The 288358-nt window shown below is 38.3% G+C and overlaps 6 protein-coding genes across 13 annotated transcripts; 3 read left to right on the top strand and 3 right to left on the bottom strand.

Annotated features, from left to right (window-relative positions):
- Positions 1-77531: 77531 nt before the first annotated feature.
- On the bottom strand, positions 77532-125186 carry cxxc4 (CXXC finger 4). 3 transcript variants are annotated; one of them, XM_028451617.1, is made up of 3 exons: positions 125054-125186; positions 117554-118492; positions 77532-78617 (listed from the first exon to the last, which is right to left on the bottom strand). In XM_028451617.1, the coding sequence occupies exons 2-3, from the start codon at positions 118376-118378 to the stop codon at positions 78573-78575; spliced, it is 870 nt and encodes a 289-aa protein (XP_028307418.1). In that variant the 5' UTR covers positions 118379-118492; positions 125054-125186; the 3' UTR covers positions 77532-78572. The 3 variants fall into 3 exon arrangements, with proteins under 3 accessions (XP_028307418.1, XP_028307408.1, XP_028307427.1); XM_028451607.1 differs by lacking the exon at positions 125054-125186 and adding an exon at positions 120086-120597; XM_028451626.1 differs by lacking the exon at positions 125054-125186 and adding an exon at positions 120086-120597 and having other exon boundaries at positions 117554-118487.
- Positions 125187-154098: 28912 nt separating this feature from the next.
- On the top strand, positions 154099-182978 carry tet2 (tet methylcytosine dioxygenase 2). Its single transcript, XM_028444967.1, has 10 exons — positions 154099-154549; positions 174858-177689; positions 177783-177873; positions 177943-178036; positions 178105-178313; positions 178483-178633; positions 178711-178800; positions 179149-179286; positions 179394-179739; positions 179831-182978. The coding sequence occupies exons 2-10, from the start codon at positions 174902-174904 to the stop codon at positions 181165-181167; spliced, it is 5244 nt and encodes a 1747-aa protein (XP_028300768.1). The 5' UTR covers positions 154099-154549; positions 174858-174901; the 3' UTR covers positions 181168-182978.
- A 1593-nt stretch (positions 182979-184571) lies between these two features.
- ppa2 (inorganic pyrophosphatase 2) lies at positions 184572-191280 on the bottom strand. The gene is made up of 12 exons (XM_028447135.1): positions 190996-191280; positions 188150-188214; positions 188027-188071; positions 187888-187941; positions 187130-187249; positions 186836-186922; positions 186639-186765; positions 186337-186464; positions 185488-185573; positions 185319-185388; positions 185190-185229; positions 184572-185102 (listed from the first exon to the last, which is right to left on the bottom strand). The coding sequence occupies exons 1-12, from the start codon at positions 191192-191194 to the stop codon at positions 185080-185082; spliced, it is 1044 nt and encodes a 347-aa protein (XP_028302936.1). The 5' UTR covers positions 191195-191280; the 3' UTR covers positions 184572-185079.
- Positions 191281-192628: 1348 nt separating this feature from the next.
- Positions 192629-212904, top strand: arhgef38 (Rho guanine nucleotide exchange factor (GEF) 38). 2 transcript variants are annotated; one of them, XM_028456336.1, is made up of 15 exons: positions 192629-192744; positions 195561-196050; positions 200726-200910; positions 201821-201938; positions 202032-202179; positions 202274-202291; positions 202387-202586; positions 202697-202830; positions 202959-203063; positions 203137-203256; positions 203980-204348; positions 204442-204576; positions 206955-207156; positions 209415-209716; positions 211825-212007. In XM_028456336.1, the coding sequence occupies exons 2-15, from the start codon at positions 195837-195839 to the stop codon at positions 212005-212007; spliced, it is 2433 nt and encodes an 810-aa protein (XP_028312137.1). In that variant the 5' UTR covers positions 192629-192744; positions 195561-195836. The 2 variants fall into 2 exon arrangements, with proteins under 2 accessions (XP_028312137.1, XP_028312138.1); XM_028456337.1 differs by lacking the exon at positions 192629-192744 and having other exon boundaries at positions 195837-196050; positions 211825-212904.
- Positions 212905-213315: 411 nt separating this feature from the next.
- On the bottom strand, positions 213316-219322 carry ints12 (integrator complex subunit 12). 2 transcript variants are annotated; one of them, XM_028456338.1, is made up of 7 exons: positions 219206-219322; positions 218198-218355; positions 217103-217261; positions 215796-215974; positions 215518-215677; positions 215295-215438; positions 213316-214043 (listed from the first exon to the last, which is right to left on the bottom strand). In XM_028456338.1, the coding sequence occupies exons 2-7, from the start codon at positions 218351-218353 to the stop codon at positions 213498-213500; spliced, it is 1344 nt and encodes a 447-aa protein (XP_028312139.1). In that variant the 5' UTR covers positions 218354-218355; positions 219206-219322; the 3' UTR covers positions 213316-213497. The 2 variants fall into 2 exon arrangements, with proteins under 2 accessions (XP_028312139.1, XP_028312144.1); XM_028456343.1 differs by having other exon boundaries at positions 219200-219308.
- A 630-nt stretch (positions 219323-219952) lies between these two features.
- Positions 219953-287621, top strand: gstcd (glutathione S-transferase, C-terminal domain containing). Of its 4 annotated transcripts, XM_028458828.1 has the most exons (12): positions 219953-220063; positions 220170-220613; positions 223735-224193; positions 226390-226650; positions 232393-232486; positions 261863-261978; positions 262224-262268; positions 263372-263500; positions 269038-269171; positions 275411-275441; positions 281462-281531; positions 287061-287239. In XM_028458828.1, the coding sequence occupies exons 2-12, from the start codon at positions 220191-220193 to the stop codon at positions 287237-287239; spliced, it is 1941 nt and encodes a 646-aa protein (XP_028314629.1). In that variant the 5' UTR covers positions 219953-220063; positions 220170-220190. The 4 variants fall into 4 exon arrangements, with proteins under 4 accessions (XP_028314629.1, XP_028314652.1, XP_028314644.1 ...); XM_028458835.1 differs by lacking the exon at positions 219953-220063 and having other exon boundaries at positions 220191-220613; positions 287061-287621; XM_028458851.1 differs by lacking the exons at positions 275411-275441; positions 281462-281531; positions 287061-287239 and adding an exon at positions 273071-273406.
- Positions 287622-288358: the final 737 nt, after the last annotated feature.

The raw sequence follows: 288358 nt of genomic DNA, 5'->3' as shown, positions 1-288358 counted from the left end.
GATGCATTGATTCATAATCAAATCCTAGTTCCTATAATTCTAATCAAATCCAATGATGAGGTGCATAAATATTCCCACTCGTAATTATTGCTAACCTTAGTTTAGTTAGCGTGGAATTCTATTTGTGTAACTTGACAGCTGATAGGCCTAACTGTATTTGTGCTTTGTTTTCTTATAAAACCTGTGCTCACATTTAATGCCTCCTTGGCTAATTCTGGCTTTTTTACTCATGTTTAATCAGGTGTTTTATTAAATTGCACTGTCCCCTATTGAAATAAACTAAACTGAAACTGAAACATACATTTATTTTTCTCTCTTTTTTAGAAACCTGCATTATCGATTAGCATCAATTTAATCCAGACAAAAACAGCAACTGGATCAACAGATTGTTGACTTTTTGGGCATGTAAGCTTTTATTTTACATAGCCATTAAGTAGTTTTCTCTTAGTTTTCATCTCACAAGCTAAATGAGTAATGCCTAACAGATTGTTTTATTCTCATGAACACCAAAACAGTGATATTACAAAGATGTTTTCATACTTCAGGACAGATTTTTTTCTAATGCCTTTAATTTCTCTAGAAAATGTGGTTACTGACCCTGGTTCTGCTTGATATTTCATTTTTGATTTTGCTTTTCTAATTCGCTGAAAATGGCGACTGTTTTTCTTCATGAGAAACAAGTGTTGGTCAGTGTTTTTATGCTTTCACTTTTACTATTTTTTTTTAAATTATATATATAATACAATAAAATAAATAAATAAATAAATAAATAAATAAATAAATAAATAAATAAACAACTAAGAAATAACTATCAGACAATGACCTATTTAGAAATGTGGTTTATTTTTCAGCAGATTTTGAACCATTTTTTATTTTTAGCTGTAATATTTTTGGGCAGCTGCTAAAAAACATGTTGAATAATCTGTTGTTGAACAAACTGGAGCAATGGGTGAGCGTGAGTGTGAAAACTGTACTTAGACCAAGAATCAGGTTCCAGTCTTTTGACTGAATTGCATGGTCAGTAACCCCAACTACAACAATTTTGTTTGAGATATTCTGATGCAGGAATTTGTTAACTTTGGCTTGAGCTTGTCAACAGAGCAAACATTATTTAAAATAAAAAATAATGCTCGTTGTCAATTTATTTTAACTTAACTTTATTTTCTGCATTGGATTATCTGTGGGATTGGTTTGGTTCCGTCTGCATTATTTGGTTTCTGTCCAAACTTTATTTGGTTTTTGTAAGATTTCTTGGATAATTCTATAGTTTATCTATCCATCCATACATTTTCTGATTCGCTTCTTCCTGTTTCCAGGGTTGTGGGGGAATTCTAGTTTATTTCCTGTAGTTTGTCTCCTTGATCACTCCTAAACACCTTGTTTTACTTCACTTTGTGTTTTCAATACTCCAAAATGGTTGGAAATCCCCATCAGTTACAATAGCTGCTTGTTTTTTAATGCACTATAACTCAAACTGAGCTAGGAACATAGGACATAGTTGTGCCCTGAGTCGCTGTAAATCTGATCATTCCTTCCTCTTGTCATTCACATAAGTCATTCTATTTTCCTAATACCTACCTTCACTAACTAAGGTGTTGGTATTCATCCTTTATCTGCTGGTTTGTCCACTGTACCGAGCATATTGCAATTTTTCTGGTAATAACAGTGACTACCTTGTTAGTTTATCCTTTTCATCAGTCTGTTTTCAAAATTTTATTAGAACAAAAGTACATGAAAAATGCTACATGAGCAAGTTACCTTTAAAGGGATCCTCCACTGTTTTTACAAATGTGGCTTAAAACCTTTGAAATGTCCTTATTAGAAGATCTATGCCGAACAAAACACATTATTTTGCGCCATATTAGTTTTATTAACTTTTAAAAAATTGGACTATTTTACCGTTAAAGGGTATGTGCGCCGCCATGTTGAAATTACCTCATTGATGACGTAAATTGCTCCTTTCAGTCCATTGAGTTCTATAGGAGGTCAAGCATTCAGGATCATTTAGCAGCTTTTTCAGTCAAAATGACAACTTGTGCTGCTTTGGGTTGCTCCAAAAATCAGTAAAAGTTAAAAAAGTCAATGTAAACCTCTTTTGTTTACCGAAATTTGATAAACAAACAGACAGTTCCAACTCTGCTGTTTTGTAGATGGCAACCCATAAGTGGTCATTTTGACTGAAAAAGCTGCTATGAATGTTTCACCTCCTATAAAACTCAATGGACTAAAGGGACAAGTCGCGTCACCAATTATGTCATTTCAACATGGCGACGCACAGGCTAAAGTAGTCCAATTTTTAAAAGTTAACAAAACAAATATGGTGCAAAAATAATGTGTTTTGTTAGGCATAGATCTTCTAAAAAGGACATTTTAAAGGTTTTAGGCCACATTTGTAAAAACAGTGGAGGGTCCCTTTAAAAATCCTAATTCAGATTCCAGCACCACAACTTTGCTTTTATTATTTAACCCACACAACGCAATGCAACGCAACGCAACTCAACTCAACTCAACTCAACTCAACTCAACTCAACGCAACGCAACTCAACTCAACTCAACTCAACTCAACGCAACGCAACTCAACTCAACTCAACGCAACTCATAGTATTTATTAACAATACTTTTGAATAAATTTGTTGATATGAATTTGTGGCACCAGTTTACTAAAACTGATACTTCCCCTTTTGCTGTATCCCAGCAGGTACTGTAAATGGTGTTTTTTTTTTTGTGTAATTTATGATGGTTAATGGTGATTAAGGCGAAAACATTGAGGAAACACTTGAAATGTATGCATTGATCTTGTGCTACGTGCTTGTATGGTTGCCTTTATGACTTTCATACTGACACTGCTGAGTTTTTTTTATGGCTTGTATTAAGTTGGTTTGAAGTGCACAATGATTTTTGTATTTTGTTTTTAGGAGGTGTCAGAAATGTTAGCAATCATTCAAAGTTGCTTTTAGAGTCTCTGATGGTGGTTCTTCCTATCATTGTAAAGCAAATTCCACCAAGGGTTGGATTGATCACTCCATATTAGTGAAAGTGAGCTGGGTTTAGTTGATTTTACCTTCCTGATGAAGCATCCATACAAAATCAATACTAATACTAACACATTAAAAAACACAATAAGTTAAACAGCATAAAAGCATGATTTAGTGATGATTATTCTTATTTCCAAATACCTAAAGAGTATATTCCCTGTTATACTGTATGAAATGCACACAAGGTAAAATCAAAATAACGTATTTTATGGGGTACAGGTCAAAGTTGAGAAAGTGACTTATACGGCAAAGCGACCTATCAATGGATTTTTTCTACCGATTGGCAGCACCATCTAGGATTTAGCTGGCAATCTGTGAAATTCTCTTTACATTAGATTTCTGTAATAATATGGTAAGTAGCATAAAGTACCACTACTTTAAAAAAAAAAGTGACTGTACTTTGGGAGAGAATGAAAAAGTGGGCTTTGGTTTATAGCCGATAAGGAGCTGACAGACAGCTAGCATAGCAGACAAGCACCCGCCTCGATTACAGTAAATTACAAAAATGACTATAAAAAGCACTAATAATCTGATATGCAGACATGGAGCAGCGAGGAGCATTGTTAGATACTAGAATCGTACAAGGTGTCAAATTGTGAATGCCGTTATTAACTTTGTAGTTATTTTCAAAAAATAAATAAAACCCAAATTGTTTGTATAATATTTACAGCTACATAAATCATGGGATAATGCATTGTAAATTACCAGTACACTTCTAATAATTGGAAATGGCAAAAATTTGTTGTAATTACAGCAAAATCTGATCATTGATCATCAAAAATTCTTAAGTTCATAGATGCTTCTTGATTTCAGAGCCAGTACAATCTCATCCTGAAATAATACAGGCACAAGTGTCCATGTTAAAGCACAAAAGGGATTTCAGGAAACTGTCATTTTAACCTTTCACTGGTTTTCATGTCTTGGTTATGTTAAAATTGGTGTCTGTGAGACAGGCACAGTAAGCTGCTAAATGAAACCCCTGCCAGTCGGTCAATGAGCTGCTCGCTCAGATCAGCTGGGGGTTAAACGCTTTGCAGGAAGGAGAATGATGACGAAACTGCAGCTTTAGACACTGTCTCATTCTTACTACCAGCTCAGATCTAAATGAATGAGAACAAACCTATCCGTATTAGACTGAATCCAGCCACATTCATTTAAAAACACATTTTCATCAGCTCTCTGTCGTGGACTCGGAACATTGTAAAAACTGCAAATTAAAGGTTTTAGGTGAAAAACTTACATTGCATGTAACAATGCTAGGAAAATAAAAAAATATAATTGCGTCCTTGGCACTTGCTAAAGGTGATCAGGCTTCTCTGATTCCCTCCCTCAGTCCAAAAGCCGCTTTAGATTTTCTAAACATAGTGTAGAAAAGTCACTATAATGGGAAAGTTTAGCTGTTTGAGTAATACACAATGCCATTAGTGCTCAACCTTAAGTAAAACACTTAGAAAGACTTTTCTCATTCTTTCAGATGACCTGCTATGATGCAACACCCTGTTAGATTATAAGACGTAGATGTGCTATAATACCTTGATAGAGGACTCTGATGCAATACGGGTCTGGAAAAGGGAAATAGTGAACAAAACAAAAACAAGAGGATGAAAGACAAAGAGCATCTCCACCGATCCAAAACACAAAATAAATAAGTAAACAATGGAAAACCAATATTTATGTAACACTGTAACTTCTTCACTTTATGTTACGTCTTTAATCACGTACACATTTTAACATATACAAGAGGTTGGTCTTTGCATTTCTACCCATTCTGAAGGAGCAGCCACAGTGCAGTGTTTGGGGCTGATCACTAAGCCTGCAGCGTTAGTGATCAGGATGCATCAGATTCACCTGCTCTCAGCTTTAGAGCCAGTCATGAGAACTAAAGTGGAAACCCTCCAGTCTCTACTCCACTCCTTTAACTTTTTGCCACAGCTCACTTCTCCCCCATTTGAATCTGTTTCTGTGACTGTGATAAACGCTGTGTAACCAAAAGGTTATCATCTCTCTTTTGGTGAAGCATAAAGCATCACAATAAATGTGCATCACTTACTAACTGTCATAAAGTTTGTGGTGGACTATCTGGGGTTTACTCTGTCTACATGAATGCCTGAATGTGCCATAATGGATGGAGTGTAGACAATTACAAGACAATATTATACTTGAAGTACACTTTCCGGAAAGTATTGGAATAACTTACATCCTACCAATGTCTAGCTTACCATTTCCTACTGGAGCTGGTGATGGTCACAGTTATGCAGAAAACAAAAATATATTATTTACTTTTTTTGTGAGAACGAAACATGCATAGTTGGAAAATGACAACTTAATACCGACATGTAAAAGAAACAAAAACAAGAGCTCTCAGAGAGCGCTAACCTCTGCCAAGCCCCAAATATCATCTTTGCCAGATATGAGCAGTTTACTGGATTAGTGATTTTGGTAATGGTACCATGATTATTCACACTTTAAATAATGATACAGTAGGACCAAGTGTATGGGCAACCCGGTTTCCCTCCCCCTGAAAAATTAAGAGTAAATGTGCAAACCAAAACGGATCCAGATGAAATTGTGGGGAACCAACCCAACATAACTGAGTCAAATGTAATAAAGATCGACCAATTACAAACCGAGATATTAATTTTTAAACTTTCACCTATGAGGAGCGATAGGATTTTTTTTTTTTGTTGTTACAGCATCAATATGAGCATTTACTGTCATTTGACGTCACATCCGCAGCTCTAGGCGAGAAATTCAGACCCTGAATTGCAGTACAAAATGCATCTCACAGCCTGTTGAAGGCAATGGAGAGATATGTGTGTGGACAAATTATTTTTGGTTTTGAATGCTATGTCACCCATTAGCATTTTATTTTCACAAATCCTGCCCTATACTCCTATCTTAAAATTATTCTTGGGCTGAATTTGACCCCATTCAATGTTTATCTATACTATAAATCAAGGGAGGTCTGTGTGTGTGTGTGTGTGTGTGTGTGTGTGTGTGTGTGTGTGTGTGTGTGTGTGTGTGTGTGTGTGTGTGTGTGTGAGCTAATTTATGCACAAAAACACAACAAAAAGATACACAAATACACATGACTCCAAAAAACATATGTTACAGAAAAATACACCCAACAGAATAATATAAAAGTGATGATGAAGTCATGCGCATGTCCCATAGAATTAAACCAGGAAAATTGCACCCACATTTTGCACCCGCAAATATACTCCTTTTGCTCCCACATGAATGCATACTTTCGACGGGCACTGTACTAGTCATTCAAAAAAAAATAAAGGTTGATCTTATTATTTTTTGCCTCATATTTCATGATTTTTCTAATCTGATGGGTACGATTGATTAAGCATAAAATTACCATGATGATATTTTTTCAATGTGCTGAACACATATTGCACATATTTGTTTTAGCAGTTTTAGTGTAAAACTTGGTTGTGTGTGTGTGTGTGTGTGTGTGTGTGTTTGTCCTACTACTCATACCTGCCAAAGAACAAACTGATGTTTCCTACACTGTGAGGGGGCAGGGTACAGTATTACTGCAAGGACATTGGTAGTTCATGCAAACTAAGGGAGGAGCCAACATATAAAAGGTTCATAGCAGCCCTTTCTCCAAATCATTCCTCATTGTGCTCTGTCTGTATTGCAAACTGCACATTCTCTCTCTCTCTCTGGAAAATATCCTCTAGGAAAAGGTTTACTGTCCATGAGGTTTTGGAACAGCTCTTTCACAGTGAAAGCGATGTAGAGGAGGATGTGTCTGAAACAGAGAATCATGTCGAGGAGGACCCTGATTTTGAGACATTCTAATCTGAAGTAGTAAATAACTATGTTTGTAAGAGAAAAGGGGGATCACTAATATCAATCCATATGGTTCTTTCTGTGAGTGTTATGAATGTGCACCCTAAATTAATAAAGATTTGGATGAAAGATTTTCAAGATACACTAACACTAGAACTGAAAGCATGACCTGTTGGTGGCGCTGCAGGAAAGGTCATATCATCTCCACAACCAATAGGGCTTATACTCGTATTGTCATTAATGTTGACAGTAATTTTGAGAAGATTTGAATGAAAACTATTCAAGATAAATTAATTCTAATTTAAAAGTGTTTTGAAAATCATTTTCTGGAAGTAAATATCCCTGGGGTCAGATTGACCCCAGGGATGAATTGTGTTAGTGATATTTGAGAATAATAGGAGGGTTAAGTACCTTTGATGTAATCCAGCTAACAGACAAACAAACAAATAAATAAATGCCTTAAAGGTGGTGAAAACTAAAATAATAATAATAAAAAAGCATGTATTTAAACCATGTAGGCCTACTTGGTGTAATGTTTGTGAAGTTTTGCAGAGTTTTTTTTTTTTTGTTAATTTGAGGTTCACAGCCCTTTTCTCTTTCTGTTTCTCCTGGTTAAATAAAGATTTAAAGAATTATATATATAGAAAAAAAACACGTTTTCTTTTTGGGTTTTTTGGCCAAAATAATGTGAATTCACAAATAGCCCTTCTCTCAACTGTAATTCTAATTCGTAACGCTACAACTGTGGAGTGGAGGTGAGAAGAGCTTTTTAAGGTGGGGTGAATCTATGCATTGTGGTCGCATTTTGTTGAATGTGCTTTGCTCCCAAATTCTTAATTAGGGACAATAGCTCTGACATGGGAGGCACAGACGCAGAGAGCTCTTCAGAGGTTTAAGTGGAAAGTTGAAGGACAGCCACGGAAAGGCACCTCGCACTCTCATAAGGCATCCTCCATAAGCCTTAAGAGACCATTGTGTGAGAATAAGAGGACACACACACACACACACACACACACACACACACACACACACACACACACACACACACACACACACACACACACACACACACACACACACACACACACACACACACACACACACACACACACACACACACAGAGGAGTGGTGAGGTGGAGTAGGGGGTTGAAGCGAGATGGCGCTCTGGCAGTCTCTTCGCTTCACATCTTTTACTCCTTCCAGCTCATTGACTGATGTCACAGAGTGAGAGTGAGTGGTGGGCGTGCACCATCTGAAGGGAAAGACACAAAATGACGTGAGAGAGCGACACACGTTGAAGGTAGAGAATAAACACCATGTACAGAAGCATTACGGAGTGATAGTGTCTTTGGATGGGATCTCATCATGCAACACAAAATCTAAGCGTTCCACTAAGAACAGTCAGACCCCATTCTTGGTACCAATATGCAAGTTATTATTGTCACGTCATTTATCAAGGTCTTATTAATTCACCAAGTGGACGTTAGAGGCGTAAATATAGCTTCAACAGCGCTATTTGGTTGAAAATGTCATTTTAAAAACTTGAATTCCACCTGATATTTCATCTACAATGTTCTGATGGACATCCATCAAAATCAGATGATGGTTGATGTCTGTAGCCAGCGATAGTCATGCGATATTCATCTCTGTCACTGTGTTAAATTTGGAGTTATTGACCAGGATTTACCTTTTCAAAACACAATGAAGTGATGGATGTGCCACATATTTAAATACATTCAAATGATGTCGATCATGTGTGCTCTGTTTTCAGGCATGTTTGAATCACATTTTTAATCTCAAGGATTCGTCCTTAGGAGGTAGTGTTTCAGCATGAAGTAGATCCTCCATTCTTACGTTTTCTACCAAAGCTGAATGGTTTCAAGACATTCTATGGATTCAGCTTGAAAATACAATAATAATACAAAATACATATTCAATTGGATCTAGCCAGTGAGTAGTGTTCCTTATGGATATACAATAATTGATGTTTTTAAACTTCTATGACTGAGGACCAATAACAATTTGATAAGATGCCCAAAATTGTTACTTCTAAAACAAATCACAAAAATGTTTATTGTGTACCTACAAATGATAAAGTCAAACTGTTTATAATTTATGTGAAAAATGTAAATTTCTCTTACAAGACATTGCACTGAATAATGTCAACAAAGTCTTTAAGGCGATGACAAATGCTTTTCTTACAAAACTGTTTTTTAACTACTATTTGTAATGATTCCTGTCAAAGCCAAAATACTAAAAGCACAAATTTTGACCAAATTAGCAAGGCACATGACATGCAGCAACTGTAACAATGTAAAAAGCAATAAATGATGTTTCTAAAACTGAAAAATTACTCATCTTTCACAGCTTCTTCTGACATTCTCAACCGTGTCATATTTATTCCAAATCTCTCATGGTGGCTTTTCAGGTGATGAGTAGTTAACGCCAGGCCAGTGATGATTCCAGGGTCAAAGGCTAAAGGGGCGGGGCTATGTTATCTGGTCAATTGATCAGTTCAGTCTGTAATATCAGTCAATTTGTTATCAGTCCTATTATAATCATGCATCTCTACAATTTACCTCTGCAATTCAAATGTTTCAATAAAGCACATACATGCATTTTGGTGACAAATCATATTTAGTCTTAGTGTTTGTACTCAGATGAAAATTAAAATTGATCATAGTCGTATTTTAATCTTTAGGATCTTCTTATTTTTGGCATAGTTTCAGTTAAAGGAGCATAGGGCAGGATGTTTAAATCAGACTCCATAGTGACACCATGGTGGTTAGTGTAACTGCAGCCATCAGCCAAGCCACCGCAGGAACGCGCATCAACTGTTTTTTTTTATCACCAAAGCTGATACTGTGGATAGAGGATGGACAACCAACCAAACCCCGATGGGACCCAACAGCACCAGACAGGTCGGGTTCGGACAGATATTTAGAACTGGTGTTCGGGTTTGGTCACATAGTGTCGTTTGCACACAGCATTTTTGCTTTCCTGCTGCAGCAGCCACAGCTGATGTAGCCCTGAAGAATGAAACTTTATCTGTAACAATGAGAGCTGGGATTCACGGTGCAGGGAGAATAGAGCAGAGGACAATTACAAAGGAATACACCATTGAAACATTCCTTTTCCTGCACAATAACATGGATTATTCTTATCTTTGATACATGGATCCGCACCCCGCCCCCGTTTGTGTTTCATGTTCGCTTGTTACCCGTGCGCTGATCTGATGTTGACATTAACAGTTGTTTGTTAATACAATTGGTGCTTACCAGTAAAACAAATGTAAATATGTCATTTCTTTGAGAAAACAAAGAGGCTTTCACAGTCGAGTCAGACTCGGACGAGGACATGCAACCCGATCCACACTCTCTAATTGTAACACGGTTATTTATTTAATCGCGATTCATGTGACTGTTTACTGTAAGACTTGTGCACATGCCTCTGCATACATCTGTAGAACCAAACAGTAGTTCCATCCACTGTGGTTGTCTTCTTTCAGTCTCCAAGCCGTTTTTTTTTAATTCTTTTTTATTTCCTGGTTATTGGGACGCCTCTCCAAGCCGTCGAGAACTCGCACCAGCGTCGTTCATCAACCATTAGCATTAAAAAAACTTAGAATGAATGTTTATTTGTTCTCAAATCCTACCCTATGGTCCTTTAACTAAATTATTTTTTTGTAATGTAATGAAATTACATTATCTGTAGTAGACTATTTACCTGTTGGGATAAGATAAGATTTTTATTGTCTTCACACAATGTGCAATGCCATTTTGGTGCTGCAATCTTCCAGACAGCAGGTAATCGAAATAGAGTTTAGAAGCAAAGAAATATCAAGCAGGAATGTAAAAAATATGTAAACAGGAAAAAAAAGCATCAATAATAGCAAGAGTCAAAGTAAAGTTTGTTTTAACATCCCACATAGAGATTACTGATGATGGCTCATTTAACACTAAAAGTCCCACTCTTTCCCACTAGCTCGCCCCCATTTCAAAACTAGTCATTGATGGAACAAAATAATTCTGATTAAATATAGAGTTTAGAGATAATTTTTTAATATTACTTTGTTTTTTATCAGGGGTTTTGCCTGTTTGCCTTTATTCACATTTAGTTTTAGAGTAATTTAGTCAGGTGAAAAAAAAATCTGTAAAAAATGATTCTATAATATTAACTAAGTAATGTCTGTGTTTTGTAAATGGACATGGGACATCAAAGCCGGTGTCGCTATGTGAGCTGATTAAAACTTGTTAGATTAAATTCTTGTAAAAGGTTTTCTCACACTTTCAGGGGAAAAGAGCAGTTTAATTGTCTGCAGATATCAGTAATGCAAAGATTCCCAGAAGAAGGAAAATATCGCAGGGTTTCCTCGTCAGTTGACTTAATAATGAGTCGTAAAATTTGGAAGGAATCTAAAATCAGAAGCTGCACAGAAAATGCGGTCAAAGATGTGAAGGAGACATGTTTCATTTTCAAAGACATCCTTCGTGTTCAATGAGCCTCAGTGCCTTAAATTATGATTTACATTGGGTAGGAACAGAGTTGAAATTGAATTTTATTCTAATAGATTCATCTTCTCATTTCTTGGATTTGGATCAAGAATAAACATTTTGGTTGTAAAAAACAAAACAAAAAATCCATATCTTGCATAATTCCATTTTTTGATGGGTGCTAAAACAAGTAACTGTTCAGATAATCAACAATTTAAATGAACTTTGAAATGCTCCTGAACATCACCTCTTTGAGATGGTGTTACCTCATTCCGCATATTCACTAAAAGGTACTTTTACTTATAGGGACTTTTTTTTAAAGGCTTTAAATAAGAAGTTTATGTACAAATTGCAGAGTGCTTTGACCAAAACAGCCGCAGTTTGTCGTAATTCAAGACATTTAAGCATCTGCACAAACCACTTCAGGACACCCAGCAGCTAGTTTATGTGCTTAGCATAGTCAATCAATACCATCTCCAATACTGTCCTCCAGGTGTGTGACGAGGATGTAGAGCAGCAGTCGCAGCCATGATCTCAGTGTGTGTCAACATGTTTGTGTCCAACGCAGAAACGCTGTTGGATCCTGCAGGCCAAGGGTGTCAGCATGCCCCCCCCCCCCACATCCTCCTCCGTCAGGCCTCATTATGAGAGAGAGAGAAAGCTCACTGATACCTTCTCCTCCCCCATCTCCTACTGCATCACGGCCAGGGAAAAAGAGAGAGGCAGAAAAAAAAAAAATTGAGTCAGGTGCTAAATGTGAACGTGGATTAGTTTCTATGCCAACGGCAGCAGGACGCACTCACGCAGTTAGAGTCCCTGCAAGACACTTGTTTTTGTCCCCCTTGTTTTCTTTGCTTCATGCTGCCCTCCCTGTCCTTTGCTTTCTCCTGCATGTTCTCCCCATCAGTGGAGGAAGATAAGGCTGGGCCCTGCTCCTGGTATTAAACCTTATCTCCCAATAGCCTGGTGAATTTGGCTGCACAAGCTCTACAGTTCATCTCAAACATGCCTTGTTTAGATGGCCACTCATTAGCGTTACTGGCCACCAGGAAGCTTGACAAGAATTCAAATGAATGTGTGGAAATTTTAATTTCAATCGTTCCCTTGCAGTGGCTCATCACCAGGCTTCATGAGATCCCTCTGGGAACTTTAGCAGAAATATTGTAATTGATTTATAAGTTTTTTCTCCATTCAGTTCGCATAGCTTTCCCACTGGAGTCACAAGCACGTTTCCTTTGTGTGATGTTTCCTCCTGACGCTGCTGTCCTTCTCTCTGCAAGGGTTGAGAGAGAGAATGAGCGGCTAGGTGGGTGGTAGGGAGGAATAAGGAGCGACAGACAGAAAAGAGGAGGGAGACAGAAAGGGAGACAGGCTGAGGAGAAAGAGACAGAGGAGAGGAGGTGGGAGGAGAGGGAGATGCAGCACACGTGCACTCAGGCAGGGGAACAGCCAGGAAAGGGTTAAGGTGAAAACAATAACAAGGAGAGCGGAGAGCGTGCGGCTCCCTGGAAGTGTCAGGCTCTCTGTTCATTGACAGTGTCGTGCACCCGCCGCCCTGAGAGCGCCGGCAGCCTCACAAAGACAGACAGCTCGAATTAATCCCATGGGGGGAGTGCGTGACAGTTTGGCAGAGCGGAGAATTGAAAGGGAGGTGGATGCTGAGAATGGGGAAGGCGCGAGCATTTGTCAAATCATAATTAAATGATGAATCACTTTTCCGTTATTAACGATATGCCCACCCAAACCTCCCATGATACAAAAAGAAAAAGATGGAAATGGAGAAATGAACGACCTCCGGCATTGTGGCCGCTGAAAAATAGAGAATTTATAGCCTGCTTGGCCTGTTTTGTAGAAATGTGGTAGCACATAATATAACGGATAGATTACACTCAAAAATTGAAGAAGTTACTGAAAAAAGTAACGCTACAGTTACTTACAAAAAGTGCAATTACATTTTAAGTAATATGCATCCAATCACATAAATACACTTTAGATGATTAATCTAAAGCTAAATAATAAAACTGTCACTAATTTGTGCAAAAAGTGTCTTTGGAGTCATTTATATCAATTGTATGTCTTCAAATCAGTGTCATACCCCTTTATATTTGGGCATCGCCATTTTGGAGATTTCAGCCAATCAGCATTTGCAAATCATGTTGTACTCCCAACATGCAGGAATACTCCGCCCTGCTCTGCTCCCATAGAGAGTCTATGATGAAATAGCATTTCAATATGTTATAGTGCTTATTTAACTTTCATCCACTTTCTGGGGCGTTATGATGTTATTACTTATTATTAGTAAACTAGAAACATTACGATTGGCACTTACATGCATGCCACTATCAGCCATCTTACTACAGATCCACGCATGCCTTCCAGCTGAATAGGGAAGACATCTATAAACTGGTAAGTGTGGTAAGGTATAACTGGTAAGCCGTAGTGATGGCTACGCCTGCGTCCTAGCATCAGATCACAGTTTTATGGTGGAGGTGCAAGTTGAGAGAGATGAAGAATCAGGAGAATAATAAGAAGACATTGGCACTCATTTATCGAATGAACTTACTACAAAAACCCGTGCGTAAGACCGTATCCACGCAAGCTTCGGCATTTATCATTATGGATAAATGAAGGCTGTTGTGTTTAAGTAGCACTGGATCACAATATTGTTATACACAGATTTTTTTATGCATGATGCACCAACATGGTGATAGCAGGAAGACTTATAAAATCAGCAGTAGCCTTGCTGGCCATTGTCTCTCCATATGTAATTTACATTCTCCTAAAGCAGTGGTTCCCAAACTTTTCATAGTCTTGTACCCCTTCAGACATTGAACCTGAAGCCATGTACCCCCGACTACTGCACACTTAAAAACATAATAATGTAATATCACATACAACGTAGCTCTACAGCACAAATCTGGCCCTTTAAACCATCAAATTCGGTCTGCAGGAGGAAGTTAAAAAGACAGAAAAAACATAAATTATTGTCCAGATTACCAAATAATGCAGTTGTAGATAAATCTGCTAGGATATCTCAGATATGTAAATACACAAATTCAATGTATATTCCACAATATTTGGAGAATCGCAATTTTCCCATGCTTTTTCCTTATGACTTCAGTCATTTTAAATTTAAAATTGTTCAAAGAAGTCAATTTTCCTGCAATTATTCAACATAATCTTCACAAATTAGATAAAAATTTGTCTCAAACTTAATGAAATTTGAAAGACAAAATTGTGCAGGGACTGATATGTCACTTATTGCTTGGATATTGTCGGCGCCTTGCTTATTTTATGTATGAGTTATACGTTGTGTAAAGTACAAATTTAAGTAGATTAATCAATGTTTTTTTAATTTCTATTCACATACCCCCTATGACAATTTGCATACCCCTGGGGTATCCGTACTACACTTTGGGAACCTAGGTCCTAAAGCAATCACTGATTTATCATAAGTTTAAAAAAAGTGATTCATGCTCTCGCTTTGTGAATTGGGTCATTGACAAATTATTCTTCTTATCCGCAATCTAAGAACCATGAGATAAATTGGGCAGACTCATTAACCTGTCCATGGTCTGTGTTTGATTGTAAACTCAGCTTGTTCTAGTGGATGCATACATCCAACATCCAATAGGACCTCTAAAGAAGTGATTCCCAATATCAGTTCCATTGTGTGGTCAATATCTCAGTGAGGAGAAGGCTCTGGGCGGCATTCAACTAGACCTGTAAATGAGCTTGCTCAATGAAAGTGGATGTGAACAAACTATTTGATGGCTTTAGAGTTCCAAAAAAGATCATGTTTTGAGAGGAATTATTTTTCTTCACTAAACATTTAAACACTAAACAGTTGGGATACATGGGCTACATCCTGACCGATAAATCGTAAATGGACTTGCGCTTTTATGCCTACACTGAAGTAGTCCCAAAGTGCTTTACAATATCAACTCATTCACCCATTCACACACCAATGGGACTGAGCTGCTGGTCAACCATTGGGAGAAACTTAGGGTTCAGTGTCTTGCCCATTGTCTCTGGGCCAAGAGATTAACTTGGATAAAAAAGAGTTCCAAGCTTCAACAGTCGCTGGTCGAGCCTTGTTAAGACGTGCAGTCGTATGTTTGAGGTTGATAATATTGATCAGGCTTTGAGACCAAAATTATTTCATGCACATACCTGGAGTAAACCAATGTTTTAAAATATTTTTTTTTAGCAGTGGTAAAACCTGCAAACACCAACTTGATCTTAATTTGTGTTAAATTATCAGAATTATCATTAACGAGACAAAATGCAGGATTAGGAATGTCAAAAATGACCAGTACGTCTGATAACACTGAGTTTACATGAGACCAGAATTCAGAAATAATTTGACAATCCCAAAATGTGTAAGAATGACCCAAGTGAAGCAGTTCCACATAAACAACAGTTTTTCGTAGATTGTAATTTCATTTGGAATCTCTTATAGGGTGTAATGTAAGCTCTATGTGGTCTTGAACTAAATTAGTTGGTGCGCGAGATTTTTGGAATTTGAAGTGAGGTTGCACCAGATCTTCCTCCAATCTAGGCTTATGTCTAAACTGCCCAGTTCCTTATTCCACACGGATTCAATTGGTAGAGCTTTAGCGCTGTGCTCTATCAGTTGATGGTATATTAAAGAAACAGAGGGTCTATCCAGTAATGAAGAGATCAATTTTAGCATGGGATAACCACCATGATTTTTGTCTCTAGTCAGCATCATTATGGGTTCCTGAAATCCATGTGGCGTATTGATGACATCATAGGGGAAGCTCCCTCTTTACATGCATATAACACACAACATGGCCAAAGTACAAGCGACTGGGGAACTGCATTTCTAAAATTCTAATATTTTATGATTGAATCCATGAGTCAGGATGATACATTCTGCTTGAGGGAGTCATAACCCTATTGGTATATGAACCCTATCGTTGGCGCTCGCAGTGAACAAGGAGGCCATATACTCTAAAGTGTATTTATGTTTTTGGCCTATAAAGATCCACAGTATACTGATTTAGATGGAAAACTGCTTAGCTTAAAGTGTCTGATAACAATTTATCATAACTATCCCACTCCTGAAAGCGACCGGAACCCGGCGTGGCGGGAGTAATTGATACCACACATGATACACAGGCTGAGGCTTGGTCAGAAGGAATCTGGGCAAGCTGTCTTTCACTTATCTGGATGCATGTCAAAGGGACAGAATCCTCAGTCGAGAATCACCCAATTTGCTGGACGGGTATTCAGCCCTCTTTGCATCGCCGCTATGGGAATCCCGAGTAGTTTCTTTTCCATGGCTCAGTAATATGTTTTAATCCAGTGCGTCATCTCATCTGATTGTAGGTTGTGGTCGAAAGAATGGTTAAGACAAGGAGGCGTGTTGTGTGATAGGATAGTGTGGGATAGCTGGGCAGATGCTTCATATTAGCTATGAGATGGAATAAAAGTCACCAACAACACCAGAAAAAGTCACTGGATTTGCTGACTTTAGAGTTTACCTGATATGAAGGAGCTCTGTTGTAAACAAATTCCTTCTAATACCATTTGTTTTCAATAGAGCAAAGGAAAGCTACGGAAATCCCAGAAGCCTGAAAAGGAAGTCAGAGCAATTAAACATGCATTAGCAGCGACGCTCTGAAAAAAAGCTATTAATCAAAAAGCAGCACTGCAACTTACAATGGTAAGCTCCCTGTTTACCGACGTCAAATTAATGAAAGATGCCTTTTTGTGAAGTTCCCTTTCGAGCTCTGTGAAGATGCTGCTCTATGAAGAATGTTCTGTTTACAAGGAAACAAGTTTTTGACTTTTAGATAGAATAACTATTTTTAAGGCATTTTTCTTGATATTTTTGAGGAAAGGAACTGGAATTTTGTTGAATACTTTAAACTGGCTTTTTTTAAACACTGGCCTTGTGCACATAGTTGCTCAACATGCTGGATATCCACAATGTTACCAGGACCCAGCATCTCCAAGCAGAACAGGTCCCATTGTTGGTGCAATTGGCCGTGTCCACTGTCCAGGGATTGACACTGAAACCCTGATGTGTGTGTGATCTACAGCTATGCAACCACTTACAAAACTGCGATATTTGAATTTTTTTCTGTTGGTTGTAATTGTTGTAGCTTTGGATCTTTGCAGTTTGGAAGTTGTTGTTGTCCCTCCCCAGGTCCTGGACCAGCTTTCCACACACAATAAGACTGTTTTAAGATTTTGTTTAATCAGTTTTCTGGTCCTGCTCCTGTTTTCATTCAGTCTGTGGATGTTTTAGTTCGTAAAAAGCTGCTCACGTTTATGTTCTGTTTCACGGTGTTACGGTCAAAATAGTATTCAAATAAATTGGTGACTGACTATCAACTGTGAGGCTGGTGTGAGGAACAAAAGATGTTAGAACTTCTACGATTTGACACTTTTGCAAAAGCAATTACAGCTTTTTTGAGGGCAGTAAAATGTTTATTTTGCACGTTATAAATACCGCTAACAGCAGCCATCAACACACACGGAACGAGGAGCACCAGCAGATTCATTACACCACCTCTGGTTCCACATATCATGTGCATGTTTTACTTAACATCCATTTTTTGGTTTTGATTTATTTATGTATTAATAACATTTCAATTCACCAGTAATGTGACTTATGTGTTGCTTCTTTTTATGTCCGGTAGCAAAAGTCCACCCAGTCACCAGTTTATCTGGATACTATTTGGACCGTAACGCTGTTCGGTAAAGTTGGCAGATATTCACAAATTCGGACTTCCAGCATGAATTTAACGAAACGTCATCGACACACAAATTACAAAAACCTCTGCCATCAGTGTGAGGTGAAAAACATGACACAAGATCCTTTTTTATCAAACGCAGCAGGTCCGTCTGTGTGTCCCCTCTGTGTGGTGAGAGTAAGACATGAAGCTCTCGTCCTAGTTTCCCCGTAAATATCCAATTATCACACAAACAGAACCAGATTTAATTTTAAAACAGAAAAAAACTGCTTGTTTGGTTTTTCCATTTTCCTGTTTCTGGTTTTAAATTAATAAAACAAAAAAAAACAATCCATTTTTTTTAATTTGCTTTTGAAACTAAATAACCAAAGAACGAAAGGTACATGGATTGATATAGATTAGGAATAAGAATAATATTGATTTCAATACTCTGCAATATTTTATGAATACTGTCAAAAATATGGCAGCTGCACATTAATTAGGAAGTATTGATGAAACATCGGGGACTCTGCTGGTTCAGCAGGCCACACATTATTAGGAAAAGGTTAAGTGCCTGACCGACATTTAATTTCCTCCTCTCATCTTTCTCCATGTCACAGTCCTTGTTTTCTTCCTCTCCTCTACCGTTTGGTGCTTTCTTTTTACATTTCCTCCCCCTTTGTTCGCTATTGACTTCCTTCCTTTTAACATAAACAGCTGAATTATAAACCAAGCACATACAGTTTTAGCTTTTATTTGTGAAAAATCATTCACCAATATGTAAAGTTTCACTTCCAGTATCAACACACACACACACACACACACACACTGTCATTTAGCAGCACCATCCTCTTCAGGCACACGCTTGCAAGATGGATGCCCTCTCACACGCATTTATCCGCCAGTGCTGCGGTGCTTTATTATCTAATTTTGACAGCTCGGTAACGCCCATTGAGCCGCTGTATTGGTGCCGACGTTTTCCCCAGGGACCTTCCTGGCCCGGCCTCTGCTGAACCCAATCGCAAAGTGCTAAACATGCAACACAGCTCGAATGCTAATTTACTGTACCATCACGCTGAAAGTCCTCCCGTCATTGCAGCTATACCCTCTTCATTCCCGTTTATACCATCCCCACTGCTGGCTCAAAAATGACTGACGAAATAAAATACACATACTAAGTATCCGTACACACTACCAAGGGGGTTGAACCAACCAAGGCTAAGCTGGACTTTTTTTTTCCAGTCCATAAAAATCTGCATCTTCATTTCTGTCCAGGGTCCAAGGTTTACTAGAGCTGATAAAGATGATGATTTTGAGGGTGGCTGTCCGTGCCTGAGGGAGAGATGACAAGATAAGATTGAAATGTGTGTGTGTGGTGCTCTCCCAGTCAGCTGTGATGAGGGATGGCTGTCCATGCTCGCTCCGGTCTGAGTGGATGAAACATTAAGCCACCTCAGGAGAACTGATGGTGAGTTGATGAATGGCTGTAGTTAGGATCATTGCCATTCATCACGTCATAGAAAATGATCGTGATTCATCAAAGCCACAGGATTGAATTAGAATTAGTGAATGCTTGCTTTTCACATCATTTTAATGACAAGGTTTGTCATCAAGGTGTGACGCTTTCATAAGGCTGTCATACGTTGGAATGATGGACATTGAAAAATGCCTCCGATTTTCTGTGATCACGATTAATGGATGGAAACCACGGAATTGACTTCCTGAAACAGACTATTTACCCTGATCTACATGTTTTTGGGAGGATATCACATATTTTACCAATATTTCCCCACAAAACGGTTAAATGTGTGGCAAGTGTTTCAAAGTATTTTCATATTTAGCGCAAATTCTTGCACTACGGAATCTTTTGAGACAGACGATTTGAGCTTCTGAAGCACAGAAAAATATAATTGTTTACAAGATCTAACCTAATTAATCCCTTTTAAGCTTGTTTTGCATGCTTTTGGATATGATGTTCAGTATGTCAGTAATTACATCAGATAAAGGAAAGTCGTTAAAACAGTAATGAGTATACCATGAAATGGAATTTTGGGAAGATTTGAAACAAAAAATTGGGACATAATATGATATGCCAAATGCTTGCAGTCAATACCAGATATAATCAACCTCTTCGACTGAGTTGCCAATATTACAACAGTTCTTCAACATTAGTATGTAATGGATAGCAGTGTGCTACAGAATGTAGGAGTCACGTATGGCAGTTCTTCAGATGACAGAACAGTATATTCAGCATTGTCTCACACATTGATGTGAAAATATTCACCAGTTACATAGATGATCAGAATCAGACTCAGAAAAAACTTTAATTATCCCCGTGGGGTAATTAGAAAATGATGGCAGTTAGATTTATTTCCTTGCAAAATGTTCCAAAAGCTTATAATAAAACTGAGAAAACTAGTTCCATGCTCTCAGCCTATTTTTAATCCTTCATCACCCTCCATTAGCATCACCATCAGAGGTGGTCCTTTCAGCACTGGATAACTTACACAAGAAAAGTTAGGAAAATCCTTACCAGACAAAAGGCTTTGTGACCACTAGCAGTCCTTAGCGCCAATAAATGCCCAGGTAAACGTTGCTAAAGTACACAGCCATGATCAAGCAGCAGCAGTGCGGATGCCCTTGATGTTAAGACTCATTACTGTCCCCCATGATGTCATGACACCCCTGGTAGAGTGGCACCCTACGCCCTGAGAAACAGGCAGACCATTAGCTTGAAATAGGAAACTCTTTGCTTTGACATTTGGGTTTATCCTTATTTGACTTACAAAAGGTTGAAGAAAAGCTATGGTACATGCTCATATGCAATGCCTTATACTATTGTTAGCAAAAACAATTAGCAAAAGCTCTGGTTAGCAAGAGTTAAAGGTAGGGTAGGTGATTTTCAAAAGCTAGCATGATTTTGAATGTAGCCTCCCTGATGGCTCCGCCTTTACCCCCCTTGCCCCTCCCATCTGTGCTCTGTCTCACTCACATGCATGCACACAGCTGCTGCAGAAGCAGACCTCAGCTCATCGCTTGTATTGTGTAGAAACCTTGTTATCTCCTGTCTCGTTCAGCAGTAAGTAAACAATAAACTTTACCATCATATATGTTAAAAAAAGTGACCAAAAACTCTGTTTTAACTCTGTCAGCAGTGACACGCTTTCAGTGTCAGCTCGTGCATGCGAGGGGTTGAGAACGAGCAGGGAGACAGGGAGACATGATTGGTTAAAAAAAGTTTGTTTTTTCCATTGGTCGAAGTTACTACAGGTTTACAGCTGCTACAGTTGACAGATTTTCTTCGTTCCTTTTTCAGAGCAATTATGATCTCAAATTTTGAAATAAAACTTAGTCAAAGCAGTGAAAAACTGTGTTGATGTGGTACATCGACATCACAGTGGGACCACAATAGAGTGCTGATAAAAAGGCACAGAGCTCGAACTGACATCAGAGAATCTCCATACGTTTTCAGACCCGCTTTGTCCTATTTCAGGGTCACGGGAGTCTACCGGTGCCTATCTCCGGCTCACACAGGGCGTTAGGCAGGGGTACACCCTGGACAAGGCGCCAGCCCATGGCAACCACTCACATTCACTCCTATTTAGATATTCCAATCAACCTAACAGTCATGCTGGTGTACCCAGCAGAAACCCACGCAGCATGGGTGTCCACCTCAGGGCTTGAACCAAGGACATTCTTGCTGTGAGGAGGACGTGCTAACCACTAAGTTACCATGCGCCTCCATCAGTGAATCCTTCAGGAGTATATCCAAACATTTTTTGTCCAATAGATGTGGGAAAGCAACAAATACGAAACCCTTTTCTGAACCACTTTAAAGAAAACCTATAGCTATCGAGCAGGGTTGGCCATAAAACTGAAGAAGTCTTGCATCCTTCTTGTTAGCAATGGTTTAGTGCCAACCACCAAATGAACAAGTTACAAAGTGTTAACGTTGAGCAAAACATGGTGGTTCAATTTCCACAGACCACAGAAACCAGTAAACATTGGAGTAGATGCTCTGCTGGATCCTAAAACCGCACCAGGTTTTGCTGCTTTAGCTAAAAGAGGCTGTTTGTAGAAGAGCAATCTGTGTGTAAAAGAAAATGTAAACTTTGTGAGAGTACACCCAGTGAGTGTACATTCCCTGAAAGAAAACGTACTTAATAGCTGGGTAGCCTTATACACACTAGCCTTCATGCTGAAACCTGCTGAATCATTTTGTTACACTACAGTAAAACTTAACACTTTTGAAAATCTATGTGTTTTAAACTCTGTAGAGTAGACACTGGTAGGCTATTGGTTTATGATGCAGGCCTCACAGCAAGAAACTGGGGTGGACACTTGGGTCCTTTCTGTGTGGGGTTTGCATCATGTTCTCCCTGTGCTTGCATTGTTTCCTCCGGCTACGCCAGCTTCCTCCCACAATCCAGAAACATGACTGTTAGATTGATTGGAGTCTCCAAACTGCCTGTAGGAGTGAATGTGTGTGTGACTGGTTGTCTGTCTGTGTGTGTTGCCCTGTGTTGGACTGGCACCCTGTCGAGGGTGTACCCCCTGCCCAACGCCTATTGAGAGCTGAAGATAGGCTCCAGCAGACCTCCGTGACCCTGAAAAATGAGCAAGTAGGTACGAAAATGGATGGATGGTTGGATGGATGGATGGTTTCATCCAGAATTTTTACAGAATATAAGAGTCTGATAAGATTAAAACATTTGTTTTAATGTTACACAACCAAATGGTATATTATTTTATTATATCCATTCACTCACAATTCACTGCCTATAAAACTCATAAAAATAGACTACATCCTGGGAACACTACCTCAAAAAAATTAAAAATAAATCAATTTTCTGACCCGCTTGTTCCTGTTTTTAGGGTCACGGGGGTCTGCTGGTGCCTATCCCCAGCTTTCGATGGGCAGTAGGTAGGGGTACACCCTGGACAGATCGCAGGTCAACAGACAGACAGAAACACAACCACTCACACTCACATTCACTGCTACAGGCAATTAACCTAACAATGTTTTTGGATTGTTAGAGAAAGCCGGAGTACCTGGAGGAAACCCACGCAGCACGGGGAGAACATGCAAACTTCCACACAAAAAGGACCACCTCAGGGCTTGAAACCAGGACCTTCTTGCTGTAAGGTGGACATGCTAACCACTAAGCCACCGTGTGTCCAAATTATAAACACAATGTACTTTTTCTGAATGCATTACAAGTAGATAAAGACTAAAACATTGGATTTTGAAAATTTAAGCAGCAAATTTTCAATAAATGTAAGTTACTCAACTGCAAAAGATAAACTTAAAATGCTTGGAACCCACAGAAAAGAAATTTGCTACCAATTTTAGGCGCTGACCCATGAGATGAGAATCCCTGCAACAGAGCGCCTTTGGGATATTGGAACCTTTGGAATATTTACTTTCTGAATACACAGCTGAGATATGCTTACTGTGGGGAAAGACATCTTTGACCATTGTTTTCAACCCCTTATTGAATTCATGTTGAAGAACAAAGTTCTGATAGAAAGAATAACCTGTGTGTTTGTGTGTGTTTGCAGAAATCTGAGTCTACAATTGGGGCACACACGTTGTCCTGTCAGGGGTCTGTGCAGCTAATCTTTATGCACTCTCTGACCTCCTCACTGCAAACCCTGCTAAATATATTATTCCCCTGGGCCTTTCATTGCTGCTTGGTGTCAGAAATCAATATGTATGAGGCGCGTAGATGGGAATTTCTAATAGATCTCTGTGGCCCTGCGCTGCTCTTCAATATCTGCCTTGGACTATTAGTGCCGGCTCAGTGGCGGTGAAATAACCGAGATAATCTTTTAAGGTGCCTTTCTTAAGGTGGAACGGCAACTCCTGCTCTTAGCCTTCCTCAGTACATCTAAATATGAATTTTGTTGTTATTTTTAGGATGTTTGTCAAACGTTTAGCTCCTGTTAACATTGGATTTCCCTTAGCATGCATTTTGTGTGGACCAAGAAATAAAAAAATAAAACATTACAAAGATCACTCCATTCTCACATAAAAAATGTTTATTTTTTCAATTTAAATGATGATGTGCAGAGTCGGTTTCATGTGTGCTTTTGCTCGTGTCCAAGTGAGTAGGCGCACCAGTGTTTGAAGCGATGTGCCACTGTGCTAATTGCGCGTATTCCTAATGTGTGGATGATTTGCTGCAGCACTTAGCCGCAGCAGCACAGAAACCTGAATCTAGTTTCTGTCCCTTTCTCTCTCAGTAGCTCCCTCCTGCATCCTCAATCCCCCCCACACACACACCCCAGCCTCCCCCTACCACGTTTAGAAGGAGAAGAAGAGACATCCGGCATCAGCAGGCAGTTAAGGGATTGGTGGGAGAGGTGGAGGGAAAGGGAAAGGAGGGAGGTGTGAGGGGGTGGCAGAGAGGCGGTGGTTGGCTCAGACAGCGTGTGGTCTCAGGGGAGGAAGAGAGGCTGAAATTATTCTTCGGTCACAGGCTTTTTCCGTCCTCTCCGTCTCCTGGCGAGAGGCTTGGTGTATAATCCCTGGCGCTTGCCACGCTCGTATATCTGTCGTCCCTGAGACAAAGGTTATATCTCTCTCCTCCAGGGCCACTGGCTGCTGACCCAACAGCACACACACCTACTCTTTAATCACCCCATCATCAGCTCCTGCAATAAAGAAACTACAAAGCAGCAAGATTAAATATCCCAAATTCTGCATATTTTATTCATTTTGTAGAGTAACATAATAGATAACTAAAACAAAACAAAATGAAGTTTCTTGAAGCGTTCATCAAGATCATTCATGCCCCCCCCCCCCCAGGTATCCCAGATTTGCCTTTGATCACATGTTGGCCCAAAAATTCATGTAATCCCAGACATTCACAAATGGTTTTCATCTCTCGTCTCCTTCCAAGCGATGCATCCAAAGCCAACAGGCCTTACTGCGAACAATCATAAAATAAGAATAATTATCCATCTTTTATTCTCTCTATCACTCTAGTCTCAGCTAGGCTCAGACATGACCTAATCCTGGTAAAGCCACTTAATACCAATGGTAGCTGTAGAATTATTTAGAGATATTTGTATTGCAACTCCACTTGTGTAATCAAGATGATTGTACTAAATGTGTTCTAGCCATAACAGTCTGTTCGTGGACATGTTTAAAGATGAATGATAAGTAGGACTGTCACTTTAACGCGTAAATTGCGATGAATTAATTACAGGAAAAAATAACGCGCTAAAAAAAATAACGCCGTTAATTGCTTCTTTTTATTAGCACTCCAAACAGTGTGGAACTTCTCATTTCAAGAGTTTACCTTTTTACCTCTTCAACATAGCCATACCTGTCAAGTGTCCTGTTTTAGCCGGGAAACTCCCGTATTTTACCCCTCTTTCCCGCCATCTTCCCGTATTAGTATTTTCCCGTAAATATCCCGTATTTTAATGTAATAATTAAAAGAACGCTGGCACTAGCCTTGCGAGAACTGCCAACTGGGTGGCAGTTCCTGCGAGATTAGTGCCGACAGCGACAACAAACCCGGAAACATCTCAGATGAGAGATGATGAATGAAGACGTTCTGGTGAAAAAAACAAAGAACTGGTGTAAATGCGTTGTGAAATGTGACAGATAGTTTACCTTCCTAAAGACCATCAGGATGTGACACAGTTACACGTTCTGATAGATTAATAACTGAGATTTTAACGTTTACCACAGAGGAAGGAAGGACGTAAGTCACCATGAAAAATCAGCCAATCACAAGCTCCACAAATATACACAGCTTTAAAACGTATTAAAGAATGTAAAGTTTGCAATAAATGTGTCTAATAAGTTATTAGTGAATACCAGAGAACCACATGAGTGAGCATGAAAAATTAAAAGAAAACATATAATGAAAATAATTTGTAAATGTCTAATATTATATATATATATAGCTTATGTATCAAAATACTAGTTTTAGGAGTCGCTGCTTTTACTTCTCAGAACAGAATGTAAAGCTCAGTTAAATGGATTAATGAGTGCAGCTGTTTGTTAATAAATGTCCCTGTGTGCATTTTGCATCAGCAAATTTAACCCAGAATTGTCTTTCTGGTCAGACTTTATTTAATAAAATTATCTAGATTTATATTATATATCACCATTTTGAGAAAATATATTGAGATATGAGTTTTGGTCCATATCACCCAGGAATGTTCACAGCATTTTAATGTTAATAAAGGTTGACCTACCAGATTATAATCACATCATTGTATTTAGTAAGTGGTTGACAAGTGGCTATTTTAGATTTATTGTACACCTATATTAAAATATAAGGAATACTGGAGCTTGGTTGGGAGGGAGGGAAGGCTCGTAGCGGGCACCTGAAAATTTCCCTTATTTTCAAATCCAAAACTTGACAGGTATGCATATCGAACTACCGTAACTTCACGTTGCATGAAACATGTAAACATGTGGACTGCACTTCTGAAACACTCTCTGAATTTAACAGGACAGTACAAGGCAGGACAAGAAAAAAAATAGAATAAGTAAAAAATTGCAGCCTTTGCGATTAGAACATTTTGTGATAATATCGCAAATGCAATTAATCGTTCACCCCGAATATTTACCCTGATGGTCAAACTAAAGTGCAGCAGCCATTGGGACTAATCTCAAATACAGTGGAATGTAAATTCTACACCTGAATCTGTTCAAGTCTGTTAAAAACAATAAATTACTATACTTTATAAATTACTATATATATTATTAAGACACTGTTATATATCAATCTTTTGATCTGCCACAATAATGTAATTTAAATGAATAAACGCACCATTATTTTAATCGCTTGACAGCACTAATAATAAGTAAATACTCTTTAAAATGAGAAAAGATAATTTTTCAATCAGAACAATGAGAAATGAGCTTTTATTGTTAAAAAGAACCAGATTGTATCCACCGGTAAGACAAGTCCAAGTTTGAAAATCCTGATACACGTATTGGCTGTAAAACCAATTGTTTCCACATACATGACACTATACACACCAAATGTCTCCTCCCTCATACTGCTTATCTTGATAATTACCTCCCTCAGGTACGAGTTCACAGGGATACACTGAGCGTGTGCTGCCATGGGGGCACTGCGCCAGGGAAAGCAGACGGCAGCCATTCAGGGGCCAAGGAAAAGAGAAGGGGTGGTGGAGTGTGTGTGTGTGTGTGTGTATGTGTGTATGTGTAGAGGTGGGGGGTGGTGGTGAAGGAAAACATCATGGGGAATTGGCTTCTTGAAGACAGGCGTCACGGCACGCGTGCGGTCTCCTAATTACGCAAGGTCTCCCACCGCCATTAGGAGCTGTCAGTAACATGAGGGAACACAAGCAGTCGCTAAGGAATGAGATTCTGCAGCGAGGCTTAGCCACAGATTGTGTATGTTTGTGCATCTGTGTGTTTGTCTAAGAAGCTGTTTGGGGCTCAGACTTTGACCTGAATTAACCGGCTTTGTTTGTTTTAATGTTTTGTTGAGATTATCCATCTATCCATCCATCATCCATTAGTTCTTGATCATGAGGGCAGGCAGTTAAGCGTCTGATGTACTCATGGCTCCTCTGTGTGGTTACTGTATGGCAGGGTTTCTCAAACGGTGGCACGTGTACCCCTAGGGGTACTACAGGTGGTACTTGTGAGAGAGAGGGAGAAAGAGAGTGTGAAATTAACAAATGAAAGCATTAACATTTTTTAGGTAAAAATTATAGTCAACAATAATGATGGAAATTATGAACTGAAAATACAAGGGTCAGTGTTGGCTTAACACCAGGCGGGAGATAACTGGAAATGATCAAAACTATAGAAGTAATTCTAATGAGGAGGCACTAAATATTGTTTCATTCCACTTATTTACAAAATGAGATTCTCTAAAATGTGTGTTATCACTGATTCATTAAGTCATCATGCTCTGTTGTGGTTTTTTGATAGTATTCTGAGCAAAATGCTTTAGTCAGACAAAGGGGGTACTTGGATTCAGGAACAAGAGAAAGGGGGTACTTGAGCCAAAAAAGTTGGAGGACCACTTCTGTATGGAGTTAAAATCATGCCAAAACCTCCCAAACACACGAAATATGTTTTGGTTTGGTTTGATTTATTGGTAAGTCAGCGCATACACAGTCTACACTCTGGTCAGACCAAAGGGAAAAAGAGGCAGAAGCCTTAGCTTTTACTCGCAATACAAAACACCGTTCACAATTAAGTGCATTTTGTTTTGCAGATAAGAAACACACCTATCATTAAAATACAGCATGTTTTACACAAACAAACATGTCTTTAATTAGATAAAATATCCTTCAAGTACTAACTGAAATAGTTCAAGTACAAAAAATAAAATAAAATAAAAAGCAGGATATTTGTGTGAGAATCTACAAGGTGGAAAATTAATGTCAAAACTCACGTGACAATTTTTCATTGTCATAGAATTGTTTTGTTTTGTTTTTTAACCTAAAATGTTTGTTTTTGTACTTGATGACACATACAGTACCTGTCAAGTTTTGGACTTGAAAATATGGGAAATTTTCTGGCGCCCCCTACGAGCCGTCCCACCACCCCAACTAAGCTCCAGTATCCCTTATTGTTGAATGTTTCCCATTGCACTTTTTGATCATGTAAAGCACATTGAGTTGCCTTGTGTATGAAATGCGCTATACAAATAAATTGCCTTGCATAAACTTATATTTTAAGACATATTTTGAAACAGCCTAAATGAAAACATAAATGTGTATATGAAACACATGTGTTTATTTAATATACTTATAGTGTACAGGAAATTTAAAATAGACACTCGTCAACCACTTACTAAATACAATCAGGTGATAAGAATCTGGTAGGCCTACCTTTGTTGACATTGAAATGCTGTGAACATTCCTACTAGGGCTGGACGATAAGGACCAAAACTCATGCCTCAATATTTTTTCTCAAAATGGCGATATACAATATTAATCGCGATAATTTCATTTCAAATGAAGTCTGACCAGAAAGACAATTCTGGGTTAAATTTGCTGATGCAAAATGCCACACAGGGACATTTATTAACAAACAGCTGCACAATATGTGTTACTTTTGGCCCTTTCACCTGTAAGGGACAGCACGTGTGAGTGAGGTCTGTAGTGTGGCTTGTATGGGAAAAGTCTGGGTTAGGATGCACTCCATAATCCATCTAACTGAGTTTTACATGCTGTTCTGAGAAGTAAAAGCAGTGACTCCTAAAATGAGTAGTTGTTACAATATAAGCCGTAAAAAAAAAAAATAAAAAATAAATAAAAAAAAAAAAAATATATATATATATATATGCAGTATTGTAGTAAAGCACTATTGTAAAGCACATTGAGTTGCCTTGTGTATGAAATGCGCTATACAAATAAATTGCCTTGCATTAACTTATATTTTAAGACATATTTTGAAACAGCCTAAATGAAAACATAAATGTGTATATGAAGCACATGTGTTTATTTAATATACTTATAGTTCATATACAAGTCAACACATATTTACTGTTAATTTCACGTTGCTTCAAGTTAGACATTAACATTTTATCTTCATTACATATTTCTAATGCTCAATCATGTGGCATTCACTGATGACTTAATAGACACATTTATTACAGACTTTACATCCTTTAACACTTTTTGAAAGCAGTGTATATTTGTGGCGCTTGTGATTGGCTGATTTTTTTCAATGCTGACTGACTTTGTTCTTTCCCCAGTGGGAGACGCTAAAACCTCAGTTACTAATCTTACAGAACGCGTAACTGTAACTGTGTCCCATCCTGCTGCTCTTTAGGAAGGTACATTTACAAGGTATTAACACAACTTTTTTGTTTTTTTTTGCTGGAACGTCATCTTACATCCATCCATCCATCTTTCTTCTGAGTTGTTTCCCGGTTGGTTCCCACTGTCGGCACTAATCTAATCTTGCGAGAACTGCCACCTGAAGTGGCCTGGATGGCAGTGACAATGTTCAGTTTGTAGAGGCAGAGGAATATTTGTATTTATTTATCATTTGATTATTATTACATTAAAATACGGGATATTTACGGGAAAATACTAATACGGGACGATGGAGGGAAAGAGGGGTAAAATACGGGACTTCCCCTACCAAAATGGGATACTTGACAGGTATGGTAAAACATGCTGTGTTTGTATGATAGATATGTTTCTTATTTGCAAAGCAAAACACATTAGTTTGTGTATTATATTTTGTTTTCGCACACCACACTGAGTTTGCATGTGAGTCGTTGGCCGTGAGTAAAACATTTTTTGTGTGTTTGTCAGGTTTTGGCATGATTTCAGCTCCATCTTTGCTCATGTCAGGTGTGTCTCTGAATGGTCTTCACAGCCCACAGTGTAGTTGACTAAGTGAGAGCTGGGGGGCTCTGCTGAAATGTATCAACCTGGCAACAAGCTAACTGAGTGTCCAGGTCTGTTCCCGCTGCACTGATGTAGCTGTTAGCACCTGCTCACAGAATCCACGACTAAACATGTAATAGGAGCCAATTGACAATGCACGTAAAAGTCAGCTTTAACCCAAAATAACCAATAAATTATTAAATGAAATTGTAATAATTGTAATAATAATAAAGAAACTCACCTTGGATTATTCTACATTGCGCACGGATTTGAATAGTGTCAGGCTTAAAGAGATATCGGGTTCAGGTCTGGTTACATTTTTCAGCATTTAATGTGCTCGTAGTCCCGATAATTTAACATTATAAACATTGACCTCCCCTACGACGGCGTATTAGGGCCACACTAAAATAAAAAGAAATCTGAGCACTACGAGATTAAAGTCATGATATTTTGTGAATAAAGTTGTAATTTTACTGAGGATAAAGTCGTAATATTTTAAGAATAAAGTCGTAATTTTATTAGATTAAAGTCGTAATATTTGAGATGAAAGTTGTAATATTTTGAGAGAGTAATTTTATTAGAATAAAGCCGTATCCTGTAGCGCTCAGAATTCCCTGTTGAAGTGAATGCAGCTAACACCGTTAGTCCTTCAAGTGACCACTTCCAGCCAGTTCCTCCTTCAAAAATAGGCTATTTGCTCCAAACCGTTGGAACACATGCAAACTTCTAAAAACTCACTTTAAAGTCCTGAAACTAATAACAATGTGGTGATGATGGGACAAAAGGCTCAGTATTTCACCACGTGTGAAATCTGAAAAAAAAAAAAACACAGACAAGATCCTCTTTGTATTTCAATTTTATTCACATGAAATTATGACCTAATTCTTGAAATAATACGACTTTAATCTCGAAATATATTGACTTTAATCTTGAAATATTACAACTTTGTTCTCAAAATATTACAACATTAATCTTGAAATGTTATGACTTTAATCTCCTAAAATAAAAATACACCAAATGACAACAAAAATATGAAAACGACTCAAAATACACAAAACTAAATATTTACACAAAAAATACACAAAATTACAGCAGAAATGCACAAAACTACACTAAAAAAATACAAAAATACACAAAATGATTCCAGAATCACACTACAATGGCAACAAAAAACTATAATTGTGCAAAAAATGAGTAAAAAAACAACAAACACATTTATCATGCACATGTCCAATAGAATTAAACCAGGGAAGTCGCAAACGTTATTTTACTTTGCACCCACAAATAAACCCCTTTATAACACTACAAAGTACAGAGTATGTACACCTCTTTGTACATCCAACCTTCAAACACATACTCATTTGGCCATAATTGACAACTCTACTTAAGCTCCTCCTACTACATGAATACATACTTCCGACGGGCACTGTACTAGTCTCATAAAATGACGATCTTATTAAGATACAACTTTTTTCTCGTAGAATTACAACTTTATTCTTGAATTTTTACGATTTTAATGTCGTGGTGTCCAGATTTTTTTTTTTTTTCAATGTGGCCCTAATATGCCGTTGTACTCCCCTACCGTGAACCTCTGTTCACGTTACATATTCATGCTTAATGCCTCAGAACTACTAAATCTACTAAGATTTTATTTTTTAAACTGTTCAAATGCTGGTAATTTAATGATGAATCCACCACACTGAACCTGGACTTTGGTAAGTTTGCCTCGTACTCTGACTCACACTCCCTCATGTCTCAGAAGTCTGAGTGATCAACAATTCTATGGTGCTTTGCTGTACTAAACACTGCCGCACTCTAGTCATCAGCCAAAGGATTTTGTCAAGTGAAGTCCTTCTCAAAGTCTTCTCGAGTCGACTGAGGACTAGTGCTGTCCTCAGCCCTGGTTTCAGACTCTAGAGTCCTGCTCATGCTGACCGTCTGGGGTGTTTGCACAGTCTGGACTGTTGATCTCTCAGCCTGTGCAATAGCTCTGTCACCATCTTAATGGGTCATACCTGCTTTAGTAAAGGAAATCATTCAAACAAAAGAACCACAATCTATCTTGATTAGCCTCTAACACCAAATCGAGGTGTTGCTTATCTGGAGCCAGGTTACTGAACAAGTACATAACCTACATACTATAAGAATAAAAAAAAAGTGTTGCACCATCAAACAAACTTTTACGTGCGACCTATGCCACATACTGACCGAGGGAGCATATATTTACTCAGCCGATCAGTGTTTAAGACACAGTTTCAAATCTATAGTGAAAATATTTCCATAATAGATTTATGACACATTTTTTGAAAGAAGGAGTAAAATGTGACAGTTTTACCGGACACACTATAGGTGATTTCTCATGGCACATTAAAGCTGCTATCTGGAGTTTCTGAGAGAACTTCTCGATGTCCCGCCCTCAACGGCTCTACTTCCTGCCCTGCCTCTTCCAGTCTATCAGAAGCTATGCCTCTACGTTTGTGCACGCGCATTGCAAAACATAACAAAGTCGCATAACTACAAAAACTACACATTTATTCTTAGTGCCATAACTTTTGATTGAAACATGTTTATTACCTGGCCATGAGAAATGTCATCAAATTCTTTAAAAAGCAGCAAGTCGCTCCATCTTTGAAAAGCAGTTTCGAGATCAATCCTGTTGTGGTCACAAAGACGCTTATCCACCTTTTTTTTTCTTTTTTAGTAGAAGCTTTATATGTTGGCAACCATAGAATGGGTAACTGGAGTATCAGAGTGCTCCTCCATGATGCTATGCTGCTCAGTGATACCTGTTTGCTGTCGTGACGATGCACACGCATTCACTTTGATTGACAGTGGCCCGCCCCAGGAAGTCGAAGCCTATTGGCCGGTCAAAGTCGGCACTTTCTTGCATTTGTATAGGGGTCTATGTACGAAGGCAGGACTGATATGCATTATTGTATATGAAAGCCACCGGCAGCAGACCATAGTAAAAGACTAGTTAGGTATTTTTTTTGTATTTCAAAAGAATTATGCATAGATTTCTCAGAAACTTTGGATATCAGCTTTAAAGTCTAAAGACACAGTTGTTGTGATTGTGCTAAATCATTGTGCTCATGTTAAAGCCTAAAAGAACTACTTTCATTTTTCATACGTGTGCATATTTAGCAACTTTTCAAAACAACTCTTAAAGCCACCATAGCTATTTTTAAACGACTATCAACAAATCAACTTTCTTATGTGTACAATTACTTTTCCCTGCATCTCCTCATTCAATGCCATCAGCAGAGCAATAAATACTTTTTACTACGTCTTTGAACCGCCATCTCGCCCCGTGTTTCTCTATGGTTTAGTTTGTAGTGATCTTATTTGCAGACTATATAAATGAGGTAAGGTTAAGGTGAAAAAAAATCATGTGTATATACAGACCTAAAATGTGTGCACGAATAGTGCGTTTACATTTTTGCTCATTTATATTTGCGAATTCCAGTTGCATTTGTGGATTTTCTTCGAGTAGATACAAATCCGTGGATATAATGCAACTCCAAGTCAATCAAACTTCTGGGAAATCAACCTGTCCAGTTAGGAAGTAACAGTGATCGTGAATCAATTTCACCTGCTGTTGGGCAAATGAAACAGACAACAGGTGGAAATGAGAGAAACTACGACTATAAAGAAAGGATTCTGCTCATGGCGACCACAGGCTATTTCTCTGTCCTCAACCTCTCTGTCTGATTTTTGGTCAGTTTTGGCAGCGTCTTCCCAACTAGGGGTAACTTGAGCTGGTGTCTACAACCCTCAGGACAGCACACCAGGAGATGTGGAGGGTCGTAGGAGGACAACAACCCAGCAGCAGGACTACTCTTTGCTCCTTTAAGCGAGAAGGAAGAGGAGCACTATCCTACAAAATCACCTCTAGCAGGCCATTAATGTGCATGTTTCTGCCTAAACTGTCAGGAGCAGAGCCCATGAGGCTGGTATGACGTCCACAAGTGGGGCAATGGTTAGGTTCTCAAACCCATTGTAGACCATATCCTGGTGCAGTGGACCCTGGGTTATTTGTAATGCATGATAATACTACACCTCATCTGGTGAGTGTCAGCAGATCCTGCATGATGAAGGCATTGATGCTATGGACTGGCCTGAACGTTTCCCAGAACGGAATTCAATCGCACATCTGGGACATCATGTCTCGTTCTTTCCTGTCATACTACAGTCTAGGAGTTGAATGATGCTTTGATCCAAGTCTGGGAGGAGATCCCTCAGGAGAACATCTGTCGTCTCATCAGGAGCATGTCCAGACGTTGTAAGGAGTGCACACAGGCACGTGGAGGTCACACACACACTGAGCCTCATTTGAACTTATTTTGAGTCATTTCCACAGAAGGTGGATCAGCCTGTGTTCTGATCTTTCCACTTTTATTTTGAGGTTGATTTTGAATCCAGACCTTCATGAGATAATGTGTGTGATTTCCATTGATCATTCTTATGTTCCACTATGTAATGAATACAACTTTTGAACTGGAATATTTATTAATTGAGATCTAGGGTGTGTTGTTTAAAGTCGGGCATACACTGAGCGATTTTTGGCCCATTTTGAGCAAATTTTTCACTTGCACTTCTATTTTTGGGATTGTCCCGAGTCTCTGCTAAATGTATTGTCGGTCATTGTGCAGTGTACTGTACATGGGGTCACGAGAGGCGATTAACACCTCACAACCAGCTGCCAATCAACAATCATATGGTCGCTAGAAAATCAAACCTGTTTGAAATCCTGGTCGCTCCGCGTGAGGATATCGCATTGTTGAAGCAATGCCACAAACCGGCTTACCTCAAACTCGAACACGAACACCCACTGCCCATGTCTGCCTAGACAATTCCTGGTCCACACACGTCATTTCCTTTTCTTTTTTGAAGCTTCTCTGCAGAGAATGGCACAAACTGCCAAGGCAGAGTGTTTCTTTTTGGTTAGCGTCGCGAGTGTAGACTTAAGCATCATTCTTTGTCTTCTTCTGTTTTAATGGCGTCACTTCAGAGTTTTTCTTCTAATTTTTACGTTGCATTTCCGGATACAAGATCGTGATGTGTCGAGTATGGATGTGTAGTCTGAGCAGTCAGGTCGTGTCAGAGTGTCGGTCCATATAGTGTGAGAACATGAATTGTGAGCTGCGAACATTCGGGTTCTGCAATTGAGTCGCACAACTTTAGCTGAGTACAACGATTGCACAGTGTATTCCCCTTATGTTTTTTGACCAGTGTAAACACTGCTCATGCGTCTTAATTGCAAAAGTGGATTTCTTTTTAAAAAAAAACTTTAAAAAGTCTTTCTCACACACTGCCTAAAGGTTCATTTGCTGTGCAGCGCCCGAACACGATCCGAGCACGTGTTAAAACGATTAATTAATTACGAATTGACTGGTTCAAGACGGGACAAAACATAATATTTTAACTGTCGGAGGGCGTACTATGAGTTGAGCGAGTCGGCTCCAGCAGTTCATTTATAGAAACAATGATGGAGCTCAGACGTCTGTCAGACTGTTGTCCAACTATTTTCATTCTATGTAGAACATAAAGCCACAGTTTGATCACAGTGCAAGTGTAAGTTACAAGTGAAACAAGCTGTCATCTATGCAGAGCTTGGTGAAACGCACATTAGAGGATGGATACCCGAACCGGTTCTGACACATATTTAGAAATGATGCTCGGCTGCAAGTGGAGCTTGGTTTCATCAGCACCATAAGGCTTTCAACATTTTAAATTCAAAACAGCTTATTTTGTAGGAAGTTAATTGGCCTGTTTCACTGGATGCAAACAACAAACAACATCTACGCCTCCTTGGTAATAAAGCAGGATTGCAGACGCTGTCAAAGTCCATCTCGCATTATTTCCCTGAAACCTGCAGCGCATCACAGTTGTGCAGGCTTTAAAGGTCCAGTATTATGCTAATTTCCAACCATCTCCAAATGTTCTAAGAACCTCAACAACGTAGTATTTAGGTATATTTTCCCAAAACTCACCTGTTTTCCAGAGTTTTAGCCCTCTGAAAAGTCACTTTCATGACCGCTTTAAAAACAGGCCATTTTTGGGCCTTCATGCATATGCATGAGCTGGGGTGTCTGTAGACGCCGACTGAGCTGAGCTCTGTGGGAAATAGATGCTAATGAAAATAAAGCCTTGTTCAGTGTCTTCTGCCATTAGCTCTTACGTGTTCATGAAGGCCACAAATGTTAGAACTATGAACTATGTTAGCTGCCATGCTACTGTCACAAGGACAAGCTAGGCATCAGCTCAACGCAGAAGCATATATCAGGCATACATATATGTATATGCATATACCAGCAGTTTATCAGATCTGTTGGGAAGTAATGAAACACAAATTGATATTGAGTAACATCTTCCACATTCTTGTTTGAGTCACAGAGTGTTGGTACCACTCCGTGCTTTATCTGGAGCCTTTGAGAGAAGCCAAGCTTCTCAAAGTCGTCCTTCTTGAAATGCCGGTCACACACGTACAAGTGTTTGCTAATATTGCTTGGTACATGACCAGCAAACATAAAATCAAGCTACTGGGTCCTGAGAGGCACTGATGAGGGTAGTGAAAACATATTTGTATGTTGTTCAATGCAGTCCACAACAGCGCAGCTTTTGTGACGATGCCCTGCCTTTGCCATGTTTGTTTTACCTGTGAGGTAGTTTGAGAGGGAGGAGCTCACGTTCCTATGTAGGGTAGGAGGAGCGAGGATTGTCAGGAGGAGTCATAAGGGGGCAAAAATTGAACTTGCCCATTTGGAGCTGACTTTTTACAAAATGTGGAATAGCAAGGGAGGGAGGAAACAACGTTTTCAACTTTGGCCCTTTGAATGAAGTTAAAGAAATACTGTACTTTTAAAGCTCACAGGGTGTTGATGACAGATGATGATAATGACTCATGTCATTTCTGGATGTACTAAGTTCCTACTGTAGCTTTTAAATGAACCACATCAGACCGCCTTTGTTCACAGACTTACGCGTGGTGAGCATAGGCGGAGTTTGAAATTCTTGCCAGGGGGAACAGCAAAAAAAAAAAAAAAAGTAATAAAATAAATTTATATATATACATATAGAATGTCTCAAGTTTAAAATTGGGAAAACTGTAATGAAACCTTTTTCATTTCATTGCAGATCCCTACTTTTAATATAGATCTAGTTATTTACATGAGAAAGTTTCTAGTTTCAAAACTTTATTTTCTGCATAATTTGTTGATTTTAAACCCATGTCTCCTTGACATTTGTCCACATGCAAAATAAAGACTATGGTATCATATGGTACATATTCTAAAAATGTACCAGGGTAACAGTTTTAGAAATAACAACAAATTTAACAAATACGTCCATTTCCCAATGACCACTTCAAATGACTGCTACTAATTTTGACATCTTTCCTTGAGGTTTAGTATTTGTATAATCCAATAATATCTTAATGCAAGGCTGTAGTTTTATTTTGACCCTTGCTCCATAAATATGGATTAACACATATTTATATTGCATAAAGCCAGATTTTGGACTAACTTTTGCATATTTTGGATTTCTTCAACATGGATAAATGTCCAAAAAGGCGTTTTATCTTCTGTGAACTTGCAGCTGAAGCAAATGCAGCATAACTTTAACTGATGTCAACTCAACACGTTTTTAACACGCATTTTGGGATTTTGGCCAAAACAAACATAGATCAGTAACACCATACACTAAGTTACTAGTGTGTAGTACGGTGGGAAAAATGTGCCACTGATTATAATAGCTAAAAAAATACTGTCCTACTGGAATATGTCAATGATGATTATTGAAGGATCTCACAGAGACGAACAGTGTGTGCATGTGTACATTTTTCCATGTTTAAATGTGGACATCTAACCTGAGGGACTCGTTTTTGCGTGGCTTCTCTGCAGATCTCCAGCATGTGTGGCAGCAGGTATCAGACACTCGACCTACGTCACACTGTGTTGTCTACAGCTCAACACAGCTGCTGAGGTGAGAGCCTGTCTCAGCTGCACGTGAGCACGCACACACACACACACACACACACGCGCACACTCTGAATCCCTGTCTGTCCCTTGTGCCTTCCCCTTGAAAGAGACACACGGGTGGCTGCGCTCCACTTGACATGTGGGCCTGTATTCTCACCTTAGAGACGGAGGACGGGCATGGCTGCACGCTTTGATGGCTTAATTATCGCCGTGGAAACAGAAGTGGTGAGACAGAGAGAGAGAGAGAGAGGGAGAGAGAAGTTTATGTGCATGGGTTAGCAGCGCTGATAAGCCTGTGAGGATCGTTAGCGTGAGGCTAAAATGGCACTGCGGTCCCATGGGGCATTTTACAAACCATATAGGTTCTGTAAGGAGAATTCTGATGCCTTTTTAGACCCAGTAAGTGGTTTGTGATGGCACTGTAATTGTACTATACGGAGATATTTAATGTAGATTTTTAATGACTTGCTATAATTCTCAGTGCAATGGACTTGTGCAAGGTTTTCTTTTCAGTTTTGTTTCTTCACTCAACATATTGATGTAATGTTACTCTTTATTTACAAATGGTAAAACATACACCATATTTAAAGGTTGTTATTTCACAGTACATTGACATACATTAAAAAAGAGTAGGATTTAGCTAAATGTGGAATCCATAAATTAAGAAGACATCAAATAGAGAGAAAAGCACTAAAACAAATCAAAAGTGAATGTATTTTATAATCTGGGATTTCATCTCTGCACATATTTATTCGATCATATTAATTAGCATCACCTTCATTTTGGATTGTGGACAATCCCCAAGATACCTGCTTTAATATGACTTTTTAAAATGGCTCTTATTTATTATAAAGAAGGCTTAAGCCATAAAGGTGGCAATCGTGGCAAGATATTAATCAGATCAGGTTGTGTTTGGCAGGCTGGTGCAGGTTTTAATCACTAGATTTTTTGGTTTCCTGTAAACAAAAAAGTGTGGCTAGTGCCTATGAGGGTGGAGGTCTAATAAATGTGTGTGGTCACACATGAAAACAGCGCAAGAAGCAAAAAAAAAAGTGATTGTTCTTCAGTTCTCTCCTTTAGAGTTTTCAATACACATATTTTTCTCTCATTCAAGAGTAAATTATATTAGAATAAATTAAATAACAACACAATTTCAATGCATGATTGGAGAGGTCAGAGGAAGCAAATGAACAGCGTGTAGTTGATAACTTCTCTAGAGCAAATACATTTTTAGTTCATGATGCCCAAACTTTATTTAGTCCATGAGCCCAGACCCCAAATTAAATATTAAATATCATTACCACCTGGGGTGACTAATTCCCTTTGATATTTTAACTAGCTATATGTCGCTAGTTTATGTTTTGATGTGATAGCCCTTGCAGAGCTGGCAGTTTAATAGAGGTTATCACTTCTTGAATAGTTATAACCTATGGAAAATGCCCAAATAATTAGAAATTGCAAATTGGGGGAAATAATGGGAAATCTGCAGCAGGAATGGCAAAACTTCAATAAATTCATGCAGTAATAGTCACAATGTATAATTCAAGCCATGGAAATACAATACTTGGTCACACTTCTGTTCATTTTGACGTGTTGTTGTACATGCAGCAATGCCACTCAATACTAAACATTAAGGTTTGACCAGTTCACAAAAGTAACCAGAACATGTCACATTGCCACTATATACATTTACATATAAGAAAAAACAACTTGAAGCTGAAGACACCTTAAATGTTAATGAAAAAGACCTTCAAACCTGAGTGACTGAGGGAAAAACAGAACTGTCAGTGGGTGAGCACAGAGACCGGAGCTGCTGCAGGACACAGTAAGCAACACATCTGTATGCGTGTTGGGGAGGAGCACTGTGACTTACACAGAAGGCCGACACAGTCATCTATCCAATGGGGATTTTCATTCCATTCGAGCTCAGATATTGACTTGTATTACTCGTATAATACTCGGACTCGGCAAAAGTGCTTTATCGGTAACGGATACTCGTTTCAGCTAAGTATCCGGCTGAACTCTATTGGTAACATTAATGGGGCAGGACTGATGCTTCTTTTCTTGGACTTGGTGGCTTCAGGCAGAACATTCTCTGGCATGGGGCTGCAACCTTGGACTAGACAACACTGCCATCGACTCTGTGAGAAGTACCTTCTCCATTCACAGTCTCTTCGGCATTATCCCAGGCAAGAGTTGTGAACACACCAGGGAGATGTTTGCTCGCAGTAGGATGCCATCTTTTGATGGTTCTAACTTCTGGATACAAAGTGCTGTGTCAATCTCCAATATCTGGTGTGGCCCATGGACTGCCAAAAACCTACAAAGGTGAAATTTTGTGGCATTTTACTTCCCTCAACTATGGATGTATTTGTGTTTCATGCATACATTAGATCTTATTGTTTACCTGTTTTGCCTGAAAAACAAGAGACCAGCCATAACTTGAAGCTGCTGGGGACAATAGCTATAATTTTTAAAAATGTATCTAGTATTTCATCCAAATGTTGTTCTCATCCACTACTGATGAGATGAAATTCAATGTCTAACAAACCAGAACAAAAATGGCATCAAGTGAATCGCTGTCCTTTATGTCTGGCAAAGAAACACAAAAAAAAATTAACAGAATGAAGTAAAAACACTTCTGAAATGTACATTCTACCGGATTCCAAATCTGACAATGCAACGTGCGAAAATTATGACCATTTGTCAACAAATTCATTGTTACTTAGTCAAAAACAAACTTGCGAGCAGAAATCTGAACCTTTTTTTTTTTTTTAAGAAATACCTTTTTTTATTGATCTATGAGGCCACATATAGTTTACGGCAATGTGGGTGGTCAGGAGAGCCGGTGACAACGCAAAACAGGGCATTAAAACAACCAAAAGTACGGCAACTTGTTGCTGCTCTATTGTTGAATGCTTTGAAAGAACAAACAAAGAAGGCAGAAGTTTCTGCTCACTCCTAAGTGCTCACTTTGACCCATAGATTAGAGCCTCTTCTGCAGGTCTCTGTTATTCTGCCTCGAGAAGTCTCTAATCCTAACTAGCTCAAGTAACTGCACCAGAGGCTGTTTGGTGCGGATCAGAAGTTGTGCTCTGAGTGCAAACTGAGCCAAGCCATGGTGATGAAATGATCAGCTGTCCTCAACCCGTTCGGACCGATTCCGGTACTAAACCAGTGGAAAAGCACCCTTAAAATTAGATATACACAAATGTGCTTGATGCTGGAAATTTACAATGCTTAAAATATATTACATTTAAATACACTTAGTATAAATTCAGTAAGAACAATACCAATAACTTAGATTGAACTAAGGAAACCAAGAGGTAAAGGTCAGCATGCATGTGAAAGCCTCCATGCTATTAAGCACGCAGGCATCCCAGTTGCTTGGCAGGGAAATAAACCATTTGTCTTCAGAGGGTGGAGCTGTGAGCTTCCAGCCCATCTGTCTTCGAATGTGGTGAGGTCCATCTCAGTTTAATTGAAGATTATCGGCCTAATTACTCGAGCACAGACAGTGTTAAACAGCCACAGATCAAGAAAACGCTGGTGAGGCAGATCACGGGGTCCAGCCCTGCGTTTAATTAGCAAGCAGGCCTAGATACGTTCCTCCTTTCCTCACCCATCACTGCACTGGAGCTGAGGCTGCATACAGGCAGCAAGAGAACATGGACACCGTAACTCACCTGTAAATACTCCACACTTTAATTGTGGATGTGTGACTAGTACTACCTACACCTCAGTAACCATTGCTATCTGGAGATTGTAGTGTTGATATGATTATGGCAAAACTTTTAGACCTAATATACAAAGTTTGATTGTATAGCCTATTTTCAGGGCTCATTCAGTGAAAGACAAGCAGTGGAAGTTGGTGTGTTGATATAAATAGAGACCAGCTATCTACCCAACAAAGCCAGAAGATGTTTCAGAAAGGTGAAATTAAACACTTTGATGCACATAAACCAGCTCATTGGTACAAATAAAAAAAAAAAAAACAGCAGACGGCAAACACAGCGGAATAAATATTCAGCTATGGAATGAGCTAATCCACCCTTAAGGCTCCTATACCAACACTGGACAGTAGAGGAGGAAGCCTATCCCAGCCTTCCCAGGGCAACAATTGACCGGTGTCACGTTTCTAACATAGCTACATTAGAAGATAAAAATATCTTGAGTTGTTCTGGACTATTACTGTTGAAAAAAAAGGAACAAGTTACTGTAATACAAAAACATTCAAGAGATAGATAGAGATAGAGATTCATTCAGCCATTTTTAGATTTTTTTTGAGCATTTTGACTGATTTTAAAGACCCACAGAATATTTTCTACTATGACTATCTGAAATGTGACACCAGATTCTGAAAGATTGAAGCCTCTACTTTCATCAAAAAAAAAAAATTGTTTCTGGCTCATTTCTTTTGTAATCAGCCATGAATAGAGCAAGTTTTACACAAATCTTCAGTTTCAGAGCAAAAATCTGAGAAAAAAGCCTTTTTCTCAAAAAAATCCACACGCAACTTCCTCTTCCTCCCGGACAAGCAGAGTGTCACTGCGTGTTATTTCACCATCGTCACACTATCCATGAGTTCCACACATGCTCTAGTCGAGTGTGCGCTGCTGGGAACGTCAACCCTCGTACGTAGCGCCATTTTCTGTCTTGTAAACGCCTTTCCTCCTCTCCATCTTAGCTCTGCTGAGCATGGATGATCTCTCATCCAAAGGTGCGCTGCTACCTCCTACGTGTCACCTATTATTTTGCTAACTGGCTCACAGGCTGGGGGTATTTTGTAACCCCCTCCCTCTCCTCCCGACAAGCAGGGATGACCCGTTTGGCCTGGATAGTTGATGGTTTTATCTCACCATCTCAACATTATCAATAATCCACTCATATGTTCTGTGTTAGTATGTGGAGCTGTGAGCTGCTGGATACTTCACAATATCACTCTGTAGCACCATAATCTCACTCGTTCCTGTTTCTTCCTCCTTTGCTGGGTAGCATCAGTGGCTACTCTCTCATCTAAAGGTGTACTGCTGCCATCTTTAGGGCACAGTTTGTCACTACAACACCCCACATCTTAGATATTGATAAGGGACCTCTGCCAGGGTGTTTTTCTAGTAATCCCTGTGAAAAAACGCAAATGACGAGTTATATCGTCAGTGGCACTGAGTATTTGGATTTGAAATGACGAGTTATCTTGTCAATGGCACTGAGTGGGTTAATAAAAAGTTCAATAAAAAAAACAACAGAAAAACACGAAAGACACCCGAAAAATTGTGCAATGAAGATAAAATAATGAAGAAAAAAAAAACAATACAATAATAACAATTCAACCTGGATTATTTTATTGTTCACCAAATCTTGACATTACTGAACTGGTCCAATTTTTTGTAATAGTGGTGTTGTAGTATTCAAGATCGGTTTTGTCTCTAGATCACATTTTGAAGGTCTGGTCTTATTTTGGACTAAATAGCATTTATACTCTGTCTTGTCTCTGTGTCAGAATGGCCAGACTCTGGATTTTCTGTCTAGACCTAATCTGCTATTCCTCAACTTCATTAATGTGATACTAAGGAGAAGCATTTGGAACTGTTCCTGATTAAATAATTGTGTAATTTGACTTAAAACATTTACTGTTATTTTATTGGAAATCTTTTTGAGCGCCATATGTGTCCAACAAAACTTGTATATCAGTAAATTTTCTTTCTATTCAGAAATACCTTTGAACACTTACTTTAGGATTCATTCACCTGAGGAAAAAACATCTTATTTTCAGATACTTTAGTTTTTCTGGACTAATCAGTGGCTTTTGAATGCATACATGGATGTATTTTTTGCAAAAAATTAGTTGAATAAATTTGTTCAGATTTGAGATCTTTGCATACTGTGCTTTGGATGAGTTGACACTTTGGTTTTGTCTCTCAAATTAATTTAAAAGAAAACTAAAATTAAAAAGAGATTAATCTTTAACTGGTAACCTTGTCACGATTCTTTACAATTGATTTTTTTTGTTTTGATCTCGACTCCCAGAAGTCTTTGTCTTGTATTCGTCTCAGTGCATTCTGGTCTCGGGAAAGTCTTGATTTCAAATAGCGTGGTTTTGATTACAAGATTCAGAACTGAAACGTGATAGGATTTCTGTCAATTTTCATTGTGGCCTTTTTATCTTTCAGACCTTGTGTAGCTTTTGCGATAGCCAAAAAGGGTCGTTCATTCAAGAATCCTCAGTGCCTGAGTTTGACTCGTTCGCTCACTCATGTCCTCTGTTGTGCAGGATTATCCAGAAATGGTGTTGTTGTGTGTCTCTGACTGGCTCACTGTGTCTCATGAGATCTGCTTTCTTATCACCTTTTTCCTCTCTCCTCTGTGGCCTTCATCGCTTCCAAGTTTCTATTACTTGTTTCTATTCTTCTTCATCCATTCATCCTTCCCGTGCTTTACTTTGCCCTCCTTTAATTCCAGTGATCTTTCAGAGGCATTCAGGCATTCGCTCACATAAAGGTTTATTGTTGGGATCCTTAACTCACCTGCAAGGCTGACAAAAAATAGTTGTCCTCCAGAACAGATGGTTTGCTTGTATGGATGCAGCCACCTGACACAATAGTTGTCAAGTCGGTTTTTATAGACTTTACACCATTGAGGCAACACATATGATAAATAGGCTTATAAAAAGGTTGTTCTTGTAATCATCTTCGGTCCAGACTGTGTCCACGGTGACCAGCACAAAACCAGAACCTAAGCAATGACATTTAAAGGTGAGTGTGTGAGTCATCTCCCCAACTTAATTATTAGCCTCATCTACACAACATCTTATTTCACAGCTTTAGTGCCAAGCATGCTGTCATGCAAAGGTGGTAATGGAATAGATTTAAAATCTTTTTAGTACAGGGTAAAGATTTAGGAAGTGTTTTATAATCTCAGTGATAGTGTTACTTTGGCTTTGATAGTGGGATCTAAAGAAGATGAAGTTATATATTTTTTGGCCAGTGGAAAGCCAAGGAAGGTCATGATGACGTGACTATTCAAAATGGGAACAGTTTGCCTCCATTGGAAAGCTCAATAAGTCTCCTAAGACTTTCCAATATTGTTATTACCTCCGCCAACGAAGTATGATTTTCACCATTGTTTGTTTGTTTGTTAGCAGGGTTACATCAAAAGTACTGACAAAATGTTAAACAAAGATGGAACTTATCCCATGAAAGATTTCATAACATTTTGGAGGTAGTCCAGATCAATACTGGTCATACTGATTCTGGATCAGTGTGAAAATCTAAAAATCTCTGTCATCATCGGTGATATATCACAAAATTCATATCTCGATTCGTAATTGACTGATCTTTTTGTAATTTTACACAGTTAGGTCGAGTTGATTCCTCAATGACCCCATCGAGTTTCATCTGGATTAGATCTGTATTGCACATTTCATCACAATGGGGATGGAATAATGGGGGTGCCCATACATTTAGAACTACTGTATCATTATTAATGGGGATATAAATTTCTTACAAGTCTTTAAACTGTGAATGATCATGGTACCATGATCAGGATCAGTGATCCAGATAACTGCCAATATCTGGCAAAGAGGAAATGTGGCGCTTGGTAGAGGTTTTTTCTTACCAGGGTTCTTGTTTATATATATTACAGAGATAGCAAGAGAATGTGGAAAGAGAATATGGGGGAGAAAGCTCGAAGTGGGAGAAAAGCACATGGTTAAGATAGAATGGTATAGATAGATAGAGCAGCCTCAACCTAAAGGAAAAGGCAAACCAGCCTTAACTATACAGATAATTTAATAAGTGTTGCTTGTCGAATGACATCTGAAATAACCAGAGAGGCATAGAAAGGATTATCAGGTTTGTCTGCACAGTGTGTAGCCTAATGACGTGTAGCTGTGTTTCCATTACCCTATGAAATGCGCAAAATGTAAATAGCGCAAAAAAAAAATGGTAATGGAAACAAATGAAGTTTGAAAAAACACTCAAATATCGCTAAAAAGTTTTTCCGGTTTCATGAGGAGGAAGTTTCATTGTTGAAATGTGTCGCAAAAGCGCCATGGAAACACTTTTTCCTTAAATACACGTCATAGAACGTGACGTACATGGTCACATGACCACTTCTCTACGAGAAAATATGGTGCGGTAAACAGAAGAGAAGACCGAGACATTTATTATTTCTATACTTAAAAATTATTACTGGCACATTAGGCGTGAAACAACAAAGGAATACAGAGTGTCATAAGGAGGTTTGGAGCGTCCATTTTCCTGCAGCGAAGTCTCGCAGGATGAGATTTCACTGTCGTTATGAAGCTCCTGCCCAAAACAACCTTCAATGGAAACACATTCAAAGCGCAATTTTACTTTGTAGACATTTAGAAATATCGCTTTTATTTTGCGAAAATCTGTAATGGAAACACAGCTTGTGAGAGTGTCATGAATAGCTGGTTATATGAGTGAGTGACTGCTGTAATCCAAATGGACTCAGTTTTGCTTTGTTAAGGTGTAAAAGACAAATTCCAAATTCTGGTAACAAAATTACAATAACACAGTATATGAGATATGTTGTTTGAATGAAGCAGCATTAAAGCATCTTTATTGACAATATGGCTTGGTTTGTTGTAATAATTTTCATATGGTGAAGGCAGAGTCTGTAACTTAGCTCAAAGTCCATATCGTCTGCAAAGACTCTTAAAACATGTCACGCTACAGGATGTTGCAAAAATATTTTTCTACAGCGTCTCCTCACTCTCACATCTGTCACATGTGCTCAGTAAAGATGCCAAAGGCATGTTTGCCTATTCTGGAATTCTCTGGGAAATGCCAATCTGACTTCTCAATGCAGTGACTCAGCACAGCGACCCAGTGCTGTCCTCTGGGAATTTGTCTCTTTCTTTAGTGTGAATGTCTGCATGTTTATGCTTCCATCCATCCATTCTTTTCATTATATCCATGGCTTCTAAGGCTCTTATTAAATAAATAGGCTCGGCTCCAGTCCGGGCGGCCATTTTTGATTATGCCGTCCCCACGTCATCGCGACTGGCCGAGCATGCGCAGAACGACCGGAATGAACTTTAAAGCGGAATTAAACGTTTACAAGATAATGGAATTATTAAATTCAGAAATAAAATTGGAATAAACCAGCCATCTAAGTCGGATTTAAGTTTAACTTGGAATTAAGTGTTGACAAGGTCAGTTTAAAGAGGATTTAAGTTATATTCTGAATGAAAGAGGAACTATGTAAACGTGGCCATTCAGCAGTTCCTCTTTTGACCTGAGTCAAACTATTTTGGTATTTATTGACTAGTTTTGTGAGTAACATTGCAGAATGCTCAGGGAAATTGTCCACAGTTAAATGGTTGTCGATCACTAATCTCTACTTCGTGTTCAGTCCTGTGAAATATTTGCACTGCTACAATATGTTTAAATTGCCAAAACAGACAAGCATGAAATAATTATATTAGCGTGTCTGTATTCATTATCAATGGGCCGAGGCAGAGAGTAATACAGGAAAAGGCCTATTTTTACTGATGTGGTTATTGCCAACTGCATCAGTATGGAAAGTAGTTAGAGTAAATGTATTAAAGCAACAGAAGAAAAAGTGAAACATTTTCTTTGAACTGTAGGTTTTACTGAATCTAACTAATCCGTATTTTTAGCATTAGAAGAATGAACGGCTTGGCAGAATAATCTGACCCCAAGGCTAAAGTGCCACCGTGTCAAAAGTGGCTGTATATGAAATGAGCGCAAGAACGGAGGACTTTATTTCAAACACAGGTTTTTATTTAGCATTGAGAAGAAATAAAATATGCCATCACACCACCACCTATGGAAGCCCGTTTCTGCCACTAAAAAAAATAAAGAATCACCAAGGAAAGTCATAATTATGAGATAGAAAGTCATAATTATGAGAAAGAAAGTCATAATTATGAGATAGAAAGTCATAACTATGAGAAAGAAAGTCATAATTATGAGATAGAAAGTCATAACTATGAGAAAGAAAGTCATAATTATGAGAAAGAAAGTCATAATTATGAGTTAATAAAGTCATAATTATGAGTTAGTAAAGTCATAATTATGAGAAAAAAAGTCATAATTATGAGATACTTAAACACATTTACAGCAACTTGTTCATGTGGTGAGCTGACACTGAGAGATGGCTGATAAGACTATCAAAGACTACTTTAGACGGGGCTTTACAAATGATGAAATACTTTGTTTGCTTGCAAATTCACATAGAAATATGCTGAGTAAACCCACCCTTGAAAAGATACTTTACTAACTCATAATTATGACTTTGCTACTCATAATTATGACTACCTATCTCATAATTATGACTTTCTTTCTCATAATTATGACTTTCTAACTCATAATTATGACTTTCCTTGGTGATTTTTAATTTTTTTTAGTGGCGGAAACGGGCTTCCATAACCACCACCACATACAGGAGCAGAAGGGAAAGGATTTACTGTCCTTGAGAATATTTTTAAAATGCACCTATAAATACAGGTTGATTTTAGGCTTTCTTCAGAAACAATTAAGGATAGTAGAGTCATGATTTAACATGACGACTTGCAACTGGAAACACCAAAAATCCCATTAAAAAATGATTACAAAAATTGTAAAAAGGTAATTTTAACAAATGAACAGTCAGTGCCATCTCACCTTCTTCAGGGGCTGGTAGTGATGCTCAGACATTGTAGTGGTTCATCCTTCGTGCACTTCTCTGGCGGAATTTTCCTCATCGGAATAACGAAAATATCCCCGCCGTGCAGAGGGATTTACAATTGAAAACAACGCAGGTATTGACTTCATTAGTTGCAATAATAACTCCATCCATATCAAAAGCAGCTCCAACATACATGCTTGTTTTGATTATAATAATTGATGAAAATTATATTGAAGAAAATGTCAAGAAAAGCACTACAACAACACAAACAAGTTTGTAAATCAAAGAAGGTGGGAGCTAATCCAAAACACTGCCTCTGAAACAAAATGTCACATCTGGCAGAAAATGTCTGCTCCCCATCACTTGTATTTGAAGAGCTAAATATGAAAATAATTCTGAGGGTGTTTTTTTATTTAAAGAATGAGGACATTTTAGAACTACATACAACATGAATGATGTTGTACAGTCACCTTTTAAGTAAAAAAAAACATTTATTTCAAATATTTTTTCATGTGTGGGAAAAATGCACTATTGGTCATTATCATTTGGTCATATTGGTCATAATTAATAGCAACAAATGCAAAATAACACAACAAGGCGTCATATCTGATGTGAATCACATCAGGTTTGACATGGGATGAGCTGTCTGAAAAGTCACCTATGCAATTAGCTCCTCCCCTCATACACCACATCAGCCAGAGTTTCCTGGGGTCTTTAGCAATGCCTAATTTTCCTTTTAAACCCATCATCTTTAGAAACAGTTTTTTTGTCCCTCCCAAGATTGAGCCATGTTTGGCTTAACTTTGTGTCTGCAATCATGTCTGTGGTCAATATTGACTAAAAATGAAGTGCATTTGTATGTGAGTAATGAGTAAAACCTACACACATTCAACTTCAAATAAACTTTATTTATCTAGCGCAAATTACAACAAAAGTAATCTCGAAGCACTGTCAAAATATTAAATTTGTAAGAAAAAAGAAAAAACCCAACAAATCTACATGATCACATGGTTACATGATGTTTTTTTTAATTCAGAATCAGTTGTTCTGAATTAAACTATTCAGAATTAAAGTGTTCTGCTTCATGTTTACAATGGAAATAGTAATTCCCGAACTGAGGTTTACATGGAAAACAGGTTTATTCGGCTTCGCCACATGAGAACTGTTTTCTCTTTCATTTTCATTGTAGTTTTGAAGCAGCGGCTCCACAATAACACACAGTTTCACTTTGCTCTGCGGAGTAGAAGAGAGAAAGAGCAGCGGAAAAGGGAGATAGAAGTTTGTACTTTGGTCAATCAAAGCCAGCAGTTAATGCTACAGATGTTCTACCTCCACTATACAGGACATAGAGTGAACAAATAACTTTATAATGATCTGCACATCATTAGTGAAGCTCTGTTGTTTCATGCCCCGCAGCACCGATGAATCCATTTCATTTGCCGACGCCCGTGTGTGTATAGTTAGTCCGGGTATCCGGGTGTGTGTAATAAGTCTGTGTGACTGTCCGCATGCTTTTTCTTCCTTCCATCCACTCTTTTCATCAAATCCAGGTCTTCTAAGGCTCTTATTACATAACTAATGTTGGCTGGTGTCCGTTCCGTCATCTTAGACTATGGCAAGTCGCGCATGCGCAGAAAGACAGGAATTAACTTAAAGCGGAATTAGGTGTGTACAAGAAAGAGGAATTATTTAATTCGGAATTCAAATTGGAAAAAACCAGCCACCTGATTCGGATATAAATTTAATTCGGTTTTAAATCAGCATTAGGAATTAAGTGTTTACAAGGTCAGTTTAAAGAGGAATTATATTTTATTCTGCTTTAAAGAGGAATTAAAGCTCCCATGTGAACGTGGCCAGTAAGAAAAACAACTCCCTTTTAACAGGAAGAAATCTTTAGCAGAACCAGGTTCAGAGGTTTGACTGTTTGGGATTAGTTAATAGAAAGAGAAGAACAGAGCAGGATAGAGAGATAGGACATCAGAGTGTCCCAGACTAGTTGAGCCGTGAACCACAGATCAGGAACTGCCAGCTGCATCCTCAAAACACCTGACACTGAGAAGAGAGAGAAGGGCGAGGAGAAGGCACTGACTGCAGAAAAACATGATACAGTATTAGCAGGTCTGCCTGCATGGAAACACCTGGTGCTGGACTGTGTGAGTGGAATGAGAATGAGTATCAGGTGGACATCAGTGTAAATGGTGTGTAAGCAGTGTGAGCAGTATGATGGGTTATGCAACAAGGGTCAGAAGTGGGGCATTAGCTACAACCCAGCACAACTGTGTCTGACTGGACATCACCCCATTGCAGCCCATTAGAGCTATGTGCAGATGATGGATTGTGTTTGAATATAATGGTGATGTTCTACTATATAATCTGAGTTTTTAGTTCCTATTTTTAGGTTCAGGGCTTTGTTCCTAGCAGTTAGGTTAACGCTATTATACGGTATACGCTTTAGCAAATAAGTAGGTTTTAAGTTTAGCCTTAAAGGTGGAGAGAGTAGCAGCAGAAAGCTCTGCCTCCTGTTCTACTTCTAGACACGTTTGGAACTTCCAGTTACTAGCAAACTGAGAGGTGAGTGTTCTACGCGGACGATAGGGCACTAACAGGTTAACAGGGAGAACAAGCTGACTTAGGTTAACAGATATTAGCTGAATTAACCTGATTTTTGTCAGACAAATGTGTCTTTTTTTCAAAAAAAGAAGACAAAATAAACTTGCTGGAAAGATGAAACACCTGTGTTTTTTCTTTCAAATATAGCATCATTTTATTCTTGTTTATCTTACAAATAAGTTTTTTATTTATTTTTTTAATCTGCCATCAGTCGATTTGTCCAAATCCAAAATACTAAAAAACAAGGGGAAAAAAAAGTTGAAAATACTTGAATAAACTTCATAATCAGCACCTGCTGCTGTATTGTGGAAGTCTTATGTTCTAATTTTCTTCTTAGAAATGCTCCCTTACACATAAATGCGTCAGAGGCTGTATGTGTTTTTGAAAATGTCAAGACTAAGAAGATTTTTATTGCGATAGGAAAATTTATTGCAGCTTACCAGTTCACATCATCCTTATAATTACAATGCAATGCAGATGCATCCTTTAATCTAAAGAAAAACCTCTTTCATCTCAAATCAATTGTGCATGATTGACTGCAAAGCAACTATTTACTAATGAACCAGAGCTGCTTAGTGACGTGATGGTTGGCTGTGGTGCTTTACTGGGTAGATAACTGGGAAGTCACTCTGCTGTTTGTGAGTCTTTGTTATTAGCTCGCTATTAAAATCAGATTAACTATGTCAGAATTGTCGTCTAAGAAAAACTTACATCATTTCCAGTAGTTATTTGCAATACAGAAAAACTTGTTGTCAATGCTATAACGATAGGGCCAGTATTGGTGAACAAGATAACTCCTATTTCTTAGAGAAGCACTTTATTCTACCATCAATGTCAGGGTAACAGTGTCATGAACTAAAAGATTAAAATATATTGCAAATTGTATTGTATTTTGTGATGAGGAGGATACGTTAAAAAAAAATGAAACTGATCACTGTGTGCGTTTATTCTCTGGTTAATTCATTTTGTATAATCTCAAAATTTTATGCAATAACAGTTTTTCTGCCATCCTTCCTGCTTTTGCTGCAACAACAGTGTTGTTTTTAGCCTGAATTATGAATTGTAATTCTTCATAGTTTGAAGAATTGTTCCTCATGGTGACGTAAGTTGCTCTGCACAGTTTCTCCGTGTTTTTGATTTGTCAGATTCTGCTAACGCCAACCCTTTTACAGTATACGAGCGCACGCATTCAGGTTGGAATCATCTGGTTTAAGGTGAGGTAAGGTTGTAGCAGCTGCTCTGTGATTGAGAATGTTTGGTTAAGTAAAGCTGGCTAACGGAGAGAAATCTTGGTTATATTTATTGAGCTTTGTAGTAGAGGCCCAGGTAATAGTATTTTTCTTTGGTGTCTATATTTAATAGCAAAAAAGAAAGCGGTGCTAAATTAGTTGTTATTTTACGTTTATCATATTGAACATTTTTGAAAACGTACTTTTTAATAATATAATGATTTACAGAATTAAAGGTTTTGTTTCGTGTCCTTTTTTTGTTTGTTTTAAAGAAACACTTTAAAATGAGGAATGTGACAAAGCAAATACATATCTGTTCCCACAGTGTATGTGGGTCTATACCAGTGATTAGTGAATCTATGGTGGGAATGGGCTCACTTTAGTAGCACATGAGGTTCTTCACTTGAAACAGAGATGGCATGGTGCTGTTTTCTGTGTACGTATAAGGTTCAGTTAAATGTTATTTCTAAAAGCAGAGGGTGAAAACTAGCCTTTAATGACTCATACATGAATGCACACAAACACAGAATGGGGGATTAATCTGTTAACCATGGGTGCTAAGGGAGGGTGAGAGATGGTAAGGAAGGAAAAAGGAAGGAGAAGGTTGCTTGGTGAAAGTGCAATGGGTGGCAGGATGGTGAGAATCTGGTTCAGCATGAGTGCTTCACTCAAACACAGGGAGGTCAGTCACCAGCCAACACCCCCCCCACCCCCACCCCCCACATTCTATCCAGTTTTCCCCTTCCCTCTTCTTGCCTCGCCTCTTATCTAGTATTTTCTCTCCACTCCAACCATGTGCCGTCTTGACAAACAGATTTATTAGTTACGTCATATTTCTTCCCAGTTTTAATCAAATGCCGTTGCAGCCGCACTGACTCGTGCTCAGATTAATATCACCATTGATCAGATTGGATGGAGGTGTCCTACCACCCACTCAGTGTACGTTGCCTTACTTGGAGGAACACACACACAAGCACATGCACGCACGCAGGCATGCACGCGCACTCACACACACACACACACTCATTTCTGGGAAAACAGCTTTGCACTCTGAGGATTTCCTGTAATATGCCTTCCCCTGAGCGACTGATTTGACTCGTTCATGCACTTTAAAAATGTATTCCTCCCTCTCTCTCTCTCTCTCTCTCTCTCTCTCTCTCTCTCTGTCTCTCTCTGTGTGTTTATTAGTTTTCTTGCACATTAATTGGACATGCATGACAGTCCCTACAACACACCTGTGCTGTTTTCCCTTTTTTTGTTTAAGTGTTGGTCAAATGACTTGGAAATGAATGATTAGTGATTACTCCTCCAAGGAAATAATCCAGTTGCTTTACATATTACTTATTTTCAAAAGTAACTAGGTACTTTAATTACTTTATTACTATTCAAAAATGTGATGCACAGATGTAAAACAGTAGACATGTCAGCCTAATTCTATTCTTTTGGCATTTTGCACATTCCAAGTCTTTTTAAATCTTGTTTTATTAAATGTCTTAACATGCACATTGCATGAATCAAAAATGAAATGAAATGCAACAGTTTCTGATTTGAAGAAAATTGTTGACCGTTTAAACTTATTTACTGCACATTCCACCAACTTTTAATAAAATGAAACAACTCTTCCTTCTATTAACCTATTTCTGATTTTCTCTGTGGCAGCTTGACACTGTTCTTGGGTGTTATTTTTTCTTAGATACGTTGGAATGAATCAGAGTATTCGATAATATAACCAGCGACGAGCTTTGACAGTTCAGCAGCACTAACTCCTGTCGCTCTTAAATCTGTTTTCACCTGTTTAGCAGGAGATGGTCCCTCAGAGTTTTGCTCAGTGGAAGTGGATGTTGATCTGGTGCTTTCTCAATGACTTTTACATTCCTGTACTGAATTGCTAGGTGCTTCCTCAGATTTGAGGTGGAATTCTTCTCTGTAGATACAAGTTTTCTTCCTACGCAGAGTGCACGGAGTCAAACTCAAAGTAATGCCGGTACTTCCAAACTGCTTGGACATGCTTTCTCTCGCGCTCCATTGTGTGTTGTTTACCAATGATGTTGCGCCACTTACTTCAATGCCTTGGGACTATGGTGGCCGACTATAATGTACTCTAAAACGCGAGACACCCAACAAACAGTAGCAAGCTGGTTTCATTTAGTAACGCAGTAACGCAGCCTGCTTGCGGGAAAATAACTAATTAATTATTGTTTCTTCAATTATAATCAGAGTTTATTTTGGGCCGGATCCTGCCAGAGCATGATCTGACACCTCCCACGCCTCATTACTTTTTTTTTTTTTCCAGCACCTCATTTGCATTTAGGTGTTTTGATTACATGTTAAAGTATTATCTTTCAACCGCTGTGTCTTTTATTGAGTTGAAATCACTGGAAATTCTATTGTACACACAAAATTGAATTCATTCAATTCATTTTCTGCTGCGCTGCTGATTCATTAGAGGAGTTATGGCCCTATGGGTGTAAAAGTTTGTAAATATTTTGTATTTGTGGGTTTTTGTGTTCTGAAAGTTTAGCGACCTTTTAGCGGTGATTTTGCGCTGTCCTTGGTGCTGAAACATGGCAGATTTGACAGCTGTCACAGAGAGAGAGAGACGGATGTGCTCCGGAACGGGCTATTGTCCGGGTTTGTTTAACGCTGATTCATCATTCTTTTATTGAACATTTAGATTAATTGGTTGTTTGTGTCCACGTGGTACTATTGGCCCATTTAGTTAGCAAAAGGAACTTTAAAAAATGTATTCCGATACATTTTTGTCTCTTTCTTACAGTTGTTCCGGGACCTGATAATTTACAAATCAAGCACTGATTATAATTCCTTACTTTACTCGTTAATTAGGAAAAATAATCAGATTACGGTAACACGTTGCCTCTCACGCATTACTGCCCATCACTGGTTGTTGTTGTCAATTTTTCAAATATTCTCAAAAGGTCAAGTAAGCATTCTGTAATGTTGGTTCTAGTGTCATTAGCAGAAGCTCAGCTCAGCATGCACAGATCCATTAACACACAGTATGGTAGTACTGTACAGAGATCCAGTGATCTGGTGTCAAGGCAGCAGGGGAAGTCATTTTAACAAATGCACTATGGCGGCTAGGCCCCGTGACAACCATCAGCACTGCTCCTTTCCCTGCCAGCTGCACACACACACACACACACACACACACACACACACATATCCAACACCAACACAACCCCAACACTGTCATCAGTCGGCCTGCCAGCAATACAGCTCAACCCTCCACTCCCCCCCCCATGTCGATCATGCATGACATAGAGGTCAGCAGCTAGCAGCAGCGACGCATACAGCTGCTGTTGACCCCTCCTTCCACTGCCCCCCCGGGGTGTGAGTGGCCAGGAGTCTGCCACACGCGTTGGGAAATTACCACACATCTTTTGTTGCTAAGTGCACGGGTGAGTGATGAACAGAAGCGGCCTTTGGCAGATGCTAACGGCAGGGGTGTAGAAGGTGTGTGCGCCTGTGTTATTGGGGAATGCAAAGAGGGAGAAAAAAAGAGGGAGAGAGAGTGCTGGGTGGGATGTGGTGGCTGGTGGGGAGAAAATGGAAGGGGGGGGATGGGGCGGACAGGGTGATGAGGAGGATGTAGGGAGGTGGCAGCGAAGTGTGGGGAGCCGCAGCCTTCTGATTAGGGGGCGAAGGACTGCCGGCTGAGGTTGTGGAGGTGGGGTACAAAGAACAGAGTGAGGAGAGAGAGAGAGAGAGAGAGAGAGAGAGAGACGGGTAGAGAAGATAGAGGGAAGGAAAAAAGGAGATGAAGGGGAAAAGGTGGGGGAGGAGCAGGAGGGACAATTTAACGAAGCTCAAAGGCTCTGCCATTTCTGAAAAGCAAGAAAGGAGACAGACATGGAGGAGATCAGGACGGGCTCAGTCTGGTGTTAACAGCCTGTTAGTTCTGCCCTTGCTTTTCTTCCTCTCCTGCCTCTTTGTTTACGATGTAGTGTTTAGAAAAACGGGAGCTGGGATTACCGAAGCGCTTTTAAAAGCAAATAAACTTTGGAAATCTGTTTTTAGAAACGTCTCAGATTCCATGAGTTTCTGTGGGATCACGGAGGCTGCAGAACTTGTGGACTTTACATTTTATAATGTAAACAAATAAAGAGGTCAATAGAGAAATCATTTTAATTAAATAATTTAACTAATTATTTTTTGAAAAATAGCCTTCTGATATGCTTTTAAAACTTGTTAGTACGACGTTTCGTTTTCAGAAACCTTGTAGTACAATCAGTAGCTCATTAACAAAATGAATTCATTTTTCCAGTTTTTTCCCATGTTTTCCAATCAAAATGTGAGGGGAAACAAAATCATATTCATCTCGTACCTAAAAGCCATAGTAAGTTTTCATATGGGCATATGACGTTGGGAGAAAGTTGGCAGCAACATCTTCTGAGGTGCCCCAGTGTTCCCACTAACAATGGGACTAATGAGAATATCACGTAGTCACCTGCGATGGACTGGCTCCCGCTCCATGGTTGAGACCAGTCTGGTATGCGAACACTAATGAAGAGATTGGGAAAAGGAAGCTTGACAAGACCAATGGTCATGAAAAGTACCTCTTCCTGGAGTCCATTTCATCCAGTTCAACGAAGAAGAGAAAATCTCAGCAGGACTGAAACCACATTGTCAAATTTTCAGAGAAAGGAAAATTAATGATTCCACAAGGACATTACTTCAGGAAAACACCAATGTTCAAGTTCAAATGGTGACCGTTTTGACTGGTGACCAATGTTTGGCTGCATCACTGGTTCTTAGAAATTGCACCTTAAATCTGCCAAATCGGCTTGATCTTCCGAGATCTTCCAAAACCTCTTTAAAGAGCCAGGCAGGATGTACACAAACCTTAAATAATTAAGAATCCATATGCTGCCTGCATTTTGACATCACTGCCTAATATAAATGGTTTTCAATTATTGTTTCTTCTGTTTAAAACCAATACCTAAAAAAGCTAAATGGACATGGTTTAATATAAGAGCCACTGACTGGATCCCAATATTTAAGTAATCAATCAAACCACTGCTTTCCATAACCAAGTCATGCCGAACTAAGAACAAGAACCATTTGACAATATTGAGAAGAAAATTCTAAGCCCACGAACGCTGTGAGGGGAGAGAGAGAGACCACACCTGTATTATTGTTATGTCTGTTGCCTAGTAACAGCGTTTTTCCCTGTGCAGCAAATGGAAGCCATGCATGAAAGAAGCCTTCCTCGTGGAAAAGAAGGCGATAAAAGTGCAAAATAAAAACAATCCTATACTTCACTGAGGTTTTTGAAAATTGTGTCTCTGCTTGGGGTCTATTATCTCTGTATGGATTCTACACAGACACATGTTAACAATAAATGTGTGTCAGTCAGGCACACAGTCAAACACACATACACACAAACACACACACACACACAAGTTTTCATTGTACACATCGTCCTTGTAGAAAAGGCCTATAGTGTTCCTGGGTCATTGGTTAATGGAGCTCTGAAGCTGATATCTTTCCTGTTTTGTCACAATGAGGAACAGTGTCTACCGTAACTTAGGTTATATTTTGATCCAGTCCGGAGGGGGCGTGGTGTGAGCATTTCCTCTCATGAAACATCCAAATATTCTTCATATCTTTTCTGTATCAGGTGCTAATCTACTTGCGCCATAAATCTTTACATTCATCCTGCTGGAGACAACATTCTTTTCTTATCAGATAAAGACGTGGGCCTCATAGATCAAAAAAGCGAAGGTTATTTGCTTGAAAAAAAAAAAAAAAAACAGATGTAAAAGGAATTGCTGGGTTTTTTTTTTGGTTTTTTTAATCTCTACTGTAAAAACGTTCTTATTTACATTGTCAGAAAAGTTTTGCGCAACCCCAAAATAAACCAATAAGCCATTCTTTTGCTGCAACTTGTATTCCGTGAGAAAACCAGAAATGTGCTAGGAAGTCACTTTGGCTGAGTTTTTGGGGGAAAACACAAGAAATCACAGTAAAAATTAAATTAAATCAGTTCTTAGTTCCATATATATATATATATATATATATATATATATATATATGGTAACACTTTAGTTTAGGGAACACCAAATAACCATTAATTAGTTGCTTATTATCGTGCATATTTGTAACATAATGACTCTTAATTAGTCATTATTAAGTACTTATTCTGCATGACCTTATTATACAACCAGTAAACCATTAACTAAGAGTTTTCCCTCAATAACCTCAGAATTATTACTTATTAGTATTAAGTAAGGAAGTTGTTGTATATGAATTACAATTTTAACAGGCTATGGGTTAGGATTAGGGATAAGGTTAACCCAAACCCTATAACCCTAATCCTAACCCTAACCCTAACCCATACCCTCTTTGGACTGCGAGACTGCCATTAAGTGTATAATAAGGCATTAATAAGTACTTAATAATGACTAGTTAAGAGCCAATATGTCACTAATGCTAATAAGCAACTTATTAATGGTTAATAGGCGTTCCCTAAACTAAGGTGTTACCATATATATATATGTGTGTGTATGTTGTGTATGTTGCTGTAAGCATTTCCCCATTGTCGCCACTCATTCAGTCCACAGTAGTAGCAGCTGCAGCTTCCACCGATACAGTATATTCTCAAAAACATGAAGAAAAAATTGCTGCTTGAATGGTCATTTTAAATGAAAAAATTAAAACAAAAAAAAACAGGACAGCAGTCCTTTATGTCCAAGTGTTTTTCCAAATCAATAATTTTCCAAACCTGGAAAACAATTTACATCAATTTCCATTTTAGTCTATACTAGTGCAGCCGTGTGCTTTAGTTCAATGTGTCGTTTCAGGTTTGCTGTTTGCGAATTTTCTTCTTGAAACTCAGCGGGAAATGTTTTCACAAAAATGTAAGATTTTTTACCTGGATCGTTGACCTTTTCAGAATTGTTTTTAACTGATCATACCGAGATTCCATATTAATGCCTGCCTCCGGCAGAGCCACTCTGTGTTGGCTGGTGTTGCCAGATTTGGTGTTTTCCCCCCTACATATGATAAAGGCCCTTGATTGTTTTAGCCTCTCTTAAACAAAGTAAACCTGTTAGAGAACGCAGTTCACACACGCCAGAATTAATGCGCTCACAAAAACGTTCATCAGGCAGAATTGTTCATTCTACGTTTGCTCAAAATATGAATGACTTCATGAATATGAATGATCGTTCAACACTGTCGTTAAAGCCTGTTGTTCTGTGCAGAGATTGCGTGGTTGTATTTATTAGTTCTTACAATAGTTGTGTTGATGTTATTGTGAAATATTAGCAATATTATTTTGGACCCATGCAGGGTTATTGAATGTATTGATAGAAAAATATTGATAAAGTATGTAATGAATATATAGATATAACCAGGGCTTTAAATTAACACCCGCCAAATGCGGGTAAAAATTTATTTTGGCGGGTAACATTGTAGCGTTACTCGCCATTTTGGCTGGTGAAGAACGGAACACCACTGCTGCGTCTGTTTGAATCGGCAGGCTGCAGAAAGTCATTGTTGCCAGATTGGGTTGTTTTCCGACAAGAAATGTGAAAGTTTTTGTTTGTGTTTACACTTTAAAACGTAATGTATATCTGGCAACACTGCTTGTTTCACTAATCTTACATTTCCTATTCCTACTATGTCGTGACGTATCATACAACAATTGGCTATGTACGGTGGCTGGGAAGTGTCAGGCGAATGCATTTACAGAAATGAACACAAATGCAAACAGGTCACAACGGAAGTGTTTCCGCAACGGAAGTGTTTTCGACGGACGGGTATTATGATATGATAGCCTGATATGAAAAATATAAGAGTATCCTGATCAACTTTCACTTACTTTCATACGCGTTTCGATGTCTTCTTCTTGTTCTTCTCTGTTCTGGTGGGTTAAAAACATCTGCCAGAAACGTGTCCGTCTGTAATACCGGTCCGTCGGAAACACTTCCGTTGTGGCCATTTTGCATTCGTGTTCATTTCTTTATAAACACATTCACCTCACACTTCCCGGCCACTGGGTTTCCGCAACGGAAGTGTTTCCGACGGACCGGTATTCCAGACGGACACGTTTCTGGCGCATGTTTTTAACCTGACACTTCCCAGCCACCGTAGCTATGTGCTTACGTTAGCGTGATTGTAATGGTTTGGTAGACAGAAGACAAACGGAACGGCGCAAAACAAACAATAGGATCTGAAATTAAGTAGTAAAATTAGTTAGGAAAAAACAAACAAATGTGGAGATGTTTATCAAGTGTTGAAAATCTACAAAAAAAGGAAGACTGCTGCCGACAGGGGAAAATGTTGATGAGAGAGGATCTGAAAAGAAGAAAAAATTGAGGAGTTTTAATATTAAATGGATGTGGGGTCATGAGTGGCTTTAAAATGTGCACAATATAGTTTGTGGGGAGTGGGATTTGTTTACATTAAGCATGTATGGTAATAAAACATTTTTTTCTCTACAGTACATGTAATTCTTGATTACTTCTATTCTTTCTAACTTCAAACCGTGTTCCAGGGATCCAATTTTCATCTGAGTTAGGTTTGTTTATTAAGTTATTTTGATATTATACTTTATATTAGGTTCACTTCTCCAACAAACCCAAAGTACCATATTGCACCTTTTAGGCACTGTTGCAACATTGCTTTTAAATCAAATGTTTATATTTTTAAAATTTTAATGTATTTCTGCAATCAACAAAATAATGCACTCATAATGTAGTTTATTCTACGCTGGGAAAAAAATTTGGCTGGTGGAAAATCTGGTTGGCTGGTATCTTTAAGAATCTGGTGATCTAAAAAGTGAATTTAAAGCCTTGGATATAACATATTGTAAAATAACAGTATATTAGAAATAGAAAATAGAAATAGAAATTTCTATCCTCATTAATAACGATACACTTGCTCCAAATGTATGGGCACCCCTACTTTTTTTGGAAAAATCGTGATGAAATACGCAAGCCAACACTGACCTGGATGATACTCACTGTGGTACTTGTTGAACTGAACCTCACATAATTGAGTCAAATTTCATAAAGATCGGTCATTACTAGTGAGATGCCAATGATGAGAGATTGGGATTGCTTGATTTTTTTCAAACTGATCCAGAATCATTAAATTAACGTGATTCTGCAAACAGACAAACAAGCAAATTAGAATTAATTTTAAAGATCAAAATATCAACGTCAAACACATTTATAAGCACAATGCCAGGCAAAAATTGAAATTCAATAACGCCATGAATTTAAATCAACTGCCAATAGGTGAATTGTATACAATCGCAAGTTGCTACTCGCACACACACACATGAACACACAATATCTGTTATTAAATTAAAGAAAGTGATGTCAGTAAAGTAAGATGAAACCTCGCCCTTTCTGCTCCTCCACCTGCTGTATTTAGTTGAACGAAGCGTTTCTCAGAGGAGGTGGTGTGTGACACACACACAATCCTCAGCGTGAGAGTGCTGCCTGTAAGCACCAGGGTTCACTTTACCCTCTCTGGGGTCACATTTCATCTGCTTTTCACCAGTTGTAACACAGCGCTGCTCAGCCTACGGAGACAAAGCTACAGGTAACAAGTGTATGTTTTAATGAGATTCCAAGACTTGATATAAAATACAGGTGATAATTGAGGTAGTTGTGCATTAGTTTCTTCCTGCAAATCTTCAGCCCTTGTGGTAGGAATATGTGATGACGGTCTCTATTGGCCTAATCAAGAGCTAACACAGAAAACAAAATGATTTTCAACTAATCTGCTGGCCAATCAAGAACAAAGGTAATGGCTTGGGTGCTGGCTAATGACCCATTGCTTTGAAAGAGCTCAGCTAATGACATGATGATTTGCTCATCAGGGTGATGCGAGTGCAAACATGTGTGTATGTGTGCATGCACGGTGGTGGATGCAGTGCTCCATGGTCACATCTCGGCGTGATAATAAAAGCCAGAGCTGTTGTCACAAAACTCAGCCCCTGTGCCCCGCTTTAAAGTGTTGCCTCTGTTCTCAGCGAGCGGCAGACACATTACAGACGGCGGGGAGAGAAAAAGAGAGAAGAAAAGGTTTGAGGGAAAGATGGAAAGAGGACCAATGGGAGTTTTGAGGCCTGTGGCTGAAGGATTGATATTAAATGTTCGGCAAAGCCAGTATTTACTATCGTCTCTGGCTAGCTTGGCTGACAGCAACAGCATCAAAACAGGATCCCTCCCCCTTTTTTCACACTGAAATAGGGGAAGGAAGCAGCAAAGGCAATGGTTTCCTATGACTATTCTTTTCTTGAGCTAAATTGATTTGCATGGAAAACGTAGTTAACAATTTTGATTTTTTTTTCATTGCTTGATAGCTGGGTGCATACTGAAACTGAATCCAAAGTATTCAAATTTTGTTGGAAAACCAAATACTTCAAATAACAAAACTTCTTGCTAATTATGTACTTTTTGCTTCCCATCAAATTCAAATAATGAGTAGTGAACAGGAGTCGCCTTTGTGAGATCCCTTGTATTGGTTATTTTCACCTCAATACAAGCCTTTAATTAAATTTCCTCATATTGGTTTTTCATACCATAGTTTGGAATTTACCTAATAAATGGATTTAATAATGGTGTGGTGACCTTTGTCTGCCACATTTATCTAACAAACTGACCAAATAATAAGTGAATAACCAATAACTCAGTTATTTCACAGTAAGGAAGCTCCCACTGTGCCTTAAATGAAATGCAGCAGGCAGTAGGTACAGTATGACTCTAACCTATCAGAAATAGTTCCATTAAAATCTTTGGCACTCATGACTATCCTGAAGTCTAATAAAAGTGCTAAAAAGTTTACTCCTACCTTTATAGATTTTGCAGTTGTTGGTTTACTAAACATTAAAAACTATATTTGACTATAGATGTAATTCTATGATGACTCAGGTATGATTGATTGGGATATTGTGAATGTAATTACATCAGTAAGTCCTTATTATGATTTTCATACATAGACTTACGTTAAAGATTGGTGCTTGTCTGAAGAATTTTAATTTATTATTTAATTTTTAATTTTTTTTGTTTGTTGACAAAACATTTTCATCATCGTTTTCATCAACTAAATTCTTTTAAGTGACAATAACTAGACTATAAATAATTAAAAAAAATGTAAAAAAAAAAAAAAACTATATTAAAATATATTTATATTTTTATCGACTAGTAAAAACGGAACTATGATTTCATCACATGGGACAATATCCAATCAGAACTCATGTGATCATGTGGTCTTACGCATTGATCACATCAAATCTGTCTGTGTGAATTTACAAACATTACCATCCCATATCAGGTTGATAAATGGTCATTCAAAATTAAGAAATGCATGAACTCTTATCTTGTATATTATAGCCGACTACATCAGTAACAGAATTATTTGACTAAAATCTTAATGTCATTTAGTCAATTAAAACTAGACTGTACATGAAATAGACCTGATGAATACATTTTAAAATACTTGGTATTTTAGCCAAAAGTCTATGACTAAAACTAAATCAAAATGTGCTGTCAAAATGAAAACTTACACTGGATTTCCACTGGATGCGTAATGGCTCTGGAACGGTTCTGCTGCGGAACATCTCCGTCAATACCCACTGACTGCATCTGTGATGCACACTATTGCGGCACCGCCAGACATCGCAAGGACTCAGGAGAGTCCATTGTGACCTTCGAGAGGAGCAAAAGGAATTCGACTCAGTCCTGCCCTGTAGATCTTCCGCTTTTTGTAAAACAACCATGGATAAGTGCAATATTTATGTGTGAAATAAAATCCAATCACTCCAACACTCCAACAAGGAAGCTGTGTCCTCTCTGCAACAGATGTGACTAATTCTAATCAAAATTTCAAGTCTAAAATGTATGTTTGATTTGTCTGTTTTTGCATTTACGGGCTTCTGACTTAGCTGTGAAGCTTTAAAACAGACTGATTTATAGCATAAAACAGTAAAATATCCTCAGCTTTCATACTCAAGCGCACCACCTCATAGTTGTTTCCTGTGAAATGTCCTTAAGGTCACACATTTCCCACAATCCTTAGTGCTTCTCTGTACTTGTACTCTTTCTGGGATGTGTTTAAAGGTGTCAGTTCTTTCATAGCTCATCTCCTGCTCTATTTCACCAGGTGGGAGAAAAGCAGGTCAGTGTTACATTTAATGCATGTCGATGTGAAAAATACCTACCGACCATTGTTTTGTGTAATGCCAGGTATGCTGAAATGCATTGGAAGCTGACTTCTTCCTGGACTGTGGTTGTTTTTCCATTACAGATTTTCGCAAAATAAAAGCAATATTTCTAAATGTCCATTGAAGGTTATTTTGGGCAGGAGTCTCACAACTCCCATTAAATCTCATCACATGTGACTTTGTTGCAGGAAAATGGATGCTCCAAACCTTTTTATAACACTCTGAATTCCTTGGTTGTTTCATGTCTAATGTGGCAGTAATAATTTTTAAGTGTAATACTAACAAATGTCTCGGGCTCCTCTTCTGTTTACACATACTGTACTGCGTCAGTGGTCATGTGACCAGGTACTGCACCTCTCGTCATGTGACCATGTACGTCACGCTCTGTGATGTGTATTTGGAGAAAAAGTGTTTCCATGGCACACATTTCAATATCGAAACGTCTGAAAGTCCTCCTCCTTTAGCGATATTTGGGTTTTTTTCCAAATTCCAGTTGTTTCCATTACAAGTTTTTATTGCACTATTTAGATTTTGTGCAGCTTGTGTTGTTTGTTGCTTTAATATTGACTTTGGGCAACCATGTCACAGTTGGTAAAGGGATTGCCTTTAGATCGAGAAATTGGGTTTTGATTGACGATACCTATACTGGTGTTGATGGCAAGACACCGAACCCTAAGTTGACCTTGATATTAGCATCTTGCATGGCAGCTACATGTGTCAATCTAAGTACGTATGAATGGTTTGATGTACCTGATTTGGAATGACTTTGGTGGTAATTAAATTACCATTTACATTATTTGCTGCTATATTTTGGTTAATTTTGTGTGATGCATATTGATTTTTAGTTGTTTTTTTTTTTGTTTTTTTTTTGCCTGGTAACACAGTTTTGGTGTAGAAATGAAAAGCTTTGAAATGTATAGACAGACTGAAAATAATTGTGTGGGAAGTTGCCTGATAATAATCTTATTTGTGTATTAAAGGTCTATTTTTTTTTTTTTTTAATAAAACAACTGAATATTATGAGCAGTAGCAAGAAATCAAGCAAAAATACTCAACATGATTTCAATGAGAAATTTCCTTTTTCATGCCACGCAGCCACACACATAATTATCTGATTGTTGCCGACCATTAGGAGTTTGATTTATTGTTCTTTGGCAGCCACGATGGAGGTTTCTCACCCCCGCCTTGAACGTGTGTAAAATGCACAAGTCTGGAGGGCTGAGGAGAATATGGGGAAGCGAGAGCCATATGTCTGTGCTGTCAGAGAGCCACTTGTTAGAGGAAGTTTAGCCTCCCTGTGCCTCCAGCCACAGCCTTAATTATTAACAACATGTCTCCCTTCAGAAGAGCTGTGTGAGGGCGGCTCACAGAAAAAGGTGCTTTGGAGTGTGGGCTGGATGCTGCTTATTCTCTGAATACTACGTACTGCTGGATGATGCTTGGAATCAACTTCATACCAAGTAAAGAAAATACGCAGATATCGTTACTGTGTTACTTTCTTGATGACGAGAACATTATAAAGTGAAAAAATTTACAATATGACCATTTTTTATATGCATACTAAAATGCTGAAAAACATTAAAGCCAATGTATTGCTGTTGGTTTTTTTCTATCAACAGAGTGAAATAGCATGAATTTGTGGAAAATCTTAGCTGGAGGACTTTAAATGGCCAAGAAATACATGAACTGAATTTGTAATTTTTGCTAATGTTAAAAAAATCATTTAATACTTGTTTTGGAATGGCTTTGTGATGGCTTCCAACTGTGAAAATCTCACTCGGCTTTTAGTGTTCCCAACTATTGAAGGTGACAATTGTTGGGAGTAACACATTACTTTGAAATGTTTGTAATGCTGTTACTTCTAATGTGTTTTTTTTACCACCCACAAATAGAAGTTTCCTCCCCAATTCATGGCCTCCACCGCTCATCTCACCAATTTACCATTTTTACAGAGGTTCAAGCTACTCTACCCAGTTGGTTAAAGGGTCTCTGTAGTAAATTGCCAGTTCTATCATAAGATCATATATAATACTAGAGGTTTAGTCAAGTTATTTTCTCTCTCTGCCAGGATGAGAAAGAACCGTCAAAGAGACGTGGCTGCCATTTTTGCCCAAGTCGTAGACAGGTCACAAAATCTGACCCAACAAAATAGAGGCTCCAGTTTCTCTGACTATGGTGGCTGAAGTTTGCAAGTAAATGCAGACTTCAGTTGACTAAACCTTTAGTATTATACATGATCTTTTGATAGTGCTTGCAATTAAAATTCACTAAAGTAGGGTACCTTAGTGAATATTAAGGTTTGGCTGTGGAAGAAAACATGCTGTTTTTTTACAGTAGAGTCACTTGCTTTAAGGGTAGCTACAGTAACTAACAGATTCAGATTCAGAAAACTTTATTTGTCCCCGAGGGGCAATTCAGTTTCAGTTACATCCCGACCAAGAAACATAATACAACGGTAAATGGACTTGATTTATATAGCGCTTTTATGCCTACACTGAAGTAGTCACAAAGAGCTTTACAATATCAACTCATTCATCCATTCACACAACAATGGGACTGAGCTGCCATGCAAGGCGCTGGTCAACCATTGGGAGCAACTTAGGGTTCAGTGTCTTGCCCAAGGACACTTTGACGCATTGACCGGTATAAACTGGGATCGAACCCCCAAACTCTCGATTAGAAGATGACCCTACCTGAGCCACGGTCACCCCGTGGAAGTAAATATAACATAAGAACTGTCCCATAATAATAACAATTACTTTGATTAACTCATTAAAGTAACTCAGTCACCTGTTTAGTGAAGTAACTACTAATGGTAACTAGTTACTGTTTTTCAGTAACTAGCACAACACTGGTTGTGACTTTCTCTGGCGTATCTTACAAATCTGTCCTACGTATTGGCTAAACATCCACAATTTTAAACCTGCTGTTTGGGCAATGTCAAGGACATTAAAGTTAGCATTTATGTTTTGATTTGTTTTGTTTTACATGTCATTTCTAAATCAATTTACTTGGAAACATTATCATTGTTAATTTAAATTGCAGCAATATGAGTTATGAAAGGTTTTTTTTTTTTTTTTTAATTGAAAATCTAATATAATTACTTATAGCCGTTCTAGAATGATCATTAGAATAGTTGTAAAAAGAAAAAAAAAAAGTAAAAGTAAAATTCAATATTACCTTTCCTTGATACAAGCTTTTTCAAGTTACCCCAAATGTACCAATCACCTGTGGATTGTACAGCATTTCAAAAATGATGTCTAAATAATATCTGCACCATGTTTAATCAGTCTGTTTTCGTTTCTCCTACGCTGTAATTATCCAACAATCAGTCAACTGTAATTATCAATTACAGGATCGAGATGGTATTTATTAATGGTAATCAGATCAGGTTTAGCCCTTAGCATCAGAATTAAAATCAGGTCAAGATATTACGAGGACTACGAGAGTCCTAGAAATCTGTGTGTGTGTGTGTGTGTGTGTGTGTGTTTGTGTGAGTGTGTGTGTCATCAACAACATCACACTCCAATGGGTTTCAGATTCATCACCACAGCAAAAAAAAGGAACAATAACGTAATTTAAATCAGTGTAAAATATTCTGCCTTTGTGAAGCATGTATTTCGTTAATAACCAGAAACATCAAATATTTGAACACAGGACAATGTGACGTTCATTAAAGCTGGATTTTCTGCATCTCAGAAAGGTTTTCTTTCTATTTTTGAATTTGAGTCATTTGAACACCTAAACAACAATGCTTTCTGACCTTTTCATATTTGTCTTGTTATCTGTCTTTGAGCTCAAAAATACTTGAGGGCTGTCATGTTAAATAAACACAAAGCATCTAACCATCCCCTTAACACGGAAGGCCTGCTTTAGAAACACAGGCAAATAAATAATAAGGAACAAACCTAAAGCTCATCATGAAATTACTCAAAAAAATAGAAAAACATACTCTTGTTTATCTAATGCAGTGGGTTCATTAAACATCAACAGTTAAAAGTAAAGAACAGAAATGAAATGAAATGCACTTACAGGTTTTGATGTAATTTTCTCCCACTATACTTTAGGTCAGTGATTCTCAAGTGGTGACTCGGGACCCAAAAGTGGGTCGTGGACATGTACTGGGTGGGTCGCGGAGAGCTGGTCAAAAATAATTACTTAATGCTTCTCATGATGGACTTGTCTTTTATGTTGAAAGAAACTTTTCTTTTGTCGGGCATGCTGTGAAATGCACGATTTACGTTTAAAAAAAGATTACATATGTGTGTTTTCAACAGCTATTTATTTTTGAAAAACTAAATTTGGTTGGCAATTTAATGACCGTGGCAAAATGTGGGTCCCAGGGTAAGACCAGTAGGGGAACTACTGCTTTAGGTTGTGCTGAAAATATGTATAGAAATAAAAAAAGTTACGTAAAATGCGAGGATGGCACATCACAACTAAAACAGATGACCCCATCCCCCATGTGAAATGATACCCCTCCAACTATTGTTTTTTTCTAATGTTTACATTTCTACGTGTGACTAGTGCAGCTCATCTTTTTTGCTCATTCCTTTCGCAAATGCCTATCAGACACATGCCTTTGTGAAAATGAAGAAACATGCAAAATCTCTCTCTCTCTCTCTCTCTCTCTCTCACACACACACACACACACACACACACGCACACACACACAAAAGACCAGCGCTGTGGAGCAGCCATCAGTCAGAGCGTGTTGTCGCGGCAGGTCCAGGGGCATTTACATAGATAGATGATGGAGAGATTATGGGGCGCTGAGGTCATTAATCACCCGCTGAGAAGGAGATGAGGGACTTCTCAGTGTCACTCTTCTCCCCAGGGATGGCTCTTTACCCTCAACGTGTCATTTGGTCCATTTTTTGTCTTCTACTTAGTGCCCAACCAAAAACCTGGAGTCATATATGGTTTTTCAAAACAATAAAAGTGTTTTTCAGAATCGATAAATTGTACCAAGAAATGTTTTTACAGTAATTAATGCATCTTACCCTTTACTGACTCAATACCTGTTTAAGGATTCCAGTCCTGCGTGTTAACATTTCATAGCACCTAATGTTCTATGTGTTATAATATGAATTTTGAATCACGAGTGGTTGGAACAGGACGCTGTGGGACGGGTGGATGTGATAATGGTTTAATCCACAACGACAGGTGAAGTACTTTGCTCCTCAGGGCTGTTTGCTTTGGTAAATGTAGCCGCCATCCTCTGACCCCGATGGGACCTGACATTTGGACCCTCCCTGCCCTTTCCCCTCAAATCTGCATCCTCTCCTCCAAATATTTACTGCATTCATCAACATTTTTTTTTGTGATGTTTGCCACTTGCTCCATCTAAGCTTTTGCGTTTGTCTTAAAAAATACTGTAAAGGGGGATCGCATCACTTCTTTATATCTGGCAGGCGAATGGCTGGTTGGTCCTGCTGCTAATAAATGAATAGATAAAAGATGAACACAGGATGGATGGCAGACTATAGATAGAACAATGTGTGATGTACTTTGGAGATAAATTAATGAAAGTACATTTTCGAGATAAAGTCATCGCTTTTCATCGGTTGCTTTTATCTTTTGTAGATTATCAAGCTATTAAAGCTTGGTGAAGACAGTTATAATCTGATGAATTAAGGACTAATTATGGTAAAAGGGTAGTGGTACAATGAAGTACTTTAAGACACTAGTTCCCCAACCTCTTCATTCCAAAGCCCCAGTCTAGTAAATGTTTAGGCGCTCACTTTGAATGATACATATAGTTTGAAATTTGACTAATGTAAATATGACAATGTGTCACACTGCCAGTTTCTCCATTAGCTGTCAGCTAAGGCATTTTCATTTTTAGAAAACAGAAATTCTTTTTGATGCAATGGCTGCAAAACAGCCTGAATCTGAATACGTCTGAAGTAACGTTAAATGCTACATTAGTCAACAGAATGGGGACATTTTTAGGTGTGTTTGCCTGAGATGTCTTTTAGGTTTGTGAAAATGTTTTAATTTAGTGAGATAATAAACTAAATTAATATAATTAATATTCATTTCTACTTTATTTCCAAAAATGACATACTAGGACTGCTGTAATGTTAACAATGAACTGTGGTACAACTGAAATTGTGAAGCCAAAAAGTCACATTTCCTAAAGTTTAGGCAAATCGTAGTTCAAACTCATGGTAACAGTTACTGCAGACACAAGAGAAGGTTCTGCTACTGATCGTTCTATCCATTTGGCTGTGGGATTAACTTCCTGTGTGACAAATACAGAAATTAATACAATGAAAAAGAAGAAGATGGGATTACATTGGTATACTGTTAAATAAATCCATCAATCAACCACCCAACCATCCATTCATCCATCTGTCTATCCAACCATTCATCTATCTATACATCCATCCATCCATCACTTAATTCTCCTATCCATCCATCCAACCCTACCATGATTCTTCAATCCATCCATCTATCCAACCCTCCCATAATTCATTCATCATCCATCCATTTATCTGTCCATCCATCGCTTAATTATTCCATCCATCCATCCATCCATCCCTCCCTTAATTCACCAATCCATCCATCCATAGAATCATTTCAGGCATACACTGTCTTTTAAACAAAGGTAAACATTGTACACATCCTTTACTAATATAACAATAGATCTTGGATCTTGTTAACACAATCTCCCCTGCAGGTGTGGAGTTATACAGTGCACATTTTCCCCTATTCTCTATGCATTTTGTCTGATGCATGGACATCGCTCCAGATTTCTGCTCCTTTAGACTTTGATTTGTAAACCCTCAGAGATCACCCTGAGACTTGTGCTGCCAGAGTTGTTGACATTATGTGAGGAAATGCCCCGAGCCGTCATGAAACCGACTGCACCAATCAATCAATCAGCAAACCTGCGCCTCTTTGCATTGTTTGTTACCGTTCAGGCCAAGGAAGTCACCTTTTTGCTCTCCAAGATCAACATGCAAATGGAAAAGTCAGGGGGACCCTAAAAGTGCTGTGTTTGACAATTACTGCATTCGGGAATATCGTGTCAGTCATTGTCATTCTGTGTGTGTGTGTGTGTGTGTGTGTGTGTGTGTGTGTGTGTGCGTGTGTGTGTGTGTGTGTGTGTGTGTGTGTGTGTGTGAGACATGGTGAAGGTGGTAGTAGGCCTTTGAAAGACAGAAAAAGGAGGCGGAGGCAGAGATGGAAACATGCAGGATAGAGATATACGGATATTTGAGGGAGATATGCACAGGAAGAGGAAAAGGACCGAGCCGGTGCAGTTTGGTCGTCTCGCTGCACTTTGTGATGGCAGCGGGATAGATAATCAATCTACACCTGCCGTGGAGTGAGAGGAAAAACAGTCAGACAAGATTAGTGCAGAGAGACCATGTCAGCACCCTGGCTGCTCTGCAAACCTTTGGGTCAACATCCTCAGTACACTGTAAAGAAACACAGAGTGAAATAAACTGGCCAGATCTCCTACATTTAATACATCTAATGCATGTGTGTAACTGATCTATTTGAGAAAAAGGACATAAAGGTATACTTTGAATGTAGCCACCTAGTTAAAGTGTAGTCTAAATCTATGCATTAGTCACAGTAGTTGATTAGAGCAGGGGTCATCAACCTTTCTGAAACCACGAGGTTGGACATATTTAAGTTTTAACATGCAACATTTTGTTTCTATTAATTTAGGCTTTTTTTATTTTGAAATGACCACTTCTGAAACATTTCATAGGAAATCATAATCTTCATCTTTTTTTTTTTAATAAACAATCATGTCTATTTTCTGATTTCAATGTATATAATTTTTATTAAAACTTTCCTTTCTTTTTTTTTTAAAACATCACAACCTAAACACGAAACCTTTAAAAAAATCATGTCAGTCATAAACATATAAAGATGGTTAATTTAATACAAACACTATTTGAAGTGCAGTGGTATTTAACTCTACTAAGGCCCCCCCTACGGTACTGTCTGTCATCTGTATTTATCTTTGTAAGTTTGAAGCCTGGCAAATACATCAGATTTTAGACAAAGCTCATTGGTGAATGCTGCTTCTAAAACGGGCCTGAGGACACCTCCCGTGGTCCGTACAGGCTACCTGCGGCCCGCGGCACCGTGTTGGTGACCCCTGTCGTAGAGGAAGCAACAGCAGAACTAAATTAAAATGGATACAGGAAACATCTTTAGTAAATTTTAGCTTTTGAATGACCGTATTGTTGATTGTATTATCAGTAATACATTTTTCAACCAAGAAAAAAATGTAATTCGAAGCTTAGCCGTGACAAAACATGAGCAGTAACTGGTATTCTTCTCTGGAACTTTAACAACTTTGTAAATCTACTTTTCACCCAAATGTTGCTTGTGCAAATCTTTCTGCTTCCTTCAGCGAGGAGATTTTTCTCGTCTCGCTGCTGCTCTTAACTGTGTACCAGCGGTTCTAGGGGCTGTCATATTGCATCAGCGCTCTGCTGATTACTTCCACCTTGTCTCCCTCGTCAGGAAATGATTCTGACACACACTCACACCCTGCTTTCTCCGCATCAATATGCGTGCAATGGAAAAACTGCAGACAGTAAATAAATAATGAAAGACAAGGTAGGGAAGAGCAGTGGGCGCTCTATGTGTCCGTCTGTCTATCTGTCGTTCTCTGTGTCCTCTATGTGTGCACGTGACTCTGCGTTAGATAATGTTGTGTGCGTTATCAAAAAGTGGGAAAGAGTGTGAAGCATCTGCAAGGTAATGTGGAAATGTAGGTGATAACACCCAAACGTTTTGAGATGAAATGAATGGCCTTGTAAGGTTTTCAACATAATTCCACACTTTAAGATTGATGTGGTTTCAAACGTCTGTCATTTTCCAAAAAATCCATCCATCCACCTGCTCAGGGTCACAATGTTTCTGGAGCCTACCACGTCATCAGGGGCGGCGCCAGACATTTTCTTTTGCAGGTGCTCAACTTTTTGACGAAGGTAGTCTGAGTTTAAGTGTTCCCAATGCCTTTGGCAGATTGCCAGAATGCACCGCGACCGAGCAAAAAGAACCAATCAGAGCCAGGATTGTGTTTGATGGGCTGTCTGACAGCTGTTGCTCACAGTCCCCGCCCCTTTCCTGGAGCTAGATCGCCGTCTTTTTTACAGTGTATGGTCTGGAGGAGTAGAAGATGGAATTGGTGACATTTCTGCTTCAAAGGTAATTACTGCTGCTTGATTTATATTATGTTTAATTTGTAATTGTTACACTAGAACTCGGTGGTGCATGTGTTGTTCATGTGCGCACAGCAGCCTCCGTGTGGGCTGCTGTAAGTGACACTGTGTTGTTGCTGCTGCAAGTGACACTGTGTTGTTGCTGCTGCTGCTGCTGAGGTGTGTGCACATAGAGAGAGAGAAATGAGGGGTTCAAAACACTGCTTAAAGTAGGATGTTATTAAACATTAGTGTGTTACCTCAAAAACAAATGGAAATCACTAGACTGATATGCTGCCTTGTTATGTAGCAAGTGTTGCTAATGCTAAACCACTTTAGTTAAAAAGATTGTGTGACAAAAAGAACATTAAGTTTTGCATGTCAGCCTTTTTGTTTGATGTTAATTGCATTTGGAACCAATTTGATAAATTGCTTATGTACATTTTAAAAAAATGTTTGAAAAATACCCTGACTTTAATGATCTTATGTCCCCTTTTTCCAATTAGAGTGATGATTTTACTAGTAAATAACTCAGGCTAGTCATGCTAGGGAATTTAAAAACAGGCATCCTTGGTTAGAATGGAAGTACAGTAGGTGAAGGAGGTAATTTAGTATTTTTTATAAAAGTTATCACTAAAGAATTTATGTAGATGTTAAGAGCAATTCTAAGAATTGTTTCCAGAAATGTGGTATTTAAGTATTGAAGTAGCATTTAAAACTGCAAATAAAAAAAAATTATGTTATACAATTTTAACCATGTTTTAATGTACTTTCAGGTTGTAGAGTGTGCAGGGCCGTCAAAGCAACTGGTGTCTTGACAGAAAAATGAGTGGCCATATCAGAGGAGTGGGTTTCATTCAAGATCCAATCATTGAATGAAAACAGGGAAAATGTCATGTTTGCTTTGAATTGTAATAAATGCAAAGTTTCAAATGCCTGTGTGCGTTTATGTTTGGGTTACATGGGGGGGTCTAATGCATGGGTATAACACAGTATATCCATGCATTAGACCCATAAAATCAAGACTAGACCACTGGGTTGGAGCAATCTTACCTCATACACAGGCTGGATGTGGAAGAACAGAGTGGTATTTGATCTGCTGTCACACGCGTCTCTCACAGAATTCTCCTCCTTGGAATCACTATAAGTTTCTCTCCATCTCCTCGAACTGGAAGTCATGCTTTCCCTCTCCTTGCAGATCATCAGTTTTGCATCCCATGAGAAATCAATGCAGACGCCCCAACACTCAATGCACATCAGAAGTTGCAAAAACAACTCCAGGCACATCAAAAGTAGCTCTAACACACATCCATGTGTTGTACAAAGTAATAAATTAAAACGATTTAAAAGAAAATGTGGGGAAAAAGCATTAGACAAACATAAATAAAAGTAACAATCAAAGAAAGAAGGTGAAAGCTAATGAAAACTTGACCTCTGAATTAAAGCTTCTACATCATATCTGGCCGAACAATGGCTGCTCCCCATCAGATCTATTTCAAGGAATACATTTGTTCATAAAAAGTCATTTTAAATGAGTTTTTTGAATAGTTGTGCATATGTTGTGTTTCTTGGAAATATTTGAAACATGATTGTTGTAAACATGACCGATAATGTTAAAAAATAACAATAGTTCATAAAAAAAAATGTTTATGAAAACATTATTTCTGTAGCACATTTGCCTTCACATCAACACAGATGGATGTGAGGTTCTGTTCTCTGCTTATATGCAAGACCTGTGCCAGTAGAGCAGTGAGAAAGCGTTTTCATCCAAAATCCCTAAAGGGATTACCACAGAGACTGTGCATTTTTATAGAAGTCACTGGGAGGGTAAGTACATGTGATTGGCCTACTAACCCCTGGCACTCAGCAGTACTATCATCATCCCCTGTTTTCATCCTGGTTTATTTGAATATTCACTGTTCTTACTTTTACAATTTCAAAAGGTAACTTTAGGGTTGCAGCTGTGATGTCTCTGCTGTGCTTCTGTGCAAATATATATATATATATATATATATAGATATACATGCAAAAAAAAAAATGTATAACCCCCCACCCATTTTCTAATTTCAGTCATCCTAATTAGAGTAAATAAACTCCTATTCAACTCAAACCCTGCTCATGTCTGCATCCTAGGAGTAAAACTTGCTGTGATGTTTGCTCACAGCCGTCATGTTTTTTGGTCTATTTGTTGCTAATCTTTGATGGCGTCTGTTGGTTCAAATGTTGCATTAAAAAGGACATGCTTTAACTTTGCAGGATTCTCGTGCAGTCCAAAGCTTGGCGGCACATACAGGTGCCTCTGCCTCTCCCTGTCAAAGCAGGAAGCTGAACATTATCAGTGGCGCCTGGGGGACTTTAAATTTCTGTTGCAGAGCGTCGAGAGAGGGGAAGGGGGAGGGGGGGATTAGACGGAGCTGTCTCTGATGTTATTTAATCTCACTGGCCAGGTAGTGAGCGAGGCAGCGCACTCCTGATACACATTATGGACCTCTGATGACCAGGATGAGGGTGGGTGGTGGGTGTGGAGGGTTTCTTACCTCCCGCCGTTAACACTGCCACTGCAGAGCAGCACTAGCCATTTCCTGGCCGGCCCCAACCAGTCAGCCGCTCAATTTGGGTGATGGCGAGCGTGCTCAGTCAGGGGAGAAGTCAGTCCCGGATGATTTCCTCCTTCTCTGCTTGTTCTCCCCAGCGTCGACACTCCTCCCTACCTCAGCTATCGTCCAAATGGGCCTCTGCCCTCCTCCCCCAACCACCACCACCACCGCCACCCCCCCAAACTCAAAGACCTAGCAATCACTTGGTTGCACAAGTTATCTCAGGAGCCTGTCTCGCATCACACCGCCTCCTACCCCAACCGCCATCTTCCGTTTTTTTTTGCTCTCCGCCTTTCTCCACCTCGTGTGCACCCCCCAAGTGCATTCCAGCATGACAAACCACATGGGATTTCACTAGTCCTTTAAAGTCTGCTGCCTCTGGGAACACTCTTCTTCATGCAACATTTTAGTATTCCAGGGAATACGTGACTGGGGAGGCAACCAGTGCCTCTATTTTTCCTGTCTCTTGGTTGTTTTCCCTGTTTATTCGTTACAGCGGGGGGAAAAATCTCAACAATGGTGGATACCAAGATGGTATGGGTGGTAATAGTTTGTTTTTTTCATAAATAATCATAAAAAACACAAAATAAATATTGAGATAGATGCTTTTTTAGTTGATCCTCCCCTTTTCTGACTTTAGTTTCTCCACATAAAACATTTTCAATGAAGACGTCTCTTACTGAAGTCCTTTTTTTATTGAACACATAAAAGCATCACAACAACAATATACAAATTCTTAGTAATCTTTAAAACCAAAACACATTTACACATGCAACAATAGGGTTAAAGACAATGAGTAATTTATTGAATAATTTTGCTTTTGGAATGAATTATTGTTACTTATTTAAGAGAAATAAAGAAAAATCTAGATATCTGTAATGTTAAATAAGATTAGCAGTTAAAAATATGTAACCAAACCTTACAAATGTTATTGGCTCTATCGCCATAGTACTTAAGTCTGCTACTGCCTCTGATGGTCTGAAGTGATAGAAAACAAAGTTGATGTGACCTGCGCAGTTTTGAGAATATGAACTCCAGAGACAGATGAACAACTGGTCCTGTTTCTATCATGTGATGCCTGATTAGAGAGTTGGATTAAATGTGGCTCACCACACATGGGACAATATGCCCTGCTCTGCAGTGAGTTCACTCCAATAAGGAAACACGTTAGTCTTTCGCAGAAGCCATGTTGTCATCCATTTCGTTACTCTTCTCAATGAGATGTGCCAGCATCAGCCTTATCTGGCTTTTAAACTACATAGAAGACCAAACTAAAAACTAACCCCTATTGATTTTGGGAAAAAATAAAAAATAAATGTTATTGCTCCATAGTGAGTGAGTTTTTGTCATATCCTCATTCCTTGTGGCTGCTTTTGTTTGACAGATTCGCTGTGATTGGATGATTGTCTGTTTGAGTCCATTACACAGGGCTGGCTGCAAAACACACAGCCACAACACTGAAAACACATTCATAGACACCAAAAATATACATTATGATACTGTCAAAAGGTACAATAATTACACAGGAACGGAAAAATACAGAGTTCAAACAAGACCGTTTTGTTTTCATTTATCTTTTTGTCCGTCCAATGTTCACTCTCTCGTCTGCTCAGCATGTGTCAAGAGTGTTCATTGAAAATAGGAAGATCTCCCTGCAAAGAGTCAAGAGTCCCACTTGTCATCCTGCTGCTGGATTGAGCTGCCGATGCTCGGTTCTTTAGAAGAACCACCGAAAGGCTTCACCGTTGTTGACCGGCGTCCTCTGTAAGACACAAAAATAAAGGACACAGTTTAAAATGCTGATTAGAATCAGAATCAGAATGGTTTTTATTCACCAAGTACAGTATAAAAAGATAGTACAAGGAATTTAACTTGGTAGTTAGTGCGAATAACAAAAAAAAGAACAAAAAAGAAAAAAAAAAAGCCGGAAACAATAATAATACTTAATATAAAGGATACATCAATACATTCTTTATGGAGGTGGTGATGGGAGGGGTTCAGGGCTGTGTTCATGCTGGTGGCAGATTTGGTCATACATCCATATTTAACTACTATATTTTAAGACTTTACAGAGCAACTTCTTAATCAATGATAAGTTCTATATAAAGTGTGTGAAAACAGCAGGTAGAAAAAGACGAGGTAAAGCAATAATCAAGGTAAATCCCAGAGGGACACTTTAAACCGTTATGAAGCTTAACCACCAAACCAAGTGTTTCATCAAAGAGCCAGCCAAGGTGATTACATCCATGTCCCACCCACACCAAATAATCATTACACTGATGAAATATTCAATACAAATTCCCAAGAAGCAACAATGAGGCATTTAATTACTGCAAGCTCTTGCCGCAGTGAGGGGGAACAGTGCATCATTTCAATTTGAGCCTGCTCCAACAGCCGCCCCTCCTCCTCATCTTTATTCCCAAAACCTCTATGCCAGAGCGACAGCCTCTCTTTTCACAAACTCATTTGGAAGTCAGAAAAATAAAATACTGAAGTATCCCACCAATCCCCATGACCAATTAGCACACGTTGTGATTCCTTTTCCTCCCTGTTGACAGGGGAAAAAGGGCATAATCACAAGTAAAATCACTTTAGTCAGAGACAAGTGCAATTTGACATTTTAATACCAAGTGTCATCAGTGGCTCGTTATGCGTGGTGATGATTGCTTTAGCTTAGACAGGTTCCATTACTGACCTTAATGTGGTCACCATACACAGCGTACAGTGGAGCTGTGCAACAACTCGTCTTAACTCCTAATCCTACAGGGCAGCAGTGGTTGCTGGAGCCAATCCCCTGACTCAGTGAAAGGCAGGGGATAGGAAACTAGTCTCAGTGCTAACGGGTTAACATGTTGATGGTACCAGCTCTAAAAGGTAGTGAATAGGAATGGGAGACTAAAAAATGATCCCGTTAACTTCTGGTATTTATCACGATAATGATAAAAATGACAATAAATAAATAAAACAATTCCCAACTTAAAGTATGAACAGGTTCCTTATAAACACAAATTTGAATACATCAACACTAGGCTACAATAGCTGCTGACTCAAAGAGCTCATGAGGTGATATTTTATGGAATATTTTTGTGCACGTGGTTCACTCTATTAGTGTTATTGTATGCGATTTATTTATCTCCTCACTTAAAATTTAATTATTTTCTAAAAAAAAAAAAAAAAAAAAGCAAATGAAAAGCAAAAATAACTAAAATAGTGTTTTTACTGTTGCTGAATTGTTTATTTTATATCTGAGTTTGAGTTACATAAAGTCATGGTTGATAAATATCTCTCTGATTTCCTATAATTAAACCAAATCAAGCTTGATTATTTAATACATCAGGATATGTTGGTGTAATAATCACAATAGTTACATTACTGTCTAATGGGACTAGCTTTGTCTTGTGAACACGTGAAATAGAATTGGGATGGGTGAATAGTGACGTTAGTTTAATGCTAACATTTATTTCACACAACCTGTGACATGTTTAGCTTTTATCCTTCCATACAAGTGTTAAATCTTACCCTAAACAGTAATGATCTATTACTGTTATGAAGTGGTTAGCGTTAGCTCTTAGCCCAGTCTCTTATGTGGGCTAGCATAGCTTAGTTAGCTTTAGTTGAGTTTCCAGTTCATAACTGTTGCTGGCAGCGTGCATCTCTGTCCACGTGTTTGTGGGAACTTTGGGTGGATCTGGCGGAGCAACTTGGATTGGTTGACTTTTGTGGATGGTTGTCTGATCTGAACCAAGTAGCGGTCTGTGATCTGTCCCAGCACGGCAGCTTCAGACGAGCACCACCGTCTGTGTGTGTGTGAGGGGTGGGGACGACGCACACCGCGGAGGCTCCGCGGCAGAGCTTCCGTGAACATTTTTCCGCTCCAGAGAATAATAAGTTGTTGACAAAATACTTGGGGGCAATTTTGGCTGGTGGAACAAATGGCTCGTGGTCCACACTAATTTCTGACATGGGAATTTATTGTTTCTATCGTGGGATGACAAGTTCTTGCCGGTGAAAATGTTTCTGACGGTATATCGTCAACAATAACATATCACACATTCTTAGTAGTAAAGCTAACTTAAGTGATAATCTGCAAAAACCCAAAGAAAAAGACTCAGTGTGCTGGGGAGGGGCACACCCTGGGTAGGTTCCCTGTCAGTTAGAGACAGGATGCGTCCATGATAAGGAGCGTTCAAATTCTCTTAAAGCTAAGAAAAGGAGGCTCAACGCTTCCTTTACAACCTCCTTTAGCTTAGGAAACACTGATGTATCCTTTACCAAAGAAGACGAGATAAGGCTGCACCAAAATTCTTTGCGGCGACAACATTTAAAGGGACACGCTCATCCGAGCTTTCACGAAAACTCACGATGACTGAAAACAGAGAACTCCGTCGTTTAAGAAAAAGGGATCAGAGACATTTTTAGCCACATTACATTTTTTTCAACATATTTCATTCACTTAGGAATGTTTTGTGTGGTTGTACAATTGTAGACCGAGAACAATGTGTAGGCCTTTATCTTGCATGAATGTAACAATTCCATAAAATCATATTTATTTTTGGATTAATGTTGATGTCTGAGTGGAAGGTGAGTGTGAGAAACCATTCTTAATGTGACGTTGTTTTAGTTTCTTTTCTTTCTCTTTTCGTTGATTTACATTAAAACCTTGTGATATTTGAGATTATATCAGCAGTTAGAGGGACTGGGGAAATTGTAGTTTTTTCACCATGGCAGATGTCACTAAACTTCACCGCCATCAGATTATTACGTCATCTAGTAAAAGAGCAGTCTGATTGTCAAAACAATGTGATCACCTTTCCCTAACTCCTTTAAGAAGTCTCCTTGATGACATTACAGGGTTAAGGAAAAGTGGACAGGAAAGGAGATAGGAGGACGCAGCTACAGTCTCACATACAATCACTCATATTTAAAAACTCCTGATCGACTGAAGATAAATGTGTTTTTGGACTATACGAGGAAATGTTAGCAAAAAAAATCTAAACATACTAAGGAAGAACAAGCATATATGATGGGATGTGAAAATAAGAACAATGGCCCAATTGATAGTTGTTTAGATGCAAAACAGGCTTTTAACCTCATGAAACCAATCAGCAGCATCAAAGAGTAAGATGTTGTAGGTTCCTCCTACAAGTCATTTAAAGTGAAGTTAAAAAGTGTAAGTGGTGAATAAATAAACAGGTTTTACATAATTTTGCATGCTATTCATTCAAAGGTTTTAAAAAGAAGAATCAGAAAGAAGCTGATCAACACAAATCAATCAAAACCATGCGGCAAGGACAAAAACAAAGTGATTCAGATCATTGCAGCCTATACCTACAATGAAGTCGCCCACTTTAGGACTAACTAGTTTGACACCCTGTCCAGGCGGCACATGGCAGAAGGACTTAAAACATAATGTATTATGATAAAAGTGATGTGATTGCAAATGAAAGGGAAACTTTCAAGTTGACCAACAGCCTGTATTATCCTCCATACAGAAACTTTAGTGAAATGAAGCCTATAAGAGCATTCATTAGAGCATTTGAAACATAAAAGGTTATTTCTCACCATAACTCATTACTTTGTTATTTAGGTAATCAGTTAAGTAAGTAGGTAAGTAGTTACTATTTTTCAGTAACAAGCACAATACTGACTAAAACACAGGTAGTTAAAAACAGTGCCACACATACTGTATTTAATAATTGTCAAATTTAAACAATGCAGTTAACTGGGAATACATTTAGACCAAGTGAAATACATACTGTCAAAGTTTTTACTACTTGTCATTTGACTATATTTAATAGTCATTTCTGGATTTTATATTTTATCTATACACATTGCGCATATATTCTTTCAAATCGCGTTGAAATAATTGTGTCTTACGATGCATCTTGTTTCAGTAAAAAAAAAAAAGTCACTGTGGAAAATATACAATTAATTACACAAACTGCTTAGTCAGAAACTTCTTTATAGCAAAGAATAAACTGCAGAACAACTTCAACTTCATAACAATGCAACATATTGGATCAAAAATAACCTCACAACTGATGGGACCTATTTTTCCTGATCCGATTTTTTCCCATTCCTCTGTAGATGTGCATACTCTTTTTGACTTACAAAAATTATAAATAACTTAAACAATGCAACTATAGCATGTCTATTATCTAAAGATAAAAATACTATTTACAGAAAAGATACTGTGTGTATATATATATATATATATATATATATATATATATATATATATATATATATATATATATATTTCGCTACACTTTTACATTCATGGTCATAGAAATCCCATCAAAATTAATTTTCACCCATTGTGTAATCATTATTTTGCATATTTAAAAGCATTTAATTTTCATTTATTTTAAATTATTATGCAGTCCAAAGTTGAACAGAGAAACCACACAGCCTCATCACACATCAAGCTGGTGATTACATGTAACTTTTTCTTTGCAATAACAAAAAACACTGATTGTGGCCTCAGTAGCAACATATGAATTTTTTTTTTTTTTTTCAGAACACAGTTTTACACCTTCCCCCTGGTTTGCATGGACTTAAGTTGTGTGTAATTACAGAGGCTGTTGTCATGAGGTTTTTGACTTTTGCCTCGGACAGACAACGTCTCATTGCTCTTTTGTGGTCGTTCTGCAGGATGAATCCCTGCTCTGCTGCCACACTGGAGACTGAAATACAAGCTCAACTTCAGCCAAAGTTTCAAATCAGGGCTTATTTCTCCAGGTGAAGTGTCAAAATGACAGATTGCCTTCAGATTTTTCCGTCACCATTTTTTTAAAAACCCAGTCAATTACAGAATATACAAAATAACTGTTTTTGTGTCATTTAATGTCTCAGATTCTGATACAGGTATTTAGGAATTAGCAGGAAATGTGATTAAACACAAAAGCCCAGGAACATGCATAAACCCACTCTAAAGATACTGCTGACGTGGAACAGTTCTCTATTCAGTGGTTCTCAAACTTTTCTTTTCTCAAACTTTCTCTTATTTCTGAATCCAAGAAGCCCTCTTTGTCTGACTGCAACATTTTGCTTTGAAAACTATTTTAAAACAACTATAGAGCATAATGATGGAATGAATAAGTGATAACACACATTTTAAAGAATCTCATTTTTTAAATAAGTGAAAAGAAAGTTCCCAACCTTTTTTGGATCGTGACCCCATTTTGATATCAAGAATTTCTGGCGACCCCAAAGACATTTTTTTTTCCTAGAATTCGTTGATCATGTTTGAGCTCAGATTTTTTAATTACATTTTTTTTTTTACTACATTTTAGTTTAGAATTACAGTTGTTTAAGATTGTGTGCTGTGTTAATTAAAATTTCAAAAATCTATTTTAATTTTTTCAGAATTTTTAGGCAACCCCACATAGGGTCCTGACCCCATGGTAGAAAAACACTGATTTAGTGGCTTCTGAATAGATTTATATCTATAGTTTTTATAATTTATGGTCATCTCTCTGGGACCAAGACTGACACTTTATTTGTTAATTCCTCCCGCCCTCCTCTCTCTCTCTCTCTCAAGTACCCCCATAGTGCCATCGCGTATCCCTAGGGGTACACATACCCCCATTTGAGAAACACTGCTCTATGTCACAATGACTTTTTGTCTACATGAAGCTCTGAGAGTTGAACCAAGGAGGAGAAAAAGAGGCATGAGGATGTTTATCTTATCCGTATTCTCACATTGATCAGTCCCTGGTGGAAGTCGGCTCGCTGGAGACAATAATGACCCTGATCTGGGCACTCGGCATGTCTCTGTTTTGTTAAGTTCCCATGTTATCGATCCAGCAGGGCTCTTGAGTGCTGCTTGGATTCACTCCCAGGCCTCTTTGCCTTGGCACACTGCAGTGACCAGCCACAAAGAAGGCTCAATTAGTGAAGCGCTGCCTTGTCTGCTCCCCCACCTGCATGTGCTGCTCAGAAATTACTCCATCAACTCACCCAGGAGAGGTGGGAGGGACGTGACTCCCAGGGTGAAATGTTGCTGGAGGTTCAGAGAGGCAGAGAAGGGTTAACAGTGTTACAGCGGGGACAAGGGAGCAAAGCCGAGGTTTCACGTCAAATCAAGATGCTGTGGCAGCAGCTCAGCCTCACGTCAGCGCCGCTGCCTCTGCCTCTGCAGCAGAGCATACATAACAACCTGGCTACAACGGCACACCGAGGGAAAGACAATTTCCCACCCCGGCAATGAATGCTCACAAGAGAACGTGGAGATGACTGAAGGAAGAGGAAGCGATTTCTCCAGACCTCAAATTAACCCCGTCACACCAGCCCACCACAGTGGGCAGACTATTTTAATCGACTGCTGGTGGCTTTCTGTGACAACAACAGTAAAAAATGAAATGTGGCGGAATTATTTTTCTCTGTTCGTGGGTGAGGCAGAGTAAAGATTCACCCCTGACACACTGTGATCCTAAATGACGCTGGCAGGTGCAGTTAATGTCAAAGCGTTGTCAGCTGATTGAGACGGAGAAACACTGCTGACCACACAGACTGCAGCTGAAGCTGTATAAAGGCCACAGGCAGCCTAAACCAACACTGTCATCCAATAAATCCAGGTAAAGTTAATCATCTTTAATTTCTTTCCAAACACAAATGATTATAAAACCTTCACATGAAGAGTCTTCAACCACCAGCCCACCTTTGTCCTGTCTCCTCTCCCCTGCACCCTTGGCGTCACACAGATCTAAGGCCAGAGATAAACCACTCAAGACGATGAGGATGATAATGGCAGACGCCGCAGCGCCTCAAAATTCAATCAGCGCCCGAACGTCAATGTGGATGAGCGTAAAAGTGAAATATGCTCGCCAGCGTGTGTTAAAAGACGCCACACAGGGCTCGGGAGAAAAAAAACAACAGGAGACGAAGAGGACAATGAGGGGAAAATGCAAGCAAGGGAGGAAGGGAGAAGGAATAACGGAGATGAATAAAGTGTCTTTGCTCCTGTGCTTCTCGGCACAATCCCACTGGCATTCTGAGCAGCCCTGCTTTAACCACAGACTGTGAATAAATTACCCTTTTGAACTCGGGGTGATTGCAAATGTGCCCCCGTTTCTCTTGAGACATGTCTGGCACTAACCCTCAGCTCTTTGCTCCAAGCCAGTCTTGTCACAGAGGCCCACCTCTCCTTTCCCAACAAAATATATACACACACGCAGACACACACACGCACGCACACTATAACACTTGTAATTTACTATAATTACAGGTGGATTTTTGCTCACTCAGACCCATTGTTCGTCTCCCTTTTGCCACTATTGTTCGTGGACTTTTTTTTAAAATCGTGATTGTTCCCTAAATCTGAGACTTGAGATGGGGGGGGGGGGGGAATAAAGCAGGGAAGAGGCAGATGGACATGAGGGAGACAGAAAGTGAAAAGTTCCATCATGAGACAGAAACATCAGGCAAGCTAAACAAAAGCCTGTGGGAGTCAGTTAGCGAGTTCCCAAACGCTCATTACAGCACACGACCCATACATTATCGTGACACTGCCAGTATTTATAACGCTGCAACTGGGAACCAACAGGCCCCTCTGTGTGGCCGCAAAAATTAGAATAACCTGAAAAGCTGTCAACAAAATATATTACATGTAAACACTGCATGCACGAGAAAGTTTAGATGATGTTTTTTGTTTGTATGTTCATATCAAACAGAATATTTTCAAGCAGAAACTCTATTATCAATTTTTACACCATGACAGTGTCTCCAATGGAGAGGGAGTCGCTGCCTCTCCAGTTCGGACAACCCAATTCATCATCGGAGCTAATGCTGCCTAATGAACTTTATCATTGTGATTATATCATTGTGAGCATGCTGTTGCTTAGCACTATGCAAAGCTGAAGTAAAAACAAATCCTCTGAACTATAGTCAGTGAAGTTTGTTCTTTGATCATTTCTGTATAAACTGAAGCTTTGGTTTTTCTAAACTTGGCTGTGGCACAGGCGAAAACAAGCGATAAGAAGCAAAGATCTAGGGCTGATCTCCATGCTCTGTGGTGCTGATGGTCCTCTAGGGTGTAGTCAGCCTTAGCTGATGTATAATATATTACGTGTCACAATATTCTGCAGAATAATCATGTGGTTACCAGGCTTAAACCTGGAAGGTAAAGCAATCCATCACCTGCACCATTACCAGTGTTGGTGAGTGAGGGTGAAAATCTCATCTTGAAACTTGTAGCCAATATTCCAGGCAGCCAATGCTGTTTATAAAAAGTACCTCTCTAAGGCATCACCATGGACAGAACACTCATCTAAGCATTAACATACACATGGCCCAATGTGGTGTAACACAGAGCCCATTCTAACATGAAGTATGGTATGAAAAACTACTCTGAACAAGATACGAGTTAGGACAAGTTAATACAAAATTACAATGTCATTTAGCAGATGCTTTTATCCAAAGTGATGTACAACACAAGTAGTTAGGGTTAATCGACTTGCTCAACATCCCACAGTGATGGACTAGGTAGGATTTGAACCAGTGACCCTAACCTCCATTTTCCACTGGATGCGGCTCCGCTACGTCACCGCTGCGCCACCAGAGCTGATAGGTTTCCACTTTAGTCTGTGTTCATTTCCACCGGGTCCGCTGCGGTGCGTGTCTGCGGTAGTCCAGTGCCCTCCGCCAGATATACGCAGGACTTCTATTTCTGGCGGACACCGGAGCACGACGCATCAATCAGCACACAGCAAATGAAGCTAAACAGGAAATTAAGCACGTACTCCGCAATAAAATATCGGGTTACTTTTGAAAATAAAACACTTCAGATTATATTTCAAGTAAATACATCACCAAAATGTCATAATGTGTAAAAACAAAATCACATTCACTTTATTGATTCCTCTCATACTGTAACTACACTGTAAACTGCAGCAACTTTGATTTAGTTCATGTTTTACTGGTGCAGTTTATCTCTTCTCTGTTGGCTGTTGCTAAAAATGTGGCTATGACAAATCCAGAGAGTCCAACATTCTTGTTCTCCTTCGTTAGGAACACTGACCTGTTTATCTGTTTATTGTTGCGTTTATAACACATACATTTAACTGCGTTCTCGCGTGATTATATAAATATCGTGAGAACTCCTCTCTCTCGTGACGTCACAGTCGTCCAACCGCAGCGCACCGTGGCACACTCAAAACGCTACCGGTGGGGATTACCAGATGGCAGACAGCGAAACAAAACCGGATCGGTGCCGTGGCGCAGCGGAGACATATCCAGTGGAAACCCCCAGTCAGATTACAAGCCCACTGTTACGCCACTACAAAATCGCGACGAAATGCAATTTTGTAGCATCAGGATCCGAATCGAAGCCTGGTGAAACTCAGTGGGGTTATTGAGAAATCAACCCGACCTAACTGAGTCCAATTTCATAAAGAACGGTCACGTACGAACCAAGATATTAGTTTTTTTAACATTTGCCAATGATGAGATGAAACTGATCCAGAACCAGTCTTGATCCGGATCCCTCCAAAATGTAACGGAATCATGGTGTAAAGTATAATATTGGTTCCATTTTTTGTACTTTAGATCCTCCAAACAGGCAAATAAATAAACACCTACTGGCAGAGGTTTGCTTTTAAACCCTGTACGGTGTCCTGATATCAATATCAGGAGAAATATCAATGAATGTCACAGACTACAGTACATAAGGAACATTGAGATGTAAGAAAAAAAATTACTTATAGACATTTATGCTAAAAATGGAGGAATATAACATATTTACTATAGAATTTACCTAAGAGTGAAAGTATTTCAAATATTAAGAGAGCAGAATTACAAATCAAAATAAATAAGAGGCAATGGCTAACTCAAATTTTGATATGAATAACAATTGTCATTTTGAATTGGTTCCCTCTGTAAGGATTTCATTATGTTTGGTACATTTTTGGTTTGGTTTATGAGACACTTAATGCCAGACAGTCTCTACAGGTCACCTGTCTGTGCTTGGTGTCAGTGATCGTTTTCATAACATCAAATGGTAGAGCAAAAATCATCAAAAAGCCAAACTCTAAAACTTCCCAAACTTCTCCAGGTATCTTCTGAAATGCATGTGGTTTTAGATTACCACCAAAAGTCGTAACACAGCGACAATCTTTCAACTCAAGGTCCTGCTGCTGGGCCTCCGTTGAGGAAATCAAGCTAAGTGTTTTGTGGATATTTGTGAGTAATGAGAAATCTTCAGCTTTTTTGCTGACTGAGCAAATCTAGGCCTGGGGGTGTGTTTGGGGGGGGGGGCTATGACAGTGTGCCCCAGATCGATTACTGGGTAAGGGGGCTGGTCACAGGGAGAAGATTAGGCTGAGGGGCAGCAGAGGAAAACCAAATCCGTCACCATTTCAGAAAAATCCTAGAGCAGATTACTCACTTCAGAGAGAGAGAGTGTGTGTGTGGGCAATTAACATATACTATCTTGGCACTGTCCTCTGACTTGATATTTGACCTTCTGTGAGAATCTTGCCAAGTATTGCCTGAGAAGCACAGACAGACCATATGGCAAAGTGCTGCTGGAGCCTGAGAGCAGTGTGACTCCAAGGCTCCATATGCTAATGGGATAATGTAATTACAGCTCAGCATTCCTCTAGGACGTATATTTCACCAGCCTTCCATATGAGCGGATTTGCAGTGAGACAGGGCCAAAGCTCTGTGACTTCAGAGAAACTGTTTAAAATTCCGGCAATGGGTGGACAGTGAAATGCAACTGCTGATTTTCCTGAGGCGGACCAGCAATACATTGGCATCTGTTAATAGAAACTGAAACACCTCCAGTCTGGGATGGAAAAAGGAAAAACCTGTGGATCAACATCAGCTTCCTTCCCACCTCTGAACACTCCTCCATCGGTGATGTCACCGCAGATGTTTTCCATCACCAGCCAACGGCAAAACAGCTGCTGAGTGCATGATGTCACTGAAAGGGGTGGGATTACGGGGGACGAAACTGCGAGTGACAATATTACACATTAAAACATGTTTAAAATGTTTTTAATAAATGCTGCATCTTTGCCAAGGCTGAATTTGATCTTTGATTTATTATTCCAGAAACTGTCAATTTTGCCAAAATTTAGAAAGCAGGATGAAATATTCAATAATTTCACACTTTTCACTCAAATTCATTAATTAAATAAAGGAGCATAAGGCAGGATTTAGAAATCAGACTCCATAGTGACACCAAGGTGATTAACTGCAGCCATCAGCAAAGCTACCGCGGGGATGCGCACAACTGTTTGTTTATCACCGGAGCACAGCTGATTAGATACTGTAGTGTGGATAAAGGATGGATACCCGACAAAACCCGACGGCACCGGACAGTTCGGGTTCGGACAGATATTTAGAACTGGTGTTCAGGTTCGGTCACATAGTGTTGTTTTTTGTGCGCAGTCTGAAGTGAATGCAGTAGCAGTCACAGCTGATCTGCGGTGGATGTAGAATGGAGCAAAGGACAATTTTAAAGGAATACACCATTGAAACATTCCTTTTACTGCACAATAACATGGATTATCTTTATCTTTGATACATGGATTATGTAAATAGATCCGATGGGTCTCTTGCGTGTCTCTCATTTGTGTTTCACTTTTGCTTGTTACAAGGGCGCTAATCTGATGTTGACATAAACAGTTGTTTGTTAACACAATCAGTGCAAACATACATACAGTGGTGTAAAAAAAATGTTTGCCCCCTTCCTGATTTCTTACTTTTTTGCATGTTTTCCACACTTAAATATTTCAGATCATCAAACAAACTAGTACAGTGCCCGCCGGAAGTATGTATTCATATAGTGGGACGAACTTAAGTAGAGTTGTCAGTTATGGCAAAATGAGTATGTGTATGAAGGTTGGATGTACAAAGAGGTGTACATACTTTGTACTCTGTAGTGTTATAAAGGGGTTTATTTGCGGGTGCAAAATAAAATAGTGTGTGCGATTTCCCTGGTTTAATTCTATGGTACATGCGCATGATAAATGTGTTTGTTTTTTTTATACTCATTTATATATATATGTATATTGTATAATTGTAGTTTTTTTGTTGCCATTGTAGTGTGATTCTGGAGTCATTTTGTGTATTTTTGTATCTTTTTTGGTGTAGTTTTGTGCATTTCTGTTGTCATTTTGTGTATTTTGTGTATAAATATTTGTTTTTGTGTATTTTGAGTCATTTTCATTTTTTGTTGTTTAGTGTATTTTTCTGTAATGTATGTTTTTTGGAGTCATTCTGTATATTTTTGTGCATTTCTATTGTCTTTTTGTGTACTTTTTCTATAAATATTGTTTAGTTTTTTTTGTTTTTTTACTCATTTAGTATATTTTTATTATAAATACTGTGTGTGTCTACCTCCATCTCTCACACACGCGCATGATGCACATTGCGTGTGTGCGCGTGTGTGCGTGCGAGTGTGTGCGTGTGTGTGTGTGTGTGTCTACCTCCATAAGTTATCTCTCACACGCGCGCGTGTCACGCACATAATCCGGTGCAGGTTGTTGAGAGATTTAAAAAAAAAAAAAAAAAAAAAAAAAAAGACCCGGAAGTACCACGAAAAATTAATGTTTTGCAACATCAAAGTCGCAGCTCTCTCTCTAAATGGCTCTGATGTACATCCCGGTGTAATGCAAGTACGCGCATCAGCCATGTGTGTGTGTGTCTTTACATTGTAACTGCTAGCATCTTTCTTAACACATAGAATAATATAAGAAGAAACAGTCACCCTTTCGCAGAATAAACAATAATCATAGTGGAGACGTGTTGTGGACCCATCCACTCACAAAAACATTACATTCCTCTGTCTGAAGAACCAGATAGTTTGTAATAAGGTCGGCTATTGACCGTCAGCGCAGCCGCCGTCCACAGTCATAGAGACGAAGGAGGAAGTGTAGTCCGTGACCCGCGATTTAAAGGAAATTTGGGATCACGGGAATAATTTTAAATAACCATGAAATAATAACTTAAATGACTTTTAGCGGTACAAAAATGTTTTTAATATCGACCTTTTTTTTTTTTTTTGAAACCAAACAAACTCCGACACAGTGATGTCATGAACCCGGAACTGAAAGTAGCGCACTCAATACCGCGTTCATTACGGGGAGGGCCATAATCTTAAAATGAACGTTTTGCGACACCAAATTACTCCAAAATAACGGATGCACACACTTGGGGCATTTGGACACCGTTGACTAAGTTTCAGGTCGAACTCATACCGCGTCGGGGAGATATTCGCTCCACACACACGCACGCACACACACACAGACCTTTTTTGCTTTTATAGATAGATGTAAACATTAGTCAAAGATAACACAAGTAAACACAAAATGCAGTTTTTAAATGAAGGGTTGATCACACCTATGTTAAATTTCTGTGGCCACACCCAGACCTGATTACTGCACACCTGTTTTCAGTCTATAAATTACTTAAATATGACCTACCTGACAAAGTGAAGTAGACCATAAGATCCTCAAAAGCTATAGACATCATGCCGAGATCCAAAGACATTCAGGAACAAATGAGAAAAAAGTAATTGAAATCAATCAGTCTGGAAAAGGTTATAAAGCCATTTCTAAAGCTTTGGGACTCCAGTGAACCACAGTGAGAGCCATTTTCCACAAATGGTAAAAAACATGGAACAGTGGTGAACTTTCCCAGGAGTGGCCAGCCAACTAAAATTACCCCAAGAGCGCAGCAACGACTCATCCAAGAGGTGACAAAAGACCCCACAACATCATCTAAAGAACTGCAGGCATCACTTGCCTCAGTTAAGGCCAGTGTTCATGACTCCATCAGAATAAAACTGGGCAAAAATGGCCGGCATGGCAGAGTTCCAAGACCAAAACCACTGCTAAACAAAAAGAACATTAAGGCTAACCTCATTTTTTTCAGAAAACATCTCAATGATCCCCAAGACTTTTGGGAAAATATTCTGTGGACTGACGGGACAAAAGTTGAACTTTTTGGAAGATCTGTGTCCTAGTACATCGGGTGTAAAAGTAACACCACATTTCAGAAAAAGAACATCATACCAACAGTAAAATATGGTGGTGACAGGGTGATGGTCTGGGGCTGTGTCGCTGCTTCAGGACCTGGAAGACCTGCTGTGATAAATGGAAGCATGAATTCTGCTGTCTGCCAAAAAAATCCTGAAGGAGAATGTCCGGCCATTTGTTCGTGACCTTAAGCTGAAGCAAACTTGGGTTCTAGAGCAGGACAATGTTCCAAAACACACCAGCAAGTCCACCTCTGGATGGCTGACAAAAAACTAAATGTCTTTGGTTACCCGCTTTGCCACGTAACCATAGAGTATGTGCGTACTGGAGGTGCCACTGGTCTCTGCTACAGGAAGTCGAAGCCTATTGGCTGGGTGATTGCGGCGCGATTTTTTATTTGTATAGGGGTCTATAGGACCAAGGTGGGACTTATATACTTTGACGTATATTATTGACCATAGTAAAAGACTCGTTAAGCATTTTTCACATTTCAAAAGAATGACACAAACAGATTTATCAGAAACTATGGGCTTTAACTGCAGAGGAACACAAAGGAACAGAATCAAGTGAAACCCACTATCGCTCTGACAGAGACAAAACAGATATTTAACACGCGCCTGGACGTGCCAGTAATGCGCATACCCACTCAACATCTGACGTACACTGGACCTTCAGATCACGACCAAATTGCAGGTCAGCCCGGACCACAATACAATACACTATACAATGTCCGAAATAGCTTTGCACCTGAACGTCACCACCACAACCTCATCTGGACGTTGATATGATGTTCAGCATTTGAAGCAATTTTTGCTCATTTCTCATATGAAATTAAAACCCGTGCAAACCCGCACGCATACACGTAGCGTGCGTGTGCATGGGCTTCTGTTTATTACAAATCATTATTCAGTATTATCACTGAGTATATATCCAGATCTATTATGCTCTTTGATCTTTTTAAGAAATCATGTAAATGTGGAGCCTTAATTCCCACTGAGCATGTCGACGTTGGAATTAAGTTGAGAAGATGTCTTTTTCGGACGTCATCTGGTCAGGTTAATTCAACAAACGCACACAACAACCAAAACGTCAAAAGTACATATGAACATTACAATACCCCCCAAAAGTAATGGTATTGTATGCTCTCAGTGCAAAACAGTTATTAAAATGTATTTTTAATGCAGTATTTTGTCATAATAATTAAGACTTTAATAGAATAATAATTTACAATGTCCCTTTAAAAATGTATGTGGTTAAAAAGATTCAAATTTGGGTTCATTCTACAATGTCAATAAACTGAAAAATATTCCAATGTAAAATGACCATATGCTGCGATCTGCAATTTACTACATTTTTTTAGGACGTCCAGACGATTTCCGAAAAAACTGAAAAACTTTCACGGACCGTTACGTAATTTCAACGTTGGTTTGCTCATTGCGTAAGCTCACAAACTGTTAACGGCCCACACACACAATTTAAAGACATTTCAATGTTTCACCCGCATGTCCAGTAAAAGCAAACTGTAAAGGTGTGAACATAGAGGTGCAGATCAAAACTGGGACAAGACCAGCAGCAGGAGAATAAAAGAGAATTAGTGTGGACTAAAACCCAAATGTTCAGGCCAAGACCAATCGCTGATTACATGAGATTAATACTCTCAAAACAGCAGCTTTGACCTTATCGGAGGCTAATAATAGGCATATACACAATGCAGTGTTAGTGAAGGGACACACAGCTACATGATTGCAGTAATTCCAAAAATTCCTGCCAAATACATTGCAATTTTAAAAAATTAGTTTACAAAGTTAAAGATTTGTCACTGTAATAATCATAAAAAGAAAGGCCCTAAAATCCAGAAAGGAAAAAATGATATTATTCACATGAAATTATACATTGTCTCTGTGACTGGTAAAGTTTATAGGTAAGTTTTTGGTGGGCCAAAAGCTAAATTAGGCAGCTATTTTCTGGAGTGCATTCAAAATTCAAATGTATGAAAATAAATGAGCCATTTAAACATCCTTAACTTTGTAAAGTCACGGAAGCCCTAACCATCGATCGTCCTTCTCTTGGGCAAACTACTATCAAAACATTTTGGTGGGAAAAAAAAAACCCCATCAATGAGCCACAAACCTTGAAGCACAGATGTGACAAACAGATGGAAGAAAAGTATGCAACAAAGCATCACAGACATTTTCTTTGTACAACTACAGTTCCAGACCCACATTGAAGTGGGTCTGGAACTGTGAAACACTCCGTTGAGAATGGCATCAACGCATATATAAATACTAGCCTCCAACTACTTAATTTTGCAACGATACATCCTTTTTACACATGGCAGATATAAACAAACCTATACACAGCACAAGTAGTGAATCTTTAATGTGTTTCAGGATTTCACATCTGAGGAAAACAAAATAAAGAGATGCAGCAGTATGAGGTCAAGTGCAGCTCAGACACAGGAAACCAGCGTAGCATGGAGGAGGGGATGAACAGGTCACACATTTAGATACCTGAGGGATCTGCTATGGAAATCCCCAATTGTTCAGCTAAGTTGAAGCCCTTTGAACAGCAAAATACATCAGTTACCACGACGAGAAGCCATGGGGGTGTAATGAAGCGAGAGGTAAGCGAGGCAACATGCTGCCGGTGCTCTGAAATGTTAAATTGAAATGCAAATCAGGAGCAGGCCTCGTTGTTTCAAGCGCATTTCTCAGCATCTGTGTGGGAGCCCTCAAACTTAGAAGGTCCATACGCAAATCTCTGCATATTTACAGTAAATCAACATCATATTTAAGTTAGGATTAGAAAATACAGCTGAAGCCCAATCTTTCATTTAACTGAGAATTCAACCAATCTGTTTGCTGTGTAAAGAAAATTTCCTTCTTAGTATGATTTTAGTGCAAGCTTTTTTCTTTATAACACATCAAAGAATAAGAGGTTGGTCTTAATGATTTCTGAGACATAAAGCCATATTCTAAAATCCTTTTTAAGGACAAAAACACACACATCGTGCACCATTATGATAAAACATGGAGGTTATGTGTACTAGAGCAGGGGTTCTCAACTGGTCGCACCCTGGGACTCACATTTTGTCATTTTTTGTCACATCTTGTCACAAATTTTTTTTTTTTAGAATTCAACCAACTAAATTTAGTTTTTCAAAAATAGCTGTTGAAAACATACACATACTGTATAATCTTTTTAAAAACATAAATCTCTATATTTTCCTGTCCAACATGCATTTCACAACAACAAATTCTGAATAAAGTGCTTCAAGTTGCCCAGAACAAGGCTGCTCGCCTTGTTTTGAGGTGTCCCTACAGGACCAGTATCACTGATATGCACTGCAGCTTATCATGGCCCCTCATTGAAACTAAAATGCATTATAATTTACTAATATTTATAAAGAAGATTATTTTAACTGGCCAACCGAGATTAATTCAAGAAAAGATCAAATACTACCATCATATCCACTCATAGCCATACTTGACTTGCTTCAAACTCCAACTTATTCACCAAATGTCCTAAAACCAACTACTTATATGTCTGTCTTTTTTAGAGCTTTTAAATTATGGAGCAAGTGGCCTGGGGACCTGAAAGACATTTCAACTTTACGCATATTTAAAAAGTATTTACAATCATATTTTTACCAATCTTAACTCACTCACTGCCATTGACGTAAATATACGTCATTTCACATCTAAACGCTCGTGCCAATGACGTATATATACTTCAATTGTCTTTTTCAACAGGGGTTGCTAGGAGACACTATGGCGGAGTACTCCATTAATATCAGCCTTGTACTAAGATGTAGTGACCAACTGGTGCCTTGTAGGTGGCAGTAGTGCACTTTTGGATGAGAGATTAGCCATGATGAACAGAGGTCAGAGGAAGAGGAAGAGTTGATTAGGGAGAAAATGGCGCAACAAGAGAAGACGGTGAAGCTCACAACAGCTCACACTCGAGCAGAGCATGTGTGGACCTACGTGGACTATTGAGAGTGTCGCAAGCGTGAGAGAAGACGATCAACAACCCAGGGAAAATGGGTCGACTTGGCATGTCGGAAGGAGGAGGAAGTTGCATGTGTGGGAACTGAGGGGAGGGGGAGACTTGGAGGACCTCCAAAAGATGGTAAAGAAACCATACAACTCTGACCCAGATAGCAAAAATAATAATAATGTCGCCATCAAAAGCCCGGCCTCAGTGTCGTTTTTGTTGTTTTATAGAAGAAACCAATGTTGAGGTGTCACTAAAGCAAAAAAAAAAATGCTTCAAAGTCACTGACAGGTTTTTTCAGAAAAAAGTCTTTTTTCTCAGCTTTTTGTCAGAAACTGGCATTTCGTGTTAAACTTTCCTATATTCAACCGCTGATTACGGATGAATGAAATAAGCTAGAAACTCAACTCAACTTTATTTAAATAGCGCAAATTACAACAGAGTCATCTCAGCGCGCCTAACAAAATATATGGTCCATAGTAAGAAAGAAAGAAACAAAACACAATTTCTGATGGAAGTAGAGAGTCTATTCTTTCAGAATCTGGTTTCAGATTTTAGATTGTCATAGTACAAAACATTCTGTGGGTCTGTAAAAATCAGTCAAAATGCTTTAAAATGGCTGGCAGTGAGAGGGTTATCTGTTCTGAAAATGGCTGGCAGCCAATGAGTTGTTTAATGTATATATCAAGTATTTTTTAATGTATTTGTTGGTGTAATGAAAATGTGCCTTGATGTACCTTTTTATGTCTTTCATTTTTCTGTTCTTATATGTACTAGATTCTATTTTTATGGACCCCAGGAAGTTTAGCAACCACCACGGTGGTTGCTAAAACAAAACAAAAGCATGCCTGTCAAAATAAAGGTTCTTTCAAAATAAAAGACAAGTCGAACATGAGAGACATTAAGTATAAATTTATTTTTGACCAGCTGTCTGCAAGCCACCCACTACAGGTCCGTGACCCACTTTTGGGTCCCGACCAACCAGATAAGAATCGCTTTACAAATAGTGAATGTGTTTATTTGTCTGGGACTGTGTGTGTCTGTCAAACATGTCTCCTGACTTTGGGAGGATGGATTGATGGATGGATGGATGGATGGATGGATGGATGGATGGATGGATGGATGGAAGAATGGACGCTAGCTCGGTGCAGCTGCGACTTCTAAACCATCAGCTTCACAATGTCTTCAACATGTTTTAATAATTAGGGCAAGTTATTGCATTACAAGCATGTTAACTCATTACTCAAACCCATTATTCATTTCACCCTATAATAATGCTACGGGAACCCTCGACTTGGTTCAAGCAACTCTATGTCATGCTCTTCCGCATGCAATTCTCCGCACCAGTACACCAGGAGATTAGCCTCCTGAGCCGACACCACTGAACCAGCGTGGCCACAGAAGGCACAGCTTCGTCCAGGCCACAGGCTGTTTGTGACTCACCAATGAAGACGAATGTGTGAACAATGCACTAATGCAATAAAGGAAGAGCAACCTCCACCAATGGATGGGTGAAAAAGTTAGAGGGTAAGGGAAGAAACATTTCTATACCTTACTTTGTCCTCTGGGTGGTACATAAAACCTGATAAAGCATCAACGTGTGCAAGTAGTAGCAAAAAATTTTGGTTTTATTTTTGATTGAAACTAGTGCAGTGGCCGTAAGAAGTATGTATTGCGATAGAAAAATGGGAGGTTGAGTAGCTTTTTCATGGATGGCCAAATGAGGTTGTGTTTGAAGGTGGGACGTCAGGGACATTTAGGTTTGTTGAGAAATGTGTAGAGTGATAACTATTGTGTTTTCATATATTTTGGCTTTGAGACCCCATCTATTCCGATTCCAGTTTGTTGTCCTCCCGGATCCAGATCTCCTCAGACCTGCCTGTATTCTCCCGTCCAGGTTCCTGACACGCCCACCATGCGTAAGTAGACCAAAAGCGCAGAGTCTGTGAATGAAGGCGGTCTGAAGCAAAGGAGGCGGACTGGGGCTGGATGTCATTTTTTGGGGGGCTGTCTAGAAATCACGGAACACGGAATTTTCCCAACGCTTGTAAATGTCATTAAATGTCAGTAAATGTAATTGAATGTGTAAAACATTTATGAAATAATGTATTAACGGTATCATTGCAGTCCAAACAGTGCAGTGCCCGTAGGAAGTATGTATTGCTATTTGCTATAGAAAAATGGAAGCATAAGTAGCTTTTTCATGGATGGCCTGAAGGTGGGACGTCATCACTGTAGAAGTAGGACCAATATTCCAATGTTTTAATGTTCTAACTGATGACATCATCACTGTAGATCAAGGACTGATGACATCATCACTGAGTCCCTCGACTCAGGAGGTGGGGCGTGGGGGTGGGGCGTCCAAATAAATCAGACGTTGCACACCCTTGAGTGAAGCAGCAGCCATGTTTAAACTCTCAGCTCTGTCTGACCCTGATCCGCAGAGATATGTGAGCCACAGACACACACACAGACAGCGATTACTTGCTTTATAGATATATTCCTTTAACTCTGAGGTGAAGTTTACCTGTTACTGTGCTTTTACACACTTAAACACCATGTGTGCAAAAGCAGTAAAAATAGTAAAAATGATCCTAAAATCACTGAACTAAAACTCAACACAGGAAAAATTTGAAATGAATTTACAAAATCATGTTTTATTTCTATATTATGCTCTTTGATCTTTTTAAGAAATAATGTAAATGTTGAGCTTTAATTCCCACTGAGCAAGCTGACGTTGAAACAATGTTGAGAAGACGTCTTTTTCAGACGTCATCTGGTCAGGTTAATTCAACGAATGCACACACAAAAACAAAAACATCAAAATTATTTATAAACATTACAATACCCTCCAAAAATAATGGTATTGTACACTCTTACAGTGCAAAACAGTTTTTAAAATGTATTTTTAATGCTGTATTTTGTCATAGTAATGAAGACAATTACTTTGGTAAACATTTCAAATAATTTTAAATGTACCTCTGAAAAAGATTAAAATTTGGCTTTATTCTACATTGTCAATTAACTGAAATCCTTACAATGTAAACTGACCATATGCTGTGATCTGGCGTGTTTACTTGTCGCTACTGTGGCGTGATTAAGGAAGCGTGTTTGAAAGCAGAGGGTCAGGAGTTTGAATTTAACCTGGGAGTGGGACATCTATTTTGCTTGAAACTTTAATTTTGACAAGTTTAAATAAGGTTGTTTAATTAGCTGGGTGACGTAATATGCCAAAGGCAGACCTTGTTGAAGTTTTTTTTCCCATGCAGGATGTTCCTGTTTAGTCATTCAGACTGCACACTGATCAGACTGGAAACTGGTTACACTTTGTCAAAACACAGTTTGCACTCTGAGCAGATTGAAATCAGGCCTCTTTCCAGGAAAACGGCACTGACAGATCCTTCGAGGAGCGACAACAAACAGTGAACAGCTCAATGGGTTATCAGTCGCTGAGGACAAAGAAGCTCTCGGCTCCCAAATAAAAATACCTACTAGATGCCATCAACTGGCTCATCATAAATCCCATCGTTTGCCCAAGGACCTCAGATCAGCTTCTTACCTATCTGACACCTTCTAACCTCGGGGTTTGTGACAGAGAAGAAGAAAAAAATCTGCAATATCTTCCTGGGCTTGGTGTCAGATGCTCGTCATGAAATATTCATAAAGTGAGAGCAGAGCCACAATAGATGAGGTGGCAGCATGCACGGATTTGACTTGCAGAAACTGAGATGCTTAAAACCACAGTGACCGATTTCTCCCATCACAGGTTGTCAGTCAGAAATTCACTTTCACGTCAGTTTTCCTCGGATGAATGGCACAAAGCCATCTGTCATTTACTGCCTTTTAACATGCAGACACCAAGCCCTCACTGTCTGTCCAGCTGCCCGCGAACTCAAAAACAATAATGTAAAAAAAACGCCTTTGATTCCAGCTTTTTAATTAGTTCAAGCCTTTATTCAGCTTCTCTATAGGGTCAATCCAGCAAGTAAATGCAACCTACATAATAGACTTTCAGAGATTTTACCATGGACGTTCTTTTTGCTGCAACTAGAACTCAAACAAAGTCAAACCCACTGCATCTCTTTTTTTGTTTATATATACAGTAGATACCAGGGGTCACCAGCAAGGTGCCCGAGGGCACCAGGTAGCCCGTTCGGACCACTGGAGGGGTCCTCAGGTCTGTTTTAACGAGAGAAATATTCACCAAAGAGCTCCGTCTATACTCTGATTTATTTGCGTCAGTCTCACAAAGATAAATACAGATGTAGTCAGAGCCTTGACAGAGTTACATACTGCTGCACTTCATGTAGTTTTTTAATTAAATTAACCATCTTTATTTTCACATAAACAGTTAGAAATGTGAAAAAAAACTGACATGATTGTTAAACTGTGAAAACATGTTTATATTACTTAAAAGTGGTTAGTGGCTATAGTAAAAAAGGAAAACTATGATTTCCTATAAAATGTTTCAGAAGTGGTTGTTTTAAGATCAAACAATTCATTAAAGTAAGATAAACAAAGTGTTGTTTGTTGAAACTGAAGTATTATTATGTTAATGCTTGTCATTCATTTTTTTCCCTCTAATTAAAGTGAAACTGGGAAATTTCAGTTTTTCAGCGTGTATCAATCTGGTAGTCCTTCAGATTATTTAGTAACTGTAAAGAAGCTTGTGGTTTCAGAAAGGTTGGTGACCCCTGGTATATATGTTGAATGTATAAGTAAATACAATAACTATGAGCAGGCCAATATTGGCAATATCTAGTAGAAACTGTTTTGGCTTGATCGTTTTAATCCAAGATGTTGAAAAACGATATGATCACACATTCATTTATATCCTGATCAGAGATGTGGCTCAGACAGGTCAAACAGGGGACAAAGTGACAACAACCCCCCATGGAGACCTTTCAGCAAAGGGCCTGCTATATAAACCAACTCAGGCCAGAGTCTTTCCATAACAACCTGATATTGTTTCCTGTCAGTGTTTGCATTTCTACCACCACTCTCTGTTGTTGGCAGCATTATATTTATGGGTTCCAAGTGCAGCGTTATAGCAAACAATGTTTGAGACCTGGTCCATGTAGGGAGCCTGTCTGATGTGAGCCCGGCCCGTCCATACAGCAGGCCACCGGACAGGGTAGATGGCGCAGACGGCATGCGGCACTGCGGGTCCCAAGGACGCGCCAAGCAGCACGGCCGGAAACCCAACCCGCAGAGCACGGTGGCACCGCCCACTCCCCAGGCACAGCGGGGCACCATCCACAACCCCCAGCAGTCCAGGAAGCGACCCTTGCAGCATGCCGGCACCGAGCGGCCCAACCCGGGAGCGACTGTGCATCAAAGAAACCAGCACCTGCACCAGGCCCAGTACGGCCCCACGATACAACACCGTCCACAGGGAGGTGGCCTTGGCCCCCCCAATGAGAGAGGACACCATCAACCGCACCACCAGCCACAGACCAAAAAGCAGGCGTACCCAAGCACCCCCAACCAGGCACTGTTATCCCACACCAATGCCGCCAGCACAGTCCCCCTGACATTTGGAAACTTTAAACTCCGGTTATCTATATCCACACTCAAACGCAAGACCGGAGTTCTCCCAAATCTTCAATTTGGTCGGAGTTTTCCAAAAGCCCTGTTTTTAACTACCTTATCCTGCATTTTCGTGTGGATGACAGGCCAAACTGTAGAAAACTATATTAGTTTTAGCAGATACCGGCTATATGTCGACAAGGCCTAAAAGAATGAAAGCGTAATTGTACATCTTTGTACTGTATGTCAGATAAAGTGATGCAATGTGTACAGGACTGCGCCTGCAGTTATAGATGCAAATATTAGGGGTGGGATTATATACAACGTTTAGAGATGAGATGAAATGTGTAGTTTAAAAAAATAAAATTTAATTTTACTTTATTTATTTATTTTTTTTACTTTAATTAACTCTGGGCATAGTTGCATTCTTACTCTGGGTATGACATTTTGAACGCAAGTGAATAAATAAACAATAACATAAAGACCAAGGCCACATTTTCCTATTTAAAATGCAAAAAATTTCACTCTGCAAATAGAACGCAAAAACAGACTGACAAATCATGCTAGCTCTAAAAGTAAAATGAAATCATGTCATCATTCTTCAAACAAATATTTATATCTATGCTATTTCTAGCAACAACAAAAAACAAAAAAAAACATAAAATTAGAACAGCCCAGATGTTCATTAACAATAATAGCAATAACATTTACTATGTCTCTTAAAGTTGAAAAAACACGCTCGCTTGGAACGGACGGAAAGGTATGAGCCTCCCCAGCTAGAGCTGGGCGATATATCGAGATTCAATTTTTTTTATTGCTTTTATTATTTCATAATACTTGTTTTAGGAGTTGCTGCTTTCACTACTGCTCAGAACAGCATGAAAAGCACAGCTCGATGGATTACTGAGTGCGTCCTAACTTAGATCTTCATCTAAACATAATCTAATACCAAGCAGTCCATCATATTTGTTACGTGTTCACAATGAAGCATATGATGAACTATACTGATTTTAAATAGCAAGAAAACAAAAGAGCAGAAGTCAACGTAACGTTTTCATTGGAATAGCATGAAGAAAGTTGAGTTGTTGGAGAAAAGTGTCAGATGTGCAGATTTTTCTTTAGCTAGACTTCAACATGTGGTAATGAACCAGGTTCATAACAACAGTGGATTCTTTGCTGTGCTGGCAAAAGACCAAATACATAAAACATGCTGACAGATTGAATGTTTACCTTGATCTGCAGGTAGCTGTGACAGTCTTCTGATTCAGCAGTATAAGCACAAGATGAAGTATCAACATGCATCTTATATGTTTACAAACTTACAATTTTATCACAAACTTTGTTATTATAGGGATATATCTGTTTATTCATGCAATGTGGACATTGAGGAATTTGACAATTTGACAATGTTAAGGTCAAATTTCCCATTCAATTTTGTGTTTTTTTACACATTTGATTTTATGTTTTTTTAATTTCATTTCATTGAGAGTAATTTTCGTTAAAGGTCCCATGTCATGCTATTTTTCACCCATCTCCATTTGTTCTAAGAACCCCAAAAACGTAGTATTTGAGGTTTATTTTCCCAAACTCACCTGTTTTCTAGAGTTTTAGCCTCTGAAAAGTCACTTTCTGAGCAACTCTACACAAACAGGCTGATTTGCGGCCTACTTATGTATATTCATGAGTGGGCGTGTCTATAGACGGGACACTGACTTCCTCCGCCCCGTAGGGCCAGAGGATGCGCGCCCTCCTCTTACCCACTTTGTAGCCGAGCTCATGCTGCTTTATAAACACGAGAGATTGAGGGAATCAATGAAAAAAACACTTTGGGCATGTGTATGAAGTCCAAATAGCACTTTTATGATGTTTAAAGCACAGAAAAGTCCATTTAGCATAACATGGGCCAAACACAAAGGGCGGAGCTAATTGTTGTAATGTAACACAAGAGGCAGAGCTAATTGTTGTAACGTAACACAATGGGCGGAGCTAAAAGCTGTAATGTAACACAAGGGGCGGAGCTAAAAGCTGTAACATAACAAAAAGGGCGGAGCCAATTGTTGTAATGCAACACAAGGGGCGGAGCTAAAAGCTGTAACATAACAAAAAAGGGCGGAGCCAATTGTTGTAATGCAACACAAGGGGCGAAGCTAAAAATTGTAACGTAAAAAAAGGAGCGGAGCTGAAAAGCTGTAACGTATCACAATGGGTGGAGCTAATTGTTGTAACGCAACACAAGGGGTGGAGCTAAAAGCTGTAATGTAACAAATATTTTTTGTTTGATGTTGTGTTCTGTGTTTTAAATGCAGTTGCAAGTGTTTTTGGAATCAATTTGTGTATTTTTTGTTATTTTGTGTTTTGGAATCCTTTTGTGCAGTGTCTTTGATGGTAAAAATAAAAATTGACTAATGGGCTGCATGTTGCCCACAGGCCACCAAATGCACATGTCTGATCTAGAGTGTTTTAAGTCACAATAACAGTAACAATGTGCCTGTTATCATTGCTCTGTTCCAGAACTGTCCATTATGTCCAAGCACATTTAGTAGGGTGGGATAGGCTCCACTACACTGTGAACTAGGTGCTAGATGACTGGACAGTTTTGGATGGAGTGTACTAACTTTGACTCATGGTCACTATATGGAGCATTGCGTTAGTTCAAGCAGGCACGGAAGTAGAGGTCGACCGATATATCGGCCAGCCGATATATGGACTTTTTTCAAGATCGGCCATCGGCCAAAAAGAAAAAAAGATTATTCTTTTTTATTTATTTATTTTTACCATCACCAGCCCTCCCAAAGGAAGGGTAAGAAACACTTTTATTATAGGGATGATATAAAAAGAGAGGACAGTGTTACACCTAAGTGAGGGGGAAGGGAACAGGGAGGAGGGACTCAAGGTAGGAAATGGAAAGGGTGGGGAAGAGTTGATTATTTTAAAGTGAGAGTGAGATGTGATGTTGTAGTTGTGCGTGTGGTGACAATACTTAGGTATAATGGTGGTGGCTGTGAACACAGGGAAGGAGTGAGTGGTTATACCTAAAACAGGTATTTAGTTTAAACCCACTGCTTGGACATTGCACATTGTTTATTGTTGTCGTGCTTTACTGATACTTACCCATTCTGTACTTTTAGTTGTACTTGGTTGTATACGGGTATATTTAAAGTTCAATAAATGTTAAGAGTTCTATTAGTGTATTTAATTTCATTTAGAATTTATACATTTATATCATATGAGTGTTTCAATTGTCTTTCGTAATCAATGTGCCTTAAAAAAAAAAAGTTATCGGCCTCAAATATCGGCTTTAGATATCAGCCATCGGGTGAATTTTTTTACTTAAAAATCGGTATCAGCATCGGCCTTTGAAAATCCCATATCGGTCGACCTCTACATGGAAGTCATAGTAGCTAGCCCCATCAGGTGAAAGTAGCTGTTAACAACTGATAGCATTCATCCCCTTATCATCCAGCTGATCATGTTCCATACTTCCCATTGGTCCATTCTGTATAGTTTAAGACTGAATGAAAACGGAACAGAATGAAACAGTGGGAGGCTGTGCCGCTAGCAGTTTTGTTTACAAAGGTTCTAATTGGATTGGAAGTGTTACCTGTTAAGGAATGTACAACTATATACCTCTGTGTCTCAATGTTTAATATTTATTGCAAGTGCAATTTTGTTTTTGTTTTTTTGAGAGACTTGATAAACCATTTTATTTATTGCTTTGGCTGTGTGTGGTTTTGCATTTGAGGTGTGTTTTTTTGTTATTGTTTTTGTTTGGAAAATGTATTAAAGTGCTTTTTTTGCTAACAGAGACTGGGAGTCCATTTTATTTAAATTGTTTGTTTTATTTTATTTTGACATTCCAATTACAATGGTAAAAAATACTAATGAGAAATACAAGTTGATTGCATTGCATTATTATGTTAATATTACATTAGTGGTTAATTTGGTCTATACTGACCGCTCTCTCTGCTTATGCCTTTCCATGTAGCTCATGGAAGAGTGGGGGAGCTCCTTTCGTTTTGAAAGGTCTCAGAACAGAGCTTTACAAACAAATCTAAACTGCATGCTAATAAACAATTTCACTAAAGTGATCCTGACTGATCTAGCTTAATGGCACTTGCAAAAATACCAAAGAAAAATACTACAGGCAAAGTCTTTTTATTGATTTTCTTCAACAATATGTTTCTACTTGACGAAATCTAGACTTGGACTAATTGCAAATAAAAAGGCAGATGGAAAACACTGTTGTTATTTAGTGGGAGCTATGTAGCTGTCCTCTGCTGGCAGGAGGATAAAACTTGTTAATAAATGATAAAGGGAGTAAGTTTGTTGTTACAACAAAAAAAAACTATAACTAAAATGTTATATCCATATGAAATTATTTTGTGTTTCTGACTGATTCAAAATTAATTGACAAACTTAAGAGTGTGTCTGACGAACCAAATCATTATATATGATTTACAATTTGAGCATTATGTCGCCGACAACAACTTTTGGTCATAATACAACAGTTACATTTCCAGTTCATCATGTTACTGTATTTAATTATTACCTACTCTGTTTAATTGGAGCAAAACATTAAAGAATGAAACCAAACACATTCTGAAACTCAGCATCACAACATCATCTTGCGAGCTACTGATAGGTTAGTCTGCACAGTGCAAAACCCCGTGCAATTACTGCAGACTCTTCTCTCACACTTTTTCCAACCGGTCCTCGGTAATGACGAGATACCTTTTAACTTCTCAGCCAGTAAGCATCAATAATTTATTCCCATCTGTTTAAAATTTAAAGTGCCACACATTAACGTCCTCCTGCACCTGCTCTTTTCGTGCTGTCCACCCTCTATGGTGCTGCTTCTCACGCACACACACACACACGCACACACCATAAGGAACACAATGACAATGAGTCCTCTATTAGCACAGAGCCAAAGATGTTAAATCAAACGGGGGCAGTGGAGGCGACAGACCACATAATGTAAGGGCATCGTCCGAACGCCTCCAATTATGCTTTGGCCTTAATTGGTGATGGTGGCAGAGACGAATAATTCTTTAACACTGCTGTGCAGCGGTGCCTTTCTGAGCACAGCAGAAGCCTGAGGACGATGGCTACTCACGGCAAATGGAAGCTGACAGAAAATCCACATTGCACGACCAATCTAGGGGAAAAAAGGGCATGACAATGACTAACGGGGCCCATGCTCTTAAGCAGCTGAAGGCTGGTCGCAGGAAAGATGTGTATAATTAAGCGGTCTGCATTGTGGTTCAGATGGCAAAATCCCATTGTCTTGACAGGAGCTTACTGTTGCCCTTTAGGTTGAGATGTGCGGTGGCGTACAGGCTTGTTTTTATTATTTTTTTCTGCACAAGCCCAGACCTCTGTGACCAAATTAATCTGCAGTTTTAAAGCTTGAATAAATCCTGTAAGTTAGAAATCGGAAGATCTAAAGGCCGCTTGTCCCTCGGGTATTTGCTTCTCCGCATTTTTTGCTTCTCTACCCCCTCATCTTGGCCAACGGAGATTGACAGGGAGCACTCAGTGTTATCTCCAGGGAGGCAAAGGTTGGGGGAGGTGTGAAGGCCACAGATTTGTCCTTATCTATTCTGAGCACACCTAAAACAAATTAGACCTGGCTGCCGTGGCTTGCCGCGCTCTCATTAAGGAACTGAATCCAAGCTATTTTCCACAAGGTCCCGCTTCCTGCCATTTTGAGCCTCGTCTTTTATCACAATAGCAAAGGTTTCTAGGCAGCCATGCAACCTTTTCATCTCAACCATTTCATGTCGTCATATCAACACTGCACAAAGAACAGAGAGAGAGGAGGAGCACGACAGGGTGAACATCTCCTCATGCTGAAATGCTGTTTTCCTATGCACTGAGGGGATGCCAGCCTTCAACATTTGTTAATTAAAAATATAAAAAACTGTCCCACCACATTTTTACATTGTCCATTTTTGACTTTCAAATGGACAGCCTACACTGCAATTTACCTGGTTTTCATGCCAAATGCTTTTCCCCCCCACAGAATTTGTAGAAATGTATTTAATGATATTGATGATTCAATGATGTGTGACTTCAAATTGTGAAGATGTAAAGTTTGATTGTGTAAAATAACAATATTATTATTATTAAAATAACAAATGGTGCAAAAAGCACATTGAAAAAAGGAAACACACAAAACTAAAAGAAGAGAAAAGATCCCCAGACTTAATCCACCGACATGAAAGATCCTATAATGACATGCTAGAATGTAAAAAAGAAATTATTAAGCAAAACTACCACAAATATCAGGAGGTACATATCGTGGAAACAAAAATTTGACAAAATAAAACAAACAAGTATAGCTGCTGCACAGCAATTGTCGAGGCCATGCAATTTTAGACAAAACAGGACAACAGATAATAGCATGTAAAGACTGCTGTCAAAAATTCAGTTATTAACACAAAAATCAGGAAATACAAATAATGCATTGAGACTGCATTTCGTCATTTGTTTTTAACTCATTCACTGCCAGCCCTTTTCAGAGCAGCCAACCCCATTTTAGATGATTTTCACAGATTTTTTTTAAGACCAACAGAATATTTTGTACTATGACAATCTGAAATCTGAAACCAGATTCTGAAAGATTAAAGTCTCTACTTTCATCAGAACAAATAACTGTTTCTAGCTTGTTTCGTTCTTCCATAATCAGCAGTTGAATAGAGGCAAGTTTCACACAAATCGCCAGTTTTTGACAAAAAGCTGGGACACCTCAACATTGGTTCAATACTGAAACCGGGCTTTTGATGGCAAAATTATTATTATTTTGCTATCTGGGTCAGAGTTGAATGGTTTGCTTACTGTATTTTGGCCATCCTCCAAGTCTCTCCCCCGTCATTCTCCCGGACATGCCGAGTGTCAGCGCTTGCCCTGTTTTTTTTATCATTTTCTCTCACCATCGCGATACTCTCAATAGTCCACTTAGTTCCATACATGCCCTGGTCCAGTGTGCGCTGCTGTGAGCTTCAGCATCAATTTTTGCAGCTCCATTTTCTGTATTGCAAACTCCTTTCCTCTCCCTCTGAGCTCTGCCCATCACGGGTGATCTTTCATCCAAAGGTGCACTACTGCCACCTACATGTCACCAGTTGGTCATATATCGCCGATATATGGACTTTTTTCAAGATCGGCCAAAAAAAAAAAAAAAAAAAATAGATTATTATTATTTCGTATTTATTTATTTATTTTTACCCATCACCAGCCCTCCATAAGGAAGGGCAAGAAACACTTTATTATAGGGATGATATAAAAAGAGAGGGCAGTGTTGCACCTAAGTGAGGGGGAAGGGAACAGGGAGGAGAGACTCAAGGTAGGAAATGGAAAGGGTGGGGAAGGGTTCATTATTTTAAAGTGAGAGTGAGATAAGTAAAACGGCCTCAGATATCGGCCATCTTGAAAATCGGTATCAGCATCGGCCTCCCAATCGGTCAACCTCTAAATGGAAATCAAGTTAGCCAGCCCCATCAGCTCAAAGTAGCTGTTAACAACTGACAGCATTCATCTCCTTATTCAGTTAATCATCCAGCTGATCATGTTCCATGCTTCCCATTGGTTAGAGTTAGTCACAGCACTGTATTTAAACCACTGCAGCACAGTTTGTCCGCAAACGCAAGTTTGGTGTCAATTAAGCAAAAATTGTGTAAGGAGTTCTTGATAAAAAAAAAAAAAAAAATTTGAAATATATTAAAATGTACAAAGGTTTTGGGGCTGGACCTTTGTGCAAAATTTGGTAATTGTTTGTGCATGGGAAGTCAGATTTTCTCAGAAGAAGTAGAAGAACATGCAGGATAACAATAAGTTCCTGGCAGTTTAGGCTGTCTTCCCCTAATTACAATCTCACAGAAACTCCCATCCTAATACTGTGTCATACACAGAAAAATGTCTGAGTATTCTGAAACTTTTCCATCAGAACCGCTGATAGTCGACAATAAAAACATTAGCCTCTGGATCTACAGCAGCTGGTCTTCATCGCTGAACCTTCACCACAAAAGACTATGTCACCAGTTTAATGCTTTATTTTTCTGGACCACTTTTGATAAATACTGACTGCTCAACATGCACAAATTTCCAATATTTATCCATGTCTTTAAACATATTAGCTTTAACACAATAGGTTCGCAACCTCTCAAATTAATCCCATATACAAACAGGTGCAATTAAAGGGATAATCATCATTTCTGTGGGTGATTATCAGAGATTAATACTCTTCTAATTTAAACAAATGCCAGAGCATTTCTCAACACATCCACGTTAGAACTAAAAGACCACAAAATTAACAAATGTTATGTTTTTCGGTGGCTCGTAAACATAGGCCCCTGATCTGTGGCATAATCCTATATTTATGGCAATGATCTATCCAGAGAGGATCCCCATCAAAAAGACAAACATACAAGGAAACAGTGAAAAGGAGAAAGACACTTATCACAGGACTTTCCGCAATGCAGTAGTAGTGCTATAGCGAATTCACTTCGCTGATATTTGTGTGTTCAGGTCCGATTTTTGAAGTTGTGCCAATAATATAGTTGCAGTAGAGAGATGGAGAACAAGCCTGAAAACGTGGCTCACACCTAAATGACTGTTGTTTATTTATGATGCATCACCCTATCTCCTACGTTGCGTACATTATCGTGTAAGCTCGACCATGCGGGTCATGCTCAGGCCCACCTCTCTAACGGTGGGGTGCCAATGGCACACTTTTACTCACACTAGTCAAATAATCTGTATTTTCAGCAACAAACGTTCTCGGGCAAGGCTCGGATCGACGAGTGTGAGTCGGCTCTAAAGGAGTGTCAGCTCATGTCTTATTTCCAGATTGAATTGTCACAAGAACATTTTTTTTTTTTTTCAAAATCATATTGAGACATTTCAAGACCTTAGTAACTCATTCATAATTTCATTGATCTGATCACAGAAACCATGAATCTCTAAATCTTGTGGTTTCAGTTTCAAAGAAAATGTCACGAGAGCCGTAAAATCCATATTGGTGACAGACAAACATAACCAAGATGTGCTTTCACGTTAATAAAAGTCGAAAATCTGTTCCTAATCATCCCATGGATGGCTTTATGAACAGGCACTTAATGGACGCCTATGTAGTGCATTGATCGTTTCAATGAATGGACGTAAATAGCGTGTTGCTAAGCGATAGCAGCAGGCAAACTCAGGAGAAGTTTAAAGCCCTAAATGAATGAGAGATCGGACAAAGGTATTGTCAAAAATTAGAAGACTAACAAAAGAAGCACAAATCGACCCATATTCATAGGATTTCTCTGCTATTACCGGTACATCTAAGATGATCAAACTCTGGAGGGAGCTGGGAATGCCTCAGTATTGTAAATCACTTTCAGATTTTTGAGATTTTCACTGGCATTTATTTATTGATTGTTTGTCTGTTAGCAGGATTACATCAAAGTAAAAACAAAATTTTAACAAAAGACAGATGGATTCCATTCATCCGGATAAATGCACTGATTCCGGAACAGTCTCAAAAATTGAAAAATCCCTGTCTCGATTCATAATTCACAGATCTTCATGAAATTTGACTCAGTTATGTCGGGTTGCAGTTCCTCAGTTACCCCACTGAGTTTCATCCGGATCTGATGCTGATGTGCATTTCATCGTAGTTTTTCAAAAAAAACCTGGGGTGGCCATACATTTGGACCTACTGTATCATCATTAATGGAGATACAAATTTCTTCCAAGCCTTTTGATTGTGAATGATCATGGTACCAGGATCACTGATCAAGACCACTGCCAATATCTGGCCTAGAGGAGATTTGGAGCTTGGTGGAAGTTAGTGCTCTGTGAGTTAGGGGTGGGAACCTCACGATACAATACGCAGCTCACGATAACGATTATCTCACGATATGGCGATACTGCGATTATCAATACATTGGTCAGAAATCAATCTACGATAATTTATGACTTAATAAGAAAAAAAAAGATTAAGTGAAAAAATATTTTTTTCATTTTATATCTCTGAAAGACAATACATTGAAAAAGTGTCCTATGAACACTGACACCATTATAGTGTAACATTCCAGTAAACAATATATTGGTTCCTTCAACAAACAGTGATAACATTTCTGTGAACACCTACCTGCACATTTTAGTGAAAAAGCAGAAAAAGTTTTGAAAATAATAAAATTAATCTTAAATCTCAAAAAAAAAAATATATATATATATATATATATATATATTTATATTTTATTTTATTTTTTAATCGATACTTAGCACGAGCATATCGATAATTGATCGTGCGAAAAAATATTGCGATACGTCGCCATATTGAGATATTGTCCCACTCCTACTCTGAGTACTCTTGTCTTTTCTTTTTACATGTTGGTAAAGTTCCCCTAAAAGCCTTTAAAGGTGCCTTTATATGATCTGTTCTGGTTTTACTAATGTTATGGACTACTTTAGCTTCAAAAAGGCTCAATAGATGAAGAAAAGTGTTTTGACGTTTAGCAGGAAAATTGGAATAATCCAGATTTCTTACCGTTAAAAGGGACTTTTTTCTCACCACCATTGTTGATACATGTTCATGTGGAATTGTTGGGTTTTTTTCTTAACAGTTTTTTTATTTTATGACGAGCATGTGACGCCTTATTGTTTTCATTAGTGCCATATACATAAAATTGAATTGAATTAATACCATATTTATGTATTTGATCAATTGACTCTATAATAGTTCATTCCAACTTACCCTGGGCCTTCTTATGTGAGGCACAAAGTTTTAACCTCTGTCCAGCCCCAACAATAATTCATAATTGTTACAATTACTTTATCCTATTCGGTTTAAAAAGCTACTGTGGGAAAAGCTACGGTTTAATTGTGCCATTGTGAAGAGGTCAAGGTATTGATAAATGTACTTAGAAATCACATCAAGACCAAACAACAAACTCCCTAAACCATAGCAAAATGTAATACTACTCCCTACACAAGGGTGTGGAGACTTTTAACAACCTTAGGAAGATAAATTCGATAACCTAATCGCTTTATTAAATGTTGCAGAGCACAGAAAGAGGAAAAATCTGCTTTGGGAAATGATCAAGAGTATAGGATTGCCCTCACACTACGTCAGTATATTTTAGTATTTCTTGATTGTTTGAGCAACACCATCTGCTGGGCGTCTTGTAACCTCACTGACGATCTTGCATCATTCAGAAAGACAAAAGCTTAGGCATTTCCATGAAAAGTTGAGCAGAAATAAAAGTTAGCGTGCGGTAAACAGAGGGGAAGAGGCAGCTTTTTTTCACATACGGGTAGTGCTTTTGAAAGTTAATGAAGGACCTGTGGGCCATCTGAGCTGAGGCTCTGTGAAGGTAAATGCTGGGGAAATGTTAGGTTAGACGAGCTTCATCTGCCAGACTAATCCATCCTGGAGCCGACGAGCAGCACAGACAGAGAGAGAGAGAGGGAGCAGAAGCTGCTCAGAACAGCACAGCAGTGACACAGGGCAATTCTCTAGGGCCTTGCATTAGCGCGCTAAATTAAAGGGGGTATTAGATTAAATTGGCTCTCCGATTTCAGGGGTGTGAGTAAAATTCTGATTTGCATTTCCACCGCTGCTTAAGATATAATTAGTTCAGGGTGATTCCCTTGTGGAAAACACTGACAGCCAAATCTAACTGGCTGCCAGTAGCTTATCATCTCATCCTAAGCAATGAGCGCACTTGGCTCGTGTTGTGTGTGTGTGCATGCGTGTGCCTGCTCATGACTACGTTGGTAGACTGTAGATGTACGTGTGACCGTGTGTTTCATCACATGTGAGCCTGCATTGCAAAACCCCAGTTTTCTTCTTGCACCCTTGAAGGCAGCGTGTCATGCTTCACATTTTCCACTTCACTTTCAGCGCGTGTTTGCGTCTCCAAAAAGGGTGAAAACAGGTTAACACACACACACACACACACACACACACAGAGAACAGTTCCTGTGCACAACCTCACACCTCATAGACAACCTGAGACTAAAACCTATTTCCGGAGCAGTGTGCACTTGTGATTACAGACGCAGTCCAAAATAACAATTACCACATGGAGAAGTCCATACTATGAATTACTGTCAGTCTGTCTGGGAGCTTTTAAAAGCACATACGGGTTTGTTTGTGGGACTTCACACCCTTAGTAATTCTAACCCTTCTTTTTAAATAGGTGTTTTCCTAAAAAAAAACGAGTCTGTCTATAGCTTATGAATGCAACTGCAACTTCCTGAACACCTGTTGAGGACACCAATCAGAACTGAGCCATTTTCACCTCTGCAGCATCTCCATTCAACCAACAAACAGAGCTTATTAAAAATATCAAATGAAATCACATTTTGTGTTTACATTTTTGTAATGTAAACCAGTTCTCAACTGGTTTCACCTTGGGACCCACATTTTTCCTTGGTCACTGAATTTTTTTTAGAATTCAACCAACCAAATGTAGCTGTTGAAAATACACAAAAAAGGAACAAGCGGGTCAGAAAATGGATGGATGGATGGATGGATGGATGGATGGATGGATGGAAAACACCTATATAATCTTTTTTGAAACATATATCTATATATTTTCCTGTGCAACATGCATTTAACAGCGTGCCTGCCAAAAGAAAAGTTTGTTTCAAAATAAAGGACATGTCTAACATGAGAGGCATTAAGTATTCATTTTTTTTTGACCAGACGTCTGCGACCCACTCAGTACAGGCCTGTGACCCACTTTTGGGTCCCGACCCACCAGTTAAGAATCGCTGATGTAAACCATTTAAATTCTAATGCAGAGGGGATGGTTTATAGTTTTAGATTACAAATGGCCTATTGATTGATTGATTGATTGATTGATTGATTGATTGATTGTAGGGCTGGGCAATTTTGCCTAAAAAAATTCTCCGATTTTTTAAAGAAAAATTTGAGTTTCAATTCGATTTTTGATTTTTTTTTTTTCAGTGCACTTAAAAATGACTGCAGACATCAGATATATTGTCAAAAGTGCAACTTTATTGCTGTGATTGTCCTCAAGAGTTAAAATGCATAGAACAATCTCAACTATTTCAAGCTTTAACTCAGGTTTAAGAAAAAGTGCAACAGCAACTTCACAGGAGCTAAAATGTTCTGATTAAGAAATCAGATAAATACAGATTTTATAACAAAATAAATTAAAAAAAACTCTTCCCTCAGCATCTCAGCATAGTGTGAATAAAAAATGAAACATGCCTGTAAAATAAAACAAAATTAAAAAAAAAATTTGCCCTGCCCTAATTGATTGATTGATTGATTGATTGACAGCTTATATTCCATCTGCAGGTTTACTATATGTGAATAAAATGTTGATGATAAAGTTACTTTTACGACAACATTACGACTGTGGTGTGAAAATAAAAGACAATTTGTTTCACATATTACCTTATTCATTTTCTTGATGTTGTAAAGTACTGTTAGGCATTTATTTCTAGTATTCTGCACTTAAATATCCCATTCTTCTTGTTTAATATATTTCTTCAAACTAAACAATCTTCAGAGTTTTTATCACATTTGTTGAAGATGACTGACTAATACTATTAAGGAGTCAGAGTAAGTAAAAAGCCTCATTATTTCACAAATTATTTTACCTTTGTTTCATAAAATTACCATGTATCCAAGTTTAAATATTTATGAAGCATAACCAGCTTATTGACAGGTACTTGATCTTCAAAAGCAGTCTTTAGGTAGGATTGAAATGTCAGAGAAAGGCTGAAATTACAGAAATATTTTGGACAGCACCAGGTGACTGAGTACAACAAATAGTGTTATTAGTAGAGGTGTCCCGATACAACGATTTTACTATAATCCTTATATTGCATCCTTGAGTATTGGCTGTTATCGATATTGATTCGATACGATATCAGCACGACTCGTACATACTTTTATTACTTATTTTGTAGTGTGGAATTTTAGAGAAGGAAGAATATTCTAAAATTGAATAAAAAAAATTATCAAAAAATTCAAAGTTCCTCAAAAATAACCTCAATAAATCAAATTCAAATGCTTTTTTTTTCTTTTATATCAATATTTTAGATATATTCGGGTACTGTAAATTCGACTTTACAAAAGTAAACAAACATTGGCTTTACCCTCACATATCCACATAACTACACTCCTACAAAAACCTTGTGGTGTTTCCCAATCAAAAGATTAGGTAATAGTTCATCCCTGACCTAATTTGCCACCAAATGTAATCACTCAGTTAATTAGTAAATGATCTGGCCCTGGGGTTGCATTCATATGAAGCTTTATAGACTAATGCGTGTTTGCAGGGTTATCTTTGGATGAATGTTGCTGAATAAAGGCAAACACTCTTCTTGAAGAAAGAACAATCACATCAACAAAACTTAATAAACTTCAGCCAAATGTCAGAGCATGAATAAATTCCTAAAAGTGAACATTTAAAAAACAAAAAAACAATCCCGTCTCATGATTGTGTACGAATAAACTCTGCTTTTTAATATACTGTATAAGCTCTGACCCAAGTGATGAAAACTTTGTCATTCTCTGCTCCCTGCATCATATCCATCACTCCCCACATTGATCCACAAGTGCTCATGGTGACACAGGCATGACATGAAATGACTTTCTCTCCACCCTGCTGTATGCACAATCATTTCATACAGGATCAGCGGGAAGCAATCAGTGTGGGCAGCCCTCCCTCCAAAAAACTTGAGGGGATGTTTAGAGAAATGCCATCAGCAGCTCTGCCATCACTCTCGCCATCTCTTGGTGGTCGGAGGATGAGGCTTTGTGGGATATTGATTCTCCGCATCCAGAGACGGTTTCCATAATTGGTTAAAATGACCGGGTGCAGAGAGAGATGGCTCTCTGCTGAAAACCATTTCCCAGCCCTGCTTGGAGCTGAGCCAAGCTCAGGGTTGTTCGGATGCGTTCCAGCCCCAGCCTGACTGGCAGCAATTAGGGGTGTCTGAGCCAAGCTCAGCTTGCGCTCCGCACAAACACCCCTAATTACTGCCAATTAGGCTAGGCGGGTAGGCAGATTTGAGAAACCGGGGGGATGTTCAGGCGTGGGTGGGCATGGAAACAATTTTCAAGGGCTTAGAACGTGACTGGATGAAAAGGTTAATGCTTTGGAGTGCAAAGGGATAATAACAAAAGAAGGGGAAGCAGAGCCCCGGCTCTCACCTCCAGCGACGAGCCTGGCTTCTTCTTCAACTCCTCACATTTCCTAAATTTGCAGATCTGGTGGCCCGTTTTGCGGTTCCGACAACTGCTGCAGACACCGCAGTTGATTAGCCGCCTGCAGGGTGCACAGACCCCACACCTTTTCCTTTTCTTCTTCGCTGGGTTTCCACTGGATGCTGAGGAATTATTCTGTGGGCAGTCTGCCAGATTGGCAATTTGAAACGCACTGTCTGTAACGGCTGCTGAGGCTGCGGGGGAGTGAAGGGCTGTCATGACGATGACCCCGGGAGGTAATGAGATGCCCCCTAAAGCCGGAATAGCGGAAAAAGTTCCAACGCGTTCTGGGAGATTCATTATCTCTGCTTCAGCAGCGCCGCATTTCAGCTTGTTCATGCATTCTCCTGCTAAAGGTCTGCAGTGTTCAGGGGATAAGGTAGAGAGGAAATTATTATTTGCCATTTGCAGCGTCTCTGGCGGCACGCCAGGCTTCCCCGGCCTCTGGGAGTCATTTCTATGCATGCTGGTCCTATTAGGGTTTATTGCCGCTGATTTCCTTCCCCAGAGCATGGCGTTATCGCAGTTCCAAGGGGACATACCAATTCTAGCACTGGGAAAAATGGGCGTTGTGATGCGGGCAATCTTTGCAGTCTGAGGAAAAGCACCATTGGTTTTGTAAAAGTTTGCAAAAGACCTGTACCTTTCCATTTCTGCATTATAATCCAAAAGCTGGCTTAATCCAACATCCTGAAGATTATCCTTTTGTAAAAGAGACACATCTGCACTTTGTCCGTTTTCAATGCAAAGCGCATTGTTTATTGTCGACATCGCTGAGGGCTGGTTGTCAGTGTTCAGGAGATGAGAGTGATGTCACGCTGGCCTTTGTGAAACTGAAGCTGGTTACAAACAGCGCCGTAGCATCCTGGTCAGACTTCTCCTGTGCTGAAGCCAAGCAAACAAACAAAAACAAGAAAAAGAAACAACAGTTAGGCTACACATAAAAGATGGGACATGTTTTTCATCCTCATCAGTTTTCATTTTTCCACGATAACAGCCAAACATATGAAGGATTCTCTGACACATTGTTTATACCCCGACGTTTGATAATGGCTCTATCACTAAAAGTCAGAGCTGATCTTCGTCTGGTGACAACAATGCGATAGCTCTGACAGACCAACAATGTTATAATGGGAAAAATAATTAGCATGCTTCAGAAAAAGACGCACTTCCAACATTTTTTTTTTTTAGATCTCTTGTCACATATATTGAAAAAAATAATTAAATCATCACATTACAAAGGCTTTGTTTCATCAAAACCTAAAAGTCCCATTTTCAGTCCAAAATATCAAAATGTCATTAAAAATACTATTTTCTGATGTAAGGTTTTAAAAGCAAAGTATACAAAATCTTCTTTTTTATTTTATCATTTAATTTAAAAAAAATAAAACTTAAGAGGAGACAAACGTGTTAATAATTTCCTCTTTCTTGACGTTGTCTTAAGGTAAAGACAGTGGTCCATCATGTAAACAACCCTCCAGGTGTCCATTCATGGCCATCTCCATTACATTTACTCAGTGATGAATTTACAACCAGAACATGAGCTCCAGGCCAGTACAGTGTCAGCTGCCTGAGGATGGGACATGTGGCAGTGTTTGTATGGAGAGAGAGAGAGAGAGAGAGAGAGAGAGAGAGAGAGAGAGAGAGAGAGAGAGAGAGAGAGAGAGAGAGAGAGATGAGATAGTTGTGCTCCATTTGCTCCCTCTCTCTCTCTCCATACCAGCCTGTCTGGATTTGGTTTCCACAGATAAAAGCCCATTAGACACATCTCTCCTACTTCCATTACCTTTTTTCTGGGCTTTCTCTCTTAATTGCCAAAGCTGATCCATTGATGGGACACTAAAGCATTTCAAATCACTTCCATATATAGTGCTACCAAGCAGCTGCCATGAAAAGAATGGATTATAAAAACCGTGCACATGGAACCTGGAGAGACCTTAAGGTGAAATGATTAAAAAAAATAAAAAATTTAAAAAAAGTCCTCCTTTGATTTGGGTGCATACATGGTTACATGATGTGACAAGATGTTACTGAAGGTAAACTTTGTCATTTTTGTTTTTCTGTTATAAATAATCATGAGTCTTGTTTCAATGTCAATGTGGCATCCCAAACAAGCTGCAGCCACCCGTAAACCAAACCTGCTCTGCTTAATGATGAGCCCTCCTCAGGGTCATTATTACTTAATCAATTCACCCCTGGAGCGAAAATACGCAGCCCAAAGGCAATCAAGTCACGGCCATTGATTTCTCAGCCTGTAAACAAAGTTTAGAGAGACAGAAATGTTCAATACTTGGAGCAGGAGGGAGACAATAAGGGGAGTGATGGGAGAGAGGAGGGGAAAAGTGGAGGAAAAGCCCCAACATGGCATTAATTACACAGCGATCAGATCAGAGGTCATGCGTTGATGATAGAGGAGGTGGAAGAGTGGCGGAAACGCGTGGCTTAGACAGAGAACCAACACAGAGCATCATCACCTACCGGGTGACCGTAGAGAGCAGCTCCACAGACGCTACCAGCCCACGACCGTGTGGCGACACATCGGTGCCGAGGCGATCCGTGGGGGATAACGCAGAGATGCGTGAGGACGCACAGACACAGGGAGCCAGAGACTCTCTCTCTCTCTCTCTCTCTCTCTCTCTCTCTCTCTCTCTCTCTCTCTCTCTCCTTCTCTCTCTGTGCGCGCGCGCGTGTTTGTTCACAGCGACCAAAACAAAAGGATCATTTCATCGACTTTCTTGTCACGTGAAAAAAGGGTTTTAAAAAGTGTCCAAAATCAGCCAAAAAAAAAAGGTGAAGAGAGACGCGACCGTGCGTCGCAGAGGTGTCTCCGTGTCTCCGCTCCTGTTATTGTGCTGTGCCCTGCTCTCCGCTCGGTCCGTGTCTCCTGTCGCTGTGTGTGGCTGATTGGTGCTGAGGTGAGGAAGCAGGGATGTGGACACCTACTGATCATTGGCTGGAAATTACTATAGAAACACTAGAGGTGGGAGGGATGGATGGATGGCTCATGGGCGACCTATGGGGAGGGGGAAAAACATCCGACTGCTACGATTTCCCCCTTTTTTTTTTTTCTTCTTTGACAAGATATTCTTAATAAATTCCTCCCGCGGTGAGTGAATGAGACGTTTGCTGCGCAGGAAGTGGGTTGTCATCAGCCCAGATGCGTCTTTTAATGATATGGGAAACTTGTCAAATTAATTTGAATGGAGCTGAGCCGTGATTAAGATAAAATGCCTCCGTCGGTTTGCTTTCCCTCAGTCCAGCGACAGCCATAATTACTATAAGACCTCCGGGATTCATCACATTAGAAATCCCGCCTGCTGCTGGCCACCCATGCAGCTCCCAGGGCCTGACACATTTATCCATGTGACTCACCCAGTGGAAGAGTTGATGCCTCTGAGCTTTGGGTTAAAGTGACATCATCTAGCGATGTCCCTGGATCACATCCTTCAGCACTTATTATAACTGCTTTAGTTAAACACATCAGGGATAAACTTTAGGTCTTTAGATGCCTTAGGACACCCCCAACCAAATAATAATAATTATAATAATTAACATTTAAAAAAAAAAAAAATTAATAGAAAGTTTTTTTGTTTGTTTGTTTGTTTTTTAAAATCTATACACAATGGCCACAGTTACATGATGTTTTTTTAATTCAGAATTAAAGTGTTCTGTTTCGTGTTTACATGGAAATAGTAATTCCGAATTGAGGTTTACTTGGAAAATAGCTTTATTCAGCTTTATTCTATTTTGCTTTATGTCTGGGGGTTGGGAAGACTCGAATTTATTGTGTGATCGAGAAGAAAAAAAAACACACACACATGAAACCTTTTTTTTTCCGGCTACAACATAAAAGACCACATAATAAGAACCATTTTCTCTTTTATTTTGATTGTAGTTTTAAAGCAGCAGCTCGACAATAACATACGGTTTCACTTTGGTCCCCGGAGCAGGAGAAGGAGATAGAGCAGAGGAGAAAGAAGGCAGACGACCGTACTTTGGTCAATCAAAGCCAGCAGTTAATGCAACAGCTGCCCTACCTCCACTACACAGGACGATAGGGATGTAACGATTAATCGTAAGGCAGTTAAAAATCGATTCATAGGTATCATGGTTGATATCGATTTTCTGACAATTGAATCGCAGTACTTTTTTTAACCAGCAGAGGAAGTGTTGGCGGCGGGCGGAGTTTGCTAATACTTTCTTTCTGGCTGCCTTCTACTCTTAAATATGTTAATAAATGATTCATTACCCCTTTAGCACCGAAAGAATATCTGTAATATTACTTGAATATCTGTAAAAGTCACGTTTTTCTATTAGCTCTGTCTGCTAGCATAGCTTATCTTCTTCACTGCAAGATATCTGCATGCCAACCAACCACTGGGTTACCAGCACCCTCTGCTGGTCCAAACAAATATGACGTAAATCAGTGCAATGACGGGTTTTTTTTTTTTTAAAGTCCATTTGTTAAGGCACAAAATACATTTTCAGTTGCACTTTTAAAAGAAAAAGAACTATTATGCAGTTTTGCATTGTTTATTATAGAACCAGAATTTAAATTAATAGGCTTCATTTTCATTTGTATTATTCCTTTATGTATTTAATTCAAGATTTATTTTTAGTTAAATTGCATCGTTTTGAATAGTTTATCAAGGAATTCTTTTGACAATGAAAAATATAAGGAAAATAATACAGTATTTTAAATTAAATTTAAATTTGTCTACAGTCCCATTTTGTAAATGAAAAAAACCGTGAGAGAATCGTATCATGAACCCAGTATCGTGAATCGAATCGTATCGGGGGTTAAGTGAATCGTTACATCCCTACAGGACGATGAGTGAAAGAAGAACTTTATAATGATCCGCGCGTCATTAGTGAAGCTCTGGTGCTTCATGCCCCGATGAAGCCTGTTCCGTTTGCCGATGTTGATGTATGTAATATGTCCGTGTGAGTGTCTGCATGTTTATGCTTTCGTCCATCCACTCTTGTCCTTATATCCATGTCTTATTAAATAAAAAGTCTTAGCTCCAGTCCGGGAAGCCATCCTGGACTACGTCGTCAACAGCGCGTCATCGCAGCAAGTTCCCCATGCACAGAACGACCGGAACTAACTTAAAGCAGAATTAAGTGTTTACAAGATCGAGGAATTATTTAACTTGGAATATACCAGCCACCTAATTCGGATTGAAGTTTCATTCGGAATTGAATTTGCATTTGGAATTAGGTGTTTACAAGGTCAGTTTAAAGAGGAATTAACTTTTATTCTGAATTAAAGCTCCCATTTAATTGTGGCCAGTGTGTACACATTACTTACACATACAATAGAACAGTTACAGGTATAGTGCAAATGTCCTGAGGGAACAACAACAACAATTGGGCAAAATCCAAAAACAATGCAAAACAGTGCAACCAAAAGTTAAGATAAAATACAAATGTTTCAGTGCAAGGAAATCTCTACTTTCCTGTTTGCTTTTACGAGTCAGCAACACAAGTGTTTAAAACCAAAGAACACAATGTGCAAACAACACAATAGAAGATTATAGAATAGAACAAGAACTACTACATATGCAAAAAGGCAATGCAATGAGGGAGGTAAGATAAATCAAAGAAAGTTAAATAAAATAACATAAATATGGGCAGAAGATTGCTTGTAAGCATTAAATAAAACAATCACTAACATCTCCAATGTTGTTTAAAACTTCACACGTCTGGACTTAATATTAATATGTAATTAAGAGAAAACATGTTCAGTGATTGTAATGGGTGTGTTTCACATTTATTATACCTTTTTATATTATTATTGTTTTATTGAATTTTTTTGAGGGGTTCAATCTGGTGCCCTAGGCAGCCGCCTTTGTTGCCTAGCGGCAAGGCCGGCCCTGAAACACTCATATAGGAACCGTACATCTATATGACACAAGATCTAAGTTTGCATGTTCTCCTCAGGGGGATTCCATAACCATGGGTTTGATATAGGCCAGTGGTTCTCAAATAGGGGTGCGTGTACCCAGAGATAAAAATAATGGATTACAACTACTCACGTTACTGTAATTGAGTTGTTTTTATGGGTCCTTTTTAGTGTATTTATAAATCAGTAATTTTTCTTGTACTTAAGTATGTTTTAAAAGAAGTAAAGTAATTAGTTACATTTCTACACCCAACCGTTACTGAATAAATTATAATATTTTGTTTAAAAATGATGACGGACATTGTGAAACTACAAAAAAATGAAGGCCATGATGGCAAAGGACCTGTTATTGGTGTTGTTTCATTTTGTACATTTTGACAAACCTTTTATTTTATACAGATGCTATTGTGGAAAATAAATGAGGTTCAAATTGTGCAAGATTTGGTCTCTTCTACATGAGATGTTTACTCTATGCAAGGAATCGTGGCAAGATTTAAAAAAGAAACGTGGGAGGTGAAAGTAACTAGTAGCTTGTACTTTGAGTACTATTTAATTAATCTACTTTTTTGTACTTCAGTATTTTATGTATGACGTACTTGTACTTGAGTACGATTTAAAAAAAGTTAAATTACTTCTACGACAGTAGGATACATCAGTACTCTTTATACCTGCGTGTACCCCCGGGGGTAGGAGGAGCACATTGCAGGGGGTACTTGGACATATTTAGGGAACGAACGTTTGAGACAGACTTAGGGTTTAGGAGAGCCATCTGTTCCACAAATGAAAAATCATATGAAATTCTGGAAAGGTATATGATATGAAGAGGGGGTACACATGATTTGACAAAAATGCAAAAGGGGTACACAGGACCAACAATATTGGGAACCACTGATATAGGCTACATCCAGCTTAATCTATTCCAAAAACATGTGTGTCACGTTAAATTAATAAAGTTTTACTTAAGATTCCATAATTATTAATTTTGTAAATATTAATGCTTCTCATGAAGTTATGAGTTGAGTCTCTCACATAAGACCAGGTTAGAGTTTGTCCACCTAAATCACAGTTGCATTGTGGATATTATTCAGAATCTAACACAATAAACTAATGTCAAAATTACACGTATCAACTAAAGAGAAACTAAACACCCTAAACCACTTTTTTTTCTGCTGAAATAAAGCGTTCATTTTGTTGACTAAACTTTTTCGTCATAGTTTTCATCAAATACATGTTTATGTAAACTATATCAAAATATATTTAAGTTTTGTCGTCTAATAAAAACAAACCAATAATATGGTCATGTAATCTTTCGCATTGATCACATCAAATATGTCTGTTTGTATTTACAAACATTAATGACATCCCATATCAGGTTGATCAATGCTAATTGTGAGTTTAAAAATACTTATTTCCTGTATTTTCACAATTTTAATGTCATTCAGTTGACTAAAACTAGACAATAACTTACAGAAATTCACTTCCTAGCAAAAAATATAATATTGTGCAAAAAAGCATTGAATTACAAAGTAGAATAACATTACCTGATTTTGTTCACTTGTTGCTGCGTTTTGTGACATTTTGGCGCAAAGTCTCTTTTCTTCTTCTACACCTCCTGTGTTAAATAGCAGTTGACATCCAGCATTTTGATGCTTTACTGCCACCACTGGTCCAAGCCTGAAACACAGTATTTGCATGGCTGATCTTTAAAGGGCCCATGTTAAGCTAAATCAACTTTTCTGTGCTTTAAACATCATAAAGTGCTATATGGGCTTCATACACATGTCCAAAGTGTTTTTTTCATTGATTCCTTCAATCGTTAGTTAGAGGATGATTTGCTCCTTTCTTACTGCAGGGTGAGCCAAAACACCTCGCTCCAATTTGATGACACGTTCCCACTTTGATGATGAATTTGACGCGGCGCTGAGCTGGAGAAGCCCCGCCTCCAGGAAGCTCTCTGCCGTGATTGATATGTAAACAGACACGCCCACGAAGGTGAACATTTCAGCATCCTTCACACAGTGCTATGTATGTATTTTCTACAGTCTGTGTATGTACCGGTGAACGCCCCGCCCCCACGCTCTGTCTCCTGTTTATAAAGCAGCATCAGCTCGGCTACAGAGTGGGTGGGAGGAGGGCGGGCCGTCCTCTGGCCCTACGTCACCGTGCGGGGAGGAGGAAGTCAGTGTCCCGTTTATAGACACGCCCACTCATGAATATGCATAAGTCGGACGCAAATCAGCCTGTTTGTGTAGAGTTGCTCAGAAAGTGACTTTTCAGAGGCTAAAACTCTGGAAAACAGGCGAGTTTGGGAAAATAAACCTCAAATACTATGTTTTTGGGGTTCTTAGAACAAATGGAGATGGATGAAAAATAGCATGATATGGAACCTTTAATCAACACATTATGGCTGTGACATCATGATGTAATTTTGCCAGTAATTTATTGTGTCAGATTCATATCCACAGACATTAAATCAATACATTCAACTGTGATTCAGGTGCACAAATTTCATGCGTACGCAGGCACGCACCTTTTGACAATAACCTTACCCCATACTCACAGCTAAAAAGTAATGAGTTTCATCAGGGCAGTAGGACCAAGAACATTCAGTTGTCACAGACATTGATCACTTGTTTTATCATTTAAAACCTATTAACCCCAACCAATCAAACACCCACAAAACCCACGTTACAATCAATGTATTTGCTATTCTTATGATAAAGTCGCTGTGAGCATGTCAAGTGTTAAATGCTGGAAAGTCTGCTTATATAATTTAGTTCAAACTTTTTACTCGACATTAGCTGAACCATCAGAGGTTTTTGTACTTTTCTTTGCATATCAATCAATCAGTTTCGCTAGCAATCATTTCAGCTGTCTTCCACTTCTCACTTTAAATGGCACCATGCCACTAAGGAGAAAAGCAGTCCCTGCGTGGATTCCACCTTAAGACAGGCTTATGTGTGAGTAAACAATCTGACAGCTCTGCTGACACATTTCTAAGTCACACAGCCCTTCCAGGTGAGCGGTGTGACACAGGCCTAAAGGCTGCCAAAGGCTACACTTTGATGAATTTATTTACACATGGCAATTGATGGGGCAGAAAACAAGCAAACGCTTACGTGATGAATGTTTTACAGTTGTAAACAAGTGGGTTTTGAAACTTATTTAAAACAGATGTTCGCTCTCAGACACTGAAACTTTGTTCATTTCCAGCGCTGCTATTCAGTTTTTAATGTACAAAACAACCATGTTTACCAAACTAAACATTATTATCACCAAACTAGACAAAATTATTCTGATCATTTCACAGTCTAATGACTGTATATGACTTGTACAAAAGTCGTTTTATGCATGCGTCTCAAAATCTTTGGTAATACTTTACTTGAAGTTTTGTACATAAGGCTGACATTACGCTGTCATTATCTGTCATTAGCATGGATAAGCTTTCATTAAGTGTTGTTCGGTAAATTATGGCACCTCTTGAAAAATTGTGACACCTTTAAAGCTATGTTGGCATTTTTTGGGTTAGGTGGAGGGATCTAGTGAGGTTAGGTATAGGTAAGAGGTTAGCGGTTAGGGTTAAGGCAGGGTGACCAGACGTTCCGATTTACCCAGGACAGTCCCAGTGTCACGGTCTGAGTTCACATCGGTCTGAGATCGGTTATGAGCATGTGCACTACCGGAAAATGAATTTATACTACTTCCGCTTAGCTTTTTTCTACTTCCACCGTGCTGAGATAAATAATTTAATTTCAAAGCTAAGGTTCAAAGCTAATGTTATTTGACGAGTACTGAATGGCTCCTTTTCTTGTACAAAAATGTACAGCTGCTCAATATACGAGGCAGGAGAGGTTCCAACGCCACAAAGAAATGATAGACAAGTTAATCTTCTTCATGGTGAAGGGCACACCATCACCAGACACCGACAAGAAGGAGCTCCATACAAAAATAAATAATTTATTTTCCAAAAAAACATGATTATAATATACATTGCAGTAAAAGACAGTTAACTTTATTTTTTAAAATCAGTGTAACCCAGTACGGGTATCTCAGTACGTAGCAGTCATGTACTGAGATTTTAAGAGGAACTCAGTACGATGTGTCCTGTGTTCCGGTCAATTTCCCACAAACCAGAGATTTTCACAAGCTCAGTCTCGTTTGTCCAGTTGTTTGTTGCCGCTGACAGAGAAGACCCTGAAAACAGCAGCACATTTAGCTTATAAACGTGATCTCTGTGGACATTGAGCTGTCAATCAAAGCTCAAAAATCTTCCATGCGTTTGCAACTCGATGCTGATTGGTTGATGGCATTAACAATATTACTCGTTCGCTCCCTCTCATGCTTTCTCCTTCAACATGCCAAAAAGGAAAACACGTTTTTTTTGATAATTCAAAACAATTTTATGGGAACTTAAAATGTTGCTTATTTTTGACTGACGGCCACTTTAAATTTGGTTCAGCTGTTGCAATAATATATTTCATCCAAAAGTAAGAAATAGGAAACCTTTTTTCATTACAAATAAAAACATATACAAATAGTTTGTTTTGGAAATCTGTCATCTTCTTTGGTTAAATTACTGTCCCTGTTTTGAGTTTTAAAAATCTGGTCGTAGGGTATCGGGTAACGAATGACACTTAATGACAGCCTTCATGACACCTTATTCATGCTAATGACAGATGTCAAGTCATAATAATGACAGTGTAATATCAACCTACCCATATATCTTTCACCAATAGTGTTTCATATGCTGAGTTCTTGCTGGTGTTTACACTATTATTAAGACTCTAACATGATGCTAGTTTCAGCTTATTTACAATTTACCTTTCACAATGTGGAGCAGCTACAATTAATTAAAAACTTTTGATATTCTAGAGGTTTGAAGCGGGAGCACGCGTCCCCCAGAGGGTCTCTGCATGTTCACACTATCCAACTAGTGCAGTGCCAGACAACAGTTACTGCTTTCACAGCAAGCACTTTAATGTTGCGTTCGAGGAATGCATGAAAGACATCTGTTAAGCAGCTCTTTCTTTAAACGGTAATCACACCGCACCGACATTTGACAGTCACTAAATAGCATTTATTAGCCTACTTTCAGTGTGTAAGAACAAAACACACACCCTCCGGGCCGTACGCACACACATACACACACTGTTAAAATTAACATCTGGGTCAGTCAACATCACAAATCACAAGACGTCAAACGTGCTGTCATGACCTGAATACTAATACAAATTACACACTTACACAACTTTTGTATCATAAACACGAATGCAGAATACACACCTCCCCACACATAACACACAAAATACTCTCTCCTCACACACATCTCCAATTCCACAAATCCTTAAAGCTGATGTCCGGAGTTTCTGAGAACTCTATATTTATGTATCGTTCTTTTGAAATGCAAAAAATACCTAAAGAGTCGTCATTCATATACATTAATTTCTATAAGTCCCTCCTTCGTCCTATAGACCCCTATACAAATGGAAACTATCGCTGAGTATGCCCAGCCAATAGGCTTCGACTTCCTGTTTGTGAGACTGTCAATCAAAGTGAATGTGGAACTGTGCACTGTGTAAATATGATTTTGTCTCTTACTTGACCCATAGACCTATATCAATGCGACCCGATGCGACCTTGTTATGTTCCGTAATGAGCATGCAGAAAAGTAGAGGCGTGGCTTCTGGTAGATTGGGAGAGGCAGTGGGAGGAAGTGAGGCTGTTTAGGGCGGGACATCAAGACGTTTCTCAGAAACTCCGGATATCAGCTTTAAACGTGACCTCAAAGTTTCAGACAAATCCATTTTTTTTATCTATAAAAATGATAATGAGTAAAATCGTTTCCATTCAAATCACAGAAAGTTTAACGTCTTCCCCTCATTATGCACTTTATGTCATTGAATCTGTAATGTTCAGACCGCAGAAGTTGGAAGGATGTAGCTAAGCCTGGATGTGTTCAGGATCAACCCCTGGCAGAGTGCATCTGTCGTGGGATTTGAAGTGATCCTGAAAATCTGAATCAACATGGAGCGAGACTGCTGATGAGTTCGACATCACTGGAAGTGTTCATGAATGCTGGTTTTGATTAAAACTGGAACTGAATGGCGACAAGGGCAGTTGCATTGATGTGATACAGAAGTGACAGGCGTCACAGCAGAGAGGAATAACTTTAAGATTTACAGAGCAGAGGGGTGGACTCAAATCCATTTGGCTTATCAGAATAAAGATAGTAATAGTAACAGATAGTAGAGGTGCCCCGATCCGATATTGATATTGGTCCGATATCAGCCAGAAAACGAATATTGGATTTTATCTGACTGCAACTAAAATCTCCAATATAAGTGCCCTCAGTTGTTCCTACCATATACTGAAAAAATAACTGAAGTGAACTTGAATTGTTGACTATTATTCTCTGTTTGAGTAACATCACTTGATCAAGCCTTTTCCAACATTCCACACTACAAAAAAAGTAATAAAAGTATGGATTATTTGTGCTGATATTGCATCGGGTCGATATTGGTATCGGCCAATACGCAAGGCTGCAATATTGGTATCGTATCGGAAGTGAAAAAGTTGTATCTGCACATCTTTGACAGATAGTCAGCTGTTGACCAAGTTTAATAGGAAATACAAATTATAAGAGCAAAAAGAATAGTTTATTAAAAAAGTAATATTACTTACTGATTAAATTTTAAACATGTTTAATTGGTGCCAACAAGATGGAAAATATGTTAAATTTGGTGTTTACAGACAAACACTGTGTATGAATGACATCAGTGGTTAGTTAGATTGAAATAAAAGGGTGATTATATTTTACACCCCACTCTATACCCAACACGATCACAAAGGGAAATGTGACACTGTCACGAAAATGAATGTTTTAATTTAATTTGCGCCCTGGTATTCTCTCGATTGCACAGACTTGTCCGACTCGAATGAGTGACGAACACATGGTATATGTGACACTCGGTTTACGTTCACCATTTGCTTTTTGAAATCCTCCAAACTGTCAGGAAAAACTTGGTCAAATACCAAGAATGTTTTTTTTTAATTCACTGGAATAATCGCACAGTGTAGATGGGATATCCAGCAGTAAAAGGCAATCCAGGGAACAAGTGAAGGTGTAGCAAGTCAGTGTCTCCCTGACAGGTTTCCCCTAAGCCAATCAGAGAGCCTGATTTGCGTTTGTGCATTCCCTGAGCTGGTAAAGTCAGTCATCTTCAGCCCGCTAAACATAAAACCTTGTTTTTCCGGTGAGTTCCTACAAATATCCAGACACGTGTCCATGTTCACTGCTTCACATTGTTTATGTAATTGTCTATGGTTGTTGTTTTACTTTGTGCTGCTGTCTGTCAATCAGCTCTACGTCAGAGGTTAGAAGAGAGCCAAGTACACTTGTAAGTGCATCTAAACTCGAGCCACTTCTTTGATCAGCATCAGACCAGTGATGTGTAGTTAGGGTAGGCAAGGTAGGCAGTGCCTACCCAAGGGTGAATGATACTTTGATTATTTGTTTTAACGATAATATAATTATAAATAATTTATTTTTCAATTTCCGATAGACTACAATACCTATAAGTTTGAAATTGTCAGCATTTTGTGCTTTTCATAGACCAAATGACTAAACATTGCTATTTCCTGGTACGGCTGCACAAGTCTTACTCTGCAGGAGGAGACCACACCCCCTCCCAAAAGCACATTGCTGCTCTGCCTCTGTTCCCATAGCGTGTTTTTATGCGTTTGCGCATGCGTAGTCAGTTCCCCAAGATGAAAACCATTTACGTAAAAAGGCAGCTCTCTACGCTGCCTTTGGACGTAACCGTGCTATGCTAAAGGCTATACCTAAGTTCACAGTGCATTAGTGAATTAATACAGCTTGGCCGCTGTACGTTCTCTAGCGAGTGGGCGGGATAACACTACAGTCAGGATGACAGCGCTAGAGACAATAAAGAAACTTTCTTTTGAGGAAAAACGACAGCTTTTAAAAGATGGGAGACCAACACCTGAGTTACCATCAATTGTCATTGATGTCCACATTGGTGATCTAGATTTGAAACGCCCTGCCTACCCAACCCTAGTGCTCACGGCACGTCACTGCATCAGACTCTAGTTGCATGTTCACACCAGGCCAAATGAGTCGGAGAAACAAATCCTGGAGCAAGTAAAATATAAGCGAGGAGTCGCCCTTAAGGTGAGTTTGTGGCTAAACGACTGCCAGCCCTCCTCTGACAGTAAAACAGGAACACACAGGTTTTTCTGTGAAACACTTTGGATCAGAGTACTCATGTGTACTTGATGTAGACTTAATGATGAAGCCGAGAAGCATTCCACAGGGATAATGCTGAATCTCTTAAAGCAATAGAGGACTGATAGTGTTTTGGAGGACATAGACTTGACAGTTTTTTTTAGTTTGTTTTTTTTTTTTTTTTTACTTACAAGCCACTGTAGGGGTTTCCTTTAGAAAGCTTTTTGACTCACCATTGTACGATAAAATTGAACTACAGCAGAGTGTTTAGATTTGCAATCCTTTTAAACAAAAATGATGACTGTAGTCTAAAACACGGAAATCAAGGACTACACTAAATGATTGGTGTCATAAAAGACGCATGTGGGTCATGGCCTGGCCTTCTTTTTAATCCACTTTCTCTCAATCACTGTCACTCATGCTGTTATCGTTCTCAGTTTTGGTGCTCGCACCTTTGAAGTCTGCTCTCTCTGTACAGTGCCCACATGGTAAAACATCTTCATTGGTTCAAGTTGTGTGCCTGTGTTTAGGTGTGGAGTACATCAGTGTAGAATGAGCTAAATGTGAAAGCCAGGGTTTGGAGGTGTGTCTCAGTGGTGCTGGGATGTGTGCGTACCTGGATGGTGTGTTTGTATCTATACCTGCAGAATAATGTGGTTGACTCATAAGCATCTTGTTGCTTAAGTGACAACAGAATGATGGCAGAATGTGTGCAGCTCAGGGAACTTCAGCAATGAACAAAAAGCAAACAGTGGCCCTCATTTATCAACTATTTGTACGATGTGCGTTCCACCATATTCACGCAGGCTTTGGTATTAATCAATTCTGACGTGATCGAACGCTACGATCAGATCTCACGTCAGGTCTGACCTCGTGTACGCAAATCTGAGAGTGTGGATTTGTGGTGTAGAACAGCAAAATTTGAGTGAGACTGCAAATAATGAACAAGCCTCAGGTGTCATTTAAGCATAAAAAGAACTTGTAACCCTGCTAGTAAACTGTCCGAGCAGGAGAACATGGGTTCACCCAGTTCACACATATGCACGGTATGCAGCACTTCTTTTGCTCTGTCTTGGAACGGGGGAACACTGCTGTTTATCCCAGAGAAAGTGTGTGACATTATTTTTTTACCCTGATCAGTTTATCCACAACATCGCAATAGTAAAGGAAGCGCCTTTTGATGTGCACAGCGGAGCCTGTGGCGGCTGTACGGAAGAAATAGGACCTAATTCATGCTTTTAAAATGCAGTGTACATAAAACCTTTACAAATGCGCTACAGTATTTAATCAGTAACATGACGAATTAGAAACATAGAAGGGACATTTAGTCATTTTTAAGGTTTTTTTTTAAGGGTTACGATTGTTAATTTTTTTTAATGCGTTATATATTGCCTGAAGCGTGCATACCGAGGTCGATATAAACTTCTTATCTATGCGTCTCTCCAGGATCTCTGTTGTGAAGTTGTTCTCAGTGCACACAGGGGGGCAGACTTCACCTGCTCAGTAGCTGATTCTCTTCTACAGAGCAATTAAATGATCTCCTTAGTCCAATTTTTCCACTTTCAGAAAGCAAATATTTGTTTTGCTCCACCTCTGATGTGAAGATGCCGATTTTCATTTTGTGTTTCAGTGGGCGGGGACTCCGGATTGGTCAAATATGAACGTTTCATAAATCACACATTAGTCCTGTGGTACGACCAAATGTGCACTCATATGTAGTTGTAATGTGAGACTGCATAATGACATAATCAAAACCACCACTGATTGAGTTTCAGACTCCGGGCAAAGTTAAAATCCTTCTAAGGACCCAAACTCGTCAAATATGGAAAACTGTAGTGAAAGGCCCACTGTAATAAAAAGCTACCATATGTTTAAAAAACCCCATGACCGAAAGTAATCAGACAATTGGCCTGCATTAAAAACAGAGTCTATGTTGGACAGTATATTGTAGATTGTGCCATACTTCATGGGTTCTAGCCCATATCTCTGTCTCTCAGTGGCGTTTGCATGTTTTCCTTCTAAACTGAACATAGGAGTGGATAGCAGGTGCGAGTCAGTAATTGTCTCTGACATTTATCTTCTGTATATGTCAATCTAAGAAAGCAGACTTGATCATAGCTCTATAGCTGCCTTTATTTACATGACAAAACCAATCTTTTATTTATTTCATCATTATTGTTTTCATTATTATTTCCATATAGTTAGTTAATCCTTTGGAGGTAAAACATAAGAAATAATGGACACCTATATGGGGGTCTGTATTTTCAGTATTAGACCCTACGCATCTGTGCCTATATAAGCTCCTCTGCCAGACAATCGTTTAATCTTTATAAAATAATAGCCCCCATGGGAAATCTGCCGAGGTGGTCCTAACCTCTGTCTGCACAGCCACGACAGTATGTGGGTCTCCAGCAGTGGGAGGCATGACCCAACGTGGCTGGCTTTTGTTCCATGTCTGCGTATTCCGTGTAGCTCCCTGTGCCTCTACTCCTCCCCCTGTTTCCTTGGCCTTTCAACTAAACTGGCAGTAGTAATTAATAAGCGTGACCCCCAATTTAAATGCAGCCCTCGTTTTGTCGCTGAGAAGTGAATCATGGAGGAGTGGAGGCAGTAGACACGACTGTTCGATGATTGATGTTGTGAATCCATTGATTCATCTGCATCAATTTGATAAGAGTGTTGTTCTCACATGTGTATGAAAAGTCTCTTAAATGCAAGAAAGGTGGATATAGTCAGTCTTTTATAAGCTTATGAAATAATTCAAATCCTGAAAACCAAGTTCAAGCTGACCTTTAATTAATCTGAAACACAGAAAAGAAGAATATTCATTTCAAAACCACCACATGTGAAGGTACATGATGCACCTATGCAATTTTACTTTAGTAGAAAATATATTTTCAAGCAAGGTTAAAAGATGACCAAAAAGCTGCAGTACCTTTCATGGGCGTGTTAATGTTTGTACGCCACTATACACACAAAGTACCAATGTCTTGCATGAGCTTATAGTTTATATGATGATAATTTTCAAAAGGGAAGGAATATGAAACATACAAAGAAATTGATCGATTGAACACAGATGTGTAAGGACAACAAGGTAGATCTATTCTTTGTAATATTTGATTCCACTTTTGGAAAGATTCATCACGGATAACAGGAACTGACTGAATGTGATAGTGTCTTACGAAGCGGAAATACGTAGATATAGAATCAAAAGTTGGACACCAAACTTTTCACATTCCCTAATAATGTAATGGTGTTTTTCAACATTGGGGTCGTGACCCAATGTGGGGTTGCCTGGAATTCAAATGGGGTCCCCTGAAATGTCTAATAATTTATGATAATTAAAAAAATTTTTTTTTAAATGTTTTAATTATTATTTTTCAAATTACAACACCACACACGCAAAACAATCTTAAACAATTGTATTTCTATACTTTCACTTTCTCAAATATAAATCTCGTTCAAGTAAAAAAAGGAAATTGTGATATCAAAATGGGGTCACGACCCAAAAAAGTTGGGAACCCCTGATGTAATGTCACAAACAATGTAGCCCTACAATAAAATTTGTCTCTGAATTTTACCTATCCAGTTGAGGAACAATAATAATAATAATAACAATAATAATAATAATCTAGTCATATATCGGCAAATGTGTAATTTGTGGTAATGCATGCATGGATGCTCCTGAGTTCTGGTTGATTTATATTCCAGTTTACAATTTTTTTCCATGTACCCCCAATGACAATTTGAGTACCCCTGGGGGTGCCCGTACCCCACTTTGGGAACCTATGGATCTAGACTTAAATATTGTCCTACCATTAGCCTATCACAAAACACACTGTTAAGATAACTAGGTTTATGAAGTTTACAGGCAGCTCAGTCATAATAATATAAAAAATGGGTGGAATAGTTTGTCTATAATGTGTAGTGTTATTTCAGGCTGCACAGCAAATGGTGAGCTACTTTTTAGATTCATTGATAAAAAAAAAAAAAAAACTTATTAACATAAGTTTTACATGAACCATCAATAATGATTTTGAATTTAGATTTTTTTTTTTTTTTTTTTTAATTAAAATGCATATTTTTACTTTTGGGTCTTAAAGAAAAGATTCAATTCATCTGAAATACATTTTGAACAAAATTTCAAACCTAATACACAAGTCACCCAAAGTTAACTGTTTTCCTTAGTTTTGGTGTAAATATAGTATGTGCAAACACAGTTGCTTTCCTCATCTGCCACTGCGGGCGAACAAACATCTTCGTCAAACACAAATATCCTTTTGTAACACCCGGTTAAGTCCATAGGTCACATTCAGAATGTGAGTAATTTTCTGAGCAGTGCATAACTCTTTGTGCTGGCACAGACACTGTTCAGACTTCCTGCAGAATGTTTGAATTGGACTATGACACAGATGCACACAGTTATTATTTTTGCAACTTTTCCTCAATGTGCAAAAGTTTTGCATCACATTTTTATACATACTGTATATATAAATATCTATACCTAGACTATCATTGATGATCTACATTTCAAGCCAAAACAATAACATATTGTGCTTTTGTGTTATAAGATGAAGTTACAAACGGGGCTGGATGTCTATGCGATAGGGGTGTAACAATTCATCCATTACATGGATGAATCGTTATATATTCCTAAGATCCAACTACATCGATCTGTGCTCGGCACGTTGGCCTTCCAATTGACACTAATCAATCTATAATTGTTTAAAAAGGTTTTATTGAAAAAAATTGTATTGAAAATGAGAGCAGAAAGGATACCATCCTGTTCATTTAAACTGAAGTATTGGTTGGACCTCAATGTATTCAAATAAAATGTGAATACATTTGACATTAAATGTTGTTTACCTGTTTATGTCCATAATCAATTTATATATATTTTTTTTACTATTCCTTTACAATAAACAGGAAACTATGAAACCTCACCTGCACTGCCCAGTATTCAGGTATTTATTTCAGTCACACTGGTTGAATTATTATTTTGGCTAAAAAGTTACTGAACCGATTTCAAGTCACTGAATCGTTTCGGATCAAATTGTTCTAAATTAACCAAGATCATCCATGAATCCATACGGCAACAACAAATCATGATTCAAATTGAATTGTTTTGCGAAAACAAATCGTTATACCTTTACTATGCAGCGAATATTCCCAGAACTCCCCACATCACCCCCATTATTTCTATTCTGCACTGGCTTCAAATTTCAAATAAAATATAAAATCTTAGTTCTGACTTTCCGAGCATCACATGGTCAGGCCCGTCAATATATCTTGGACTTGTTTGGTCTTCAGGTCAGGGTCTCCTAAAGATCCCAAAAACTAAATTTAAAACAAAAGGAGACCTGGCGTTCCAGGCTGTAGCCCCCAGACTCTGGAATAACCTGCACCAGTCTCTCTGGGAGCTTAACTGTGTGGACACTTTTAAGAAACTGTTTAAGACTTGGCTTTTCAGAAATGCTAATATTAATCTGGATTTTAAATGTTTTTTTTATCCTTTTATGATGCTGCTGTTATGATGTATATGCACCCATGTTTTATTATTCTATTATGATGTGGCACTTATTAATTATATAATTAATTTCTCCACAGCTCTGTACAGCACTTTGTGATTTTATCTGCGAAAAGCACTTTATAAATAAATTACCTACTTACTTACTTGGGTTTGGAATATAAAATTCTGTCCAGGTTGGGAAATGAGAACTTAAAGTGATTTTTTTTTTAAACTTCTGAGTGCCAGTTTTGACCTTTTACAATGTGTTTCAAGAAAATAAATGAAAAATAGGAGCTTAATATGTATTAAACCAACCAGAAACCCCATCAAAAACCCACCTGTTCATGCATTACTATGAATGTTAGTCATGCTTAACTGACAGTTCAAAATGTGCTTTGTTTTGAAGGTTTGTTAATAACTAAAATAAATAAATATGTAAATAAAAATCATAATTTCATTATGTATTTATTAAAATTAAATATCAGATTTTCTCTTTAGGAACAACACATTCAATAGTGTTCTGGAGTCGTTCACTATATAGTAAGCTTTTTCCCTATCTTGTAACTTTTACCAACCTTTTATTCTGCCTTTTAAATGAGTGTGAATTGTTTTAAACTGCATTGACACAACCTGCCAGCAGTCGGACATTATTTTAAATGTTTGCTACTATTCCATGTAAATAAGCTGCAATTACTATAGCCATTAACATGGACTTAAATAATTTATTGTCACATTCCTTTTCAGGAGGTCCTTGCCTTCAATGTCTACTGCATTGTACTCTGGCTCTTTGTCTGTAAAGGCTACCAATTATCAAACTCAGGCGATTCTCTTTTAACTCGCTAATAGTCCACGAGAGAATCTGCCTTCGCATTTAGCAGCTGACTGACTGGCTACGACCCTTGGGAATGACTCAACACACTAATGTGACAGGGAAACTATCTTGTGATTAGCACTGCTGATTATCTCAGCTGCAGGGAACCGTGTCCATGCATTTAGCATCAAGGTTTGTTTCTTTAGCATCAGGCCTTTTCCTGGCAGCTAATGGCTTTTTTTTTTTTTTACACTCTACCCAGATTAAAAAACATGCTGAAAATGACTGAGCAAATGAAAGGTTTGGAAACATTCACTGTATAATGTTGTACTTGTAAATGAAATACAATGCACATTATTAAAGTTCAAAAGCATTTGAACCTTGTATCAGAAAAACGGGAATAAAATTGAAGCACCATCTGAATGGCTACGGTTACAAGATGTTTTTTAATTCAGAATGAATTATTCTGAATTAAAGTGTTTAAATAGAAATAGTAATTCCGAATTGAGGATTACGTGAAAAACAGGTTTATTCGCTTTTATTCAATTCTGCTTTAGGTGTGGGGGTTGGGAAGGGTTCTGATTGAACAGGGGTTGAACGTGACGTAATACGTCTATCAGGCAAAAACACACAACAAACCTATTATTTCCGACTACATCATAGAAGACCACACAAGAACTATTTTCACTTTTATTTTGATTGTAGTTTTGAAGCAGCAACTCCACAATAACATACTGTTTCACTTACGTCAGCTGAGCAGGAGAAGAGAGATAGAGTAGCGGAGAAGAGAGACAGACGACCATCCTTCGGTCAATCAAAGCTAGTGGTTAAAGGTGCAGTGTGTAAATAAAAGTGACCGTCATATTTGCTAAAGCTGTCACTATTTCAGGACAGCTTTACATGAAACTAGTAGTTTGTGTGGAAAAAAACAGACTCATTGAGTCCCCCCTGCTAATCCTGCAGCCTTTGGCAGATTGCCAGAATGCACTGCGACCGAGCAAAAAGAACCAATCAGAGCCAGAATTGTGTTTGATGTCTGACAGCTGTTGCTCACAGTCCCCACCCCTTTCCCAGAGCTAGAGCGCCGTCTTTTTTACAGTGTATTGTCTGGAGGAGTAGAAGATGGAATTGGTGACTTTTCTGCTTGAAAGGTAATTACTGCTGCTTGATTTACATTATGTTTGTAATTGTTACACTAGAACTCTGTAGTGCATGTGTTGTTCATGCGCGTGAAGCAGCCTCTGTGAGCTGCTGTAAGTGACATTGTGCTGTTGCTGCTGCTGCTGAGGTGTGTGCACATTGAGAGAGAGAAGCGCTGCAGTAATATGCTTTTAACAGAGCATGTTAAATTACTGTGATGTTGCTGTCTGGCTAACATTAGCTTGTTAGCTCCTCTGAGGGAGGGACTTTGGAAAGTTTGGAGGCAGGGCAAGAGAGCAGCGGGGAGGGAGGGGGAGAGAAAGTTCAGAGAGTTGTGGACTGCACCTTTAATGCAGCGGGTGCTCTATCTCCACTCTACAGGGTTTTGAGTGAAAAGAGAACTTTATGATGACCCGCACATCATTACTGAAGCTCTGTGGTCTGGTGAAGGGTATCATGTCCCCCGATGTAGCCTGTTTCGTTGGCCGATATCCGTGTGTGTGTAATAAGTCTGTGTCCACGTGAATGTCCACCTGTTTATACTTCTGTCCATCCACTCTTTTCAATATATCCATATCTTCTACGGCTCTTATTAAATAAACAGCCTCGGCTTGAGTCCTGCTTGCTTCAGGTGGCCATCTTAGATTATGTCGTCACCAGCGCATCATCGCGACAGGACGAGCATGCACAGAACGACCGAAATTAATTTAAAGCGAAATTAAACATATACAAGATCAAGGAATGAATCCATTCGGAATTAAAATCAGAATAAACCAGCTACCTAATTTGAATTCGGAATTAGGCGTTTACAAGGTCAGTTTAATGAGGATGTAGTTGTTATTTTGAAATAAAAGGGAACAAAGCTCTCAAGTAATGAGAGTTCCAACTCCTTCAAGGGAAGCTCAAAGCTTTTCCAGTCGCTTATAAGAAGTTTATAAGAGTGAACATGACCTAGGACGTGCCTATGAATCTTCACAGACCTCTTTGCAAGCATAGTTTCCTTCTTTGAAGAATGCCCACAACTGTACATTCCCCAAACTCCATAGCTTCAAGACTCAACACTTTCTGTAACAAAAAAAATTAATAAATACTGCTTTGACAAAAAATATTTTAAGTTAACTTTTAGCTGTATCCGTTTATTGTCATTTGAATGTGCACACATGTAACGTTTCAAGGTTCTGAACTCATCCTGGTACCTAAAATATGCCACAGTTGCTGACAGTAGAAAGTGATGCTGAAAACCTGGTGCATTGTGTATGACCTCCACTGACTTTCAGTCTGAGAAAACAAACCTGATTCATTAACTGAGAGGCTCACGCACTGAGAAAATGTTAAACATCCCTAACTGGACCCCGAGTTGAAAAGCAGGTCATCACCTGCTTTGTTTCAGAAGTTCAGCATCTTCTATCTATGGTTTCACCAGCAATTCTAAATGTCAGCCTTTGTTTCCTACGTGTTCATATGTACCGTTGTCTCATGCTGTGCTGACCACATGGATGTGGAATAAGCTGTTCCGAAGAAGATCCTTTGATATATATTTTTGTCAAAGCCATAGTCACAGGTTTCCACGTGCCCTGCTGCATGCAAACACACACCGTGCACATGTTTACTCTCAGTCTCAGTCATTCTGTGGGGCGAGAAAGCGTGGAGGAAAGCATCCATAAAACAAACACAGCTAAAGCCGTGGAAACGCAGGAGTGGCAGGATGGGAAGTGCTGCCAGACACATAACAAGGAGCTCTAATGAGGGAGCCCACACTCTCACCACCCCCACCATCACAGAAGAACACGAGGCGGGAATTAATTGTGAGGGCGATGATGGCGAGCGCGTTCAGGAGCAGGTCATTACTGCACGCCTCCTCCTAGAACGCCGCAGGCAGAGCGTGGAACGCCACGATACTCACACAATTCCCATGATCCCATAGGAGGAACAGATAGGAGAGGGAGTGTGTGTGTGTGTGTGTGTGTGTGTGTGTGTGTGTGTGTGTGTGTGTGTGTGTGTGTGTGTGTGTGTCAGAGGGAGAGAGAGAGAGAGGGAGGAGGATAAGGTGAGAAAAAGGGAAGTATGGAAGTAATGGGGAGAATCTCTACACACACACACACGCACACACGCACACACACACAGGTTTATATGTTATACTTGTGTTATTGTTGTTTTTGTTTTTTTTATGTGAAATAAATAAAACAGCATTTTGAAAAGAAGGTTTAGATCAATCCTATTGATGGAGGAGGTTATATGTCTGCAAGTAATCAGATCTCTTTGGTGCCCCTCATCCAATGTGCTCAGGCTACGCTGTAATCATTGGCTGTTAGTCATTGCTCTTTGTGTGCTTTTTCAACCTTATGAAACCTGTGACGCCAAACACTGAACACATTGGATATAGTGCCCTCTAGTGGCTTTTTAAAGCATGTAGGTAAACATTTTGACAGCTTATTTCACTTGTTTGCAACTCTTGAAGCGACATAGATGTAAATATGAAAACAGAGATGATGCGTGCAAATTTGCTAACACCTAGGAATAATGTGATATCTAAAAATCATACTTTTGTAGTGAAATACTGTCGCCTTCAATGGAAAAGTAAAACAAACGTGAAATGAGTTGAAGGTGGTCACACATCAGTTTTGTGGGTGAATTCTCCCTGTTCCAAAAACATCACTGGAATGTATGGAGAATATCACCACTTATATTGATATTTACTTTTATCAAATACATTTGAAATGTGGATGGTGCTATTTTTTGTTTAAGTTTATCAACTGGTGAATTAATTTTTTAAAGTGGTTCAAAAGTAAAAGGTGTGTCCACTGTCAGTACATGCGTACACTTGAAGATTTATACATAAAGCTGACATTACGCTGTCATTATTGGTCATTAGCATGAATAAGATGTCATGAAGGCTGTCATTAAGTGTCGTTCGCTAAATTATGACACCTTTGGAGCTATGTTGGCATTTTTTGGGTTAAGTGGAGGGATCTAGTGGGGTTAGGTAGGGTTAGGGGTTAGGGTTACAAACAACACTTAATGACAGCCTTCATATTATATTATATATTCATATTTGGAGCCGATACTACTTTTGCTCCCTCAATTTACATCATAAAAATTACACAATGATGATAACAAATGGGAAGAGTCTCAATTTTTTTTTAAAAAGGAATTTTTTTTGGAAATTAACAAAGGTGAGGTAGAATGACTACAAGTAAAAATTATTTGACAAATAATAAAAACAGGTGACGTAGAACAAGAACAAGTAAAACATATTTCTGCTCTCTGCAGTCGGTATCGGCCAATGCCGATACACGTAAAAAAGCAAAAATCGGCCGATAATATCAGCCGGCCGATGTATCGGTCTATCACTAGTAATGAATGACACATAATGACAGCCTTCATGACACCTTATTCATGCTAATAATAATGACAGCCTAATGTCAGCCTTTATGAATAAAACTTCAGTGTTACCGTGGTTTCTCACCAATAACTGTTAAAGAAAAGCATACCCAGGACAAGTTACTAGACCAGGGGTGTCCAATTCCGGTCCTCGAGGGCCACTATCCAGCATGTTTTAGATGTTTCCCTCTTCCAACACACCTGATTCAAATGATTAGGATCGTTATCAGGCTTCTGCAGAGCTGGATGAGGAGTTGATCATTTGAATCATGTGTGTTGGAAGAGGGAAACATCTAAAACATGCTGGATAGTGGCCCTCGAGGACCGGAATTGGACACCCCTGTACTAGACCATCACAGGCAGTGCCTTTCCTAAGCAATATGGTGCCCTCGGCAAGATTTGAAATCGTCAATTCCATTGACAATTGAAATGTCCTCGAAAAACCTGAAAGTCTGTCTTTGGCCACTTTCTTTTTAGAAGACATGAACCCAATCATCAGGTACCTCAAAAATAATGCACATAAAATAATTAATAAAACATATTTCAAAATAATTAAACACTAAATATTGTTTAAATATTTAAATAAAGTATCCATGCATCCATCAATTTTCTGGCCCACTTGCTTATTTTTTCAGTGCCGTGGGGGTCTGCTGGTGCCTATTTCCAGCTGGCATTTGGCGTTAGGTGGGGGTACACCCTGGACAGGGCGTCAGTCCATCACACACAGACAGACAACCACTCACACAAGCTGGAGTACCTCTAGGAAACCCACGCAAATACGGGGAGAACATGCAAACTCCACCCAAATGTCCACCCCAGAGCTTGAACCCAGGCCCTTCTTGCTGTGAGGGGTATGGGGTAACCACTACTCCACTGTGTGCTAGGGGTGAGTATTGGCAAGGATGTTGCAATATGATATCACGATACGATATGATCACGACACATTGCAATATTCTATCCAGTTAATATCAAAATTAAACAGAGACGAAAAATCAAGTTGCTGATATGTTCATCAGAAGATATTGATCATTCAGAGGACAAATTGAGTCAAAACTATTTGCTTCAAAACATCCTATTTATTATTATTATTATTGTTATTATATCTACGGCACCATCTACCGGAGTGGAGGTGCGGAAGTGGTACAATTTTCAAGGTTTTTATGTAGGAACAGGAGCTTCCCAGTAGTTAGGCTGCTCCACTGAAAAGTGACAATGAAAAATACAATAGGAAAAATATTGATTAAATATCAGAAAGAAAAAAAAATTGTGTGCACCCTGTAAAATGCAAATTATTTGAACAAAATGTAAATAAATATACAAGTGAATAAAATGAATATAAAATGAATAAGGTGTTGCAGAAAATAAAATTTAATAGAACCCAGTATTAATACAAATAATTAGGATAAATAACTGTATTACCAGTTTTTCTTATTTTTAAGGTTGCATTCACACCGCAATAGACCTGAAATCGTGCCAAATGGGCGGAGAACAGCTGATACTTGCATCATCTTGATTTGGCTCGGTTTGTGTTCACAGCACATTTTTTGATCCACTCCAAAGTGAACCAGGATAACCCTTTCAGTTACAGAGCTGCTTGTTTTTGATGCACTATAATGCAGCTTATACTGTGTTGATATGATTTTCAGCAGTAAAAAGCTAAAAGAACAAAAAGATAAAGGTAAAGCGACATGCAGTGACTGCCTCACTTACTTTTCCTCAGCACGTTACAGCCCGTTGTCCCTGCAGGCAGCGATCAGGCAAAACTTAGCTGTATCGTCTGCCCTAAACATGCTAAAACCTGGTTATTCTTTTCAGTTCCTACAAACATCAACACACACCTGCTCCTATTCACAGCTTTTTTATATTGGTTTTGTACTTTCCAGTTCATCACAAAGCTAACGTACATAGACAAACACATGCTTTTATCGTTAAGGGAGTCATTAATGGTAATTTTCAGCACATACATTGTTACGCTCAGCCTAGAAGCTGCTGAACGAAACATGAAAAAGAAACATGTATACTAAGGGAGAGTCAGATCCAAACTCATTGCAATGCTTCACTTCAAAAGACAAGACTCGTGCGTGCGTACGTGCGTGCTTGCGTGTTAGCAGGCAGAGAAGATCAGGGCTGAGGTGATTCAGGGAGGGACTCTGTGGATGATTAATCGCAGCTGTAGTGCATGTGAATAATCACACCTGCACCTGTTTTAAATGTTCTAGGGAGAGGGTGGAAGGAGGGAGCTACTGGCAGTCTGCAGCTTGGACACATACTACTGCAGACAATAAAAAAAAAAAAAAAAACAATAAACAGCAACTCGTCTCTGTGCGTGTGTCTTGAACCCTTACATGTGGTGCAGTCTTTCTACAGGAGCGTATCATGGTGAACGAGAATCTGTGTGTGAATCATGCCTAAACATATGCAGCCTTCCTTTGCAGAGCATGTAGTACTGAAATTGATTGTCAACCATCTTCGGCTCGCAGCATGGTAGAGGGGGGGGGAGTTGAAAGCAAGGTCAAATGCAAGGACTTGACACAATCAGTGATCGTCTAAGAAGTGTGGCTTATGTGTCATAGCACAGCTGTTACTCAACAATGTGAGTCACAAGCACATTTTTATCAAAAAAGGGTACCAAACATTAAATAATTACCTTAAATCTGTGAGTGGTAAAGTTCAGCTTGAGTGCCACTTTATTAGACTCATAACAGTTATAGCTTTTGCCTTTTTTTTAATTCAGTGTTTTTTTAACTTGTGTTTAAGTGTTTTGTGGTTGAGAATCTTAGCTTAGAGGCAGTTGTCAAAGACAAAATGGCTTGAGGCAGTTGTTGCACTGGGTGCCCGTCATGCTGTTCTAAGCCCAGAGCAGATGGGGGAGCTGATTTCCTGTTGACGCTATCTAAAGGGGTTGTCTACACTGTCTATGCACAGATAAGGGAGGGGGAGTCAGCTGCTGCCTCTGGGCAGCTGTGGGACAGTCTCAGTCGCAGGCAGCTGTACCTCAACAGGCTGCTTCAGCTTCTGCATTTGTTCACCTCACTCACACTTTAATCTGATGTGTAAAGTGGTCACCATCATCGACTGTAGAAATTAAGCTTCTTTGTGCCTTAACATGAGGTTTTAGTTGCTCCCATTTAAAGGTGTGGAATTATGCTATTTTTCACCCGTCTCTAATTGTTCTAAGAACCCCAACAACATAGTATTGGAGGTTTATTTTCCCAAACTCGCCTGTTTTCCAGAGTTTTAGCCCTCTGAAAAGTGACTTTCTGAGCAGTTCTAAAAATGGTCTGTTTTGAGGTCTGCTTATACATATTCAGGAGTAGGTGTGTGTGTAGACGCTGACCTCATGCCTCGCTCTTGTGAGAGAGATCAGTGATCACCAAAGTTATTTTCTTTTCGCTATCCACACACTGTTATTGTTTTTAGCCAAACAACTGCACATTACAGTAAAACACATGGCTATTTAAGCGGCTATTGTGATTGTGAGTCAGACAAACACTGCTCCACTGTGTCTGTGTGTGGCAGCAGCAGAGTCAGTCAGTTGCTGCTGCTATTGCTGCTTCAAACACTGACTCACCGGAGCTGCTAAGTCACTTTCTTCTCCTCCTCTCCTAACTACAGGAATAGACAATTTAGGGTGATAATCATTTGTTTTGTCCAACGGCTGCATGCATTGTGTCACAAACACATCAGAGCAAGTCAAAGGCGATAGAACGGGTACTAAAAATGGAACTGCTCTGGAGGAGGAGTTTCCGCTACGTGATATCAAGCAGCTGGGAAAAATAACTTTTTCAACTTTGGCCCTCTGAATGAGGCTAAAGGAATGTATACCATTGTAGCAAAGCCATTATAAAGTGATTTTTTCATAATACCGCCCCTTTAAGTGAACAAGAAGAATATAAACTTAACTTATTTTTCTTTGATTCTTATGGAGTTTGGCCACTTTTGGAACGGTCTACAATATTTCATGCTATTTATCTTTTTTTTTTCTTTTCTAAACAAAAAAATACATCACACAAGATGCTGAGAACTGCCCCTATCTAACAGAAAAATACAACTAAAACAATGGACTTTCAAAAGTTACTCTCTCGTTTACAATTGTCCACTTTTCATGTCCATGTCCATGGTATGCAGGGTTTTTTTAATTCATTGAAAGGCTTTTATATATACATATTATTTCTGTTGTTGGGGTCAAAATGTGGAATTCTTTACATTGTAAGATAAAGAGCAGTTTGAATGTATTCCAGTTTAAAAGAATGTACAAAAAGAGACAATATGACGGTGTTTAGAATGTTATTTGTTTTCCTATTTTGATGCTGAGAGTAAGTCCTTGAATTTGTTAATGTATTATTTATTCAATAATGCTGTAATATTATTATCTCAGTTTTTGTAAACTTGGCAGACCAACTCTATAATGTTTGTGATTGAGTAAGGGGCAGGCATTTTAAGATGTTTACTTCTCCCTGCTCATTTCTGGACATTGAATGTAACAAAGTTCAATATTCCTTGAGAAAAAATTGTGATCTTTACTATGACAGAATGAAAATAAATGAAACCAAACATTAGCATTAGCCTAACAATAGCTTTAATCTAGCATTAGCATTAACCTAGTATTGGCTTAGCAATAGTAATAACCTAGCATTAACATTCACCTAGTATTAGCTTTAACCCATCATTACCATTAGCTTAAAAATAACAATAACCTAGCATTATCATTGACATTAGCATTGCAATAGCATCAATTATCATTACCATTCACCTCGAATTAATAGACAATATTAGCTTTAACCTATCATTAGCCTAGCATTAGCATTAACCGAGCATTGCCTTAGCAATAGCAAAAACCTAGCATTAGCATTCACCTAGCATTAATTTTAATCCAGTATTAGCATTAGCCTAGCAATGGCATTAACATTAACTGCTCTATTTATAATCTAGTTTCTAGTAAAAATCAAAAATGATTCTACAAAAAGTATTTCAACAATAGTTACAATTACTGAAGATACAATAACATCAAAAACATATCAGAATCAGAATCAACTTTATTGGCCAGGGGTGTATGAATACACACGAGGAATTTCTTTTGGTGACCTGTGCTCTCTAGTATAACATTAAATAATAACAATCAACTAGAATAAAGAAAATAAATAAAATAAAGAAAAATAAATGAAAAAAGAAGTATAAACATAAATATAAGAGTAGTTAGACTAATATGTGCAAACTAAATAAAAATAACAAGATAATAATAATAATAATAATAATAATAATAATAATAATAATAATAATAATGGGGCGGTGTTTAGCTCAGTGGGTAGAGCGCCCGCCCCATGTACAGAGGCCATAGTTCCTCACCTGCAGCGGGTCCAGGTTCGCCTGGGACCCTTTCCTGCGTGTCATTCCCTGCTCTCTCTGACCCCCTTTCCTGTCTAGCAACTGTCATATAAAGGCCACTAGAGCCAAAAAAATCCTTTAAAAAAAATAAAATAATAATAATAATAATAATAATGAAATAGTGCAGTAGTGCAAATAGGTGAACATTTAAATGAAAAAATTATGTCCATGAACATTTCGCAGTGACAGGTTGTTCCAGGGTTGTTATGTTTAGTTCCATGGTTATTTCACAGAACCAGGTCTGACACTCTTTGACTGTTTAGTGTTGATCAGAGTGACAGCCTGGGGGAAGAAACTGTTTTTATGGCGGGTAGTTTTGGCGTACAGTGATCTGTAGCGTCTGCCGGAGGGGAGGAGTTTAAACAGATTGTGTGCAGGGTGTGAGGGGTCTGCAGTGATGCTACCTGCCCATTTCCTGACCCTGGACAGGTATAAGTCTTGGATGGAGGGCAGATCAACACCAATGATCTTTTCTGCAGTCCTGATTATCCTTTGTAGTCTGTGTCGGTCTAGTTTGGTTGTAGATCCAAACCAGACAGTGATGGAGGTGCATAGAACAGACTGAATGATGGAGGTGTCAAGAACTTAAACGTGATTGTAAGGGGTTTATTAATACCTGAATGTCCAATAATACGCCAGAATACTTGAAATGCACAACAGAAGTTATTTAGGTGAAGCCAAAAGTTTAAGACATATTTTGTAACATTTCAGTCTGACATTTTTTGGTGTGCTGGGAATAGTTGATTAATATTTCTAGATTAGTTTAATTTGGGAATTGACATGTATACTTTCTATTTTAAAAAAAATATTTATACAGGTCATCCTTTTATGACTTCTGAGTATATACAAATAAGGTTAAGGCTCAAACAAAACTTAAAAACACTGTTTGCAGCAATGAAACACTGACTCCATTCACATTTAATTGTAATTTAGAATACCACACCTCACCAGCAGGGGGCGGTGTGGCTTCCAAGGAACCAATTGTGCATTCTGTCGTTGGTGACAATTAGTGAACTATTTCAAAAGGAATGTTTGAAGAGCTGAACAGGTAGAAAACTAAATATTTTGTTCAGAGTTAACAATAATCTTACTATACTGAGATGAATGCAGTTGCTATAGACTAGTCTCAAGAGAGTATATATTTCAGAAAAGAAGATTTTCAGGCATGTTGAGACATAGTTTAAGTATTTTTTCCCAGGTTAATCAAAGCTGCTGCTGCTAAAAAATAAATAAAAAAAGCAATACCCAGGATTGTGTTGAATTTGCTGAATAGGTGACATTACATAGATGCTATAAAGGTCTTTTCCATTCTTACTACACTGAGCTGTAATTTCAGAGGTTAATCTCCTGTAGTTTGAATGTGGGAATCCCTTCTTAAACCTCTGCGGGAACAGCATTAGGCCATGGACAACCCTGCTGAGCCGTGGGAACCACTTCAGTCAATGGTTAGAAAGTTCTCTCACCCAAGTTAGACAAAAAAAAATATGGCAAATCATAACAAAATGTTTCGCTTTCAAATGTGCAAGACAGCATTAAAAATGTGCAAAAGATTTTGTCAATTTGTGGACTTGTTACGATAAAAACTAAAGTTGATACGCCATTACTTTCCCTCAACCCCCAATCCTCAGCATCATGGGGAATAAAAACCCCCAGAGGGGCTTAAACAATTAAGCTATGTGAGGACCTTACTAACGACTCTCCCTTGTCTTTCAAGATAACTGCAGGAGGAGGAGCACCGGTGGGTGACATACTGTTAGGGCAGAATCCTGGGGTCAGTGGTTTTGTGTATTGGACCAAGCAGAGCGTGTAGTTATTACCCCAGATAAAGACTTGTGTGTTTAGATTGCCCCAGGTGAGATGTGTGTGTAACACCGCTGGTGATTGTGAAAAGTGTTGCTTTTCTCAGCTCCATGAGAGACCACTCTCTCCCCCCACTGTGGGGCCAATGTAAGGAAAGCTGTAAATCAACGCTTGCATCACAAATCTGTCTTCAGTAATTTGTGTCTCCACCTTATTAGGACTAAATGATTCACACCAAATAGAAAACAGTCCAGTAAGTGAGGTGATCACCACATATTGTAACTACTCGAAAACATTGTTGACCTCTAGATGAAATACTTGGGTTGCTTTTTATTTATAGTAAATAAGATTACTGTCTTATTTACTATAAATACATTTGTAATGTCTGAGTCTCAATAACATACATGCTTTAGTTTTCTCTGGGTTGTTTATATTTGTCAAAATTTGATTTAAAAGAAATGACTTTAAATGTAGAAGTAAGATAGAAAAAACTACTTGTATTACTTTATAACTTTTTTAAAAAAGAAAAAAAAAACTACTAATAAGTAAGTGAGGTGATCACTACATATTTTAACTACTTGAAAACAGTGTTGAACTCTAGATGAAATACTTCATTTGCTTTTTATTTATAGTAAATTTGATTATTCTCACTTTGTAATGTCTAAGTCTCAATAACATACATGCTTTAGTTTTCTCTGGGTTGTTTATATTTGTCAAAATTTGAGTTAAAAGAAATGACTTTAAATGTAGAAGCAAGATAGAAACAACTGTTTTTATGACATTACATTTTTTTTTAATGAAAAAACTACTATAAAATGTTGCCATAGATAAACTTCGATTGATACGCAGATAAATGATCAGAGTGCAAAGTTTTTTGCCCAGTAATCTGTGCTAAAGCTAAATCAACATGAGCATCAGGTCACTGTTTAAACTGCCGACTAATGCACATCAGCATCCGTAGGTGTCGAATCAGTCAAGTGACAAGTGTGCCTACATTCTGATGACCCAGGGTCAGCATGAGGCCACACCTCTCTGTTTACAGATGAGGTGATGGCACACACCTCCGTTCCTTTGAAATGTGACAAAGACTGATTATCTCTGATTTATGAGTTACAGTAGCTTTCAGCGGGAGTTCACTCAGCAGGTGGTTTTCCTGCTCAGCTCTTGACAACATGGAATGAGTCGATTTTAGAATTTACGACAATTATTTTGTAGGAAAAGTGTACAAATTGGATGCAATTTAAGGTTTGTTACTGAAAAGTTAAGACAAATGATATGGATGTTTTTAAAAGCACAAAATGATTTTTTTTGCCCACAAAATCCTTCTTAATCAGTGGGCATTAAACCTTCAATATTATGGTTATATTTATCACATAATTTGTCTTATAATAACTTTAACATAAGATAATAGCAGTGGTGTAAAGAGTACTGATATATTCTACTCAAGTAGAAGTGCTGTTACTTGAATGAAAGTCATACATAAAATACTTGAGTACAAGTAAAAAGTAGCTCAGTTAAATAGTACTCAAAGTAAAAGTTACTAGTTACTTTCACCCCCACTTTTATTGTTGGTAATAACTCTTGCCACGGGTCCCTTGCATACAGTAAACATGTCATGTATAAACTTAATAAGGAAGAGACCAAATCTTGCACAATTTGAACTTCATTTATTTCTCACAAAGGCATCTGTATAAAAGGTTTATCAAAATGTAAAATTCTTTTAAACAAATAAAATAAAATAACACCAACGATTTGAATTCAAAATTAAAAAAAAAAAAAAAAAAAAAAGAAATAACCTCCATTTATTGCTGTTTTTGCGGGGTGTATTACGTTTAATCCGATAGATCAACTATGATGTGATCCATTTGATTGTTGTCTGGTCATTTCATTTCATATAGTTTCACAATGTTTGTTAATCATTTTAAAACAAAAAACTATAATTTACTCAGTAATGGTTGGGTCTAGGAATGTAAGGAAATACTTCGTTCAAAAATGTACTTAAGTACAAGTGAAATTACTGATTTAGAAATGTACTGAAAAAAATACAAGTACCCATAAAAGCAACTCAATTACAGTAACATAAGCACTTGTAATTCATTACTTCCACCTCTGGATAATGAGGCTGATTTACATAAGGATATTGCAAGACTCGGCATGAATGGGCGAATGGCAGCAGAACATTGTAACACGTTGATATGGAATGGTTTTCACTCAAAGTTCTACAAACAAGAAGAGAAGTTAGTCTATCAGTCAGATCTGCATTAGAGGTGTCAAAAAAGAGAAGTTTGTTTGCAACCCCTGTGAGAACATGGTTGCGTGTTCACACTGGGGCCCAAAGAAGCAGCTTTTCTGGACAATTGAATCCGATGGGTAAACTGAGGTAGGAATCGCCATGTTATTGCTTTGTGTATCCAGAACTAAATGGTAAAGTAGAGTAAAATCATCAATTTCCTAATCTGTAAATGTGGATATTTTTGCTTCATCAATATGGTGCCATTAATTATATTTATTCTGGTCAACAGGGTTTCCACCCATGTTAATGGGAAGGACAATCAAAGGACAAAATCATAACAGACCAAATTTCAATCTCATAGTGGAAGGATAAACAAATTTAAAAGAATTCCGGGCTTGTATACATTTCACGTATTGATTCATGTTTAAAAAACATTTCTTTATATTTAGGGTAATGCTAAGGGTTAGGTATTAGCATGAGCAGGATTTTTTCCATCGGAATTTTTTAATGGATTCCTTGAGTGGTTGAGAAAAAAATATGTAATTCTTAGGTTTTAAATCATTTTTTTTTTTTTTTTAAGTTTTCTGCTGGACTTTCCTACCTTTCACTGACTTCAGCAAAAACTTGAACCCAGATTATATTTGCTTTGCTGAGTTGTTCCCAGTTCATCAGAGATAAAGGTGAATTTGCGTTCTTTTTCTTTTGACAATTTCTTCACATATTTTATGAATGAAATGAAAAATAAGAAGTCCTTCAATCATTATTAGCTCAAGCTATGCACATTGCAGCAAATCAAAAGGAAAGCCACTTGTAGTTGGTCTATTTATAGCTGATTTGTATCACTAGATCAAAGACTTTTGTTAGGATTTAACACATTAATATTCAAACTTGCACTACTTCTTAACAGATACAAATTCAATTTAACCAACTGTGCACATCAAATATGTTTTTACATCTATACTGAATGTGGATGCTATTTTTAAGAGAACACACACAGATACTTCTACAAAGGGGCAGTGTTTAGACATACATGGTAGTAAAATGTGTTTTGTCTGTGCGGATCCATGTCGCAGTCTAAGGTGACTCCTCCTTTTCTCTCTCTGCCTCTTCCCCTCCCCCATTCTGTGTAAAAAGAAATCTTTTCTGCTCAGAGCCCGAAACTATTGAGTCAACAAATGTCACTGCAGCGAGGCAGAGGCTACTGGGAAAGAGGTGGGGTTCAGATTTTAAGCCTCCAACGCAGGTAAAAAAAAAAAAAAAAAGGAGATCGTTTTCAGATAATACCAACGTGGAAGCCAAGGAGGAATTAAATATTGAAATGAAAGGAGTGGCACTGACTCATCTAACATAAATTATTAGGTGTATGTTTAATAGGAATTTAAGACAAAAAGAAGAGATTATAAGATCTAGTAGTAATTTCTCTCACTTTTGTATCCTCTTTTACACGTCAAATCAATAAAGTTTGTTGGAATATGAATGTTTAAAAATGCGCTCTCATAAACTTTGAATCCATGATGCCAAAAAATAAGCCATAAAAGCTATATTCCAGCACAAATACGTGCATTTTGGACTTCCTCATTCTCTGTTACTTTAGCAACATGTCATGCTCAAGATGTCTTTAAAATAGTCGTGGGGTTTTTTCTTCACTCCCACATTGCTAACTCTTTTTTCAAGCCCACGTGGCTAATGTCAACAGGAGGAGGGTCTTGGCAGAGACATGAAGCAAAGTTACTCCCTGTAAGCGGGCTGTAGAGTTGTCTAACACCCAACTCTAAAAATGAGCCAACCACTCAAGATGTGCCAAAATAGGACACAGCCGTTGAAAACGAACCCTGGACTCCACACTGGTCACATGTGACAGTTGCTGTATTTCTCGCTCAAGAAAAGTACTCATTGACTCTAAGAAGGAACATCTTTGAGCAATGACACCAAAAGAAAAATGCCAGATAGACCAAGTTAAAAGGGAGGGAAAAACCTTGAGTCACTAGGCTTCCTGTCTGAGGAAAGGAAGGGGGTGGTGGCATCTTTTACTCACAGACAGACAGTTGAGACCATGCAATATTCAGCATAATGTGCACTGGGGGTGGAGTCCTGTTCTGCACACAGAATCCACTCCAGTGCTTAAAGGCAGCCATCATAGTGTGCACTATTGTGTGCGGCTGAGGGAAGAAGAAAAAAGGGGGGAAAGAAAATCTGACTCTTTGTGTGGGAAGGAATCCTCAGGAAAGTGACTGTGTGATTATTTGGGTTCGCCACCAAAAGCAGGATCGTCCTCCTGAACCTACAGCAGCATCCGGTCAACTCTGCAAGCCTCTGCCTTCTTATAACAGTCACTAAGAGTCTACTTCTCGGGCTTACAAACAGCGACACCCGGGCTTCTCCTGATGATGAGAGCCGACGTCAGACTGGTTTCCATGAATATTGATGTGGAGGATAGTCTGTTTCATAGAAGAACAGAAGGCAAGATGGCTGCCCTTTAGGATTTTAGACGGTTTGTTGGAATTTCTACAAAGTGGAGGGACACAAGAGAAAGGTATGAATTTTCATGGTCTGTTGACACATTCCTCATCCCTTTTACTCTTCAACCTTTTTTTGTATTTCTGTGGATTTTCTTTTCTCATGAAGTAGACCAGATGTCCACCACCGTAAAAAAGCAAGAGCCAACATAACAAGGAGGGGATATTAGATAAAACTACTCAACATGGCTGACGATTTTCATTCTGTTTTGTGTCAACTCTAATAGAAAGAATGCTTCTGAGTTTTCGCGTGTGTTCACCGATCACTTGTGGTGCTTTTGAATGCACCACAGAAAATGGTGTACGCCTCATTCAGGAGTTTCTCTTCATGAAAGATTTAAATGCCTGCACAATGCTCTCCCTCCAACCGGTTTTTTTTAAAGCCTCATGCTAAATGTGCTTTTCAGTGTAGAATATATGTTTCAATTTATCAGTCCATAGAAATATTACACCATTTATGTGAAATCATTAGGTATTTAAAAAGGGTATATTTTTATTTATTGTGTTTTGCATAAAATGCTTAATGGGTTAATTACAGTCTTTAACTTTCTCATTTCTGTTCCTGTTGATGTATTAGTGCTCGTATTAATCGTACAGTATGCTTCAGTAGAACTATACGTATGGAGCAAAAGTCTATGCTGGACATCCAACATTAAAGTGCAAAGCCTTTGCACAACAGCAGAGCTCAAAGTGTTTCTGTCTTTGTGTGTCTATGTCAGTCTCTTTTTACTGTTGTGCCTTCTGAATGACAAACAGAGAAAATGAATCTAAAAAAGCAGCAGTTGTCAAGGTGTTGGCAAGGCATATTAAAAGGCAGACAAGGTCAGAAAACTACAAAGGAAATGAAACCCAATCCTACAGCACCATTAGCTGAGGGAACAAGAGTGGCAATTCGGGAGCAGATTTAGGTTATTCTTAAACTACATGGGGTGTTGCAACAAATATGTATTTTTTTAAAAAGTCCACGTAACTACCAACAGTCATTCAGATTGCGCAAGAGTTTTTGTTGTCTTTTCAAGGAGAGGTGACAAGTAGATTGCTCCATCTCAGCAATGAGTGTGAAAAGTACATTAGTGCATAAATAAAGATACTTCTAAAACATTTCTGATTTCTAAAAATGTGGGTTTACATGGTAATTTCATGTACAATTTTGTTTATTTTAGCGCATTAGGTCTTGTGTCAATGACAAAAAATCTAATTGGTTGTTATTTTTTCCTTGATTCACTGCAAGCCTGTGATTACCATGTGAATAGGTCGTTAGAATACATCAGCTCTACTTAAGGTTTGTATATTGGGCTTGTGTATTCTGTAGCTGAAATGTTTGGCCTAATGTCATCTGCAGAGCCAAAGACTGAAAAGGCTAGTGACTGACCTTTAAATGGACAATGTACACAGTAGACATGGTTATAAGTTAGTAATTAAATGTCTTTACAGTAATGTACTTCGCTGTTGGGTTCTTGGTTAGGCGTTGCTGTAAATGAGAACAAATAAATGTGGGGAAGGTGAATTCTATTCCTATTGTAGCAGCTTAGTCTCACAAAGTTTGTGACAATACCATGAAATTGAGTTGATTCATTTGTCATTTGGGCAATTACATTTTCTCATATTTTGAGAAAAAAAACTGTCCTGCTTGACAGGTTCTGGACATCACAATACTGTGGCGCTTCCTGGTCGGGATTGCAAAGCGATGCATTTTAATGGGAGTTATCACCTTAACTATAACTGGTGCCCTTACCCAAACCTTGAATGAAGGGCATCAGTATGTTTTTGATTTTGAAAGCACTGATTTCCATTATAAATTATAAACACCAGTTTAAATTAGCTCATTCATTGTAGTATTGGGTATATTTGTTTTGAAGGCAAGGGATCAGATGATCCATGTCCTTGCTAGTCTGTAATGCATCCACCAAAGTGTGCAGTTGAGCATTCTAAATTGTAGCCCTTTAATGCTAACAAAAGTGCATCATAAATAACTGTTAAAGTGTAACTGGTTACTTTGTTGATTCTTAATTTAGCCATACACACAGGATTTAAAAATGCTAATCCTGACCTACATTAAAAAAAAAAAGCCACAATATGAAGCTAAAAACCAAAAGACAGCCTTTCTATGAATGTTTTCATGAGTGTCTCTAGGGCTGCTGTTGTATTAGCAGTTGAAAAGGCACAGACGCAATAATAGGACTACACACTCAGTGGGGGAAGGGCCATACAGCTCAATCACATGCACACAGCTTCTCTCATCTCTCCGCACCTACAGATAAAGCCACGCAGTCAGTTGGGTTCCTCTATCATCGTGGCCTTAAGTCCCCTTTAAGTTGCTCCCAGAACAAAGACAATATCACCTTTGAGAAGAATGTCAGTTGCCATAGCATTCCACAACAATGCTGTCCACTCACAATACCCAAGCCCTAGCCCTCACCTCTGACCCTACTCTGTCCAGCCCACATATCATTTTTCCCCCTTAAAGGCCAAGGAACAGAACCAGTAGCATATCAGACATGTGTGCTACCTGCTGGCTAGTTTAAATCCAACTGCTTTGCCAAGACAAAATGGCGAGAGTGAGTGTTGGCCTATATTGATTTTTGCAACATTGATTTTTATTCTATCTACCCATGTGGTTGTTTCTATTAAGAGCAAACAGTGAATAAATGGCTTCAGAAATGGAACCACACAGCCAAAAGGACTGTCACTTTTGTGTACGTTTGTGTGGAAAAACTATCTTTTGCCTTACACTGATCAAATTGTTGTCAGGCTTGATAAAAAAAAGTCTTTTGAACACAAACTCTGGACTACATACAGAGAAAGTGAGCATTCTAAAGAGTTGGTGGCTGTTTATTAATTGTTGGTGCAGTAAAACACACTAACTGGTTAATTACAATGACTAAGTAATCTAAAATATGGGCTAGGATGCAGTTTGCCAGTCCTGATGGTAGAAGTGTTGATAAGTCATACATTCAATGTTTCTGTATGGTCCATCCTCCATACATGGTGAAATTGGAATATGACGTCTTGCCGTGTTCTTTCTTGAAGATGTATGTTAATCACCGAGCTAACATAAAGAACGAAAGTGATGTGTGTTTGAGTAGCACGTGGAGTGTTGGCGATCCAGGAAGCATGTATCGATGTCAGACCTTACCTCCGGGGTGAGACATTGAGGGCAGCGACTGAAAAGCTTCCTCCACGTGTACCCACGCACATGGCCGCTCTGTTTACAAACATTATCCCGGCATTCCGTAGAGAGGCAAGTGAGATGTTACGTAAGAGCTCCAAAGCTAATAGCATCTCTTCTCGCTTTTTGCAAGGCTGCTCTTCCTTCACTTTTCAAAAGCTATTTTTAGTCCTATCCGTTCAGTAATTCAAGAATCAAAGAAAATAGTTAAAGGCCGGAATCACAGCAACCTCCTTTCTTACAATATGACGAGAGCGTAAAATGCTTTTCTTTATCTTTCTACATGACTGCTGTGCAGACTCAAGCCTCGACGGAACAGCAGAATACTCTCTTACTTGCTCAAAATATTATTTAAAATATTTTTACAATGTTCTGGCTTTGACACAGGAAAAATAATTCAGTGCTTGTTTGTTTTGGCTTAATTCCAATCTTTACACATACATGAAGAACTTTAAGAACTAATTTTGCCAAATTTAAAATCTATTCCTGATTTATAACTGGAATAGCCCGAATCATCAGTGACATCAGAGCACAGGGTTATCCAGCGACAGAGAAACACTCTATTCTCTAAAAAGTATTTCCAAATTGCTGGCAATATGTCTACACTTTACGCTCAAGTCTTTCAAAGATCTAATAGGGGTTTACAATGATCCAAATAATTGCTTCAGATTGCTTTTCTGCTATTTCTGAAATAAAGGGGTGAATCCATTTCCTCTGGTCTTAATAGTCACTGGATGCCAACCAGGGGTAGGATGAACCTAGAAAGTAATTTTGTTGTACTTGTCACGTTAAACTTAGTAGTTCAGTAGCGTTGTTAAGATTTGGAAGTGTGTGGTCAAACGTACTGCTCAACAGACGAACAATCTGTGCTACTTACAGAGCCACACAGTCTGAATGTGCTGAGTCTGTACAGGCTGCTCATGATTGTAACCAGCTATGGTGACTAGAGTTTGTAACCAGAACAGAAAATGTTGTATCCAGACATATTATTATTCAGATGTAGTCAGAATTAATCAGTTGGATATGTTTTATTTTACAATTAAAATGCATTTGCTTTGATCAGTAAAATCCTATAAATCATCCTTTACACAATCATGGTTTACCTTTGGGCTTCTCTGACAAATGTTACTTTACAAATGTTTAATGGGAGCTAAATGTGTGTGTTTGTTCTTTTTTGTTTCTGATCTCATCTATACACTGAATAAGCAGAATGCTGTAGCAGTAGCTTTCAGTGTTCTCTGTTAATAAATGGCTTAGTTATTATCTGCACTGCTTCAGTAAATTTGGGCCCAGCATTGTTGAAATGATCACTCACATTTGACACTACACAAATTTATGAAAATTGTAAATAGTTATAAACAGGTGTTTGAGCTACATTTGGCATCTTTTGTTCCCAAGTGCTTCAAGTAGAGAACTAAAAACAATAAGGAAATGACTGTTTTTTATCTTTCTTAACGTCACATCTTTATTTTTGGGTTGTACATTTAAGTGACATACTGTAAATAACATTATTTCAACTGGACTTTTCATTATTAGTTGTTACACAATTTCAGTTTCAATCAAGCACTCACTATGATAAAGCAGCTCTTGTAAGCTCTTATGTGTAGAATTACACTTGTACAGTAACAGTGCCATGTCAAGAGTACACAAAAATCACCGGCCGGTGTTTACATGAGTTCTTGGTTTTCCTTCTCCTGCAGTTCTGCTTGTGATGTCAATGCTGAGCTAGCAACAAGTTCAGGCTGCTGAGATGCAGCAATGGTGACATGTTCTTTCCTTTGTGTCACCTTTAAATGCCATTTTTATAGAAAATCAATAAATTCAGCCTTCAGGGAACAGCAAACAAAGTAAAAAATAATTATATTGCTTTAACTTACTGACTATGTTAAGTGTGCTCTCCAAACAAGTCTAGCAAGAAGCCCTCCAAGCTTGTGTTTATCACAAACTACCTCATGACCCCTGACGTCACCACCCCCCTTGTCCAATTGCGAAAGGGTCTACTGAACAATGACCAAACAAAGGTCGGAAGTAGAATTGAGTCTATTAAATTTATTTTCTTATGCTTTTCCTCCTGTGTCAATTTTTCTTTGCAGTTGATTGTTCAGATCATTATTGTGCTAATAAAAAAAAGCAGATGTTCATGATTTGGGTAATACAAACAGTCAGGAAATACTTAATATGAAAAAGCTGAATTACTGTAAAGGCATATGGAAATCAGAACAAGTTTTACATCTTAAATCGGATGGGAGTTATTTTAAAATTCACATTTCAAATTGAAATTGTCATATGAAAATGCAACATTTAAATCAGTTTATTATAGGCTGGAAGCTGGATGTTGTTTTTAGCTGTAGTGAGGCAATGTTTGGACCAGATGGACTCTAAAGTCTTTGTACGACAGTCACCATGACAACCATGCGCTAGGAAATAAATTAACTTTCCTGTGCGCGCAGTTCATCAACTTAGTCAGATACATTGACTGGTGCATAGACAAAGGCGTGCAGAGAAAAGCAGGCGAACAGAGCTTGGAAACAAATAAGTAACACTGTGTGAGTGGGCAACAGGTCAGGGGGTCCGTGCGTTCAGAAGCCTGTTTCTTAATTAGAGTCTCCATGTGATGCAGCTTCAGTGAACAAAAAAAAAAAAGGTTTAGACTATTTGAGTAAACTCTGTTCTCATGCTAGGCAGGGTTTGTTTTCAAGTTATTCTGGTTGGACAGGAAGTCTGTGAGATCAACAGGTTTATGAAGGAAGTCACGGTTTAATGTTCAACTTATGTCTACTAGCAGGATTGACTTTTTCTAAGGATCATGCTCACATTCTTTACCACTCGAACATTTCTGGTAGAGAAGGGTTAGGGTTAATAAATGAATGAAGAAGTGAATCTTTCTCCTAATGCCTTTTTTGGTTTGTCTTTGGTTGAAAGGATTGTGAGTTACATAATCATGAAAATAACACTAACCCTGACCTCTAAGTTTAAGAACATCACTGAATAATTGAACAGACTTATGGTACATCATGCTTGCTGTGATAGTATATGGTTTTTCCAGCAAAACAGGTTATATCACAACTATAGCCTCCAGCAGAGGAGTATATTCTGAAAAGTAGAATGAGTACTTGGAGCAGTTTTGTCTTTAAGACCTTGAACATTGTCATCCTTCAACTTTGCGGCTATTCTCTTCCTGCACAAGCTTTGGTTATCTCAGTATTGTTGTAAATAATCAGTAGTTCAAACATAAACCATCTACCGCCATCACTGCTATGTAAAAATAACCTAACCAGGCTCGTGGCACTTTTTAAATTTACAGTTCTAATCCCCATTTCACATTCTCCAAAATAAACCTTTTAATCTTTCACTAAGACCATTAAACATGAAGAAAAATAACCATTTCAAGATTTACAAAGTCCAGTAGAAACCTTTGACCTACCCTTTGACCTTTGACATAGGTGGGAGGGAGCATTTTTTTTGGCCGGAGGACCACATTTGGTTTCAAGAACTGATCAGCTTCTGTTGTAGGTGGATACTTGGCAAAAACACAGGTGGAATCAATTTGTCATTCACCTCTAACCATGAGGAGAAGAAAAAAAAATTACTACTGATGTATTTAATGGGAACAGAGTTGCAATGCCCAATTATATAGTCTGTGCATAAAAATCAGATGCACAAAATGACCAAATAAAGTCAAGGACACCTTAAAAACTTTGAAGTTCTAAAAAGTTTTATGTGCAAGGTGACTTTACCTTTTCAACCTATATTCAGCTAAATTCACTCTTGCAGTTATGCACATACAGCAGGTCTGCAGCAGGAAAGAGTTCAAGGGTCACACATAACCAGAAGACCAGATCGGAAGCCAATTTGACTTTAATGATGTGTTTTGTTTTTGTTTGACTTTTTTCTTACTTTAACATCACATATTGCATGCTCAATGTAACTGTATTTTAACTTTGAGGGTGAAGTCATTTTGTTACAAGAAATAATCCTACAGCATGAGATCAACCTTATGTATCACCTTGTCTCGACTAAAGTCTTCAAACAAAACATTCATATTATTGACTATGAACTGTCTTTTCTTCATATTTTAATGTGTTATAACTTAGCCTCACTTAAATATGTGACAAAATAAACTTTCTTAAAAATTGTATGTAAAATATGATGCAAAATTATCTTACAGTTGGAGTTTAATTTCGTCAAACAAAAACCTTTACCTGTTTTTGGTATAAAACGGTCAATTCAAACCTTGCCCATCCCTTTAAAGGTCCCATGTCATGAAAGACATGTTTTTTCTGGTCTCTACATCTATAAACTGGTCCTCCCCGAGCCTGCCAACTCCCAGAATAAGGAAACCTGGATGGTCTCTGCAGCCCACCCACTGGTAAAACGCGCTTCTACAGGCTGTTCAGATTTGGCGCCTGTCGTGACGTCACCGACGGACCCATTTACGTAGGCCGACCTCCTCTGAGCGGTGATAGGAGACACAAGACTGCGGTAACGCCATTAGCGGTTTAAAACTAGAATGCTCGTTTACATCGCGTATTGTGGTAAAGTCGTCAGAAGACAAAAATTCACTAAAAATCAAATTGTTTTCAGCAAACTCCACCACATTCTTGTTCAATAGCCTACCAGTTACCTCTGTAGCATTTGTGAGTAGTTGGTAGAATAACCCTACACAGTACTGTATGTATTGGGTGTGTTTTGTGTAATTATGAGAAATGAATGGTTTTAGACGACTATACCATAATACGCAATGTAAATGGGCATTCTACTTTTAAACCGCTGATGGCGTTACCGCAATGACATCCGAGAGGGGGGGGCGTTCATCCCTGAGTTGAAGTTTGGTGTGTCCAGCAGACTATCACCTTGAATGGACTATTCCTGTAATCACTAGACGAAATGATGACAAGAGCGACTTAGCAGCTCCAGTAAGCGTTTGAAGTGTATAATGCTGGTGCACAGCACGCACACACTTCATAAAACACTTTTTCTGACTCACAATCACAAAAGTCGCTTAAATAGCCATGTGTTTTACTGTAATGTACAGTTTTTTGGCTGAAAACAATAACAAGAGTGTGTGGATAGCATCTACAGACAAGCCTACTCATGAATATGCATAAGTAGGCAGCAAATCATCCCATTTTTAGAATTGCTCAGGAAGTCACTTTTCAGAGGGCTAAAACTCCATAGAACAGGCGAGTTTGGGAAAATAAACCTCAAATACTATGTTGTTGGAGTTCTTAGAACAAATGGAGATGGGTGAAAAATAACATAATACTGGACCTTTAAATATTTTTCATAGACCAGTACAGATAGTCTCCTACTTAGAAAACCTTGTCTTCCAAAAAGTTGTTAGCTGTGGCTACAACTGTCACATAATTGAGTAAAATATAAAGAGAGTTTTATACAAGAAGAAAAGTATGTGTTTTTTTAATGCAAAGCTTTGTTTTGTTTTAGTTTTTTTTTTGTTTTTGTTTTTGTTTTCTTCCAGAAAAGATTGTGAATCAATTAAGTGATATCTAATGAAAAATATTGTCTTTCATAGATTCCTACACATTGGGCTCCCAAATTTACTAAATTTAAGCAATTTTTGGTGAAAAGTCGTTACCTAAAAAGTAATCAAATATCATGGAGCAGTTACAAACTCTCTGGAGTTTGCAGGTAAAGCTGTTAAAATAAAAGCTGTGGCTGTCCAAAGGCTCCAACAGGAATCCTCAGAAGTTAACCACATCTGCCTTGCATTAGACGTGAAGGACAACATACGTTATACTTTCTCAAATATCAGGGGGAGGGCAGGGCTGGTTGCTATGGGCAAAATTACAAACAGACTTTTGAGTACACATGTAATTCAACAATTAACACAAAAAAAGATTTAAAGTCAAACATTTGTGTGCATTCATCTGGGTACCATCACTGTTGAGGGGGGATCCTTCTCTCGCTCTAGTTTAAGTACTGAAGCTGCACTGCCTGATAAAAAAGACAAAAAACTGATTGAAATGTCATGCATTCCAGCACACATGCAAACCCTGTAAGCTAATTGTCATTAAAAAGACCAACATGTCACTTCTACACTGAGCCTCTGCATTTCTGGTTGCAACCCTCATGTCTGCATCTCTGCAGTAACTTATACAAAGATCTATATCTAATGAAAAACAGAAACTTTAGTAAAGTAAAAAAAAAAAGAGGAAAAAAAGAAAGACAGTCTTGCCTCAAGCCTCAGGATGATCCTTCACAGACTGAAGGATATATATTCAGGAAACTCTTCAGATTTATAACCTTTATTCCCCTCCAGGAAATAAATTAGAGTTATATCCCCTTGATGTTTGTACCTGCTAGAACAACTAGCAGATTAGCTAAGCACTCGTGTTGCAAGTGTAGAATCCATCATTTATTTTAACTAAACCATTTGCAATGACGTTTAAAAGGCTGCTGGGGCCACATCATTTCCTGACTGCCAAGTTAACAATCAGGAAATACAAACAAACAAATGAACAAAGAGCACATACCAAAGGTAGGGTTGGTTTTGGTATGTAAGAGGGAACGTGTAATATACTTTGAAGAAACAGGAACTGGAAGCACCAAACACTTATGGCAGTCTGTACATTTTACAGACAGCAAGTGCCATACGATCATATCATAAAATAAAACAAGAGGGACCAACAACAACACATGGGTTGCATATGCACATGACACCAGTATACCATGTGACACAAATCACAAGTGTGAGGTGCCTTACAAAGGAGCACAGTGATTGGAGAATATGAATGAACATCTGTTTAGAAGGCTGTTGAGCATTTGACCATTAACACTTGCTGTTAGTACAACACTGCACAAAGTACAGTAGGCTACACTCATGGAAGGACACTACATTTGCCATCTCTCAACCATACCTCTAACAAATCCACTAATGTACCTGTAACTCAGACTTTTTAAACTTTCACAATTCAAATGCACAAAGAAACAAGAGCACACAGAGCAAACCTCTGCCAGTGCCAAATACAGTTGGTCAAAATGAATGGGCACCCCTTTTTTCCCCAAAAAAACATCTGTGGGGTATAATTGAGGAACCAACCCGACATGAAATTTCACAATAATTGCAAACTGATATAAGAATTTTTGAAATTTCGCCAATAATGAGAGAGAGAGAATTTTCCAATATTCAAACTGATCCACAATCAATATATTAATTTGGATCTCCTCCAAAATGTAATGGATTCTTCCATGGCTTAAGGTCTATCTTTTTGTTTAAAATGCTGTCAAACTCCATTAAATACTTTTGACGTAATTCTGCTAACAGTCAAACAAACAAATATATAAACACGAGTTAAATTATTAACTTGGCAGGGGTAATTATAATAATTATGATAATATCTAATTTGTTTACTTAACACCCTGTTGTCCTGAGTGCTAATTCTGCCTATTCATGACAGAGAAACAAATTAACTTTAATTAGAAGACCAAAATGTTTATGGTGAAAAGTTTGGAATTCAATCATTTTTTAATCAAATTACCAAAAGTTTTAATTCCTTCCTTTTCTTGTTTACCCAGTCAGCTGGCTGATTGAGCCCTGAAAACCTTGTTTCGGGTCACTGGGTGTGTTGCACACCACTTTGATTCTATTTTTACAAGATAGATTTAGAGAGCTTGAGTCACTAGGCCCAGTTACACAAGTCAAGGGTCACTCGAGATAAGGTTTCCTTTGGACCTCAGCTGTGTGCATTTTGAGCCACCTTAATCAAGTCTAGCACACACAACAATAATATAATTCACTCAAATGCATGTATAATTATTAACATTAAATATACTTCCATATCAACAAAATAAATGTCCACAAATTTGACTTGAATATTATTGTTGGAAAAAAATAATTTGTGATTAATGCCTTGAAAGGGACATGTCGTATTTTAATGAATGTTTTAAGCTTTTCTGTATTTAAATTCTTTAGTACAAACCAAGGCACTACGCAGTCAGACTTAAATTGCAAACAAAAAGTAATGAGAATCATCATTTTGCAGAAAAAGGACTGAATTGCAGTCTTTAGGCAAATGTCACAATTTTCAAAATGCCACATTACTTTTCTGAGCATCCTACTGACAAAGAGAGGCATTTAATGACATTGTTTATTTATCACGCATCACAAGAGAACAGTCTGGCTTTAAAAACGTTACCATAAAAACAGCCATCTTTTTTTTGTTTTTGAGGAAAACAATTAATTAAAAGTCAATTTTAAGACTAAAGAGATGTGAATCAGGGGGAGTTTTTAGGTTTGTAATTGTTTTAGCATTATGGTATTGTTCTAGCGATGGGCTTGACATCATAGTATTAGTGGATAAATATAACTAAACATTTTTATTTGAAATGAAATAATAGTTATTATTTCATGGTATAATGGTGTGTTTAGCAGTCAAGGTCAGGAGCAGGGTTGGGGTCAATTATAATTGCAATCGGGCAATTAATAATTCATTATAATTATGGCGTAATTATAGTTGTAATATAAAAAATCTGTTTTTCACCTCCATTTTTTCTAAGAACCCCAAAACATCGTATTTGAGGTTTATTTTCCCAAACTCGCCTGTTTTCCAGAGTTTTAGCCTCTATAAAGTCAATCTCTAAGCAGTTCTCAAATCGGACCGTTTGGGGCCTATTTATGCATATTCATGAGTGGGCGTGTCTATAGACGCTGACTCACTTCATGTCTAGCTCTTTTACGGGGTGATCAGTGATCACCAAAGCGATTTTATTTTTGCTATTCACACACTGTTTTTAGCCAAAAAAAACTGCACAATACAGTAAAACAGTCTGTCTCAGCGCTTAGGATCTCACAGCAGCAGCAGTCATTCAAACTCTCACCGGAGTGTTAAGCTGCTAAGTCAACTTTCTCCTCCTCCATTGCTCTTCTAACTACATGAATAGTGCATTTAATGTGAAAATCATTTGTTTTCTCCAACCGCTGCATCGCATTGTGTCACAAACACGTCAGATCAGCGATACGAGGCGATATAACAGGTTCGCCAATGCGTCGAACCACAAGAGCTAAGTACACCTCCGCATGAACAAATAGTGCATACACTACAGTGTACGTTCACTGTGGAGGCGCGGCACCTGCAGCAGGAAAGTTCTGTATTTAGTTTTACCGGTAGCCATTACTGCATCGCTAGCGAGAAAAACAATGGTGGACTTTCGCAAAAGTTTTCATCAGGTTGGGGGTGGAGTCCATGGGTGGAGTTACCAGCGGAAGGGAGTGTATTTTCTTTCCCAATTTCAATTGTGACGTCACAAATGTCGAAAATTTGAAACGGAGCAATTTTCTCTGTGATGTGAGACTTACACAGACCACAAAAAAACAACTGGATGGTTTTATTTCACATTTACCTCATAAGTGATTAAAAAAACTGCAACAGTGGATTCTTCATAATATGTCCCCTTTAACGCAAAACTAAGGAACCATGTTATAGTTCTATGTACAGTTCTACACATATGTATTATTAAAATATGTTTCATAACAAGCTTTCCCACATTTTACCATTTAAAATACATTGAAATTGAGGATTATACTGACAAATAAAAGGCTCAGACGCCCACATCAAAAATATTAAAGTCTATATTCTTGTTGCCTAACGAGAAACCAATACATAAGAAAGAAATTAGATGATAGATATTTGATTTTATTGTATTTTACAGCCGATTTAGGACCCGTTATCATAAGAGATGCTAACAGAAAGCAGAGACAAGAGGAAGGTTAACTTTTATCAGGTGATTTGTTTCAGGCTCAGTAATGTGATTGTTTGTAATTGATCTTTAGTAATTGAGAAAGTAATTGTAATTGACTTTCTGAAGATACAAAAATAATTGTAACTAGGCAAGACCTGTAGTCGCAAGGTGAATATGTATTTGGCAATTGAAAATTAAAAAAAATGGCAAAAATGACAACCTGTATCTGGATTTGTTGGCAAGTTTGTTCTTTTTACTAATTCAATTGAAAGTAATAATGCAGGAAAAGCCAAAGACTAACCTTGACCTTAAATGACCTTGAGCAAAGGTCAAGGTCACACTTTGAAAGGAAATGCTGTTCAATGTTAACAGTCTGTGCACTGTATCTCAATTTGCGGCCAAGTTATAGGGAAACTTTGTTTTGTTTTGGCTGAGTTTCATCATCCTGAGAGCGTTGAGGTCTCACTTTGTTGATGCAACCTTGACCTTGACATTTTGGCTCCAAAAAAGGTCAACTGCACATCCTTGACATTGCCCCTATGAGATGACATATGTGTCATTAGTGCTGCATTAACTCATTGGCTGCCAGCCATTTTCAGAACAGCTACCCCCCTCACTGCCACCCATTTTATAGCATTTTGACTGATTTTTACAGATCCACATAATATTTTGTACTGTGACCATGTAAAATCTGAAACCAGATTCTGAAAGAATAGACTACTTTAATCAGATTTTTGTTTTTGTTTTTGTTTTTTTGTTTCTAACTTGTTTTATTCTTTCATAATCAGCAGTTGAATATAGGTTTTTTTTTTTGCTTTAGTGAAACCTCAACATTGGTTTCCATCTATAAAACAACAAATACAACACTGAGACCGGACTTTTGATGGCAAAATTATTATTTTGCTATCTGAGTCTGAGTCTGAGTTGTATGGTTCCCCTATCGTATTTTAGCCTTACTCCATTTTTCAATTTCCAAATACAATTTAACTGTAACATGGGTAATTAAAAACTGAAAAATGTACTTGACCCCAACCCTGGTCAGGAGGTTAAGAAGCAGTATTGTGGTCATGGCTATACCACTCCCTCTCTGTGATTTAGCACTTAGTTATATCATTGGGGTAACAGTGAGTTATATTATTATTGCTCATAAGGAGTTTTTACCTTTTAAGAAAACACTCGAAATGTAAAGGGTCGTGTGTGCTTTCTACTGATGATTTAAAAAAAAAAATGTTTTTATTGATTTTAAGCTGTTGAATGTTTTCTGTTGCACTTTTTGATCATGTAAAGTTCATTGAGTTGCCTTGTGTATGAAATGTGCTGTACAAATACATTTGCCTTACCTTGCCCTGGCTTATGTGATATTTTACACATTAAAATACAAATGGTCCATATTGGCAAAGGGAAGGAAATGCGGCCTTGATATTTGACTTTCTTTCTGAGTGCTAAGGCAAGCATGCGTTTGATTTACAAGCCTGCTCAACATTTCTCCTTCCCACCTTCTTTAACAGCAACTCTTTTGAAAGTAGCTGTCACAGATTGAGAGCTGAAAGTGCAGACTCCTAGTCCTACAGCAGCTGTCGGTGGTAGTGAATGTCACGTACGGCTGCCAAGTCACGCTAAACAGGCCGCTCTACTATAGATGATCTCATATTTCACCATCCCCCTTTGGGTATAACAAAAAAACAGTGTGTTATAATCTCTGTTGCACTTGTGCTTTGAATAGAAAGCACAGGGCTAAGTGAGGTTATATCAATCAAACTCTTTTTAAATGTTATTGTAAAAAGTGAACACTGTGGCATTGATGTTCAAGCTGAAACCAGACTTCTCTGATATTGGAAATTCCCATTAAGCAAAAAAAACATGAGGTTGAGAAATGATGAAAACCTGGTTGTATGCAATACTTGCTGGTTAGTCCATCATACACATTTTTTGCAAAACTTGCCACAATTTGTGCTTTTCCAACTAAAGTATTGAAGATAGAGTACAAATAATAATATAATATACTCTGAACTCTTGGGTTTGTTTAAAACTGTTCTTTAGAATTGCTGTTTTCTTACCACCAATAGAAACATTGTATGTTTATAACATGCTGTTGGTCAGACAGTCTTACCTGCACAAATACAGGGGTTCTCGCTACAGTTAAATTTAAATACATTATTTACAAATTAGGATTTGTTAAACACATAAATAATAACTTGTAGTGGGTCAGCATATCAAATCCACTGTGGGATGTTGAGCAAGTACCTTAACCCTAACAGCTTGTGTTATACGTAGCTTTGGATAAAAGCGACTGCTACATAAAATATTAATATTGTAACATAGAAACCATTTTATTTTATTATAAGCTAAAAAAAAATTTGCCGCATAGTCTTTCCTCTGTCCAGATATTTCTCATATTGTTGTGATATTTCCAAGTTTTCAAACCAAAGCATGAAAGCCTGTCAAAATTAGAAGGTGCCCAATAGGAAGCTACAAAGACAGCAACTACAATGGCATTTCCCAGGTGTAAATAGTAGCCTTAAGTAGAGGAAGAGAGTAAAGGGCAGACCTAAGACAAGATAAACCTGATGTGTAATCACAGGGTAGAGCTGAAGCTGTGTGAGAGGGAAGGAAATGATAGAATCTAAAGACAAAGAAACTTAAGGAAGCAAAGCTTTATGTGGAAATCCGTTTGAGCTACAGAAGTTGGGTCACACTTAAACTGAAACGAAGTCCCTCATTTCATGGTGGAAATCAACGAGTGCAAATAAAACCAAAATAGACCAAAGACGTATGTCTTCCAGGAGGCTTTTACACAAAAAGCAACTGCAACCCCTGCTCTGGTTTCCCCTAGTTATTCACTTTTGGGGCAAAAATAGATTTTCCTTTTAACCCCATCAAATAAAACTAACATAAGGCTGCCAATAATGTCCAAACATGGACTAACAACATTCCATAGTAATGAGTGTGTGTGTGTGTGCGTGCCAAGCTTAGACAAGCGCGCACACAGCTGGGATCTCTGGCTTTGTTCTAGTTTGCAAAGATTTTTTTTTGTTGTCAGTGTGGGTGTATCCAACTGTGACAAGCTGCTTGGCTCTGTTCGGTCCTTTGTAAATCCTGGTCTGTCTCAGAGGAACGGAGCTGTGATCTGAAAGCAGCTCAGGCTTTGTTACTGATTTACAGGTGGCTATAGAGGTTACCAAAAACGTAGTCACTTGGGGTCGGGTGGGATATATTCCCTTCCTTTGCCTTATGTGGTGGTTCACATGAGTTTCATGAGGTTTATCTAAAGTTGTGCATCTACAGATGAAAAATACACGTTAAAAAACTCTCATCCAATGTAATCACATCACTATTCGTTTTTCAAAAGTAAAGTGCGACTTTATATGGACATTTTCTCATTGTAAAATGAGTAGTACATTCACCATCAGGCATTCAAACACTATTAAATGAATAGAAATTGTCTCAAGGAGCCATGAGCAACTCTCACAAACTCACGTTTATCACAAGATATAATTATGATTTTTTTTTTAACCCACCAATATGTTGCTAATTACCTCAGGTAGTACATGCATGTTAAAATTCATCCAAGGCATAGGCGTAAAATACGGGGGGGATAGGGGGGTTACAATCCCCCCCAATATTTTTGTCCAAACATAAATTCCAAAACATTTACTTTAAAATTTCCTACATTGATGTGTGATGTATTTTACAAGACGACCTCGACCTGGCTGCCGACATCTACGAGTGCCAGCTGGCCGCTACCAGGGACCCCGACACCCGCTTAGAGCTGATGGTGAAGCTGGCTGATATGCTAGTGTTTGGGGAGAAATTCAGCAAAGCTCTGGATTTGTCCCGGAAACCCTCAGAGGTAGAGAGGCTGAGACCGGCTCACCTGGCCAACCTCATTGACTACCCGTCCAGGAGCGTTTGCAGGCAGGACGGTGGAGGGGGGGCGGCTGTGGGTCCCACCGGCACCCCCTTTGAGAGCTTTTCCTGTCGGATATGCCTGAGCTTTTTGCTCAACCCTGCTACGCTCCTGTAAGAAGTGTCTGGAGAGGGAGAGGAAAGAGCGGAAACGGCCGGTGATGTGCAGGAAGTGCGGGCAGAGCGGGAACAGCTCCTAGGGATGGGGGTACCAGGTGAACTTGGTGCTTAGTAACCTGTTGGCCAAGTGGTTACCCCAGCCTGCACCAGGCTGACCTGCTGCGGCGGCAAGGCAAAGGGATGTACGCTGAGAAGAGGATGCCGGCTGGGGAACCACTTGGTCAACAGGTTACTAAGCACCACGTTTACCCGTCCAAGTATAGTTTTTGGGCATTAAAAATAAAATCACATTAAAAAGCATTACATTTGACTTGCTTCTGCCTGTATCAACCCTGTAATTCTAGGATTTATTTGTTGCAACATTAAATAAAAAGTAAGTTAATAGTTTTAATTCATTAATTACGCGCTGTTGTAACAGAAGTGTGACTGAGTTCAGTAAGATTACTGTACAAACATTTTAAGACTTTTTACTTGTTCATGAGGCTAAAATGCACCAGAATGCAGGAAATTGCATGCATTTTGTTAATTTTTTCTGGCAGAGGATACACAGATCCACAGAGGGGATTAATTCTCGACCCCCCCCCAATATTCAAACAAAAGTTATGCCCTTGATCCAGGGCATAGTACATTTGATAGAAAAATAAAGATAAATTGCTTAGAGTTTTACTCAGAGGATAGTTTTCCAAATCATTGTATTGCAATTTGATATAATGATCCTAGCCATTCTTCACTGTTGTAATTATGATTACACACCAAAATGACAGTTTATTTGTAGAAGTTATAGCACTTGAACTTTTCAGTTCTGCTTCTCTGCTAATTTCCCCAAGCGTGCAATTGAAACCAGTAACTGCACTGTACTTGCATCTTACTCCTACAGCCATTATCTATTACACTAGATGTTTAAAGAAAAAAAATAAACCAAAGTGGTGTGCAATGCATGTGCATAATATTTAAAAAATATTTTTCATAATTTGTAATGCATTAATCCCTTGATGGAATATTTACATTATTCTTACACAACTTAAAAAAAAAAAATAAATACCAGTGCTGTATTGAAGAGTAGCCATGAATAACACAATCACTCCATAGGTCCTTAAAAATCATTTGAAGTCAGCAGAAAAATCCTGTTAGTCAATAATATTACAGGATCATCTGATTAATTTTTTCAAGTAAATTATTGAAAGTGCTTAATATTAATATTATAAAAGGGAAAAAGGAAATCCACCCCTCTTAGTTCGGTTTGTTTTCAAGCTAAAAAGGAAACATTTCGAAGCCTTTTAAAGATCACATCATGGTACATCATATTTTAGCCTTCACGTTAAAAAAGCCTCAAACAAAGTTAGTACAACAAATACATTTCTATCAAAAATTCAGTGATGAATCCACTTTCCTTTTAGAAAAATTGCAATTATTCTTTTTTGCCTCTCTTTTGGTGTTTGTTTGCCACTTACTCCCTTGGTATCTGAAAAGAATCGGTCATAATAATGAAGGTTGAGAATGCAGCACTTTCTACAGATGCTGTAAATGTCACATGCACACATAATTGAGGGTGGCACATGGAAATCAATATACTACTAGAATCCCTGTAATGTCATTTTGTTTGACAGAGAGTAAACCAAAGTAAATCGATAAAACCTTAATGCCAGTTTACAAGTTCACATCAGATTTTTTAGAGGGTTTACTTCATCATTTTATCTAAAGCAGCAAGTAGCTATTTAGTCTAATCTACAGTTTAAATAAAAATGTACTTTACTAAAAACTCTAATGCTTGCCATCTATATGACAATTCTAACCAACAACATCAATTAATTTACATTTTTTATTATTTACTGTACCTATTGATGATACCTAAATTACCTTTTTTTAGTTACATCTTTTTATATTCTGGGAATATATTCACATTATTATTTCTTACTAAGAGTAAAAGGGATTTTTTTTTCTCCACTCAATCATAATAACCTATAACACATTGAGGGGTTGAGACTGACATAACCTGCTTCATTTTTTTCACGATATAGTTTTGAAATGCTAAACAGATTTGGTGCCAGCTTGTAACTGTGCATTCCAAATTCTAAACATTTGAGATCCGCTGCTTTAATCCATAGGTGTGTGCCCTGCCAGGTGTATAGGTTAGAACAATATTATTAACCTTGGTGTGCGTTGTGAATGAAGCACAGTTGGACTAATAGTTTTGGTTAATGAGGCTCTTAAATATTGACTTTTCCTACTGTATCGGAGGAATAAGTGCACTATTCCCATACCATTCCTGTCTGTTTTTGGTGCTTCCGCTCCAACAGTGAGGAAGTTGACCTAGAGCCTGAGGAGATAAGTAGATATCTCCTTTATACTTTCCGACTACTGTCCGGAGGCTGATAAGCAAGAGTCCACAGCAGCCAAATTGTAATACTTAAAAATAACATCTGGCATGATGTTTGCAAACCACAACAACATTTGTGGTACATTTTTGTTGATATTACTGAGAAAATGATGAATTTTCTATCCTCCCGAAAATGTGGTACTCAGTGCCAAAGACGATCCCTTCTTTGAAGCCACACTCAAATCAAAAAGTTAAAATTGTTTCTCGTCCCAGGACGTTTTACTACTACTTTACTGCTGAAAAAAGTGAAACCCTAATTTGCCCATAGGTTTTTCAGGGGGCGAGAAATAATAAAACGAGAAAAAAATTGTGGTAAACATTATCACACAATGTAGACTAAGAAAGGAGAACGTGTCGGTGATAGTCATCCACCAAGTATTAGTGACACTTTTTGCTTACTCAGCAGAGTTTTCTAAGGTGTACTGTTTCATGTCTATGGAGGCTTTCTCAAGCAGCTGATAACAGGTGGACACGTGCATAGGTGTGTGAGAGTGAGATCATTATAGTGTGTGTCTCCCACTCTGTCTCAGTGTTTCCCTGTCTGTCTTCGCTTCTGTGTGTGTCTCCCTGATTGATTCGTTGTCCCTGTTCTAGGTGTATGTGTGTTAGTTGTTGTGCTTGTAATTACGCTCAAGTTCCTCCTGAACCTGTAATCAGTTGTCATAAGCGGCCTGTTTAAGTTTGGTTTGTGAGTTGGCGTCAGTTCAGCGTTGTTATTGTCTGTGTGCAGGCAGTCCAATGTCAGTGGGTCGGTTGCCGTTTAAAGTGACAGGGTCTTTGTTTTGACTCAATCAAACCAAGACTTTTTACATCATTTACAGGTTTTCTTAGACGAACGATGAGAAACATTTATTGCTTTAGTTCGCAGCATTGTAGGCATTAATTTTCCCCTTTCTTTCATCTACACAAAATTACTTTTTGCTTTTTGTCATCATGCTTTGATAAATTTGGTAAATTTGCTTTTTCACAACATTACATTAGTTTTCATTTGCCAAGGAAAAACTACACTAAATCAAATATACGGTTTTAAAATTTGAAATTTTCTCTCTTGCAGGACGAACAGAGGGCAGCCCAGTGTATGGATTCTGAGCAGGCCAGATGGAAACAGAACAGACCAAACATGAGACGGAAGAAAGTCTAATTTTATCACAATTTGGCTCATCTCACATCTCTCACAAGCTTCAGAATGGGAACCAAACTTCAGATGCGGATCAACTGAAACTCTCTGGAGACACAATCTGGAACCATTACAAGCCCAGTGCAGGTGCCAACTCTGTGAAAAGGCCTCATGATGACTGCAAAAACTCAGTTTCAGATTTGGATCAAGGGCTGTTTGATCATGGACCCTACATGATAAATGGACAATCAATAAATGGGGATGTAAAACATGCATTTACTGAGCAGTCGTTGTTTTCCCATCAGTCCAAGAAAATTAAATTAAACTCTGAAATCAAAGGAAGGCACGACATTGATTCCGCTTTGGCAGAACATTTTCCTGAGTTGACAAAGGCGACAGAATTTGAATGTCAATCCCCACATACAGAGATGAAGTTTAGTAATGGAGATGTTTTCAGTCCACCTCATAATAAACAGCTCTTAAATGGAACTGCATCACCCCATTCAACCATTGAAAGTACTCCAGATGATCGGTTTGAGAAAACTTTGTCGCAGTATTATCCTGAGAAAGTGTCAGTTGTTCCGCAACATTTTGGTGCTTTTAAAGACTCACTGACCAAAAAGCTGTCCACTGATGGTGCTCAACTCCCTCCTATGACCTCAGGATTGCTTAATTCAGTACAAATGCACGAGTCCCAGAAATACCACCCTTTGGCAGCTGGAAATACAGATCGGAGAAACAATTACAACAATGTGGTAAATGGATATATTGACAACTTCAGGACAGACCACCAGCAGCAACAACACCAGCAGCAGTCGTTGTCATACGCTAGTCCAGAGTTAGCTCGAGGGCATCTACCAAACCTGAATCCTCTCATGAATACTGCCAATAACACACAACAACCAAATGGAGCCAAGTGTTATTCTGATGAAACAAATCATCATGGCATTCTTGAGAACACTCACATGGAGGGTAATCGCAGCTCTTTTTTGGTGTGTGGTAATCCTTCAAAAATACCAGAGATGCATGAATATGGATCTTTTTCAGAATCTGCAATACAAAAAATGGGACCAAGTGAGAAACTTGGATGTGATCAAAATATATATCATGGCAGTGTCAAAGGCCTCCCGTATGAAATTCAACAACAAAACAAAAATTCTAGGGACGTGCTCAGATCAGATAGCACTGGACCCACAGGTCCCATTTTCCCAAAGATCCTCAACACAGAGCTAGATAACAGAATGAAGAACAGTTCTCAGGATCGAGACAACGTACCATGTTCAACCCCAGCACAGACAGCCTGGATGGCACTGAATTCTTCACATTCCCAGCAGCAACATGCAAGTGGCACATCAGCACAGGCACAACAGCATGATATATGGGGAAAATTCCACACCAAGTCTCAAGCAGACGATCATATGGGGAACCACCTTGGACATGGTGAGATTTTGGAGCAAAACCGAGAGCACAGATTCCAGACACAAGGAGTTTGTACAGAGAACAAAAGGTCTAACAACTACCAAATAAAAGAAGAGGGCTGTCAATCATCTCAACCCCATTGTGTGCAGCAAGCCCTCCATCTGAAAACGCCAGAGCAGCAAAAATACCCTCAAACTCCTCAAAAAGAGAGCTGCTACCCCTCACAAATGAAGACAGAGTACTTAAATGAAGACACAGACCTCCAAAATATACTTTCATCAGAATTTTTAGCATCACATCAGTCACAACAACAGCACTGTAATCTTCCACGCCCACTGTCCCACCCACCACAGTTTGAATCACACCAACTCAAGTCTCCCAATTACAGACCTCACAGCCAACCACATCCAGGTCAGCAGCAGCTTCAATCCATTCAATCTCTCATTAATAATTCTGGTCAAAATGTAAATCAACACATCCAACAAAGTGACCACACAACAGAGATGCAACATCAAAGTAGGTCCCTCACAAACTCCAGCAAGAGCAGTCAATTTCATCAACAACCAAATAATAACTTCCACCAGCCAAACCACCTGGACCTTCCCCAGACCTCCACCCAACTCCCTTTTTCCCAGAATGCATTACATCAACCGGTATCTATGCAGATGCAACTCAAAGCTGAACACCAGTTGAAGACATCTTGCGCTCAGTTCCAAAGGGGACCTCAACTACCTCACGTACCTGGAGGTCCCTATGTAGATTTTCAGAAGCACGCAGCCCTCCGTATGCATCTTTTACAGAAGCAGGAACGCCAGGGCCACCCTAATCCGTCTCAGAGGTCAAATGATCCAAAACACATGCCACAAGCAGTAAAAATAGAAAACGGACACAGATTTGTACAGTGTGGTTCACAACAACAGCAAGAGCAGTTACTGATGCGGGAGACAAGCATGGGAGTGGAGGTCAAGCAAGAAGATGAACAATCCCTCTGTGAAGAAAGCAGAAAACAGCGAAGCATTCTTGCCTCTATGGAGCAAACCCTAAGGCAGTACCAGCTTTCACCTGTGTTTGAGAAAAAATCCCATTTCATCAGTTCATCAAATAAAGTCAAGGTGGAATCCTCTGGGCCTGTGACAATTCTGTCAACACATGTAGATGTAAGTGGAGCTGAGGCATTAATGACTACTTCATCCAGTTCAGCACTAAAAAAGACACCTGAAACCACCCCAAAGAAAGAACTCCTTCAAAGTTTTATGGACTCTCCAATGAAGTTATTAGATACCCCTATTAGGAATCTTTTGGATACACCAATGAAAACACAGTATGACATTGCATCCTGTCATTGTGTTGGTAAGTTTTGCGAGTTTTGTGTATTTATGAAACATAGCTAATGAATTGTTGTGTGAATACAATTCTGGACATACTTTTTGATTTATTGTTTAGAACAAATCAGTGAAAAGGATGAAGGCCCATACTACACTCACTTAGGATCAGCGCCTAATGTCGCTGGTATCCGGGAAAAGATGGAGAAAAGGTAAGGACTTGCTTAAACTTTCATCATAAAGATTCCCTTCATGTTACACAACTCTGTTCTGCTTTATAGGTCTGGTCTGTCTGGACATGCAATCAGGATTGAGAAAGTCATGTACACCGGCAAGGAAGGAAAAAGCACTCAAGGATGCCCCATAGCCAAATGGGTATGAACATTTCTCTGGTATTAAGACAGTCAATCTTGTACATGTTTTAAACTTTGGGCACGTTTCAGGTGATTCGTCGATCCAGTGTGGAAGAAAAGCTACTGGTGCTTGTGCGGGAACGTAATGGTCACAAATGTGAAAGTGCTTGCATTATAGTTGTAATCATGGTTTGGGAGGGTATACCATCAAGCTTGGCCGACTGCCTCTACCTCGAGCTCAGTGACACCCTGACGAAACATGGAGCCCACACACAAAGACGCTGTGCTCTCAACGAGGAGTGAGTAAACTTATACAACTCAAATGTAGCTGAGACCAATCACTCTTAAAATACCTTTATCTACTTTATTTTAAAAAGAGCAAATGAAATCTCAAGTGTAGTATTGTAAATAATTAGAAATACGTTTTGAGGTTTTTTTCTCATCATAATTTTGATCCTTCTCCTATAGGAGAACGTGTGCATGCCAGGGATTAAATCCAGAAGCCTCTGGGGCATCATTTTCCTTTGGCTGCTCATGGAGCATGTACTACAACGGCTGCAAGTTTGCACGGAGCAAGGTCCCCAGAAAATTCAAGTTACTTGGAGATGATGTAAAAGAGGTATTTCATTAAAAAAAAAAAAGTGTTGTATGTAAATATGTTACAATTATGTTTGCTAATGTTTGATAATCTTACAGGAAGAAAGAATAGAACACCGCTTTCAAAACTTGGCAACCTTATTGGCTCCATTATACAAAAAAGTAGCACCAGAAGCATATGGAAACCAGGTGAGTTTGGCTTGTAAGCACCGTTACTAAAGCCACATTGAGATCAGCCCACTTTAAACTTATCAGAGTTGATTTAATCAGATAGTTTGCTAGAGGTGATGATGTGCCTGATGTCACTACAAGGATGTCTGTATACTGCTCACGTATATAACAAATGTAAACAGTATTCATGGCAACTTGTAAAAAAGCATCTATTCATGTAGTCTCAAATATGAACCAAGTTCCCTGAATCATTCTGTTGTAAAATAATCTACAGATTTTTTTTAATTCTGTATTTTTTATCTTGAATAACCTTTACCAATTATTCAAATCCTGTTTAAAAATGGCTTCTGGTGCTTTTCGCCTTAGGTGGAACATGAACATAGGGCACCAGATTGCCGCTTGGGGCTCAAAGAAGGGCGTCCATTTTCTGGGGTCACTGCGTGTATGGATTTCTGTGCTCATGCTCATAGAGACCTTCACAACATGATCGGTGGCAGCACTGTGGTAAGAAAAAGTTCACAAAACTTTTGTAACAACACTGTCATGCTTATTGGAGAGAGAGATTTAAATATAATATTAACTTTAATAGAACAATTTTCTGTTTTCAATAGGTGTGTACATTGACGAGAGAGGATAACCGAGAGATTGGGAAGATACCGGAGGATGAACAGCTCCACGTCTTACCCCTTTATAAGGCTTCCAACACAGATGAATTTGGCAGTGAGGAGGGTCAGCAAGAGAAAATTAGGTCTGGGGCAATCCAAGTGCTCAGTGCCTTCCGCCGCCAGGTTCGCATGCTTGCAGAGCCCGCCAAGTCATGCCGACAGAAGAAGCTGGATGCTAAAAAAGCAGCGGCCAACAAAAACGCTATGTTGGACAGTGCGAATGAAAAGGCCCTCCTTGCCAAGTCAAAAGCTAGCACTTATGACAATATTGCTCAACTTACTCCAGTAACAGGTAGGGTTTATTTTACTTCACCAAAAAAAGTTACTAAAACCAAAAAGTGATAAGTGCTAAGGATTTATTTTTCTTTTACTTTGCTTATCAGGACCTGGAGGTGCTAAAGGAGCAATACTGCAGTCAAGTCAAACAAATCACCTCTTTGGATCCTATCCTCAGCAACAACAGCACCTTGCTTCTTATTCTGGCGCACCAAATTCTGCTTTAACCAGGTTTCCTAACCAACCTGGATTTTTTCCAAGCACTTCCAAACCAGGTAGCATGTATTCCCCTCAGCCACCAACATCAGGTAGTACTTACCCTTCCCCTCTTCATGCTCCAAATCCATACATGAATGGCTCAAATCGCCCATATCCAGGCTATCAATGTAATGGAGGAATGCCTCTTGACAACTGTCACCCATACTATGCTTCAAACACAAAACACTTAGACATGTATCGACAACAGCGACCAGCACTTTACCCAGAGCAGCAGTATGGTGGACATCGCTATGAGGTCAATTACCCAAGATATGGTGAGCAAGGTTTACATGTTAATGGTTATAATGTCAGCAGTATAAGACCAGTTCACCCCATGAGTCCCTATGGCCCTTATGGCCCTAATAGAACCCCAGACCCCCAGTATATGGACCCTCTCTTAGGCGTACCCTCAACCCATGGAGGCCTTGATTATGCAACTGCTGTCAGCAAAGGCAATCCTTTTGGTCGGTATCCGAATCCATACCTGTCTCAGAGTCCTCAAAGCTTACCCCCTGGCCAAGATGGTTTCCATATGCAAATTAAGACAGAGATGGGGACCCTCGGACAACATGTGCTTTCTAGTGGTGGTTTCCACCCTGATAAACAACCGGGATTAGGTCTGCCCAATGGGAACCCAGTGGGTTCAAATATAAAGCAGGAGCCAGGAACACCAGGAACACCACAAACACCCACAACACCTCAAAAACCTGAGACGTGGTCAGACAATGAGCATAACTTCTTGGATCCTGATATAGGGGGCGTCGCAGTGGCACCAAGCCATGGCTCTGTTCTTATCGAGTGTGCAAAACGAGAACTTCATGCCACAACACCCCTTAAAAACCCTGATCGTCAACATCCTACACGCATCTCTTTAGTCTTCTACCAACACAAGAATCTAAATGAAGCCAAGCATGGTTTGGTTCTGTGGGAAGCAAAGATGGCGGAAAAGGCCAGAGAAAAAGAAGAAGCTGAGAGGAATGGTGTTGAGACAACACCCACCAAAAGCAACAAGAAAGGGGCAAAGAGTGAGCATTTGGAGACATCTGCATCGATGGGCGAGCCTCCATATAAGCGTTTTATCCAGAAACTTTTGGAGGGGTCATTGTCGTGTGCAACAAACACATACGTCAGTACATCTCCTTACGCCTTCACAAAGGTCACAGGGCCATACAGTAAGTTTGTCTAAATACACTCATAAGGACACTGGAGGTGCTTAATGTAAAACAAAGACCACACAGCTCACAAATATTTCTGCTAAAGTTCTCAGTCATCCATGTCAGGTTATGACTAGTAAAATTAGTAATGACAACCATAAGTCAAAGATAGCAACTTCTTCAAAAAACACCCATCAAAGACTGGTTGGTTTTACTAGTTTTTAACCTGTTTTAAAACTTGTTTTGTATTGTTACATGAACCTGCATTCAGGTCAAAAATACATCTGGTCTGGTCTAGCTTTACTAGTTGACTCAACTAAGTATGTACTGTATTTATTTTTTTAAAGAGATTTTTGCAAATTACTCAAAACCTTTGGTGCTTCTATTCTGCAACATGAGAATCTATTTTAGCTGGAAACATGTTTATTCATGGTAACTTCATAATGAGATCTAATGTTGACATGAAATAGATAGTGAATGACAACATCCACGGTGCTAAGGTATGTGCATACTACAATTTGCTTTATTTATAATGCTCTCACACTATAGCCACAAACCCTCCTCAATGAGGAAAGTTTGACTGTATTCATCAAATGCACACCGATTACAACTTTGTGCTGTCAAACTCTGTGGACAACTTCATCCCTCATGTGAGAAGAATCATAACAGGAAATTGCAACAGAAATCAATCAGCTGTGTTCATTTAAGAATATTTTTTTAATATCTTAGTTTTTTTATTGCTTCCTTGCATTTTCTACACCATTTATACTGTAAATCGAGCCATTCTAATGGTGCGTTTTAAATCTTTTTCGAGAACACAATGAATTACGTTTATCGTACATCTTTCACGGCTTCATTTGCTGTCATAGATCATTTGAATTGTCTTTTACTGCAGGTTTACTGAACAAACCTGTGATCTGTGAACTCGTGACAATTTGTGGTGCTTTGTAAATGTGCTCTTTCTATACACTGAGGAACATGAAACAGGGTCAACTCAGTGTGTTTCAGAGGGCAGCTGGCTTGCTGTTAGTTCTTTAATGTAATCTACCTGTAAGATTTATTTGTGAGATTTGTACAGTAATTAATTAATTAATGTCCCTTTTGGATTTACTGTTATAGCTGTTGAATTGTAGAGAATGCTAATTGCCTATTTCAAGTTATTTTCTCTGGGTTTCGACCTTTAATTTCATAAGGTGCTTTTTAACGTACTCGATACACACAATGTGAGACCATGTGGTCAGTGAGAAGGCTTTTAAATAGTTTACAGTCAAGGAAAAAAAAAAAAAAAGAAAGAAAGAAAAAAAAAAAAAACAGTCGTATACCTCACAAATCAGGCAATAGAAAAACATATTTTTCTGTTGTCATTTGAAAATCATATTTACAAAAAGGTCATAAAATCCAGGCTGCAACAATGCATAAGAGTTCATTTTGTGCTTTCTAAATGATGAACTAGAAAGTGTGAACTTTTTGATATTACTGTAAATCAGGGATATTTTCAACTAATTGTGTGTATCTTTTTCGCTTGTATCCATTGTGTCTTCATCACTTTCAGGATGTCATTGCACCTGCATATAATATACAAAAACAAAAAAGAAATTCCCAATTTCGTCCCCCCTCATTTTAGTTAATTTGAGATAAAGTGATCAAAACAAATATGCACTGAGCTGACAAAAGGGAATGATATTAATTCAAAAAGTTATTAGATTTTGCTTTGAGGCAACATCAGGGCTGTGATTGATGTAGTTGCACATATTTGCGACCCATGAGTAGCTCAACTTATTTATAACCACTAACCAATTGTTAAAAAAAAAAAAAAAAAAAAAAATACTCCCCCCCGTTTGATTTAATAATTGTTGAAAATGTAATCGCATATTAATAGCTTCCCCTTCATTTTTCCAACATTTTCTCAAAGCACTTCATTTTTTCCGAGAAAAAAACCAAGCGTTACAAAATATCTTATTTAAACAGATTGTATATGTGTTTAAAATTGAAATAAATTATGTCACATTGTATATAGTATTTTGTATTGCAGGAGTATAACTCAGTTTTAGATAGGTTGTAGGTTTGCTTTTCTGGTAAATTGACCAATTTGGTTCTTCATTTACCGCAACTTTTTAAACTCTTCAGACTTGCATTCTGGTAGACAAAATGTTAAAGTTATCCTGGATAACTGTGTATATATTAAGGTCACTGTCACAACAATGTTTACAGGTATACTCATGATAAAAATCAGTCCTTAGATATTCTAGTTTTCTTAATATTGTTTTGTAAAATTAAATATGAATAAAGAAAATGCTAAAATGTTGTACAGAGCCCAGCCACAGTAGCAGGATGTCAGTGAAAAGGCCAAGGCGTCGGACAATATCGCGGGTTAAATCATAGCGTAGCCATACTTGAAGATGCTTAAGAGTTTCTGAGAGAGTCAACATTACTTGAATGACTTCCAGGGATTAAATAATAGTCCTAATGTGCTCAGCTAAAAAGGTAAAGCTCGTAATTACCACACACTTGGTCTTTTTTCAGTAACACACTAAAAAGGTATGAAACCGTGCAACACATTGCCCATCATTTAACAAAAATACCCTGGTCCTCCTGACGTTTGGTATGCTACAAACATTGAAACGAGGATGGGTACTAATACTTCAAGTATTGTAACATACTGAATGCAGTTTATTTGAAAGTTGTATATAGTATCATTCCTGACATTGCTTATATGTGAGTGGTTTTTTTGTTTTTGAAATAAAATGTATATTTATTTAAATCTATTTCATTTGTCCCTTGCATTAACTGCAAGATTTTTTTTAACACAATAAAGATGAAAAAGTTACCTCTCATATTTTGGGTCTACATACTTCCTTTCCAAGTACGTTTGCAAGAGGTGACACTTAGAGAGAAAACAAAATCATACGATGATATTGAATATGCAGCTTATTTATTTGAAATTGTGTAATTATTACAGATAAAACCAAGTCAATTTTGGCAATTTTTTTTTTTGTTTTTTTTCCCAAAAAACACAAAGCAGATATAAAGTCCACAAGCAGTGACATTGGCTGCAAAAACACTGAAACATAACAGAGGTGGCAAAAGTACTAGTCTTCAGTACTCAAGTAAAAGTATAGATACTTGAATTAAAATGACTTTGTTAAAGTAAAAGTATCAAAGTTAATCCCTTACATGAGTAAACTGCTAAATGTACTCAAGTAAAAAAGTCCAAAGTAAAACAAATGTCCCTTCAATAATAAGACAGGGTTTTTAAACCAGCGAATTCCATATCTTTTAATTTTTAAGAAAAAAAAAACTGGTACATGGAAAATAGTTAAATCTGTTACCTTTGAATACCTGGAGAATTTAGCACTCATTATATACAACATTTGTAAATAAAATGTTTTAAGAAAAAAAAATGCAAATGTTCAATTAAATCCTGAGTTTAACATTTTTAAAAACATTAACCATAAAACTAAGGGACCTGCCTAACACAAAAAAAGATCAAACTACTAAAATTTTTGCTTTTTTTACGTTGTGGCGTCATCTTCAAAGGATCTTAAATGTAACGAGCTCATTTTTAAAATGTAAAGAGTAGAAAGCACAGATATTTGTAAAAAGTCACCAAAAATAAATGCTGAAGTAAAGTATAGCTAACGTAAAAAGTACAGTACAGTAACAAAGTATTTTGTACTTCGTTATTCGTCACCTCTGAAACATAATCAGTTTACCGTTTATTAACAATAGAAGACGAAATATTCAAGCAAACATTGTTTTGCACCTTATCAAGCATCACAGTCTGCTTTCTGTCATTGAAATGATCAACTTTTAATTATTATGATTCAATACAGACAAAGATAACACTTGTTCTAGCTGAACTTAAGTGCTTACCAAAACTAATATCATCAGGACAGAAAAGACGCCAACCTTCAACAGATGGGAAACATCTTGTAACGGGAGCTTCAGACAAAATGCCATTTGTCCACTGCACAAAATTTAGATTTACATTAGAAAGTATCGTCATACAAACATGGATACAATGCAAATCAAACTAAAGATGCTAAATACTTACCATCTGAGGACACGGGGTGCGTGCTGCCTAATACAGGAGCCTGGATAGTCAAAAGACATGACAACAATTACAATTCTTTAATCTGCCTTTAAACGCTGTAGAGATTTTATAGTTCATATCGAGTCTCACTGATTGAACGACATCTCTAGCCTCATCTGCACTGCATTTAAAAGGACTTTCACAGCAGGTGATATTTTTGCTGAACAGAGAAAAACAAATGACAAAACGCACTCATGACACTTTCACAGTCAATTTTGATGCATTTACTCTGCGAGGGTTATCACCTCCATGAACTCACCACTCAATGCCTTCAGCATTAGTCTGCTTCTGCACTAGTGCCCTCCAGTGTTCATGGGTGGACATGATGATCTCAACTGCAAAGTCCTACCAGCACACACACGGACAGGTAAGAAGTGAATGAACAGCCTTACACTTAACGTGCCTGCACTTGAAAACCCTCAACCTGACATTTGAAAAATCCTGGTCCACCTCCTTTCCTTCTTTAAAATCAGTCCACAACAGTTTGTTTCAAAATCCTCAAAAACGCTGGTTTTTCATCAAAAATTCTCCGACTGGAAAATTTTCTTCATTACCTAGAACCTCCATATTAGTACCAATGTTTTGATGCATAAATTGTTGCTGGGTTATGAATTCAGATTTGCACCTACATAAAATAGTTTAGTTTTTTTTTTTAAATGCTATGTTTTTGCCAAAAAATATCAGAACTGAAAAAAATTAGATCTAATCTAAAGCCCTGAGTGAATGTCACCCTACAGCCAGGTATCAATGGTCAAAGTTTTTTTCAAAATCCTCAAAAAAGCTGTTTTTTTTCAACCAAAAATCGACCGACCGGAATTGCTTTTCATTACCGAGAATCTCCCCATTAGTACCAATGTTTTGGTGTGAGAATGGTTGGTGGGTATTGCATTAAAAGACCTACACCACTCTACACACACAGACAGACATACGGACGGACGGACAACGAACTGATGACAATACCTTTTGGCCAAAGTTGGCCGAGGGTAAAAAGTTTAGGGAGCTCTATTTATTTCTCACAAGTTTGTGTATAGTGTGTGTGTTTGGGTTTTATAGAGCACTGCTTTAGAGCTGGCAACACAACTATTATTACTTACAATGTAACACTGACCTTATCTTTGAATTGGCCATTAAATCCAAACTGATTCTCAGGCTTCCCATCCGGTATTTTATATTTCCTAAACCAGTCGATGGTGGCCTCTAAATGCCCGGGTCGACTCTTGCGGACATCTTCAATGCCTGAAAAAAAACACATAAAAAAAAAAACACACGCTAAATCCAATGGAAACATATGGAAAATAAAATGATTTTATAGTAGGCAATATACCAGGGGAAAGATCATCAAATGTTAAACTTCTTCATAGAACATGAAACTCAAACTAACAACTTTAATAGAAAAGTATAAACACCCACTATTTAAATGTGTAGCCTCGGGGTCCTCAGCATTGATGGCGATAACTTTCCAGTCCGTTTCTCCCTCATCGATCAACGCCAAAATGCCAAGAACTTTGACCTGAATCACTTGGCCAGGAGAGCAAACCTGCAAAGCAGCAAAATGTAAAGTGTAACGTAAAGTAATAAATGTTAATTGCTGGCAAATGTATTCACACCTGTGAGCCGATGTCACAAACATCAATGGGATCATTATCACCGCAACACTTTGTGTCTTTGTCTTTGTGGTTCGGGTCCTCCCATGTCTTCATTAGCAACAAACCAACAGCAAGGAAATCAATAAAGAACAAAAATAAATGCATTTGCAAAGATTAATTACCTGTTCGTGTGTATGCACAAACCTGTATTACATTCATAACAGTATAATCACATGACTAAAGAAGTTGATTAACTGGCATTCAAGCATAATATATTGATTTCAAACATGTAGGTCAGGAATACTTGCTGCTTACCTGAGGTAGTGCTCCATAATTCCAAATGTAACCCTTATGAGGAAATATGTTGGCAACGTATCGCAGTTTTCCTTTCTTTAAGTCTTGTTTGATCGGATTAAGCGGTTCCTTGGTCGCAATCTGAAAATTGGAGCAGTGATGAAGTATGTATGTATGTATGTATGTATGTATGTACATGTGATCAGTGTAAAAACTTGCTGAGGGATCACTCAGAGGGGTTTCCTGCTGGTGTTTTATTTGTATGAGAAATAATCAGCGTTGCAACGTAAAACCATTGAGTTGTGGTTCAGTGAGAGTGTTTTTGCAGTTATTTTGGTAAATGATGACGTCTTTCCGTCTGTGCATTCACCCTTTCACCCTTCAGACAATATAAATAAATACTCCTCCACGTCAGTAGGTGGCAGTACATGAAAATAAATCCACAACGTGGCACGTTGTTCATACTTTGCTATGCTGCGGCTCACAAAAAGTTAAAAAACTTTAATGACACATTTTAAGCTTAATTTCACATTTGTATAATGTGAATGTAAAATATAACTTATAATTGCTATCATTTAAAAAAAAACATAATAATCACATTTTTCTCTCCAAGTGAGTATTAAAACAAAATCAAATATAGAAACCAAACAATGCATATTGAATGTATCTTTTGGGGAAAAGTGACTAAAGAAAGATTTATTAGGGACGGAATGAAGTGAAAGTATAAGTTTTAACACGTCCAATTTTGTTTTGCTAATGTCAACATTTTCAAAGCTTACCTCCATTTTTGCATTCGACCATCGGGAAACTTCAACGACCATATTATAGTAGACCTATGGATTGTACAGAAAAGCAAAACACTGGGTGAATGGATTATGGTGATAATAAATAAAGTGTGGGTAGTATTGTTTAAGATACCTCATTGTCTTTCATTTTGAGTTTCTTAACTGGCACATCAACATCCTTTTGAAAAAAGGTAGGAACATATTTTTATAAACCAAATTTCAGCAGAAGCTGAAACATTTGCTGTGGGATAGTTACCTGTTTTGTTTCTGCTATTAGTGGGATGTCGTGGAATGGAGAAATGAAATTCCCTTCTGTTGTTTCTATGAAAAAGAATTGGGGAAAAAAACTTCAAAACAGGAATAAATGAATTAATGATCACGATGTACAGTATGATTACACCATTCTTCAGTAGTGGAAAGAATATTTTCCCACTGTGCATTATCTCATGTCATGTGACGTGAGCTGTTAATTCCATGGATAGAAGCTGAGCACAGAGCAGTTCTATTCCTCCTATGTACATTTATTTTATACTACAACCTGCTCACTAGGCGTGTCCCGATCCCATATCGATATCGGTTCGATATCAGCATAAAAACGAATATCGGATTCAAACTTCAGATTCAAACTGCACAGGATCTACTTTCTATACCCTACGTATTGGAACAGTCATAAGAAGCACAAAAGTGGGGCATCTTTGTCCGTGTTCCTACAGACAAGCAGGTATTTAAGTAGCAAAAATGGCATTTTCACAAGATCCGAGCAGTACGTATGATAGCCACTTGTGACTATTTTAAAATTGTAATTGTTTTGAAAAGCAACGGTAACAAATTCAGTGAATAATTCTAATTTTGATTGATGAGAGCCTCCTAACTTTGTTGATTTACAAGCATTCCTGCCTTTGCTTGGACCCACACAAGATGGCACCGCTTGGTCACGCCTCTGTAGACACAACATTTTATCTTTATCTTCTATTTTTTATATCAAAATGCATTGACAAATTACAAGTTTACAAATGTAAAACAACATAAAGGGAACAAAGAACAAACAAATACAGGAATCCCAGTACGTTAGTTGGAGGTACAGGAAACAGTTCTTCATACAGAAGCAGAGTTCTATCTCCTTTTTTGTTTTTGAAATACTTTCAAGTATTCATATAATAACTAAACGCAATTAAGAAAATGTGAAAATTTGGAAGGGATTTTGAGAATTTCGATTTATGAATATAGAATCAAAATCAAAATCCTTAATCGCATTGCAGAATAATAACGTATATGGGCAATGATAAAACAAAAAGTTAATTTATCACTCTTATCAGTGTATTTGGAAATGAATGTGTTACAGGGATAAATGTTGTGTAAAATTTTGAAATGTACTTTCCTGATTTTATTATATATACAAAATTGAAAGGGGCATAACCAAGCCTTTTTACACTTTATATTTTCAAAATGTGAGTTCCAAATTGCTTTACCTCTGGGTGTAATTTTATTGTGAAAAAGGAATTTCTGTCTTGTATGTTTATTATTACGCTTTATCATTTAGATTTACACTCACTTAACATTAAACAAGGGAGTTTTGGTGCATATTTCATGTTCGGTGACCTTTAAAAAGTTAAATGTGCCTGAAGGAATAGCCTTTAAACATCCATTCTACTGTGGAGTCTCCCAGGGATCTATCCTGGGTCCCATTCTTTTTGCTATATATCTCCTCCCACTTGGAGAGATTTTTAAGAAACATGGCATGTCTTACCACTTCTACGCAGATGACTGTCAAATTTACATGCCCATTGCAAAGAATGACCACAGCCCCCTGACACCCCTGCTCCACTGTCTGGGTGACGTCAAGGCTTGGTTAGCCCAGAATTTTTTAAAACTGAATGAGGGAAAAACATAAATAATGGCATTTGGATGTACCCTCACAGACTTGGGATCACTCCAAAAGTATTTGCATCCCAAAGTCACCAGCCTTGGCGTAACCATAGACAGGGATTTTAAATTTGATAAACAGATCAATGGCGTTTTAAAATCGGGTTTTTATCATCTTCGTCTTTTATCCAAAGTTAAGCCTTTTTTATCATTTAATCTTTTTGAACAAGTCGTGCACACTTTTATTTCAAGCCGTCTGGACTACTGCAACGCACTTTACTCGGGCATCAGCCAAAAGGCACTTTACCGCTTGCAGTTAGTCCAGAACGCAGCGGCACGACTTTTAACAGGGACCAAAAAGCGTGAACACATCACCCCAATCCTTGCTTCTTTGCGTTGGCTCCCTGTTAAATTTAGAATTGATTTTAAAATTTTATTGATTGTTTTTAAAGCTTGGAATGGACTGGCCCCTCAGTATATCACAGACCTCATCCAAATTTACCAACCCCCTCGCGCTTTGAGGTCTGAGGGCCAGCTCCAGCTCGTGGTTCCGAAGGCGAACCGTAACACTAAAGGGGACAGAGCGTTTTCCGTTGTCGGCCCTAAGCTGTGGAACGCTCTGCCCCTCCACATCCGTACGGCCCCCACCGTGGAGTGTTTTAAATCTCGTCTCAAAACTCACTTTTATTCTCTGGCTTTTAGCACCGCGTAAGTTGTGTGGTCCTCTGTGTCTTTTATTTTATGTTATTGAGTTTTATTCTTATTTATAGTTTTTGATGTGTTTTTATTTATATTTATTCTTTTAAACTGTTTTATTTTTATCTATTGTTTTATACTCATTTAGTGGCAGAGCTCATTTGTATTGTTTTGGTTTTATTGTTGTGGTCTTATGTTCAGCACTTTGGAAACGTTTTGTTGTTTAAATGTGCTATATAAATAAAGTGGATTGGATTGGATTCTACAGACGCAACGACGTGTCTACGTGTGTGACGTACATGACGTCGTCACAAGTTCAGTGTTTTCACCACGTGACAGCTAAACAGGAAGTGAGTGGGTCCACGTGAAAATGCTCAGTGCACGACATACTAGTTTGACCCTTTCTTACTGTCGAGCACAACATAATATACAACATGTGTTGACACGTTTAAAACGTGGTTAATAATATTCAGCATGAACATATAATGCTAAACACTCCCATGTGTTCCCTTGCTGATAATAGTAGCTGTTGGTGTGACTTACTGAAGTAAATGCGGTACTCCGGAGTGTTGGGCTGACCTCGGTCCTCTGTTTGGTAGTGCATGTTTTTCCTCAGGTGATACAGGTTGGATGCAGCTGCTGCTTGCAGCACAACTTTGTACCCGGGAGTCCAAAAACCACCCAAACCTGTCACTAAACTGCCCAGTGCGGAGAAGAGAGGCTGTGGTCTCATTATAAACATCCGATATGCCTTTAGTTCCTCTTGTCCCTGCTTCCTTTCGTTCTCATGCCACACAGCACAGTCAAGCCCAACAGAACGAGAGCGAGGATTAGTGGCAGCGCTTTTCAAAATAAAATTCACTAAACACGTGATTTTTAAGTTTGGTTTTTTTTTTTTTTTTTTTTTTCTTCCTCAAACTGACCACAGTTAACAAATTTTCAGGCTCTAATTCCAATAAATACATACACTTTCCTTTTGTTGTACCATGTCAGATCAAATCCGCCAAAAGCCAATTTGAAAGTGTTTATTGATACGGAAACGTATCAATAGCCCCCGGGAATATGGGCAAGTTTTCCGGACCTTTTCTACATAAGCGTAATGTGCCTGACTCAAGAATTTATTCCTTTATATTTTTTCATTTGAACATATTTAGCACTGCAAATTCCACCTTTAAAAATACATACGAAAAAGAAGAAAATTAGGATACTTCCTGGGTTAGGGCTAAAATAAATGCGTTAGCTAAATATAAATATGAGCTAAAATAAAACTGACGGAACTTCAAGTCACGTGGCGCACCTATCACGTCACCTAAACTGCCCAATGAGAGGTGCTGCGTATGAATATCCACGGCTTTTAAAAAAATGATGATGATGATGATGATTATTATTATTATTATTATTATTATCATTATTATTAGTTGTTGTTGTGGCAGTATAATACTATATGTGGTTACATTTATTACATTTCCAGAATAATTAATTTATTAGTTAAATTTATTTTGTTTTAAAAGTTCTATAATATTGCAGAGCAGATCAAGGTTATGGTGATTTCTGAAATCAGTTTGTGTTCTGTTGAATTACAGTGCATGTATTAGCTATACCTTGACAAAAGACGTTTTAGTATTAATGAAAATTGACTGGATTCATATTGAAAAGGCTCAAGATCAGGAGTAGTCCACCTGCTCACCATTAAGTAGCCAGAATTAAAATAATTTAGTGTTCAACTCATGCAGTCATTAAATGAGCTAAAATGTGTGGCAATACATCATGTACACTTAGATCTGCCCAGGTTTTTTTTCTTTGTGTTGTTATTTTTAGGGCCTGGTGGGTTAGTACATCAGACACTCATAGTATCTCTTCAGTTATGGAAATTTGCTTTTTATTTGGAAGACTTGATAATTTTCTTCATCCATGAATATAAAGCATTTTCCATCACATTGGATAAGAAGCTTTATCAAATCTCTGAGGATTATGTAGCTTTTTTGTTTCTATGTCTTGTTAAAAAATGCCATTATGACAATTACAGCAACATATATTATATCTATAAAATATAGACATTGCTACCCTAAGTAAAAGTGACTGAGGGTTCAAACTCCTTTGGGAGATTTTGGACTTTGTTCCTAAACCAGCATTGGTTTTCCCCTCCACATCTAAAAACATGTATGATTGGTTCATTGGAGTTTAAACATTGACTGTTGGAGGGAATTTGTGTTTGCCTGTCGTTGCATGTGTGCAGTGCATCTGATACGGACTTTCAACCTGTGAGCCTTTCTCTCTGTGTGACCACACAAGGTAAGCTACAACAGAACATTTATGGATGAATCAGAAACTGCTAATGTGCAGAAAACTGCATTTTGTTTCTAATTTGCATCCTTTTGTTTGCGGTCCATGGTCTCAAAACTCATTTTTAAAATATTAAACTATAACTCACTCATACAATCTTAACTTTCTGTGTCCCTCGCATTTTTCTGAGGAGAGTAATCGTGTTGGTCATATCTCAACAATAGGCCATGAGATCAAAGTTCATATGTGTTTATGCAGCCACCTCCATAAACCTGTTTTATTGACATATTGCACTAAATCTCTATTCAAACAAATGCCACACTGGCAGCCATTAGGTTTATGATATATGTTAGAGCATTAGTTTTTCTTTGATGCTGACATCAAAGAGTTTTCATGCAGTGTTGTACTAATTGTGTATATATATATATATATATATATATATATATATATATATATATATATATATATATATATATTTATCCTATTTATCCTTTATTCTCTATCTATCCTTTATTTATCCCTCATCCTTTATATTTATCATTATTATTATTATTATTATTGTTGCTGGGTTGTTCTTTGTTTTTTTATTTTTGTTGTTGTTTGATTTTGTGCAACAACTACCAAGACAAATTCCTTGTACTGTCCTTAAAACTGTACATGGCCATTAAAAACATTTCTGATCCTGATTCTGATCAAATCAAATCAATTCAAGTTTTATTTCTAAAGCGCTTTACAACAACTGAAATTGACCAAAGTGCTGTACACAATAAAAAAATACAACTCAAAAACAGCATAATATGTAATTAAAAAACAGACCATTATCACATTTATACGGAAATGTAGAGCTGCCACAGTGGAAAATATATTTTTGATCACAATATTGTATGAACAATATATAATTATATTGTACAAACTTGATAGTATATTGTATAATCTTGATAGTATATTTTATAAACAATATACTATATTGTTTGTAAAATATTGTACAAACATGATATTATATTGTACGAACAATATACTTACATTGTATGAACAATACAGTATATTGTATAAGCAATATAATTATATGTACAAACATGATATTATATTGTTTGTACAGTATATATTGTACAAACAATATAATTATATTGTACGAAGAATATATCTGTATAGCACAAATGTGATATTATATTGTTGTACAATACATCTATATTGTTTGTACAATATAAGTATATTGTTTGTACAATATAAATACATTGTTCGTACAATATACTCTATTGTTCATACAATATAATCATATTGTTTGTACAATATACTATCAAGTTTGTACAATACATTTTATATGTTTCATACAATATAGTGATCAAAAATATATTATCCATTGTGGCAGCTCTACGTTGAAAACAAGTGCCACAGAACTTTGTATCAAACACCTTTCGTGGCTACAATACAGACGCTAGTTTTGGCTTATTTGAGTTTGTGTTGATATATTACAAGCTTGTATGAGATAGAGGGAGTTCAACAAGCTCACCTACAGCACTTATAGTTTTACCTTGTCTAAAAAAGTTATTGAAATTCAATGAACTGAACAACAATGTTTACATTTGTGCCTTTTTGCCTAAATGGAATATTTTCCAAACCAAAAGTTTCCTCAAAAGACAGCAATTCTCTCTTCAAGCAGGTCAAATACAGTAAATATCCATCTTGACTATGTTACCATAGGTCAACACAACCTATACTGTTCTGTAAACAGCTCCAAGGCACTAATGCTGCTCATACACCAACCACTACATACACACGTGATTATTCACTGTAGTTTACGTAACTTCAACCTACTCCATCATTTAATCATTTAATACTGACTTGCTGCATCGATATTTAACAAATTATGAATGAAAGTTTGGTCTTGATGGGAAAATTCTACTAATGTGATTTACTTCTCGAAGACTAAGTATAGAGATATCTGCATTCCAATAATAAGAAAAATATTTAATGTTATTCTTATTATTGGTAATCTTTTATATTATTGTTCATCTTTTATTTGCGTCTTTTTTGAAAATCTGAAATTCAAAGGTTAGTTCATTCTTTTATTTATTTTCCTCTAAGTGTTATAACTACAAAGTGAATTCAAATGCCCTCACTGTTTAGAGTTCTCATATTTACTTTGAATATTTTTGGCATTTTTTAAGCTGTTTACTCCTAGTCCAAAATATATTGGGATTAAAGTGACTTTTAATTGAATATTCAAGTAAATATGTTCCGTTCTGTGCTGTTGTTTGCCACTTATTCGCATCCGGGTCGTGGGGGTAAGATCCTAAGCAGAGAGGCCCAGAAAGCCCTCACCCCAGCCACTTCCACCAGCTCCTCCAGTGGAATTTCAAGGCATTTCCAGCCCAGCAAGCAAGTCACTACAATATGTCTGCTTGTGTATTAGGAATTGTCTTTGTATTTGGCACAAAGATAGACGGATGATTGTGATCATGAAAAGTGTGTTTCATTCATGTTTGAATGACTGGAATAAACCAGCTTTTATTCTAACCGGAATTGTGCTGAAACACAATGAGGCCTCTTTATGAATTCATAGCTTGTATTTCAGTCGAGAGGAAGTGAAATCATTCATTGTCCGGATGTAGAACACAGTAATTAGTTACTGAAATTGGGCCATTAGGCGAGCTAATAATCTATGTATACCTTGCAAGACTGAAATAAATAAAACTGAATTGTCTTCATATGAAAATCTATTGAACTTCCTGTTTTTGGATAGATATTATACAATGACAATGATGATTTTTGTGTTAAATTCATTCATTCCGTTTTCATTTTTGCTCTCTTTTTTTTATCTTCAGGTAATTTGTCTCAGAGAATAAGAGCGAGAGGGCATTTTCTCTGCTCTCTCTAGTTACCTGTGAAGCTAAAGAGGCAGTGGAGAGGTGTGGCTGCGTAGCTCCCATGACAGGCTCACATTGGGAGGAGCTGCATGACCTGAATAGGGCAGGCAGTCAGGTGCACAGTGAACAGTACACCTGTCGCACTTCCCAGGCTCCCTCTATTCCTTTGCCCTTCTCTCCTTTTTCTTTCCTCCTTTCCTCTTGAATTTGTCTGAGAGGGCTGACAGCCTCACAATGGATCCCAAGGAGGCCGGTGGGAGTGAAAAGGAGAAGGAGAAAGAGAAGGAGAAGGTGATAAAAAGGAGAAACCGACCTGTGTTCCTGCGTTACCTGGAGAGGAGACGCACAGATACTATTGTATCTGATGACATGGCCAAAGACATCAACTTGGGGACACTGGTGAGGAGGAGTCAATCTGACAAGACGGAGTACAACGCTAAACTTAAAGGTACACCAGTTAATAATGTCCCCAGAGGGTAAAACTATGGCAACAATTTATACACGAGTCACTGCTCAGTGATTTCAAGTCTGTCACCTTTTTTTAAATTGCACTTTGGTTGTTGAGGGCCTGGCCTAGAGAACTTTGAGAACGAAAAGGGCTCCAGCAGAGTTGCACAGTTCACAATTGCAGCGTATGAGTTTTATTCAACACACTCACACACACACACAATGACACATGCACCAAAAAACCACGCATAGCTCCGTGCTTGGCACCTGTTATGTTACTACTTTCTAAGCAAGTGATCCTCCCACTGGGATGGAGCCACATTTGCAAACTGTGATGCAAGCTCAGGGGCAGCGAAGAGGCCTTATAAATCCTCCAGAACCAGACATGGACTTCATGGATGTGTCATCAATAAGGTGAAGATGCTGGTGTTTCATATTCACGTCACATTGAGCCAAACAGAAGTGAATTGACAGAAGCGTGCAAAGGGAAATGCTGTGTGTGTGTGGGGGGGAAATGGCCGTTCCAGCTGATTAGTTCCTCATCACAATTGCTGACACAGTCTTTTATACACACACATGTCAATGTTTCTGAAAAACTGGCTTTGCCTCTCCTTAATATGCAGTCAGTGACTGGGAATGCTGCAAATCTGGCAACATGACATCATTATATAGGGGTTACTATTAAATTGACAACGTAGGCTTTCTAAGAGTAAACGTATAGTAAAACCTTGCTTGAGGGTGTCCTTGACCTTTGAATGAAGAGGCGCTGTGAGGAATCAAAGATGCCTCCTGGATGAGAGGTAAAGCTTCTTCAAAGACACTTAGAGGCCATGACAATGGCTTCATTGTGTTCACAGGAATTATTACTACAGCCCGCATGCCTGAGAACCTTGACAGAAATATCTAAGATTCCTGAGCCAAGTCTTACTTGTTACTCTAGCATGTTCAGTGACACCATGACACATGGCCCCATGACTAATGTGGCAATGCACACACACTCACACACATTTGTTTAGCAGAAGCTTCTCCGTTTCCGTTTTATCTGAAATGTAAGCACTCTCTCCTGTTTTAATCTCTTTCCCTGACTGACCTGCATCAAGGCAAAAAAACAACAAAAACAAAGCTTTGTTTTCAGTAAACCTTTTACCGCCCATTTTACATCAGACCCACACCTGAGGAAAGGCATTACATCTTTACTGTGGTATTACCAATGCAAATATTGACAGAGCGATGACTTCATCGAAAGAGGAAACATGTGACTTGTTGCTAGACAATCTGTTCTCATCTGTTTGTCAGACAGGTTATTCGAGTCAAAGAGCCATAGTAACATGACATCAATGTGTCTGATTATTTACAGAAACTACATATTATCATCCTGAGAATGATTTACCTTATTGTAACCTGTTTATTAAAGAGTAATGAACCAGATTTTCAAGCATTTTCTTTACTAATAGACCTATTTTCTTTAGTTGGCCATTTTCTGCTTGAGAACAACTCTATACTGTTTCTTCCTCATATAAGTGGTAGTACTTTAGGTACTTTTAGGTATTTTAGTGCGTGATGTGAACATTTTCATCTTAGTAGATTGACTCAATCCAGTCTTTTTGAAAATGCTGTGACAAATTCCCACCGGAACTTTGTCAAGTTAAATTTGAAAGCATCTTGTTTTTTTTCTTGGTGGTGATACATGATACACAAAGACTTGCATTCATTGCAAGTATACCTGCTAGCTCCCTTTCACTGGGCTCAGCAGTAAAAAAAGACCTGTATCCACTTTCATGGGAACTCCTGGACCGGTAACCACCTTGCCAAACATAATACTGACAAAGTACTAGGTTCGAACATATGGAAGTTCAATGTTGGCACTTTATCACAGCACGTGGTTTAACTGAATGAATGAACTGAAGGGAATGACAGTTTCAGGAGGATCATACATAGAAACATGACTTTTCAGTATTTGCAAGATGGAGGATGGGGGAATAATTTATATTCTTTTTATTAGGGGGGGAATTCTTTCAGTCATTTATGTCTATACACACACAATATTTGTATTAATGTTGTTTACACTGCCTGGATTTACACACACTGTGGCTCTCTTCAACTCTAACATCTTACCAGTGCCTTCTTTAAGTGACAGAGCTTTGTAATTGATTTACAGGTGAATGGGAGAAATCAAAAGGGAATTTTTTTATGTAATTGTTAGACATTGTTGGATTAACATTGTATTTTAAAGCAACATTTAAAAAAAAAAAGAAACCTGCCTAATCAAATATCACATTAAAAATTGATATTAACAATAATCTAACAATGTATTTCAACTATTGGCCTTTAAGTCATGCCTTTGGATGAATCACAGAGTAGAAAGCATTTGTATTCCTACATTCATACATGAATTCATTCATTCAGTACAATACAGTACACATCAAAGACCTTTGTTTGATATACAATGATGCAATACTATATAAAGAGATGCATCATGAGAAACTAAGTATCTAACCAAGGACTAAAACTCAGTTTTGTTTTTTTTTTTTAGCTCTGCACATATAATTATAGAGTAGCTCAGAATGTATTTTTTTTATGGTTTGTTTGCTTTATTTTTAATGTGCGAAAGCCATCCCAGTCTTCCCACGGCACAAAAATAAAAATAAAAAAATAGGAAAAATCTGCTTTATTGGTTTGTTAAGTTAAGAAGCAGCTAAAGGATAAACATGTTTAGAAATGAAACTAATTAAGTACAAACAGTTCAACACACGCCCTTAGAACTAAAGCAATGGTTTTAAAGCCGTGCTGAGGAACTACACGTACGTACAGTATGTGGGGTTTTTTTGTGGACTGTCTAGCTTCCTCTTAAAGTAAAAAAGCTTGTATATTAGGTTCATTAAAGTCTCTAAATTGTCCGTAGGAGTAATGTGTGAGTGAATGTTGAGGGTGTAACCCTTAACAGAAGCCTGATGTGAGCCGGAATAAGCAGTAGCAGTAACTGTGTGATCCTGTACATTAGGAAGAAGATATAAAATCACTGAATAAATCCACAATGAAAACAACATTGTGCTTACCTGTCAGCATTGTGATGGACTATGAAAAAAGTGAATGATGTAGAAACGTGTTTTTTTTTTTTACATAGCCATAATATTTTTTTTAATTAAGTACCTTAGTAAAACTGCAAAGATCTTTTGGTTAAGGCACATTTAATACACATTCAATTCAATGTGTGTCACATGATTAAAAAGTGCATTATAAAACATTTTACCAGTTTCAAAATCAAAAGTAAAAACAGTAAACAAAGTTTGAAATCAACAATAAACACAGACCAAGTCAACATAAAAATGATTAAAAATCTCCCTCTCAGAGATTTTACAACTTTGACATTGGATGCTAACTTCAGCTCTTTGCAGCATAACAACTAAAAGCAGCATCACCATGTTTACTGTGAGCTCTGGGCTCCACTATCTGACCTGTGTCCATAGATCTGCGAGACCTGCTGGGTTCATCCCTGACTAACATGTCACTGATGTATTCTGGACCAAACCCATTCACAGATTTATACACCAGCAGCAGAACTTTAAAGTCTATTCTGAGGCTGACTGGGAGCCAGTGTAAAACAAATAGAATGAGGATTTGAATAAACTTATAAATATAAACTTTAGCTGATGAACTTTGAGTTTTACAATTATAAAAGATTATATTAAAAAAAAAAAAAAACATTTTAATTATATATTAGTGTCTATATTATATCAGTATGCATAGATGCCTTACTTTTTCTTTGCGTTTTGTTTGTGTTGTCAGTAGAAGAAAACACAAACAACACGCTTTTAAATTTAATTAAATTAAATTTTTTACTGTTTTCATCTTTGACGAAAAAACAAAACTATTTATGCAAGGCATTCTGCAGCAGGGCCACTATTGCAAAGTGTTTTTCGATGATAAAATCTCCTTATTGGACGTTAATGTTCTTGTATTTATTGCAGCTCTGTGAGATAATAAAACAAAAAAATATTTTGTTTCAGCTCTTTTAGATACGGGTGAAATACGTGGATTTTTTTTTTTGTTTGGTTTGGTTTTGGCATACATCCAATGACTGTGTACATTTATCATTGTGATTTATGTATGCAGCTATCGTAGAGATTCATTTCCGAGCTCACCATCCAAGTTTGAGTGATTTGTAAACCTTAGGCTGTAGAATGACATCAGCACTGTAATTAGTTTTCAGCTGCCAGCTTCCTTCCTCCTCTTCTTCACCTCACTCTCATAAGCAGGGCTTGTCAATGATTTGGAAGCAAAGCGCCTTCCCGAAACAGACACTCCTGCTTTTGTGAAATTGCAGAGCAGCTACAGATTGATTTGACTTCAGAACAATCAAGAAGTGAAAAAAATAAGAAGAGAGCCTGACTAGCATGTTAAGTGGGGCCTTTTGGGGTTTGAGTCATAATACCTAGTAAATCCCTTCACTATATAAATGAGTGGATGCTGTGAGCACCATAAGGATATGTTAGAGATAATTATATCCAAACCGTGCACTGGCTTGGCTTATCTTTTATATAAATGCAATTTTAGCCCATGCAGTGTTGTACAAATGTATGTAAAATAACTCATTAGCAGAACTTTTGTATCTGGATGCTTTGGTTGTGTCGCAGGAGTCCATGTTTGAATCCATGCATTATTTTATTTCTTTTTAGAAAAATTAACCCCACACGATCTGTCGACACCTACCTCCCCGGCACTGAACCCAGAGGAGGTTCGCTCCAGAAAGATGACCCGCAGGGGAAAGGTCATTCAGGAGCTTATGTGCACTGAAAGGGACTACCTCACTAACCTGGAGCTGTGCATTAGAGAGGTGGTCCAGCCTTTACGAAACATACAGGTACATCTAGAAATCACACCTTGACTGCAGTTATCTACAGCTCACATGGGAATAAACCCCACCAGCATCTAAACACACAATATTCAACGGTGCATTCTTAAACTTTTAGAGACCAATGTTTCTTTTGCCCCCAGAACCCTGACATGAATTTAAATGTTTACTGCCATACAGTATGTATTCGTACATGTAAAATTTATATGTCTCTTTTAAACAGTTTTTCTATACTTTACTTTCAAAACTTTTGAAAAAGAAAAAAAACATTTTATATTATTTTCACAAGCATGTTCTTGGCAAGTCTCCCAGCAAGGTCGCTTTGAGTTCAAATCCCAGTTCAAAGTCAAAGTCGAAGCTCCTTTATTAGTGTCTCTCTCGGGAGAAATTTGTGTTGACAGAGGGATCTGCTGCACAGACAATACATTTATCGCAATTCAAACATTCAATCATTCATATAGTTTTTTTTTTTTTTTTTTTAAACCAATAAAATGAATACATATACATAAAATTACGTTGCCAAGAATCAGTCTGACTTCCGCCCGTCCTGGGAAATCTGCTCATTTATGAGCTTCACTGAATAAAAGAGTTCTCAATCTGTCTCTGCGTTGTCCAAAAATAGGTTTTGTTCGAGATACTAAATCTGAATTAAATGGGAGCGGATGTATTTGTCTATTTGAGCAATAAAAGATCAGGTGAGATTTAAATGCAACTCTATCGTCCACCAACTTTATTTAACTTTACTAAATATGAGCTTAATGGGTGGTGGACCCAAAGAACCTGGAGCCTATTACCGCCCTAAACAACATGCCTTATATCTGCACTAACAACATGAACATCCAAGTGTCCAGTTATATTACTAATCTAAACATTAAAAAAATGAATTTGGACACATTTATTCCATGCTGTCTGTTTTCAGGTGATAGATGTAGATCGACTCTTCACCAACATAGAGACAGTTTGTGAGGTATCTGCGGCACTCCTCCAAAGGCTACAGAAGGCCATGACTGACCCCGATCCAGAGGCAGTGGTCATTGGTAAAGCATTGTCTGTCACACCATCATCAATAAAAATTTTTTTTAAAAAAACAGGCTGATTTTTGATTGTTGTTGATGTCATTGTGTTTGAAGGAGACGTATTTATCCAGGCAAAAGCAGCTTTAGAAGACGTGTACAAGATTTACTGCTACCATCATGATGATGCCATCATGTTACTGGAATCCTATGAAAAAGATGAAGAAATTAAAGATCATTTTACCAAATGTGTATTAGAGCTAAAGTAAGTCAAATGAATATTCAAAAAGCTAAATTGGAAACAGAGAAAGTGTTGGTGTGAAAGCCTCTAAATATGATGTTTTTGCCTTTGTTTTCAGAAATATTTATGCAAAAGAGTGAGTGCTGTGAATTTTTACATTTTTCGCAGCAAATTCTTGATTCTATTTTTGAATGTGTATGCTGACAAAATGTTGCATCCCCTTTTGTCCAGAGGAAAACCCAATTTGTTGGATATGGGTTCACTGCTCATAAAACCAGTCCAGAGGATCATGAAGTACCCACTGTTGGTTGGAGAGCTTTGGCACGCCACACCTGAAGACCACCCTGACCACCGGCCTCTCCAGGAAGCTTTCACCACAACCAAAATCATAAATGTCACCATCAATGAGTTCAAACGCCGCAAAGATATAGGTGATATTTCAGTCACACGATAGTAAATACAAATATCCTGTATGTTCAGCTAATAAGGATTCAGTTTCAGATTATTTTAATCTTCATTCTGAATTCATGTCTGTCATCAGTTTTAAAGTACAGGAGGTTGGAAGATGAAGGCACGCTGAAAGGAAAACTGCATAAGTTCAACATCCACTCTATTCGGAAAAAAGGAGACCGATTTGCAGGTTATCTCAAAATCCTAACAGGAGTGGAACCACAGGTAACAGAGACATGAAATAAGCCCCATACTCAACTTTAATCATTAAAAAGAATATTAATGTACAGGATTAAGAATGATTGCTTTTATTAAGAGAATTTTAGAGAGTAAGAGACATCTAACTTTTGTAGGTGAGAGATGAATTATTTGATCGGGAGGAGAAGCTGTTCCGCAATCTGGAAAAAGCTGTGAGGCAGCTGGTCAAAAATGTTCACTGTTACCTGCAGCATGCTCAGGTAACTCCACGTTTTCAACATATGAGTGATACTCATTTAAAATCTGATTTTAAAACACTATTTCTACCTGCAGGAGATGGTTTCTGTAGCAGTTCAAAATGTCCATGACATGGAGAACATTGTGAAAGACCCAAACAGAACCGACACAAATGGTTCATCACACAGTAACGGCAACGATCCCTATAAGCGATTTGTAAGTATAATATTTGATCTGCTGGGTATCTCAAACATCTCCACTGTAGCCTTACTTAACTAAAGGAAGAGTTTACAATCCTGTTCAGAAATCATTTTTGTTATTCTTGGTGAAATGTTCGTTCCATCCTGAGAGTAGTCAACGCATTATGTATTCGGAGAAAACTAAGAGAAGTATCAGACCACTGTAGCTGCTAGAATCCTTTAAAAAGTCTGACCAATCCCTGCCATTTGGTCTGAATGGAAAGAACCAATCAGATGCTTCTTACGCCCCCCTATCTGTTCCTTCCTCCTCCTCCTCATGTGCAAACTCCAAAATGTGCTGAAATGTTTGAATCGGCTATCCTATCCCCTGTAAATTATATGCATGTTCAAGCTTGTGGGGGCGTGGCTTTGGACAGAGCCCTAACAGGTTCATAAGGCAGGGAGAGACGGGGGTGGAGCTTAGCGACTGCAGACATTGCAGACTGCACCTTTAAATCTGTAATTAATCCGAGTGAATTTAGAAATAAACACATAATGGAGTCATAAAAAACAAGGATGACTTTTGAACCAATGAAATAACAAGAAGCATAAAAAGTTTAATTTTGACACTAGATATTACATTGTTACCTAGATTCTTAGTTCATGTTCATCAACGTTTTTGCCCTAAATGCAATTTTGTCTAAAAATGGCCAAAATGTGCAGAAGCGTACATTTAACTTTTGTGTCTTTTTCCTTCCAGAAAGACAGTATTGAACACTTGGTCCTCGCCCCTCTGTGCTCCCTTCAGAGCATGTTCACGGCCCCTCAGAAGCTCATCCAAAAACGCTACGATAAACTGTTGGATTACTGCAGCCGCCTGGAGCGATCTTCCTCCTTTTCATCTTCATCTTCCACCTCTTCCTCCTCTTCATCAGTGGCCTCAGAAGAGCCACCTGCTCCGACCAGGAGGGACTATGAAGCGTTAAATGCTTTGCTGGTAGAGGAACTGCAAAGGTTCAACAGTGCTGCCTACACCATACTGTCCAACAGTGTGGTGTATTTAGTGGCCCTGCTAAGAGCACTGACCAGTAATGTACTGGTTAGTGCTCCGTCTGTACAGCAGCTACCAGTGAGGAACACACATGCACACTGTTACTGGTTTCATGCCTGTCAGGTTTAGTCTATTTAACTCTATTTCACTTTAAATCTGAAATGTTTTCAGGCTCCGTTGTCCAACATGACTGAAGTACAAAACTGTATAATGGAGGAGCTGAACAACCTGACTTTTGTCAAGGACAACGCTCAGAAGTTAATGGAACGCAAAGTCAGCTTTGAAAGACGAGACAAGAAAACGGGGGTGAGTTTATAGAAACATTAAAAAACCATATGCAGTATTATATAATATTATACATAGAGATACATTTGTATTTATTTATTTTAAAACGTTCATCAATTTACTTTACCTCCAAATCCGAGTCCATGGTTCTCGACCGGAAAAAGGTGGAGTGCCTTCTCCGGGTTGGAGATGAGGTTCTGCTCCAGGTGGAGGAGTTCAAGTACCTCGGGGTCTTGTTCACGAGTGAGGGAAGGATGGAGCGAGAGATCGACAGGCGGATTGGTGCGGCGTCTGCAGTGATGCGGAGTCTGCACCGGTCCGTCATTGTAAAAAGGGAGCTGAGCCAAAAAGCGAAGCCCTCGATTTACAGGTCGGTCTACGTTCCAACCCTCACCTATGGTCATGAACTTTGGGTCATGACCGAAAGAACAAGATCACGGGTACAAGCGGCCGAAATGAGTTTCCTCCGTAGGGTGGCTGGGCTCTCCCTTAGAGATAGGGTGAGAAGCTCAGTCATTCGGGAGGGGCTCAAAGTAGAGTCGCTGCTCCTCCGCATCGAGAAGAGCCAGATGAGGTGGCTCGGGCACCTATTTAGGATGCCCCCTGAACGCCTCCCTAGTGAGGCGTTCAGGGCACGTCCCTCCGGAAGGAGGCCCCGGGGAAGACCCAGGACACGCTGGAGAGACTATGTCTCTCGGCTGGCCTGGGAACGTCTCGGGGTCCCCCCGGAAGAGCTGGAGGAAGTGGCCGGGGAGAGGGAAGTCTGGGCCTCCCTACTGAGGATGCTGCCCCCGCGACCCGGAAACGGCTAAGCGGGAGAAGATGGATGGATGGATGGAATTTACTTTTAACATAGAAAGCAATTGTATAAACCTCTTAAGCACTGGATGTTAATAATAATCAATAAAAATAAGTAACCAACTAGAAAAAGCAATAATGTTGTGGTCTCTGGCAGAGTTAGAATATTAAAATCAGGAATACACAAATTAATGTAATATGTTTTAGGCAGTGGCTATCCGTACAGTTGTCGTATCAATATACCAACATTCTATCTGTACGCATCGCCCCTATTTGCCCAGTTTAGGTCACATGATAGGTCAGTCATTGACCAGTTTAGGTCACGTGACTAAGACTAACCCTAACCCTAAACCTAACCCCTAAAATGCTACGCACGTATACTTCAGCAACCGGACCAATAGCACCAGGTCGTCCGTACAGCAACCGTACAAATAGACACTTTCTAAGTTTTATAATCCTCATAACTGTTACTTCACATGCATGGGAGGATTTTAGAGGTGCTTCCTGACACATAAACACAACTTCTAAATAAATAAGTGGGGTACTAATGTATATATGCGGGCGGCTTTTGATATAAGAAAAACAGTCAAGCAGTACGTATGTCTTAAAAGAATGTTGGTGACCACTGCTATATGGCAGCCACTGCTTCACAACAAGTAGGCCAACTCATCTACTCAAGCCTTTGTGTTTCTTTATGCTTTGAAAGCTAGAAATGTGTGCATAGCAGAGGCCAGAGGTTCACCACATCGTATTGTAAAGGGTAACTTATTTACTTTCTGTGGAGCTTCATGATGACACCATCATTAAATTAAGGTGCATTGGAGCGCATTGGAAACATGCTGGATAGGGACCCCGAGGACCCGACTGAGGAACTCCTTGTTTATAGCAATACATGCATTTTCCCATGGGTTCCTACATATGTATGTTGTCCAATAAAAACTAAACAAACACTAAATCCCAATAATATTATCAACATTCATGTCAATGTTTAGAATAATGACCAATCTGATCATTAATACAGGAAAGAACAAAGGGTTTATGCGTTTTTGTTGTTGTTTTGTATATTTTGTTGTTATTTTGCACACCTTTATTTCCTGTTGTGTGTTTTAGTGTTTTTGCTTTGTGTGATATTAGAGTTATGTGCAATTTTTTGGTTGGTCTGTGTTTTTTTGTCATTGTTTTGTGGAGTAATTTTTTGGTAGTTTTCTTTATTTTTCTGTGATTTATGTGTATATTTGTAGACGTATTGTTTTTTTTTTTTTTGTTGTTGTTTCTTTAACAGTTTTGTTTGTTCATTTTGTGTGTTTTTGAAGTCATTTTGTGTGTTTACTTTAGGGGCAGCACAAAAGTTTTGTCGAATCCAAACACTGTAAAACTAGATTGTCCCTTTTTTCTCTCTCTTGAATCTTATTTGTCTGTTAGTGTGTATTTGACTCTATTTGAAATCTCAATCCCAAAGGTTTTATTAACGTTCAGCTTCCCTCCTTTACCCCCGTGTGCTGGTAGTAACAGCCAACACTACTGCATAATGTGCCCACATACTGTGTGCCTATAGTCCAAATATTTACACCAATACTCTCTGGTGCTGTGTTGTCCTCCAGGTGCCAGAAGTGCAGCATCAGACTGAAGAACAGCGAACGTGGCTGCTGTCAGAGTACCCAGTGAGCCGTGTGTACCAGCTCAAGAGGAAGTGCAATGGCTGCCAGGAGCAGGACCTGAGCCTGCTGGAGGGGGAGCTGGTAGCCCTGCTGGAGGACACGGACCCATCAGGCAGCAGCAGTCGCTGGCTGGTTCACACTGGAGGCAAGTGTGTGTGTGCGTGTGTGTGCGTGCGTGTGTGTGTGTGTGTGTGTGTGTGTGTGTGTGTGTGTGTGTGTGTGTGTGTGTGTGTGTGTGTGTGTGTGTGTGTGTGTTCAAAGCCCCTTGGGGCAAAGAAAGCTGCTGTTTGTGAAACACTTGAGTGAGAATGAAGTTGTCATCAGCGTGTTAGCTGGGATACCTGTCCTCTGTCAATACTGCTGAATGTATTGGGTGACTAAGGCTGAGTGCACGCTGCAAACTTTACTTTACAACACTGACAAGCCGGTACACAAGCATCCCAGGAGCTCCTGTAATGTCATGGCTGCTGGGGCCTCTTGAGATGGTTGCCAACGGTTCCAGCTCCATAGCTTGTCTCTATCTTCCCTTTACGTCTCACTGAGGAACCTGAGATACCAGCGTCTTGTTTGGAACAAACCGTTCCACAGTGTTAGCAGTGTTCAAACTCAAAGCCCGTCCCCCGAGGTATTCAGAAACGAGGATGGAGACATAACGCTTGTGCTCTCCTCTGTACTCTGCAACAACAAGATGGTTTTTATATGAGCGTGACAAAGAGATATAATGTTAAGAGGAAGTGAGGTTTTCACCGGCTTCTCTTTTCCTTTGGGAAAACAAGAATTCCCAGGAAGTTGCTGTTCATCCTTCTGCTGATTTACTTTATGAATATGTCAGAGTGGTATTTACATACTCTACAGCCAATCACTTTGATAGGATTGTCTCTCCTCTGGCTCACTGTACATATATTTCACTAACATTTATCAGACTCAGAATCAAAAGTACTTCATTTATCCCACGGGGGAAATTTTACAAATAAAAAGAAGAAACACTAAATAAAGAAAAGAACAGAAAGAAAAAGAAAAGTACATACAGTAATTAAGTAAAAGACTGTTAAATAAATAAGGATTAAATACAAGTGTACATATGACAGTGGGGGGGGGGGTTAGAAAATCATTCTGTGACGTTACGATATGCCAACCTCAGCCTACTTGAAAAACACTTAATACGTATTAAAATATACATTAACAATACAATAACTCACATCACCTTCAAATACTGATACACACACATGGACCAAACATTCGACTTTAATGCCAACAAAAAACAATATGAAGTCTTTCTCGGCTGATAATACATAATATCATAGCAGTCATAACAAAAAGAATCAATAAATGCATGAAAAAGTGCAGGGTTTTTAATCAAATTCCAAATCATGAAAAAGTGTAATTAAAAAAAAAATGTTACCAAAAGTACCCACAATCTAACTATCATTAGTTTCTAGATCTGAAATTCTTCTTTCTCTCTTGTTTAAAAAAGGTTTAATCCGATATTCGTTTTCTGGCTGATATCGGACCAATGTCCGTGATCAATATCGGATTGGGACACTCCTAGTTTAATGTACATTTACGACATGTATAGTGGAAAAAACTGTTAAAACAGAAATATACAGAGTGTGTTCTAAATCAGTTCAGTATAGTCTGGGTTAGTTTTTGCTTCAAATATAGTACAATACTATATTTTATAGTATGACTGGCAACCCTTAAAGGTCCCATGTCATGCTATTTTTCACCCATCTCCATTTGTTCTAAGAACCCCAAAAACGTAGTATTTGAGGTTTATTTCCCCAAACTCGCCTGTTTTCCAGAGTTTTAGCCTCTGAAAAGTCACTTTCTGAGCAACTCTACACAAACAGGCTGATTTGTGGCCTACATATGCATATTCATGAGTGGGCGTGTCTATAGACGGGACACTGACTTCCTCCTCCCCGCACGGTGAAGTAGGGCCAGAGGACGGTCCGCCTTCCTCCCACCCCCTCCGTAGCGGAGCTCATGCTGCTTTATAAACACGAGACAGAGCGTGGGGGCGGGGCGTTCAGCGGTACATACATAGACTGTAGAAAACATCACTGTGCAAAGGACGATGAAATGCTCACCTTCGTGGGCGTGTCTGTTTACATATCAATCATGGCAGAGAGCTTCCTGGGGGCGCGGCTTCTCCAGCTCAGTGCTGCGTCAAATTCATCATCAAAGTGGGAACGTGTCATCAAATTGGAGCGAGGTGTTTGGGCTCACCCTGCAGTAAGAAAGGAGGAAATCACCCTCTAACTGACGATTGAGGGAATCAATGAAAAAAACACTTTGGGCATTTGTGTGAAGCCCATATAGCACTTTATCATGTTTAAAGCACAGAAAAGTCAATTTAGCTTAACGTGAGCCCTTCAATAAGAACTCTCCCTGTGTTTTTAGGTACCCAAGGCTATGTCTATTCCACATTCCTAAAACAGTACAATCCTCTGAGAGACTCACAGAGAGCAGGACAGATGGCCAAGGAGGACCAGCAGCAGCAGCAGCAGCAGCAGCAGCAGACATCTAACATGGTGGATGAAGACTTTGATAACATCAGCCTGTTTGTGTCAGGAAGTGGCAGCAGCAGCCTGCGAAGCTTTAACCTCAACACCACAGACAGTAGCTCAACACTCTCAGGTCTACAGGGAGAGTTGGAATGTGCTGAGGATCTGGATGATCCACTCGACTCTGCTGATCAGCAGGTGTGTGTGTGTGTGTGTGTGTGTGTGTGTGTGTGTGTGTGTGTGTGTGTGTGTGTGTGTGTGTGTGTGTGTGTGTGTGTTCCTGTGTTATAACTTTGCACCATTTGACTATTAATTAGGGATGCTTTCTTCAGATGGCATAGAATGGCATGAGTAAAGATCAGTGAAGATCAAATGTATAATTTCCCTTTTATCCACCTTATTCCTGGAACTGGTTCTTCCTGATTATGGGGTGAAATTTAATTTATCTATTAGCGATGTTTGATATTAGCTTTTGGCCAATATCCGATATGCCGCTATTGTTCAATGGTAAATTTCCGATTTCCGATATTAACTGATACCAAGATATAGACTCAAATTTTACAATTCCTTTTGCGTCATGTTCTGGGCAGTAACCTGGATGCTTGGCCGTATTGGAGGCACTCAGGGGTAAACACTGCGATGGATAAATGACCGAAACTACAGAAAAGCTCATCAAAATGCTTTATAGATGCAAAGGCTTACAGGGAAGGACCCTAACCCAATGTGGGTCATCCTTTTGATAAAGGTCAGACCTTTTACCTGGAACACAATGAGAAATACAGCACATTTTAGCTCTACATTTTAAGAACCGTGTTGCTACTGTAGCAGGCAATTAAATGTGATTATATAAAGTCAATAAAGCCACATGCAGTAGCTTGATATGAATTATATTATTATCGTCACACTACAAAATTAGTTAAAAGCTACTGCTATCAACAATAAACTTACCTGACAAGAAATGTTGTCCAGATGTTTGTCTCGTAGATACTGGTTCAGCTTCACTACCCACAAGCGCCTCCTTTCCTCTTATAACTTTTGACATTGTTCTTCCTGATTTGATATAATTTTTGGCAGTCTATAAAACTCCAAATGTTTTTCACAGTCTGAGCGATTGGTACAGCCAAAAACACGGCAATGATTCACCATTTCCTTTCGTTTGACGTTCGGAATCTGCTTTGTTTACCTACTCAGTACCTCCAATATGGCGACTTCCGGTTTGATGACGCGGTGAAGACGCGCCGTAAAAACGCTCTATAGTGATGGACGGGGTGGACTGGCCATCTGGCATACCGGGCATTGTCCCAGTGGGCCGGTCCAGTCCGCTATGTGTGTGTGTTTTTTTATTTTTTTGTTTTTTTGATCAAGTGAGTGGAGGCAAACATGTTCACAGGTGCCCAAAAGTGGCAAAAAAAAAGAGTGAAAAATGACTAAAATGGGCCAAAAGCTGTCAAGAGTGGCCAAAAAAATTGGCAAATAAAGAGTAACTAGGTGGTATGTAACGGCAAAGGGTAGCTTAAATTGGCAAAATGTGGCAAACATCAGTGAAAAAGTGCAAAAATGTGCCCAAAAAGAGGTAAATATGGGGAATAGAAAACAAGTGGTATTTATTTATTGAGCAAAATGTAGCTTATTTGGATGAAAAGGGGCAAAAAAATATAAAGAAAGGACAAAAAATAGGAGAAAAGGGATATTTATTGACAAAATGTAGCAAAAATCTGAAAACGTGTCAGAACTTTTTTGAAAAAAGGGCAAAAATGGAACAAAGAAAGTTGCAAAATGGTCAAATAGTTTTCGGGGATTAAAGTTTCACTTTTGTAGTTCACAGATTACTTTAACTCCTATTTACAATTTTAAATAACCTAACCACGAATCATTTATGATTTACCAAAATATTTCCAACAGTTCTATAATTATATTCCAATTTCAAAGGAAATCCAGTCTTGTTTTTCTGCCTTTCACAATAAGAGCCCACAACAAACACTTCTTCTCCACTATCACATTATAAGATTTTTTATTTTATTTTTTAGCAAACATGTGTAAATTAAACATAAATATGTATTTGCCTTTAATGAGAAACTGTTCACAGTTCCATGTTAGATAGCTTTACTGTTACATTTATATTGAAAATGTGAGCCATACTTTACCTACTATAATACCTCTGATAACCAGTGAACAACAGCGCCACCCTTTGGTGTCTCAGAGGAGCAGCAGCATGCCTTACATTTGCTACAATCATTCTATCCATTTCATTCATATACCTGCTTGTTTTGTGCACAATATTTAGACACATGTGCTTGTTTCAACAGTTTTATGCCGTGTATGCATTTCAAGCCCGCTGTGACCAGGAGCTGACCTTGCAGGAGTACCAGCATGTTCGGATCCTGAAGTTCTGTGACCTGGGAGGTAATAAGGAGTGGTGGTTGGCTGAGGCCAATGGGCAGAAAGGATACGTCCCTGCCAACTACCTGGGCAGGATGTCTTATGCATAATAAAAGTGCTTTAAAACATATTTTATAAACATGTTTAACTAAAAAAAAAAAAAATCAAGCTGCAATTTTTTAAGTGTTTTTCTCCCCCATGTCTTCTGTATATGTCATCATTTTTTTTAATCTATATATAGTGCAATCTTTTTGGGACAAAAATTGTGAAAAAGAAAAAAAAAAGGTAATACTGTGACCGTCACCAACCCTCACTAAGGATGAGTAATGTAAACTTTGTTTGGGGGAAATTTATTTAAAGAGAGGGCAGTGTTATAACTAAGGGGGGGGGGGGGGGGGGGGGGGGAGATATAAGGGTAAACGGTTTAGGGAGGACAGGACAACGAACCAGAGCACGCTTTGTATGATGTGATGCTATTGTTTAAAGGAGAGAAATTTCGAATTGGAATTGATCACATCTGTGCTACAAATGTATATTCAGACACACACACACACACAATAACTAATATTACTTATAATATATTATATAGTATGGGTAATACTTATGCTAAAGATGACATCAGTAAAGTGTTAAGTACAATGTATTTACTTAAAATCATAGCTAGAGCTGAGCAACAATCGACGATGAATGGTGATTCAAACACAGAGCACTGTACTTTGCACTTTTTATGTTACAATGTTGATGCATTTATAATGAAGGGACTCCTTTATGAAGTAAATAATCCATGGAAATTGACTTATAAATGAAGACTGCATGAAGAAAATGTAACTTGTAAAGATGAAGTAATTGTACTTTGATACAGCTGTATATGTAATACAACGCACAACCTGTGAACAATGTTTTGCTTAAATGTTAACACCTGAATTTTTCATTTCAACTGGAAAAAAAATACAGATATTTGTGTTATATGATTCATGTACTGATTAAAAATTACCTCTATGATTGTATATTGAATTCATTTATTTCATTGTTGGAAGGAAATAAAGAGAAAAGGTCATGTTTGCTGCAGAGACAACCAGTCACATGAAGAATATGTAAGGTTGCATTTATTCAGGAAATTAGATCCCCTGACATGCTGTCAGTCTTCCTCAGAGGCATCTAGTGATTGCTTTGATGTATCCCATACAAGTTCTTTCATAAGGAAAGCATCAAAGCATCTACTGAGTTGCTTTCACGTGTCCTTATGAAATAAACTCATGGGGATAAACACCTGTACATCAAAGCAATCACTAAATGCCTCTGAGGAAGACTGACAGTTGGCAGTCGAAACATGTCAGGAGATCTTATTTCCTGAAAAAAAAAAAAAAAGTTGAATAAGTGAAATGTTAAAAAAAGAAGACAAAATGAACTTGCTGGAATTAGATGAAGAATGTGTTTAATGACAGCTGTTGACAAAAGGTGAGATTTGTTAAAACGAGAGGCACAGTGGAGAGAGAAAGAAAATGAAGATTCAAGTATTTGACTGGATGCAGTTTAGCCACGTACGTACACACATTGTTGATAAGATAATCCTCCAGCACTCAATCCAAACGCTTTTTCCTCATTTCTTCATCTTCTTCTGTGCAGCCTTCTTCTTCACCATTTGTAACCGTTTCATGGCTTGAAGCTGAGACTCTTGAGTATTCTGGGATTTATCCCCAGGCGCCACCTTTGACCCATTCCCATTGTTTCCGTTATTGCCCCCGTTTGCTCCAGCAGTGGTCTGTGAGCTGCCGGGGGATCCGGCACCTGATGAGGACGAGCCTTTCACTTGGCTTTCAGCACTAGATGAACGGTTCAGTGGCTGTTTCCCCAGAGTCAGAGGAGGAGGGGGTTTCAGGGTCACCTGACTGGAGCCGTTTCCATTGCTGCTCCCAGATAGCTTTGCACTTCCCATTCCCGACTTGGCTCCGGCTAGTCCAGACAAGCCCACAGGTTTCTGACCGGAGGATGTTAAGGTCTTACTGCTCCCACTGGGACCAGTGGAGCCTATTTTGGAGCCAACAGGGAGAGAGGGGCTGGTTTTGGCCCCAAACGCAGCCCAGCCTGTCAGACCACTGCCTGAGGAGGAGGAGCTGCTGGGAGGGTTGGCTGATGTGGTGGACGGCTGCAATAAACCACACATGCATTTCAAAGGTCATCAATTAACACAAAGAACTTAGAAAAAATGTTTCTTTCAAGGAAAATTTCAAAGAAACAAACATTTACAAACTCTAATGATTATTCTCAGGAGACAGTTTCACATTTATAAAAAACATTTCAATCAAACATCACTTTTGCAGCACTAGTTCTGAAAAGTAGTTTTATTTTAGGAAAGAATATAAAGCAAAAGAAAAAAGAGGTTTATTTTAGTTAATTTAACTTTACATTTTATTTTGAAGTACAAAAATTGAGATTTTGACTGGATTGATTACAGATTTGTCAGACCAGGGCCTCATTTTTTATTTTTTTTTAGCACTTATCAAACAAATATTGATATCATTTTGTAGGCATGGGTTTATTAATGCAAACCTGAAATTAGTGAAACATTTGATGAAATTTTAAAGATAAACTGTTTTTGGGGAGTGGGTGTTTTTTTGTCTGGTTACAGTGGTTTTCATTAATGGAACAAAAATATGTTTGTTCGCTTGAATGGTGTGTTTAAATTAGCTTTGTGTAGTACAACTATTAAAATAATGAGCTTAACGTATCATTAAATGCACTGTGTGGGTAATGTGGATGGCTTTTGGTCCAGCAGGGGAATGGGGATGGAAATACATTTTGGCTACAATCCTGTATATATATACACAGTGTTTTCTTAGCATTTTTTTGTTTAAATATGCATTGTTCCTTGAAAAACCAATCAAATCAAAAGTGAATGTCAACTATCATTAAATGAATGAATATTTCACTTTCTTTGCCAGAGGAAGGAAACCTTTGACCCAAATTGTACTTATCACATTGTTTTTAAAACAGATTTTTAACAAATTGTGCAAAACATGAAAGTTACTAAAAGATTGAATAACTCTCCCTCATGTTGTGTTGGGTAAACTCTGCAGTTATATTTGCAGCCAAAGGGAAAAAAAACCTTCATGGAGGAGTCTGATAAAATATAAAAGTGCTCAAAAAAGTTTTTAAACTTCCTCTCTGGAGAAATGATATCACACTGGAACACTATGAGAAATCTGTGGTCTGATCCTGGGAAACAAACGTGTATTTTCTACCTCTGCTGGGACTGAGTAATGCAGTTTGCCTTCAATATCTCGAAGGGGAAATCCTCTATTCTCAACTGAATAAGTGACATGATTAACACCAATGAGCTGCAAATCTGCTGCTCGAACATGCTTCCCATTCACTAGCCCTCACCGCTAACACATACCTTCACTTCCGTTCGTTTGAAAGCCTGGAAGGTGCTGGTTGTGTCCGTTTTGGGTTTGAGCTCCGCCTTTTTCACTAGCGTGTCTTTGACGACGGGTGCAGATGACGAGGACACGGGGGAGGGCTTCTGTGGGGGTTTCTGAGCCTTGTGGGGAAAAACAAAATGCTTTAGTCTGGATGCAGATATAATCTATGTTAATTGGCTGCAAAGGGCTTTGGCTCACCATGCGTTTCATTTGCCTGGTGCACCGGGCACAGTACCACACGAGTCGGGGGTCGTTCACTTCCTTGTCCGTAACCTGGGGCTTGTGACAGTCCTGGTGATACAGATTATGGCACTCCTGGCACTCCACCAGCTGATTGCCCATGCTGACAGTCATTTGTCTTGTGGGAAAACACAAAATAATGGAAACAATCAATGTTGCAATGTGATGGAATCAGAAGCAGATTTCAACTTCTCTCTCATATTAACTTTTTTTTTTTTTATTAAATCTCAGCATACCTGCAGACAACACAGGCCAGGCCCATCTCCATGGCAAAATCATCAGCATTCGTTTCATCATCATTAATGTTTGGCAGGAGGTCTTTGCTCGTCTGAACGGTGATAGGAGAAGAACGGGACTCTTGTTTCTCCAATCTTGGCTTTTTCGGGGGGTCCACGTCACTTAAGTCGACCCGCACCTGTTTCCATTAAAGCACACATAGTAGTGTTTAAACACGGTATACCAACATCTGCACACATTACACGTATTTGTTGAATAGATATGAGCCGGTCCGGTGCGCTACGTTTATTTTTTGACAAGCGAGCAGAGGCAGATATGGTAGCAGGAAGCCAAATCGTCCAAAAGTGGCAAAAAACATGGCAAGAAAAGAGTGAAAAGTGACTAAATTGGGTCAAAAGAAGCCATGAGTGGCCAAAAAATTAGCAAATAAAGAGGGACCAAGTGGTATGTAATGGCAAAGGGTAGCCTAAATGGGCAAAATGTTCAAACAATAGAGAAGAAGGGCAAAAACGTGGAATAAAAAGAGGCAAAATAGAAAAGTGATATTTATTGGGCAGAAATTGTCTTATTTGGATGAAAAGTGGCCAAAAACATTAATAAATGACACAAATTGGATAAAATGTCAAAAAGGGAAAAAGGGATATTTATTGGCAAAAGGTAGATAAAGTCTGAAAAAAGCATCAGAACTTTTTGAAAAGAAAAGAAAGTCACAAAATAGCCAAAGAAAATAAGTAAAAAAAAGATAAAAAGTTTTCCCATTTTTTTTTTTTTTTAAAGGATTTTTTGGGCTCTAGTTTATATGACAGTTGCTTGACAGGAAGGGGATCAGAGAGAGCAGGGAATGACATGCAGCAAAGGGTCCCAGGCCGGGAATCGAACCTGGACCGGCTGCAGGTGAGGAACTACAGCCTCCGTTTATGGGGCGGGCGCTCAACCCACTGAGCTAAACACCACCCCTAAAGTTTTCCCATTTTATGATTTTTTTAGGGGAATAATAATAAAATTTAAGATATAAAGAGCCACCTGTTGTGCATCACTGACTTAATAACAGCTTCTTAGTGGTGTCACTGATAATGTAGTGGACTGGTATGGACACAAAATACCAGGGCTGAATATTTGTCCCAATCCACCCCTGATGAACCTCCACCAAAGGAGGTTTAATGCTTCTTGACAGTCACGAGTTAATCTACATAAATATTTATATTTACTAAGTGACTTCTATTAGTCACAGTGAGCTGCACACATGAGACACAGACAATTAGAGACGCACACACTAGAATTTTCACTGTAAAAAGACAATGATTACCTTCTCTGATGTCCTCTTCTCTCCATCTTTTTTACTTTTCTCTGAGCTGGACTTGGTACTTCCAATGCTGCTGCTGGATGACGAGGAGCTTGACGAGGACTTGGAATCCTGTTTACTTAAGCTCAGCTTTGAAATGGAACCCTTTGAAAACTCAATCTCCTACAATTAAAAGATAAAATCCCCAAGTATGTTATTATAAAGTTGATATTAAGTTTAACCTGACGATAATAAACCAGACAATGAGTAAAAAAAAGCATGATTTATAGGGATGTCAATCTTCCGGTGTCTCACGATTCAATTCGATTCCGATTCAATTCAAATTCGATTCTCGTTTTAACCGATTCTGGATTCAAACAATTCTCAATTTTAAAACTGATACAATGTACAGTGTGTTAAGGCAAAATATGGCATCAAAACAATATAGTTTGTATAAGATATTTTAAAATAAACTGATTCCAATTGTGAAATCACACAAAGGCAAACTTAAGAGAAAATGTAACATTTATTCATGCTAAACAAATGTAAACTTATTTACTGTACAATAAAAAAACTTACATAAATAAAATTGCCTAAATAAAGCTTAGGCTAGCTGCCTTTCTCCCAAAAGTTACAAAAATAAACTCTACACAAATAGATGTTTTGTGTGATTTTTCAAAATAGAAACTTTTTTTAGTAAGTCTCAATTCTTGGTGACTACAAGAATACGTTAAGAAATATAAAAAATAAAGCTTCTGTTAATAAATAAAATTGCCTAAATAAAAGCTTAGGCTGGCTGATTTTTTCTCTCTCATAAAGGGCCCATTTCAAAATACACAACAATGTAACTGGTGTTTTTTTTGATATTTCAAAAACAACATTGTACAGTCAGTCAGTAAAGCACATTAAAGACATATCTGATCTAAATTTAAGACAGTTTAATACTTTTTAGGGCCTTAAAAATTAAAATAAATTATTATTTTCTTAAACGATTTTTGAAGTGTATGAATCGATTCAGAATCATGGATGATTAGCATCGCGATTCTTTCGTGAATCGATTTTTTTTCACCACCCCTATTATTTTACTAACAGAAAACGCTTCTATTGGCAGTTTCTTACTTTTTGTGACGAACGATACGAGGAGTCGCTTCCTCTTGCGAGGGACTCGTCAAGTAAAGCCTTCAGCTTCTCGGCGGAGTCTTTACTCTTTGAGTGCAAATAACTCAAACCCTTTAAAAAGATGGGATCCAACTCTAAAGTGACGGGTCCTGCCATGGCTGAAAAATAAGAAACATTAAGGTTAACAAACATGAGGTTTTGGGACACAGGTTGCTACATTTTACAGTTATTAACACTGTTAATGGCCTTCCAAAAAAAATATGTGCCTGAATAAAAAACAGATTCCTACCATCTTTACACCTTGATTGACACTATTGGTCTGAAAACATCATTGTCAACAGAAACTCTAAAAATCCTGAGCCTTTATCCAGCTTTACTCTTTCCCATTGTCGTCATTGTTACACTCTGGGTAAAGTTATTTTCATCACAGCCACTAAAAATAAACCATATATTTATAGAAAGGTTTTATAATACGATGAGATAAACACAGTTTGAATGCTTTCCTTATCAAAGAACTCGTAGGGATACATCAAAGCAATTGGTAGATGCTTCTGAGGAAAACAGACAGCTGAAAAATGTCAGGAGATCAAAGTAAATCAAATAAATGAAACCATAACATGTCATTAAATATATATATATATATATATATATATATATATATATATATAATCTTAAATCAAAATAAATAATAACTGGCAATTTTTTGTATCAAATTTAAAGTAAAAATGATGAAGAATGATCAGAGAACAATCACAGCAAGTCACATGATTTTGAATTACATTAATGTGACCTGGAACCTCTTCTTATTTGAAGAATTCATGTTCTTTAGTCGTTTTGCTTTGTTTACTGTGAATACGTAAACACGTTACTGTTGATTATCAATGCTTGACATCCTATAGAAACACCGTTAAAAGCAGCTACATGATTAAAGTTGTAGTTTCCCCCCCTGTCCGAGCCAGTTTAAAGTCTACGTAAAGACGTATGAAGTACAACAAATGTTACCCTTACTGGATGTTCCTGGTCAGTAGATGAATCCTTAAACCCGGCGTTTTTGTCCCGGGAACAAACTGGCTACGGCACAGCACTTCCTACAAAGAAACTGAAGGTCCATGTAATAAAAACACTGGTTTTGATGTTAAATGGTGACACACTTCCGGCTGTGTCGCGGGCTGCCATCAGTTAACATCAAATAAACGTGAAATATGCTTTGATTAGTGCCACGTTGCTGGTTAGACATTAATTAACATAAATACATATTTAAGTAGAAAACTGTCTGGCCATGGGACGTTTTGTATAACATGGTATGAACTGACAAACCTTTGAATTTATTCTGTCTGATTTTACCGCATTCCATATTACATATATTATAATTGCAGTTGTTGTTGTTGTTCTTTTTTTTAATAATATAATAATCTATATCACATTTTGTTTTAACTTTAGGCTTTTGATGAGATTCGTTTTCTAGAAAAATCGGGTATCACTTAACACGAAAACGTGTCGATTTATTACACCAAACGACACTTCCTCTGTTGCTGTCGGTGCAACCGTCAAACATGTTCGTAATGATTTCAAAATCACATGTCATTAGTTCCACAATAGTTGGGCAATATTTCGCACATTTAGTATTTAGATGTATATACTTATTTCATTATTTTATTGAGCGTGATATTCCAATAAATCAAAGCAGTTAATTACATTGTTGTTGTTTATATTTTTTTTATTTTTTTTTATATATTTTTTTTTAGCTGGGAGCTCGTGGCACTGTGTGTAGCAGATATTTAGTTCCGGTTCAACTAGTGACTCATTCACTGTCTCCAACTACGTGTTTCGTTATCATTGAACATTATAAGAATATCTCAGGCTGTAGTAAGTAAACCTGCACCTTTTTTTTTTTTTTTTACATTTATGTAAATTACCAGCGTGTTCCAGAAGCTAATAATGCACATGTTATGTCATATGTTTCATTCTACAGCACATTGGTTTTATTGAGACAATGAAAGATTCAGACTCCGCTCAGCAGCAACTGTCTCTGTACACAGAAGCTTGGTCTCAAACAGACGATCATCTCCCCCTTCACACCTCCATTGTCCTCTTTCTCTTGTCCTACTGTGAGTTGAACAGTGTGAGAGTGTTCCTGGTGTGTAACACAGCTGTGAGCACAGAAGCATGGAGGAGGAGGAGGACCAAGCTGCCACAGGCTGTGGATGTGTGCTGCGTCTCAGTGGAAGATGTTCCTCCGCTGGTGAAGGGCTGCCGTCTCCCTGCTGCTGTGGATGGGACTGGTCAGCTGTGCAGAGCAGGACTGGCTGTGGTTCTCAGACATGTCATCAACAAAACCATGGAGGATGACCCCTCCAAGAACAATGTCCTGTCACTGCTGGGCTTTAAGAAGACGTGTCTCAAGGCCTGTGCAGAGGTCAGTGGGACGAAGCTATTAAATCAGTTCAGCTCTAATAATAGAAATGTGTTATTTAAGGACTAAAATTTGGTCATTTGACTTAAACATTAATCTACCCCATTACTGTAAGGCCGTGGCTATTGATACGGAAACGTAGCGCCCCCTCATTGGCCAGTTTAGGTGACGTCTAGGTGTACCACGTGACTTAAAGTTCCGTCAGTTTTATTTTAGCCCATATTAATTTTTAGCTACCCCACTAACCTTTTTCTTGTAGCCCCAATCCTAACCCAGGAGATACCCTAAAAATGTTTATTTTTAATTTTTTTTGCATATGTATTTTTAAAGATGGAATTTAACGTGATAAATGTGTTAAAATGAAAAAATATATATGACAAAAGCGGGATTCAAACCCATGTTAGCAGAAGGAAGGATCATTGAGTGCGGCGCCTTAGACCACTCGGTGCAAAAAACACAGTCACATTACGCTTATGTAGAAAATAGGGACGTAACGATTAATCGTAAGGCGGTTAAAAATTGATTCATTGGTATCACGGTTCACATCGATATTCTGAAAATTAAATCGCAGTACTTTTTTAAACAGCAGAGGGCGCTATATATTTATCCATCTCTTGTTTAAAAGTGTAGGCAGCGGGCGGACCCTGCTACTACTTTCTTTCTGGCCGCCTTCTACTCTTAAACATGTTCATAAATGATTTCTTACCCCTTTAGCGCCGAAAGAATATCTGTAATATTACGTGAATATTTGTAAGAGTCACGCTTTTCTATTAGCTCTGTCTGCTAGCATAGCATCTCTTCTTCACTACAAGAATTTCTGCATGCTAACCGACCACTGAGGTACCAGCGCCCTCTGCTGGTCCAAGCAAATATCTGACGTATTTGAAATGACTGTTTTTTTTTTTGTTTTTTTTTTTTAAGTCCAATTGTTAAGGCACAAAATACATATTCAGTTGCACTTTTAAAAAGAAAAAGAACTATTATGCAGTTTTGCATTGTTTACTACATAACCAGAATTTAAATTAATAGGCTTCTTCTTCATTTGTATTATTCCTTTATTTATTTCATTCAAGATTTATTTTTAGTTTAATTGCATTGTTTTGAAGAGTTTATCAAGGGATTCTTTTGACAATGAAAAATAAAAGGAAAATAGTACAGTATTTTCCCCCAAAAGCTAAAGGAATATTTTTCAGTCATTTGTCTACAGTCCCATTTTGCAAAATAAATCGTGAGAGAATCGTATTGTGAACCCAGTATCGTGAATCGAATCGTATCGGGAGTTGAGTGAATCGTTGCATCCCTAGTAGAAAAGGTTCTGAAAATGTGGAAAATGTAACCATAGTTCCGGAGGCTATTGATACGTTTCAGTATCAATAGACACTTCGTCACTGTCATGAGGTAATTCATTATTTGGCTCTCCTATTACATAAATGTAAATTTCAATTTGACTATAGTTAAACTTACATATTTTTAATTTTTAAATGTATTTATGTATTTTTAGTTGTCTATGTGATGGATGTGAGTCTACCATCATATATAAGAGTTAGAATAGATACTTATATCAGTATAAATATAGGAAACAATAGGAAAATACTTCATATTAAGTACATATAGTGGTGGGACGATATACAGAGTTCACGGGATGTGACGATATACAATACTGGGCTCGCAATAACAATACAAAATACATACAAAAAAAATGCAGTCAGAAAAATAACCTTTTCTTTTATTTCTCTGGTTATATTGGTTATATTACCTGTGTATAACATTTTCAACTCAATAGGAATATATACTGTATATAAACCCACCTCACATTTCCTATTGGTGGGTGAAAAAAAAAAAAAAAACATATATATATATATATATATATATATATATACTGTATAACTAAATGAGACCAATTTTTCACCCTGCAAATAGTGTGCAAAAACAAAGACTGATAATTAATGTCAGTCTGAATTACAATATGTAAATACGGTATCTAAAATATTCCTGTCTGTGCATGAACTTTGCATAACAAATGTTTTAAAACATCAGACTAGAAAAGTCTAAACAGCCCAGATTTAAGACATGAACATGTTCTTTTTCAACAATATTAGCATGTCTATATTTTGTTGATGATATATCTTGTTACATTTTAATATTGCGATCTCTTATCACACAGTGTTTTGTCCCACTCTTAATATAGATTAAATGGAAGAGGTGCTGCCTCACACTGTCTGATACACAAAAATACACCCTGACCACGTCTCCACGTCACGTGAGGTAATCCATGATCCAGGCAGTAATGTCCGCGTGTAGGTAAATATCCAACAGCTTGTCAGTAGCTTTTAAAGTGTATAATCAATACAGAATTAATGCACATAAGAACAACAAACTACAACTGAATGGAAGAACATCTGGGTATTTGCACTGTAGGCCCCCATATTAACAAAAAAATAGGAACAAACACCTTCTTAGACTTAATTATGCGTCAACATCAAAGTTTTATCGCTTCCGCGCTGATATTTTTATCGTAATGCATTAGCATTGTTTTAATTAAGAGAAAAATTAAAACGGCATTTACTATCAACCCCAAATGTCCCGTAGGAAGTATGTATTGCTATAGAAAAGTGGAAGGGTAAGTAGCTTTTTCATGGATGGCCAAATGAGATTGTGTTTGAAGGTGGAACGTCATCATTGTAGAGGTAGGACTGATGACATCATCACTGAGTCTATCGACTCAGGGGGCGGGGCATGGGGGTGGGGTGTCCAAACAATTCTGACGTTGCTCACCCTTGAACTAAGCACCAGCCATGTTGAAACTCTCAGGTCAGTTTGATCCTGATCCACAGAGATATTTGAGGAACACACAGACAGACAGAGATTTCTTGCTTTTATAGAGAGATTATTATTAATAATCATACAGTTAACACAATTATTATTATATATAATTATTATTATGTAGAAAAAAGTCCAAGTTGCATTAATACATATTGAACGAATATATTAGAAGTATACCTCGGAAAATTTAAACCCAAAATTAGGTTAAATGCTAACGTGTTAGCCCGGCTATAATTGTAAGGTTCACTCTTGCTAACTTAATTGAATTTGACCTATATTTCTCATCTCTCCTTGATCTCAGGTTAGCAAGTGGACCAGACTGTGTGAAATTGACATTCCCTTTGCTGTCGAAGAGCATCTGCAAAACCCGACCAATCCAAACCAGCAGCTGCCCTCTGCCATCACTGTCCTGGAGCGTAGGCTTTCTGAGCCTGTCAAAGTCCACAATGACGACAAAATACGTCGACAGAAGCTCAAAGAGCAGAAGCAGGATAAGAGAAATGAGTTTCCTACAGCCCTGGGGGAGACCAACCCTGAATCCAAACCTGGACAGTCATCTGAAAGCAGTGCTGAACTGGAGCTCAGGGCGGCACTGGCTCGACTGTCAGTGGCTGCAGTTCCACGTTTAACCAGCAGGGAGAACTCTGAGATCAGGAAAGTAAAGACAGCAGATCTCCCGCCTCTGGAGCATGTGTTTGCTGAAGGGCTTTACTTCACCCTGACTGATGTGGTGCTGCTGCCCTGCATTTATCACTATCTGGTAGGAAAAGTGCTGTGTTTATACGCCTCCTGTTTGTCAGTGTCTGCATCAAGTCTAATGAACCACTCATCTTAGTTTCCCAGAGTCTGTTTTTCACGAATTTGGAATTCAGTATGAGTAAAACAGTGCTACTTTAATTTGTAGATCCATTTAAGAAGAAATTTTGTTAGGAACATTCACACCATCAGGCTTGGCACTGGTTTATTTTCTCCTTGCAGGCACTTAAAGTCTGGTTCTTCATCTTTATTTTGGGAATGGCTGATAAAGTTTTTGGGGAACTTTAGATGCTCACAGTCATCTAAATATTCATCAGCCTGAACTTCTTTTTTTTTTTTCAAAGATTGCCTTAAAAGTGAGAGCTTGTTCATTTCAGCTGTGTATGGCTGAGGAATGGTGCAGATTCAGGCAGTGGAGTGGATCTCATCTCTATTTCACCTTCCAGCTGTCTCCAGCCGTTACTAGACAGTGGGAATGAACTGGATTTCACACAATGAGGTTCTTAGCAGTCAGCTGTGCTCCAGTGGTTTCTAGTTTCACACTCAGCTTAGCGTGTCTCCTCTTAACGGCCTTTCCTGTCCATAGCATAGGCTGCCATGGTGACCCCCCCCCACATCTGTCTGCATCCATCCCTCTATTCTTTTTGTCCACACAGACACTGTCAGTGACTTTACATGTCTATGTCTCTCATGTTTTGAGATTTTTTACGCGTGTGACTGTCAACATGTGATGCATTTTATAAAAAGAAAAAAGAAATCCTTTAACTATCCATCAACCTTTTCAGCCCAAGACCCCCAAAATAAAGATATCGGGAACACCCCAACTATACCTGAAGGTGGTTGATCACAAACATGACCATTAAAGAACAGTCATGTGGAGACAGGGTCATATATAGGTAGAAATGAAGGAGAGAACTTTTTAGGGCCCATCCTTAAAGTCACCAAAATAATGGTCCATTGTTCTATGAATCTGTGATAACCATATTTATTTATTCATCTGAATAATATCCACTGTTATCCAGAAAGATCATTATTATTATTTGTGCCATAGTATATAGTCATTTTAAAGTGGTGGAAAAGGTGATGAAACAAGATTTAAAAAAACCACAGAAATTAGTTAAAAGTGGCAAATAAGGGTGGCCAAAAACATACATATATATATATATATATATATATATATATATATATATATATATATATATATATATATATATATAAAAACAATAAGTGGTAAAAAGGGTTTAAAGTGTCAATATTGGAACAATTGGTTTAAACTGACAAATAATGGGCATGACAAATTGTGAATGTGGTTAAGTTGGCAAAAATAAGCATGATATATGGTGAAAAGAGGTTAAAAGTCACAGTAATGGGTCAACATATATGCAACATTAGGTGGGAAAAGTGGTGAAAAGGGTTTATAATAGGGCTGAACGATTTTAGAAAATAATCTAATTGCGATTTATGATGTGATTATTTTTTCAACGGCCTCTTGTCATTTAATTTTCAATGAACACAAGCAATAAATAAATCTGTTTTCTAATAAACAATTTCAGATTTATTTAAACTTTAAATAAATGTAAAATATACATTTTAAAGCACAGATTACAACAATAAAGCAAAACAAATCTGTGGCTTTACCTCTTCAACATATCTAACTTCACCTTTCATGAAACATGTAAAACATGTGGACTGTACTTCTTTAACACTATGAACTTAACAGGACAGTACAAGACAGGATAAGAAAAAAACAAAAAAATGCAGCCTTTGCAGTTAGAAAATTGCGTTTTATCATATTGCAATAATATCGCAAATGCAATTAATTGTTCAGCCCTTGTTTATAAAGTGCTGAAGACGTCTTGAAAGTGAAAAAAATGTGAAGAAAAGGCATTGACATTTGATGGAGAAGTGACAGAAATGGGAGTAATGTTGCAAAAATGCATTAAAAGGAGCAAAAATATGGCAAGAAAATGTAATGAAAATAGGTTAAAATATGGTAAGTTTGGTGTAGTTGCGGAAAAAAGGTAAAAAAAAAAATGTGCTCAAATTGTTCAGAAAATATTTGTAGTTTCTTAAAAGTCATCTGGCGACCCCCCCCCTCCCAGTGTCTCACCAGCCTAAATGGGGTCCTGACCCCAAAGTTGAGAACCCCTGCTTTAACTAATCTGTGTTCTTTTTCTTTCTGTCTGGGCTTCTTCACCAGTATTCCCTCCAGGCCCACGCTGCCAGCGTTCTCCCCTGCCTCCCCCACCTCTTGCGTTGGTACAGCCGGGTTCAGCAGGTGCCTGGGGTGCCTCGTGCAGCCGAGGATTGTGGGTTAAATCTGTCGATTCTACACCTCCCCACACCCAACCATCCTGCACCATCAGTAGGGGATGAGCCGCATCCTGACCCAGGTCAGGAGGAGATGAGTGAGCAGCTCCCATTCGTGGGCGGGCCCAGACCCACAATGACTAAACTCAAAGTAAATAATAACTTTCTCTCACTTATTCCTTTGTATGTTTCACCTTTGTGTGTTTTACAAACATTTTTTCATGACCTAAAGTCCTTCACAGGCATAGTCTGAGTCTGGTTATCTATTACTCTGTAATTTTATGCCTCCATTTTCTGCTAATGGTGTCATCAAGAGCGTAGCTCCAAGCTAACGTTTTGGCTTCTGGCAGAGTTTTTGAATTTGTTAAACCTTTCATTAGGGCTTCTACTTTAATTGCTCTGAGTCTTTGAATTTACATTTTTACTGTGGTTATTGAGACTTTAGGACACTTATGCAAGACATTTTCCCATCTTGCAGACTGTGTGTGTGATAGCGTATGTTCTGTAAGAAAAAGATTGTCTTTAAGGCATCATTTTTGGGCCTTAATGCTACGTCAGCAAATAAATTTCAATATTAAGCAAAGGTTTATAGACAGTTTCTGTATAATGAGAGAAAATGGCTCAAAATATTGTTGCAAAAGAAAAACTTTTCCCCCTAAAGTGCAGATCCCTCGGGTGTCATTGTCAGGGCGTTCTCTCTCACTCACAAATGAGAAAATGCTCAGTGCTTCTCAATTATTGGCTCAGCAACATTTGAGCCTGTTTTTGCTGATAAGCAGGCCCAGCTGTTGAAAAGAGAGATCGTGCAGTTCATTCAGCGAAGACATTTCTGTGATTTCCTGCTGGCAAAGTTTCCTCAACAACATGATACTCAGCAACTGTAAGGGAAGAGGAGGAGAAAGCAGTTAAAAAAACAACTTTAGAGAATCGGGACGCAGCTGAGTGAAGCTGGGTGGTCAGGATGGGATGAGATCCAGTCAAGCCCAGATGTGCACAAATGACCGTTTTCATGGCGAGTTGGAGTCAGCATGCACACACACACACACACACACACACACACACACACACACACACACACACACACACACACAAAAGCCAACACACACACACTCCATTAATCTGTCTCTGCTCAGTATAATTATGAAGATGGCTATGTGTTGCCACCAACTTGTCTGCACTGCAGTTGCTCTGTTGTGTGTGTGTGTGTGTGTGTTAAGTATTCAGAGATTTAGAGAATGGCAATATGACACTGTGACACACACAAGCAGAGGCACCAGCCTCACATCACTGCACAGCCGACAATATAAATGACTCATAAACACGTCCGCTTTCTCAGTTCAGTTAACACGGTGCCAGTCAAAGCGTCTGTAGAATCACAGAGTGCTGTTCAGCCACAGGCTGTGTAGAAATGTAGACAGCACTTATAATAAAGACCAGCACTGAGGAACAAGTGAAAGTTCATTTATAAAGATGGAGTTACTTCAAAGGTAGAGAAGTACAGTAAGTTTATTTTTATAAAGAGGACTCAGAGAAGCTGTAGTTTCCGATTGCTGGCAGGGTGTGTGGTCCTTTACGACAGAATACTTCATGTATTTAAACTACTGCTCGAGCTTCATGTCTGAATCGTGATGAACAAGATGAGCAGTAATGTTTGTCGTGTAATCTCAATACACTTCTTGTCCGGAGCAGAGTTTGCATACAGCTTTGCTGATGTCTAACACTGTTTGCCATGAATCGAGCAAAAGTATGTCCATACTTTGGATTTAAAGCGCACATGTGCAGGTTGTTGGTTTGTCTGCCAAAGTGAAATATCACGCTGCTGCAAGTCTTCCTCGAGTTTGCAATCACTTGTTGGTGCTTTACTGCCATCCAGTGGTCGTTCATGAAATTGTGAAAAATACAATAAAAAAAAAAAAAAAATTGATTCCGGGAAGCAGGATCGATTTTTAAAATCAGCACCCAAAAAATTGCATTTTTCTCACCCTTAGTGGTTACCACTGCTTTTCTTCAGTAATAAACAAGTTCTGATGAACTACGGCCGGGCCCGCAAAACGTCTCTGCGCTGAATAGCACATACCACGTTTCCGAGAAGTCAGTGAAATGACTTGGTTCCACCGAGTAAAACAAATGAAATTGTGCAACATGAAATCGTAATCTACGTTGAATTGCCTTTGAAACGATTTATCACACGACTATGTTCCGATAAAGGAGTAGTCATTTGAAAAATGGGGCCCCCTGGCGCCCCCGTGGCACATACGGAGTAATGGGCCCCATTCATATTGTGTGTTTTGAAACAATATATCACGACTATGTTCCCATAAATAAGGAAATTACTGGAAATACCCATTTTTAAAAAAGTGCTCAGAGCATCTCATCATATTCATTCATACAGTATTCATACCAAACTGCATTACAATCTAACGAGAACTATTGGAGGAGGAGTCATTTGAAAAATGGGAGCCCCTGTGACACCATTATGGGGTAATGGGCACCATTTATATAATGGTATTTGCCAATGATTTGGTACCACCAACAGTCGTAATATTTGACTGGCAAATAATGAGAAATCGACATTTTCGTTTTTTTCTTCTTTTGTGCCCCCCCCCCCCGCATAACGCCCAGTGTGAGCCAAAGATGGGCACCGGCAGACCCCTGTGACACTGAAATGGGACAAAGCGGGTTTGAAAATGGATGGTAATAAGAGTTGAGTCATATTTAGGTCATGTGACTTTATCTCTGACCTTTCATTCGCTCTTTGCAGTATATTCAAGCTCACTAAGGAGCTTTTCTTTACAAATATGCAAACCAGAGGCTAAAGTATTGTGTGTGAGAGTGTGGTTATGAACATTGTCTCTTGGTGTACGAATCCTTGACTTTTAACAGCATCAACTCCTCAAGGTGCAATTACCACGCTCCCACAACCTCCATGCTTCCTTTTTTCAAAGCACGAGGCAGATGGACTGTCAAATACAACTGCAATAAGATGCAGATCCTGCCTCTGTGTCTCATTTCAGTCCTAGAGCGACTTGAAGAAGCTGAGTTACAGGCTCAGCGGGGTCACTTGGTGCTGCAGGGTTAATTTAAAACGATTGATTTCTGATGAGATCAAAGGAGAGCAATACAACTTTCAAATTTTCAAAGAATTCACATACTTTTTCTTCATTAAGTAATCATACATAGCTGTTTTTCTACTAATTTTAAATAGATGTTAACATATACAGTATGTACACTGAACAGAAATATAAATGCAACACTTTTGTGTTTGCTCCCATTTTTCATGAGTTGAACTCAAAGATCTAAAACATTTTCTAAATACACAAAAGACCTATTTCTCACAAATATTGTTCACAAATGTTTCTAAATCTGTGTTAGTGAGCACTTCTCCTTTGCAAGATAATCCATCCCACCTCACGGGTGTGGCATATCAAGATGCTGATTAGACAGCATGATTATTGCACAGGTGTGCCTCAGGGTGGCCACAATAAAAGGCCACTCTAAAAAATCTTCAGTTTAATCACAGAGCACAATGTTTTGAGGGAGCGTTGAATTGACATGCTGACTGCAGGAATGTCCACCAGAGCTGTTGCCCGTGAATTGAATGTTCATTTCTCTACCATAAGCCATCTCCAAAGGCATTTCAGAGAATTTGGCAGTACATCCAACAGGCCTCACAACCACAGACCACATGTAACCACACCAGCCCAGAACCTCCACATCCAGCATGTTCACCTCCATGATCGTCTGAGACCAGCCACCCAGACAGCTGCTGCAACAGTCGGTTTAAAAACCAAAGAATTTCTGCATAAACTCAGAAACCGTCTCAGGGAAGTTCATCTGCATGCTCGTCGTCCTCATCAGGGTCTCGACCTGACTGCAGTTTGTCATCGTAACCGACATGAGTGGGCAAATGCTCACATTTGATGGCGCCTGGCATGTTGGAGAGGTGTTCTTCATGGAGGAATTCCAGTTTTCACTGTTCAGGGCAGATGGCAGACAGTATGTGTGGGGTCGTGTGGGTGAGCGGTTTGCTGATGTCAACGTTGTGGATGGAGTGGTCCATGGTGGTGGGGTTATGGTATGGTACGAACACAGGTGCATTTTACTGATGACATTTTTAATGCACAGAGATTCCGTGAAGAGATCCTGAGGCCATTGTTGTGCCATTCATCCTCGACCATCACCTCATGTTGCAGCATGATAATGCACGGCCCCATGTTGCAAGGATCTGTGCACGATTCCTGGAAGCTGAAAACATCCCAGTTCTTGAATGGCCAACATACCCACCGGACATGTCACCCATTGATCATGTGAGATGCTCTGGATCAGCGTGTTCCAGTTCCTGCCAATATCCAGCAACTTTATAAGAGCCATTGAAGAGGAGTGGACCAACATTCCACAGGCCACAATCAACAACCTAGTCAACTCTATGTGAAGGAGATGTGTTGCACTGTATGAAGCAATTGGTCACCCTGAGGCACACCTGTGCAATAATCATGCTGTCTAATCAGCATCTTGATATGCCACACCTGTGAGGTGTGAAAATATTGAAATATTGCAGAAATACATACAAATATTGATTAAATATAAAAAAAAATCAATTAAATTGAAAAAAAAAAATCAATTTTTTAAATGAAAAATATATTTTTTTCACACCTCTAATGTGTAGGTATATGGATAAATGTTTGATGTGCATGTATAAACTATTTTTTTTGTGATATTGTCTAGAAAGCCTTGTTTAGTTTTTATGATGGGTAGGTATGTATAAGCTTTTGCTTCAATCTACATCCTATCGGCTAATTAGACAATTGAGTGTTGTTTGTTCTGTTTTTTGTTTTTTCTGACGACTCCCAAAATAAAATTCAAATTATTTACTTTTTAACAGAAGGAGTTTGCAAACATGACTTGTTTGTTGTTCTCTTTATCAACAGCTAAATGGTGACTAGTAGCTTTCTACAATTGCTGTGTTAATAGCTGTAGTAACAGCAGCGAGTTGGTAATCAGTTAAATATTAATAACCCTGACACAGACTAGCATTACTTAGCATGATATAATCAACTGTCTTTCCAAAACAGTGACAAAGAAAACACATCTTTATGTGATTATGAAAGGACGATCATTTGCTGAGAATGTTTGTCACTTCCTAATCCAGTAAACAAGTGTAAAGCTAATATGTTTGTTTTTACAGGAACTCAGATGGAGCAGAACAGGGATTGTTTCAATTTGTGATGGCAGGCCTAAAGGGGATGCACTGTCAACAGTTTACAGTAACCACATTTGCTGACAGCAAACATGAATAGTCTCCCATCAGTTTTAGTGACAACTAAGCACAACTGGTTAGAAAACTTGGTTGTGTAATCAATGCGATGAATGAGCTGCAATCATGAGCAGCGTCAGTGTTTTCAGTCCAAGTTTTTGATCTTATTTTGTAGGAAAAACAACATTGTTGATCTTTGTACCTGGCAGCAGCAGTCAGAGAAATACGCTTGTTTATTTGTTTTTTTTTTTATTTCAGCACCAAACAATATTTTGGTAAGATATATGGCATGCATTTTGTTTGTCTTTTTGCTTCCTTCTTCCACAGCTTTGTAATCTTAGCCATGACTGTGCTGACCCCCATTATGATAGAGGACCGAAGGAAAAGGTTTCCACTAAGTCTTCATTATTAGTGGTGATTGTGTGGCACTTTAAAGCAACGCTCTTTTTTGTAAGAAGAAGAAATGCGCTTTCTTTTCCTTCATGTAAAATGAGTGTCAACTTAATGGCAAAGAGCTATTTCTTAAAAGCATTGCCCTTTTCAAGTCATATCATTATGACTATTTGGTATACTGAACCTGCTGGCTGCCACGATGTTTCTAAAGTAACTTGTGTGTGTGCCTTTGTGTACTTATTCTAGGAAAATGGCATTGAGGCGGTCTTTACACCTCATCCTTGCCCTGCTTGGACCCTCCCGTGGGACAGCTTACCAGAGGCTATCAACCCCACGGAAGGTAAAATCATGTCTTACCTGGGATCTTCCTTTTTTATTTTATGCACATTTTATCTACTCTTAGCCTTTTTCTTTTGCTTTAACATCTGTTTTAGTACTTTTGGGATATGAACATGTGTATATTGGAAATAAGAGGCTACAATATTTTTTCCAACCACAGTCAGTACTGTACTCTATAAGTGTGCTCATCCTTTTGTAAATAAATATTTGGTTTAATGGAGGATTATTTTGTAATAGATTTTAAAACTAGTTTTCTACACTGAGGTTGTCCATTTGAACCACATCCCTGTTTCAGACTTTTATAGAGTCGGTGTTTCTTTGTGTTTCATTTGGAGATGGGCTGCATTTACGTAGGTGGTTTACAAACACTGGATCGGATTTGACGTCTTTCTTCATTTACACACAAACATCAGATTACTGACTGCAATAAGCACTTACAATAATGACGTTTTTTTTTTCCTATTCAACACCAGCCAAATTTTTTACAACGTTAAAAAGAAACATTTTTGCTTTTTGTTTAATTGCTAAACCATTTAGATAAACCATCTGTGTATAAAACCGCTGAAAATAACAGCGATTCTGATCAACAATGTACACACTACAGTTCTCTCTATGTCTGTACATCACTTCATTCAATGCCTGGTTTGCTTCAAAACACACAAAGCAAAAGGACATATTTAGTTACTGTATTTGCATTTTTTTTTTTTTTGTTTCCTGGTGGTTTTCAGTCCTACCATGAATTGACAAAGCATAGCTTTCCTTCTCAGGTTGATTCAGTGAGACTTTCATAATGCGTTTAACCAACATTGCTTATCTCCATGTCTTATCCCTGCATTGTTCTGTAAGGTTAAGGTCTGTGACAACAAAATTCAACACAGAAGAAAACCCACAAATAGGGAGCACACAACTAATGTGCAATGTTGAGTTTGTTCGTATGCCTTAGTGGATACTGATTGCTGCGAGAGCATTATCTAATAGGCTGGGGAAGAGCTGTTGATTGTTGCCTCAGGTTGCATTGGTGAAGCAGAGAATGAGAAATACCAGTTTCTCTCCCTTTCTCCTGCCTGCATTGTTTCCCCTCATGCTCATCAGATGTGCTAGATTTAATTGTAGATGGTTTATTATTATTGTTGTTGTTGACATATACCATGAATGAGGTAAATCTCCTTCTTTCTAGCTTTTGCATTTGGTCAGGTTCCACTGTCACTTTTGTAATGTTTTTCTTTCCAATAATTTATCTACCATCAATATCGTAGCAGTGTTTTTGATTTAGTTGTTCAAGAGAACAACTATTTTGCTAGACGTGTGACTTCCTGAAGTACATATAAAGTAAAAATTATTAAAACATGAAACACAGCCATTGATTTAAAATAAATTAAATTTTTTTTTCTTATAACCGTGCCACTGTAGCTTTTCCTGACACTACTTCAGTGATGTGCCGTCAGGGTAGGCAAGGTAAGCAGTGCCTACCCAAGAGTGAATTGATATTTTGATTGTTTTAATTATAATTTTTTATTTTTTTTAAATTATCATATAATTATGAATTATTCATTTTTCCATTTCCAATAACCTACAGTACCTATACGTTTGAAAATGTCCGCATTTTGTGCGTTTCATAGCCCAAATTACTAAACAGCGCTATTTCCTGGAACAGCTGCACAGTCCTTTTTTTTTTTTTTCACTCCGCTGTAAGCCAGAGGGAGGCCACGCCCTCTCCCAAAGGCACGTTGCTCTTCTGCCTCCGCTCCCATTGCGTGTTTTTACGTGTTTGCACATGCGCAGTTAGGTCCCCAAGATGACAACCATTTATGTGCAAAGGCAGTGTAGAGAGCTGCCTTTGCACGTAACCGCGCTATGCTAAATGCTATACGTAAGTTCACAGTACATTAGTGAATTGATATCATGTGACCGCTGCTGCTACGTTTTCTAGCGAGTGGGCGGGATAACACTACAGTCATGATGACAGCACTAGAGATTATAGAGAAACTTTGTTTTGAGGAAAAACGACAGCTTTTAAAAGATGGGAGACCAACACCTGAGCTACCAGACCTTCAGCAAAGGTAAGGTCAGAACATGTTTCATACTTTTCACAGTGAATGGAACAAAAGGAAGGATTGACTTTGTGGATGCTCCTCACTGAGGCTGTTCTGAGTAGTTGTTGTTGTCATTTTCTCCGTGTTTCTGTGTTTACAACATAAACAATGGATGTGCTGTCTTGTCATGAGATATACTATCTTGTTGGGAGAGTATGGAGGCTATATTAAATAATTGTTTATGTTTCTTTAGTGGTGTTTATGATGTTGATTTTGTTATGGCTAAATGCTTGTTCATGTGGATCTTGTTTGGTTTTTTCTTTCTTATTATGAATTTTATATTTTGATAAGCACATTGAGATGACTTTGCTGGAAATTGCTTTATACAAATAAAATTGATTTGAATTGAATTAACACTTGCCAGCAGAAACATATGAAATTGTCATTGGTGGTCTCGATTTGCAACGTGCCTACCCAACCCTAGTGGTCACGGCACGTCACTGCACTACTTATAATGCCTAAAATGTATTTATACAGTGTGATATGCTATAGTTTATTAATATAATTTATTCCTTCTAAATAAACTTTGGGCACCACACGGAATTTGTTGCCACCTTTATTTATTTATTTATTTTATTTTAATTTTTTTCCACTTATCTGCACATGCTGTCAAAGGTCAACACTACAAGAAGTGCAATCATTATGAGACAGCAATGCATGTTTTGTTATTGCAATGAAATAAATTAATTTATTTTATTGCTTAATTGTGACCATCACCAGCCCTCCCTAAGGAAGGGTAAGAAACATTTTAATATAGGGAGGATATAAAAAGGGAGAGCAGTGTTACACCTAGGTGGAGGGGGAGGGGAGCAGGGAGGAGAGACTCAAGGCAGGAAATAGAAAGGGTGGGGAAGAATAGATTTTTTTACAGTTTATAAACACGAGACAGAGCGTGGGGGCGGGGCGTTCACCGGTACATACATAGACTGTAGAAAATACATACATAGCACTGCGCGGACACTGAAATGCTCACCTTCGTGGGCGTGTCTGTGTACATGTCAATCACGGCAGAGAGCTTCCTGGAGGCGCGGCTTCTCCAGCTCAGTGCCGTGTCAAATTCATCATCAAAGTGGGAACGTGTCATTAAATTGGAGCGAGGTGTTTGGGCTCACCCTGCAGTAAGAAAGGAGCAAATCACCTTCTAACAATTGAGGGAATCAATAAAAAAAACACTTTGGGCATGTGTATGAAGCCCATATAGCACTTTATGATGTTTAAAGCACAGAAAAGTCTATTTAGCGTAACATGGGCCCTTTAAAAACCTCATGCTGTTAAAAGAAACAATATTGCACCTCAATTTTGTTAGCAATGCTAAGGGGGAGTTTGATTTAAAAACAAAAAAAAAAAAAAAAACATTTGGATTCCAAATAATTCAAATACAGTATGTGAATTCACATGTGACAAGAGTGATGACCTTCACCTCGTGTCAGCAGTAGCTGCAGGCAGGCCCATGCTCTGTCCTGTCAGGAGTGCATGAAAGCAGATTATTGGTCATAATGTATGACTTTACCATGTAAAGTAGCTCTAAATGGTAATAATGATATTTGAATTAGGTATAGACATGGAAAATCCTGTTTAATCGGCTAAAATAAGAACATAAACAAAGAACACTGTTGCTATCCTACCACTATGCATCCACATGATACTTTCTAAAACCATTTCATGCCTAATATGGTACTTCAGTGCAACTTGGTTATCCATTTTTTCCCAGGCCCCACTGGCATCCAAGCTTTAGACTTTCCACCCAAAAGTCTAAACAGATGTACCCGCTACTTTTCCTGGTGTGGGCAGTGTGTCTATTCTGAGAGCGAGACTAAATTTTGACTGTCCCACTTTTGTCAGTTTCTGAATGGCGAACAGCGCTGTTGATATCTCATCATGCAGTGCGAGGAAGGCTGGCTGGTAGCTCTTCTGCTTTAGTGCTGTTTAATTAAAGAGATGCAGAGATGGAAGGCAACAAATTTGTCCTGAACCCCTGTGCGTGGGCTTTGCCATCCATCTCCTCCTGCAGCATGCACAAATGACTACACACATGCTCACACTAACACTGCTTCAGGAAAAATAGCTGCTATTTCCTTTCACATATGCATGAATTATTTCTATCCCTTGAAAGCTAATTTAGAACATGCATAGGTCTTTAAGACCCTGATTATTTATACGCACTGGCTTGTAGTATGTAAATTCATATATATGCAGTTAGCAACATTGTTTTTCCTCAGGCTACTCAGAAATTGTTTTATTGTAAAGTTATTCCTTCATCCCTGACAGAGGCATCTTCAGGCTTTCTTTTTAATGAACTGGGTGAGATGCTTTACTCTTTTATTTCTTCCAACTGATGAGCAAAAGAAAGACTTTAATTTTAAATTCCAATTAAATTGTAAATACCATAAACAACTACAGAGTTTATTACTAGGCTGTAAAAGTTTTATTTTATTGAAAGTCAAGGGTATTAGAGTAACTTAGAATAACTTTGTTTATTTATCAATTTATTTATTTGTTGTCCATCTCTAGGGAGTATCCAATCAATGTCCTGAACCCTAGTTTTCTCCTTGCTGCCTTCCGCAACACTGGGTTTTCCCGCCTTCAGTTTGGTGGATGTGAAATAGCTTTCTAACTCTGCACAGTGAAGAAGTAGAGTCCGACTCAGGGTCACGTACTTTGGCAAATCGATAATGGAGAAAACGAATAAAGGTGTTCATTTTCCGTTTTTTGTTTTCTGTATTGAAGTAAAAGAGCTTGAATTTGAAAAAACAAGGTTTTTTCATTTTGGTTTTGGAAACAAATGTCACATAATGAGTGTTTTTTTTTTTTTGTTTTTCATGTTTTTTGTTGCATAATGATGAACGAATGATACATGGGTTGAAAAGGCACAAACAATGTTAGTTTATCTCACGTACAGACCAGCTTTTTCCTTAATGTGGTAACTTCCTGCTGCAGAGTAGATCTCAATTTTCTTAACAATGTTAAAGTGTTGATGTATTCCTAGTGGTTTTAGTTTGCTTTCAAAAACTGTTAAAAACACTCACTCATTCGCCTTTCAGGTTCCCAGGCTATTCTGGGGTGAAAGCATCCTTTTATTATAGATAGGGATACAGCCACATTGATCACAGTGTATTTGCAGACACAAAGTATATATGGGTGCTCTCAAGTCACCAAAGTTAATAACTTGTGTGATAAAGGATTGTCTTTTCATTCTTGTTCCTTTAGAAATCCTTTGTTCATGTGCTGTTTCATCTACAGGGTATTGGCTGGTTTGATTTCAATGGTCAGTAAATCACACACATTGAGTCCTTTGGCAGGCTCAATGTTGGCACAGAGACCTTTCTCAAAAGGAGGGTTTGTCACGATGTAAGTCTGTTTCACTAGCTGGACTGGCAGATTTCTGCAAAAAGGTAAATATGAATGTCAATAAAGTAGCCATTGTATGCAGCTGCCAATGCCTCGTTTCCTGCACTTCACTTAATAGCAGGAAAAGGGGGAGGTAGCAAAGACAGCATAATGATGGAGTGTGTGACAGAGAGCATTTGAAATAGCTGTGAGACAGCACGAGGAGAGACAAGGGTTATCAGGAGAAAACAAGGCAGGAGGACAGGGACGAGACAATGAGGCATTAAAAGGGAGGCTGGTTTGGAAACTGCATAGCTGTCATTTTTGAGCCATGTCGCCATTAGGCCTTTCAGGGTTGTTTTGGCACTACGTGATGAGATGAGCTTCTTGTCTTTGTCTTAGGTTACAAGAGTGTGACATGGCTTGAATTGCCCCAGAAAAAAACAAAAACAAACGTGCTCTGTTTCATGAACCTGCTAGCTCATTTAATGCTAATCATTGACAGTGGAGTAGCAAACGATGGAAACGGCATTTGTGGAGTTGCTGATGCAAAGTTCTAACGATTTATTTCTGCAGTGGTGATTTTTTAGGATCCTGGCAGAGGTGTGAAGAGTACTGATATATCCTACTCAGGTAGAAGTACTGTTACTTAATTTAAATTGTACACAAGTACAAAGTAGCTCAATTTAATAGAACTCAAAGTAAAAGTTACTAGTTACTTTCACCCCCCACAAAGTGTGGAAGGGGGATGTAGGTTTGAGCTCCATCCGTCCGTGTGTCCGTCCGTCCGAGTTAAAGGGGACAGCTTTTCTCAGAAACCGTTTAAGATGGGATAACCAAATTTGGCGTGTGGCTTCAGGGTATCAATACCTTGATGGAGTTCAAAAATGAGAAGCTCACAATTATTTTTTGGGGAGTTATTGCCCTTGTTCGTTTTTTTTTTACTCTGATCAAGGTATCTTCAAAGGGGACAGCTTTTCTTAGAAACCGTTTAAGATAAGATAATCAAATTTGGTGTGTGGCTTCAGGGTATCAATACTTTGATGGAGTTTGAAAATGAGAAGTGCGCAGCTTTTCTTAGAAATCATTTAAGGTAGTTAGTAATTTTATATTCCAATGTGATAATATTTTCTTATGTATACATCTAACTTCTTAGATTTAGGACATTTAGGAAAACGTTGTGATTGATAATGACAACCAATCTGGCGGGGGATGTTGATGACTGTCTTCTTGTTGGTAATAAATCTTTCCATGGTTCCCTTGCATACAGTAAACATCTCATTTATAAAAGACCAAATTGTGCACGATTAGAACTGAATTTATTTTCCACAAAGGCATCTGTATAAAATAAAAGGTTTGTCAAAATGTACAAATTTTTTTTTTAGATAAAATATCACCAATGAATTAAATTCAAAATAAAAAACAATTCTCTGGTTCTAAGTATAGCTACATTTATGAACTCTAAAACCATTCCAAATGCGCCATGTGTAATATTTCATATGGTAGCAGGTTATGTACTGTTATTTTGTTTTTCTTTTAAACTGCAGTTTGAATAATATAGTCTGAAAACGTGTTAGGTGTTTATAAATGATAAATAGATTGAAACAGATTTTTCATGCAGGATTATTATGGTATATGATCATCAACATTCTCAATGTAAGCAAACTTAAAAGATGACAAATGCATTTGAGATTTGGTAGAGTTTAGTTTTGGACGAAGAGTGGAAGAAATGAAGTGCTTATAACATACAGTAACTTGCTTTCATAAGCTTTAAAGGTTATACAGATACGCTTTTCTGAAAGATTACTTTTCAATACATTATTGTTGACTAAATATGTGTTCCTCTCCACTATTGTTCTGGCCAGACAGTAGAGTAGGGTGTGACTTCATTACAAGTTGAGTCATACAAGCAGATTGTTTTTTTTTTTTTTTGAAAAACTGTCTTAGCTGTCAGCTGTTTGTCAGAAGGTGCTTTCAGTCTTTAGGCCGCTGGCACACAAATGTCACAGCTAATCTAGACAAAAAGGTATTAGAGTGGTTTTGCCTGAAGAAACTTGCTGGTTTTCTCACAAGTAAACATGATCACGAGAGCAGTGTCTCTTCCTTTGTAATAACTTATGTATCTTATCACCTTAAATAATCCTACTAACAGAAGATTCTAGTCACTGAAGATTTTCACAAGTTTTAGTGTTCAATCATAAAATCTTGCTAAGTAAGATAATTTGTAGATTAAGAGTTTATTTTCCTTGAGGAAAGCTAAAGAGAAACTTGAGTTGTGCCCTGGGTACTGCTGGCCACATCTGAAATGGGATTGGACCAATGACAAGAGTAAACAAGTTATTTTTTGTAAACAAGTTCCACTTTTGCCTTTATTGAGAGAACCGACATACAAGAACATCATTCTAACTAATGACAGTTTAACTTTTATGTAGAAGAGAGTTGTTTTTGTTTTGCCCCAAAGACCATAAGCATTAGCCTTGTTAGCATCACTAACCTCTCTAATCGTTTGCAGGAAGCTACTTGGCACACTAGTAGTTGCATAATGTGGGAAAACAATGTCATACTTCTACTTGTTTTATTCCCCAGTGGCTAATTGCAATGGTACCAAGCAAAACACTAATAAGAAGTTAAGAAATTGGAGGGTTTTTTTTTTTAGTATCTTAGCCAACACATCACAAATTCTGTGCTCTTTCCTTTTCGGAATAACAGTAGATCAAAAAAAAAATGCTAGTTTGTTTGTAGTTTAAAAAGAAAATTAATACATACAACTAAAACCATTTTCTGTAAATATGTCCTCTCAATTTTGAAGATATTTATAAAGAAAATCAAAAACAAAAAACTTTTCACCCATACGTATACGTCAGAACCCCCACGGATGTGTACATATTTTTAAACATGTTTATTTCATTCATGTCCTATGAAAAACACACACTCGTTCATGTATTACTCCCATGTGTTCACAATTTCAAACTGGCTGCAAATCCCAAAACGGTCTTCTCGTTTGCTGTTAATTGAAATCACTGAAGCCTTTAAATAGGAACTTTAAAGATTTGAGGTAAACACAACAGGCAGCTTTGTTACTCCTAATTAGAGGTGTAATTGGCACTTCATTTCTACAATTCAAGTTCAAGCACATCGAGGCTCCCTGGAGTTTTCCCTACTGGGTTTCACTCCTTGTGGTGATATTTGAGTTGCACCCATTTAAATGCAGAGTCACTGGCTGCCTCTGTGATGAGCTCCTTGCAAATGTCACAATCATGAATATTTATTCATCTTCTCAGTTTTGCGTGGTTCAATATTCTTTTGTGAGAAACTGGGGTGTGGAGATGGAGTAAGAAGACAATTTTAGCCTTCTCTTAGTCAGCTGTTTTAGAATACAAAGTACCTTTTATGTCATTCCATTACAATGGCAATTAATTAGTAACTAGTTTTCTTTGTGCAGTGCAGAATGTTTACTCGGGTATCATCTCCGCAGGGCTTTCCCATGGAGTCCGTTTATCAGGTGTTGTTTGGCTTGTCCTGTATTGCTCAAAATTATGACCCAGTTGTGAATAAGTTACCTTATTATGATTGGGGGGGGGGCACAAATGTATTACCGAGAGTAGTTAATAAATGGCATCAGTTATAGATAGCTAGTCAAGCTTTAAACAGGGCACCAACATGTACTTCACTTGCACAGATCCAATTGTAAGGGAATGAATCTCTCCATAAAAGCAAGAAATCTCTGTCTGTCTGTCTGTCTGTCTGTGACCGTGTGTTCCTCAAATATCCCCACGCCCCACCTCCTGAGCCGAGAGGCTCAGTGATTATGTTATCAGTCCTAGCTCTACAGTGATGATGTCATCAGTCCTATCTCTACAGTGATGATGTCATCAGTCCTGTCTCTACAGTGATGATGTCATCAGTTAGAACATTAGAACATTGGAACATTGGAACATAGGGGTAACATCATCACTGTGGAGGTAGGACAGATGTTCTATAGCAATACATACTTTCTACGGACACTGCACTAGTTAAATTAAATGAACGAAGTTTGATTAGTTTCAAGCCTACCATTGTTTTTTCCAAAGTATTTTTATTTATTATTTTTATAGGCTGTGTAAACCATGTAATTACACAATATTTATACACACATATCTAAGACAGCTTCTGTATCATGAAGACAAATTGGGGGTTAGGGTAGGGGAACAGGGGTTAGGGTAGGAGTACAGGGGCTAGGGTAGGGGTATATGGGTTTGTTGCCACTTGGTCTTTCACAGATTTAGCAGAGTTGCTGATTAAAGTAACCCAAACATATTGAATTCACTACGTCCAAAGCCTTAATTTTGGAATTTTTCCTTATTTCACTCGGCGGTACAGGCAGATCATTCCGTCAAAGAACTCCATTTTCATGTATGTTTGTGGACAACATAATTGTGCAGATTTATTGTTGCTGTTTCTCAGATCTATGGAAACAGGTCAGATAGTGGAGCCCAGAGTTCACAGTAAACATGGTGATGCTGCGTTTAGTTGTTATGCTGCAAAGAAGTGGAACAAACTGCAGCAGAGCTGAAGTCAGAATCTAATGTGAACATTTTTAAATCAAAGTTAAAGGCACTTTTTTTCTCTACTGCATATGATTATTTTTGGTTATATTTTTCAAACTATTTCCTGCAGTTCAGGCGGGTTGCGGCTTTGTTTTAACTCGTCATAATAATTGCATTGAAAAAAGTGAAGCAGTGGGGAAATTCTAAAACAAGGGCTTTGTCTTGGCCATGTCAGTGGACTATAATAAATAGTGTCTGCTCTATTACACCCAAACCCACATCCCCACCCCCTTACATACATTGTGTACTAAGGACTTTGGCATGCATGTCAGTGCTGTCAGTGGTTAGCATCTTGTGGGTCGTAGCATATTCCTGCATGTTTTGCACACCCACATGGTGTAGCCTTACGCCGCCTGGTATAGGGGTGTGTTATGTGTTTTGTCTAGTCTTGTGTGTGAGAATTATTTAAGTATGATCACAAATCACCCAAATGGCAGGACACACATGACGCGTATAGAGATATCTTACTTTGGTATGCATTCATGTTTCATATTTGAGTGTTATTACTAATTCCAACACTCAAGTCTTATCAACTGTGGTTGGATTTTGACTCCCTGTCATATTATATTAGCTAAAAAATGTAAAGTTCTTTCTCTAGCTGAAACAGCTGGCCGAGTTTTCTGAGGTTTTGCCTGTGAACGTTTTAAAAATAATTAATAAAATAATGCTTTATCTAAACTGATATTTCGAAAAAGGGTAATGATGCGTTTGTGGTCTGCAATCCCAGGATTCTTGTCCTACTTTCCAAAATAAGAATATATCTGTGCACAGTATTCAAAGATATAATAGCCATGCAGATGTATGTTAAAACAGAGTGTATGCTAAATAAAGATAAGTTATTCCCAGATGGTTTTTGGGGGGGAACTTATATTAATGTGCTATAAACTAAATGCTACTTATATTAATGTGCTATAAACTAAATGCCTATTTTTGACCTTTTAAAATGTAAGCACATTTTAAAACTGTCTTGTTTTAAAATGTAAGCACATTTTAAAACAAGAGATCTATCAAGTGCCAAATCTCCTCTTTGCCAGATATTGGGAGTTATCTGGATCAGTTATCCTGATCATGGTGGTATCATGATCAAAATTTATATCCCTATTAATAACCATACAGCAGGTCCAAATGTATAAGCGCCCCATTTTTTTCGAAAAAGCGCTATGAAATCTGCAATCCCAATCTGGATGAAGCTCTGTGGGGTAATTGAGGACATAACTGAGTCAAATTTGATGAAGATTGGTCAATTAGGAACCAAGGTATAATTTTTTGAAATTTCGCCAATAATGACAGATAGGGATTTTTTTCTTTTTGAAGCTGATCCAGAGGCAGTATATTGATCCAAATCCTTTCCAAAATGTGATGCAATCTTCCATGGCGTAATGTCTATTTTCGGTTAAAGTTCTCTGTTTAGTACTTTTAATGTAATCCTGTTGACAGACAAACAAACAAATGAATGAACGCTGTGAAAATACAACCTCCTTGTAGGATGTATTAAAATCAGGGAACACAAAGTAAATGTTCCCATGATTTTCTGAAAATGAATTAAAATGGCATTTACTGTAGTTCATTGCAAATCTGTTGATCCCAGTTTAGTTATTTATATCACTTAAGGATAATTGTCTCTTCTTATTGTTGGTCACTGGCTTCTACAACTCGACAACTGAAGAAGGAAAATACAACATTTATTTACAGTGCAGTGTGCACAAAGAAAGGACTAAAAGCCACACCAGCTGGAAGATTTTTAAAGGTGGAAGGGTAGAAGACATTGACATGAACCTCCACGGTTGCCAGCATTCTGCCACTTACTCCCAGAGTTTGACAGCTTTAGCAAAGTACAGAGAGCTGAGGGTGTGCACTGAATACAATCAAACTACTTAGGTTGGAGGAGCTAACATTAGGGGAGCGCTGTCAGCATACACAAGCAGAACCGAGAACATAATTTATTTCTGTTGTATTTTCACACTATTTTGATACAATGTTTGTGTTAATAGTGGTTTCGTGTCTTCACAATGCTCATGAGAGGTAAATGATGACTTGAGTTTTTCGCAGTTACACATAAATCAGAGAAGTATTTATGAGTAAATGAGGAAAAGTAAACATGACAGCAATGACTTATCGGCTGACACCACTAACTTGCATGCAATTTGATTTATGACTGCTGACAGGGGAAGAGAAAAACAGATGATCTGGGCAATATGTTGCTTTTGAGGAGATAATTTTCTTATGTAACAAAAGATATCAAATTAATTATTCAAGTAAGTTTCACACACACACAGACGCAAACACACCAATGTTTAAGCCTGGGTCAGTGAATCTAATGGATGTGTGTAGTCACAATCACTCAAAACAAGTCCAAGAAAGAAAAAGCTGTGAATTTGATGTATGTGTGAAGCAAAAGCTTCCACATTTTCTTCCATCTAATTCATAAGTATCAGCAAGACAAACCAGATCAATGCTATTTTCTAAAGGAAACCTGTCCAAATACATGGGTCATTCCAATTTGTTTTTGTGGTAAAGTAAAAAGTAAAACAGATGGACTATTTATGTTAACCACAAGTTCCACATTCCTAAATGAAGTCTCCCACAGTTTAACAAACATGGAACACAAAACTCTGTGTGGTATTGTACAGCAACTCTTTACCCTCAAATACATTCTAGATATTTTTAAATCATGTTTTTAAAGGATCAACTAAAAGGTTTACTTTGTTTCAGAGAGAAAATCTACTGCCTACAACCTGGTACCTTGCAACTTTTAAATCCTAGTGCATTATAGGATGAGCCTAAGTCAGATCAAACAAACTTCTCGCTTCTAAAATGTGTTCTCACAAAGAGTTCTTTCTATTATCATACTACTTAATGTTTTTAAATATAATTGAAATGCACTTTATCCGAGTATCCCTTACTAAAGTTTTGTTTGTTTGATATTGAAATTGATAGTTGGAGATGACTGCCAGCCCACCTTCATCTGGCTCCACAAAAAGCTTTCTCTAAAACAGTTGTTTTAATTCACAGAATAAGTACTTTTGTCTCATAAAATGTTATTTTCTCTACAGATCACTGGTTTGCATTCTTTATGGTAGACGAACTGAGATGATTAAGAAATCCTTTAAAATCTTTTTTTTTTTGTTTAGTCTTTTGTTTTACTCCTCACTGACTAATTTCAGTTCCCACTACATCCCTCTGCATTTACTTATTTACACTGTGCTTGCCCTGTGTTTTACTGTTTATGAATTATTTACTATGTGCACTTAGTGATTCTAACTTTTTAATAAAAGCATAAATTGCTTTTTTACTATACTGTACTTTCCTGATAATGGTAGGAAGGACAGTTGGGTCAAACTGGGGAATATATACTGTATATATATATATTTCTGAAAAAGCCCTATGTTACTCCAAGCCATTGTTTCTTTTTATGGGCGGGGGTTGGGTGGGGGGGTGGGGGGGGGGGGTCCGAGTCAGTTACATTTTCCATTAGCTTAGAGCCACGATCCTTACGGTCTTGTCGTATGCTTATTATAGACCCAAACAGTGAAGACAAATTGTGTATGTGCTGAAACCTGTGAGAGCGACTGATGGCGTCCCATAATTACACTGTCCTTCCATCTACAGCTGTGCCTGGTCATGTTTTGACATACTCTCCCAACTTACTGTTGGATCCACAGTGAGACGTCATCCTTTCCTTCTGCATTTGTCTTCATTACTTTCTTCGTTTTTCTTGTCATCACAGCATTAGCCTTCTTGGATTAAGATTTCAGCAACTGCTCACGCTAAAGTAAACATTTTTCTCTTTCCTGACAGCTTGACAACAATTCAAGCATTCAGTGTTCTGCATGTTTCTTTCTGTATGAGCAAAGACTTGAACAAATACCATACGGTGGTAAGTGTTCCTGTTGTATACTGTATGTGGGTGGGTTTTTTTTTTTTACCCTAAATTTAAATTGCATTAATGGCAACCTGTTTTAACCTGCTTCTTAGACAAGCTCCAGCAATGATCTACATGATTGACCTTTGTCATAACACTAGATCTGATAAATAATTGTGTTAATTAAGTAATTAACCAATTTTTTTAAGGCTAATTACCTGCCTCGGGCTCATCTGTTTTCAGTCTTTAAAGTGAGGTTTTGGCTGACATGCAATAGGCTTGAAATAAAAATGAAAAAAAAAGCTTTGATTATGGGTGAACTTGATTAACCCTGTGATTAGACCAGGATCAGCTCTTTATAGAAGCACAGAGCCATATTGAGCTGTTGTTTTTCCACATAGACAACTGAGAGAACAGGAAATCCCTCCTACTAGCTTTTGTAGGAGGGGCGGGGCAAACAGTTCTGATTCATGAAGTAAGAAGCCACCAAAATGTCACAATCCACCATTCTCAGTCAATAGCAAAACTCAATTGTAATAGCCTGGTTTCAACCCATAGGGCAGTCACTTTTACATTTTACGTCAAAATACACCAAATTGAAATACTTTTACTAAAATGTCAAGAATTTGACTAGGATCAATCAACAACACTACTTTATACACAAATACAGTTGTTTTTAGCAGAAAAAAGTGGTTTTGGGGTTTGGTTAGTCTTTAAAGGTCCAGTCATATGGGTTCTAATAACCCCAACAACATAGTATTAGAGGTTTATTTTCCCAAACTCACTTGTTTTCCAGAGTTTTAGCCTTCTGATAAGTTACTTTAATGATGCTTCTATAAACAGGCTGTTTTGGGGGCTACATGCATATGCATGAGTGGGCGTGTCTTTAGACGCATACTCCATGCCACAGCTTTATTACTGTATCGATTTTCTTTTTCTATCTACACATTCTTATTATTGTTGTCAGCCCAAAAACTGCACATTACAGAAAAACACATGGCTATTTAAACGGCTATTGTGATTGTGAGTCAGACAAACACTGCTTCAGTGTGTGTTTATCACATCAGCAGCAGCTGTCAGTCAGCTGTTTCAGCTGCATCAAACACCCATCGGAGCTGCTACGTAGCTTTCTTCTCCTCCTCACGACTATTGATTACAGGAATTGTCCATTCAAGACTATAGTCCATTGTTTTGTCCAACCGCTGTGTCGCATCTGTCACAAACACGCCAGATCGTGTCAAAGGAAAGGTGATACAAGGCAATATAACAGATACTAAAAATGGAATTGATTGTAACTGCTCCCTGGGTACTACACTTTGGCTGCCCACTGCTCCTCAGGGAGGGGTTAAATGCATGTATGTAGCTTTACATATATGACAATAAAGTATAAGGTATATTCTATATTAAACAGAAGTGTTTGTTTTACCTCTGAGGTAGTTGGAGAGGGAGGAGCTCACATTCTTATAGGGTAGGAGGAGCCAGGATTGTCAGGAGGAGGAGTTTCCGCGATGTGATCTCACAACGCGAGAAATATCCAACTCGCCCATTTGGAGCTGACTTTTTACAAAATGTGGAATAACAAGGGAGGGAGGAAACGGAACTTTTTCAACTTTGGCCCTCTGAATGAGGCTAAAAGGATGTACAGTATATCACTGTAGAAAAATCATTATAAAGTGATTTTTTTCATAATACTGCCATTTTAAGCTTCATTATTCAGCACACTCTGTGTCACCTGGACATTTTTTGTGATGCACAAAACTCTCTAACTTATCAGTCCTCTCATGCTTCAGGCGTCAATGCATGTAAAGCTGAATTAGCATAGCCTTCCAAAAAAAAAAAAAACCTCATCCTCAGCTACTTAGCAGAGAACATTGACTTTATGCATGAGACACATTATGCAGTTAGATGTAGTTTAGCTAATGTTGTGAGACAGGCCAGCCTGAGAAGGGTAATAATGCTGTATGGCTTTAGGGTTCGGAGAGTTTTGATTGATTAATGTGTCAAAAGTTAGGAGGTTCAGTAGTTATCGGACACATATTGTATCGGCTGCTCATCCCAAATTTCCTCATTATAAAACTGTTTTGATATTGGTATGGAGTTCCATTGCAAGCATGGTGTAACAATGTAACAATGCACATTTACTGACTGCAATTTGTATAACATCACTGGTATGGTGTTGGGAAGTTCCTCAACACTAAGTGCTATGCAGAAACTAGTTGTGCCACAATCCGATATCGATATCGTATATTGGTCCAATATTAGCCTGAAAACGAATATCAGATATCGGATTCAAATTTTTGGATTTATCAATAATTTATTTTATTATAAAAAAATTTTCCCAATTCATTTTTTATTTATTTTATTCAATTGTAAAATACTGTATATATTATTATGTTGAAGGTTAAAATTTATGTAATCAATTGGTTAACAATAAATGGGTGAGTTTTTTCTCATACATACTGTTGTTGACTATTGTTTTCTGTTTGAGTAACATCACTTGATCAAGCCTTTTCTAACATTTCATACTACAAAATAAGAATTTTTTTTTGTTTTTTATTAAAGAAAAAAAATGTATGATTCATGCTGATATCGGATCAATATCGGTATCGGCCGTTACGCAAGGATGCAATATTGGTATCATATCAGAAATGAAACAGTTGTATTGGGACATTCCTAGCAAATTCATCACATTTCCTTATCAGGCATCTGAAAAGCGACCATAAAATGTGTTTAAGAGATTTTTGTCACATTTAGAAACATAAATTATTATTGCTGTTGTGAACTCTAAAGTTAAACTGATGCATGTAAAAATCTAATTATATTCACATTTAGCCTCCATACTCTCCCAACAAGATATATCTCATGACATGGCAGCGCATCCATTGTTTGTGTTGGAAACACAGAAACATGGAGAAAATGACAACAACAACTCAGAACAGCCAGTTCAATGAGGCGCATCCACAAAGCCAATCCTTCCTTTTGTACTATTCACTGTAGAAAGTACCAACAATTTTCTGACCTTTCCTTTGCTGAAGGTCTGGTAGCTCAGGTGTTGGTCTCCTATCTTTTAAAAGCTGTCGTTTTTCCTCAATAGAACATTTCTTTAACTTCTCTAGCGCTGTCGTCCTTCCTGTAGTGTTATAATCCCGCCCACTAGCTAGAGAAAGTAGCAGAGGCCATGTTGGTTCAATTCACTAATGCACTGTGAACTTACGTATAGCATTTAGCATAGCACGGTTACGTCTAAAGGCAGCATAGAGAGCTGCCTTTTTACGTAAATGGTTGTCATCTTGGGGAACTGACTGCGCATGCACAAACACATAAAAACACGCTATGGGAACAGAGGCAGAGCAGCAATGTGCTTTTGGGAAGTAGCGTGTCCTCCTCCTGCCTTACAGCGAGTGAGACTGTGCAGCGTTTCTGCCGTACCAGGAAATAGGGATGTTTAGTCATTTGGGCTATGAAAAGCACAAAATGCTAAAACTTTCAAACTTATAGGTACTGTGGGCTATTGGAAATTGAAAAATAAATAACTATATCATAATTATATCATAATTAAAACAAATAATCAAAATATCAATTCACCCTTGGATAGGCACTGCCTACCTTGCCTACCCTGACTGCACGTCACTGTATATATTTATATATTTGAATAAAAAGTATATCATGCGTTTTATGAATTGTAATTCATTAACTTTACCAATTGTTATAAGAACTTTAAAAGTCATTGACTATCAGCGTCAAACTGAAATAAAACCCATGCCGTACTCAGTAACTGTGATGAAGATGAAAGCACAGCTAATAGGTAAACTAGTGTGTTTCAGTCAACTGAGAACTACATGACCTGAATCCACACACACTATCACACACTCCCTCCAACCATCCTTAATTATCAATGAGGAATATGTATACAAAAGCCTGAAAAAATCATATATGAGCTATCTTTTATTTTAAATGTTTAAGGTTGTCAAATGTAAGCAGTAATAACAGATATTATTAACCTAAATATATAAGAATTTTGGCTCTATATTCATATTTTAAGCATATATCAGTTCATGATGTTGAATGGGAAAATAAGATGCAGAACATCCCAATTCACTACATATTAATCAAAAATATAACTAACAGAATAATGGATTTAATGAAGTTAATGAGTCTATAGTTGCAGTGTGTATGAGAGCATTTTAAATACAGGCTGCCGATTTTCCTTCTAGTGTTTTTCTGATGGCAGCTCCGCATGCACACGGCAGCTTTCTGCTCTGAAATCTTACATATAATTTAATTAAAGATTAGGTTTGCATTTTAAAGGCCTGCTTGGAACTTAGAAATACAATTGCAGTCCAAAGAACATCATTATGGTTTTCTGATCTAGTCATGTATAGTGATGTACAGAAGTTCCTTATTTCCCGGCGGCATCGCTCGTTTCATCTCCTCCTCCTGTGCATTGCTATATTTTTTTTAGTCCAGGTGATATTACCAGCATTACACAGAAGCGGGAGAAAGATCTCGACACAGAGTGTATTGAGGATGACTGGCAGGAGACCATTGAAGTATTTACATGTAATAGATGAAGTATAAAATGTTACATAACTCGTTACATACTAAATAAAATGTGTAACAACTGTCATAGAGAGATTGGAACATATTGTCATTACTTCTGGAAATGTAAATTGATAAAAAGATTTTGGGGTACAATTTCACAGGAACTGAGTGGCATATTTCATGCAAAAGTTAAGATGGACCATTCTCAGCCCCCCCTCAAGGGAAGTGACTCTAACCCGGTTAAAGTTGATATCCGGAGTTTCTGAGAAACGTCTCAATGTCCCGCCCTAAACACCATCACTTCCTCCCACTGCCTCTGCCAATCTACCAGAAGCCACGCCTCTACTTTTCTGCACGCGCATCGTGGAACATAACAAGGTCACATCAGGTCACATTGATATAGGTCTATGGGTCAGGTAAGTTCCACGCACAGTTCTGCATTCACTTTGATTGACAGACTCAAAAACAGGAAGTCGAAGCCTATTGGCTGGGCAATCACGGCGATCGTTTCCATTTGTATAGGGGTCTATAGGACGAAGGCGGGACTTATATACATGAATGTATATGAATGACTACCGGCAGTAGACCATAGTAAAAGACTAGTTTGGTATTTTTTTCACATTTCAAAAGAATCATACATAAAGATATATTTCTCAGAAACTCCGGCTATCAGCTTTAACACTAGCATGACCAGAGTGGTGTCATTTGACACCTATACCTTTAAAGTCCAAGCTGGTGTCAGATGGCGGGTGTGAACAACTCAGCTTGTGACCATTGTTATGTTACTGAGGCCCCCTCAGCTAGGGTGGGGGGGGTGGCTGGGTTGGTTTCAGGACACAAAGACCTTTTGTATTCTCCTTTGTGTTTCCCATACAGCAGCTACATAGAGGTTGCAACTTATATTTCAACTTTTGCGACAGAAAGTAGTAAGTAGTAATCGTGAGACGGCAACAGTTTGTTTGCATTCTTGGTGAAATTTATTTAATAGAGATTTTGTGAACAATTCTGGCACTGCCACACCTCCTTTATGCATTTGCCACATGCAAACTTGTCACAATACATACAACGCTTGGTGGCACGGTTTTTCCTGCAGCAACACTTCACCTGGCACAATGCCCTTTTCCCCACATCGGGTGTGGGTGGTTGTTGCTGAAGGTTTTGCTCATTCACCTCCTTGGCTGCCATTAGAGACTGGGCAAGCTCATTTGCAAGCTCCAGCAAGAAGTCCACCCTTCTCTCCTTGACCCCAGTGCATGCCTGATAAAGCACATGTGCGTTCAGCGCTGCAATGTCAATCATGTTGTAAAACACAGCGACTGGCCAACGCCGTGTTCCTGAACGCACAGTGTACTTTCGAACCATGTGGTCCATGACGTCCACACCGCATTTCATGCTGTTGTAGTCGGTGACTGTGTTCGGCTTTTTTTTCCTAGTAGCCTCAGTCTCCACCACGCTGTGCACGCTACTGAGGAGGCAGTTTGGGCACATAAACAGTCAGTGTGGCACCAGAGGTTGAAAACACTTGTGTGCTGAATTCCTCACGGGCCAAATTCTTTTTAGCTGAATCTGGAAGCTCCCGGCGAATCTTATTGACTGTGCCAAGGAGGGTGGTCTTCCGGCTGTGCAGTCGACGTGCTAGTGACAATGAAGTGAAAAAATTGTCGATTGTAACAGTTCTTCCTTTGTCCATAAACGGTTCCATAAGCTTCATCACCACATTTTCAGACAATCTCTCCCCAGGTGGACGACTGGGGTCTTTGCCAAGATATGGGATGATTTTGCACACATACTTGGATTTAAGGTCACATGCCACCCAGAACTTGATACCAAACTTGTCCGGCTTTGTACTTCCGCATTGGGTCAAAGGTTAAGAGGGATAATGTCAGCATAACTGATGGTGTAAACAGAGATTGAGATTGTTTTTCCCTGTTGAAGCATTGATTTTTGTGCATCTTGTGCACTTTCTTCAAATTTGTAAAATAATAGCTTAATAAAATAATCATGGACCTGGTTAGTGAATGGTGGACCTCGTGAATTTACCTTTTTAAAGTGAGAACTCAAACAGTCCTTTTCACACTCGGAAATCTCGCTTTACCATAAATAGCAACAATACATTTTATTTATAAGCACTTTTCAAAAACAATAAAGGTAAATAGTGAATACTGTTATTACTGTTTTTCTTTTTCTAATTTTATTTATTGTGGTTTATTAATTGATCACAACACACATGGCTCATATTAATTTGGCCATTCTTATCCAATAATTCCATATAATGTTATTTGGATTAACAAACATCTACCTGGGAGAAACTGGTTTCGCAACACTGGCCATCATTTACACCAACCCCCAAAGTTTGTCACTGCCCAGCTGCACATTCCGATCGAATGGCTGTATTTACATAAGAGAGGTGGCCCACTGAGTTGCAAATGAGTGTCATTTGGCGGCCTCTGGGCAGGGCAACAGGAGTAAGAAAACCTTGGGCATGCTAGTGTTAAAGTTCAAACTATGCAACAAATTGCTATTATTGGCCAGAAAATGTATTTCAATTAACTGGATCAATGATAAACCACCTGCTGTTACATCATGGTATAGGGAAATATTCAGGGTCCTCCCCCATGAATGACTCGGTGCAGTTGCGAAGGGTAACGAGAGGTTTTTCAATGAAATGTGGGCTCCTCTGCTTGACAATCTTCCTGAGGATTTGACTCGGCTAGTGATGAGGGTTGTTTGACTTGTTGTTTATGAGCGCCTTATCACACATTGCTATTTTTCTGCAGGATCCTTTTTTTAAATGTAATTTTTTATTGTGCTCATAACAGTTTGTAACAGATTTGGTACTAAAAACACTTCCAGCTGCGATGAAACTAGAATTTCACAGCTTTACAGGCGACGCAGGAAACTAAGCTCTCACAGCAGCGAGAATAACAGGAATCATAGCTGCATTCATTACCCAGTTAAGGGTGCACCAATTATTTGCCATCCTGGATTCATAGACTTAGTTAACCGTGTAAAAGTCATGATTCACTTTTGCCCAGACAGAACAAAATTCCAGGTTAGATATGGTTGATTGTTTTTGTTTGATGCTATGCTTGTTTTATGCTTTTTAAATTATTGTACCTCAAATAATCTATTAACTCCTCTGATGCTCCAAGGAATAGGTAATAATTAACACCAACATTTCTGATTTAAAATTGTTAGCCGGTTGCTTGGTTGGGGTCAATTATAATTGTAATCGCATAATTGATAATTATTGACACTTATGGTGTAATTAGGGGGCCAAGCCTGCGGGGCCTGGGGACATACTGTACATACAAAACAATTTTCGAACTCCTCCTTGGGGTTTTGTCCAAATAGCGTGAAACTTTGCACGTAGAGTCTTCAGTTGGATCAGATCTAAAGATGAGTAAAGAATTTTGTTCGGTCAAAATTATTAACAAGTTAAGTTTTCTAGCTAGCTACAAAAACGCAAACTGTTGCATATCTCGATCAAAATAGTTTCTAACGACACCAAATCTGAGATCCTTGGTTGGCATGTGACTGTGGAGGTATGAGCCAAATTTGAATAATGTTGGCCACAAGGGGGTACTGCAAATATGGGAAATTTGTATCTACTAATAAAAGCAAGAAAGTTTGACGGCTTCCAAATACCCCGAGTTTGGGCATTTGTTATTTTGGGAGTAATTTGGTCATTTTCAAATGTTTATTTAAATTTTATTTCACCTAGAAAACACATTCAAATTTGCCCAGAAGTGAAACCTATTCAGCTTTTGACCTCAGTGTGAGGGGGCGCTAGCACACCATCTATATCTATTTCACTGCACAACTTCTCACAGTGGCCAGCTAGAGTCATGTGTGCGGCCAGATCCAATTGCTGCGCTCACAACCAAGCAGACATGGACTGCAAACACATGAGTGAGAGAGAGGAAGATAGTTTAGACCAGAGAGGGGGGAGGAGCGTCTTAGCAGCTGCTCAAACTGATATACTAGCAAAGCTCTCAAGTCTCACGTATTTGGCCTGATGTAAGTCACTGATGTTTGTGTATGTGCGTGGCTAAAGCATGTGCGTGAGCCACGGAGTAGCGAGTCACACACACACACACACCAAACGACAACAAAAATATTAAAATGACTCAAAATACACAAAACTAAATATTTATACAAAAAACACACAAAGCTAAATATTTATACAAAAAAATACACAAAACTAAATATTTATACAAAAAACACACAAAGCTAAATATTTATACAAAAAAATACACAAAACTAAATATTTATACAAAAAATACACAAAATGACAACAGAAATGCACAAAACTACACAAAAAAAGATACAAAAATACACATAATGACTCCAAAACACATCCATTACAGAAAAATACACCAAACTAAAAATATAAAGATGAGTAAAAAAACAACAAACATTTATCATGCGCATGTCTCATAGAATTAAACCAGGGAAATTGCACACATTATTTTACTTTGCACCCGTAAATGTACGTTTTTATAATGATACAGAGTACAGAGTATGTACACCTCTTTGTACATCCAACCTTCAAACACATACTCATTTTGCCATAACTGACAACTCTACTTATGCCCCACTATATGAATACATACTTCTGATGGGCACTGTACTAGTCTCTTAAAATGCAAGACTGATTTGTAACAAATTTGGTGGGTATGACCTTGGGTCGCTCCTAAGGCCATATCTTGAAGTTAATCGTAATTGGTCAAAGTAGGCGTGGCTTATTACAACACAAACAACAAATATTTGTTTTAGCTGAAGTATTATGTTGAGGGCTGTGAAATTTACAGGGTACATATAGACGAGCACACAGACCAGCCATACCAAAAAGTTAGCCACTAGGTGGCGCTATAAAGGGGGCAAACACATTTTGGCCTGTAACTTTCACATTTTAAATCACATCTTCATAAACTTTATATCCATGTGTTTCCTAAATAGAGTCACATCTTCTGACATGGACCACGCCCACTCCATATTGCTCTTTGTAAGTCACTACACATCAAAAACCTACTTTTTCGAACTCCTCCTAGTGTTTAAGCTCCATCTGCACCAAACTGTGCACATACAATCTCCAGCGTTGCCAGATCACCCCAAGCCCGTCATCCTTCGTGACGTACTTCAATGGGCTCCGTAAAAACTGGGGGCCGAGTCGCGTGGGAAGGCTTGGCCCCCTTTCATAACTGCTTGCAGTTCTAGTTTTAATTGTAATTGTAATTTTAAAAATATGTTGTTGTCGTAATCGTAACTAAATTGTAATTTAGTTTTGATAATTGACTTTATAATTGTAATTGTCATTATAATTCTATAAAAAAAAATGTCAATTATAATAGAACGCAAAACTGGGGAACCATGTTACAGTTCTATGTACAGTTCCACACATATGTATTTATTAACTTATCAAAATATGTTTCATATCAAGCTTTCCCACATTTTACCATTAAAAAAATTTAAATTGAGGGGTACACTGACACAAAAAAGTCTCAAATGCCCATACCAAAAATATTAAAACTTAGGTTTTCATTGATTAGGAAGCCTAATAAGGTAACGAAGAGATAAGAGAGAAATTAGATGATAGATATTTGTTTTTTGTGTATTTTGCAGTTGATTTAGGTGATGCTAACACAAGAGGAAGGTTTACTTTTATTAGGTTATTTATTTCAGGCTTATTTGAATAATTGAGAACGTAATTGTAATTGACTTTCTGAGGATAAGAAATAATTGTAATTTAACATGGGTATTTGAAAACGTAATTGTACCTGAAAAATGTCATTGACCCCAACCCTGGCCGGGTGTAATGGTTATTAATTACTAGTACATAGTTTCTTCTGTACCTGCCTATATCGTTACACCCACATTAACATCCTACAATTTTATCAGTTTGGGCCATAATACATTAGTTTCTTTTGTCTAAAGATTTGATATGTATCTTTATAGCAATTAAATTGAGGTCTAACATAAAACATATGCAGCAGTAATATGTATTTATTGCATTGGAGTGATACTTTAGGAACCCCCATTAACTACAGAGAATTATTAATATCAGGCTTCAGAACCTTTTTCTTTAATACAAAAGGCTTTTATGTAGTGTGTCAGTAAGTCTAATTTAGCAGTGTTTTCGTTGGTATTAAGAGGAAAAGTGCACAAGAAACATTAAAGAGAGATTAATGATTTATGGATTCACATTTTTAGACATTTAAAGAAAACCTTGCCCTTTAAAAAGTAAGTAAATATTTTAGTTTCTCAGAATAACCTTTATATCCGAAAAAAAATGCTCTTACACGACAATGTTACACAAAACAAGCATTCGTTGGTGTTGTTTTTATTCTTTTGCTACTGTGTTCTCTTGAAAACTGTTTGATATAACCACATTAACACAGACTAACCTTGGAAGTGGTTTTCTTCTAAAGCTGAGACTTTATTTTTCAAGGTGACATCTTGTCCCTGAAAATGTCCGAGTTGTCCATGAATTCCTGTGGCCAGGACATTGTCTATGGTCAGCATGTCTGGAGATATGGATCATACATTACAAGCCGCATTCATGTTTTATGAAACACATTTTGGAGTTTTGATAAATACAAGGTTCCTGCGGATCCTTAAAAAGTCTAAAAAGGCATTAAATAATAAAAAAAATCTAAAAATAAGGCCTTAATTGTTATTAAAATGTCTTACCTCAATGTTTCAAAAGTCTTACATTTTAACACATAAGTAAGATTTTATGATTGTGATTCGTCTCACATATCAAAATACAGTAAATGGTAACGTTGGTTTTTAAAAATATATGTAATTTACCGTAACATCGCGCAATCACGGCAGCGGAACAAACTATTGATGTGGTTGCAGCAGGACTCTGTACAGATGTGCATCCTGCTTGTAGCAACTTTCAACAACATGGGGAAATGTAAATTTAACAAAAATTGCAACAAAGGTTTTTCCTAATGCCTTTTCTTAATGGTTTTGTTTTTGTATTTTTGTTGTTTCATTGTGTTCTGGCTATTTTTTAGTGATCTTGTGTGTTTAGAGTGATTTTGATCATTTTAGTGTGTTTTTGTTTTTTTTGTATTTTACTGTCATTTTGTGTGTTTACTTTGGGGGCTGCCAGTTGCACATCTGCACTACAAAAAAATTTACCCTAACCCTATATATTTGATGTGGCATTATTTTCCCCATTTGTTTTTACTGTGAAGTTAGTCTTAAAGGTAATTTCAAATGCCCTTGAAAAGTCTTTAACTGAAGTTAGGAACCCTGAAATATAGCTGCATTTGATCTATTTCATTGACATTTTTGCTGAAGAAATCAAAATGTAGGTAACTCCTCAAATAAGCATCAGTGGATATGAATGTGTGGCAGATTTATAGTCTGACAAAATCACAAAGTCATTGGTATATGCTTATAAAGCATATAACGTAAAGTATTTAAAGGCAAGGTTGTAGTACATTTCATTCGTAAGGCAATCTAATGTGCTTTACATGATTAAAATGGGCATTAGAAAGCATTAAACAGTGTTAGAAATCAATTAAAACTCTGTCATACCACACTTTTAGGATATATATGCTGTTCCAAATATTGCAGTCAAAACAGGATTAATCTCATCCAAATCAAATTGTCCCTCCTGCTGCCTGCCTCAATCCAGCATGTCTCAGTTAGTGCTGTATCATGCAGAGCACTGACAGAGGCCCCCTGTGACACAGCACTGTGTTTACATTCTAATCTATGTGATGGACCTGCTCGATAAGACCGCTGCAGGCTGCTCTGCAGTGTCAGGGGCAAAAGAACAAAGTCAGGCTCAGTGCCAGCAGCAGCAGCGGTGGACCTACCTTCAACAGCAGAGGACAGTCAGGCTAATAGATCCTCAGTGTCTTATAATGGCACTGCCACCCCACGTTTCCTCCTCACTGACTTTTGGAGATGTCATTTCAGAGCTGAAGGGCTGAAAAATCCCTTTGTCCCATCCACACCTGTTTGTTAAAGCCACTGTCATCCTCCAAACGTTGTCTGCAAAAGGTTTTAGCACCTGTCACATTTCAGTTTAAAGAAACATGTCAGGAGTAAATGATGAGAGGTAAAGGAAACATTTTATTCATTGCCTCATGACAATTCGACAGTGTTGACTTACATGGTGGGAGCTTCCTACATACACTTTGCATACGTATATTTCTGTGCCTGCATGAGCTTTCTCTTTGTACTTTTGCAGACAATGTATTTTATATAATTTTTAATGACCTGCATTGGTTTTCTTATTATAGCATCACAGATGAACCCCCATATTGCATTAAACAACTTGCAACTGTTGCAGATACAGTTTATACAGGGTCCCCACGGTCATGAAATAAATTTGAAAAATGTATTTTCCAGTCTTGAAAAGTCACAGATTAATTTAACAGTTTTGGAAAAGTTTTGGAAATATAGTCTATTTTATTTTAATGTTTAAAATATATTAAACCCCAGGGTAGGCGATTTTCTCCAGATACACTTTTTAAGTTTTTGGTTGAAATTGTCTTTATGTCCTGACAGAAATTAAGATCTTATGTGCTCTGAAAAAGGAACTGAGAAAATCCATCCACTGTCGCAGCTGTAAATCTGTAATAACCTCGACCAATGGAAAAAAACGAACTTTTTTTTTTTTTAAGCCAATCACGTCTCCCTGTCTCCCTGCTCGTTCTTGACCCCTCCTTGCATGCACGAGCTCACACTGAAAGCGCATCACCGCTGACAGAGTTAAAACAGAATTTTTGGTCATGTTTTTTAACATGTATAAATATAAGTAAGTGTAAATATAAGTTTATTGTTTACTTACTGCTGATTGAGACATGAGACAACAACGTGTCTACACAATACAAGCGATGAGCTGAGCTCCTCTTCTGCAGCAGCTGTGCGCATGCATGTGAGTGAGATGGAGCACAGAGGGGAGGGGGGTAAATTATAAATAAATAAATATTTAAAATCTTGCTAGCTTTTGAAAATCGCCTACCCTACCTTTAAGCGTTATCTCAAAGTAAACGGGAATCACAAGATCTCACAAATTTACGCAAATTCACTCTCCAGATAAGTTAGTTTGCACGCTGCTGAGACAAGCCTGAGCACATCAGTGGTCGGAATGGTACAGTATTTCAAACTTTTAGAAATGCCTGGAAAATGTGCATTCATTACGATGTGGCTGGCAAATGTGAAATATCAACAATGGCTGAAGAAAGTAAAGAACCCTGGCCGTGCTGGATGTAAACTATGTCTAAAATCGTTTGACATCAGCAACATGGTGGAAGCCACGCTAAGGGGAAGCACTAGTACACTGGAAAGGCCCACTCATTTTTGCACTGTAATGGTCTTGAATAGATCTTAGCGGTTCAGAAATAAGTCATGGAAATTTGGTTAAAAATATTTTAAAAAGTTTTGAAAAATCATTGTGAAAAAAAACCCTGTTTATACCTGCAGTTAATAATCTGAGTCATTAATCCCTATGAAGAGCAGCTCTTGTCATTATAGTGCTAGTTTATTGTTTGTTTTGTTTTTTCTATTAATTGTCCTACTTTTGCAGCCCATTGATGCTTTCATTTAAAGAAAGTGTCTATTCGTATGGTTGCCGTACGGACAACCTCCGGTGCTATCGGTACGTTTACCGAAGTACACGTACGTAGTGTCTTAAAGTTAGGGTTAGGTTTAGGGTTAGGGTTAGGGTTAGTCTTAGTCACGTGACCTAAACTGGCCAATGACTGACCTATCACGTGACCTAAACTGGCCAATGAGGGGCGCTGCGTATGAATAGAATGTCTGTATATTCATACGGCAACCGTACGGATAGACACTGCCTAATTTAAATAAAGGATTATACTGAATCCTGTGTTTGTACTCTCCCTTTGTTCGATCCTCCATTCTGGTTCAACAGAGCAGTACCACCAGTGACCATGGGGGCGGTGTAATTCTCACTATTGAATTTGGAGTACTCATTATGAATCGTTTTTTTTTTTTTTTTTGAGAACAGATTGTGTCAACTGCTTAGGAAATACATTCATCATGTTTTGTCTATTTCTAATGACGTATAGCGTTTATGTTTTTGTTCCAGGTGAATTGTAAACCACACTATGAGAGCCCCTCAGTTGGATCTATTTTTTCCCTTATGTAAATTGATCTTAAATGAGCTCTTACAGCTGATCAGGCACAACCAGTGGGAGATGCTGGGAAAAGCCTTTGTGAAATGTCCTTTCTGTCGATGTGAACTCTTCCTCTGCTGTTGCCCATACGCTATCTTATAAAAAGCATTGTGTTCTGTAGTGTAATGGAATATTATCCTTTGTGGGTTACATTTGTGTGAATATTTCACAGCTTTAAATGTAAGATTTTTGCTCTCTGTTTGTCTGCCTGCTGTGCACCATCATCAGATTACTGCTGGTGCAGAAGGATGCTGAAGATACAAAAGGCTGCTGTTGAGTCTGAGTTAATGGGATGTATTCTGCCCTTAAAAACCCAGCTCACCCCACCACTACTCCACCACAGCCCCAGACATTTCCTGCCGCAAGCCAGATGACAGTCGTTTTCAGCTCCGAGCCGTGCGTTTAGTGATGCTGGGAGATTGTTTGCTCTCCCTTGTTGATAGTTGGTTAGCATTGTGCTGATGAGCCGGCGCAGTGCTTTTTATCACTGCACTATAACCATTACCTGATATGACTGGGTGTAAATTATCAGGGCTGCAACATGGCACTGCACACTCCCAAAAGTAGAAAATTTACACATTAGACAAAATAAAAGTGTTTGTTTGAATAGATTCAATAAGATGTGGATGTTTGCAGGTTTTTAATCCAAATCCCTGCCTTAGAAAGCTTTGCTTGTTTTCTGGTTCATTTCTTTGTTTTCAGTCTTCATTTCAACTTTCTGAAGAAACACTTTACGTAACAAAAACATTATAAGATGACAGCCTCTGCTTTTTTTCTTTCTTTCTTTTTTCTTCCCAGGGAAAATGTCAAATGTCCGCGCTGTCAGGAAGATGCAACAGCTGAATAACTTGGTCGCCATGGTTACAAAGCTCGCCAGGCCAGGATACATTGTGGTGGATTTCTGCAGCGGATCGGTACCCATGAACCTCACTCATTCATTTCTGCTGATCATTGTTCCATCAGGGAGTGGCTAGATGTCCTTATATCTTTAAATATTTCTTTATTTCTCGCCATGTGCTCAAAAGCAAACTGTTAATCCAACTTTACCCAAGATGGATGTAGTTCCAATCTCAATGCTGAATCTGTTGTAAAGGTTGCAAACGCTAGTCATTGTGTGCTGTCTTCGTTTGTCCATTTTACCTTTTGTGTTGTTTTTCAGGGACACGTTGGGATTGTTCTGGCTCATACACTTCCACATTGCCAGGTAATGTTGTGTAACTTGTGTTGTTTTATTGTGTTTGGTATTTTTTGTTTGGTTTACACAACCCTGTGTATCAGGGGGCATGGTTTTTTTTAATATTGTGGCTGTGGTTTGTGCTCTGTGGTCTGCGGATGCTCTGAGAATACATGAAGGAACAGCTCTGTTCCTTCATGTAGTTGTTTTTTTTTTTGGTTTTGTATTGATTGGTTGGTTGATTGATTGGTTGATTATAAAAGGAAAAATACGGTCAAATCAAGTTTTATTTCGAAAGCGCTTTACAACAACCAAAGTTGACCAAAGCGCTGTACACAATAAAAAATACAATTTAAAAACAGCATAATATATAGTTACAAACAGACCATTATCACATTTAAAACAAGTGCCACCGAACTATGTATCAAACGCCTTTTTAAACAGGGGAGTCTTTAGCTTTGCTTTGAACAGGGGCAGGGCTTAATGGCACGTAACTCAAGCGGCAACGAGTTCCAGAGTTTTGGACCAGCCAGAGCAAAAGCACGATCACCCCACTGTTTGTAACGTGACCTGGGCACCTCGAGCAGGTTGTGTTGGGCAGAACGAAGGGCTCTGCTGGGCTGGTGAGGGGTCAAAGTCCCACACAAACACGCAGGTGCGAGGCCATGGATGGAACTGGAAACAAAAAACAAAAGTTTGTACTGGATTCTGAAAAAGACCGGGAGCCAATGCAGGGAGTAAGGGACAGGTGTGATATGGTCATGTTTGGTGAGGAGCCGGGCAGCAGCATTTTGCACAAGCTATAATCTGTGTATGGAGGTCTGAGTGAGTCCAAAATACAGTGCATTGCAGTAATCCAGTCGTGAGCTGATGAATGCATGAATAGTTTTTTCCATGTCGGAGCGGCTGAGGAAAGGCTTCACTTTTGCAAGAAGACGAAGCTGGAAAAAACTTGCCTTAACTACAGGGTTAATTTAATACAGGGACCATGTTTCTCCCTACCCTCACCAACTATATATTCTAATGTAAATATTGTGAAACATTTTGACCCCACACTCCGCACAGTATTACACATTTCCTCCATTGTTATTGTGGACAACATCTTTAAAGCATGTTCATTGCCTTTGTTTCAGGTGGTCCTTATAGAGAACAAAGAAGAGTCCCTAGTCAGGGCTCAGAGACGCAGTGCTCAGCTTGGCCTAAAGAACATTGGCTTCATTCAAGCCAATCTGGATTACTTCACTGGGCCGTTTCACATCGGAGTGAGTATGGCTGGTGATGGAATGAGGGCTCTTCCTGATTGTTTCTATATGTAAACAAAGCTGCCTCACAGGTTGTGGGTTTACACCAGGGTTGGGGTCAATTGCAATTTTTCAATTATAATTACGTCTTCGATTATCCAAGTTCAATCGCAACTTATTTACGATTACAGTGACCAGCATTTTTTCCAAATACAATTAAGTGACAATTATTATTTTTACCCCTTAAGTAAATTGCAATTACATTCTCAATTACTAAAGTTAATTTACAATTAGTCACAATTAATGAGTCTTGATTAAATAACCCCATTAAATATAACCTTCCTGTTGTGTTAGCTTTCTGTTAGCATATCTTATGATAACAGATCAGTTTGACACGTCTTAAATCATATTATCTATCAGGGTTAGGGTCAATCTTACTTGTAGTCTGTCAATTAATAAATAATTACAATTGTGCCATAATTATAATTGTAATTGTAATTTGACACAAAAAATTCACTCATCTTTTTTATTTGGGTGTAACTGTAATTTAGTAATTGAGAACGTAATTGTAATTGACTTTCTGAGGATACAAAATAACTGTCATTTAATTGTAATTGAAAGAAATGCTGGTCACTGTAATCGGAATTAAAAATGTAATTGTAACTGAAAAATGTAATTGTCATCTATCATCTAATTTGTTTTTTATCTCTTGGTTACCTTGTTAGGCTTCCTATTCAATGCAAATATTGGTATTAATATTTTTGCTGTGGGCGTCTGAGCCTTGTTTTTCTGTCAGTATATCCCTAGATTTCAATTATTTTTTAAAAATGATAAAATTCATCAAATCTGTAGTGGTTGTGTATGTGGCGCGTGTGCTGGCAAACACTGGCTCTGATTGGCTACCATGAAACATGACGCCGGTTTTTAACCCACCTCCTCACTACAGCTGCGTATGAAGCCTGGGTTGCTTTCTGATAACAGTTTATTCAATCAATGCATGTAACGCATCGCATTTAACGTTCAGTAACGTTAACGGCGTTATAACGGCGTAAAAAGTAATTAGTTAGATTACCCCGTTACTGAAAAAAAAAACACCGTTATTTTAAACGCCGTTATTCCAAACACTGATCGTTGGTTCCCAAGATTTGCGTTTGATTAAAAATTACAAAGTCAATTACCTGAACTCAATTACAATTAAATTATGGTTACAACAGTAAAATAAATTTCCAATTACAATTACAGTTATAATTACATCATAATTGTAATGAATCATCAGTTACACAATTACAATTGTAATTGACCCCAACCCTGGTTTACACTGTGGTGGTGGTCACTATGCATCTGTGTCATGTTTATTTTGGTGCTACTTCAGATTCCTTTCACAGTCCAGCAGCAGCTTGTTCTGAGTTCTTAGTATAATTAACAGTGTGTGCGTGTCCCTGTGAGGGAAGTGTGGCCTGTCAAATGTAAAAGCCGTCTCCCACTCTGAGTGGCCATGAACAAGGTAGCAGATGGAGATGTGTAGACATTACCGTTTGAAAGGTGAATGAGGTTGGTGGTCCCTTTTTATTTTTCAAGAAAATTCATGTTCCCTTAGCTTCACAATTATCAGGCTTCTTTTTAAGATTTCTTTTTTTTAACTCAATAGTGTGCAATGATTACATCTAAAACATTAACATCAACCATATCATTTGGAAGTTTTGGTGATGAAGTAACACACAGAGAAGCACTTTCCTTCCTTTCTTTCTTTCTTTCTTTCTTTTTTCTTTGGTCGTGTCACTAAAACATAAAAAAAAACACCACCGTTTAATTATATTTGAGCGAGTATTTTATGTGATGGGTTTTCGTTTGTTGAAGTGGAGCTTTTATCAGAAGCCTTTTAGCGTCCTGCACTTCACTCAAACATCACGTTAGCGTGCACTCAGGAAAGGTCGGAGGTACTCGAATTTAGCGTTATGTCACGGTGAAGAAATGTTCTTTTGTAAAGTAATCACTGAACTGTAAAACTTAATGCACTTGTGGATTTGTCAAAGAAACTAAAGACATTTGAAACAGAAAATCTCTACCTCTGGAGTTTCAGAAACATTTGTTCGTTTTCTTCTCAAACTGAACTAAAAACAGCTTTGACATCACTCAGGCTTAATTTGCGTTACTGCTACTGCTGTGCGTCAGTCTAAAGCTCTTTCTCACCATGTTTCACTTTCTCACTATTTCATCTCTTTGCTGTTTTTTAACCCAGTTTAAGAAAACGCAGCAGCCTTATTTCAACTTACAATCGGGACAATAGAAATGTATCTGCAGCATATGAGCCTCCTGTAATTGGAAGTTGTCTTTCCTCTTGCATCATAACCCCACTGAGACATGCTCCACTTGGCAAACAAACACCACACACATATTTCATGTGGGTGTTTTTTTCACCTTTATACTTGAACAGATGAGGATTTAAGACACGAAACAAAAGGTTAAATTTGTACATGTAAAATAAGTGCATGGCAAAAATAATTAATGCATTTGCACACACAAAATTCTACTGAAAAGAGCTGTTTTATACTCACTATTTAACCTAGTTACTTCTGTGCATGCTTCCATCATTTCAATCATTTTCCATAAATCAGTTTATTAAAGGTGAGGTGGCCCTGCTCTACCTTTCCCAACATGAACACAGGTTGGCTTTGAGTTTATTTTATATTGTGCTTTCATTTAAAAAAAAAAAAAAAAAGACATTTCATGGAAAGAAAATTTGACTACCATAAAGCTGATTAGGAAATGTGTTAAATGCTATATTTTTAGATAGGTAGTTTTACAGCTGGTGAAGTGATTTGTGGTTTAAATCCAGGCTTAACCTGTTCGAATGCTGATGTGTTTTAAAGCAAGACACTAAACTCTGACTCGCTGCAAATTGAAAGCTTCTACTGCTGCTATCTTTCCCTCGACACCGTTGGTTTATCATGAATGAGGGAATGTCAGTCACAGTGTGAAGCTCTTAAAGACTTCACAGGAGGTGATAAATTGCTTAATAAATACACGTTTATTCCCTCTGGTTACTTCTTTAGTCATGCAAAAAAATGCTGTTGCTGGTATTGTTATAAATTGTGGCTTTATTAGGTATAATACTGAAACATCATCCTGATTTTGTTAAATGCCTTTTGATGCAAAAAAATTATTAAATCTAAAAAAGGAGGGAAAAAAGGGGGAGAAAAAGTTTAAAGGTCCTATGTCATGCTATTTTTCACCCATCTCCATTTGTTCTAAGAACCCCAAAAACATAGTATTTTCCCAAACTCGCCTGTTTTCCAGAGTTTTAGCCTCTGAAAAGTCACTTTCTGAGCAACTCTACACAAACAGGCTGATTTGCAGCCTACTTATGCATATTCATGAGTGTCTATAGACGGGACACTGACTTCCTCCTCCCCGCAAGGTAACGTAGGGCCAGAGGACGGCCCGCCCTCCTCCCACCCACTCCGTAGCGGAGCTCATGCTGCTTTATAAACACGAGACAGAGCGTGGGGGCGGGGCGTTCACCGGTACAGTACATACATAGACTGTAGAAAATACATACATAGCACTGCGCAAAGGATGCTGACATGCTCACCTTCGTGGGCGTGTCTGTTTACATGTCAATCACGGCACGAGGTGTTTGTGCTCGTCCTGCAGTAAGAAAGGAGCAAATCATCCTCTAACTAACGATTGAGGCAATCAGTGAAAAAAACACTTTGGGCATGTGTATGAAGCCCTAATAGCACTTTATGATGTTTAAATCACAGAAAAGTTGATTAAGCATAAACATGGGCCCTATAAAATGCATCTGCAGTATTTTTCACTTTCATACTACACTTTCAACATTTCCTGTCTGCAACCAAAGAAACCTGTGTCTCCCTTCTTATGCTGTTCATTAAGTATCGTCTCCACAGCGAGACATAGCTCTGTGTCAGACCGTCACAGACCGGGAGACGGATATAATTAGATGAATATGGGTGAATAATGAAGTCTCATTATTTTTTTAATGCAGTTACAAAGATAGAAAAAAAAAATTCCGACAGAAACAGCTTCTTCTCTTCTATTAAAATAAATGATTATAGAATCTCGTCCAAAAGCTATACGTGAGGCGTATATTTTCCCCTTATCAGCGGTGTAGTGCTGAGTATGTGCGTGTAACATTACATCTGTGTGATCGCTTTAGCTTTAGCATGCATTCTCTCTAATTACGCTTTTTTAATTAGCGGGACAAGGCCACAGCGATGTTTAGTCAAAGCTCATTTGAAGAAGAAATAAATCTGAGAAAGCATCAATGCATCCCCCCCGTCAGTGGTTGAAGATACATCGTTGGCTATCGAAACACGCCCTGATGGCTTTTAATGTGAGCCGTGTGCATTTGTTTTGGTTGAATGACGCTTTATTTGTGTTAAATCATGGCTAAAGGTTGTGAAATGTAATTAGGAGTCAGTGCAGCATGACTAATGGACTACATTAGGTTTGCCAGATAAGAGTGATAAGGCTCGTCGGTTAATTACTTTCTCTTTAGATGTGGAGGATGTAACTTCACACAATCTGTGCAGATAATTCTTTTCAGTAGCAGCCTTGATAGCGTGAATCAATTTTACTTATTTTTTTTCACATGTTCACATTTTCATTTTCATTTATTTAGAGAGAAGGAAGAAACTTTTTTTTTTTTTTAACATGAAATAGCAAAAAAATAGCAAATATTTAAATATGGTGATACAATATTGTTTATTTATCATTCTGCTTTTCAAATGGTAAACTTGCACATGCATGGGGGGGATCCACCAAGCATAGTATTATTGTCAAAGTATCTTTTTTATATATAAGTGTGTCTGGCTGAGCTGAAGCTGTATCTGTCTTCTCTTTCCTTACTCATTTGAGAAGTTACTGCCAATCTCGTCCTGAATCTCTTGTCCTTCTCACTGCTGTCAAGGCAAGACCTGCAGACGCCTGGCGACAAAGACTAATTGGTAAACATAAAAATGATTTTCGTTGGCTCGGTTTAGTTTCACTGTGTCTCAGTAGCTGTTTTCACATCAGCCTGTTGGTTGTGCACTTTTCTCAGACCGCTTAAAGAGAACCCATTTGGCTTTTAGGGTAGAGAGGGAATCATCCATGTCACCGCTGCACTTTAGGTTTCAACTCTGTTGTTTCTAGGTGTCAAAAAGCAGGTGTGCAAGAACCATTGGGTGTGTAAGTGGGTTGGAGGACAGACGAGCTGTGATTCAAGGTGTTTTATTCCCTTTCTGGTATTCCAATATATAAGCAGAGCATTACTAATGCATAGCTAGGTGTTCATCACCACGCTCTGTTTACCCACTCAATGAGAGCTTGATGCATTCGTGCCTCTGCTCCTCAACCACTAATATATTTTGTTTGCTTTACCTCTGTGAGCCTGTACCTAGGAGATCACAGTTGTATTTAATAGCAGCAGCAACTATGAAGTAATCAATGGGATCGAGTGCATGTTCTCAAGTGCTCTCAATTCATGTTGAACACGAAGGTCTTTGAAAAAAAAATAAAATAGGTGTTTTATTGTTTTTTTCCCCTTACTTCAGGTTGCACTCCATGCATGTGGCATCGCCACAGATATGGTGATGGAGCACTGCATCCAGGCACAAGCAGCTTTCGTCATCAGTCCTTGTTGCTACGGCTTCATCCAGAATGCGGTCAAGTTTACATTTCCCAAAAGGTTAGTAGCTGCTGACGCCATCTCAGTCCACTGTCCACACTCTAGGGCACACGTGTCAAACTCAAGGCCCGGGGACCAAATCTGGCATTTTAGAGCATCTAATTCGGGCTGCAGGAGAAAGTAAAAATGACATGAATCACTCTGTAAGTCCACAACTAACCCAGCTGTAGATACCTCTCCTCTCCAAATACACCAACTAAATACAATTAAATAAAAAAAATTGTCATAATATCCACGAAATTTTAATCCTGCAGGGACAGATATCTGTCACTTATTGCTTGGATATTATCAGTTCCTTTAAATTTATATTTTTCTATAATTTATACAGTACATGGAAAAGGCGCATATCTATAATCTACGGCCCACTCTTTATCCCCTGAATTGAAATGAGTTTGACACCCCTGCTTTAGATGTCTTCTTTCTGCTCATGTTACAAGAGAGTGAAAACCTTACAGTTATCTCCAAACAACTTTTTATTTCATTTTTCTCATTTCCATTATCTTCCAGGATTTTCAAAACACAATATTTGTATATGTGGCAACTGAGTGCTATTAAACTGGAGAAGTTGGTGGCACTTAAGGAAATGTTGGGCCTCGATGACTCAACCATTAATGGAAAGTGCTTGAATGTGGGGCTGTTTGAATAGAGACAAGAAGCAAAGTGCACCAGAGAAGCAGTTTGGCTATGGATATAAATAGTTGTGATTTAGTGGCTATGCTACATGATTAAATTGTGCTCTACTAATGCAGTGCCTGTTGGAAATATGTATTCATATAGTGATAGCTTAAGTAGATTTGTCAATTATGGCCAAATGAGTATGTGTTTGAAGGTTGGATGTACAAAGAGGTGTACATACTCTGTAGTGTTATAAAGGGGCATATTTTTTTTACTCATTTTTATATTTTTGTCATTTGGTGTATTTTTCTGTAATGTATGTTTTTTGGAGTCGTGTATTTTTGTATCTTTCTGTAATGTATGTTTTTTGGAGTCGTGTATTTTTGTATCTTTCTGTAATGTATGTTTTTTGGAGTCGTGTATTTTTGTATCTTTCTGTTGTCTTTTTGTGCATTTTCTGTATAATTGCTTTTTGTTGCCATTTTGTGTATTTTTGTATCTCTTTTAGTGTAGGTCTGTGCATCTCCGTTGTCTTTTTGTGTATTTTTTTTTTTTTTGCCGATTCTCTTGAGCCGATATTTGGACCCGATTCTACTTTTGCTCTCTCAATTTACATCATAAAAATTACACAATGATGATAACAAATGGTTCGAGTCTCAATTTTTAAAAAACGAACATTTATGGAAATTACTAAAGGTGAGGTAGAACGACAACAAGTGAAAAATATTTAACAAATATTAAAAACAGGTGATGTAGAACAAGAACAAGTAAAAAATATTTAACAAATATTAAAAACAGGTGATGGAGAACAAAAACAAGTAAAACATATTTCTGCTCTCTGTAAATAATGCGGATCGGCGAACGCAGCAGCCCGCATCGGCCGATGCCGATAAATGTAAAAAAACTCAAAAATCGGCCGATACTATCGGCCGGGGGATGTATCGGTCTATCACTAATGTGTACATCTACATATCAGTCCATTTCCAGCTTTTAACGCGGTGATTTTGTGGACAACATTCCATTGGCACTTTTAGTCCGTCTCGGTACACGGGTCTGCGCGCGCATGTGGCTACTCCAGCTCTTTAGTGATTGATTGGCTGTGGTGCCCACACGTGAGTGATTATGGTGAGCAGAGATTTGCTCTATCACTGGCTCTGGCTGATGATGAACAACGGTTTGTATTCATTATTCATTAAACTGTAACATTGCAGTCCCATGAATCTGACTTTGCACATCTTTGAACCAAGCTGCAGCCATGTTGGCAGCATCAACTGTCCCTGAACTACAGTTATTTGAGCAACAGACAGACACACAGCGATTACTTGCTTTTATAGATAGATATGCTTAAGAATGACCATGGAAATGGGTAAAAACAACAAACAAACATGCTAATAATAGCTGAAAATGTTTTTGAACTTTAATCACACGCAAGTTCAGATGTACACTATATAACCTGATGTTTGTGTTGTTGTCAGTTTGATAAAATTGCAGTATGTACCAGTAGTTTCAAAGTACCTTAGCACTTGTTTTGTTTTATACTTTTTTATGTCCTTTCAAATGCAATGTCATCTTTTACATTTACAACAGAGAAAGTCTGTTGTTGCCATATTCTGTCATACTCTGCACTGGATTGGAGATTGCCACCAACAACATATTCAACAAAAAGCTGTAATTACCTTTGTTGCAAATGGCAGTGCCACTGTTAGAGTTCAAAGTAGAACTAGCACAGAGAAAAGTATTTGTGAAAGGGAATGCATTAAAGTATGGCCAGGTATTGTTGTTATAATAAGAGGAGAGAGTGATTGGTATTTTTCCTCTCGTATTGGTGTCAAATAATAAATTGAACACTGTTTTGCTGACCAAAAAACAAAGCACCAGCCCACACGTTTAGAAAATCAATTCATGGGACAACTTGGATAAGAACTTAGTTTTTGCCACATATTTAAAAAGATTCAAGATTTGTATTTGTCACATGCTCATACAGATGTTTATTGAAATGTAAAAGACTGTCCCGCAAGGCCATGCAACAACAACAAACACTCAATTTAGTAATACACATCAATGCAGAAAAATATAACACAATGCAAAAAAATCAAAAAGAGTTATATGAATGCACAAACATAGAATACAGAATTGAATACTGTAGACAGTGCAAGTGTCAGTGTGTTAAATATGCAAAAGTCATAGTGACCAGGGTCCAGTTAAATAGCAGCGTAAAATAGCTTAAAAAGTTTAAAAACGATTAATGAATGTACCGGATAGAAAATATAGAAAAATCTAAGTGTCCAGAGGTTTCAAAGTGCAATATACAGATTTATTTATTTTTATGTTTTTTAACTGAGGAGAGTGGAGTTAACAATCCGGACAGCATGAGGAAAGAAGCTCTTCCTGAGTCTTTCTGTGTTTCTCTTGATGTTTTGGAGGCACCTGCCAGAGGGTAGAAATGCAAACAGTCCATTACCCAGGTGGTGGGGATCACTCATGATCCTCTTTGCCCTGGCTGTACTCCTCCTTGTGAAGATGTCCTGGAGGGTGGCGAGTGCTGTACCCATGGTGCGCTCTGCTGACTTTAGTCCCCTCTGCAGGGCTCTCCGGTCACGTACAGTGCTGTTCCCGACAGCACACTTTCCACCACTCCGGAATAAAAACTCTTCAGGATCTTCACAGAGACCTTGAATTTCCTCAGCTGTCTAAGGTGATAGAGGCGCTGCCTCGCCCTTTTCACCTGACTATCTATGTGGGTTGTCCATGTTAAATCCTCTAAGATGTGATACCCTGTCCACCGGTATCACATCAATCCTCAATGGGGTGTAATCCCTCTGCTGTCCTCTCCACAGTCTACAATCAGCTCTTTGGTTTTGCTGACATTCAGGAGCAGGCTGTTTTTCCTGGCACCACCGTGACAGGTTTCCAACCTCCCCTGTATATGCCTGCTCATCATTGTTGCTGATGCGACCCACAACCACTGTATCATCTGCAAATTTTACAATGATGTTGGAGCTGCGTGTGGCTACACAGTCATGTGTATACAGGGTGAAGAGCAGGGGGCTGAGAACACAGCCCTGTGGCGCACCGATGTTGAGGGTGCAGGGGCTGAAGGTGTGTCTTCCCACTCTAACGACCTGGGATCTGTTCGTTAGGAAGTTCAGGATCCAAGCACACAGGGAGGTGTTAAGTGTGAGGTCGATCAGTTTGGAATAGAGGTTGGTAGGGACTATGGTGTTGAAAGCTGAACTTAAATCAATGAACAACAGTCTCACATAGTTCCCCTTCCTTCTGTTCAGATGGGTGAGGGTGGTGTGTAGTACCTGGGAGACAGCATCATCTGTGGATCTATTCCGTCTATATGCAAACCGTAGTGGATCCAGAGACTGATGAGTCTCTCAAAGAACTTCATTACCTCTGAGGTGAGTGCTGCTGGGCAATAGTCATTAAGGCAAGCTGGAGAGCCATTCTTTGGTACTGGGACAATAATGGCTTTTTTCAGGCATGTAGGGACCACAGACTGACTCAGGGAGAGGTTAAAGATGGTAGTAAACACTGGAGCTAACAGGTCAACATAGGACTTCAGCACTCTGCTTGAAATACCATCTGGCCCGGCAGCCTTCCTGGTGTTTACTTTTTTCAGTGTTCTGCTCACGTCGTGCTCTGACACAGTGAACGGGTGCGAATGTGCCGCTCCGGCCTCGGAGATCCTGCTGGCTGCATCAGTTGGCATGCCAACGCTAGCGTCTACACTCACCGAGACATGGGCTCTTCTCCTGTAGTCAGTGATTGTCTGCAGTCCTTGCCATAAGCTCCTTGAATCACGCTGCTGGAACTCACTAGAAGTGAGTTGTGTATATTTCTATTTGATTATGACTTTTCATTGTTTTCACAGCAAGGTAATGTTTGGCTGAAGTTGTTTTAAATGTATTTTGCTGCAGTGATCTACAGTTAGATCACTGTAGAACTTTAATGTTATTATATTTATTAGCTTAATTTATTTTTAAAAAAATACGATATATGTGCACTATATATTTAAAAATAACGGTTTGCCATCTTCCACACTAGGTTATTGATAAGGTTAAAGGTTACTGCAGTCTGTCCTAGCTTACCATAGAGAAATGCTATTTTATACTATCTAGTGTACATGTGTTTTTTAGGGCCGATACGATTTTTTTCCCATCAGCCTTAGCTGATGACCGATACAGACTGCCGATTTTTTTGAGGTAGAACGACACCAAGTAAAAAAATATTTAACAAATAATAAAAACAGGTGATGCTGAACAACACTGAGCATCCTGTAGCAGCCGCTTTGTTTATAAAGTGGATCGGAGAACGCAGCAGCGCGCATCGGCCGTTGTCGATACACGTAAAACACGCAAAAATCGACCGATCGCTAGTACATATGTGTAGTGGGTTAGCCATGCTAGAGTAATCCAGTGAGCAACCTTTCTGTTTAACTGCTTATTCACTAACTAGCCCGCTCGCTAACTACAACGCTAAAATTACCTGTGTTTAACAGTTAGTGGCCACCAGCCTGTTGTCTGTTTGTCCTGTGATAGAATGTTGTCTTCTACCCCAAGCAAAAATGTAGATGACAAGTAGGTGTAGAAGGCAAAATGCATGTGTGATGTCAGTAAATCATGTCAGTGGTCACACTAACTATTTAGTTGAGCCATTTTTTGGTTTTTTTACTTTTTCGAAATACCCTGGAACAAATAAAAACATGACTATATTTTGGAACTTAGCTCACAAAAACTCCATAGGGAACAACTTTCAGAGCGCAGTGAACATTTTTAGAAATTCTTACTTAAATCTTTTTCTCCTAAGTTTTTATATATATATATATATATATATATCAACCTGGCTCCTCAGACTTTCTATAAACCGAATAAAATATGTGGCTTTGAGACCATAATAAACAACAGGGAGGTATGTGTGTAGGACATGCACACCTGACTCTGTCAATCCAGCTGTTTTAGTGTTTTCTTCCCTCCGGTCAGGTTCCATGTATTTTTGTGGGTTTTACTGCTGGTGTTGACATTCCAAGCGGTTTGTTTTTTAATGAGCTCTCAGGCTAAACTGCCTGTTCAATCATTGCCCTCAAGTCAAACCTGACACCTTTCTTCCCGTGAACTGATTTGCCATTGGCATTTTCCCTGCTCTTTGTTCCTGTTTATTTATTTATCAAGTGAATAAAAAACAATTAAGGCATTGCCAACCTGGCCCTTAACCCCAACAAAGAAACACTCCAAAAGTTTGTCATTCCCTGCAAGAACGTATTTCAAAGTGCATTGAATGCTCCCTGATCCAAAGAAGGCCATTTAATCTGAATGCGTTTTATTTTTGTGAGGTTATTTTTATCAAGCAAATATTGAGTGAAGCAGCACAGTAAAGCATAATAGTGTGGTGTATCCTTTTAAATTGATCTCACCAGAATTCAATATACATCCAACATCTAGAGTTTACTACACAGTTATTCGTACTTTTTTGTATTGAATGACTTTTCTGTTTTTTGTTTAATGTAAAGTTGGAGTTGCATTTCAGACTAAGTCTTTCTAAATAGTTTGAATGGATGGATGGATGGAAACTTATCTTGTCTCAACTTGTCTTTTTTGTTTTTGTTTTTTTTTTCACAGCAAAAAGTTTAAGGAGACCCTCACATACAAGGTAAGCTCTTATTGGATTGCATTGAATATTACAGTGTTTAATATCCAATAGAAACATGGTTTTAAGGCGGATTTTGCTGTTTCATCAAGACATCGCTTCCATTTGTCCTCAAAGTAACGTTTGTGTCTTATATTGGGCATTTTTTATTAACCTTAACTATTTTTTTGAGTGCTGTTTTTGAGTGATGTTGTTTTTAAAACCATAGTCTTAAATTCCTGCACCATTGCTCAACGACCTGGTGAGAGGTGATAGTGTTTTCTCATACCACAGTTGTCAAACGTGGAAGCCCAGCAACATCTTACAGAAACAAACGGCCAAGCTGTGACAAATGTGGGTTGGATTGTGCATTCAATCTTGAATGTACCAAGAATTATACCAAGATATTGAAAATCTGTCTGGAGAAGTTTTTTATAAGTAGTGTTTTTTTAGTTAGTTAATGGCTAAAAAATGCTAAATACTATTGCATTTGGAAGGTTTGGAGGTAAAAGATGGAATTGCCTTAACTATGCTTCCTTATGGTATCTAATGTAAAGTTTCTACGTAAAAACAAAGTAAATGTTTGATTCACTGTCTGTGGAAATGTGGCTTAATCACTAGAGGTGGGCGTTATTAGGGGCCCACCAATACTAGCAGCCGATATTTGACATAAAATGTGATATCAGTATCGGTCATTCCACCAATATTGACAAACCGATATGTGCTGTTGTTTGAGGTGACATATTAAGTACCAGTGGTGGTAAGCTACAATGTAGCCACAGCTTCCCTGGGGCATACTGACAGAGGCGTGGCTGCCATTTTGTGCCTACGGCCCGTCTGACAACCACTAACATTCATGCACAATTCATACCCATTCATACGAGGCAATGTGGGTGCCTTGCCCAAGGACGCAACGACAATGACTCGGATAGAGCGGGATTCCAACCCCAACCCTTCAATTATGGACGACCCACTCCACCACTGAGCCATGGTCGCCCCAATTGTTTGCATATCAAACATCGGCAAAAAACTGATTATAATGAATTTTTGAAACAGAAAAATAGCCTTTCAGTTTAATTCACAAATTGAAAGTAAATATATTGTAAAAACAAAGTAAAGTTAAATGTTTAAAAAAACATACAATCCCCTTAATCTACATCACACATGTTTTACACAAATCATAAATCCTTTACCAAAACAAGAAGAAATGACTTCTTATTATTGACTTTGAGAATAGTTTCCCTCTGCTTGTCTTCTATAAATGGCCAGATGTTGTTTTTATTCATTCATCACTACAGACAGCAAACGTCATTAATGAGATCTTTGGAGTCATCAGTGTCTCAGTAGTAAAGATTCCTCAGGCCCTCACACAGGAAAGCCTGCACCCTCCAGCCTGTTAGACCCTTATCGCTGTGCACAGACACACTGGTGTAGTCACGGACCCATTCCTATCATGATATATGGGGTCTGTCAGTGCCTCTGGGGAAAATCTTTACAGAAGTAGCTGCAGGTCCCAACCACAGCAACCATAAGGAGTTGACATGTCACAACATTGGACCAACATATTCTGCTGTTCTGACTCCAGAAGCAAAGACAATATTGTAATATTTTCATAACTTTTAGAGACTGCAGTTGTCTGTCATATTTTATGAGCCTCAAAAATATATATTGAATCACTGAAATCCAATATATTTCAGTGATTAAAACAAATCCCATATCAAAGAAATAATATAAATAAACAAACTAAGGCTTTCATTCACTCTCTTGTTTCACCCTTTCCTCTCTGTGCTCCTCTTACCTTAGATTTCACATGTTCTTTCTTTCTCACCTCTTTCATTTTGTCTTGGGGAAGCCAAAATGCTTCCACACTTCTGATTTAAAACACGGTAGTGTGTCCTGAATTTCACATTCTAATTAGATAGCACCCTTTGCTGTAAAAAAAAAAATATATATATATATAATATATATATATATAATATATATATATAGATATATTAGGGATGTAACGATTAATCGTAAGGCAGTTAAAAATCGATTCATAGGTACCACGGTTCACATCGATGCTCTGAAAATTGAATCGCAGTACTTTTTTAAACAGCAGAGGGCGCTATATATTAATCCTTCCAGAAGCGGACGTGGCGGGCGGAATCTGCTACTACTTTCTTTCTGGCCGCCATTTACTGTTAAACATACTCATGAATGATTCTTTAGCACCGAAAGAATATCTGTAATATTACGTGAATAGCTATAAAAATCCCGTTTTTTCTATTAGCTCTGCTCTGTCTGCTAGCATAGCATCTCTTCTTCACTGGTGGAATATCTGCATGCCAACCGACCGCTGGGTTACCAGTGCCCTCTGCTGGTCCAAACAAATATCTGACGTAAATACAGTAAAATGACTGTTTTTTTGTTTTTTTTAAAAAAAAGTCTAATTGTTAAGGCACAAAATACATTTTCAGTTGCACTTTTAAAAAGAAAAATAACTATTATGTACTTTTGAATTGTTTACTATAGAACCAGAATTTAAATTAATAGGTTTCTTCTTCATTTGTATTATTCCTTTATTTATTTCATTCAAGATTTATTTTTAGTTAAATTGCATTGTTTTGAATAGTTTATCAAGGGATTCTTTTGACAATGATCATTTGTCTACAGTCCCATTTTGTAAAATGAATCGTGAGAAAATTGTATTGTGAACCCAGTATCGTGAATTGAATCGTATCGGGAGTTGAGTGAATCGTTACATCCCTAATATATATATATATATATATATTTTTTTTTTTAAAGCACTGCGATTCAATTCCAGAGTATCGATATGAACCGTGACACCTTTTAATCTTTAATCTTTACATCCCTAGATATATGTATTCATTATTGACTTAAATTGAATTAATGCATATCATTTTTGTTTGTGTTCTTATGTGAGTTTTAACAAGTACGGGTAAAGACATTCAGCAGCTTATTATACACTGGAAAAAATAGAAACGCAATATTTCTATTTTTTTTCTCCCATTCCCCATGAGCTGAACTTTTCCTATGAACAAAAGGCCTATCTCTATTTCAAATATTGTTCACTAATGTGTCTAAATCTGTCTTAGCAAAAACTTCTCCTTTGCCGAGACGATCCATCCACTGCACAGGTGTGGCATATCAAGATGCTGATTAGACAGCATGATTATGCACAGGTGTGCCTAAGGCGGGCCACAGTGAAAGGCTCTCAACAGATTTCTAACACCACACAATGCCACAGATGTCACTAGTTATCTGTGAGCCATAATCATCAAAATGACAAGAAATTAAGGCTTGAAATAGTTCCCTCCGTGTGTAATGTATCTATATAATATATGAGTTTCACTTTCTGAAGGTATTGGCAAAAAATATAGAACTTTTTCATGGTGTTTAAATATTTTACAATGTCTGTATCACTGGAATCAGTGCTTTCCAAATAGGTCAAACTAGCTAAATATGCCCAACCACAACTCACTTTGATTTCACCATTTGACAACTCATTTTTACTCCAAAGCGTAGAATGACTACGATTGTCCACTGGGAAATACGTAGACTTCTACGCATATGCCTCTGAGGGTGTAGAAATACTATGCATCATTTGCCCAGTGTTTACGCCATTAAGGGCTCAACTGGGAAACATAGGGATGTTTATTCATTATGTTAAATGTTCATGCACATGTTCATGTACAAATAAACATCCTGAATCCTTGAATTTTTAACAGAAATAGGTGAAATATCTTTTAAAATATTGTTTATTTTAGAAATAAAAACATTCTTGTTTAGTGCCTTTCAAATGTCTTTTTACTTACATTATTAATCAAAGAATAATTATTGTTTTAAAAAGTCGGTTTAGTTTATAATGACTAACGTCACCTTTTTTTTAAAGAAAAGATACCTTTATATAAATTGTTGCATCTTTACAAGGTTTCAAGTACAAGGTACTCTTTAGCCCCGAGGTGTAGAAATATATTCAAATGTAAATGAATATAAATAATAATAATGTTAATAATAAATGAATAATTCAGACACGGTCCGTAATTCAACATCACTTCCGGTGCGGTCTCAGCATCCTTAGCAACACCCTAGCAACAGGATAAAGCGAACAAACTACTGATCGTATACATAAACCAATTGGATATTATGAAAGTTAAGGGAAATGTTATCAAAACGAAGCTAAAGCCACAAGCTCTCTTAATATATATTAATTTCCAGTAAAAATTTAACCAATATCTGCCATGTTTTCCCTTTCTCAAACAGGATGACAAGGTGGTCATGTGACCTGGTGTAACATTGGACAAAGAGGCATATGCGTAGGATATCTATGCATTGCACTGTGGACAAGTGTAGTCATTCTACGCTTTGGAGTGAGACTGGGTTGAATTTCATCGTCTTAACAACATCAGATATTTTAACCAAACACAATAAACTGACCTGTTTGACTCCATTTAACTTGTCTCTGTAACAAAATTTAAAATCAATTGACAAACAACGTGAGCAGGATTTTCTATTTTTTATTTTTGTCCTTTATGAAAAGGACACTGTACAAGCAGCCAGACTGCAGGACAACTTTAATATTCCATATTAAGCCACAGTTATATTACCACTTTAAACTCGAGCTGTTCATTTCCCATGGTTCTGCTTTCAACTCCTCTGTGCAATATTTGCTACTTATTTGTGCGCGGTGTGCGTAGCCCTGCTGTTACGTCTGTCTGTGCCCCTATTTCCCAGAGAACATTCACAGAAATAAAAGCTGCATTGTATTGTTTTACTGCTGCTCAGTATTAGTCCTGCCTGAAGTACAGCAGTTAAACAGACTGACAGCACATTGACAAACGGTGCAGCTCAGGTATAAAAGGCTAATGGTGTGAGATATTGGTGCTCAATGCTGTTTTAAACACCTGTTCTCTAGCCTTGATTGCAGCGCGGATCCTGCAGAGTGACGAATGAAATCAATTAAAATGGAGGCGGGTTGAAAATGACAAACCGCCTCTGAGCCACTTGGAGCATGAACCAGAGGAGAAGAATGGGAGTTTGTTCTTTGATTTGACGTGTTTTACCTTTGCACAAATAGTTCGTGTCCAGATTTAGAAGTTAATCCTCATATTCATCCACGATCATATTATTTGGTAGATGAAGTGACAGTTAATTGTGTTCAGGTTGTTATGTAATATATTATGCTGTAAACATTCATTGACTTTTAATCTATGACACTACTTGTAGTGTGTTCTTGTCTTTAAGGCCATACACCCCCACCTACACAAGCATATACATGTTACATAATCATAGCTTTTTCAAAACCAATCAACAAGAACCGGCTCAGCGGTGCAATTTGTGCCAGGCTTTGAAAAGTTAGCCTGAGCGATGAAAGTTGGGACTTGACCTTTTTCTTTTTTTTTTTTTTTTTACCATTTCTGCATATGTCGTCAAAGGTTAACACTATGAGGAATGCAATCTTTTTGCAACATCAAAGCATGTTTTGTTCTTGTTTTGACCTTTTTGTAAAACTAAAATCCTGTTTTTTTCTTCTATGCAAATATCAAAGGTCACATAGCAACGTGTGAGAAAAAAAAAATCAATGTGATATTTCGACTCAAGGCAGATTCAATCACATTGATTGTTTTTTTTTTAGTTTTTCTGCTTTACAGAGCATTTTTTTACACAAAATTTAAGTGTGTTGTTGTTGTTCTTTGGTGCCTTTTATTAAAATGATAAAGTTCATTTTTTAAATTGACTTTCAACATTGTGATAAAACAAAACAGTCTCATCTTTTTAGAAATGCTAAGATTAGTTTAAAATTGTGTTTATGTGTTTATGAACAGAAAAATGTAAAAGGTTTAAAAATAAAAAACAAAAAAACTGCTGGATAGTTGAAACTATTTTCTGTTATTATGTGTTTTATTTTGGATTTTCTATTTTGCTGTTATTAAAGGGACTATATTTCTGTGTTGTTTTATCGGCTACATTGATGAAATGATAAATGTAATGAGCACAGTGTTCGATTTCATCTCGTATCTCCTCATCTGTGCTTTTTGCAGGAACACATGATCCTTTGTCGCTTTGCAGATCAAACGGCTGTCCAGTTAAATCCCGAGAGGCGACTTACTGGTAACGATTGCAGCATCAATTTTCCCGTTGATCTGCTTTTACTATTCTATCATTTTTCTTTTTTAACACAATGACCTTTCATCTTGTTCTTTGGATAACTTTATATCCTGTAAATGGACTGTGGAGACTAATTAAAGCTTATTAAACTCACACGTTTTTTTTTTTCCCCTGTTAACATATGCAAAGAACTACGCTGCTATGCTCTGGAATCTCAGAAATACCCTGTTGGTACTCATCATTCAAAATGTTTCTATTAGACATTTTTATGTAATTACACCTGTGAGTGTATGTGAATGAGCCTAAAATCTTGAAAACCCTGCTAAGCTCCAACCCCTTCTGCACACTGGGGTGCAGTCAATGGGATCAAATAAGTATGCAACTGTAAAAGTTAATCCTGGAGCATTTTAACCACTGTCGGATGCTTTTGTCCTCTTCATTTGGGCCGGTGTGAACACGCAAATTAGATGAATCGGGTAAATACATTCTAGAGTGTTTGTTTGGCTGGACTCGTATAGTGTTTGTAATGGAGAGGGCTGCCTGACAGCTGTAGTATACAAGTAATGTAAAACATTAAAAACAGCATATATGCAGATAAAGCAGTGAAAGAGGCTTCTTCTTTCTGCTTTTTACTGGTAGAAAATCATACCCACACCAAGGGGCGGTTTCACTAAGGGCTCTATTCTCCCATGTGCGTAAATCCAAAAAGCCGCACAGCGGCGCTGTTTTTGGCTGTGTCTGCTCCTGTACTTAAGTCAGTCGCTGCGCGCCTTCATCCCAGTTACGCACACTGGGCTGAAATGTGGGTGTTCCTATTCAAATCTGGCTGTACGCACATTCTCCGGTGTGCGTAAGTCCTTTTCTTCTTACGTGCTTCTAACCCTGGAATAAGTGCAGCGCCACGATAAGGTGAAACATTATATTGCACTAGAAATATGGACTAAGTTACATTTGAAGCCACACGGACTCGTGCGTCAGCTGCTGCTGCGTGATTATTTAAAACTCTGACAGACGCAGACTTCTGTCCACGTTGGTCACAGTGATTCAACTATTTTCATACTGTGTTCAACGTAAAGCCACAGTTTGATCCACTACAGAGTGAAACAAGCTGTCATATGCAGATGAGGATGGAACACAAACTGTTCCCACACATATTTTAATGAGGCTCATCTCAGGTCGCTTTAAACAATTTAAAACTGCGTATTATGGAAGCCAATAGTTCTGTTTCACTGTAAACATCCCTCTGTATTAAAGCAGGACGCTCTGTGGTCAGGTTATTTCCTCATATCTCCAGCGCATCTAACTTGGTCACGCTTTACAGCGGCGATGATGATGATAAAGGAGAGAGATTTTAATTGTGACTCAGTCACACTGCAATAATTTGATCAATAATTTTGATCAAATCAACTTGTTACATTGTTTATCAATGAAGGCGTTTCAAATTAAAAGTGAACGTTTATCATTTTCACGGATTTCAATAACATTTACAAGCGTTGGGAAAACTCCAGGTTCCGTGATTTCTAGACAGCCCAAAAAAATTACATCACCGCCTCCTTTCCTTCAGCCCGCCTTCCTTCACACATATGCTTTTTGGCTCCTTAAGTGTGGTGGGCGTGTCGGCAGCCTGGACCGGTGAATACGTATAGGAGAGAAGGGCGTAAGTGCAGGCGCGGGAGAATAGAGCCCTAAAGGTTTAGGGGTATTAAAAGTAACAGCAGTGATATTTGTGAGGAGACGAGGTAGGGGAGCAAAAAGACTATACCAATGGATGGCATTTTCAGACCTCGAGTTGATATATTAACAATTTTAAGAATTGGGGCTGGCTGGAGGGACACAGTGGAGATCCGCACTCTCCATGACCGGAGGCTGTTTCTACTCTGGGGATCACTCCTGTACACCTCACACTTGTTAAAGATGGTACCGCGTAGGAAGAACAAGCTGTTTTATTGTTGTAGAGTTGCACTTTATCATCTAGCTGCACTATAAATTTAAGCTTGCTACCTGTCCCGGTCGCCGTGTCGAACTTTAACCAAAGGCACACACACACATCTCTCCTCCGCGACTCACTCTCTCACACACAAGCATGCATATCAACTGCGCGCATGCACCCCCGTCACTTACATCCGCACATTTCCCTACTGCAGGATGAATAAAGTATCTCTCTATCTATCTATCTATCTATCTATCTATCTATCTATCTATCTATCTATCTATCTATCTGTCTTTGCTGTAATTCATCCATTTTTTTATTAGCTTTCTTAACTAACACCTCAAATTCTGCTGCTTCAAATGAATTTTTTCGCTTCCGCACACTCAGCTCTCCGTCACGCTTCATGTTCAACATATCATGTCCAAAACGCTTATTTAAATAGGGCGGTCTCCACCACTTCTTCACGTGCACTAATCATTGCTGCAATCTTCGTGAATTCCTCGCAGCAGGTGAGGAAACTTTGTCACCAAAGAGTTCTAAATCAAATCTACATACACCAAATTGTAAGTGTCATAGAACCACTTTTATCAACTTTAAGTCTCATGGCATTCACGTGGACCTGCAAAATAACATAAATATATAACATAAAATAAAATCATAAAGAAGTGATAAGTCTCATTTAGACCCAAGATTTAAAATGATAATAATATTGTTCTTAATAAGCTTAATATCGTTATAGTTTCCTTCTATGTTTTTCTCTCAGTATTAGGCCTGGCATGTGTTTTTCACGAACTTGCAAACCCAAATTAAGTAATACTATATTACCTTTTATGTCTATTTCAGTGACCTAAAGACCAGCTTTGTCACGTTTTGTCACAGTGTTTGATTTCACTGTGGTATTGACGTTCAGCATCGCCGTCCAGGACAGCATGGCACACCATGCGCTATGATAAGTGATTAGAAGTCAGACTTTTACCCCATGAAAGATGGTGTTTGCAATCTGCCCTGGAGATGTAAGACACTATGCTAGTGTTCAGCTGCATATATAGGTTTATGCTGGGCAACGCCAAGTCAGAAAGACGCGCACAGATCACACGCACCAACACCCCACGCTGCAGTCATTACAACACACAGAGCTGCCCTCCCTCCCCAGCTCCACAAGAGCGCAGAGTTACGCACCAAGTGTGCACAACTCAGGCACACAGTGCACACAGCTGATGTGCACCGTACCACCATGTTTGTCCTTGTTGAATGAGCTTTTTTTGTGGAACACCGCCGGCTCCCTTCTCACCCCTTCTGTCTGGCAGGTTTATTTTACTGAGCCACGGCACCAAATAGTGAGGAATTTTGGGAAAGATGGGCAGGAAAAAGTCCCGGTGTGCAACATATGCTGGTGAAAAAACTGTTGTACGATCTGAGTTTTAGTGCATCAGGAAGAAGTAGCTCTGTAACTGACAGGGTTTTCCTGTTACTTTGGAGCGGCGTTGTAACTACACAAACCGAGCCTAATCAAGGTGACAGAACTATCAGCTGTTCTCTACCCATTCAGCCTAAGTCTGGGTCTACGTCATGTGAAAGCAGCTCTAATATTATTCATCAAATTGCTCAGAGTGACAAAACAGGTGCAGTGAGCAGCTGCCAGATAAGTCTCGTCAGCTTCTCTGGGAAGTGTTTTGTCAGACAGAGAGCTTTAGGCCTGTGCTGAAACTGTGCTGTATTGTCTTTTATTATGTCGAGAACTTTTCACACTGATAGTTCTGCAGCTCATCAAAGCCTCCGTCTGAGGAGGAGAAGCTCCCCAACGCCTAGTCAGTCTGAGACCGTTCCTGTGTACCTGACACCGCCTGTCACACTCGTTTCTGCTTTGGATCACTTCATAGAATTGAACCTCCTCTCCTAACATTTTCTAAACGTGTTTGAACTCATCCCTGCCAATTCGGCAAGTGAGAATATACCTGTAGAGACAACATTACAGACCTATGCTCACTTTTCGCTTCTGCCACCTGTTATCCAACTGCTAGCCTGCATTATTGTATCATCTGTATTTCTCCAAGTGGTAAGCAGCTGCCGCTCCCACCTTTTGTGCAAAAAGATCAAGAATCACTTGCAAAGGAAATGTGAACAGAAAGCCCTGTAGATAAATGTCAACGTCTTTAATGAAGCATATAAACGCACCAATTCTACAAGTGTATAAAAATACAGACGATACTATAAACAGAATGCAAACTACAGGTATGCTGCAGAAGCTGCGGCACTAAATCCAGCTGAATTTAAGCCCGACATGTTCATCTGTTGGTATTGGCTTAGATTTGTCAACGTAAACAAAATGCACAGATGGACAACAAATTAAGAGAACAATAAAACCTCTAAGAGGTTTTCTGATTTCACAGACTGAAAGCTAAGAATCTTAGTGTTAGCACTAAGAAGGAAAAACAAACATCTTCAGTAAACATTACCTCAGGTTTTAATATTAGGAGCTTAGTTATCGCACACTTTGACCACTGAGACAGACTTTGTTTGTTTGGTGGGAAAATGGCAGAACTGTACGTACTCTCCACATAATATGAAGTATGGCTGTGTTCCAAATGGCACAAGCCATACTATACAGTACAAACTCAATGAGTATATACTGTCTACTATATTCTAGAAGTATGTTTAGGATGCTGACCAATGTTGAGCGTTCCCACTGAAGTTCCCATTTCAAAAGTACAACGACAAAAACCTTAAGCTCACTGAGGCTAAATATCTCCGTTGATTCGCCATCTTTGAAAGTTCTGAAAGCATTTTAAACAAGAAAGTTTCCAAATAGAATATCAACATGTGGTCATTTGATCCATAAAACTCACAGAAACACATTTCATGTCAATATTTCGGAGCTTTTCGGAGACCTGCCATTGTGCTACTGATGTGCGCTTCCGGTTAACTTCAAAACAAGAGCCCTATTTACAAAAGTGTTAAAAAACTAATGGAAGACAAGAAGAGATTCTTTTGTTTTGAAAAGGGGATGTTTGCCTTTTAGCTTAAAGCCAGTCCCAGGACCAATTTACATTTTGGTTACAATCTATCATGGGGCGGTTGAGTATGACTAGTGTGCCTACCATGCATACTTAAAAAAATTCCCGATATAGTATACATCCGTATTCACATTACTATGTAATGTGAACGCACTGCATACTCATTTTGGCGTCAGACTTAGTATGAGTAGTACGTTATTATGCAATTTCAAACACAGCCTATGTCTTTCTATCAAATGATTAGGTTTTTGCAACAACTGACTTCAAGAATGTTTTGGTCCTTATTGGACTCCGATAATGGCTTTAATTAAAATTCAGATTTTTGTGAAAGACCAAATCTTTTCTGTCTAAGAGTCAAACCCAAACGTAAGACAAGAACGCTTAGACTTTACCTTGTGAATTTTTGCACTCATAGTTTATAGGTCGGGATGATCAAAATACGGCGCTAATCTGTGTATATTGAGATAATACACATTTTGTGCTGTATACAGTGTTTTAAATGTCCAAATTGGTTCACTCTACAATCTTGTTTTTTCTTTACAAAATAAACATAAATTGGATGCTGTATTTGTTCTTTCATCCCTAAAGGTAAACGGTGTATGGGCTTGGTGGACTTGGATCGGTCATGGGCTGCAGAGACCCATGGGTACTCAGTGCAGGTAATGACTATGGAGCCTGAAAACTGCTCGCCAAAAAACAACATGCTGGTGGGAAGGCCACTGCAGAGGAGTGAAGGCGAGGACATCGCCAGCAAACTACAAGCTTAACAAGGACTCTGTGTGCGTGTGTGTGTGTGCGTGTGCGTGTGCGTGTGCGTGTGCGTGTGCATGTGCGTGCGTGCGTGTGTGTGTGTGTGTGATGCATTAAGGTGAAATCATGTTCCTGCTCCTTACTTTTGGAATTTGCTCTAATTTGACTGGAAATTGACCGAGCTAATGTTATTGAACTCTTAATTCCAAACTAAGAGGACTTGAAGAGGATTCATTATCTTGCACTTACTTTTTATTTTATTTTAAACTGTCTACATTTTAAATTACTTATTGATGTATTGTCCGTGAAAAATATGTTGTTTCTCCTAACAAAACCTCCTGGTTAAATAAAATAAAAATTTACGCAAGGTTTGGGTTTGTGTGCGTGCGTGTAAATGTCAAGGGTTTACCAACATTTGCATGACTCAAGCATCCTTTTTTTATTAACCTTCATTGTTTGATTACTTTCATGTTTTTACTAATCGTTTGTAATTGATTGATATATTCTCAAGAAACTAAAATAAAGTCTTTTTCAACCAAAGTCAGAGACACGGGGTCATCTTTGAATCACGTTTCCAAAAGGACGAACATAGCAAGAGATTTGCACAATTTTGTAAAATATAACCTTAGATGTATATGGCTCTCTAACCTGTTATCATCTCCATTGTTCTGTATCTGTCTTCACTCAGTCAGTATGCACAGTGACAGCGGAGCTACAATAAGTAGACTACACTTAAGAGGCTGCTCATACTTTGGTGTGATTGCACTCGGCCGTCACCTCCCTCTGATTACCATTGGAAGGTAAAAATCCAGTGCTGAAAATTCATCTGCACTTATACATGAAATGGGAATTTCTTCCATCTCATCACTCCTGCCTCTCTTGTGTTTTGTAACAGTCAGATAGATGGGTGCATATAGAGAGATGGAAATTGGTTTTAAACTTGCATCACATCGGTTAAATTAAAGCATTTGTCATGCTTCCAAGGTGAACTGGAATATTCCGTATTTGAAAGCTCCGGATATGGTATGCATCTTGTTATACTATTCGGCAGCCATGAATATTTTATGTCTGGCAAGAAGGTCAGTGTGCACGATTAGATGTGGCTGAAAATCCCACACTGGGCTTTTGTATTTAAA

This window comes from Gouania willdenowi, chromosome 1, assembly GCF_900634775.1.
Source record: "Gouania willdenowi chromosome 1, fGouWil2.1, whole genome shotgun sequence".
NCBI lineage: Eukaryota > Metazoa > Chordata > Actinopteri > Blenniiformes > Gobiesocidae > Gouania > Gouania willdenowi.
The sequence above is the reverse complement of the archived record's forward strand: the minus strand, read 5'-3'. Positions and strand labels throughout refer to the sequence as shown.

Excerpts from the sequence above, each read along its gene's own strand:
- cxxc4 (XM_028451617.1), bottom strand. The coding sequence starts at position 118,378 with ATGTCGACAATAAACAATGCGCTTTGCATTGAAAACGGACAAAGTGCA. Across the intron at positions 78,618-117,553 it reads AGCCAGGCTCGTCGCTGGAG|AGGACGCCGGTCAACAACGG; the intron begins GTGAGAGCCGGG and ends TGTGTCTTACAG.
- tet2 (XM_028444967.1), top strand. The coding sequence starts at position 174,902 with ATGGAAACAGAACAGACCAAACATGAGACGGAAGAAAGTCTAATTTTA. Across the intron at positions 179,287-179,393 it reads TGATCGGTGGCAGCACTGTG|GTGTGTACATTGACGAGAGA; the intron begins GTAAGAAAAAGT and ends TGTTTTCAATAG. Across the intron at positions 179,740-179,830 it reads TCAACTTACTCCAGTAACAG|GACCTGGAGGTGCTAAAGGA; the intron begins GTAGGGTTTATT and ends TTTGCTTATCAG.
- ppa2 (XM_028447135.1), bottom strand. The coding sequence starts at position 191,194 with ATGTTTATAATGAGACCACAGCCTCTCTTCTCCGCACTGGGCAGTTTA. Across the intron at positions 187,942-188,026 it reads TCAAAATGAAAGACAATGAG|GTCTACTATAATATGGTCGT; the intron begins GTATCTTAAACA and ends TACAATCCATAG. Across the intron at positions 185,574-186,336 it reads ATGGCCAATTCAAAGATAAG|GACTTTGCAGTTGAGATCAT; the intron begins GTCAGTGTTACA and ends GTGTGCTGGTAG.
- arhgef38 (XM_028456337.1), top strand. The coding sequence starts at position 195,837 with ATGGATCCCAAGGAGGCCGGTGGGAGTGAAAAGGAGAAGGAGAAAGAG. Across the intron at positions 196,051-200,725 it reads GTACAACGCTAAACTTAAAG|AAAAATTAACCCCACACGAT; the intron begins GTACACCAGTTA and ends ATTTCTTTTTAG. Across the intron at positions 209,717-211,824 it reads TCGACTCTGCTGATCAGCAG|TTTTATGCCGTGTATGCATT; the intron begins GTGTGTGTGTGT and ends TTGTTTCAACAG.
- ints12 (XM_028456338.1), bottom strand. The coding sequence starts at position 218,353 with ATGGCAGGACCCGTCACTTTAGAGTTGGATCCCATCTTTTTAAAGGGT. Across the intron at positions 215,975-217,102 it reads AGAAGAGGACATCAGAGAAG|GTGCGGGTCGACTTAAGTGA; the intron begins GTAATCATTGTC and ends TAATGGAAACAG. Across the intron at positions 214,044-215,294 it reads TCAAACGAACGGAAGTGAAG|CCGTCCACCACATCAGCCAA; the intron begins GTATGTGTTAGC and ends GGTTTATTGCAG.
- gstcd (XM_028458835.1), top strand. The coding sequence starts at position 220,191 with ATGAAAGATTCAGACTCCGCTCAGCAGCAACTGTCTCTGTACACAGAA. Across the intron at positions 220,614-223,734 it reads GTCTCAAGGCCTGTGCAGAG|GTTAGCAAGTGGACCAGACT; the intron begins GTCAGTGGGACG and ends CCTTGATCTCAG. Across the intron at positions 262,269-263,371 it reads ATACACTTCCACATTGCCAG|GTGGTCCTTATAGAGAACAA; the intron begins GTAATGTTGTGT and ends CCTTTGTTTCAG.